This window comes from Daphnia carinata, chromosome 1 (genome assembly GCF_022539665.2).
Source record: "Daphnia carinata strain CSIRO-1 chromosome 1, CSIRO_AGI_Dcar_HiC_V3, whole genome shotgun sequence".
NCBI lineage: Eukaryota > Metazoa > Arthropoda > Branchiopoda > Diplostraca > Daphniidae > Daphnia > Daphnia carinata.
This window is the reverse complement of record NC_081331.1, coordinates 2,614,968-2,849,173: the sequence shown is the minus strand read 5'-3', so window position 1 is coordinate 2,849,173 and position 234,206 is coordinate 2,614,968. Positions and strand designations below refer to the sequence as shown.

The 234,206-nt window shown below is 40.5% G+C and overlaps 35 protein-coding genes and 5 long non-coding RNA genes across 50 annotated transcripts; 18 read left to right on the top strand and 22 right to left on the bottom strand.

The window, feature by feature from the left end:
* The first annotated feature begins 1,432 nt into the window (after window positions 1-1,432).
* On the top strand, window positions 1,433-21,198 carry LOC130691710 (uncharacterized). Its single transcript, XM_057514684.2, has 18 exons — window positions 1,433-1,733; window positions 11,814-12,504; window positions 13,000-13,209; window positions 16,136-16,319; window positions 16,409-16,588; window positions 16,962-17,077; window positions 17,245-17,431; window positions 17,553-17,669; window positions 17,832-17,980; window positions 18,599-18,827; window positions 19,088-19,213; window positions 19,359-19,474; window positions 19,548-19,726; window positions 19,787-19,939; window positions 20,006-20,165; window positions 20,233-20,367; window positions 20,433-20,580; window positions 20,647-21,198. Exons 2-18 carry the CDS (start codon window positions 12,156-12,158, stop codon window positions 20,894-20,896), a joined length of 2,988 nt encoding a protein of 995 aa, XP_057370667.1. The 5' UTR covers window positions 1,433-1,733; window positions 11,814-12,155; the 3' UTR covers window positions 20,897-21,198.
* LOC130691776 (COP9 signalosome complex subunit 1-like) lies at window positions 21,076-23,754 on the bottom strand. 2 transcript variants are annotated; one of them, XM_059497480.1, is made up of 11 exons: window positions 23,567-23,754; window positions 23,413-23,499; window positions 23,127-23,311; window positions 22,783-23,068; window positions 22,643-22,720; window positions 22,336-22,574; window positions 22,171-22,276; window positions 22,002-22,090; window positions 21,810-21,939; window positions 21,567-21,718; window positions 21,076-21,504 (listed from the first exon to the last, which is right to left on the bottom strand). In XM_059497480.1, the coding sequence occupies exons 1-10, from the start codon at window positions 23,597-23,599 to the stop codon at window positions 21,575-21,577; spliced, it is 1,377 nt and encodes a 458-aa protein (XP_059353463.1). In that variant the 5' UTR covers window positions 23,600-23,754; the 3' UTR covers window positions 21,076-21,504; window positions 21,567-21,574. The 2 variants fall into 2 exon arrangements, with proteins under 2 accessions (XP_059353463.1, XP_057370746.1); XM_057514763.2 differs by having other exon boundaries at window positions 21,584-21,718.
* Window positions 23,755-24,179: 425 nt separating this feature from the next.
* On the top strand, window positions 24,180-26,640 carry LOC130692454 (parafibromin-like). Its single transcript, XM_057515566.2, has 9 exons — window positions 24,180-24,434; window positions 24,490-24,915; window positions 24,979-25,231; window positions 25,299-25,503; window positions 25,567-25,813; window positions 25,888-25,986; window positions 26,055-26,185; window positions 26,268-26,409; window positions 26,473-26,640. Exons 1-9 carry the CDS (start codon window positions 24,304-24,306, stop codon window positions 26,507-26,509), a joined length of 1,671 nt encoding a protein of 556 aa, XP_057371549.1. The 5' UTR covers window positions 24,180-24,303; the 3' UTR covers window positions 26,510-26,640.
* Window positions 26,641-27,877: 1,237 nt separating this feature from the next.
* Window positions 27,878-28,817, bottom strand: LOC130692004 (uncharacterized). The gene is made up of 4 exons (XR_009001333.2): window positions 28,677-28,817; window positions 28,513-28,614; window positions 28,388-28,441; window positions 27,878-28,322 (listed from the first exon to the last, which is right to left on the bottom strand). It is a non-coding gene; the product is annotated as an uncharacterized LOC130692004 (long non-coding RNA).
* Window positions 28,818-37,467: 8,650 nt separating this feature from the next.
* On the bottom strand, window positions 37,468-41,765 carry LOC130691983 (regulator of nonsense transcripts 1-like). Its single transcript, XM_057515028.2, has 13 exons — window positions 41,467-41,765; window positions 41,157-41,408; window positions 40,919-41,091; window positions 40,465-40,850; window positions 40,187-40,394; window positions 39,963-40,122; window positions 39,620-39,903; window positions 39,299-39,557; window positions 38,750-39,238; window positions 38,329-38,688; window positions 37,830-38,267; window positions 37,580-37,765; window positions 37,468-37,502 (listed from the first exon to the last, which is right to left on the bottom strand). Exons 1-13 carry the CDS (start codon window positions 41,650-41,652, stop codon window positions 37,494-37,496), a joined length of 3,390 nt encoding a protein of 1,129 aa, XP_057371011.1. The 5' UTR covers window positions 41,653-41,765; the 3' UTR covers window positions 37,468-37,493.
* A 305-nt stretch (window positions 41,766-42,070) lies between these two features.
* On the top strand, window positions 42,071-43,638 carry LOC132088052 (uncharacterized). The gene is made up of 3 exons (XR_009421192.1): window positions 42,071-42,560; window positions 42,634-43,490; window positions 43,552-43,638. It is a non-coding gene; the product is annotated as an uncharacterized LOC132088052 (long non-coding RNA).
* Window positions 42,856-45,341, bottom strand: LOC130691998 (annexin A4-like). Its single transcript, XM_057515047.2, has 11 exons — window positions 45,158-45,341; window positions 45,043-45,080; window positions 44,453-44,511; window positions 44,270-44,387; window positions 43,908-44,115; window positions 43,805-43,840; window positions 43,697-43,740; window positions 43,542-43,626; window positions 43,298-43,477; window positions 43,050-43,231; window positions 42,856-42,991 (listed from the first exon to the last, which is right to left on the bottom strand). Coding segments are annotated over exons 1-11 (1,062 nt in total). The 5' UTR covers window positions 45,159-45,341; the 3' UTR covers window positions 42,856-42,880.
* Window positions 45,342-45,545: 204 nt separating this feature from the next.
* Window positions 45,546-50,585, bottom strand: LOC130691999 (annexin B10-like). 3 transcript variants are annotated; one of them, XM_059497001.1, is made up of 12 exons: window positions 50,495-50,585; window positions 50,387-50,418; window positions 48,702-48,760; window positions 48,480-48,597; window positions 47,673-47,702; window positions 47,206-47,413; window positions 47,054-47,133; window positions 46,921-46,990; window positions 46,685-46,858; window positions 46,436-46,617; window positions 46,199-46,213; window positions 45,546-45,980 (listed from the first exon to the last, which is right to left on the bottom strand). In XM_059497001.1, coding segments are annotated over exons 1-12 (1,026 nt in total). In that variant the 5' UTR covers window positions 50,496-50,585; the 3' UTR covers window positions 45,546-45,923. The 3 variants fall into 3 exon arrangements, with proteins under 3 accessions (XP_059352984.1, XP_057371031.1, XP_057371032.1); XM_057515048.2 differs by having other exon boundaries at window positions 47,206-47,410; window positions 50,495-50,582; XM_057515049.2 differs by lacking the exon at window positions 47,673-47,702 and having other exon boundaries at window positions 50,495-50,580.
* A 404-nt stretch (window positions 50,586-50,989) lies between these two features.
* LOC130692008 (MAU2 chromatid cohesion factor homolog) lies at window positions 50,990-54,078 on the bottom strand. Its single transcript, XM_057515060.2, has 10 exons — window positions 53,694-54,078; window positions 53,453-53,632; window positions 53,270-53,392; window positions 53,078-53,206; window positions 52,906-53,017; window positions 52,676-52,840; window positions 52,369-52,619; window positions 52,095-52,300; window positions 51,823-52,025; window positions 50,990-51,756 (listed from the first exon to the last, which is right to left on the bottom strand). Exons 1-10 carry the CDS (start codon window positions 53,922-53,924, stop codon window positions 51,509-51,511), a joined length of 1,848 nt encoding a protein of 615 aa, XP_057371043.1. The 5' UTR covers window positions 53,925-54,078; the 3' UTR covers window positions 50,990-51,508.
* A 76-nt stretch (window positions 54,079-54,154) lies between these two features.
* On the top strand, window positions 54,155-55,604 carry LOC130692000 (uncharacterized). Its single transcript, XM_057515050.2, has 5 exons — window positions 54,155-54,351; window positions 54,472-54,584; window positions 54,644-54,779; window positions 54,848-55,291; window positions 55,359-55,604. The coding sequence occupies exons 1-5, from the start codon at window positions 54,279-54,281 to the stop codon at window positions 55,529-55,531; spliced, it is 939 nt and encodes a 312-aa protein (XP_057371033.1). The 5' UTR covers window positions 54,155-54,278; the 3' UTR covers window positions 55,532-55,604.
* On the bottom strand, window positions 55,605-58,554 carry LOC130692010 (AN1-type zinc finger protein 6-like). Its single transcript, XM_057515061.2, has 5 exons — window positions 57,764-58,554; window positions 57,258-57,462; window positions 56,977-57,174; window positions 56,731-56,890; window positions 55,605-56,637 (listed from the first exon to the last, which is right to left on the bottom strand). Exons 2-5 carry the CDS (start codon window positions 57,363-57,365, stop codon window positions 56,489-56,491), a joined length of 615 nt encoding a protein of 204 aa, XP_057371044.1. The 5' UTR covers window positions 57,366-57,462; window positions 57,764-58,554; the 3' UTR covers window positions 55,605-56,488.
* Window positions 58,555-60,489: 1,935 nt separating this feature from the next.
* On the top strand, window positions 60,490-64,183 carry LOC130691987 (sec1 family domain-containing protein 2-like). 2 transcript variants are annotated; one of them, XM_059496912.1, is made up of 12 exons: window positions 60,490-60,529; window positions 61,060-61,143; window positions 61,228-61,309; window positions 61,380-61,613; window positions 61,679-61,825; window positions 62,274-62,486; window positions 62,543-62,938; window positions 63,001-63,123; window positions 63,187-63,388; window positions 63,451-63,553; window positions 63,615-63,770; window positions 63,843-64,183. In XM_059496912.1, the coding sequence occupies exons 2-12, from the start codon at window positions 61,106-61,108 to the stop codon at window positions 64,051-64,053; spliced, it is 1,905 nt and encodes a 634-aa protein (XP_059352895.1). In that variant the 5' UTR covers window positions 60,490-60,529; window positions 61,060-61,105; the 3' UTR covers window positions 64,054-64,183. The 2 variants fall into 2 exon arrangements, with proteins under 2 accessions (XP_059352895.1, XP_057371018.1); XM_057515035.2 differs by lacking the exon at window positions 60,490-60,529 and having other exon boundaries at window positions 60,937-61,143.
* A 421-nt stretch (window positions 64,184-64,604) lies between these two features.
* On the top strand, window positions 64,605-66,193 carry LOC130691996 (cyanophycinase-like). The gene is made up of 5 exons (XM_057515045.2): window positions 64,605-64,763; window positions 64,823-65,143; window positions 65,206-65,505; window positions 65,592-65,733; window positions 65,821-66,193. The coding sequence occupies exons 1-5, from the start codon at window positions 64,641-64,643 to the stop codon at window positions 66,129-66,131; spliced, it is 1,197 nt and encodes a 398-aa protein (XP_057371028.1). The 5' UTR covers window positions 64,605-64,640; the 3' UTR covers window positions 66,132-66,193.
* A 2,394-nt stretch (window positions 66,194-68,587) lies between these two features.
* Window positions 68,588-71,651, top strand: LOC130691986 (zygotic DNA replication licensing factor mcm6-like). Its single transcript, XM_057515034.2, is given in 10 exon segments — window positions 68,588-68,776; window positions 68,841-68,984; window positions 69,042-69,306; window positions 69,365-69,513; window positions 69,574-69,829; window positions 69,898-70,194; window positions 70,252-71,047; window positions 71,050-71,229; window positions 71,298-71,428; window positions 71,493-71,651. Coding segments are annotated over 10 exon segments (2,418 nt in total). The 5' UTR covers window positions 68,588-68,684; the 3' UTR covers window positions 71,601-71,651.
* A 705-nt stretch (window positions 71,652-72,356) lies between these two features.
* Window positions 72,357-74,483, bottom strand: LOC130691992 (urea transporter 2-like). The gene is made up of 9 exons (XM_057515040.2): window positions 74,410-74,483; window positions 74,260-74,316; window positions 74,118-74,204; window positions 73,932-74,051; window positions 73,669-73,829; window positions 73,347-73,593; window positions 73,123-73,270; window positions 72,875-73,059; window positions 72,357-72,759 (listed from the first exon to the last, which is right to left on the bottom strand). Exons 1-9 carry the CDS (start codon window positions 74,446-74,448, stop codon window positions 72,586-72,588), a joined length of 1,218 nt encoding a protein of 405 aa, XP_057371023.1. The 5' UTR covers window positions 74,449-74,483; the 3' UTR covers window positions 72,357-72,585.
* A 1,144-nt stretch (window positions 74,484-75,627) lies between these two features.
* On the top strand, window positions 75,628-77,556 carry LOC130691997 (protoheme IX farnesyltransferase, mitochondrial-like). The gene is made up of 6 exons (XM_057515046.2): window positions 75,628-75,950; window positions 76,018-76,473; window positions 76,536-76,616; window positions 76,675-76,850; window positions 76,917-77,096; window positions 77,155-77,556. The coding sequence occupies exons 2-6, from the start codon at window positions 76,046-76,048 to the stop codon at window positions 77,463-77,465; spliced, it is 1,176 nt and encodes a 391-aa protein (XP_057371029.1). The 5' UTR covers window positions 75,628-75,950; window positions 76,018-76,045; the 3' UTR covers window positions 77,466-77,556.
* Window positions 77,557-78,279: 723 nt separating this feature from the next.
* Window positions 78,280-79,148, top strand: LOC130692006 (thioredoxin, mitochondrial-like). Its single transcript, XM_057515058.2, has 3 exons — window positions 78,280-78,677; window positions 78,754-78,877; window positions 78,979-79,148. The coding sequence occupies exons 1-3, from the start codon at window positions 78,505-78,507 to the stop codon at window positions 79,093-79,095; spliced, it is 414 nt and encodes a 137-aa protein (XP_057371041.1). The 5' UTR covers window positions 78,280-78,504; the 3' UTR covers window positions 79,096-79,148.
* Window positions 79,136-80,130, bottom strand: LOC130692003 (TM2 domain-containing protein almondex-like). Its single transcript, XM_057515055.2, has 4 exons — window positions 79,760-80,130; window positions 79,482-79,697; window positions 79,346-79,420; window positions 79,136-79,287 (listed from the first exon to the last, which is right to left on the bottom strand). The coding sequence occupies exons 1-4, from the start codon at window positions 80,120-80,122 to the stop codon at window positions 79,174-79,176; spliced, it is 768 nt and encodes a 255-aa protein (XP_057371038.1). The 5' UTR covers window positions 80,123-80,130; the 3' UTR covers window positions 79,136-79,173.
* Window positions 80,131-80,184: 54 nt separating this feature from the next.
* LOC130691989 (sorting nexin-29-like) lies at window positions 80,185-82,965 on the bottom strand. Of its 2 annotated transcripts, none has more exons than XM_057515038.2 (8): window positions 82,503-82,965; window positions 82,364-82,440; window positions 82,028-82,273; window positions 81,453-81,942; window positions 81,239-81,395; window positions 80,882-81,142; window positions 80,543-80,820; window positions 80,185-80,369 (listed from the first exon to the last, which is right to left on the bottom strand). In XM_057515038.2, the coding sequence occupies exons 1-8, from the start codon at window positions 82,733-82,735 to the stop codon at window positions 80,336-80,338; spliced, it is 1,776 nt and encodes a 591-aa protein (XP_057371021.1). In that variant the 5' UTR covers window positions 82,736-82,965; the 3' UTR covers window positions 80,185-80,335. The 2 variants fall into 2 exon arrangements, with proteins under 2 accessions (XP_057371021.1, XP_057371020.1); XM_057515037.2 differs by having other exon boundaries at window positions 81,453-81,972; window positions 82,503-82,964.
* Window positions 82,966-84,943: 1,978 nt separating this feature from the next.
* LOC130692002 (large ribosomal subunit protein uL16) lies at window positions 84,944-86,166 on the top strand. 2 transcript variants are annotated; one of them, XM_057515051.1, is made up of 6 exons: window positions 84,944-85,028; window positions 85,183-85,213; window positions 85,281-85,479; window positions 85,539-85,645; window positions 85,702-85,864; window positions 85,919-86,166. In XM_057515051.1, exons 2-6 carry the CDS (start codon window positions 85,191-85,193, stop codon window positions 86,084-86,086), a joined length of 660 nt encoding a protein of 219 aa, XP_057371034.1. In that variant the 5' UTR covers window positions 84,944-85,028; window positions 85,183-85,190; the 3' UTR covers window positions 86,087-86,166. The 2 variants fall into 2 exon arrangements, with proteins under 2 accessions (XP_057371034.1, XP_057371035.1); XM_057515052.1 differs by having other exon boundaries at window positions 84,992-85,077.
* Window positions 86,157-89,431, bottom strand: LOC130691985 (putative leucine-rich repeat-containing protein DDB_G0290503). Its single transcript, XM_057515033.2, has 11 exons — window positions 89,313-89,431; window positions 88,462-89,238; window positions 88,197-88,391; window positions 87,883-88,116; window positions 87,676-87,822; window positions 87,514-87,612; window positions 87,339-87,445; window positions 87,204-87,276; window positions 86,987-87,143; window positions 86,757-86,927; window positions 86,157-86,671 (listed from the first exon to the last, which is right to left on the bottom strand). The coding sequence occupies exons 1-11, from the start codon at window positions 89,355-89,357 to the stop codon at window positions 86,235-86,237; spliced, it is 2,442 nt and encodes an 813-aa protein (XP_057371016.1). The 5' UTR covers window positions 89,358-89,431; the 3' UTR covers window positions 86,157-86,234.
* Window positions 89,432-90,424: 993 nt separating this feature from the next.
* Window positions 90,425-92,150, bottom strand: LOC130691994 (cyanophycinase-like). Its single transcript, XM_057515043.2, has 6 exons — window positions 91,979-92,150; window positions 91,560-91,895; window positions 91,276-91,463; window positions 91,096-91,204; window positions 90,904-91,036; window positions 90,425-90,845 (listed from the first exon to the last, which is right to left on the bottom strand). Exons 1-6 carry the CDS (start codon window positions 92,105-92,107, stop codon window positions 90,535-90,537), a joined length of 1,206 nt encoding a protein of 401 aa, XP_057371026.1. The 5' UTR covers window positions 92,108-92,150; the 3' UTR covers window positions 90,425-90,534.
* Window positions 92,151-92,310: 160 nt separating this feature from the next.
* LOC130691995 (cyanophycinase-like) lies at window positions 92,311-93,971 on the bottom strand. Its single transcript, XM_057515044.2, has 6 exons — window positions 93,809-93,971; window positions 93,394-93,729; window positions 93,123-93,310; window positions 92,946-93,054; window positions 92,754-92,886; window positions 92,311-92,689 (listed from the first exon to the last, which is right to left on the bottom strand). Exons 1-6 carry the CDS (start codon window positions 93,935-93,937, stop codon window positions 92,379-92,381), a joined length of 1,206 nt encoding a protein of 401 aa, XP_057371027.1. The 5' UTR covers window positions 93,938-93,971; the 3' UTR covers window positions 92,311-92,378.
* Window positions 93,972-94,502: 531 nt separating this feature from the next.
* On the bottom strand, window positions 94,503-96,435 carry LOC130691993 (cyanophycinase-like). Its single transcript, XM_059494914.1, has 7 exons — window positions 96,335-96,435; window positions 96,022-96,193; window positions 95,627-95,962; window positions 95,346-95,533; window positions 95,177-95,285; window positions 94,976-95,108; window positions 94,503-94,909 (listed from the first exon to the last, which is right to left on the bottom strand). Exons 2-7 carry the CDS (start codon window positions 96,148-96,150, stop codon window positions 94,599-94,601), a joined length of 1,206 nt encoding a protein of 401 aa, XP_059350897.1. The 5' UTR covers window positions 96,151-96,193; window positions 96,335-96,435; the 3' UTR covers window positions 94,503-94,598.
* A 929-nt stretch (window positions 96,436-97,364) lies between these two features.
* On the bottom strand, window positions 97,365-99,489 carry LOC130691991 (NAD-dependent protein deacetylase Sirt6-like). Its single transcript, XM_057515039.2, has 6 exons — window positions 99,260-99,489; window positions 99,062-99,189; window positions 98,740-98,982; window positions 98,468-98,641; window positions 98,282-98,405; window positions 97,365-98,225 (listed from the first exon to the last, which is right to left on the bottom strand). The coding sequence occupies exons 1-6, from the start codon at window positions 99,323-99,325 to the stop codon at window positions 97,713-97,715; spliced, it is 1,248 nt and encodes a 415-aa protein (XP_057371022.1). The 5' UTR covers window positions 99,326-99,489; the 3' UTR covers window positions 97,365-97,712.
* Window positions 99,490-102,125: 2,636 nt separating this feature from the next.
* LOC130691988 (protein disulfide-isomerase A5-like) lies at window positions 102,126-105,380 on the top strand. The gene is made up of 10 exons (XM_057515036.2): window positions 102,126-102,275; window positions 102,346-102,575; window positions 102,634-102,838; window positions 102,898-102,973; window positions 103,030-103,177; window positions 103,240-103,471; window positions 103,575-103,917; window positions 103,983-104,182; window positions 104,245-104,434; window positions 104,508-105,380. The coding sequence occupies exons 1-10, from the start codon at window positions 102,255-102,257 to the stop codon at window positions 104,765-104,767; spliced, it is 1,905 nt and encodes a 634-aa protein (XP_057371019.1). The 5' UTR covers window positions 102,126-102,254; the 3' UTR covers window positions 104,768-105,380.
* A 3,223-nt stretch (window positions 105,381-108,603) lies between these two features.
* On the top strand, window positions 108,604-118,228 carry LOC130692007 (collagen alpha-1(V) chain-like). The gene is made up of 24 exons (XM_057515059.2): window positions 108,604-108,846; window positions 110,886-111,074; window positions 111,165-111,378; window positions 111,454-111,613; window positions 111,701-111,922; window positions 112,016-112,219; window positions 112,291-112,365; window positions 112,435-112,545; window positions 112,620-113,195; window positions 113,268-113,618; window positions 113,697-113,741; window positions 113,824-114,030; window positions 114,120-114,371; window positions 114,449-114,610; window positions 114,717-114,878; window positions 114,940-115,317; window positions 115,393-115,824; window positions 115,894-116,109; window positions 116,184-116,283; window positions 116,357-116,543; window positions 116,686-116,861; window positions 117,071-117,390; window positions 117,550-117,630; window positions 117,723-118,228. Exons 1-24 carry the CDS (start codon window positions 108,729-108,731, stop codon window positions 117,864-117,866), a joined length of 5,082 nt encoding a protein of 1,693 aa, XP_057371042.1. The 5' UTR covers window positions 108,604-108,728; the 3' UTR covers window positions 117,867-118,228.
* A 1,913-nt stretch (window positions 118,229-120,141) lies between these two features.
* Window positions 120,142-136,869, top strand: LOC130691984 (nuclear hormone receptor FTZ-F1 beta-like). Of its 4 annotated transcripts, none has more exons than XM_057515029.2 (10): window positions 120,142-120,563; window positions 129,825-130,469; window positions 132,151-132,264; window positions 132,347-133,105; window positions 133,215-133,718; window positions 133,844-134,170; window positions 134,254-134,888; window positions 135,000-135,252; window positions 135,355-135,509; window positions 135,656-136,869. In XM_057515029.2, the coding sequence occupies exons 2-10, from the start codon at window positions 130,196-130,198 to the stop codon at window positions 135,740-135,742; spliced, it is 3,108 nt and encodes a 1,035-aa protein (XP_057371012.1). In that variant the 5' UTR covers window positions 120,142-120,563; window positions 129,825-130,195; the 3' UTR covers window positions 135,743-136,869. The 4 variants fall into 4 exon arrangements, with proteins under 4 accessions (XP_057371012.1, XP_057371015.1, XP_057371013.1 ...); XM_057515032.2 differs by lacking the exon at window positions 120,142-120,563 and adding an exon at window positions 122,862-122,885; XM_057515030.2 differs by lacking the exon at window positions 120,142-120,563 and adding an exon at window positions 127,930-128,070.
* A 2,355-nt stretch (window positions 136,870-139,224) lies between these two features.
* LOC130692572 (uncharacterized) lies at window positions 139,225-140,589 on the bottom strand. The gene is made up of 2 exons (XM_057515709.2): window positions 140,091-140,589; window positions 139,225-140,025 (listed from the first exon to the last, which is right to left on the bottom strand). The coding sequence occupies exons 1-2, from the start codon at window positions 140,587-140,589 to the stop codon at window positions 139,886-139,888; spliced, it is 639 nt and encodes a 212-aa protein (XP_057371692.1). The 3' UTR covers window positions 139,225-139,885.
* An 813-nt stretch (window positions 140,590-141,402) lies between these two features.
* Window positions 141,403-142,471, top strand: LOC130692573 (uncharacterized). The gene is made up of 4 exons (XR_009001466.1): window positions 141,403-141,630; window positions 141,693-142,040; window positions 142,144-142,285; window positions 142,356-142,471. It is a non-coding gene; the product is annotated as an uncharacterized LOC130692573 (long non-coding RNA).
* A 3,470-nt stretch (window positions 142,472-145,941) lies between these two features.
* LOC132088353 (uncharacterized) lies at window positions 145,942-146,503 on the bottom strand. The gene is made up of 3 exons (XR_009421850.1): window positions 146,392-146,503; window positions 146,263-146,333; window positions 145,942-146,205 (listed from the first exon to the last, which is right to left on the bottom strand). It is a non-coding gene; the product is annotated as an uncharacterized LOC132088353 (long non-coding RNA).
* An 879-nt stretch (window positions 146,504-147,382) lies between these two features.
* On the bottom strand, window positions 147,383-148,328 carry LOC130692488 (uncharacterized). The gene is made up of 2 exons (XM_057515603.2): window positions 148,193-148,328; window positions 147,383-148,110 (listed from the first exon to the last, which is right to left on the bottom strand). The coding sequence occupies exon 2, from the start codon at window positions 148,104-148,106 to the stop codon at window positions 147,456-147,458; it is 651 nt and encodes a 216-aa protein (XP_057371586.1). The 5' UTR covers window positions 148,107-148,110; window positions 148,193-148,328; the 3' UTR covers window positions 147,383-147,455.
* A 1,901-nt stretch (window positions 148,329-150,229) lies between these two features.
* On the top strand, window positions 150,230-152,079 carry LOC130692314 (galactosylgalactosylxylosylprotein 3-beta-glucuronosyltransferase I-like). The gene is made up of 8 exons (XM_057515396.2): window positions 150,230-150,480; window positions 150,553-150,635; window positions 150,714-150,844; window positions 150,921-151,080; window positions 151,147-151,290; window positions 151,401-151,567; window positions 151,633-151,759; window positions 151,828-152,079. Exons 1-8 carry the CDS (start codon window positions 150,384-150,386, stop codon window positions 151,921-151,923), a joined length of 1,005 nt encoding a protein of 334 aa, XP_057371379.1. The 5' UTR covers window positions 150,230-150,383; the 3' UTR covers window positions 151,924-152,079.
* Window positions 152,080-152,082: 3 nt separating this feature from the next.
* LOC130692308 (homeobox protein prospero-like) lies at window positions 152,083-160,248 on the bottom strand. Its single transcript, XM_057515389.2, has 3 exons — window positions 156,821-160,248; window positions 154,098-154,242; window positions 152,083-153,955 (listed from the first exon to the last, which is right to left on the bottom strand). Exons 1-3 carry the CDS (start codon window positions 159,325-159,327, stop codon window positions 153,776-153,778), a joined length of 2,832 nt encoding a protein of 943 aa, XP_057371372.1. The 5' UTR covers window positions 159,328-160,248; the 3' UTR covers window positions 152,083-153,775.
* Window positions 160,249-195,078: 34,830 nt separating this feature from the next.
* On the top strand, window positions 195,079-195,694 carry LOC130692322 (uncharacterized). Its single transcript, XR_009001372.2, has 3 exons — window positions 195,079-195,115; window positions 195,192-195,372; window positions 195,566-195,694. It is a non-coding gene; the product is annotated as an uncharacterized LOC130692322 (long non-coding RNA).
* Window positions 195,695-195,924: 230 nt separating this feature from the next.
* On the bottom strand, window positions 195,925-198,292 carry LOC130692312 (dihydrolipoyllysine-residue succinyltransferase component of 2-oxoglutarate dehydrogenase complex, mitochondrial-like). The gene is made up of 9 exons (XM_057515392.2): window positions 198,140-198,292; window positions 197,880-198,003; window positions 197,741-197,812; window positions 197,389-197,550; window positions 197,101-197,330; window positions 196,870-197,039; window positions 196,609-196,807; window positions 196,286-196,537; window positions 195,925-196,205 (listed from the first exon to the last, which is right to left on the bottom strand). Exons 1-9 carry the CDS (start codon window positions 198,242-198,244, stop codon window positions 196,071-196,073), a joined length of 1,449 nt encoding a protein of 482 aa, XP_057371375.1. The 5' UTR covers window positions 198,245-198,292; the 3' UTR covers window positions 195,925-196,070.
* A 176-nt stretch (window positions 198,293-198,468) lies between these two features.
* LOC130692318 (iron-sulfur cluster assembly 2 homolog, mitochondrial-like) lies at window positions 198,469-199,100 on the top strand. Its single transcript, XM_057515403.2, has 2 exons — window positions 198,469-198,760; window positions 198,820-199,100. Exons 1-2 carry the CDS (start codon window positions 198,513-198,515, stop codon window positions 198,992-198,994), a joined length of 423 nt encoding a protein of 140 aa, XP_057371386.1. The 5' UTR covers window positions 198,469-198,512; the 3' UTR covers window positions 198,995-199,100.
* On the bottom strand, window positions 199,016-203,216 carry LOC130692309 (RNA-binding protein 25-like). The gene is given in 14 exon segments (XM_059497355.1): window positions 199,016-199,210; window positions 199,276-199,422; window positions 199,487-199,632; window positions 199,692-199,811; window positions 199,876-200,188; window positions 200,255-200,405; window positions 200,482-200,648; window positions 201,140-201,649; window positions 201,797-201,879; window positions 201,940-202,092; window positions 202,177-202,314; window positions 202,401-202,746; window positions 202,810-202,838; window positions 202,903-203,216. Coding segments are annotated over 14 exon segments (2,499 nt in total). The 5' UTR covers window positions 203,003-203,216; the 3' UTR covers window positions 199,016-199,114.
* Window positions 203,217-204,346: 1,130 nt separating this feature from the next.
* LOC130692307 (potassium voltage-gated channel protein eag-like) lies at window positions 204,347-227,116 on the top strand. Its single transcript, XM_057515388.2, has 11 exons — window positions 204,347-205,916; window positions 210,689-210,789; window positions 211,221-211,353; window positions 211,860-211,988; window positions 212,490-212,623; window positions 214,029-214,424; window positions 217,585-218,008; window positions 219,351-219,550; window positions 220,692-220,944; window positions 222,765-222,961; window positions 223,931-227,116. Exons 1-11 carry the CDS (start codon window positions 205,838-205,840, stop codon window positions 225,191-225,193), a joined length of 3,309 nt encoding a protein of 1,102 aa, XP_057371371.1. The 5' UTR covers window positions 204,347-205,837; the 3' UTR covers window positions 225,194-227,116.
* A 3,005-nt stretch (window positions 227,117-230,121) lies between these two features.
* Window positions 230,122-231,781, bottom strand: LOC130692316 (multiple coagulation factor deficiency protein 2 homolog). 2 transcript variants are annotated; one of them, XM_057515399.1, is made up of 4 exons: window positions 231,505-231,781; window positions 231,084-231,170; window positions 230,780-230,970; window positions 230,122-230,468 (listed from the first exon to the last, which is right to left on the bottom strand). In XM_057515399.1, exons 1-4 carry the CDS (start codon window positions 231,705-231,707, stop codon window positions 230,371-230,373), a joined length of 579 nt encoding a protein of 192 aa, XP_057371382.1. In that variant the 5' UTR covers window positions 231,708-231,781; the 3' UTR covers window positions 230,122-230,370. The 2 variants fall into 2 exon arrangements, with proteins under 2 accessions (XP_057371382.1, XP_057371383.1); XM_057515400.2 differs by lacking the exon at window positions 230,122-230,468 and adding an exon at window positions 230,515-230,688 and having other exon boundaries at window positions 231,505-231,774.
* Window positions 231,782-234,206: the final 2,425 nt, after the last annotated feature.

Sequence of the window (234,206 nt, the reverse complement as noted above, 5' to 3'; positions counted from 1 at the left end):
CAAATCATTTTAATTCACAAAGCTAAGAAAAATGCAACGAATTCCCGCTATTATAAAATCATGCCATATGTCAGCTACATGAAATACGTATCAATTGTTAGAAACACAATTTTCATGTGTACGCGCAATTAAGCGTATCTTGTGACGTGACACCAATGCTCGTAAACGGATTTAATCCGAAGCCGCCGAGTAAATAAAAGGACAAGCGGCGGGGAAAACAAGTGTAAACTGCGCGCATGAATAAATCTGTCAACTTCTCCGCCGAAACTTTTTTCTGGTATAGAGGGGCGAACAGAAAAAAAAAGTTCCAAAAAAACTATCACGAATTTCCTCCTGTAACAAAATATCCGAACGCGTTCAATCCTCTTTAGGTTAAACTAATCACGTTAGGCCTTTGTTTGTTGCTGCTTCGATTGAAAACGAATTTTCTGGTTATCAATGTGATCGACCGTGAGTATACGTCTCCTACAAAGAAGAGTTTTTCTTTTTTTTTCTAGACAATTCTACTGGTATTGAGGGCGATATACTTTCAGTTTTGCCGGTCGTCAGGTGGAATCTTTTGCAGAAGTTGAATCGATTCTTCCGTTAGAGGAGCTGAAACGAAAGGAACAAAAAAGGGGGGGGGGAATGTGCGATAAAAGAGGGGGCAGGTATATATACAAAGCGATGAATAATGGATGGCATTATTCAACGTTTTCTGTGTAACTCAACTCGTTCGCAATGGCAGTTCATATAGGATGACAGGATCAGAGAGTCAAGTGGAGTCCGTGATCGATTTCGCCGTTCAACGCACACGCAGAGATCACACACATTGCGACCAAACACACACAGATAATAGAAGCCTCTCTGTCTGAAGCAGACCTCTATAAAAAGTTTTTACGGAGAAATGGAGAAAATAGAAAAGTCACGTTTTTTTTTTTTGTTATACGGGCTCCTTATTATTATCAACTGCCGCCCCAGCAATCGTATTGACTTATTGAATTTTACCCTTTACACAATTCTTTTGTGCATTCAACGGAAGCTTCAAAGACGTAAATGAAGAACGATTAAAGAAATAATCGGATAGATACCAACTCCGGATTATAAGTGCCGTTTCTCTGAGCATTGCTTGTTTAAATTGTATACAGTCTATATAGACTTTTAACAAATTGATGCCTCCTGTTATTTTTTAAATTTTTATTATTTTTATTTTTATTTGGTTTTGGCGATGTTTGTATGTTCATCCTGTAGATGGTAGTTGGTTTTCCGCCTATGGGGATGCAATTCTACGCCAAAGGAAATAATTGCGCAAGCGCCGATATGCTTAGGGCTAGTAGATCCCCGGGCAGACCCTCAACAGAGCCCAGCTTGCTAGCATCGGCTCTACTTGTAAAGAAACAACACATGTGACGGGGTATAGGTAGGCAAAAGAGAAGAAAAAAAAGGGACGGAATTTGATATATAACTTGCAGTCACTGCGTGTGTAGATGCCGGAACAGTGACAGTCGTTCGACGATTCCGGTGCGGAGCGCACGCGTACCATTTCCGTCTGTGTGTTTCCACAATTGAGAATTATATACATACCGCAGTGGGTGGGGAACATTAAGCACACAGTTCTTCTTGACAATTGCTTCGTACAACGTGCACTTTTCATCTAACCTGAGGAATCAACTATTCGTGAAATTTAAAGAAGCAAAGCATTTTATTTGATGATCCGCAGGAGAGTGCAGGGAATGCTATAAAGGCCGAAATAGGTAAAGTCTACATTCTGGAGTGTCACTTCCCTTTGATCTTTTCTCCTCTCATTTTTTGCGTTTCTTGAACGTGCACACTGTGTGTTGGCTGTTTGAATTATGAGGTGGATGAGCTTTGACGACATCCAACCCGCCAACGTTGTCTCAAGTTTTTAATTCGGTTACGCAGTATACAAGACGATCATCTGTGGGAAGCATACGAGATTCCCACCTCCGTGTGTGTGTGTGCGTGTGTGTGTGTGGATCTGGTGGCTTACAGATTTGCCTGTTTTTAGAAATTGCATTTTTGATGAGGGCACTATAGGCAAAAATCTCTTTCATTTGTAGGGAGCCTCACGAGTTTTCATTACTCCCGCATGTGTGTTCGAATGACGTTGGCGTATTAACGAAATTACATTTAAACTAGTTTTCCACGAGGTTTCACACTAATTGCACAGCTGCGTGATAGAAACAAGTCTAAAACCACAGTGTTTTAGAGTCTACACACATTGTGCTTTGCGTCTATACAAGAAGACTGCGTATAGCCTAAATATTTAAAAAGCTTCCTTCTGTATGTGCGTAAATAGTAGCTGCTGATTTAAACATTTTTTTCTGGGAAACACTTTTCTCCTGTCTTAAATTCAAGTTCTTTCTTATATCTATCTTTTACTTCCGCTTCCTTCCTCTTACATGTCTGCCCTGGCAGGAAACAATAACAAGAAGATCTTTTCGTTCTCTTTGGAAAGAAACAAAAAAGAGAGAAGGGAAACAGAATAAAAGACCAAACGGTTCCAAATATATACAAGTCCGCATCATCCAATGTTATATACTCACTCGACTGTATATATACATACTTTACAGCAGAAGGCGTATAGATAATATAAAGAGAAACGGGAGCCAAGATTTTTTTTTCTTCTTCTTTTCCCTCCCCCATTTTCAAGTGGAGTAAACGATGCGACGGATGAGAGGCCCACAACTGGGTTGAGGTTATGACCTTACTGGGTCCAATTGTCGATATAGGGGGATTCGTGCTGGTCGACAATAAGCTACTCGGCTCTTAATAATGGGCTATTGCAGCCACAGCAAAAAAAAAAAAAGGGGGAGAACCAACATCAAGTCTGATGTCTTTTGTTTCCTATATAATTCTATGAGCTTCCCGATTGATTTCATATCAACTATTTTTTTCCCCCCTTGATATTTGTGTAAGATGATAGGGTAAGAAGAGAGAGAAAAAAAAGGACAGGAAATAAGTCTATTGTTGCCTGGGTGCTCGCGATGGACGTTGGCGTTTGCTTGCGTGATTCCGCCGTGATGCATATGAGACGTGGATGTTCCGCTGGCCCAGCAACCATCCCTCTTTCTCTTCTTCTGTTTTTATAATGGAAAATAATAATGGCAATAAAAAAAAATACTGGGTGATGGACTATATGGATATTAGGCTGATGTGTGTACATATAAAACAAATGAATCGTTGCTTTTCTTTATTGCATGGTTGGTGTATTTTTTCAGAAAATTCTTTTAAAGGAATTTGTTTTTATCTTTATTTATTCGGTTAGTCACTAGATTTGCAGCTAACAGACAGAGAGAGGGATAAGTAAGTTTAGTCTTATATAGATATACAGGGCTGGATGACTCCAATTTGGTTTGTGTGTCCGAGTTAATCTCGGCGGAATTATAGCCCTGCCAAAACCCTACCGAATCTCGCCCTTTTCTTTTTTGTTTCTACGTTTTACGTTAAAGAAAAGAGAAGTCTTGCGATGAATTCTTTATCCACGAACATCGATCCGATTGCTGTGCATTTATACATATATATATATATACATAATATACGTATGTATACATATAAATAAGTATGAAATCATGCTGGATGAACTGCAGGGAAATTGAATGTGGGCGGGCAAACAATTGAAGCGAAAGCAACCCTTTCTTTTATTTTTTGGCTTCTACATATAGAGAATGAGAGAATCGCATCAGCCAAACAACCGGAACCGCCCCTAGTAGACTAGATAGTTTTTTTTTGTTTTGTTTTTTCTTTACAAAAAGAAATTTTCAAGGTAACAATTTCAAGAAAAAAAAGAAAACTAAGAAATTTAAACAAATCGAAAATGAATAAAACAAATGTTTACAATGGCACCGTTCATAGGTTATTGCCGATTCCATACGGGGAATATGGCTAGTATAAATTAAAGCACATTAGCTTTATGTCTACCACTATACACAGCACACAACAAAATAGATAAATGAAATAAAAATAACATTTAAGAAACAAAAAGGCATCGCAAAATAGCACGCGTATTTGATATAGATTTATCGGTAACGCGGGGACTATATAAAAATGCACCTCATCTGCAGCCCCTTTCTCTCCAGCACATAGCAGCTGCATAAGGCTATATTCACGAAAGACAGTATAGAGCAGCAGTAATATTTATAAGGCCTATATTATATAGCGTCCCCGAGTGAGTGTATATATATATATTTATACGCACAGTGACCGTTTGCTTTTTTGTGTTGCAGTTGGGGGCTACTGTATGAGTCTCCTATTTTTTACGACGAGTTCGGGTTTAATCGAAAATTCCAGCAGCTTGTGCCTTATATAGCTTTTATGGACTTATGGAAATACCCAAAATTGAGGGGGGGGAAGTTTTATAGTTATCTGTACACACACGATGTGCATTACACATCGATAGGCAAATGTAGCAACGAGCTCAGCAGTTCTTTGCGCATATAGCACATTGACGATGGCCAAATGTGAGCAATATATATATCAGATTTTTCTTTTTATGGCTGTCTTCGTAGATGTCTGTGGCTTGTTTATTAGGGACTGACAATATGTCGTACAAATTGTGACATGGCACATATATTGGCAGCCATAAACACAACAGGCAATAAGTAAACATATGCGTAAAAAAAAGAAATTATTATTCCGAGTGTTTTTTTTTCTCTGTATAGAAATTGCTGGTTGAACCCATTTGCAATATGTTGAAACATTCACGTTGTAGATAATTGCGTTTTATGTCGACAAAAAGAAAAAAATTTCAGTGATATTCGAAACGTCTGCCAAACACTCCCTATTTTTTTTTGGACTTTTTTGGCTGATCGACTTTGCATACAGACATGCAGATACGACATCTTTGTCAACAGTCTACGACTTAATATATATGCAGTTCGCACAACAGCAGGGACGACAAAATGAAAAGGCCAACTTTCACATTGAAAACTTTCGCCGCAATAGGGTAACGTTTTTCACTCACGGATATTTCTTTTCGATTGCAATAATAAATAAAAGAGAGAGGGAGAGAGTCGCTCTAAAGGCACAATGTGTGCCGTCGAGAGCACCTATAAAAAATTTGTAGTCTACACTTAAATTAAGAATCATCTTTACCAGGAAAGCAAAAACTTAAAATTTTATACCCGCAATTTTTATGTATAACAAAGTACATAAGGTCTTAGACTTTCAGATGTATGGGAGGGAAGCAGATCAGGGTGTCACGAACGTGATGAGACGTGAAAATTTATGGTAGATCCTTCTTCTTCCGTTAACGCATCCGCCATTCAAAGCGCGACGATGGCAGCCATCCCCGAATTTTGATGACAAACACGTAGCCCTACATCAACACTTTAAAAGACAACCTAATTTACGAGGATATAAACATCATTCATTTTGTTTGTTTATTCATAGATTTAAAAACTTCAGAGAACCTTCAGGGCGCGATTAGTTAGAATAACATAAATTTTGCGTTCGATCAACAAACAATAGAAAGATGTAGGATAATATTCTAATAAAATTGCATCATCTTATACTTACACGTAACACATAACCAGAATGCCCAACAGCGACTAAGAAACTCTTTTGATGTATAAATGATGTAAGACCCCTCATATTTGGGGGAATAGCTTTTCTTTTTTGTTTTTTTTTTTGCTGCGTGTACAAAATCATATGATCGATCGTGTCCATCAGCGGCGCACTGATGACGACACGTTCACGCAGTTAGACGGACAAATATATGGACAATACATTTACATATCGTATAGATTGCCAGGCTTGATCCATATGAGAAACAGTTCATGGATGTCGTGCGTGTTGTGCCCTTGTTGTATACTGTTTTATATGCGATATATTTATAAAAGTCCGATCCGTGCATGTTTATAAAGAATTATTTACCAAACGATATACAACCACGCAAAGGCCAAAAAAAAACGGCTATAGATGAAATTTGCCTAAATTCATACGTCCTTTTTTTAAATTGCAATATAGTCGATAGCATGGATTGGAGCATACATCCTTCAGCGGATCGATCCACAGCCCATTTGATATATATATATATCATAATATTCAGGGGAATTTTTCAAGGACTTGACGTTGATCGATTGCTCAGCCTTAACTTTATGTACAGTCAGACAGCTGATTGGAAGGAGATGTTGCTCTATAACAGTGAGAATCAGTATATATATATATATAAACATATGCGATATGCGTGTATAGTAGGGAGCTCATCACAGAAGCAACATTTAACATATATATACTGGCACAGCTGAATATATCGATTTCTTTGCGGCTGGCAAGAGCGCACTGCAAAAGTTTCAGGCGGATGCTGCTGTACGCGAAGCTATTATGCAACCACCACGACTCGGTCTAAATAATAGGCTCATTACCTTCTTAGAACTGTTGCAACTACACACACACACTTTTGATATATCTAATTTCATTTGTACTGTGCTGCAAGGCCTGACGCACGCAAGTTGTCAAGCAAATTGTAAATGATTTGGGAAAATCAAAGTTAAATGCTGGTAAGCGTTAGTGCGTGAACAAATCCAGTATTGATATAAGTATATATAACTGCGCTTTGCATAGAATAACGTAATAACGAAAGAGATTATTCAAACGTACTGACTTGTACGCCCTATAGCTTTGTGTATAGTGCTCATTTACCATTCATTTATTCGACTGAGTTGCACCCTGCTGAAAAGCTCTTTTCAGAATCATTTGAGTAGATCTTTGAGAACGAATTATAGCAATTGTGAATGTATGCAAATTCACGTTTATATACGAACCTTGGCTTTCATGTTCCAAAATGATTTCGTAAAAAGATGACAAATTGACAGACATCAAACAATTTTCCACTTATACCATAAAAGGGCATAAAGATTCGACAATATGGGTAATTAGATTAAAAACGGGTTCACTTTGCTCCGTAATTCAAGTATCTATTCACAGTTGAAAATAGAATTACTTTTTTGAAAGTTATGCGACGACTCGATTGGTTTTTTCCATTTTCAGGTGCGGGAATCAAAATGAATTACTAATGTATTTATTAGAACCAATGTAATGGAAATCTATTATCGATGTGACCGTCAAGTGTATATTAAAAAATAGATATAAAGGTTTACGTCAGCTGAAGTCCAATGGAAGAAAGTCGTTTCGTCAGAGGAATAAAATCATTTTGATTGTTGTGAGTCCATTGCGTTTCAAGTGTCTGCTTACGTTGGCTATGCAAATGGTGCGAACTCTGACGTGTCTCATAACCCGATTGCATACACGCAATTGGACAATGTTCTCAGAAAACGCTGTCTGCGTTTTTGAACAGCTTGAAGTAGAACTCCGTGACCGTGTAAGACCCTCACGTGTATCTCAACGTTCAATGTCCTTTACACATTTGTAAAAAATCGTTTCTTATCTAATATTCACAATCAAAGTGTAGCTCTACCTAAGGTGTTTGTTTGGCTTTGATCAGATTTTTCTTTAACGCGTATTGGGTCCCAATTAATTCACCAATCCACCCCAACGATCCAACAAGAAAACGTATGATTATGACTTTTTCGAAATGAATGCCATAGACTCGGGTTCGTATCCTCCGTCACGTTCTTTTTTAATGTTCCCCCACTTTAAATGATTTGTATTCCCAGGTGTCGCGGTACGTTATTTCGTGGTCTCTATCACTTACAGGTGTGGACTTTCTAAAAGTCGAGGAAATCCTTTTCACTATATTTCCATCCACACGCATCGATAAATTGAAAGAAAGACTTCGTATAAAAGCTCGATATCTAGCGCCTCCTTTTATGTATATAGGAATTTCTCCTTTGTGCTAGCATGTCTATATAGACACCTTTCTCGTATATGTGCAGATAGGAGCTGTGTAGCGACGGGCACGTCGTCTAGCCGATAGATATACGCTCAGCTCTATCCATAGACAGAATATCCATTTGTGTGTGTGTGTACCTAGTGGGATTAGTTACTGTGCTCTCTATGGAGGATCGAAAGACGTGCCGCTGGATGTCCGGAAAAATTTAACAATAAGGGGAAGAGAGAGAGAGAGAGAGGGAGAACGCTGTCTTTCTGAAATAGTGGACCACTGCGTGATGGCACGTCCCCCCAGGTTACATGCAACATTCGAAATAATAGAAAGAACATTCTTTTTATTTCTTATAGATAACACGTTCGATGTAAGTGGATATCATATCACCAGACTCGTCAATGAAAAGGCAAACGATACTCCACATTGTTGCCACTACTTTTTTCTGACACTTGAATCTTTTTTGATGTCTCTATCACGAACGGAGTCTATTCCCCATACATTAGAGTTGTCGAATGTATCGCGATCTATACGTCTTTTATAAGGCCACATTGTTCGGAAAAGGACATCTGCGGATTATGCGTCCGGAGGCATTTTTCTACTATCAGGCCATCGTGATTGTTCTGAATTCACATTGAAGCGTTCAGTGATTCGCAGGAAGAAGCTTTTTCGTATAAATTACCCGACATATGCAAATACGAATGGCCGAGAGAATCATCAGCGCCCTGAAAGAAACCGCTGGTGGCTGTTGGTATATATATATATACACTTCATATAGCACTACAGGTTTATTGGCAAAGCATGATGATGTGTGAATGACGTCATCTTCGCACGCAAATAACGCGTTAAGGCTTTTTGATGTGTGGCACATTGGGCGGGGAGAATGCAAAGGAAATTGCCTAAATTTTCATTATTTAACCAGGGCATTTTTACGCTAAAGATGTTGACTGGATGAATATCCGTTGGTATATACGCTCTCTGTCATTTTCATTCATCCGTACTTTTGACGTTTAATTTGCAACCGACTATTCTTTTGTACATGCCTGACGTCAATGCCGACAATACGCGATCCGTATTCTTAAACGCGCAAAGGCGTGGAAAAATTTATCAACAATTTTTTATTTAAAAGATGCGCCGAAACTCGTAGGGATCGATCCGTCCGTCTCCGTTTTTTTCGGAGACAAGTGTGCGGCGTTGCCACAGACGAACGGAAGGAAAACATGGGTCGTCGATCCTTAGATATAAATTCGATGTTTTCAGTTTCGTATGCGGAGAAGAAAAATTGGAAATCGATGATTTGGTGCTGATCTTATATACGACCATATGGAAATTGAGGGGAAACGTAAGACACGAAGCAGATTGGAAGATCTACACACCTACAGTACATAAAGGATGTAAAGATTATTATTCACGAAACAAGGAATGTATAAACAGATAGTAGGATTACACTTTCCGTTCTTTTCAAACTTCTGAGCTTTTGATCGTTCAGTTTTTTTTGTTTTCTAGACTTTGAGACACGGGATTTCGTTTTGATTCATCCTTTTTCTTTTTTCCACGTAGAATTTATTTTTAAAGGATGATTTTCTTTTGTTTTTGTGTCCTATGATGATCCCCTAACTACCGTACGTCCTAAAAATATTTAAAATAAATACAGGCGATGAGTTGTCCATAAAACATAAACCGCATTGTCATATATATAACCATTGAATTCATTAATAGTCTGCAGAAAAACGATTATAACCTTTGAATTGTTTATACTATATTTCCTGCCATTATAACAAACGTGAATAAAGACTTTTAAATATTCACAATTTATTATTTATCGCCAAAACAGTGGTTATACTTGGCTGTTATTATATAACTTACCTACAATAACATTCAACTTCAAACACGTAGAACACAGAATGGCGGGACTCGTTTTAGCAGCAGTTCGTTAAGAGCAATTTATATGGGAAACCGATGACAATGAAAAAAAAAACTTTTTTCGGCTGTGCCTATATTTACTTAGCCCCGCCGAGGATGGCACGTGACGTGAGTATGAGCAGCTCTCTCACGTCTGTTAGCTTTTCCATATACCTCGTGCTGTATGGTTATTACATTAGGAGCTCTACAGATAAAGTTGCTGAGCACAGCCAAGTAGCCCTTCGTTCTTTATATTTACACAGAGAGATAAATTTTTTTTTTAAGACGGGTGTATCCAGCACGTTATTATAACAGACAAAAAAAAAGCCGAGTGGCAAAAAGTTCCTTTTATTAGTCCAACACCATTTTCTTTTATTATACGATAATAAACTTTCGATCTATTTAAATTTCACGTGTAAACAGCAGACGGGCAAAATAAAAAAAGATGAACATTAAAAAAAAAGAATTCCAACTATGTAAGAAGCTCTTGGCTAATGAACTGGAGTCCCTGAAGGATTCATTAATTGGTCTGTACATATATAGTCTACATCCTTTATGCCCGTAAGAAAGCGCATATGATGCTAAAAAGAATTAGACATTATAGATATACTGCAGCGATTTGATGGAGAGCGATCCGCGGGCTTGTTTTCATCCCTATACATTGATGAATATTATACGAAATGGGAAAGTAGAATACTGATGTATGGTTAACAGAACGCGTCTTAGTAAATAAAAAAAAAGAACGGAAAGGGAACTGCAATTGATTCATCGGCATGTAAACGGCTGGCACGAAAATCATGCTAATCACGTCAATGGCCGTTCCCGCCTATCTAATTCATGATTTATCGATTTTTTTCAATTCGGAACGGTAGAGCACTCTATTTCAATTTTCTCCTTTCGACTTAAGGCCGCGTCGTTAATTACAACGCAAGGTGATGAATAATGTCGTTACATCAGCAATATTAGCATATGCTGTTCTGCTATAAACAGATGACACAGGGTTTCTTATAGAACGAGGACATCAACCCACGCATGTAATAGAGACTTTATTCGATCTGGGATCCAGTTAGCGAGTTTGCTACAAATATAAAAAGATATAAACCATTTAGAGCGTGTAATGCAATATAGATATAAGGATTTATGTGAAATCAATACGTAATCCCTTGCTTTGATGCAATACGTGTTTATATACCCTGGGCCTCTATATATATACATACATATGTATATGAAAAGTGTATTGTATTATATTAATTATAGCGTATAATTTAAATGACATCGGGTCGATAAATTGGATTTTACTCGTTCCATAGTTGTGCGCCCCATTATTTATAGGATTCGAGGATTTGGGAGAGGATAACTTTTTGTTTTATTCTGCCGACCAGCATGTCATTTGCATCTCATAAAGTCGATGTATCATCTTCACAGGGCAAGTCTCAACTTGTCAGATTATCGGTGCGCATAGTTACCACAGTTCAAAATCTGCATCAAAACAACTGGTTTTACACATCCAAATCGAACACAGAAAATGGAATGGAATTATTTAATGTTTTTCGGTTATGTCGTTCGAGACACAGATGTTGCGCAGTCGTGTGACAGTTGCTGATATACATATTCAAAAAATAACATTAAAATGTTATTTTTTAAAGGGAAAACAAAAATATTTGTTGGCTTATTGTTTGTTCCACCATTTTTTTCTAAGAGATCGATCCAACCGCTTCCTTTCATGGTTTCTCATCCTCTGGAGAGAATGATGTTTCTCTTTCTATATGTATTATTTTCTTTTCTCTTTTCGGCTTAGAGTTTCTCTTTATGCGTGCTGGGTGCAAACAAATAATAACCCACCCCAAAGGCTTTCTGTTTGTGTATACAGACGTCCGTCTAATCGTCTCTGAAAAATATATTTGTCCTTTTATATTCTTTTTTTCTTTCCACCTTATTGGCAGAAAAATTCGCTCTATACATAAATGTGACCACATATATATGCTACATAAAACTTCAAATCTAATTTTATTCTCATTTATTTTATTTTTTTACTTTTTGCTATACGGAAAAAAATCGTGACGATCTTTGAAATCACTATTGTAACTTCCCACTTTTTGTTTGTTTCTTTCCCTTTTCTCTAATTCAGAACTGAAAAGAAAAGGAATCGACGAAGAGAGAAGAACAATTCTACAAAAAGGGAATGATCGCCTAAAGTGCAAAGAGGTGGAGAGACCAATACCAAGGAAAAAAAAGGCAGAGTATATATAAGAGTTTCGTGACAAACGGCCGGATGGCGGACTTATAGACTGCAGAGCTCTTAAAACTATTGAAACACGAAAAGGGGAGAAAGAGAAAAAAACAGTTCGAACGTGAAAACGGACGTGTAACAGCAACGATCGCGCGTTCACTTGTGTTTCCTATGAAAACTTCCTACAACGCGTTCAGTTGCGGGCGTGACCAAGATCTGTCCAGACTCGTGTAACTCTGAATGGCCAAACGTGAACAGCTGTTTAGTATAGCGTATAACAATACAGCGAATTATTCTGCGTGTGATCTTTGCAGAAAAACAAATTTTATTCTGAGGCCAAAGCAAATCGATAGTGTCGACATGAATTCTAAAGTTCAACACACAACAACCAGCCAATACGAACAGTCCGCTTACAGGCGGACGACGTTTGATTATTCATCCGAGTACTTCACCAAAATGTCCACATTTTTCATCATCTTCTTCGTAGTGATGGTCAGTCGATTTCCGGTGGCCAACACTTCCGGTACAGTCGGAGATTTCGTCGATTCGGGACATCTCGTTTGGACGCCGATTGGAATCACAGCCCGAAGTGAGTCCTATATTATTTATTTTCCTTTTATAAACCCCGCCTTCGTGTGTTTTCATTTAGAATTGTTTTCTATTTTCATATAGCTATGTTTGCCATGTATTCGACGTGATTAATAACCAACATTTATTGGCCGGCAAGAATTTTTATGAGCAGCTCTATCATTTCTTTTGTTTGACTTTTCTTCCTTTTGCAATGAAGACAAAAGGCGCTGGGTGAGTAAGGAGACCCTCTGTGGCGAAAAGAAGGAATGGGAAATCAAGCGGGCGGAAGTAATAACGACAATCGTCATAATAACAAAAAAAAGAACAAAATACGAAGGGAGGGACTAAATATCCATCATATACAAAAGCCTAACGCGTATACAGGCTATTAAATCTGCATTAGAAAACGATTTCAGTTTGATGCCCATGTATGTTCTTCAGAATGATTGAAATGACACCAATGTTGGGCGATAGTACGTAATTTAAATAACGAGATGCGATTTCACACATTTAGGCGAAGTTGATATGTGGACCAAGACGAGCAGCGGATGTGCCTGTTCCAGTCAAGATCATCACCAGCAGTCGGGACAAGGAGTCAAAGGCGGTGGAGGCAACAAGAGCATCAAGACGTGCGCTTGCTGCGCTCACGCAGGGGCCTGCCAGTGCGGCCCCAAAGTGCCCTACCGCTGCGCCCAGTGCGGGCTCGAACAACAATGCGATCAGAGTAAGTGTCTCCCTCTTTTTCCCCATCCTGTGTCAAGTAACCAATTAACTCTTATCGATCCTCGCCGTGACCATAGAAAGCTCTCAATAGCTGTTCCCTTTAGTCACACTATTGTAGTAACAACATAGCTACATAAGCTTTATTTCAACATCGACTAGAATGCAAAATTTTTCTTTTCCTTTAGCTGTAGAGAATTTTTTTTTCTACATTGAATTCAATTGATAGATGAATTAGAAAACGCGAAAAAGACGCAATTGCGTTACAGCTGTGGCGGTTGCTAGGCAACGTGAGCTCCTTAGATGCAATTTGATAAGTTAAGGTCGTATATGTTATATTTTTACTACCTCTATGATTCTACCTTACGTACATCGCACATCTTCTATATATTGAACGTGTATTGCAAAACATACGAAATGCCCCACGATTTCACGAATGTAATCATTTTTGGCATCTATAGATAGGTTCTTCAAATTATTCAAATGTATTTTAATGCAAGACGCGCTAGATTTGTTGAAAAGTTGAGCATACACCGGAGGGCGAAGCAATCAGTTTTCGGAGATGAGGAATATATATGTACGAGACATTTAAGAGCATTCGCAACATCCTAGCATGTTCCTGCCAACGGTTTCAGGAAACGGATGTACTTCCACGACGGAAAACTAAAAGAAAAAATTGATTGACATTTGTACGTTCTTATTGGGATATTACGTTTGATGACAAACTGAATGTGATTTTAGTTTTCTTCTAAAATATTTGACATTTTCAGAACTAGCTTTAAAGTAACAAGTTCATCGTTAGCAATTCGGTTCGATTAGTAAAAAAAAACCCTTTTCGATCGTTTTAGGCTTGGATACGTGACATGCCTTGGCACGTTGGATCTTTATCGATCGTCTGATTGAAGAAAGCGTCGACTTGCGATAAATAATTTTTCTTTTTTTCGTTTGTACGCACAGCCTGTTCTCTCGAACACATTTGAAGAGACTTAAATCAATTCATTCAATAATTCAGGTGACCTTTTTGCTCCATCTATTTTGGAAGCGTAGTAACACCATAGTTCCAGTCGTTTAGAAAAAAAAAAACACGTTTTGTTTCACTCACGTTCTTTTAGTTGTTCATTTAGATGAAAGGCATTCGTCGGCAGAATAGCAAATAGGATTTAAAAAAAAAGAGGCGAACTGATAGATGACTGAATGGCTGCCAACAAAAGGCAACATTTGAAAATGTTATAGCAAATAAAAATATAGTTATATATTTTTTGTGTTGATTTTTGTTTGACACTTGAACCTTGCGACACCTTTACAAATATCACCCAAGCGTTTATTGTTTCTACTTAACATATTTTTACGTTTCTTAGTTTATTGAACAGTTCGCACGTTCGAGGTGAATAGCGCGTTACCAGTAAATGTCTGAGCAATAAGTTTATTGCTAACCTAACCTAACGCGGGGGGGGGGGGGGGGGGGGGGATGTGTGCGTGTATCACGACGTGTGTGTCGTCTGCACAAACGGCATTTAATAAAAAAATTGCTCCGTTTTATTGGGTTCCACACGAAAGCATTAAAAGTCTTTTCCTTACAAAAGAACAAACTATTTTTGAAAAGTACAGTCGATCGAATAACTGATTGGGACGTGAATAGACTCAGCTATTGCGCCGTTTTTTTGTGTGTATGTATAGGCGAATAAATTCGACAAAACGCCTATTGGATACATAAATTTTTCCCCATTTGTTTGTTTTTGATGCTACATCGGTTGTTTAGCTTGTTGGCGGCGAACGCGGTCGTCAGCTGCTGATTGAATCACCCGCTTCTCTTGATTTCTCCCCCTTCAAACATACAACACAATGCCTGTCAGTTTCTCTTTTCTTTTTCTTGAATCGCTTGTCAAGCGAAATAATAAATCTGAACTAAACAGGCGATGCATACACGCATATAAGTCAACAGACCTCCCCCGGAAGCGCTTTAAGGCGGAAGCGCAGCTGTTCCGTTTATTGTCAAGACGTTTGACGAGTATTGTTTTTTCTTTTGTTTTTATATAAGAGCACTTTTGGCAAACAAGCACCACTCTTTATTCAAATGTTCCGATATCAAAAAAAATATTTTTTGTTTTGTTTTTATCTTGTCATCTTTTCCTGGATATAAATTAGATGAAATGTTGGGACTCGGTCGGATTATGGCTAGCTGTCTTGTCGATTATCGATCCTATGCGAATTAAGAAGACATACAAAAGACAAGTTAAGTCCTTAGCCGCTACAGGGTCCATGTATGCAAAGCAGAACAAATAAATATTTTTTTTTATAAACTACATGCAAGTATCGATTTCACATTTCCTTGGGCAAACGACGTGACGTCATTTGTTGTCTAACCTATTTATACGCGACTCGAAAGTATGTAGGGATTAAATGTCTGTGTTAGACAGCAGCATTTTCCAGCTAAATAAAAGGGCATACATATTGGTTGGCGTTTGCACGACCCATTTTGTCCAAGGCACGTCAAATTACCTTTTGCTACGGCATGTTGCGTTTATACATATAGTGCCTGCAGCGTTGCTTATGTCGCTGGTTGAATTATTGATCAAGATTATGTCTGCGGAAAGTTGCACGTCATAAACCTCCGCTGCAAAAAAACCAAAACAAAAAAAAAATGGACATGCCACTGTCCCTTATCTAGTGTTTGATGTATTGAAGACACGAGGATAATACATCATTAAATATACATCAGCAATTTCGCTGCCCGAATATCTATTATGGATAGTTAAGAACATAGTCCTCCTATAGAGCCGTTTCTCATTAGACGCCATCCATCATCCAATAACCGGTCCGTTTTGATAAGTTTCCCACAACGGTGCCTGCACGAATAATCATTTATTCTTATGTAACTCTCCTTCTCTTTTTTATTTCTAATGTTGTATTTTTTTATTTTTTTCGAACAGTGTGTAACGTCACATTGGATGCAAGCCAATTGTATTCCTCTTCACGTCTACGTTACGGTCAAATTAAATCGCTTGAACTTCACGAACATCAGCACTGCTGGTACAAACTCGTTCCCGAGCCTGGCTATCGTATCGAACTTCAAATCTATCGACTGGTCGACACCGGCTATCTCAACCAATCAAAGTATTTCATTCCTTCTTTTTACTAATAATTAAAGAAACTATAAAAAAAAAATCAATATTTTGTCGATTTGTTTTTGTGGGGGACAAAAGGTGCACCGGAGGCCAGCTTGAGTGGTTGACGAATAGCGGCATTAGTAGTATTGAAAGCGCCGTTTCCGGTTCGCTACCGCAGCAGCACTCATGGACATTGTGCGGCGCTAATGAACGCTATTCACCACCGGCTTTGCTCTTCTCGGATGATGACATTTCGCCAGCCACACTTGTGCTCAAGTGAGTTTTTTTTCCTTAGCCTCATTTCGTTTTCTTTTTTGGGAAGACACCTCAACGTTATGTAAATGTATGGGTGCGGTCTATTTTGCTATTGATCGTAAACATTCGCGCACGGGTACATAAATTTCCACTCGATCAATGTCATCAAATGTTTCAGACTGGATCAATGAAAGCCCTCATTTTCGTGTCATAACAACATCATCGTTCAATGATTGATGAATGTGTTTGTATCTCACGCAAAACAGAATCTCGATATTTTCAAATGTGTTTTGATTTTTTTTTTTTACTCCTTTTCGTTTGTTTGCGTTAAACTGTGTACAAACACATCTGCTGCTCGTGGTGTAATGCTCTAGTTTCGTCTTGAAAATTACAGATCTGGAGAATTCACCAGACGTGGCAAACTGTTGGCTCATTTCAGTTTCACACCCATCGGGCATTCAGCGCAGCTGGGACTGCAAACAATCGGAGGCACGCCCGTTCACGGTTCAGGTCATTTATATGTGCATAATTTGCTTTTCATAGCATTTCCCCTCAACACCCCCCTTTTGGAGACTAAGTACTCTAGATTGACACACCCGCCCTTGTTTCTATAATACAACTGCATTTAATTAAGGAAGAGATTTCAAATTTCGATTATTAATTCGTAACCTTTGTAGTTTGCGACTGGCATTACCAGCAATCGGACTGCGTCACGGACGGTCGCTACAACAACACGTGTCGGATGGCCAGTCCGGGTTACCCTGGACTGTATCCACCGAACCGAACCTGTCGATTTCATGTCGCCCTGCAGTCGCCCTTCCAGCCATTAACGCTGCACTTCATTTCAGTTCAACTACCTGCTCAGTAAGGATATCGTTATCGCATTTCACTTCCCCCCTTGCACGAGGCAATGAGCTTTCAGGCAAGGCGGGCTGGCACACTTCAATTGAATTTTACATATTCGCCGAACCTAACACTTGTATAGACGCTGTAAAACGGACTACGTGCGAATTTTGATCAATGGACGCGTTCATACTACTCTGTGCGGGCAGGAGACAGTCCAATTCACCACTTACGGCCCTGACGTCGCTGTTGAATTCAAGTTAGTTGGAATTGTACAAATGCTTTCAGTATGATTATGAAATATAGACGTGTGGAGCTCCGTTTTTTTTAAATATTTTGCGGAATGAAACCACATTTCAAAGCGCTACGCCTTTTGTTCGTTTGTTCTGTTTTCTCCTGCTGTGCCGTTCGTCGGACGCAGCTCGGGGGCTCTGTTACCTCCGTACGTGTTCAATGGATTCCTGGCCCATTTAACTTTTCGAGAGATGGACGCACAGCCACCGCAATTACACAGCCGTGGCACTCATTCGAAAAATCAACTAAATCCTCATCAACCAGAAGGCATTCCAAGTATGAAAGCGAAGAAAAGTTTTAAATTTTTTATTTATCTGTTTAAAAGATGTCAGAGTTTCTATCTCATAGCAGGAGCTTATTACGGCATACAAAAGTTGTGACCATCTGGGTGAAGCGTAGCTTAATTCCAACAGATAAGCTTCTTTTGCCGAGGCGTTGTGATAATGAATGGCAGTCCCTATAAATTCTCATGAATTCCGAGTTTGCCTGTCGCATTCTCGGGGGATATTTATGCACAGGCAGTAGACATAGTGCCTCAAGTGATAAAAAGGGTGCGGAATGGAAGCTTTGTCAGCTAATTGAAGTTGGGGTTGTTGCGAATGCTCATACAACAGCCGAGCTGGATTAATCGAAGCTCTATGCTGGAACTCTTCACTTCTCTGTGTTCCATTTGTTATATCAATTTTTCCTTTTTTTTTTTCCTCGTTCGCACCGGCGAAATATTTTCATCATTTAACAATTGGAAAGCGTTGTCATTGAAAGATTTGATTGATTGATTTTATTTGGTTTACAGAATTCAAAAACACATTTTCGAGGTTTCATTTGATAGATTTTCATATTTATTTAATAAGTGAAAAAAAAATTGTTTTTGATTCGGCGGTTGTGTTAACATAGGCGGTGCCTTCCGCGCCGTGGAGAGGCAAGCCCACGCAGTTTGCGACTACGTGATCCGGCCGAACGCGACAAACAGCGGCGTAGCAGGCGAGACGATGATGAATCGCTGGTCCGGCTTTTTCAGCACGTCGACTACAGCCTGGAGAGTTTGGCCAGCGCCGTGCTCCTTCACTTTCCCCGCTCAACCGGGACAAAGCGTCCAGATCAATTTACTGGCGTTCAACATCACGTAAGTTACATGTACATAAGCCCATCTTCTCTCCTATGTGCACATTCCTCTTTCTTTTCTGTCTCTCTCTGTCTGTGTGTGTATGCATGTGTGTATTATAAAGAGCCGCTCAACTGCGTCGAGAAAGTTTTCAGTTGTTGTCGATCAAACGGCAGAGGCGCTCTCGGTTTGGAGAGAAAAGTTGAGAGTCCTCCTTATAAGAATAGTCGACTAATACCTATCCACGTGCATTGATCTTATTATTGATAATATGCTTAAAGGGGAGCCGACTGTACTTCTTTCATGGAAATTCACGAAGGAGCCCTCGATGTCAGATGGAGCTCGTCTTCGCCGCGCCAAAAGATCTGCAGTCCCGCCTGGAAGAAATCCAGGAACTCTTACACAAGGTTTCTTGAGCAATCTCTTCGAATTGTTATGGCAGTTATCAAACTTTTGATCGTCGATCGTCTTTGACAACGCCAAGTTTTGAAAATAAATTCGTTCATGAAAGAGTTAATGAAGAAAATGTTGACATTTGTTCGTGTCTAACAGATTTAATCAGCCGTACCTGATCCACTCCAACAACGCCAGTCTTTCCATTCGCTTCCGTATGGATCCTGTCACAGGAGATGATCAGGTTATTGAAGGAGCTTTTGCCTATTTCAATGGTAACGGGTTTTTCCCCTCTGGGTTAATGAACAATTAAAAGGTAACACGATAGAGTTTTTGTTTTTCGAACAGAGTTGGAAGGTTTCAGACTCCCTGGAACTTTATGCGATGCTCATTATGATGCAACAGTGAACCCGTCCAATGGCCGTTTATCAAATTCTTTCGATTCGACCATTTTCTGGTCAGTTGTCGGCCCGTTTAACTGTACGTCCACGTTCGATCCCGAAGAAAGGAAATCTGTCACGCTCACTGTATGATAAATATATTAAACGAATAAAAAGATTTTCATGATTAAAATTGAAATATTTTAGGTGACCGCCAGCCAAATGAAAAACGATGGTCGTTGTTACACGGAATGTGATCGTCAGGGCTGTCACTGTAGGACGAATGATACTAATATCATTAACCACATCACCCTAGTTATGTCCAACAGGTCTACCGTTTGTCTTTGCGGTGATATCCAGGTAAGTCATGCAACGTGTGCCACAGAAAAACGAACATTTATAAATTTTTTTCGTGTCATCTTCAAGGCCTTCCTGCCCGTTAGCTTATCGTCAAATACTCGTATATCCGTCCATCATCACGTGGTTGAATTCAGCTTCGGCCAGCCGGATTTGGCTATTGATTTGAGCTACCGTTTCTCGACACGACATGAATGTGGATCGGAAGCATTTCTCGAATCTCCTACTGGTTTTAATCTTATTCTTTTCATGGAGACTGTTCACAATCAAAGGTTGATGATTCAATTATAAAACAGGTTCCATATCGTCGCCTTTGTTTGGCCTGAAGGAAAAATCTACCAATGATGGATATCATCACACCGACTGTCTATGGATTGCAATGGTGAAACCGACGGAATTATGGACTGCCTCGATTTATACACCCGATCAAGGTACATATATATATACGGCTCTTCTCATTAGTTAATTAGGTACTACGACGTACTTCCTGACATAGGAGACTGCCAAGAATGGAATTTGACGTTGCTCTACTACGATGACAAGTGGCCAAATCAGCTCGGCTCCGTTATTGACGTTCTGTGTCCAGACAGCAACGAGAAACACGTCTTTGCTATGCCAAGTGGTCTGAACGCCATGGCCATCAGGTAAGAGTCTTAAGCTCAACATGGTTTCTTGACTTTTGAACAAGACATATGAATTTTGAAATTTAGGCTTCAAGCTTTCAATACGGTACCTGTCCAGTATCGGCTTGCGTGGCAAACATCTTCCTTGTCTAGTCCTGCACCTGGAGTCCAACGCTCACTCTCTTCCCTTATCACGACCACGTCGCCAGATCAACAGCAGGTGGACATTGTCGCGAAAACTTCGAGTTCGTCCAGCCTGCCGCCAACATCGTCCATTCCTTGTACATTTCTATTCATCGGATTTGCCATGCTTCGAACGAGACTCATCCCGCGATAATAATATCAATGTCGTTGTCATTAAGAGTTTGTACCCCACAGAACGCTTGTTCTTTTTTTAATTTACGTAACAAATCCTGTAATATATAAATATTTACATAAATATATATATGAAAGTGTTAGGCTATGTTTGAAATGCTGTTTAACATATACTACAAAAATAGACACATCCAAATATCATTAAAATGTTATAAACAATCTGTATTGTCTCTCCGTTTGCTGTTTTCATCTCAAAAGACAAGACTAATTACGATGCCACAAATAAGATAGATACCTTATTCCTTCCCTGGTAAGGAAAATAAACAATAAAAAATACAGGGGGCAGAAAATTCACACAACACAGCTTGTTATCAAACCAAGAGACCGTAACAACTGACGTCTCTCACGACCAGAAAAGAGTGAAAAAAAGAGTGTAGTGGAGGATAATTCAACAATTTTACACAATTGAAAAAGAAGGACGAAAAAAGACAACACACCAGATTGACAAGGATTCAAGTGTTTCGCAGAGTAGACTGGTTGCCAAGTGCTGTCTCAGTTGCGAGGCGACGAGCCACTGGATGAAGGAATAGCAACTTCAGTTGTTTGTCCTCCACTATCTCTAGGCGAACTCTACAACCAAAAAATCATCAAAAAACGGGAAAAGATTCAACAGCCTGAGCATTGGTATATACCATGAAAGTCAAATTACTTTGACATGTATCTGATTGCGCAAGACGGCAGCTCGAAGGACAAGCAACCGGGTTCTTCTTTTGAATTCCTCGCCCAGATTGAGCGACTTTTCAAATGTGCAACTGCGCTGGTCGGCATCTTTCGCAAACAAAATCTGACAGCAAAAGAGAAACCGGGAAACAAACGAATTAAGGAAACTAGGTCGCGACTAAAAATTAGCAGAAAAATAGAATTAAGAGTGGTACTTTGTTGTGAGAATCAATTCGCGCCTGGATTTGTCCGTCGAGAATTAATTGCATTAGCTCGTCTTCCAGCGCAGACACACTGGTATTAAACGCCTCTGCCATTCGCCTCATATCTGCTGACATGTAGGGACTGCAGACGAGAAGTAAAGTCTAAATTAGATGCCTTCAAATATTCAATATAACACGGCCTACCTGAAATACTGAATCAGAGCTCTATTTCGGATTTTAGTGTACAAAGCAGGCACATGGGGCGCGAGATACATGTCCAGCAACAAGTTATCCTGAGACAAAACAGAAGAATGCGAAAAATTTATTTTTGATTTAATCGCGTTTTTTTTCCAACACGGTCGTAATTCCGTACCTTCATTTCCTCTAGTAGCTTTAGACAGGAGGCATATTTGGACTCGTAGAATTTGTGGATAATGTCTCTCAATTGCGGTTCCAATTCCAGGAAAAGTTTAAAAGAACTGGACAAGATTTTCATGATTACAAGTAGTCGAAACGCATCCTAGCTGAGGCGATATACCTGCTAGAAATCACATGTTTCTGAAGTTCAGCTCTGTCGTATGTGGCGAGTGCACACAATCCGCCGAACACAGCAACATTTGATGGCGAAAGCAATTCTGGAAGGTCACAGTGATCAATATTGGCTTGAAGAAAATGTCGAGCTGCGCACTTGTATTTCTTGGTTGCAAGTTCAGCGAGACCCGCTGCACATTGTAAATGAGTTACCAAAGCTTGGCCACCGTCTTTGCTATTTGAAGACTGAAGCCGATACACAGCAAAAATTTATAACCAACTCGTTTGGAATCCAACAGAACTAGAAATTTTACCTCAGCAAAATCTGGTGTTGATTCTGCTTTGTTAACATAACTGAGAACATGGGACCAGTTTTGTAGGTAGACACTAACCTACATATTAGAAAAATCAGTATTCTCAGATCACAGATGGTTAACTAGGCTCCATACTTTACCTTGATCACATTGAGACACATGTGAATTACATGCTTACTGCTTGTGCAGTAGTCTCGGGCCCTAGAGTAGCACTTTAAGGCATTAGACAAATCACCGTAATCCAAGTAGTGATCTCCCAAGTCATCGTGGCCGCGGCGAATACTTTCTTTAATGGAATTTGCCTTATAATTTTTCAGATCAGTATCAAGTTTCTCCAACTTTAGAGCGGCTTTCTTCATTTTGCTTTCAGCCCAAGCTATGTCATAGCTTGGAAGTTCCATGGCTTGAATCTGTGCAGGTGTAAGTCTAAGCCAAAATCAAAATTGGAAATAAAACACTTTCTTTAAACATATGCAGACTGTACCCAGATATTGCTTCTTGTAGTTTCCTGTGCAACTGTTGATATAATGTGACATTATACGTTTCCTGAACTGCTGCAATTGCCATTTTCAGTGTTTCAATTCTCAGAGATGGGCAATGATCGGCAATAAACATGAGGCGGGACAACTTGGCCATTCCATGATAGCTACTTGTGTAGGTTTCTATGTCCTAAACACAAAAAGATCCTTGCTTGAAAGAAATTCACAGCAAAGACAATGACTACAACTGATGCTACTGGTTTTAATTCACAAAGTCAGAAATTCCTTTACCAAAGTGGGATTTTCTACAATATAGGGTTCTTCTTCCGCATTTTCATTCTCTTCAGACACATCCACTTGCATTGGCTCAACAGCATTCTAAAACAAAAAACAAAATATTCGGAATACATAGGTTCACGGAGCCGGCTTATAATTTCGTCTGTACCTGGTGGTTCAGCGGCAAGGCCGGCATGGGCATGGTGCAAAAATCAACCAGTGTTTTCAACTAATATCGCTTGAATTAAAATCGCTTATCTATAATTAACAATTGTTCAAACGAGCTTTAAACTGATAGTTTCAAGAGGACGGCTCTAAACCTTTCGTCCTAAACTGAGCAACCATTTGTAATCCAACGTTGTCGCCTCTGCAAAGTTTTTCATCTTCTGAATTCCAGACTCCACTTTCCCCTTCCCTGGTTTCCAACGAAAAATTGGCTAACGAAAATGATGATTCCATATGCATAAACTTAAAACTAAGCACATAATGTTCATAATATTTTCTAAGTTATAATATTTTTCTTTCTTCCCTAATTTTCTTCAAATGGCAAGGGAACAATAGAATAGCCACGGAAACGGAGGGGCTAAGGAGCCCAAATCAAAATGGAATAGCCGTAAACAATGATATTGGTTAGAGAATACTTGTTTCGGATGCTAAATTTCTTATCGAATTTCTTTCTTTTTCGTTTTTTGACTCATTAGAAACCTAAGTTTTTAAAAGCTATTGGGTTTCCTTGTTATGAATCTAATCTAATAATACAAATTTGGCAACAAGCAGACGACACAAATGCTTTGCATATGTTGTTTCCGAAAAAAATCCGTTCCCGACCTGAAAATAGAGTTTCAGTTTTACAAAACTCTTACATGATTGTTTAAGATTCAAAAAGTAGCTACCAATACGTGAAAAATGGCGGATCCTTTGAGTTTGTTGCGTCAATTTAATGTCAACAAAAAGGAAATCATTGAACGTGAAGGTCAAATCATATTCGGTGAATTCTCTTGGCCGAAAACCGTCAAGACAAACTATCTCATTTATGGGTAATTAGTATTTTATAGGAGTATATTTGAAGCTTTTAAAATCTGTTTGTTATAGTTCCGGAAAAGATGGCGCGCCCAGGGATTACTATACACTAGAGTGTCTGCTGTTCCTTCTTAAAAATGTTCAACTCCAGCATCCTGTTTACGTACGTCAAGCAGCAGCTGACAGCATTCCAGTTGTGCGCCGTCCAGATCGTAAGGATCTGCTGGCTTATCTCAATGGAGAGACTGCTGCTTCTGCCTCCATCGACAAAGCAGCTCCAATTGAAATCCCAATTCAAGTACGAAGAATTGTAGGAACAGCACAAACTGGAGGTTCAGGGCTAGGTATAGGAAGTGGAATTGGTGTTGATGATAATGAAGTTCCAGCAAGCAAGAAACCACGCTTGGAAGACCAACAGATGCAACGAGTGAAGGAAGTATTGGCTGCTCGTCTAGAAGCTCCACGCCAAGATAGCCTGATTAATGTGAACAAAATCCAGTAACTATAAAATATTTTTAAATCAAGTGCTTAGATTTAAAATATATTCATTGTATTTATTAGGTCATTGTCAGAGGCTATGTCAATTGAAACAATTGCTTCCCTCAAAGCCAAGCGTATTGCCAATAAACGAAAAACCATCAAGGGGGACAGTGAAGATATGGGTTTGGGGCTTGGATCGTCTCTTGGTTTGGCAGGCAGTTCGTCGTCAGAACTTAGGGGAATGCTTGATTATGATTTTGATGTTACGAAGGATATCTTGAATCGCGAGAGGCAGTGGAGGAATCGAACTTCGGTCCTACAGAGCTCCGGCAAAGTAAACGAATGATAAATTGCATTTCAGCTCCCAATAAATTGCAGATTTTTTCCCAACTTATCGATAGGTTTTCTCGAAAAATATTTTTGCCATTCTGCAAAGTCTCAAAGCTCGAGAAGATGGTAAGCTAAGAGGTCACAGCTCAGTAGCCCCAGGAGCTGGACGGACCGTTCTCCCACCAGGCGGCGGCCCTTCTGGAATGGGACCTCCGGTGCAACAACAAGGCCCTGTTTACAGCCGTTACGACCAAGAAAGATTCCGAGGAAAAGAAGGTACTTACCAAAAGTTGAATGCAGTTAATTAATTAATACATTCATGCCCCCTTTTTATATTAGAAACGGAGGGTTTCAAGATCGATACCACTGGCACATATCATGGCATGACGCTAAAGTCGGTTACCGAAGGAACACAACCTCGCAAGGCAGCGGCACCGACTGCGGCTACTCCGGCAGCAGTCGCCCAGCCACGCCCATCAACAGGCCCATCTAAACGGGTATCTCGAACACCAATTATTATCATTCCGTCGGCCAACTCCTCTCTTATAACTATGTTCAACGCAAAGGACGTCTTACAAGATCTAAAGTAAAGATACTGTCACACGTTTTGCGTATTTTCTTCATGATTTAAAAACTTATTTTCGTCAATTTCCTCAACAGGTTTTTTAGCACAGAAGAGAAAAGGCAGCAGGGTTGTCGAAGAGACAATGAGATTCTACTTCAGCGACGCAAAGAAGGAAATCTAACGGTGCCATATCGGTATCCGCTCGTTTTAGTCCTTTCGGCTGAATGGGAATAACTTTTTTTTTTAATATTTTCTACTTCAGGGTTATAGATAGTCCTCAGAAACTTGCTCCTGCAGACTGGGATCGAGTAGTGGCCGTGTTTGTTATGGGCCCTGCTTGGCAATTCAAAGGTTGGCCATGGAATGGAAACCCTGTAGAAATCTTCGTTCAAGGTAAATTTGATACCACAGCTGTAAGATGTATTCCATTTGCAAAGTAATATCCCTCGCTGTTTTTATTTTTCAAATAAAAAAGTCTGCGCCTTCCACGTTAAGTGGGACGATATACCGCTGGATCAAAACGTAGCAAAATGGGCCGTTAATGTGATTTCGCTTTCAAGGACTAAACGGCATCTCGATCGCGCTGCCCTAATGACGTTCTGGGAGAAGCTTGACAAGTACAAATTTAACTTTATTAAATATTTCATGTTAACCATATTTTCAACACCTTTATCTTACAGGCATATGTTAAAAAATAAACAACATCTTCGTTTTTGAATACCGCCTTTCCCATGTATACGGTATCACCATTTTTCTTACTAAAGCGCGTTATCTTTTCAAAAATTTGTTGGTACCTTCTGTAATGTCTTTACACTTTGATTTTGTGATACACGAACCTGTTCACATAATATCAAATTATTGATCACTTGCAAATTTTTTTGGAAATGTTAACAGTGTCTTGATTGTCACATGGTTTCCATTTTCTAGCTGTTGTTTTAAGCACCGTCGTGTTAATCGTCATTTAAATATGAATAGAAGCTCACTAGCGGAGTTTCCCTTTAACAATTGTGTCCTTTTGGTGGAGCATAACTTGTCCCCAAAATCACTCTTCGATTGGCGATCATTTATGTCGGACGCCAAACAGTTTTTAACATTGTTTGGCCCCCTCCGCCCTTTTCCTAATCACACAGCTTGACAGGTGTCGCACTCTCTATGAAAATGATGTAGCGATTCAGAGAATTTAGAACCGCTGCAATTTTGGAAGACCAATGGTATTTTGCAGCATAATAAATGATACTTTTTCCAAATTATTTTCTCTCGGAAAGTGAAGGTCTTTATAGATTAACATATGGCAATCCGTCTTACCCAAAATAAAAATAAAAAATATTGGCCTTTTTTTCTGTTTTACTGCTATCACCATCTACCGGTGGCGTTTCTAGTTAATTTCTCTACATACACTGACCGAAAAATAAGCCCGACTAAATAAGCCCGACTTTTCTCGGTCGGGCTTAAAATTGTTTTCCCAAAAAACTGACATTCATCGGAATTGGTTGATTACCATAGGGTATACTCAAAATTGAATGCTGATTCGGGGAAAATTTCTGTTTTTAAAACTAGGCTAATTATTTTTGAAATACACGGAATATTTAACGCAATGCTAGCGCGCCAGTACGCTACAGCGTTAGCGCGATACAGCAGAAAGTCGGGCTTAGATTGTCGGGCTTAACATTTTTTCCTATTAAAAAATAATATTATTAAATCTAGATAACTATATATGTATCTGATTCAAAATTTAACAAGGAACACGAAAATGAAATTTTTTTTAAAGTAGAGTTTATGGTTTTTGAATAATCAAAGAAGCTTGATGCGTCACGCTAGCGCTGTAGCGTACTGGCGCGCTAGCATTGCTATGTGGCAAAAACGATAAAGATGAATTAAACAAACTGAATAAAAAAAAAGTTGATAAATGTGATGTGTGAACATAGCGAAAATAGATAATGAAAGAAACAAATTTTGCGAAAAATATTTTATACAAAAAAATTTATTGACAATTCTCTGCACAATACAAATATTTTTGCAACTTTAAAAAGGCATAATAGCCCTTTCAATAGTTGCCATCAACCCAGGCAGGGGGAGACACTGCCTTGTTGACCCACCAGGGAGATTACCCGGTGATTGACTAAGAGAAGCCGGAAGAAGAGCTGAAGATTTGGAACATTTTTACTGGAGCGATTAACCTTTAATTCGGATTTGTGGGTAGCCACGTCGCCCTCCGTGAACACATCATCGGACTAAGCGGACCCCCACGTCCCCTTTCCGTCACAGAGCCCTCCAAACCTCGGTATATGTTATTTTTATATATACCGTACAGTAGGGGCATGACCCCCTACGGGCTTATTATGAGTCAAGGGGAAACGGGGCTACGGAAAGGAAGGGAGCCCAGATATGCACTTCAATTTCTGAATTTTAAATACCGTTTGGGGAATATGAATTAAGTGTAGAACTTCCATGTAGTGTATCCAAACGTAAAAATTAATTCATGACCTTGCCCCAAACAAGAAACCTTTTCAGATCAAAATTTATTGTTCATCTATGAGACAATAAAACACCATTAGCATAAAAACTCTTAATTCGCATGTATAGTTCGTACCTTACATGATTCGTGAGTTGATTGCGAGCATATTCTTCTGTCAGAACTATAAAGGATTGCTGTTGTAACGGATTCATTAACACAAGGTGGTACTTCTCATTAGACAATTTGCATTACTCTATTACTTTACCTCACACCTTGATGGTAATGCACTCTCAGTGTTTTTTCAACTACAGGCTCACTCTTCCATCCTGTAACACTTCCAGACTTGACTTGAACCCCCGCTAAAATTCTGTGAATGCAAAATAATAGCATTAAAAATACTTTTTCGATAGACAAAAACCAAAAAAGTACCTAATCCATGTTTCATGTTGAACTCGTGCCATTTCTGTGTTTCCATACCACACCCATTTTCGGCCCAAATACAGTCCCACAATTCTTCAGTTCCTTTGCTGCATGGATTTATTACTAACAATTCTTTTAGTGCAGCACTAACAGAATTTAAATTTAACACACTGTCAGGTGGTGGACTGAATAACTAAACAATAAATAATTGTTTGTTAAAATTCTATTCTTTTTTTTTTTTTTTTTTTTATGTAAAACGGATTGCCATAAAAACGTATGGCAATCCGATTTACATAAAAAAAAAAAAAAAAAAAAAAAACGCGCACTTTTTTCTCTTTTTTCTACCCGTAGCCATCTATCAGTCGGTTTCGTTATTACAGGCATGTAAGCAATTTTAGTTAATTGTATCCCATTAGCAGTTAATTGAGTAGCGTGGCTGGAGGAACAATTGAAAAATGGATAAGATAATAAAACAAAAAAATGGTAAGTATAAACATTATTATATTGGTTTTTAATTATTAATTATTATTTATTAGATCAAATTATGAAGCTGCAGGCCCAGTTATTGGAACAACACAAAATATTAGATAATAAAGCTAAGGATCGTAGGCCTAACACGTAATGATTCTATTTATTTGCTTTTATTCATTCGTGTTTTGTAGCTCAAATTTTGAGTCTTCAAGCTCAGCTAGGGGAAAAGAACAAATTGGAACGGAACAGTTTCCAAACAGTGAAGGAGGTTTTTCAAAACTCATCTCTAACTGAACGTGAGGATGAGTTGGCATTAGGCGAACACAGCCAGGTACCTAAACTTTTCAAATAAGAATTCAAAATAAGTATAGAATTTTAAAAAACAATTATTTATTGCTTAGTTATTCAGTCCACCACCTGACAGTGTGTTAAATTTAAATTCTGTTAGTGCTGCACTAAAAGAATCGTTAGTAATAAGCTCATGCAGGGAAGGAACTGAACAATTGTGGGAACATATTTGGGCCGAAAATGGGTGTGGTACAGAAACCAAGAAATGGCACAAGTTCAACATGAAACATGGATTAGGTACTTTTCGGTTTTTTGTCTATCAAAAAAGTATTTTTAATGCTATTATTTTGCATTCACAGATTTTAACGGGGGATCAAATCAAGTCTGGAAGTGTTACAGGATGGAAGAGTGAGCCTACAGATAAAAAAACACTGAGAGTGCATTACCGTAAGGTGTGAGGTAAATTAATAGAGTAATGCAAATTGCCTAATGAGAAGTACCATCTTGTGTTAATGAATCCAGTACAACAGCAATCCTTTATAGTTCTGTCACAGCTAGAAGCCTCAAATAATTCTGCTTCTCTGTCTAAAGAACAACTTGTCCTTTACGTTCAGAGTGTTGGGGAAACTGGGTACTTAAATGGCCCTAAAGATGTTTTAATTTTGCTGCTATTGCAGAGATGAACATCATACATGGACTCTTTAGGTATGAAAGGATTTTCTTCAAATAATTTTGAATTTATGACAAAGAATTTCTCCTCCTTTTTGCCAACCAGGTCTTATCTACCAAAAAAAATTTTATCCAATAGGAAAGGATTTTCATGTACTGGGAACACAACTATCAACAATGCAACATTCTAGGGGTGCTAGTTTATCATTCAAGAGCCTTATACAATGAAGTTAATCTGCAATTTGTATGTCCTTTCCCAAGCTTCCACCAGAAGTTGAATCTATGAGTCATGTAAGTTCCATGATCAACAATTGATGTGTTTAACTGTGTTGTTTTTCTTTTCTCAATATAGGTTAATAGTAACATTGGATCTGAAAAGATTCTTGGTTGGGGCAAGACACTGAAAAAATTGTATTGATTGGATGGATGACATGACATTGCTATACTTAATTCGGATTCCCCAGACGGTATTTGATATTTAAAAAATTGAAGTGCATATCTGGGCTCCCTTCTTTTCTGAAGCCCCGTTTCCCCTTGACTCATAATAAGCCCGTAGGGGGTCATGCCCCTACTGTACGGTATATATAAAAACAACATATACCGAGGTTTGGAGGGCTCTGGCCGGAAAGGGGACGTGGGGTGCCGCTTAGTCCGATGATGTGTTCACGGAGGGTGACGTGGCTGCCCACAAATCCGAACTAAAGGTTAATCGCTCCTGTAAAAATGTTCCAAATCTTCAGCTCTTCTTCCGGCTTCTCTTAGCCAATCACCGGGTAATCTCCCCGGTGGGTCAACAAGGCAGTGTCTCCCCCTGCCTGGGTTGACGGCAACTTTTGAAAGGGCTATTGTGCGTTTTTAAAGTTGCAAAAATAATTGTAATGTGTAGAGAATTGTCAATAAATTTTTTTTTATAAAATGTTTTTGCAAAATTTTTTTCTTTCATTGTCTGTGTTCACACACTACATTTATCAACTTTTTTTTTTATTTAGCTTGCGCAATTGACCTTTATTGTTTATGCCACCCTTGATGGTAACCATTGTTTCCATTGGTTTATCGTTTATCTTTAAGCATTCAATTATTATCCAGGGAGCGAACCCTGGATGTTCGACATACCGCGCCGATGCTATACCAATGAGCCATGAATCATATGATGTCAGGTTAGCTTTTTTCCAGTCGCTTGCGGACTTGCATTTACACTTTGAATAAAATTGAAACGTAGATCTTTATACATCTATTAAGGTTTGAACCCAGGGTAACAGTTACCGCAGCTGAATGCTCTACCAAAGAGCTATGAACATTATGAAAGCTATAAAAAGATAAATATATACTTGTGAAAGACTACATAAACATCCTAGACTATAACATATGATATGCCATAATAGATATAATATGATAGATATATCTCGTGGCTCAATGTTAGAGCATCGGCGTTGCATGCTGAATGTCTGGGGATCGATTCCCATACCAGTAAAACTATATACAAGTATAAAATTACTTCAGAAAATATCCAGGTATTACACGTTGTTCCTTGTCTAAGTTCAAGAATTCAAGAAGTGTAATAAATATTAATTGAATACTAACAGATATGCGATACAACGGTGGCAAAAACCATAAAAATGAATTGAGCAAGCTAAATAAAAAAAAAAGTTGATAAATGTAATGTGTGAACAAACCGAACACAGAAAATGAAAGAAAAAAATTTTGCAAAAAACATTTTATAAAAAAAAATTTATTGACAATTCTCTGCACATTACAATTATTTTTGCAACTTTAAAAACGCACAATAGCCCTTTCAAAAGTTGCCGTCAACCCAGGCAGGGGGAGACACTGCCTTGTTGACCCACCAGGGAGATTACCCGGTGATTGACTAAGAGAAGCCGGAAGAAGAGCTGAAGATTTGGAACATTTTTACAGGAGCGATTAACCTTTAGTTCGGATTTGTGGGCAGCCACGTCACCCTCCGTGAACACATCATCGGACTAAGCGGCACCCCACGTCCCCTTTCCGGCCAGAGCCCTCCAAACCTCGGTATATGTTGTTTTTATATATACCGTACAGTAGGGGCATGACCCCCTACGGGCTTATTACGAGTCAAGGGGAAACGGGGCTACGGAAAGGAAGGGAGCCCAGATATGCACTTCAATTTTTTAAATATAAAATACCGTCTCGGGAATCCAAATTAAGTATAGAAATGTCATGTCATCCATCCAATCAATACAATTTATTCAGTGTCTTGCCCCAACCAAGAATCTTTTCAGATCCAATTTTACTATTAACCTATATTGAGAAAAGAAAAACAACACCATTAAACATATCAATTGTTGCTCATGTGACTTACATGACTTATAGATTCAACTTCTGGCAGAAGCTTGGGAAAGGCCATACAAATTGCAGATGAAAATCATTGTATAAGGCTCTTGAATGATAAAATAGCACCCCTAGAATGTTGCATTGTTGATAGTTGTGTTCCCAGTATGCTGAAAATCCTTTCCTATTGGATCAATTTTTTTTTTAGATTAGACATGGTTGGCAAAAAGCAGGAGAAATACTTTGTCATAAATTCAAAAAATCTTCAAGAAAATTCCTTTCATACCTAAAAAGTCCATGTATGATGTTCATCACTGCAATGCCAACGAAATGAAACATCTTTAGGGTCATTTAAGTACCCAGCTTCACCAAAACTCTGAACGTAAAGGACAAGTTGTTCTTTAGCCAGAGAAGAATTATTTGAGGCTCTAGCTGTGACAGAACTATAAAGGATTGCTGTTACACAGGATTCATTCACACAAGATGGTACTTCTCATTAGACAATTTGCATACTCTATTACTTTACCTCATACCTTAATGGTAATGCACTTTCAGTGTTTTTCAACTGTAGGCTCACTCTTCCATCCTGTAACACTTCCAGACTTGACTTGATCCTCCACTAAAATTCTGTGAATGCAAAATAACTGCATTAAAAATACTTTTTTCAATAGACAAAAAACCGAAAAGTACCTAATTCATGTTTTATGTTGAACTCATGCCATATCTCAGTTTCCATACCACACCCATTTTCGGCCCAAATACAGTCCCACAATTGTTCAATTCCTTCGCTGCATGGACTTATTACTAACAATTCTTTTAGTGCAGCACTAACAGAATTTAACTTTAACACACTGTCAGGTGGTAGACTGAATAACTAAACAATAAATAATTGTTTGTTAAAATTCTATACTTATTCTGAATTCTTATTTGAAAAGTTTAGGTACCTGACTGTGTTCGCCTAATGCCAATTCATCCTCATGTTCAATTAGGGATGAGTTTGGAAAAACCTCCTTCACTGTTTGGAAACTGTTCCGTTCCAATTTGTTCTTTTCCCCTAGCTGAGCTTGTAGACTCAAAATTTGAGCTACAAAACACAAATGAATAAAAGCAAATAAATAGAATCATTACGTATTAGGCCTTACTATCCTTAGCTTTGCTGTTATCTAATATTTTGTGTTGTTCCAATAATTGGGCCTGCAGCTTCATAATTTGATCTAATAAACAATAGTTAATAATTGAAAACCAATATAATAATGTTTATACTTACCATCCTTTTGTTGTATTATCTTATCCATTTTTCAATTGTTCCTCCAGCCACGCGTTATTCTCCATCCACGTTCCTGAACTAACTGCGAATGGCATCCAATGGACTGAAATTGCCTACGCCAGTAATAACGAGTCTGAGCGGTAGATGGCTACGTGTCGGAAAAAAAGAATAAAGTGTGATTTCTTTTTTTTTTTGGCGAAATTTTTTTTTTTTTTTGTGTAAAACGGATTGCCATAATCTATTGAGAAAAATATATAAAAAAACGGGGTCGATGTGCCCTTTATCAAAGTACCTAGACAAAATACCTATAAGGAAATTTAAAAAACAGTTGGTTTGGCAAGAAAACGGATAATTTTCATGAAATCAGAGTTTAGTTTTGTGCATAACGCGTAATTTATAATAAAATTCGAAGTGGTATGCTTTTTTCATCAATTTGTTGGGTTTGAAAATAAGCCCGATAATATAAGCCCGATTTTTCCACCGTAAAATGAAATGAAATAATGTGAAGATGAACCGAATATTTGTGCTGCATCGCGTCCTGCAGAAAAATAAATGGCATATTTATGATTCTCGTTCAATTTCGAATCATAATCAAGATTTTCTAGCTATATTTCGAAAAAAATTATATGGGCGAAAAAGTGGGGCTTAATATGTCGGGCTCAATTTTCAGTAGGGCAGAAATTCATTCTTGTAATTTTGACATTAAATGTGGCTTAATTAACCTAAAATAGTGCAGTGATTTCAGGAAAAATATTTGTTTTTTCGTCAAACCAGCCGTTTGTGTAATAAATAAGATTAACGTGCTGCTGGCGTGCCAACATTTATCATCCGTTTTTTCCATTTATAAAAAAAATATAGCCCCAACGCAAAAATAAGTTTCATTTTTGTGATTCTCGTTCAATTTCGAATCGGAATCATGTATTTTGAACGAAATCTAAATTTTGGCCAAAAATGAAAAAGTGAGAAGGCTATAGCCTTCCCACTTATGCCAAAATCGGCAAAAAATAAAAACTCTTAGAATCCGATAAAAATCACAAAAGAACAAGCAAAATTAAACGCTGATTTCGACACTGTGGTTTATTTTTGCGTCAAGCCAATCGTTTTTTAATTATACCGAATATTATACGCAATGCTAGAGCGGCAGGACGACCAGAGCGGCAGTACGACCAGCGCTAGCGCGCCAGTACGCATCAGCGCCAGCGCGATGCAGCACAAATATTCAATGTATTTCAAAAACGGTTGGTCCAGTGAAATAAGTAAAAACACCTTTGTGATTCTTATTTAATTTCGTATCAAAATCGTGTGTTTTTATAGCTATATCTAGATTTTAAAAAAAGAATCAAAATCAAAATTAAGCCCGACAAAGTAAATCGGGCTTAATTTTGAGTATGCTGAAATTCAGCTTTGTAAGTTTGACATTAAATTTGGTCTGAATTAACGTAAAATAGAACGCTGGTTTCAGGGAAAATATTTGTTTTCTCGGCAAACCAGCCGTTTTTGTAATAAATGGAATTAACGCGCTGCAGGCGCGCAAACATTTATCACCCGTTTTTTTTTGTTTATTAATAAAGCTATAACCCCAACGTAAAAATAAACTTCATTTTTGTGATTCTCGTTCAATTTTGAATCGGAATCGTGTATTTTCCCTCAAATCTAAATTTTGGCCAAAGTTGAATTTTGTGTTGAATTTTGTCAAAATCGACAAAAAATAAAAACTCTCAGAATCCGATAAAAGTCCCACAGAACAAGAAAAAATAAACGCTGGTTTCTAAAGTGGTTTGCTTTTGCGTCAAATCAATCGTTTTCGAATTATACCAAATATTAAACGCAATGCTAGAGCGGGAGTACGACGAGCGCTAGCGCGCCAGTACGCACCAGCGCTAGGACGATGCATCTCAAATATTCAATGCATTTCAAAAACGGTTGGCCCAATGAAAAAAATAACGGCATATTTGTGATTTTCGTTTAATTCATGTCATGTATTTATATGGCTACATCTAGATGTTGAAAAAAATGAAAAAGTTGGGCTTATTTTTTTTTTGTCGGGCTTCATTTTCTCCCATTTTTTTTCGTTTTTTTTAAGCTATAAGCCCAACGTTAAAACAAACTTCATTTTTGTGATTCTCGTTCAATTTTGAATCGGAATCATGTATTTGCAATCAAATCTAAATTTTGGCGAAAAATGAAAAAGTGAGAAGGCCTTCTCACTTCGCAAAAAATAAAAACTCTTAGAATCCTATAAAAATCACACGGTATAATCGAAATTGAGCGCTGATTTCGATTCAGCTATTGGTTGTCTCCTTAACCTAGCCGTTTTGTATTTCTGACCATGGAATTTTTCCCTCAAAATTCGCAAAATCTGGCACTCATTGAAATTGTTTTAAATTACAGAACGTACACAAAATTGAATGCTAATTCCGACAAATTTTTATTTTTTTTTATTTAACCAATCGTTTTTTAAATACATCGAAATTTCTGCTGCGTCACGCTAGCGCTGTTGCGTACTGGCGGGCCAGTGTGCAGAGAAATTGTGGGGCTTGAAAATAAGCCCGACTTTTCCATAAATTTAGTATTTTACTAATATTCTATTTAGCACCGAACTCATTGGTTCATAACAAGTTAGTGTTTTTTTTTTTAATCAACCAGTGCTGTTAGCGCCTAAATTTTCTTTTTTACACCGAACTTTGTGCTGCCTTGCGCTTACGCTGTCGCGTACTGGCACGTCAATGCGCTTCAGTGTTAGCTGTATTCGGTGTCTTTCAAAAACGGTTGATTTAGTGAAAAAATGGAAGAATTTCCCGGGAATCAATATTCAATTTTGAGTATATTCTGTAATAGTCAACCAATTCCAATGAGCATCAGCTTTTGCAGATTTTTGAGGCAAAATTGCCACGCTAATTCCTTTCGGCTTTTTTCAATGCGGCTGGCTTTCTCCATAAACCTTAAAATGTGGGATTGTCTTACCACTTTACCAATATAAAGTAAAGAAATTTTTTTGTTAAAATTCTATTCCCTTTGTTTCATTACCCTTTCATTACATCTAATCCTGCTAGAGAAATAAAATTATGTATGGTACTTGAACCTTATTAAATTGGTGTTGAATTCCCATGAAACAAAGTGTATTCTGATGTGAAATGTTTCCTACAAAAAGAGCGCTAAAGGCTCAGCAAAAGCAAAAACATCCAGTAACCCAACACTTAGACCTCGCGAAATGAATGAACAACTAAACTTGCATATTGAAAGCATAGGTAAAGAAGGCTGAAGAAAGTCTGAAAGGAAACAAGAGATAGCATCGGTCGACTGGAGGGAAAACAAGTCAAGAGAAATAAACAATTCAAAAAATCAGTTCACTAAGCTTCGAACGCATTATCAACTGAGGGGTCCTACAAAAAAGAAGCATCTGATTTTGGGCGACGTTCTATCGGAAAACATCGCTTTGTCGAAGGGATTTTCTTTGCTTTCAACCCACTAGCAACAGACTTAGGTAGGGTCCACTATGTTAGATGGCATGTATGGGTGTAGCAGCTGTTTCCCGCAATTTTCGACGTTAAATTTTGAAGCCCATCAGCTCCATTATCGGCTCGTTCGTCTCGACACCGCTCTCTTGCTTCAACGGCATTTTGCTAGTGCTGCTTGTGGTGTGAGGTTAAAGGCCATTCGATAGTTGGGCATTGGTCTTTCGAGCTGTCAGTTGATGAACGTTGGATTTCCCCTTTTCTCTTTATCTTTAACTGCAAGATGAATTTCAAATACGGTCGGCTGCCGCCAGGCGTCGTCATCGTCAAATTTACTTGGGTCTTTGTTACTGCAACGCCTTACAGTTTTCAGTACGGCTGTAACAATAAAATGAATGTTTTTAAATGACGCATAAAGCGTTAAAAAATGGTTATCATTCATTCTGTTAGCCTACCTGCGTGAACTGGGAGCCATGGCGGAAGAAGGCCGAACGCCCTCCTTGATACGTAGAATCTTGGGAGAGCAACCCATCCATTTGTGACTGATAGTCTGACGAAAGGTATGGGTCTTGAGAAGGATCTAACTGGGATAGACCCGACTGTGATAGGGCGCCGAAACCCGAAACTGTTTGCGACATACCCTGTATGACAACCAAAGACTTAGTCCCGTGATGGACAAAAACGGTTGGCAACTTGGTTTAATACCTGTGACATTCCCTGTGTCAGAGCCATGCCTCCCTGGCTGAAGGGCTGGGTAGAGACATCCTGTGTATTCTGCGAAAGTGACTGGGTAAACAGCGAAGAATTTCCTTTGTTGGCAGCTTTCCCAGCTCGAGGTCCACTTGTACGAGCATTTTCTTTTGGTCTTTGATTAGGCTTCGAATTACTATGCATTCCTTGTTGCTGTTGTCCGTGGAATCTAGGTGGGACGTGTGTCATATTCATAAAGACCCCAAGCGGAACGGGCATAGCAGAAAGTGCAGCTTGGGCTCGTTCAGGAGCAATGTAGCCAATTGGATCGTGCAGACGGCTGTAAGGATCGCCGACATTGGCTGTTGCTCGCGGGATGTAGGTGTTGATTCCGTTGTTGTTAGGGGGTTGACCTCCACCCGATCGATCGTAGACAGAACCAGGGACCATGGCCTTTTAATGAAGACAATCGATGAAGTAAAAGAAAGCTGTTTCTTGTACGAGTGTCAAATACCTGGCGGGCATCGTACACGGCGGTAGACATGAAATGCTGACCGGGATTAAAACTATTGACAGGTTTCTTTGGTTTAGGAAACTGCATCATCGATTCTTTGAGATTATTAAGAGCTCCCTCTGTCAGAACATGGTTTTCTTTGTAAAAGTGAAGCAGGTGATTCCACACGGGTTGTTTGGCCAACACCTTGGGGTTGCCAACAATGATAATTCCGTAACGTGCGCGAGTCATGGCCACGTTCAATCGACGAGGATCATTAAGGAAACCGATTCCTTGGTTTTCGTTGGAGCGTACGCACGACATGATTATAATGTCTTTTTCTCGACCCTGGAAAGCGTCAACGCTAGCGATTTCGATATCCTGAAACGAAAACAAATGCATTATATAGCTCTTGAATTTCACGAACCTTATTTGTTTTTACCTGATATAGTTTAGCGTGTAGTGATCCCTGGTGTTGCATGTACTGCACGAGGTAAGCTCGCTGTCCTTCATAAGGTGTGATGATGCCAATTTGCTCTGGTTTGACTCCTGATCGCAAGAATCGCGTAGCGATCTTTTCAACGTTGGATGCTTCGGTTCTGTTCAAATAGGATGTTCCAGAGCCAGCAATTTCTTCTTGGCCCAAAGTAACATAGAAGAACATGGGCCTATCTGGCATGGGCCAAGGGAAGTCCACACCTCGAAGGATACGGTCCTCGGCACACACACCATTTTGCAGCGAACCCTCATAGAAGAAATTGGACGGGAACTCGGAAAGACGGGGGTGCATTCGATACTGCACTTCCAAACGGAAAGGCCGGATTCCAAGTACCACAAATCGTTCGAAAAGTGATTGCGAGAGACCAGCTTTAGCAGCTGGCTTACACATCACAACTGGTCCCAACTGACAATGATCTCCAACAAGAATGAGCTAGAAACAAATGAAAAGATTCACATCAAGCTATTTCGTTTCAAGTTATAAATTCTATACCTGTCTAGCCCCCAGAACGACAGGAACCATGCATTCAGGTTCGGTGGCTTGCATAGATTCGTCAATCAAAATAGAAGCAAATTTAATTCGTGCCAGGCGAACATCACCGGCACCAACGCAGGTGCAAGCCAAAACATCCGCTGCTTCAAGAAGCTCTCGTTCTGCTTGTCGCTTCAGCATACGGTATCGCTTTTCATCTCCTTGTGACAGTTCACCGACTTCTTCTTTGAGTTGAACCAACTTCCGCAATTCCGAAGCCCTGCAATACATTCAAGCGGTAATTATCCCTGTGACGAAAGGCACCGTCAAGTTATTGTTTACCCTTCAAGGCATCGAACTTGGTTGTGCAAGGCTAGGAACGAAACTGGCGAGTCGATTGCCTCTCGAGATTTCGCACAAAGTCGCACCACTTTCAATCCAGTTCGGTGGATTTTTTCAGTCAATTGATCGACAGCGATGTTGGACGGGGCGCAAACTAATACTGGTCCTGATCCAAGTTTGGCCAGATGATAAACGATAGTGGCCGATGTCACTGTTTTTCCGGTACCAGGTGGTCCCTGAATTAACGTCAATGGTCGTTGGACAGCTTGCTTCACAGCAAACACCTGCAACATTAAATACGTGAAACCAAAAATGTACGAACTTTTTATTCGTGGTGCATTACCTGAGATCGATTAAGCTCAGGCAGGTCAGGAGCGGAAAAATGTTTCGGGAGATGAAGGCGAAAAACGACATCTTCAACCTCGTGCCCGAGCAAACGATGATAAATGTAAGCTGATACACTGCTTTCATCAACAGCAAACTTCCTCAAAGCTGATTGCATCCTGTACAATTGTCCGTGCATTAGCTAAAATGTCCACTTGAAGTATGCAGTTAATGGAACGTTACCTATCGAAAGACGTTGACTTCCAAACAAAATCCACAACGAAATTAGTGGAGCATTCTGTAGGCGCTCCGTTTGAATTCTTTAATTCAATTCCGACTTCTTCGCCGTAGTTATCCGGAAGTTTAATCACATGCCCCAAACCGGTCCAAGGCTTGTGTAATTCCCCAAGGTACCGAAGTCTTAGCTCATCACCGTGCATTAGTTTCATGTCTGGTTTACAAAGAAATGGGAAACGGAATGAAAAAATTACGTTTTAACGTCGAAAATATTACGGTATTACCGCTATCTGTCTTTTGAAGACTAAAGTAAGCGACCGTCTTTTTATTGAGACCAACGTCCCAGCGAACGTGAACATTATCTTGAGTTTGGGCTTCCTTAACTCGCCGATCGTAGTCAGCTTCAAGTTTCACTAATGGACCAAAAATGTTCTGGTATTGGTAACCATCTTCATATCGAAGCAACACGTGTTGCGGTTCCTCATCAACGCCAGGACGTTCCAAGTCTTCAAAGCTGGCTTCAGGTTTCTCTTTCCACATCTCTTCCAAACGGTTTAGCTGCTGAGCCGTCAACTGCCGAGCTCTCATCTGTTCGGCTTCTGAAGGGCTGCGGACAAGCCAACTAAGGAAACAACGGTCGGCTATAAGGGGTTTCCACTGTTCAATGTCCCTAATATGAAAAAAAATAGTATGCAAAAATTAAGAGGTATTTAAGATCTCCCTGATGACCAAATTTACCAGTTCATGTCTTTCAAAGATGACTGAGCTGCACAAGGTTGACGGCATAGTAGAACCACAACTGAGTCAGCTTTGGCAGGAATAAAACCCAAAACAAAAACATTCCTGACACCACAGGAGTAGCATTCCAAAACCGTTTCCCCTAGAGGTCCATCACGGTGCAGAGTAACCTCCTGGACGATAGTTTGAAAAGATAGAGATTTTGAAATGATTTGCATCAGCTTCAATCAAGGTTTACTTTATGTTTGGCTCTCACAAGATGATTCACAATATGGGAACCTGAAGTGTTCCCTTTTCCATTACAGAACCATTTCTTGCAAAGATTGCACATCACAACACAACCTGGATCATGAATGCCACAATACTTGCAAGCATGTGGTGGCAAATCTTTGCTGTAGTAGCCCTCTTCATCTTCTTCTTCAAACTGTAAGTCATTCAAATTTTTCATCGCAGAAGCAAGCTGTGAATCTATCGAGTCCAACCCATTGGCCTGGAAGTGAACTTATGTTAGTGAAAGTCACTAACCAAAACATATGTTTGAGATTTACCTGATGTTTTCCCATTGATTTGTGTAGGCTGGCATGATCAAGTTGTGAAGCCTGAGTTTGACTCGGTAAAGTAAAATCGCGAAAATCGAAATCTGTTCCCTGTGTGTCCGCCCCTAGTAGATCGTTTTCCTCTGTGTCGAGGAAAGTGAGCGTTTGCGAATTTGGCCCAAAAGTATCCACACTCATTTTTCCAAGACAGAATAGCAGTTAATGACGTACAACAGTAAAAACTCGCATGTGTTTTTAACGCTCTGCCAATTTCCTTTTTCTTCAGTTCAGCGCCACCTCCTGGCTCGGTGTTTGTTGCAACCGCCCTCTTGCGCAATCTTTTGAAATGTAATGGGCTAATCGTGCTCTGTGCGTTGGATGAGAGTCTGTCCAAACGTTATTAAACTGATATTGTACAAGAATAAGATAATTCTAGCATGGATAAGAAAATCTTGTTGTGTATCGCGGGAGTTAATATTATGTAACGTGTTCGCTTCGGTTGGGAACTGCCTGTGGCATGGTTACACAATTTAGAAACAATTATAAGGCAGTACAATTTCTTAAACAAACCTGTTTAACGTGGAAGCTCTGTTTTTTAATCGGCCGTTAAAATACCTCAAAAATGACATATTCGAGAACGTGTGTTTTATAACTAGCTTTTGAGCATGCACTTGTATTGTTACTCAGGTGTACCATCTTGACATCTCGAAATAATCTAACCGTTTTCTAAGTGTCTAGTGTTTAGAGTCTAGGCAAAGTGTCTGTAAGCTTACAATTGAAGACGAAGGTAATCCAGCACGGAGTTCCTAGATAAACTATATCTTCATGAGCAAAAATACGATGAGTGCCACGTACGAGTCGTAAAAAACGCTAAAACGTAAAATTGTGTGTCTTAAACTATAACGGCCACTAAATACATTACTTAGAACTGAATTTATGATTTGTTTTGCTTTTTCCAGCCAAATTCTTCATCTGCCTGTCTAGTTCTCATCTGTGAAAACCATGACGCATTAAAGTAGCGTTTCCATGTCACGTTCTTTTCGGATAAATGCTTCGATTCCGTCAGTTGTTGAATCGGAAGCTTAGATTGAATTTTTTTTCACATAGTAGGTGAATTTTCCTTAAAATACAACTTAATATTTTATCTGATTCATTTTAAACTTCGCAATGTGTCTGCAGCTTAATAACCAACACAGTCAGTAAATAAACAACGGGAGAATAACGTACTGTGAGTGGCAGAGATTCACATTCACGTAGCGAAAACATGTGAGATTCCTGAGCGAATTCCTAACTGGATTCTTATTCTGGAGCCAAAATGGACCAGCATTGTAAAGGTTTAGTATCGATTACTATTTTTTCAGAACTTTTTCTTCGTTCCATTGATGAATGGTGCCACAGCGCAATGAGGACTAGTGTTTTTTTTTTTTCAAACGCAAGAAACATTACACGAAGAACACGAAGATGAGTTCATTCGAACCAACGGCTCAATGCCAAGGAGGGTGAGGAGACTGCGTCGATAATAACCAGAAGTATCTTCCTATTGTTGAATATCAACGTTTCAGAATGGATATGTATGCTAGCAGAAAAGAACTTACTTTTACGGCGTCAAAGAGCGCTTTGCCATACATGCATTCGTACTCGTACATAATGTTGGTTAAATCAATTTCACAGCGACTAAGGATAATGCGAATTAATGTATCATTATCCATTCCCCAACCGCTTATTGCAATTTTCAACCGTTCAGCAAAATAAGCTGGTCGATTGCGGATTGTTTTGACTGGCAAATAACAATACAGATGAGAGATAACATTTCGTAGTTGCCGTATTTTAAAAACAAATATACCTATTGTTAGTAGACCATTCAATACTGCACCAGACAATTTTGATTTCATTAGCTGTTCAATAGTTTTCCCTGAAATCTTTTCGTATTCGTGGAAAATTATGGTAACTTGTCGACGGCGTTGGACGGCGAAACCGAATATGTCCAGGAAAACATTTACATTTGTTTCTATTTTTCGCTCACCTACGTATTACATGTTGCTGATTAGACTACGCTTTTTAAAATCGTACCCTTTTACAATTTCTACCTTTGTAAAGAATTTTGGCCTTCTCTTTTGCTTTAACTGGATCGTAAGCACAATCGCCAAAACCATTACTCTGGTCTGTCATTTTCTACAAATGTAAATGGTTTCTCATTTTTAAATATTCATTAATAAAACTTATTGCCAAGAAAAGTTTTTACCTGGAGAGTCATGATAAGCAATTGCCGAAATGTTCCAGAAGTTCCTTACAAAAAATTTAGTTACAGTAAAATTCAATGTGTTTGTCTCTACAACTGTGCAATAGTTACCTTTCTTGACATCTTCTATTAGCGCGGTGCCGTACGCTGTTTTGATAATTACAAAAACGATACCATGAAACTTGAGTTAATTTCTTTAGAATCTATAATTTACATGATTGGTAAGCAGCAGCAATCTTTTCTATTTCTTCGTAGGGTCGGGAGCAGAGTATTTCTACCAAAACATCCTCCTTGGTTCTAACAATGCCTTTCATGGCTTTGTGCAATTGTTTGGCGCAGTAGAAATTCGTCGGAAACATCAGGCCGACCATAACATGCTTGAAATTTCCACTCAGTTCGCTTTTGAGATCGGCAATTAAGGGCTGCGTAAGTTAAAGGTCAGATTAGTTTACACAGCGGTTTCTCTTGGCGAATGCAGTTAGACATTAAAAATGTCTTAATCGAGGATTCTGGTAAATGAGCAATTGGTATTCGAGCAAAGCATTGGAATAGTTGTAGAAACAAAATTATTTTTACCCGAGTAACAATGCGGCCATAGAGTTCCATAATCGACTGGCGCTGGTCATTGGATCGTTGGCAAAGAATGTCGATGAGGGCATGTTCATCTGTGCCAAATCCTTTCATGGCAGCTCGTCTAAAAGAATCATGAATAACGTTCCAGTTAGACGAGATAATGGACATTTAAAAAATAATAATTACAATGCGCTAACGTCAGACAACGGGTCGAAATGGGTGGCAGGCAGCACAGACGGAAATTCCTGTGCTTGTAAAATACAATTTAGTCTTAAACAAAAATAATTAAAAAAATTAAACTTAAATAGCTGACATTAACTTTCCCCAGATTTAACATGTGAATGTTCTAATGTAATTTTTTAATTGTTTATTACTGTCTGATGATATATGAACCAATCTGGGATAGCTAAGTAGAAATTGTTTTATGCTTAAGGAGATTTCAGTATTCATAGTTGGTAAGAATGAATTTATACGAAGGATATTGAGTTGAAATAACAAAACGCAAAAAATCCCTTAAAATAATTGCGCAATCCGGCAGACGGCAAGGTCATATTCACCGCCGGAAATTTGCAAAGAATTTGACTCTAACACATTTTTAAGTTCCGTTGACACCATAACTAGCAATATCCTGGAGAAAAATGATAATTAGGCCAACCACGACTGTTAACTGTGAAAGGGAATTTCTGATGAATCGTAGGGGCTGTTGGTTCATTCACAAATGAATTTACTTTTTAACTCCTCCATTGTTTTCTTGTGCTATTAAGATAACGTAATACCTTAACAGTTTCGATGTCACTAAACCAGGACACCGACACTGTAAGAGAAAACCAATTAGTTAATCGATCAACACCAAATGCCACAAGAGACTTGCTGAAACACTTTAAAACTTACTTCGCAGATTAGTTAAATGGTTTGATGTGTTGCAAAAGTAAACGAAATACACGTCTGTTTAATAGGAACGAAACCATATTATTAAGGAATCTGGACGGACTGATCTTGACACGAGGAGCACCAAACCGTAAAGGAGGAGCTCATGAGGCAACTGGAAACCACATTCCCTATCAAAAAACCAGTTTCCCTTTTTCCGAAAGTGAAAGTGTGTTTGACGACCCTCAAAAGGAAAGAGAACGCAAAAAGAGAAAGAATTTAAAGAAATATCCCGGTATTTTGAAAACACACACATACGTCAGTCGTTTCCATTTGGCTCGACATCAGGGATACTTTAGATATAAATAAACTTGTTTAACATATTTCCGTCGTTGATTTTCTACAGCAAGTCGACAGTAATAACTGATGTATTCAAAGCTTGCCAAATCAGATACAGAAGCACATTGAAATGGCGAATAAATGTGAAGAAAATGTTGACCATTCGGCAATGGTGGATGTTCGGAAGAAAATGGAGAGAGCTCATAGGGTACGGAAACTACCACCATCATCGAAAGTAAAAAAAAAAATGGATTGGTGTACTTCTGATGGACGTACAGAACGCTGCAAAGCCCCATAGATAACCAATAAACCAGTTTACCAAAGTGATAAAAGAAAATCACGAAGATAACACGTAAACACGAATAAGGGTGACTACAATCCTGGATATACTGGAAGAGGGTTTCGCCATTTGTGCTCGACGGCCCGGGATCATGAAGTTGAATCGGTAAATTCAAGCAGATCCAATGAGGGCAAGAAGAGCGTTACGATAATCGCCTGAAGTTTCGCCCTAATATTGAGAAAAGAGAATGTCATTCGACATTTTACCACCATATTTCATGGAAGATCATCCAAGCAAACGAATTTAGAAGAAAAGGAAAATACTTCAGCATAGATTATTAGGTTGTAAATCTAATCTGAGAAGGAACGAACATCAAAGTGCTTAATAGACTAATAGATCGAAGACACGAAAGTGCACGATGGAATCCTGGAAGAAGATCAACTTACCGCTTCTTCCTCGCTCTGCACCCATTTAGATGTAGTCGGACACATTTGGTAGGGTCAAACATCATCACACAAAATGCAAAAGGGGCAAGCAAAACATTCAGTTACAAAAAGGTCAAATCATTTTCAAGTTCATTCGTTAGTCGAATTAACGAATAATTAAATGCGTGTCAAGGACCGATCGAATGTACAAGAAAGTTTAAAAAAAAAAAACTAGAAAGTTAATTTAAATTAATTTACCTTGACTGCGCTAAGAAGTGTTCTGCCGTTGATGCGTTCATATTCAAACTTGATATTTGCAAGATCGATTTCGCAACGGCTGACGATGATGCGGATCAGGGCGTCGTCATCCGTGCCCAAGCCTTTCATGGCGACTTCCAAGCGCTCGGCAAAGTAGGCTGGTCGGTTGTGAACGGTTTTCACTAAAATCAAACGAAGATGCAACTACCTTTTCAATGTTTATTAATGAGTGAATTACGACGGACATACCCATGGCTAGTAGACCATGAAGGAGTTCTCCAGACATTTCGGATTCCATCGCCTGTTCAATGGTTTTTCCAGAAATCTTCTTGTATTCCTGGAAAATCAGGTAAGCATGACGCTGGCCAGCGTGACCCAAAATTTCCACAAATGCGTTTTCGTCCGTACCGACAGTTCCCTCACCTAGAAAATTGGATGGTTTTTATTTTGTTTTCAATGTACTCATGTTTATTTTAAATGTTTACCAGCGTTATAGAGAATCTGAGCTTGCTCCTCAGCCTTGACTGGATCATAAGCGTAATTATCTCTAAGTCCCTATGAATTAATTTTTGTTAAACTACAATAGATATTACTGGCGCTATGAAATTTTCTTCAAACCTGGAGGGCCATAACGAGCAGGCGCTGAAATGGTCCGGATGTATCTCCCTGAACATCGGCCTCCAGTGTGGAACCATACACTATGATACAAATACAAATAAATAATTTTGACAAAATACAGTGAAATTTAATTTTAAAAAAGTAAATATTACGCTTTTCGTAAGCAGCGGCGATTTGAACAATTTCATCATATGGTCGGGAGCAGAGGATTTCCACCAAAACATCTTCGTTGGTTCCAATGCCCTTCATGGCTTTGTGCAGTTGCTTGGCGCAATATTCATCGGTAGGCAACATCAGACCAATGATGACATTCTCGAAATTGCCGCCCAATTCGCTCTTCAGATCGGCAATCAAATCCTGCTTAAATAATGTCAATAATGGACAGGATGATGACTGTGGTCTGCCTTAATTCTACTACTTTAGTTGATCCATTGCGAAATAACAAAAGAGAACAAAACAAACACACGGACGCCATCAGCAAATGGTGTGATACTTGGCAATGTGATGATAAACTATAAAAATTGCGGAATTATTTCTTTTTCGCATGGAAAATTGACTGCCGAGGAGGGAAAGGAAGCGCGACGCATTCGGTAGTGGTAGATGGTTCTGACTCATTTACCCTGGGATTTTTGTTGCTCCCCTCTTCAACCTGGAAAGAGGAGAGACCAACACTTAGAACACATGTTCGATTGGACAACATAACAAGAGTAGGGTTTCCCAACACAAACGGAATCTAATACACACACACTATAATTGGATGGAAAGAAAGTTAAGGGAAGATCAAAGCCGCCACCCTCTATATTTTTTTCCCCTATTTGTCATGCATCTTAGTTAAACGGTTACAAGCAAGCGGGACGTTATTGTGAAATGGCGGAATCGATTCAATCAAACTAATCTTTTTTTTTTTTCCCTGATATTCAATGACAAACTTTAGTTTCAACGATATTAAGAGATAGCAATATTGCTGTGTTCGCGTTCGTGCCAGTTACGATGTAATTGAAACTTTGGGGATCGATTCGCTATTTTGTGCTATTAACAACACGCACATTTCGGATGGAATCTCTATTATGACTTATGGAAACAAGTTAATCTCGCAAACTTAAAAGCGAACATGAATCGACGATTCTTTTAGGGGCTCATCAACAGACAAGAACTGAAAAGGAATAAATTTTTATTTAAACAAACTGATAAAAACGGGAACAGCTTGTCAAGAACGTATCAGAAAACAACGAAAATTTAACGAAAATTTGGCCAATTGCATGTTTCGTAATGCTTGTTTACGAGCGATATCTACTATAATTTTTTTCTTTTTCTTTATAAACAAGCGTAGCTACAACGGGAAAAAAATAAGGTTGTTTCGTGCGATAGAAAAAGGCGTGGGTAATGGAACCCTTCCGGCGTGAATGTGTAACGGAAAGTGCATTACTCGACCAAATTCTTTCTTGTAAGCTTCGGTGATGGCCTGCCGCTGGGCGTTGGATCGTTTGCACAGAATGTCGATGATGGCCTGTTCGTCCGTGCCGAATCCTTTCATCGCAGCGCGCCTTTATTAAAGGTAAAACAAAATAGATATTCAATTAGAAAATGCAACAATATCCATGTTGTACAGTCATAAAAACGGGGACAGGGAAATAGAAAAAAAATTTACAATGCATGGGCGTCGGCCACTGGATCGAAATCGGCCGCTGGCAGCACAGTTGGCACTTCCTAAACATTAATATTGATTAATCAGAATATAGTCAATTAAACAAAATTAATTAAATTCATTTCTGGAATAATGCTATTATTGATTTAATTTTTTTTTAGTTGGTAATAAACGCAATTGACCTGCCCACTTTGAAAACAAAATTCGTGCAGGTAATTTCTTTTTTATTGTCCACACTATAAAATTCTTTTATTTGTTTTCTTCAATTTCGTTCAACGTAGATAGAAAAAGCTCTCAACGTCGAATAATATTAAAATATCGTCTTTAATAGAGATCGTAGTAAAGCGTACACCATGTGCATTCGGCGGTTGGTACGTTGACGTGTACACACATGGAAGAGTGCTAACGAGTCATACACACAACTGTATTGATTCCAGACGGCCTCGACGCCGCTACACACGCGACCTGCTTTCGGTTACGGGGCCATCGCATGCTCGTCTGCGGCTGGCCTGGATAAGGCTACTGCTCAAGGTTTTTACACAAAATGAAAACCCTTTTGCGATAGGATTTTTTTTATGATGCATGTTTTTTTTTTCTTTCGTCCATCTTGGAGCTGAAGAAAGAAAAATTTGACTATAGAAAAGGGCGATCGATCACACTGTCCTTTTTTCTTTTTGGCTGGCGTGGGAACAAACCTTTGGTTCAGGTTGATTGTACGGTCGTTGAACCCACACATTAAAGTTTACCCTAAGATATATCAAGTTACGGATCTTGGAAATACACACGATTGGACCTCTCAATACGCATTCGTTTGTTTTCTGTATATCAATATTGAATATAAAAACAGAAATTTGATCAAACCGTAAGTCTCACACCGCAGACGCGTTGCCGAGCATGATTACCCTTACCACAAAAGGTTCTGGACGCTCCTTTCTTTTTTTTGACAGCCACAGAAGTAAAAAAAAAAGAAATGGGACGTCAAAAAATGGGAAACTAGAATTTTAATGGAAAAATTGGAATTTCCGAGAATGGCGGTCGAGAACGTAGCTACGAGAAGAATATTACGATAGACGGATAAGTCGTGAATCAAACCCAGTTTTGCGGCGTTTTCCCGTTCGTTTACAACATCCGCCAAACGCTTTCTAATCCGCCGCCGGTATGTATGGACTATTACTGGCAACATCCGCAACTACATCATATATTTTGGTTCTTATTAAATGTTTTAAAACATTCAATTGGCAATTCGATTAACTACAACAAATTTTAGTTCCTCTATTTTTCATTTGACGTTCAAATACGTAGGCGGGCCAATCATAGTGGTAGGCTTGCAATACGTATTATCTGTCAGATCTGAAAATTCGTGAAAAACCATGTCATGCTTCGCAAGGTCTTTGTCTAGTTGCAACTTTCCTCTCTATTTTGCGTCGAAGCAATAATAATAAAAAAAAAAACGAAGGATATAATCGTTATAAAACTGGCCATCTGACCAACATTACATGAAAATCCATCATTTTTTTTATAGTACTACTTCGTCACGGATTTATCTTACGGAGCACCAAACTTCAGTAAACTAGTCCTTGAAAATGTTTCGTTTTTTCCCATTTCAAGGAGGAAGGCACGGCTTGCAAAAATGACGTCATGGGCACATTTCGGAGAATGCAAAAAGATGGTGAAAGAAAGGAACTTACCACGTATTCTTCCATATCACCAGACAGCGACACTGGAACCGAAACAAATGAAATTCGTTAAAAATGGCGATAGAATTGTAGAATAAATCAAAAGAATTTTCAACTTACTTTTGCTAGTTTAAGGTGGATAGTTAGGTCCTTTAAAAAGAGTGAACGAAACACACGTCTGTTTAGCAACAGCGACAACGCCCGACTGAAACTTCTCCCTCCGGCCCGGTGCCAGCAAGCATGGCCGCCTCTGTACCGCAGACCGATCTGTTCGTAGGCGTACCATCTATATTCCATCATGCACCAAAAAGTTCCTTTTACGAAGGCAACAGTAACAAAAATTAAACACATCCTGAATTTTTTTTCCTTTTTGTTTTTGCTCCGTATGTCTGGTTGGTTTAGGACTAAACATTGCCATGTTTTCCATGATCCAATGTTCCTTTTCAAACTTTTCCCCAACGATGAACGTGTTGCAAGAAAGGCCAGCGCAGCAGGTCCCTACAAGCCTAAAAATAAATTGACTGCAGGAGACTGCAGTAATATTAGAAGCCAGTCTCTTTTGACGGAAAAATTGTACGGGGAAATTTTAGTTTTGTTAAAAAAGGAAAATCCGCGCACGCGGCTGCGTGTGTATTCCGAGTTATCCTGTACACGACGCATTTGGTTTTGTATGGTACAACGTAGGGGGCCGGAGAGAAGGGTTGATAAAATTTAAATTTCCTATCAGACACATCGTGAGGGAATTTCGAGACGCGGGAGAACGAATGCGTCTATAAGAGACGGTAAAATCAAGACGGAGTAGAATAACTTTGGCCTCGACATAAAGAAACTCGATAAACGCGCTATTAAGTTAACGGGTTGGCTTCGAAAAAATTGCCCGAGATTATTTACAATAGTCGTTCCTATTTTAGACAAAATGCTTCAGACGGATTCAGCACTTTCGCAGATGACTATGACCATCTCTGCAGAACACTTAAGTCCATTTTACAAAATGAAACGTATAGAGCAAAAACGGAAGAGAGACCGCCAAACGCCCCGAGCAAGGGAGTGAAAAGGAATGAGACAGACTATGACATCATATACAGAGCTTTCGGGGTTTGAGAAATTGTAGTTCTGGCGTACCTGCATTTAATTTTACATGAGAGAAGATGAACCGGGTGTGGGCATGATCATGTTGGATGTACTCGGTGCACCTAAGCTATTGACATTATTCGTGCCAAGCTGAAGGAAAGACGTGAGTGGCTGTTCTATCCACGTAATAAGTGCATGTTCTGGAGATTGGTGAGAGGCATAATTGTCCTTCATAAGTAGTTGAGAAAAGTTGGCGTGAGTTTGGTAGGCTTCGGCTTCCCGACTTCCGTCACCGCACATTCGATACAAATCTTAATACAAAAGTATTAGACAGCATTGACACCAATGAGTTTCACGTTGTTTTAAGAATAATTTACCTTTCAGGATGGCTGACGCCCACAGTTGTATGTGGACATCCGGAATTTTCGATGCTAGTTGCATTGCTGGTGTGACCATGTTCATGGCTTCGCGACTATTACCCAATGAGAGGAAAATATGACCGAGCAACACAAGCGAACAGGAAGTTAGTCTGTTCAGGTCTTCGGCATTCGCCATTTTCAATGTTTCCCTTAAATACCGCCTAGATTCCATTGAAAAAGAGGAAAAATAATGCTTAAAGTTTTCAAACGAGATTTACAACTTTACGTACTTGGCTTCGTTATATCGAGCTTGAAAGAAACACTGAAGTCCTTGAACATAGAAAGCAGCTGCTCGCAAGCTGTGCGAGTGCGACGGCAAAGTTTCGGGGTTGATATTTTCAATTAATTTATTAAAATCACCTTCACGTTTCATTCTTAAGTAAACGATAGCAAGATTCAAGTTCGCGAACGTCCACAGCTCACGATCCGTAGTGCTCTGAAATGGGAAGCAATTTCGAAATCAAATGAACTGATAAGAATAGGACATCATTCTGTTTAGCATACCCTAAGTGCAACATTTAGTTGGGCTTCTGCAGCTTCCATGGAGTTCATGCTCATTGCATAGAGGCCCAAGAGCGTGTGCAGCTGTGCCGAATGAGCAGCGAGCAAACGGGGCGGACCGGCTGCACACAACTGGGCCGCTGTGGCTACTTCCCGTATCGCTTGACCTTTTTGACCCATTACCAGCCGGCACAGAATCAAATGTTCCAACAGAAGAATGTGGAAGGAGGTGAGGATACTTCGATTGTCGGACACTGTAAATTCAATTAAAGTCAATCATAAGTTTCGTGTGATTGCAAGAGTTACTTACATTTAAGTTTTTCGATTTGCAGAAACGCTTTCTCCGTATATTTTTGGGCTTTATCCATGTATCCTGCTTGCATCGAGTGCATAACTGTCACGACATAAACTAAAACGCACAGGTGTTCCTTGGACATCCACACAAACATATCACCAGAATTCCCAGCCGATACGTCTAGACGCAGAATTGACGTTACGATAATTGCAGAACTTGACCTATGCCTTTCCATGTACAATTACCTTCATCGCTTGGCATTAAATTGGGTTGTGTAATAGTTTGAATACTTTGTTGCAATTGTTTTAAGTAAGGTTTGACACTCTTGACCTGTCCAGACATTAAGCATTGACATACCTATGAATCAAACAATGGAAGTTTAGGGATGTTTATAAAGCAATATCACTCAAAATTTACCTGAAGGACTAAAAAGAAGATTTTGAGGTACTCCTTTTGTTGAAGAGAGCCCTGCCAGTTATCAATAATTGGTCCAACTTGGGCTAGTAGAGGGTGAAGTTCATTGAACTTCTTGTCAATCAACAGCAGCTTTATAGATATACAAACATAATAAATGCCTTTAACCATAAAGAGTAATTGTTACAGGAATACCATGCATTTGCTCAAAGTGAACAATAGCCTAGAGTATTGAGCTCCTGATATGTGTGCATAGTCTGCACCAACCCCCAGAAGACCACAGGCTGACAAATAATCTCTTTCATTGGAATGAATTTGCTGAAAAGAACAGAAAATAAAATAGGAAAAATAGCATTTGCAATAATTGTATATGATTACAGCTAGTTGGAAGAGTAATCTGCAATGCCAGAAAACATTCTGCTGGGACATCTCTATTGTTTTTCTAAGCAGCGGTTTAGCCAGGTTCGTTTGGTTTTGTTGCTCGTAAAGTTCTGCAAGCAAACTTGCAGATTCGTATTTGATATCATCAAATGCAGCAATATTCTGTGATAAAGACCACTACAAGACAAACAAATAATAATTTTAAAAAGTTTAATAGCTCAAATTGGCTATTGCTTACAGCTTGTTCCAAATGAGAACGGGCCAGATCAATGTTTTTCGTGTAAAGCACAAGAATATTTCCCAGTTGAAGATGTGTTCTTGCTTCCACACGTGGTGGAGGCTTAAAACTGAAAACTGTTTGAAGACACTGGACACACATACGAATATTCGGAGGTGTCGAAACTCGAAAATGTTCAGCCAGTCCTAATAGGGCGAGGTACCAAGCGTCCTGGGAAGAAGTTGACGCCATCGCTCCACTGCTTTGCCACCGGAAGAAGTGGTGGACTTTAAGGTTCACGTTCCCCGACACACAATCCAGCTAGATATCCAGAGTTTCGTTTTGGTATATAAGAAAAAAAATTCGAGCAATTTGGACTCGAACTGATTCTTGGGTATAGCAAATAGTCGATAGACATGCAAACTTCCGATTTACAGGAAATCGATTAGTTTTCGTTTCGTCTGCTAGTCATTCTAAAAATTACAAATTATGATTCCGCTCGTATCCTCATAATAAAAAGAAAGGTCGTCAGCAATCGCCTATATTCCCCAGATATGAATCGAATGTGTCATTGCAAGGGAGATTGTTGGTTCCCGGGTTACTGAAATGCAGTCCTGTTATTTTTTCAGGAATGTTCTTCTATTATTTCTTGTTAATTTTGCCCTCCACAGATCAAACGGTGAGTTTCTCAAGGCGGTTCTATATAATATCTGAAACCGCTATGAATAAGTGGGTACTTTAATTACCCATGGTAAAATGCATACTTGCTATAAAGCTACGATTTCGTAATCTCTTGCAGGATGCTCGGAAATTCAACAGTTAATTCATGCCTTACCTTATGTAAGTTTGACTGACACAAAATGTTTAATAGGGAATAATTGTTCGTCTCTACAATGCACATCAACAGCTGAAGTAAAAAAATATATTCTTATATATTGTTTGACAATGAATAATACTTTTCCTTATTATAGAAGGCAACATTTTCTGTTGGTTTTGCCGTCACATGTGATAATGATCCAACTATTGAAATAAATGCCAATATTCCTACCTCAGGAATTATTTCATGGAATGCAACATTTAATGATCAAACAGAAAAAGTGATTCCTGGTTGGTGAAACAGAGCATGTTATATTACAAAATCATTCTAACAATCTTTGCATTTAATTTTCTCTTAGGCTATTTTTTTCCTGCATCCCAAAACCACACCATTCAAAGACAAGGCTATCTGAAAGTTAGTTTAAAAAAGTCTACTGAAAGAGATTCATTTGTTTTACTGGGCCTAACACTTAAAGGTTGTGAAAACATCCAAGAAAATCAGGGAATTGACTATTCTTGCACTCAAAAACAAATAATTAACAATCAACAACTTGCATGTGGAAAGGGAAAATTAAACAATCAACAGAAGTTCTGTTCTTTGTTTCGACCTTTCGAATGTGGTGAAAAAGAAACATGTTCACAAATTGATAAATCCAATCATGGCGAATGCCAATGTTTCAAAGGATATGCAAGGGATGAAGATGGGACTTGCTCTAAAATAATAACTCACCCTCAAGTTTCAACTGCTTCACCTACCAAGCAGGAATCTAACGAAAGGGATGTGTCAGAGTCGACGAAAGACCGTAAGTCTTAAAGTGCTCTATGCCTATCCAATTGTCTACTCACAAGTTTTTCATTGTGATTCTCTAGCTGCCGCGTTAGCGGTTAATATAGTAGTTCCACTTCTTGTCCTAATACTGGTCACAGCTTTACTGTACGCAGCATATAAACATGGATTAATCCACCAATGTCTGGTTACTTTGTTCGGGAGAACTACTGAAACTGTTTTGGTCACAGATGATGACGATTCACCTTTGGCTTGAGGTTGCCTGGATATAACCTCGGATGATGAAACAACCGGAAAGTTAGAAATACATATATATATTATAAAGACAATGACAAGAAAAACTAGTGTATTATCATTGAATCACTTCCGAAATACAACTGCAGGGAGAAAACGGTAATACAACGAAGCGAAATATCCACAGCACAGGAAATTATAGGGGTGAAAATGAAGAATCATCTATTGATTGCGATCTAATTTCATTCTACTCCGGTAGAAAGTGCTGCTTCTGCTTTGGTAGATACACACACCACACACACACACGCATACACACACGATGGATAGGTTCAATCCCATTTACGATGTTTTAAAATGTGGTTAAATGGAAGTGCGTTAACAATTCCTTAGTCAAAAAAGCGACGCAACACTAGCAAACATACACTGACACAATTTTCTGTTGAAAACTCCCATTTTGTCCCTATGAATGTTAAAAATTTTTGTGATACCCAATTATACTCTTTAACTCAAAAGGAGAGAGAAGAAAAAAATAAAGATCGGGATCGAATATATTCCGGGTGATACAAACGCAATAAAGAAACCAAAAAAGACTGAAGAGTGGGTAATTTTAAAGTAAGTAAATTTGGGGGAGGTGGAGGGGGAGTAAACCCTACCCAAGTCATCGAACAAGATGTTGAAGACTGATTTCAAAACTGTTGTCTCAACTCCCTTACAAAGTATAGGAAAGACGTAGCGAACAAAAAAAGAAAACAAATGAAATCGAACGGAATAAGCCAAGTTATTTTGTCCTAAATTTTGTACAATAGAAGTGAAAGATGCTCTAAATTAGCTTTCATAAGCAACCCTCTTCCAGTATAACAACGGAGCTATGTGCAGCACAAAAAACGAATTTCTTTACTTGGTAATAAAAAAAGGGTTAATGGAGAGGGCATGGAGGATTGGTGGTGGTGGTATAGGACAAATAGTCAAACGTGGCGCCTCAGATTTTCTGAATTTTCTGCCCGACCACCACCGGATTGTTTCGACGGATCTCCTCTGCTCCCAGTTCACGATAATTAAACGAGCATTCGTGTTTGTCTGAATATCGATGCACAGAACAATAGAGTCCTCCACAGCGGCATTCGAAACCTTTTAATGACGGAAAAATGGGAACATCTTAAGAAAGCTGCAATGCAATAGAGGCACTTCCACCGGGTAGGCCTATGTTTGACGGATCCATACCTGTTAATCCAACCTTCTTACGGCAAGTGGCGCAACGATTTTTCTTCTTCTTTCCATCTTTGTCGAGCGCTTCAGCAGCATCACTGTCTCCTTCAGCCACTGAACTGCTCAAACTGCTACTGCTGGTTGCAGCTGATAGCGTGGAAGAGGCTGCCCCAACCTTTTAATTCATATTTCAAATAGTAAATTTGTGAAAACGACCCACAAAAGAAACCATCTAAAATAAGAATAGTTTTATAGCCGTACTTCTTTGTTCTCAGAGGAAGGTACAGGTATTGCAGGTGAAGCAACAGGAAGGGAAGTCCCTGTTGTGATCAAGGATGTTGAGCTATTAGAGGCCACAGTGGTAATGGAAGTTGGGCTGCTACGACCAGGGCTAGTAGTGCTCTGGCTGTTGCTGCTGCTTGTTGGTGAGGGAGGTTGCTGCTTCTTCTTTATTACAGCCTAGAGATGGATACATTAAACAATTACTTTCAATACTTCAAGAATGTCCAGAAAGAATAGCCTTTAAAAAAATATAGACATACCTCTTTAAAACAGACAGAACACATCCCATCGGTGGCAGGATTTCCATAGAAGCCACAGCCTGATCTGCAGAGGGCCGGAGGAGCTTGCATGTTGGATTCCTGTTCCATATTTTTAGGATGAGAGGTTCTGAGGTTGTCTGTTCCAACTCTTTGCAGATTACAAAACTGCAGAGCCACTCAGCTGAAGATGAGAAAGCTGTCTAACCTGGTTAAACCAAAACGGAAAAAAAAAAGTCGTCAGCATTAACTATACTTTCAAGACGTAAAATAAATAAAATAAATCGTCGACGATGTGACTGAAGTGGAAATAAAAAAACACAGGCCCTAATAAGATGAGCCTTGACTTGGCCTTGACGACCTCCCTTGGTTCTCTTATCCTTCCGTAATTCTTCACACACACGTATCACAACCCATTTTAACAAAAAAAGAACACGATATTCCCGCACTCAATGGTCACTGGTTAAGCTGAAATACAATATCAACCGATTGCATAAAAGATGATTCACCTGTAAGCTGTAGAAATGACGAAAATGGAACAAAGAAAAACCAGAGCTTGCAAAGAGGAGGAGAAAAGGCGTAGTGCACGTAGTTTAGTGAACAGAAAGAGTGAGGGCGCTTGAGATGGGGATGTGATGAACCAGCTGGGAAAAAAGGAAAAAGTTTTTTCCCTTCCTTTTCTCGCGTCGGCGACGTTGCCTTTTGCTTTTAATTTGAGAGAAGCCACTAACCAAACAAATCTTGCGTATTTTTACCAATTATTTTTCTCTCAATAAGCTGCAAAATGTATTTTTAATGTTTCTGATGGCAGATCACGGGCTGAATCCGTCTTCCTTGCTGTTATTTGGTTTTCTAGTTCAAAAAGAGAGAAAACTGTTTGATGACGTCACAACAGCTGATCGCCTTTCTCTGCCTTTCTTTTGGTTCGATTTCTTTTCTGATTCCCCACGCGCTCGCATAAACACAAACAGAAGTCTACAAATCCGTGCCAAAGTAGAAGTCGTTGAGAAGTTTCTCACTGTGGGTAATCTATGCTGTAATACCAGAGAAAAAAAGAGAGAAGAAAAACTAAGTTGTTAATCAAATCCTTCTTTCGACTGTGACAGACTACGTGGTCTAATCCAAGAATAGCTACAAGCACTGAACACGATTTCACTCAAACAATAACACAACTACGCAGATTGGTGAACAAGTAAAGCCTACCACGCAAGAGAGAACTTATCCACGGCAGAACACGTAAGATGAACGATTCGCAACTGACTGGACGAAATGACTGACAAAAATAAAAAGACGCAATGGAGAGCTAGCTCCTGCGTTGTGTGGCAAGGGGAGATTTCCCAATATGTACGATTTTTTTAAATAAAAGCTTAAAGCAAAAGAAACAGCACCAATGGTCCTGGGCCATAAATTGCGGCTCGTGGCGGTATAAACGGGGGAGGCGGAGCTCCTCTTCCGTATCCACCCAAATGTGCGAGAAGGAGGGAGGTCAACGAAGAGGACCTGATAGCTTTCGAGTGGCGAAGCATACAGCTGGTGGGGTTGTGTCTGCCTTACGTCATTTCAACTCCTTCAATTCTATGTCACTAGACAGGCCCAACGAGGCCATACGTGACTTGGCAACTTTTACGAAACGTTAGAGGATCTGCCAACGCCACCTACCGCCTTTGGGACACCGTGTTCAAAAGTTCAAGTAAAAAACTTGCGGGAGACAACTTTGATTTTAGCGGGAGGCATCTTTTTATGCTAAGTAAAAAAAATCGTGTTCGGCAATAGGAGTTTATCGGAAAACTCGATCTTCGTAGAGGACTGGCTTATTCGTTATGATTTTCCCGCCAGGTTCGCTGCTGACATGTCGAATTTTCAAGACAACAGCGTTCCAATTCCATGGTGATAATTCCAGTATATTTTCTTAGTGTTTCTCTGGCAAAACCCCACCTGACGTATGTCTAGTTGTAGACAGACGGAAGTCAGGAAGGAAAACAATATATCATGAATTTTTGTCATAGCCCTGATTGTGTGAACAGGTTCGACCTCCAAACGAAACATAGACAACGAGACTATGATTCGCGAAGAAGGAAACGCAGTGTGCTTCGGCCGTCAGTAAAAAGAGGAAATGTCCGCAATCAGCAAATAGAAATTGAAAAGAAAGACACGTTTAATTTTCAAGGTAACCTAGGCCATATATTGTAACTAAGTCGCTGACGTCACAAGGCCTAAAGTTTATATTAGTGACCTCCATTCCCTCATTGTAGAGTAGTTTCAATAAATGTTAAGCAGCAACTCCATTTAACTTGCTTTTTTGTTACTTTAAGGATAAACAATAGGAGAATCTACCTATTTAAAACAAATTGTTACTCTATAAGTTGTCAAATTATGACTAACTGCTCATTTTTTTTTTCGAACGTCGATGAAACATGAGGAATTGTGTAATCACTTTATCGCTTCTCTGCCGTTTTTCTTTTACGTCAAAAATATGTTCTGGCTGAAGTGCATTTGCACATTTTTATCTTATCATTTTCGTTTTGTTTCGTTTCTGATCAAGGACTTAGCAATGACGAGACAATTCAACTGTCGAACTGTCTAGACTCTAGAGTCATCCTAGAAAAAATTACTTTTGTAAACAGATAAACAATTCACAGGGTACCCTGTTACCTCAAGCAAAATATATATGTATAGAATAGTAATTGTTAGCATCATAAAAAATGAAATAAATAAATTTGTTTTGAAAAATTATCTGAAAATAAAAAATATTCATCATCGAAATCGTGATGACTCATGCGATGAGAATGATATGCAGCATTTGAAAGAGAAAGAAGGAGATAGACCTGAAAGAGGTCTGCCGTCACGTTTACGATTTCTGGAAGGGCATTTAAAGATGTGTTTTTTTGTTTGTTTCGTCAGCTTTAATTTTGAGATTCGTCATCCGGATTTCATAATCATGTTTCGAAAGAACCAACAGGAGGAGTCCTACCCATGGTGATCAGGTGGGGCAGAAAATCTTAGATGTATTACGTTTGCATTGGATTGCTGTGGATTTTTTGTCATTAAATTAAAGGCACGTCCGCCTTCGTTCTCGATGAGTATTCTGGCATTTTGCCGAAGATGGCGTCGTACAGCTTTGAAATTTAGAGGACGAACAAAAACAGATGTGAACGAAGGCCAACTCTCTCTCATATATGTTTTTGGGCCAAACGGAGTCATAATAATTTAGCCTTCGACAATTTCGTTTTAGTCTTTTGACGTTAGACTAAAACCAGTCATCTCCACGGATTCGTGTAAACGAAAACTAAGAGTAAAATTTTTCATGCAAACTTTTACAATAGATTCAAATCGATAGGTTATATGGGCATATTAATTCAGTGACAAAGTGCTTATTTCTCTACATAAATTTACGATTCGTGACCATGACCATGAGTTGTTCATTTCCTGCTCGCTGGTAGCTGGTCTTGTCTCTCTTTAAGTCCTAGCGGCTAAAGACTTAAAGACTGCAGAATACAAAATTGTAGAAGTACAGACTCTATCAGGACATATACTTCTAGAGTCATGACTCTATAGATAAAGAGAAAGAGAAAGTAAGACCCTAGATCGTTAGACTAGATCGCCTACTGCCTACATGCTACCAAACTAGGGATGTTGTTTAGACTTTCACCGTTCACGTGTATACGTTCGCGCGTGGAAATTCCTTATCCGGTTGGCATTTCTCTGCAGATTTGTCTCAAGAAAAATAAGAAATTTGTTTAGTGGTCTTCGTCTATAGTGTTAAGAAGCTGTTGTAGGATTAAAGTTAACAATTTGAAATGTTAAGATGGCAGGAGTTTGGCCAAGCTTGGTGGGCTGAGGCCAGAAAAAAAATGAAAAATGCCGCTGTCTTTTTGGATCCATTAGCATGGTATACCTACGTAATTGTAATTTTTTCCATTTGAAGCAAGACTAATATATTTGTGTATGCATTTTACATAAACCATTGATAAAGTGAATGTCTTCATTGGAATGGAGGTGCACCATCTATTCTGGAGGCAGGAGCTACCTGTATCAAGGAACTGTCAGCCTTTGAGGTAGTTTATTGCAAACTATAGCCAAAAACCTGTGATATAGTTTTCTTAGATCTAAAAATTTTTTTAACAGGTTGTTCCAAAAAACATAAAGAAGGGAGTCTTTATTTCCAGTACTGCCTGGCACGGCACAAATTACACAATTTTAGAAACTCTAATTCAAAACAGCAATTTGGAATATTGTGTGATCATAACATCAGCACACCTATCTGTGCATCACCTCTTTTTGTGGGGCAGCAGGGAAGGTAATGAATCTGAAGTGTTGCAAAAAATAGAAGAAGATGTTTTAGAATGGATGGGGAATTTGGTAAATGCATTTACATAAAAAAATTCACAATTGGTTTTTACGTAATTTTCTTTCTTGTTTGTAAGAACTATACAGTGGAAGTTTTCAGTTACCCTTTGAGTACCCTACATCCTACAAGTGAGACAATCTTGATTCCCTCAGCCAGATTAGCAGAACCGTTTCTTACCAGTGACTTAGGATATCTCAATGAACAGCTTCTGCTTTTTAGCAAGGTAATAGTGGTTTAAGCTGTGTTGGTTGTACATTTGTTGACAAAAACATCTATTGCAAGCTCCACGTAAAAGAAAGGAAGAGAAATCTAATGTGTTCAGTGGCATTAATGTCTTTGTTTGTGATTTTATCATTTGCCTTTTTCTTCTAAAAGACATAATTATTACTTAGAAAAGTTTCTCTTGAAAGATAGTACTGTTTTCGTTCTTTTACGGGCTGTGGTGTTCTTGCGAAAACGTCAACAAGTGTACAAAAAAGCTTTTTCGTAGTCTGTGTTGAGATGCAAGTGATGTAAGCAAGCCAAATCTGAAGCGATTCGGCTCCGTATGCCTTGAGTGCCCTGTTGAAAAATCGAGCCCGAGTTAGCGAAACTATGCTGAGCATGTAGATAATCTATCCTTTTTTGCCTATAATTAAGGTATTGTCAGTGTAATAATCTCTGTTTGGCAGCAGGTGGATGCCCCAACAGTTCGGTCAATAAACGAGCTCACTTATGCAAATTTGCCATTGGAATCCCAAGTTCAAGTCAGGCAGCTAGTTAACAACCTTAATCAATTGATACAGCACATAAACGGAAAAGAGGATATCTTCACAGTGGGTCCTTTCAGTAGAATTCTTGGCACTGAGCTTGATGCTTTAACTGCCGCAAAAACTCGACGAAAAGTACGGCAATTGAATTTATATATTATTCTTAAAATAACACATTTTCGTTTTGACAGACGGCGACCAATAAACTGTCTGTTATCTTAGTTGATCGGCTTCTAGATCTAGCTTCAGCTACCAAGTGCTCCAGTGAAAATTTGTATGATAGACTACTACATACTCTCGGCCGGCTTCATGAATACTCGAGTGATGTGGCAGTTAATATGACGACAGAACCGCAAGGAGATCTGACTACAGCGCCTGGCTGTTTAGCACCCCAAATGGATTGGAATGACGGATTGGAAATGATGGATCATTTGTTCCACGATACTCAAGAACAAGCTACGGAATGGTTTACGGCAATGCTAAACGATAGTTTGGAAGATACCAATGATTTTGATAAACTGAGCGATTTGATTAGCCATTGCAACAAGAACTGGGATTACATAGAAAGGTTTACTCATTTATACCAGGTAAATTACATCGTTTGTTTTAATCCCATTAGTAGTGTGATTCAAATGTCCGCAACTGTCAGATAGGATACGCATTGTGGCGAACACAGAAGAGTCACAAAGCAGCACAAATGAACATTTTAGAGGGAATCCGAAAGTCGCTGATTGAGGCATTTGATGGCGAATCTCCTTCTCCTCTTATACAGGTTTTTGTTAAAATTTACTTTCTGTGGATTTAAGTACGGTGAAACTGTGTGATTTGAAAATAGGTCTTGCAGCTGTTAAAAACTAGAAAGGACTCGAATTTGTCTTTGGACGACATCCTAGTTTTGTTAGTTCACGTATACTCTTTAGCAGGTGAAAAACGTGAAAACCTCTTTCCGTTGGATTTGGAAGATCGTTTAAAGAGTATAGTGGCAGAAATTTTCGTAAACGAATGTGATAGCCTCTCAAATACGCTACAAGACTTTGGTAAAAAGGATATCGCTTTCAACTTAAAAGAAAACTCTCATATCAACTACCATTTCTTTTAGTGGGTGTACCTGTAGATGAAGTTCGAGCACACCGTGCCGCTCAAAAGATCGTTGAGCAACTTCATTCCATAAGTGGATACCGCAGTCATATGAAAAGATACAAGTATTGATACATGACGTTTAAAAGAAATTGTTATGTACTAATTGTTTTTGTAATCCAATAGAAACCTTTATCAACGGAAAAACTCTGCAATGCCCGTAGTGTGTACCAGCTTTCTACAGCAATTGGTAGAAGATCTTTTTGATCCTTCTTTGGGCGACAATCCAGATTTAGAACACAAATCGGGAGGCTTAAAAGATTTACTGAAAACAGGTTTCAGGTATGGATTTCTTCGCTTGGAAAAAAAAAACAGCTAATGAATCTGCCTCTAATACGCTGATTACGTTTCTAGTTTGTTCGTCAATGTACGTAAGCCAAAACCGGTGGACAATCCTATTGTGATATTATATGTATGTGGTGGCATACGCCCTGACGAAGTGAAGCTTATACGTGATCTATTTCGCCAAAAATCGCCTTCCCATAAAGTACTGATAGTCTCGAGCCACTTCATATCAGCCCATGATACAATCCATCACATCGTCAAGAAAACTGTTTCAAATTAAGGTGAACTATAAAAAATTATCAATCTTTACACCGCCTCAGTAGGAGATTGTGGCCTATCTGTTATTGATCATACAACATTTATGACCTAAGTGGCTGTTAAGAAATGGAAAACAGATGGTATTTTCATTATACACTTATGCAATTTTATCCATTTTTTTTTTACATTCACTCAAGTCAGGAAATAGGATGAAGACCAAAACAGTTTACTGGAAGTTCAGTAAAACTAGGGTACACGGTTCTCCTCCCAACCTAAATCCATAGTTGAAGTAGAAAAACAATTGGTAAAAAAGAAGAATTTGACTTAATATCCACAGGTCGAATTTACATAACCAGATACTTCTTACGCATCTAAGCAACGGTTCTCGGTCGTCCTTATACTTTCTCTTGGCAGGTCGACATATTTTCCTTTACATAACTGTGGCCGTTGGCATGATTTCAATTCGCCCTTTTTTTCTTACTCAGCTTTTGATTGGTGAGGTGAGAATATAGCCTAAGGCACGTGAACACCACGCCCGCGTGTTGTACAACATTTACTGAAAACATTTGAGCATTTGCAGTATTCGCGAACTATTTGGTGAAGCAGAACATGTATTTTGTTGCGTTTCTTCTCATCCTACCAGGTGTTGCTATTGCGCAAAGTTTGGTACTCATAGGTGGAAATCTAAAGGACGACAATGCTGGCATTTGGACAACAATGGTTGAAAAAGCTGTAGGGACTTAAAATGTTTAAAATTTCTTATTTTTGACGATACTAATTTGTTTTGAAAGGGAGGGCCAGGTATAGCTAATATTGGAGTAATTTTGGCGTCCCCAAAAAATGGCGCGGAAGGCGCTAAAGCCGTTGATAACTTCGTCCGGATATATGGAGCTAAAGCAGCTTCCATCATCTCCTTGGAAAAGGCTGATTCTTCATCTCAAGAGGTAGCCGATCGAGTAAGGAGCTACACAGGCATTTTTTTGGTCGATGACTCGGAGAAATCGAATTTGGTTAACGTACTCCGTCCTTCCGGGGTAGATAGTTTGGTATTGAAAGCCATCAAATCTGTCATGAGCAACGGAGGAATGGTAGCAGGAAACAGCGCAATTATGGTATACTATAGAATTCTGTAGGCTTATTTTCGAAAATTTACGTGTATACATTTTTTAAATAGGGAAATTCGGTGGTAACTCACAGTGGCGATTCCATAAATGCCCTAGTACAGGGAACCAAATATCAAAGATCTTTCTCGGGGAAACAGTTTCCACTCGCTTATTGCAAACATGGTGGATTGGGCTTCTTAAATAATTACGTATTGGATAGCCATTTCAGCGATCAAGGACGGGAAATGCGATTGATTCGTACGCTACTCGATTCAAGGGATCTGCCATACATTGGCACACCGAAAGGGCTTGGTGTTGATGAAAATACGGCTTTAGTAATTTCTAATCCGTTGTCTAAACCAGTCGGAAAAGTATGTCTTTATCATGGTTGCATTTGATTTGGAAGTCTCATTTGTCAAATTATTTTTCGTTTAATAATTGTTATTGTTTTTGCTAGGTCATTACTGCCGAAGTATCATTAAGTGGTGTATTTTTCGTTGACGTGTCAACTGTGCCTGCCGAATCTAGTTCTACAGCGACCTATGAAAAAATTCCATTTTCTTTCTTTACTGTAAATGATACCATCGATCTTACTTCAGGTAAACTGTTATATTTTTTGAGATAAGGTTTAAAACAATTCGAAATGGTGATGCATTTATGCTCACTCCTGACTACTGTATCAATAGGAGAGGCCACTTATGCAAGCTGGAAAATCCCAATAGCTGGCGAAGAGTGGTTCGAAGATGCAATTCCATCTTCTGATATTTTTTCTGCTGAGACCCCATCAGAGTGGCGTCAGACAAACCGACGTTTGATTGACTGCAAAGAGGTCAACGTCACATGCACATCTTTGTCTTCTGTGGTTCCTCGTTTCCAGGTGTTTTTCGACCGGTTGGAAGCTATCGGATTTGGAGCAGATATCCCAAATGATCCAAAGAAAACCTACGTAGCTTCTTACCGTAATATGCTGGCTACCATAAAACCTGTCGAAGCTTGATCTAATTAATCAAAAAGAGAAATCTGAATATTTACATTTCGCAACAATAGTTAGTGGGACACGCCGCGAGCAGTTACCTGTTATGGAAATAATTGCATATAATTGTGTGTAGATTTCTACAGTTCATTTACTGTGAATATAACCCAGTTCTGACTGCCTGAAAAAAGGGAATCATGGGATTTGTGACAAAATAAGGGCGAACAAAGGTATTATTAGCATTCGATCTCAATATTTTAACAAAATGTTTGTATTACATAACATACTACCTCCTAATAGCAGTATAAAAATATCGGTGCAGCTAAAGTGTCAGCATGGTGCATTAGCTATGTGAAATGCACATATGTCGTGAGTTCGCCTCCGAGAATATGCTATAAACCTTAACACAGTCCCAGCTCCGTTCTAATAACGACAATGTTAGTGAACGGCGTTCGGCCAATGGCCATCTGTGGAAATTAGTCAGTTAGATACGATAGCATATATTCCAATTGAATGTAGTGCTACGTACACACTGGAACATCTTTTTTCAGTTAATAGGAATAACGTTTTACTGATACGTTATTCTACTCCGAGCTTTATACCCATAGTAGAGTTCGTTTTACTTAAAATACTTATATAGTTCACTAAAGGATTCTTAAAAAGAACAAAATTAATAGCCATTGATTGGTAGCTATTTGTTCTTTCTAATCCCTATTTTCAAATTAATAAATTATAAGTCCAACAATACTAGAAATGAATCATAGAGGATTCTATTTAATCAACCTTAGCAAACCTTTTCAGGTACGGCATACACAGTTTTATGCTTTATTTACGTGAAATCAAATTTTGCATTCTTGATCTATTCAAAGACAGGTGTCACGTATGGCCGGACGCAATCCTTGACAAATACCAACGGCAGGAAAGGTGGATACCCTGGCCCCTGAGGATGAACTGGTCTCTGGTCCGTTCCTTCGTTGATGGTGGGCATAGTGAATGAGTCAAGGATTGGGTCATCAGGAAAATACTCAGTCATGGAGTTTGGCGACGGCAAAGAAACGAAAGGTACATGTGGACGAATCCAATCCTCTGCGGAACTTGAATGTGGAAGAGCAAGTTGATTGACGCGTAAGCGCTTGCCGTTCACGTAGAGTTTGAGATGAATCCGACGACCATTTAGAACTGTTCCATCGCAGCATACTAGAGCTTTTTGAGCGTCTTCAGGATGACGAAAAACTATTTTGGCTTTACCGCACAAGAAGCCTTTGTCATCAAGGTACATACCAACGGATTCTACCGGTCCTGCCATCATCTCAAAATGATCTAGTAGCTCTTCTCCTTTGACGGAATATTGCAGGTTATAAACAAGCAAGCAGTAGTAGTCATCAATTTCACAAGAGATATCGGATGGTAGGAATGTCTTCTCCAAATTACGATCGCCCTTTGGTTTTTCGAGTGAACTAACATCTGACCTACCTTCTGAAAGAGACATATATGTTCCTTCACAGCTGGACTGGTCAAAGTTGGTATCACTTGAAAAATCCCGGGTAACATCATCAGGTAAAAGTCGTCCGCTTGGAACAACTGGCAAGAGGATAATTGAGCCAGGGAACACGATTTGTTCGGGATGAATTTGACGGCCGTCCACAAGGAGTTTGAGAACCATTTGACGACCATCAAACTGTGTTCCGTCGTAGAGTAAGAGGGCTCTGCGGGCGTCCTCTGCGCGGTGGAAAAGAATTTCAGCTTTGCATAGGAAATCGGTGCCCTTGTCCAAGTGCATAGCGAAAAACTCTATCGGCCCTACCAGCTCTTCGAAATAGTTGACGATTTCTTGAGTGGTTGTGGCGTACGATAAGTTGTATACCCATAAGTATTCAGGAGTTTGAATCAAGTCGTAGAATTCGCGAGAAAAAATGGATATTTGGTCTGCCATTTTGGAGTACATTTATATCGCGAGGGCTCTGAAAACTTGATTAATTTTCATATGTTCTTGAAGGCTTATATGGTAATGCATGGTGCCGACTAGAATCGGCAATCACTTTTGCAGTTTAAAAAATTCTTGTTACACATTGGTTACGGTAGTTAATAAAATAGTTTATTATTGCTCCAAAATGATAATATAATTACGCACATATTTCGGTTAATTGAGACGCAAGAGTTTTGTCATAAATTAAATAACAACAGCTTTTGTTGGCTTTTGTTTCTCATAGACATGCGTTCCACTAGCGTTTGCTTCCTGCTTCAACTTAAGGATACATCAAGGTATCTACAGTTCCAATCTATTATGTTATTAAGCGCTTGGGATTTCTTGAAGTTTCACAAAAGGTGATGCACTGCTTTTTATGCTCTGGTAACAAAATGTGATGAGAAAAAGTTGACACAATCTTCATCCTTAATATTTTGCCAAAGCGAACTTGGCAAAATAGAACATGGCAATGCTGTGACAGAAAAGCTCTGCCAGTCTTTTTTTCGCGCCACAATTTCGTTGTCTGCCCAGTTTCCACTGCTGTTCTTGCACAAGCACTACTAGTACAACTTCTTGAACTTGGTAGCCAAAGTTTCTTCGACTTCAGAAGTATGGATGTTGCTGGTGCTCAACAAGTTCAAAATAAAGTAAAGGATGATGTGGGCCAAAGGTGTCAAAAACTTTTCCTGGATTTCTTAGAAGGGTAAGGGTCCATGATTCAGGAGTCGTATGATTTCTACTGTGATTAAAAATCCTTTATTCAACAGTTTTGAAGTTGACAACGAAGTAAAATATTTGGAAAAGGCTAAAGAACTAGTTAAACCAGAACGAAACACTCTCCAAGTAAGCTTTCAGGATGTAGAAAAGTATAATAGCAATTTAGCAGTCACCATAGTAGCAGAATACTACAGGTATTTTTAATTTTACAATAAAAAAGCCCAGAAAAATATAACCTATTTTTCTCTTAGAGTTTACCCTTTTCTCTGTCAAGCAGTCTACAGCTATGTGAGAGACAAGGCAGAATTCAATGTTGAAAAAGAACTTTACATCAGCTTTGTTGATGTTAGTTCAAAATACAAGGTCAGAGATTTGAAGACAGCCAGCATTGGTTCACTGTTTCAGATATCTGGCCAAGTGATTCGAACACATCCAGTTCATCCGGAGTTGGTCAGTGCTACCTTTGTTTGCTTGGATTGTCAAACGGTCATCAAAGATGTGGAACAACAGTTTAAGGTAAAGAGTAAAAAACACATCACAGTTATTCTTCTAAACATAACAATTTGTCTTGCAGTATACACAGCCTTCAATCTGTAGGAATCCAGTGTGCTTTAATAGAAGTAGATTCATGCTAAATGTTAACAAATCCAGGTTTGTGGATTTTCAAAAAGTTCGAATTCAGGAAACCCAAGCCGAATTGCCGCGAGGTTGTATTCCACGAAGGTAGACCCAGTAACGTCACACGTAAAGTTTGAAATGATATATGACCAGTAAATTCTTTAGCGTTGAGGTAATTTTACGAGCCGAAGCCGTGGAAACAGCACAGGCTGGCGATAAATGTGATTTCACGGGAACGCTTATCGTTGTCCCTGACGTCGGATCAATTTCTCTACCTGGTGCACGCGCAGAAAGTTCCTCTCGTAAACCTGGTGAAGGTCCAGAATCCGAAGGTGTCCGTGGACTCAAGGCTTTAGGTGTTCGTGATTTAAACTACCGATTGGCTTTCTTGGCATGCAGTGTTACCCAAAGTAATCCGATGGTAAGACATATGACGATGACTTTACAATTTTCTAAAAACTAACCACGTCTTCATGTTTTCTTATCTAGTTTGGTGGTAAGGACTTGCATCAAGAGGAAATGACAGCTGTAGATATCAAGAATCAAATGTCAGAACAAGATTGGAATCGTATTTACAATATGACCCAAGACGTCAATTTGTATGATAATTTGATTAAAAGTTTGTTTGCCACAATTTACGGCAACGACGAAATCAAACGAGGCATTCTTCTTATGCTTTTTGGTGGTGTGCCGAAGAAAACTGTTGAGCACACCACGTTGCGTGGGGACACAAACGTTTGCATCGTCGGCGACCCCAGTACAGCAAAATCACAATTTCTCAAACAGGTGATTGCTATAATAAACTTTGAATAATTTTGTCTTCATTGTTCTCCTTACACACAGGTCGCCGAATTTACACCCCGAGCCGTTTATACTTCGGGAAAAGCATCCAGTGCGGCTGGTTTGACAGCTGCTGTGGTTCGCGATGAAGAATCTTATGAATTCGTTATCGAAGCGGGCGCTTTGATGTTGGCAGATAATGGTGTTTGTTGCATTGACGAATTCGACAAAATGGATCCTCGCGATCAAGTTGCGATTCACGAAGCCATGGAACAGCAAACCATCTCAATCACTAAGGCAGGAGTCAAAGCAACCCTGAATGCCAGAGCATCGATCTTGGCTGCAGCTAATCCGATTGGTGGCCGATACGACCGCACGAAGTCACTTAAGCAGAACGTGATGATGACCGCGCCTATCATGTCCCGTTTTGATCTCTTCTTTATCTTGGTGGATGAGTGTAACGAAGTCGTAGACTATTCCATCGCTCGCAGTATTGTCGATCTTCACAGGAGGAATGTGGAATCCATCCAGCGTGTGTATCAAACCGAAGATATCCGACGCTACATAACGTTTGCCAGAAAATTCCAACCGAAACTCAGCAAAGAAGCTTCTGAATATCTTGTTAATGCTTACCGTCAGTTGCGTCAACGTGATGGTGGTTCGACGTCATCAGCCTCGAGAATCACTGTACGTCAATTAGAAAGCTTAATCCGCTTATCAGAGGCAATGGCTCGCATGTACTGCGTTAGTTTGGTCACAAAGGAGCACGTCAAAGAAGCATATCGACTACTTAACAAATCCATCATTCGTGTCGAAGAACCTGATATTGATTTGGAAGACGCTGAACAACAAATATTTCAGTTGAGGAAGATGAAACTAATGGCGTGGCTTCCAGTGAAGACACCGATAAACAAACATCTAGTGGTGCAACTTCTGATTCGGCAGTGCAAAAGAAAAAGATTTCCATTACTTTTGAGAGCTACAAGGCGATTTCCAACCTGCTCGTCATGTATTTGCGACGTCAAGAAGCCTTGGATGAGAGTAAGTTGAATTTGTCTTTTTTTTAATTCCCGATTTACCTATTTTATGAAACGTTTTCTTTTCAACAGCCGAAAGTTCACGTAAAAGTGCTCTTATCAATTGGTATTTGAACGAAATCGCCGATGAGATCGAAACGGAACAGGAATTGACTGAACGGAAACTGCTGGTTGAACGTGTAGTCAGTCGCCTTATTTACCAGGTGAATAAAAACAAAAATTCGAATTGACTCAATAACTTATTAATGTATATTTATTTTAATTTAGGATCAAGTTATCATTCCATTGAGCCGAACTGGATTAGCTGGTAAAGAAGAAGTAACGGAAGATGAGGACCCTCTCCTTGTTGTGCATCCCAATTTTGTTCTTGAATAAGTATTCCTTTTCTTTTTTACGTCCACCTGCGCATACATTATATTTACTTAACGATTGAATTTTCATGTGCGTTAATTTAAAAAAAGGAATGACTCATAGAGGTACAAGTCCAGAATGCATTTTAATCAAGAGAATTAATAGCGTATAGACTAGCTTGCACCTGGGAAAAGCTTCGTTGAAAATGATGGTATTATTACTGTTTTTGCTTACACATCACGATACGGCAATTTTCTAGAATATGAAGAAACTAGTACCACTCATCGTCAGCGAAAATCTTTGTGGCTTGGATCCAGCTTTTTTTTTCACTCAAAATGAAAAATAAGTCCTTTCACCCAACTGTTGCGCCAACCAACAACAACGTTTGGTATATTGTATGTTATTGTTTTATTCGGCTAACCGTCTAATTTAGCATGAGCTATTTTTCAGTAGGTAACGAATTAGGGTGATTAAGTATGACCTTATTCGTTCGTTTTGCGAACTTGTTGACCTTCGGCAGAAGTCCAATGAGCCGAAGGGAAAGAACTCGTTCTTGATTGATTCAATTTATTTTTTGAAACAAACTCACAAACCGGTGTAGACATTTTGATTTTAAACAGTGATAGGTTTGGATATTTTCATGTGCACAGTATCTAGAAGAGTTATTATTTTCTAAACTCGAACCTTTTCAGATATTTTCTTTTCCGAAGGTAAGCAGATTGCACCTGAGCTTACAATTTGGCTAACAGTTAGAGCTTGGCCATCAGGTATTTCCAAATGCGTGCTATGCTACTTATCACGGTTCTCGTTTATGATTAGAATTCAGTAGGTACCATCGATAGCATTAGCATTTTAATTGTAGTGACGCCTTTTGTATTTTTATTTTACGGAGATGAAGTTGATTTCGTCGTCAATTTAATTTTATGTCCAATTAGTTTTATGCCCTTGTTTTCCTTACTAGCTGCGCGTGTTTAGACTTAAACCTATTGCCGCCACTAGTGATGGTAATTTAAACATCACATGCTTCGCTCTGAATAGCCGACCTTTTGTGTCTTCTGCGCTGATGTTCTGGAGGCCTTCCGTCGGGTGCCTTGACTAATCTCTCAAATCCGGTTCCACTTGTGACGGCTAGGAACATTGAACTGGTGACCACGAAGGGAATTGTCAAAATTGGTAATCCAGCCTAAACACAAAAGTGCACGTTAACACTTGGATTCCCTTAGAGCATTCTACAGTTGATAAACTTGGTAAGTTTTGTTTCGAAAGTTCATATGATAACTAAAAATTTCTTTACATACCGGTGCCAGTACCAGACCAAATGCGCGCTGAGCAGCCGCTGTGAAGACAATTGCCATGGCCGCATTAAAAACTGATAACAAAGTGGGAATGTAAAAGGTTACTGCAATTGCTCCTGCAGTTAGTGCCGAATTGTAACCCCAAAGACCGGAATAAATTGCGCCATAATTCTCGGTAAGCCCAAGTGCTGCGTACCCAAAATTTGGGTTATTTTGCTATTCATTGGTAATTAAGCAACTTTTGAACTTACCGCAGACTGAAGCTAAAAGGGAACCTCCAAACAGGGCAATCGAAAGCATTGGAGAAAACATAGTTATACCCAGGTACATGATGATTGAACAAGCAATACTTTCAGCCGCGTAAACTTGTCCCATTGATACTAAACTACCACGTAATACCTTTACAATTACATAAAAAATTTGTTTGCTGAATACTCTATATTGTTTGCATGTCGAAATCAGCGTCGTTACTTACCATGATCCAATCGAGCCCTAATCGCGTGATATCTGGTATCGTGCCATTCAGGACTATCACACTTTCATTGGTAGACGCATTCAACTGAAGCATGGTAGCATTTTGCGCTGTCACAGCAGGTGCAAGATGCGTCAGAGCCGAAGGTAGACAGATGAATAGCAAGAGGTCTATGAGATTGAAGGGAACTGTCATCGGCGGAAGTGATGCGCCCTTACACAAATTGGCCATGCCAGAGGTGACTAATGCACTGATAATGCAATTAACCATTATATAATATTGTTTTAACTCGGAATACTGCCAAATAGGACAAATTCACTAGTACCTCATTATTCCGCCGAATCCTATTAAACACCAAGAAAGGTAAGCAGGTCCATTAGTAGCTATCACGATAGGTGGACAAATGCTGGCAGTAACAGTTCCAACTAACACGCCGTTGTAGGTCACCAAACCATTACTGATTAAGTTCCAAGGTTGGTTGAACACCTAAGTATGAATAGTTCGGCTTAGAATTATTGTTTTTTGTTTTTGTCGTCCATTCCTTGAAAGCATAAGAAATGGAAAACAAACTACTTTCCAAGATTATACCCATGCCGTTACAGTTGCTAAGGTAGCAGCTAATAGTCCAGCTGCACAAACGGAAATATCTGCCACACCCAAGCCAATAATAACAAAAAGCCCACTGAAGGTATTATTTGCAAAAACTACCTAGATCAGCAAATTTAAAAATAAATAATTTTATTGAGAGAAAAGTAGTCATTGTGTGAGATTCACTTGAGAGAATCCTCGGAATACACCATCAAGAAGTTTCAGCAGCAGCCACACGGACTTATCTGATTTGCTTTCCAGCCACCTGTGCACCTGGCCAAATTAGGATTAGTTTTCTGCGTAAAGAAACAAGCACTTGAGTACTCACTAGACGACATTCTCCGAAAATCTCGAAAAAAGGGTTCGACTTGGTAACCGCGTCAACCTGGGATAAATTTAAGGTAACGTGCTAGTTACTTTGGAGCCACTAATTTTTTAAGGATTGAAAAGCTAAAAATAGTTGATCCTTATAAATTACTATCGCGAGGCTGTTTGCGCGTCGGTCTTTGCTGGCCATGGTTTCTCGATGAATGTCTTTCTTGATTACTCATTTCTTCGTTTTATCACAAAGCTCTTACCTTGCAAGTTATACAACCAAGTTCTGTTTAGAATCCTTGTCACGCGTTCACCATTAGCAGCTCACGGTTACCTGATATAATCCTCGATCGTGATCACGCGCATTTATCGCTTGGCTTGGTTCTACATTTTTTCTAATAGAAAAATTTGTTTAACTTGACTTTGTTTACCGTATTCGTCGGTAAAATCTAAATTTTAAATGCACGATAGCAATTTCTGATTCAGCTTGTGGAAAAAAAATGACCAATCGAACTTTCAGGAAAGGCATGGTAACCAATACTGTTTGTTGTTATATTTTTTTCCCCTGTTACCTAGTATTACATCCTTCAAGATTGGGAAGCGACTATTCCTTCTTTAAGAAAATGACGCCCTTTTTTGACGTGATTTTTCGTCCACACCTTTCGAAATAAAGTAAAAACTTAAACCTAAGATCATAGAAGTGATGTAGCAGTTCGATTGTAAATGTTTGCTTTAACTGGTGCTTCCGTAGTGAAAAATCCAAGAACCTCGTTCAGAGCATGAGAATGACTAATTTGGATCACCACGGTTCATTGTTCTCTAATTTACATTTAAAATCGAAATTTAGTTAGGCTAAAGAAAACTAGTAATACTAAAACAAACGCTGCTGATGTATATTACAGCCTTTTCCTTTACTCATAATTTGTATAAGCGACTAACTAAATGATCATTTCGCTCAATACTTTATTTTGTTTCAGGATACTACCTGCCAGTTTCTACAATTCCTCGTACGCTGTTCAAAATTTTTCCATACTAGCAGTAAGGAACAAACCAAGTAAGAGAAGTTTTAGTCGTAGTGTCAGAAAAGAAAGCCCAGAAATCGGATTAAAAAGTTCTAGTGACAAAGTCGTCGAAAATTCTCATTCCTTCTCTATTAGCCAGCGTAAAAATTAAAGCACATTCTGCTTCAGGATGCAGCATTTTCCTATTTCTCCATAATCACCTGGCAGACTTAGAGTTATAAAGTAATTATAGAGTTATCGTCTAACTCTATAACTCTGGCAGAGTCTCAGAAACCACGTGACTGTTGACTCTGCTCCAGTTCTGTATGCCCGTGGAGGAAAATAGGCAACAGCGTATTCCCGAAGTTCTGTCTGCTTTGGGCCGTGAAATGTGTCTGCTGATTGTAATGACCGTCCGTAGCCCTACTGTGTACCTAACTAGTGCCGACAAAGTTGTGTAGGTGTGTATTAAAATGACAGTATCGAACAAGCATTGTTTTCCTCTTGTGTTTATGTAAGTGATAAAGCTAGGAACATATTCAGCTAAAATTTAGCTGGAAATACGTTTGGAAAAGCCAAATGTAGATAGGATTCTTCCACACTCTATTACGTGAAAAAAAAACTTTAGAGCTCCGCTTTGTAAGGTTTTTAGATAACCTTGAAACGTATATAACGAACAGCTCACGAATTTGAGCCTGATCAAGTAAAATATTTTCCTTCTAATGAAGTTTAAATCAATAACTTATGATAACATTTTTTTATGAAAACAGAAGTAGCTGCCAATTGATAGGTTTTGAAATGATACGTGCCAGTTGTTTACTATTAACATCCCCTAGCTGCCTGCGCCTGCAGAAAAGCATTGTTCATCGCCATGTGATGAGAGCAGCAGCATCCAAAAAACTTGAAGTCTCTGGGATTGAAGAGATCACAAAGAATAAACCAGTAGTTCTCACAACAGTTACTCAAAGTAACCCCAGTCCAGTAGTCAATCAAGATGTACTACTTGAAATTACCAATGAAAAAACCATTAAAAAAATTGATCCACCTCAGTTGATGACGCCAGCTAAACTGACAAACCATTACAGTTCTCTAGCGAAATTTCGGTTAACCGGTCTTGTCGTATGCTCCGCCGTTACTGGTTATGCTATGGCACCATTACCAACCGACTTCACTACTTTGGGCCTTTGTCTTCTGGGTACAGCTTTGACGTCTGCCTCTGCAAACACGTATTTATTGCTTACGTACAAATACATAATTTGTTCTTTAATATCTATGTATTTCTTCACAGTATTAACCAGTTTTTCGAAGTACCTTTCGACTCGCAAATGGCAAGAACGAGCAACCGTGTATTGGTTCGAGGACTTTTGAGGTAAGGTTTCACATTCCATTGAAATGGGGGAAATTTTTGTAACATTCTGTCTGCGCAGCCCTTTACATGCTGTAACATTTGCGGCTGTGAGCGGTACTACCGGTTTGATAATATTGAACTATGGTGTTAACGGAGTATGTGCGTCGTTGGGTGCTCTCACGTTGGCGTTGTACACATTGGTATATACCCCAATGAAGCGGTCAAGCATAGCCAATACATGGGTAGGGTCTGTAGGTATGGTTTATTGTCCCAATCAATGACCGTGAATCGCATGTAAAGTATAATACTTTTCTCTCTTAGTTGGTGCCCTTCCACCCCTAATGGGTTATGCCGGTTGCACTGGATATCTAGATGCCGGAGCAATGGTGTTGGGAGGAGTGTTATATGCATGGCAGTTTCCTCATTTCAATGCGTTATCTTGGAATCTTAGATCCGATTATTCGCGTGCTGGCTATAGGATGATGGCTGTCACGAATCCAGGTATTGATAAGTTTCGATGCCATTGCAGCCTATATTTAACCAGAAATAATTGTTGCAGATCTCTGCCGGAGAACAACCCTGCGACATACCGCTGCTTTGATAGGAATATGTACGACTGCACCACTTATTGGGTTAACAACGTGGACATTTGCTCTGGACTCTTTGCCTGTAAACTTGTATTTTTTAATTTTAGCGTGGCGTTTTTACCGCCATTCAGATAGCTCTAGTTCTCGGAAACTTTTTCGAATGTCTTTGGCACATTTGCCCATTATTATGATCCTCATGCTCGTACACAAAAAGAGAGAGGACAGTGAAGACTGGCTGCTTAAAACTATTCGTGGTCTTTTTCCTGCCCTTTATCACAGCTGATGCTCCTTACAAGTAGAACTTAATAAAGTTTACTAGTCGGACCAGTGTACATATGCAGTATAACAAAGGAATAAATGACCGATGAAATGAATTCCCCTAAATGAAACTATTTCATTTCCACGGGTTCATACAAAATATATTTCTTTCAAATTTCGAATGGCAAATACTCAAGAAAAGAGTTTTCGTCCTTTAAAGGGGCTCTTTCTTGAAACTTTGACTTCAGGACTAGCCTTTTCCTGGGAGTGTACCGCGTTCAGGTGAGCTTCGAGCGCTGTTTCCGTCAGCTGTGTAAGTTCTTGATTAATGAGGTGAAAATATTTTTTTAAATGTAATTTACTTACCATATTAAGCAACAAATCTGCTTGAATTTTCAGCCAATTGTTTTCTCCTTCCAGTTTGCGGATTAAAGTATTTTGCTTGGTTTTGATTGTGGAAACAGAACTAATTGGAACCCATTTCCCGTCTTCCGAATTGAACTCAAACTGTAGATTTTCTCCAAGATTGAGCTTCACTTTGTCTACGTTAATGCTGAATTCCTCCTCTAACTGTACGGCATCCATATTTCGTCTTAAATTTGAAACGGTGGATGATTTTCTTGCTGGACATTTTTTTGGTTGGAATTTACTACGAAATAGAGGCATGGTAACCTCGCTTTCGTTTTTTTTTAATAATCTTATTGGCACCGCGTTGTTTGAAATCTGGTTTCCAAGGTGATTGTGTAAGGGCTTTTCTTATCAATGTCTCTCATAAAACGGAGGTTGCGTAACCCTATTCTTGAAAGTACCATACGTAAAGTACGCGTATACTCCTTATTATTTCCATTTGATTTCTATTGTGAACCTTCTCTTTTTGTAATTGAAACCGTATCGATACAAGTACTTGCTTACCTCTCTGTTAATCGCTTTCATTAGAAACCAAAAAGAATTTCAGATGAGATAACCGAAACCTGCTTATTCTTATTTCCTGAAAAATCAAAAAGGGGCAACGTTGTTTTAGTTCTTACAACAGAAATTATAACGTCACTGAATAGTTGTACAGAATGCAGCGTGTAATTAAACTAAATCTAATCAACGAAACTAGTTCTGTTTTTCGGCGGTCTTTATCCATCGGTCGAACAGCTAGTTACCAATCTTTCAATGTGCAGGATCAAGAAGATTTCCAGAAAAGAGTTTTAAACGCTTCCACGCCAGTCCTAGTTGACTTTCACGCCAGGTATGTTGCATTAACTTTTTCTTTCGTTTTCTTTTTTAGTAGTTACTTCGTCCTAAGTGCTTTAATGTAATACCAGATGGTGTGGACCATGCAAGACACTAGGACCTAGGCTGGAAGCCTTGGCTGTTGAAAAGTTAGATAAATTTCACCTTGCCAAGGTTGACATTGATAACGTCCCAGAGCTGGCTGAAGAATATAACGTAAGTTGTACTTGGATGCATGTTTGTTATATACATATGTATTGTAGCTTCCGTAACTAAATAAGCATTCTTGTGTACGACCTTACTATTATATGTTGTAGGTCACAGCTGTACCATCAGTCATTGCAATTAAGGGAGGGAAAGTAGAAGGATCATTTGTTGGAGTTTTGGATGATGACAAACTCAGAGCATTTGTCAACAAATTGATTGGAGAATGATCTTTGCTTCTTTTGTATGATGTAGGGGGAAATTACACAGTTTGTATGTCAAATTTGTATATTCCTTAATTCCACATATTATATGTACACAGATCCATCTGCAGGTTTAAGGTAGCCTACAGCAACTAATATCACATCAATAAGGGTCCATACTCCAGCTCCTCCAAAACTGAACAGCTTGCCTATTCCTTCCTAAAAGACAATGAAACATTGTTTTTTTGCATGTGACTGGTTCTCTAGCCAGACTTACCTGCCAATGCCCAAGATAGAATCTATCTGCTCCAAATCCACCTAAAGTGATGCTCAGCAATAGTGTTGTGCTCCACTTGTATCCAGAATGAATTATTAGTTCCAATTCAGATGCTGATGACACAAGAAACTATTACCTTGTATCCAGAAGTCCAGTTGCATCTAATATTTTTAAAAAACATTCTTTGTCCCAAACAAAGAACATTTGATTTTGCAGTGCAGTTGGACCTATACTTTTGAACTGGATTGGCTGCTGAATTGCAGTAGGTGCCTGTTGCATTGCAAGAATGATCTTCTGCTGAAGTTTGGTAACAATACTGACATTTCATTTCTTTATGAAATTTTTTAGAACCCTGTCAATTTTTAAGATTACCATCCATACACACTTATGCATAGCTACTATATCAACTAATACCTTACACGGGTGATCAGTTTCACAAGAGACATTTACAAGTCCACCGTAGATACATGTGAAATTTAAATCACAACGCATGAATTCAACAGGTAATAAGTGACATGAATCGCCAACAGTGGATGAAGAATTCGAAGTTTCCCCTGATATATCTTCTTCGCTGGGCATTTCGGTCGTTTGCTCAGACGGATCCATGTTACTGGAATCGGTAGTGACGTTAATTTCAGTAATTGTATTACATGATTCTTGCAGACAAGCTTCTCCTATTTGGTTAATTGCACTCGAGGTTATCTCATGTGCTTTAATTGGGTTAGGAATGAAGCACAGTATCAAATATGGTAAGAAACGAAATTTAACATTTGCCATGTTTTTTTCTAAAAGCAAATGCTTGTTGGGATACAGTGGCGCTAATGTGTATTGTTACATATCACGACAACATTTGTCAACTTGACAATTAACAAACACTTTCAGTTGAAACATGGGCAAAATAACGTGTTTAGACTTAAAATAACTTTGATAATCTCGCGTACACTTATGTCGTATGGTCATCAGATGGACTCAATGGGAATGGAGTCCTGTTTATGTATGTCGAGGAGTTGAATTTGGTTGCTCACTGCACATTTAAAATGAAAATTTATGTTATTGTAGAAGCAAATGCTACCAAGCCCTATTCCGAAAAAAGAATTTGCTCAATAGTTTTTGCGATATAATTCGCACTAATGGCATTCTTGGTTCGGAATTTGGGAACTTGTTAATTAATCTTACTGAAAATATTGTAATATTTACCTAAAAAAAGAAAATAGACTAACAAAGGAGGTCTGATTTAAAGTTGTCATACATGTCTCATTTCTCATCCACAGATTAAGAAATCGTCGAAGAAATTCCTGCAATTTTCGCCGACGGTCTTCCACAGTTTTTTCTTCGCGATATCCAAATTTTTTTTTGGGTGGAAAGTGAATGTCTGCAGTAAAGGTATATCGCTTCAGCATTTCCTTACGAAATTTATATATTTGAGAATATCTCTTGAAAATGGTCCATTCAGTATCACCTATCCGAATGTAAACCTGAATTTGAAAAGGACAGTTTTATAAGGAACACGAGATATTGGCTACTGAACGGAAAAACCTGGTAGACATGATGAGAATCAACTGTTCCATGAACGAGAAAAGTTGAAGGTATCCAAATATGAATCCATGGACTTTCGGTAGATGATGCCAGGTTACAGATGCTGGTGTTTTCGTCGTTACAGGCAGCATAATCGGAAGGTAAAGGGCCACGTAAATGAACTAGCTCGGTTCTTAAACGATCAGCAAATCTCTCGGCTGCTTTCAAACTACACTGAAGGTGAGAATTAAATTCCATTAATTCGCCATGCATTTCGGCAACCTAAAGAAAAAAGTATATATTTATAAATAATCATGAATACGAAATAAGTTCTTTATTAACTACTTTGCACATACGTTTATGTTTATGTCGATATACCTGAATTAGTTTTTCTTCAAAATGATTAGCTTCTTGGTGGTAGTCGGGAGGTAGAGAAAGAGACGTTGACGTGGTAACCGCGTTGCTGGTAGAATTCTTTAACATCTGAACAGCGCCCATATAGTGCTTCAGTTGTTCCTTAAGAATAGTATTCTCCCTATGGCGCAATTTCATATTAAGGCAATGTTTTATAATGATTTCAAATGTAAACTACCTCGACAACTCCACATTCTGCTGTTCAGCTGTTTTCAAACGATCCTGAAGATCCTGCTTCTCAAGCTGCACGCCATGCAGTTGCAACTGCAGAGATGATTTGGAGTCCTCCAACTGAATTTTCTTTTCGGTGAGATCAAGAAGCATTTGCTTCATTTCTGATAAGTTCATGGTAGAACGCTTTGTTTCGGTCAACTGTGCATCATGTGAGTCTATTGACTTTATGCTTGGGCTGCTTCCTGTATGTTGAAATACTAAGGATGGTGTACTACCGCTCTGTGGAATGGTAATTGCTGCAGTGTTAAACGATTTTGCTGGTTTTTCAACTTCACCATCACTTTCTAGGTCAACAACCCGAACTTTCGATTTCTTTTTTGGTTTAACCTGTTCTTGTTCTGTAATTGCCATCTTAACTGCTTGGGGTTCTGGCCGTAGACTTTGTATCATCAGTTTCTTGGATTCATCGACGAGGTCCAACTCCTTCCGGTCAACTACTAGAGCAAATATCACAGAGCGTAGATCTAGAGTTTGAAAACGTTATTTAACGGATAAGTAAAAATTTTAAATTTTTTGGACCTTTTGCTGAAGTAAGCAGGCATTCTCTTGAGCAGGTATCATTCAATAAAGCTGAAGGTTCATAATAGTTTGAAATGAGATTTTCATCAGAAAAAAGCATCCTGAGGTAGCGATCAAGTGAGTGTTCATTAATAGCTGAACGTAGCCATGCCCTTCCCCTTCCATAGTCTGTAGTGATGTTCTGAATATGATAGTATCTTTCTTGTTCATGTCTTGTTAGATGGTTACGCACAAAGTGCCAAAACACTAGTTTTTAAATAGTGTTTGCAAATATAAGAAAAAAAAAAGACAAATTTTACAATGGTGAAACAAGAAATTAAAGCCCAAATCCTATACCTGGTAAATTTTGATCTGATTGTCCAACAGGGTTCATAACCATGTTTATTCCATTTGATACTAATTCTGTAACATGTCTGCACATAATGAAAAATATAGTATTATTTTCATGCAGCTCTAACAATCTACTTCAAAATACCTAAGGCTGAAACTGTTCACATTTAGGTTGATACTTTTTAGATTCACTCCATTCTTAACTTTCAGACCATCTTGTAGAATGAGTTCAAAGCCATTTATTACTTTTATTACTGACTGCTCAGCCTCTGTTGCTAATACAGTTTTTCCACCAAATTTTTTTTCACAATTCTGAACATTTTCACGAATGGTTTTGATTAGCTCGTTTCTATACTGCATGCTCCCACTTTCGCACATTATGTTTTTTCCCAATAGGTTTGGGAGGGCGGGTTTGTTTACAACAAGAATCACTGGTTCACGAGATCACATTAATTTCTCCAAAACTGGCTGAGGGTCGTTGCCAGCCATGCTATTACTAACAGTACCTTATATTATATGCTGCTAGAGATAACAAGATATTACTACTTTTACCATTAGACAATTTTTTCCACAACGTTTTTGACTGATCTCATGTATACGTCCAATAAAAATGTAAACATGGCAATGGGACGGCACTGGTGGTAGATTACATTTTAGAAATATTATTTATTAGATTATATTTTAGACATTTTATTCTACTTCATTACATGAATTTGAGAAGGCATACCAGATATTTTTTTTTATTTTACGATTATCTTGAAAGAGAAAATTTGTGCATGAACAAGATGGATTTACAGCAGGCTGGTCGCGAGGCAATATGTACTACTTAGTACATAATCGCGCCTACAGTTTTCTTTATGGGGAAAGTGTGTGTTGTCGCCTCTAGGGCTTTGATTTGGTTGCTTTAATGGTTAAACCGTTAAAGTTAAACTAGTTAAACAAAAATGCGTGTAGCGCATGTCTTAATTTTTTTCGAAGCGAATAACATGAATTAGGTTTATATAAATTTATATTTACAATATTATGATAATGTACATAAATACTACAATATAATAAATACACATATATACAGTATATTACAAATTATACATATATATTTATACATACGTACAATTATATTTATATATTTATACATACAATTATAATATATATATTACTATTATATGTATGTACAATAGTTATAGTAATTGAAATAAAGGAATATAAGAGAAACAATTTTTTAATTATTTGTCAGCAAAATTAATTATGATATTCGCTGATTTAATACATAAATAATATAAATATAATATAAATCGATAGCCCTTGGTAAGGGCTATCCATTTTTAGGTAATTGTAATCAATATTTTCAAATCGAAAAAATTTTAAGCGCAAAATGTGTTTTTGTTGTTTTTCGATCTAAGGTTCTAATGGACGCAACCGATAAAAATAAAAAAATAGATGTTACACTTAAACTCTTTCCTTTTCTGAAAATTTAACATAAATTTCATAGAATTAGATAGCTCTTGATAAGAGCTATCGATTGATGCAAAATTTGTCAATTTTAACTGTTTAGTTTCTTCATAAATAATTATTAAAGAATTTCATGATTTTAGAAAGGGGAGGGGGTGTGTGAAAAAGACGAAACTTTGCATTGATTGTTTGATGCTTAATCTTCGTCAAAACAGGAAACCATTATAATATTTTTGTTCCTGGTGATTCCAGGAACAAGTTATTCTAAACGTTTACTTTTAAGCTGCTATATTTAACCCCAAAAATTACGTTTGAAAAAGTTGTTTTTGATAAACCATTATGGCGGCCATTTTTTTACCGCGCCAAGTTCAAATTTTAAAAAGTGTAAATAAGTGTAAAAATATTTAATTATAAGTACATATTTACATTTTGTTTGTGTCTAGAAAATTTCAACATTCCGTCTTGTATTAAAAATTAAGTAAGATAATTTAAACAAATTTATTTCATGGGTTCTCATTTAATTTACAATTTTAGGGTTCTTTTTCCACATATCCGCGTAGAAAACCACGTTTTATCGCGACTTCCGCGTGGAAAAACTCCAAGCAGACAATATTAAAAAAAAAAAAACAATTGACTAACGCCCTGCGCGTTTGTCATTTACCCCATAAGAAAAAGTGCATCTGCAACTATGTACTACTTAGTACATATGTACTGAGACCATGTTGATTTACAGTGTTAATAATTCATCGATAGCAATAGGCTCCGCGTCAATCGGGTAGCTATTTTGGCCATCTGTCAGCTCATTTTGGTTTTCAGTGCGGTTCTCCTAGATCGTTCGGTTTCCGTAGATCGTCCATAGGTAAATAAATCAAGCCGGGACGAGGTTACATAAAAGGGGGAAAAATATGTAATTACTTCTATCATAGCAGGCATAGGGAAGATTTAAGGCTATACGGGGCCGAAACGGTATCATACAGGTTTTTATCATGCATTCACCGAACGTTCAAATCGGGGATGCACCGAGCACCGCATGGCACCTAGCACCGCATCGCACCTAGCACAAAAAAATCCCTGCACCGAATCGACGAAAAAGATTCTAATCTGCGCGGGGCCGAGCCCCATGGTTGCATGAGTTGGCAAATATTCAGGCTTAAAAGTTGGAACTGACAACCTTGTACAGTCCATTCCTCTCCACAGCTCTTTCTTTTTTCTCGAGACCGAGGTAAGATTTCTTTGCCTGTTATCTGCAGTCATCGACGAAACTATATTTTGTACGTGTTCACCATTGGATTTTCTTAGACATAAAATTACTTTTAGTACGCGAAGGTAGTTTGCTGTGTTATTCATCTGTTTTTTTTTGTATCTAATTCGTGTAGGTATCAAGATGGGTCGTCGTCCGGCTCGTTGGTGAGTAACCTCAAATGTGTTCGTCTGTCTTTGTTATATTGCTTTTTTGACATTTATTTTTAAACAGTTACCGGTATTGCAAAAACAAGCCGTACCCCAAGTCACGGTTCTGTCGAGGTGTCCCCGACGCCAAAATTAGGATCTTTGATCTTGGTAGGAAGAAGGCAAGTGTGGAAGATTTCCCTCTGTGCGTCCACTTGGTGTCCGACGAATATGAACAGTTGTCTTCCGAGGCATTGGAAGCTGGTCGTATTTGCGCCAACAAGGTAAGTTGGTCGCTGAAGTTGATTATCTATCAGTTAAATAAAATATCTTTTGTATTTAGTACTTGGTGAAGAACTGTGGTAAGGATGCTTTCCACATCAGAATGCGAGTTCACCCTTTCCATGTCATCCGCATCAACAAAATGTTGAGCTGTGCTGGAGCTGATAGGTATGTTCATTAAAGTTATTTCCTGAATTATGTTCTTATATGATTTTTATATCCAGGCTCCAAACAGGAATGCGTGGTGCCTTTGGTAAACCCCAAGGTACAGTTGCACGAGTACACATTGGTCAACCCATCATGAGCATTCGATCTTCTGACAAGTACAAGGCTGCTGTCATCGAATCGCTCCGCAGAGCCAAATTCAAGTTCCCCGGTCGTCAAAAGGTACTATAGTTTTGTATATATTTGAAGAAAACTAGCTCATCTTTCGTTTGTTAGATTTACGTATCAAAGAAATGGGGATTCACCAAGTTCGAACGTGGCGTTTATGAAACCATGAAAGAAAACGCTCAACTTGAACCTGATGGCGCAAACGTAAAGTACCGCCCAGATCACGGTCCCTTAGCTGCGTGGTATAAATGGCGTACGATTTTCAGCCAACAATAATTTGTTGCCCAATTCATCTTGTTTTTCTATTACCATCCTTGAACTTGTTCAAACAGAATAAACAATGATGAAATCATTTATATCTGTATATTTAAATGGAAATGTTTATAAAGTAGCTTTGGAAAGGCACATTGAAAATTCAAAATTTTCAAATGTTAATGATTCTTCCTGAATACATAGGCCAACATGGATGAAAATTCTCGTTCGGCTTACGAATTCGGTCTTCCAAGGGATAGAGATCAGTCTGCGTCAGAGTTTCGCTGGTTGGTAATGTGCAGTTTGTGATTTCTAACAAAACATCGATGATTTGGGAAACTGTGTGTTCCAAGGTAGGGTCCACGTCAGACAAAGCTTCTGTTTCGTTACGAATGGTAACACTCAACCCATCTTCTGAATTGGCTATCGTTTCCGGCTCGGGCTGCAATTGCAACCATTCGGGTGAATTCTTCAATTGGGGTGCCAAGCAAGGTAAAAGAATAGTCAACTTCAAAATTCTCTCCTTCAGTTTCTGACGCTCAGCAGATAACTGTTCGGCACGCCTACTCAATAGGCCACGCTGCACTTGGTAAAGACTAACGTATTCGCCTGGAAAATTTGATTGTAAAAAATAAGATATTGAATCATTTTCCGCCCTGAAACCTGTTGATAATTTGTTGCAAGTACAACTAACCAATGGTTTCAGTTTCACTTTGAAGCTGTAGAACCAAGTGTTCTAGTTTTTGCTTTTCTTCTGTCAAAGTTGATACAGTAGCTATGGAACGTTCTAGTCGCTGTTCTAATTGACCGAAGTGAAAGAGGAGTTTCTGATGTTCTTCAGCAGGAATCCAGTCACTGTCTCCTTCTAGACATTGTTACATAAAATACAAAATAGCACCAGGTATCTTAAAGAAAGGGTTTTACCATTTTCAGACGAGGAAGGTGAATCTGAACGGTCCTCATTGATTTCTTCGTTGTTACGCCGCTGTTTACGGCTGCCTCGGGCAGGTGCTTGATTCAAATTCCAAATGACACGTTTTTTCAGTTCTGCATTCTGATGCGACAGTGCCTGGATTCTTTCCTGAAAAACAAAATAATTAGTCTTTGAACGAAGTAGTAACCAGAACATGACGCTAAATACGTGAGCTTCCTCTAACTCTTGTCTCCAGTAAATTGTGGCGTTTCGCTGACCAGCCAAATCGTCAACCTGCTGTCTGTAATAATTAAAAACAAGCTTTACAACGTTCCAATCCAGCACCGCTATTAGTAGCCGAACCTTAACTGCACAACCTCCGGCTCCAAAATCAGTAACTTTTCGCTCATTTCCTTATTTTGTCGAGCCATTGTCTGAGATTCCTCCGTGAGCACAAGTTTGTCATTACTCTAAATTGGTTTAACAAATCAATGAATATGGCCCTTTTGACTAAAGAGATAACCAAAGCATATTTTACAAGTTGGATAAAAGCCTTTTCCAGTTCTTCTAGCTGTAGTTTCAGCTGACGATTCTGGGCAATAGCACGGGAGGCTGTAGATTTGTCACTTTGCATAGCCTTTCAAATTTGCAAGAATTTCGTCAAATAACTGGATAAACATAAGCAATGAATGCACGGTACTTGAAGAAGTTTCTCCCTTTCGCCATGATCCTGATTGGTAGTTGCCACGTTCAACTCACTTTGCATGCGATCTATACGGATTTCCAGCTCTTGAATCCGAGATTCCTTCTCCAATGCCAGTTTGACCAGTTCTTCATTATTCAAACTCTGTTGTACAGAAGGTCATTAAAAAACTGAATAAGTAATTAAAGAGGAAAGAATTCAAACCAATTCCGCAATTTGCGTTTTTAACACGACAATTTCTTCATCAAGCTGGGACGCGGATTGTGGAGAGGGAAGAATTTCGCTAGGCGTAGCCAATTCATTCGATGTGCGAGACAAGGGCCCAGTATTTTGTTCCATTTTCAGGGCCACAATTGTCGCCTCGAGCTCTGCCAATTCGTCTTTCTTTGTCTCCAAAGTAGCCTCTACATTCCTTTTCTCAATGGCCAAGGACTCTGCCTACAATCGTTCTTCCACGTTAGTCTTTTATATACTTGTTGATGCTTTGCTTTGAACAATATGCTTTCATCATAAAATACCTGTGAACTAATGGTGCGAATTTGCCCGTTCAGTCGAAGAATGTATTGTTGATACTGTTGCGATAGAACATCTTTTTCTACATTTAGCGTCTTTAACTGCTCCCGTAAATCCACTATTTCTTCTTGTAACTTATCATTTTCTTTTTGCATTTTTTCAAGGCTTTGATCGACCGTCGGGGGCCCTGCATTTTTCAACTAAAAGCAACGTGATAAATAGGTGGTGTCCATAAAAGACGTTTTTGCGATTTACAATGAATAGATTTACCTGTTGCATATTCACGTTGAGCAACTCGATTTGAAGATTTAGTTCATTGATAATGTTTTCTCTGCGATTGAGTTCAGCCGCTTGATTGTTTTGACGCATTTGAAGCTCTTTGAGTTCCTCATTTACTTCATTGTAAAGTTGATCTTTTAAATTTAGTTCTTGACTAACTCTTTCATGATCTTTAGTTAAAGTAGATAAATAAGACTGCAGTTCTGCAGTTTCTTTAGCAGCAGAAGATTGCAGCAATGAAAGAGACATTTTTACGACTTCCAATTCTTTTTCATTGTCAACTTTGACATCTTCTAGTTTTTTTATTTTTTCTTCACTTCGAACATTAGCTAAAACTAGCTCATTTTTTTCTTCTATCAAAATTGAAACGGTATTTTTCAGTTCTTCTTCATGTAAACTTTGAGTTGAAATGGTTTCCAATGCTTGGGTGGATTTTGCTTTTTCTTCTTGTAACAATACTCTCTCCTGGTTTAATTTAAGTTGAAGTTCTTCAACTAAATCTTTTGATTGCATGTAGGATAAAAGAATGTCATTTTTCTCTTTGCTCAAAGTTTCAATGACCTGCTGCAATTCAATATTTCTGGTATTATCATAACTATGTTTCTCTTCTTGCTGGATTTCCAAGCTTGCCTTTGATTCCACAGGTTCATTATGGAGAATGTTAGTTTCTACTGCTGATGACTGATTTACTTCACCTTGCTGGTGCAAGTTTAGCTGGCCACCATTTGGAGTACCTTTCGAACCTCCTTTTTGTTGGAACTGTTTTAACTATTAATGAATTAAGAATACGAGCTTTAGTTTCTACAAGTTATTTTATCGTAAGTAAATCGTGCTTTTTATACTTTTTTTTTCGCTGCGGCGAGCTTTTCTGCCTTGCTGGCATCCATTGCGGTAAACACGGAAATCTTCGGGTATTGTGTCAAAACAAATATTCGGTTATGTTTTCCAAATACCGCTAGATGGCGTTGATGGGGGAGGGGAAATTAAAATGTTTCTTCTTCAGCCTGTAACCGGGTAAATTCAGTTGTCCATGTGACTTTTGTGAATTCACATACTTCTGATACTTGCTGGCTGATGAAACTCTGTTAACATTCACTGTAGAAATTAAGACACGTTGTGTGATTGCCAATGAAGTAACAATGTAGAGATCAACCACAAAATAGTTTATTTGGGATGAAATGCATATCGTGCCGAGAAGTACAGATTTACGACAGTTCCATAATGAGGTTTCGCAATTTGGTGAACCACAAAACTGAACCTTCGAAGAACATCCCCTTTGATACATCCCACGAGACCTACCTTCACTAAACGATCAAAGGTAATTCGTTCTTGCCTTACTTCTTCTTTTCTTTTCGAACAAAAACATGTAACATTGTCAGCCATTTCATTGTTGCAAGACTGCCATAGTACTTTGTTTTAATTTTATATGAAAACATATTACTGGACAGTTGCTTGGCTTTGAATCAACCAGTTTCAGAAATTTACATTAGCTGGAAATAGAGTGTTAATAAAAATGGTGTGGCACCCCAAATTTTTATGGTAGGACTATTGAACTTGAAAGACACATCTCACAAGTAGCAATTTTAGGTGGATTATCTATGGTGTTTGCCACGTCACAAATTACTTCCCAGTTTGAACGAAATCTTTCGGTTACATATGCATGCCTTTTGAACAATGAACAGTTGCAACAATTTGCTAATTGTTTTCTATCCGTTTTGCTGGCTCATACGTTGGAATTTCTGATCCGATTATTTCAAAGCTATTTGTCTCAGTCATGTGGATTGTGTCGAACTCAACGTAATATTGCGAATGAAAATATCGTAGGTCTCCAAAACATAAGAAATGAAGGACGGTGTTTCTACATTTTAGAAATATAACTGAATTTTTTTGCCGTTTTTAAAGCCCTGCGTTTGCCTTACCTACAATATTTTGATTGCAATTCAAGCAATAGAAATTTGAATGCCATTTCTATATTTCTAACCAAAAATTGTGCATCAAATGCAATTTCATGAACAGCATTGCAAACCACCATTAGCAGTTTTATGTTTAATCCTTATGGCGCCTTTAAATCCCACCACTTTCTCGAATTCCAACTTGAAGATTTTCGTGAGACACAACGAAGGTCAAAGGATCGCTTGGAAGAGGCCCCCTATAACCAGCTCCGCTTAGACGGTTAAAAGTCACTTCAAATGGAGGTTTTTTTTCAAAAGTAAAATGGGTAACAGTGTCATCTAATTGGTTGTCAAAAAATTGCGCTGCAGCAGATGCCCATGAACGACTTTGCTTTGACGACAAGATGTCATTTGAGATTTCAGCATTGGTAAACTGTTCGTTGCCCTTCAGGGGAGTTTTCCAACTAGCAAATGTAACGTTACCTGTGGCATAATTTATAAAAATTTAACAACTGGAATTAAATATAAATTAATCTTTTACCAGTAGTAAGATCGATAGTGTCATCTTGAGTAAGGTAATGGGCCGATACTCCTTCGTAATTCGTAGTTGCCGAAGGTGTAACAATAATGTTTGTGACATCCGCTATAAACACTCCCCCACTTATACCAATTACCTGTTAGCCAAAAGCAACATTTATTGCAGAAATGGTGAAATATATATTAATGTAATTACTTTTCCAACAGGTCTTGTGTAAAGATCAGTAACAACAAGAGCCATATCTTCATCCAATCCGAAGCCCAAAGGTGTCCCAATGTCGCGGTACCGCGTGTCTTGCAGCAGCCTGTTTTTATAAGGTACAGTATTTTTATGCATCACTGGTTTAAAACTGGGGATTAGTATTGACGAGCCAACCTAATAAGACGTGCTTCTCGTCCCCGTTCGCTGAAATGGGTGTCGGGAACCCAACGAGCTAGGAATCCCAAACCTCCATGTTCATCATAAGATAAATCTCCTGGGTTATTCGAGTTGGGTCCTCCACTAAAAGCCCCGTAGATCAACCCGTCGTAGCTTGAACCTCCCGTAATCATCACAGTATCGCTCTAAATAAGATGGAGCAAATCTCGTTTGAAATTACTAAAGACATTGCGTGTTTAAATTTTTTTTCCCCTTCAATTTATAGTATTTAAAAGCTTTACCAAACAAGCAGCTCCAGCACTTGTTCCGCCAACTGTTGCCCCGGCTTTTACCATTTCACTTAAAGCAGCTAGAACAAGCGTTTCTCTTCCGGCAGGTCGAATTGCATTCAAAATTCTCAGCTGATCGCCACCGCCAAAGAAAAATCCCGTTTGTTGTTTTACCAGATCAACCATGGCAGGATCGTCGGCATTATTACTTGTTTCCGTGATTGGGATATAGGTTGCACTTGCTGCGCCGTATACATTCACGAGCATGTCGATATAGTAGGCTGCAGATCCTTCAGGATCTGCCGATGCAGTAGTGAAAATACCGAATTTGGCTACACCTTTTCCTCCCTTTTAAAGGAATGCACAAATATTAAGACAAGAAAAAATCGAAATGGTATTGCTTAATTGCTTTTTCATGAAATTGCACGTACCGCAAGCTCGACCACTGCGTCCCAAATTGGTGCATTTCCATCACTTAAATTTCCGCCAATGAATACGGCGCTTTGCGACGCAGCAAGGCTAACAAGAGCTGCTAGGAAGGTGAGAGATAAAAGACCCATCACGGTTGTTCTGGTAAAAAAAATCTGGCTACCACTCCTAAAGCGTGTGAGTGTACGATTCTACGTTGTTTTGGCGTTGCCGTTGTTTTATACGTAGAAGAATTTCAGCGAGTAATGTTGACAATAGAGATATAACGGTCTATTTTTGAAGTAATGTTTTATAACCTTTGAAAGGTTTTAGTCCTACTCTATCAGACTGGGAGTCAACAATATTATGTTTATTCGTACGCAGTAAGATAACAAACTCGAAATTTTAATCTTTATGGCGCCTTTAAACCGCAATACTTTCCCGAATTCCAACTTGAAGATTTTCGTGAGACACGACGAACGTCAAAGGATCGCTTGGAAGAGGGCCCCTATAACCAGCTCCGCTTAGGCGGTTAAAAGTTACTTCAAATGGAGGTTTTTTCTCGAAAGTAAAATGGGTAACAGTGTCATCTAATTGGTTGTCAAAAAACTGCGCTGCTGCAGATGCCCATGAACGACTTTGCTTTGACGACAAGATGTCAGTTGAGATTTCAGCATTGGTAAACTGTTCGTTGCCCTTCAGGGGAGTTTTCCAGCTAGCAAATGTAACGTTACCTGTGGCATCAGTTAAATAAAAAATTAAGCAACTGGAATTACATGTAAAACTTAATAATTTTACCAGTGGTAAGATCGATAGTGTCATCTTGAGTAAGGTAATGGGAAGATACTCCTTCATAGTTCGTAGTTGCCGAAGGTGTAACAATAACATTTGTGACATCAGCTATAAAAACTCCCCCACTTGTTCCAATTACCTGTTTCGCAACAGTAACATTAATTACTGAAATAGTGAAATGTGAGCTAATTTCATTACTGTTCCAACAGGTCTTGTGTAGAGATCAGTAATTACAAGGGCCATATCTTCATCCAAGCCGAAACCGCGAGGTGTCCCAATGTCCCGGTATCGTGTGTCTTGGAGCAGCCTGTTTTATAAGGTACAGTTAGCTTTTATATTATTGTGTAAATTAAGAATTAGCATTTTTGAACCAACCTAATAAGACGTGCTTCCCGACCTCGCTCGCTGAAATGGGTATCTGGAACCCAGCCAGCTAAAAATCCCAAACCGCCATGTTCATCGTAAGATAGATCTCCTGGATTATTCGAGTTGGGTCCTCCACTAAACGCCCCGTAGATCAACCCGTCGTAGCTTGAACCTCCCGTAATCATGACAGTATCACTCTGAGTGGGAAATGGAAAATTTTGGTTTTAACTTCGAGATGACCTCGTTTTTCCTTAATTATAGTATTTCAAAAAAGCTTTACCAAACAAGCAGCGCCCGCACTTGATCCGCCAACCATTGCTCCGGCTTTTAGCATTTCCTTAATAGCAGCTAGAACAAGTGTTTCTCTACCGGCGGGACGAATTGCATTCAAAATTCGCAGTTGATCGCCACCGCCAAAGAAAAATGCCGTTTGTTGTCGTATTAAATCAACCATGGCAGGATCATCGGCATTGTTACTTGTTTCCGTGATTGGAATATACGTTGCGCTTGCTGCTCCGTATACATTCACGAGCAAGTCAATATAGTAGGCTGCCGATCCTTCAGGATCTGATGACGCAGTTCCAAAAATACCAAACTTGGCTACACCTTTACCTCCCTTTTTGAAAGAAGATGAAATGTTAGGGGGAGGGGTGATTCAAAATGGTATTGCATATTTTTTTTCTAACTACACCTACCGCAAGCTCAATCACTCTCTCCCAAAGAGGCACATTTGCGTCGCTTTCATTTCCACCAACGAATACAACGCTCTGCGATGCAGCAAGACCAACAAGAGTTGTTAGGAAGGTGACAGATAAAAGACCCATGCTGCTCAAGTAGAAATATCTCGCCACCGCTCGTTTAGCGTGTGAATTTACGATTCTACGTTGTCTTAGTGTTGTTCTGATGTTTTATACGTCGAAGAATTTCGGAGAGTAATGTTGACAATAGAGATATAACGGTCTATTTTTAAATTTGTTTTATAACGTTTGAGAGATTTCAATCCTATTTTGATCTGACAGGGAGTAAACAATATGATGTTTGTTCATGTACAGGAAGATAACCAACTCGAATCGTATGTATTCACACAGTCACGTTTGTTTTTACGCCTACGATAAAATAATAATAAAGCGGAGTCCATATTTACCGAGTGACACTCTCCGGCCTCAGTGGTTATCGTTAAGTCCAGACCTATATGGTTTGCGTAGCTATCATTTCAACTGGTTTTCTATTTACACGACTGATAGATCAACAGACATGTGAGAAACTATTTATGTGTTAGGGAAGGTTGTGTAGAAATTTCCAGACTTATTATTTCGAAAGCGTATCGTTCCAAAACTAGCCTGCGTTCCTACGAAAAACACTATTATGAAAGAGATGCTACAATGTGAATTTTTAATGCAGTTAATTGTATTTCAAGGTAAGCCCTATCCGATCTCGCGATAAACGATTGTGTCGCTGTTCGGGAAATGCAACAGTTCGATACATTTATGCATTTGTGCTTTCATGAATTGCAACCTGAAGGTTTTTGTAGGACACCACAAATTTATTGGGATTGCTAGGATAATGTCCTCCATATCCGGCCCCCGCCAGACGATCAAAGATGACTTCATATTGTGGGTTTCTTTCGAAAGACAAATGGGCAATAGAATCGTCTCTTCGGTTGTCAAAAAACTGGTCGGCAGCATTAGCCCATCGACGGTTCATCGTTGCAGATAAAATGTCTGTTGATACCTCAGCGTTAAAATAATATTCGTTGCCTTTTAGAGGAGATTTCCACGGAGCAAATGTGATGTCTCCTGCATGATGAATTACGCATTTATTTCAATCGAGCAAGCTGAGAGGCAGAGAAAGAAAAGTCTTACCAGTTGTAAGATCAATTGAATCATCTTGAGTTAGATAATGTGCAGAAACTCCTGCGTAGAAAGTATTTGGGGAAGGAACGACAACAGTGCTAGTGACATCAGCAAAAAACACGCCCCCACTTGTACCAATAACCTATTAAATTAAAATAAAATCAATTATGCATATTCACGAAACCTAAAAATATTTTTATTTTGACATACCGTTCCGACAGGTTGTGTGTATAAATTGGTTATCACCAGAGCCATGTCTTCGTCCACTCCAAAGCCTCTAGTCGTTCCGATGTCACGGTTTCGAGTATCCTGCAGTAACCTAATTGGATAAAAATAAGGTATGATGATTTAATTTGATTAAGGGTGTATTGAGACCCACCGAATGAGGCGACCCTCCCGCCCTCGCTCACTAAAGTGGGTATCTGTAACCCAACCAGTTAGTAAACCTAGACCACCGTTTTCGTCATAAGTTAGATAGTCTGGATTGAGTGGTTTAGGTCCGCCACTGAAAGCACCGTAGGTCAAAGCATTCCAGCTAGATCCACTCGTAATCATAACGGCAGCACTCTAAAATAAAGGGAGATTTTCTTTAGTTTTCTCTTCATAATGAAAATCCGTGAAAATTGATCGCAAATGAGCACCAGTTCGTTTTTTGAATACCTGACAAGCCGTTCCGGCACTTGTTCCTCCTACCACTGCACCAGATTGTAACATGTCTTTCAGTGCTGCAAGGACAAGCGTATCTCTGCCGCCAGGTCGAAGGGCCGTTAGAATCCTCAGTTGATCGCCTCCACCGAAGAAAAAGCCAGTCTGTTGTCTGACCAGTTCGACTACGGATTGGTCATCGGCATTATTGCTGTTCTCTGTTACTGGAATGTACGTTGCGCTGGCTGCTCCGTAGGTATTCACGAACATATCAACATAATATGCCGCAGCCCCTATAGGATCCGAAGACGCCGTAGTGAAAACGCCAATCTTTGCTACGCCTGGGCCTCCCTTTAAAAAAAACATAAAATAATTCTAAATCGAATATTTATGGATTAGATCGTTCGTACCGCTAGTTCAATCACTTTATTCCAAACATCAGCATTGCCATCAGTTAAACCGCCGCCAACTAATACTAAACTCTGTGATGCAGTAAGCCCCACAATTGATGCTAGAAAAGCGAAAACTAGCAGACCCATCTTGATTTGAAGGAATAGATGTTCCGTTCGCTTTGTCAACTTCCTACTAAAGATTGAAGTTTTAAAGATAACCAAACGTGACAACAACTTAGATTACTCGCACAAGCAGAAACTGTCGCCCATTTAAATAGGAAAAGTTGTTGACTGTTCAACATACAACTGTTACCAAATGGTGCCATCTTACCCAATCGTGTATTCCGTCTTAGCAGTAGCAAAGTAAGACACCGAACAAAAGACAAAAGTAAAGTTCTCGTGACAAAAGTCAACACAAACGCTATGACGATGTTCAGCTGGAAATGTAAAACATTAACTGCTGATAATTAATCTGGAGCTTGATACGTAAGAGTAGATACCAAAGGGAACAAATAAAAAGCAAAACTGAAAGATAAGTTGTGAACTGGGATGTAAAAAAAAACCATTGCTGTAAGGGAAATTTCTGTTCAGTTTTTATGAAATTAAAATGAGAATGCTCATCTAACTTGACTGAAAACTCCTTGACTGGCTCATGTACACTAATCCCTGCGATACTTATAACAGCTTCAGATTGGGGATATAGTAGACAAATGATTGAATTCGCTACGCTATCAATACAAATGCTCTCACGTTTGTTAAAAACCTATTTGTTTAAAGTCAAAATTTTCTCTTGAAACCCAAAACGGTTGCCATATACATACTAAATGCATTTCATTCTTACAGGTATTACGTCCCGATCTGTGACTCAAGACTATGGTGAATCATCGGGTCTTCCCGATAGCGTGATCCCTAGAATCCTGGAGGACTCTGGCGTTCCACTAAGGTAGGATACTCTCAAATCATTTAGTTGAGGCCTGTATTGGATAAACATGTTTACCGAATAAGACGAAGTCCACGACGCTGTTCGCCGGCGTACGTCTGAAATCCATTCCGCTAGTAGTCCCACCGTATTCGTCGTAATGTCCTAAACTATTTCGATATAATCGGTTAGCTACGTCTATGAAAAGGCGATGGGGGAAGCATCGAGGATGTATTTTCTGTGGTTACGATATCACTCTTAAATAAGGTTGTATGCCAAAGAAAAGGGAGTTAACATGTGTCTAAGTTTAAAGCTATTACCAGAGGAGTAGTTCCGGCATGGTTTTTAAAGCAGTAAGAACTATGCCGTTGGCAAGCTCAAGTAAAATTTATCTGTTGCTTAAAATCCAAAAAAAGGAAAGGAAAAAAGTATAACAGACAAATTTTGCTTCTATTTAGTTTATTGGTACAAAACGTAATCGTAAGAGAATCACAACAGCGTGATGTGTGACGACAGGTCTAATATCAATAGAACAACGTTCTAGGCAAGTTGAAGAGTCCGAAATTGACGTCTTGCCTTTCAGCCAACCAGCGGACAAATACGACAATTACAACGAAACCAAAGACAATAAAACAAACGAAGTAGCCTAGAAATAACACAAATAGTTAGGGAGAGAGGGATTCCACATCGAATGAGACCATGTTTGAAATGCATTATAACCCGCTCGATTTTCCTTTGTCAGAATCTTAAAACCCAGATATTTTATTATAAAGCCCTTTTCCACCGTAAGCTATAAGTTCGTGGTGGATTGAACTTCCCCATTTTCGCTTTGCAAATGGATGGTTTCTTGTTTTAACTTCTTCCCTGTGATCTGCTCAGTAACTATGTAGTCACCTCTTTGTTGCTCTTTCAATCCATTGCACTGTTCTTCAGCTGGCTCAACTTTGACGGGATCTGCCATATCAATTTGTTTACTGCCTTCGCCTCGACAACCAGAGTTACCTGGACTATTTAATTGACTGCGAGACGGTTCCTCTTGATGTTTTTGCCTCACCTTCTTCGGTTTTGGCTGAGCTTTAGTTTCCAAGTGGGAGAGTCGTTTGCGTGTCGTGTTAACAACACGCGGTGCTAGCGTCCATTCTCGTTTAGTAAATTCTTCTTGCCACATTTCTTTTTCGCTAAGTGGCTGCCGAGTAGGATCGCATTTCGGATCGTAAGGCAGGAAAGGAGTGTTTAATTCTTTGAGCAATAGTTTCATAACGTCATCGACATAAGTATTGATTACAAGATCTGCTTTTTTATCCTAGAAAAAGAAAGCAATGCACTTGTTATAGATGTGTAATAGTATGTGGTAAATACCCATTTTGTTGGTTGTAAATTTATGATGACAAGGCGGCCACCTTTACGCTTTGTTGCTAACGGCAATGTACCACTGGGGACAATTTGTAATGTGGTACCCAAACAAATACTCAAATCCGCAACACTTGTTAAAATATTGAAATTATTAGCATGCTATCAAATTACAATGCAGGACAGATTACTAACTTTGAATGGATATCGGCCAATCCTAAATCCCTGACTGGTAGTTCATGTTCCCAATCTAGTATTGTGTCATGTAGCTTTCCTCTGCATGACAGTTTCCCTCCTTTCAGGGCAGGACAGTCAACAGGCAATTCTCTTTGACCCACAGATGTTACAGCTTTTCGCCGAATGTACTGTCTTGAAAGTAAAAAAAAAAATTCATTAAAGAAGTAAGGTATTTTCATACTGAAAGGATTTTTATCCTTCTTGACTGGCCGAATTTGATCTCGGCATACCTAGAACAAAGGCTACACTGGCCAATAAACATATTTCCATGAAGCTCAGAAAGTTTTGACCTATCCAGTCCTGATTTTAGGTGAAGACCATCAATGTTTTGACTAACTACATAATGAAGAAAGTTTTTCTGGAATAAGGCAATAATTGCCATATGTGTGAACGTTGGTTCTGCATCATCGAACGAGACATTTATTTGGGGTTTCAAGCCTTTTTTCTCCAATGTCCACACTCCTTTGGGGCCCCTGTTAAACAATTTACACACATACATTGTTGTTTCCTTCTTTCAATAACAAAATTTCCATCATTTTCTTGTTGGCATACCTGAAATCTGGGATTCCTGCTGGTGTACTTATCCCAGCACCTGTATGCATGACTACATGCTTTGCTTCTTTTATCCATTTGGATAAAATTAAGATCTTTCCAGCAACTTCTTCCAAGCTGTCAAATTTCTATTAATGGCAAAATACTCACATAATATGAAAACCATTCAAAATTCAATATGTATGGAATTTGAAATACCTCTGGTATTCCAAGTTTTCCTTTATCCTCATAGGGTGATAGCCCATCGGCATAATTACATGACATGTTTGATGTCACACTTCACTTTTTTCGTAAATTGTCAACTGAAAGCTTCACTTGTAAACGTCAACAATCAGTACCGATTCCAACAAAACAAATTGCCGTCAGTCAAGTCAAACTAGAGTAGACGTAGACCACATGTACCAATTTTCTGTTGAAATATGTTTTAAACTTTGTTTTATTTACAAGTACTTTGTTCATTTTTTATCGTAATAAGAATCTCAAAACATTGTGCCACTCGGTACTGATTAATATGAAGAAAAGCTTTAAAAATTAAGAATTGTGAAATGTTACCATCTGGCATCTATGTTACTCTGACAAGCACAAACTTACGGTATTCTGTGATGGCTGCGGGAAATATTGAAAGAATCTTTCGCATTTCGCAGGTCTGCAACCTACAATTACTTCTCAACGTCTTGCTTCTTGTTTTTTAATGCCAGTGTTCATAGCAAAACTGAAATTACTGTTAGTCTAATAGATACCTATAGATTTTGATAAGCTGAAACACCTCATTGCGTTAACAAAACTGGAGGTGAAAAAAATACAAATGACCGCAGCACAGTATCCGCTAATTAAGGAATTTGAAAGCCAATGTTTTGTTTGTTTTTTTACTTGCTGACAAAATAATAGCATACAGCGATATACTTTTCTCGAATAACTCTAAAAAGCAAAATTTAAAAGCGATGCAATTAAACAAGCAGCCCGTGGCATGATGAAGCAGCCTGTTCTCTATATTTTTAACGCTGTGTACGAAGTGGAATGCACTTAATTGCGTAAAAAGTATCGTGTAAAACATGCGAATTCGCGCAATAGAGATTTGTCCGAAACTGAGCATGCAATATCATAATACCAACATTTTTTTCAAAAACAAAATGTAAAGTACACAGAAGGATACTACAAGTAAAATGGGAATAGTAGTTCGAGTGATGTGTGTGCTAAGCATCATTTGAAGCTTCGAGACGTGGCGTGTTCTGTGTCCTTTTTTTAGGAGGCCGTAACTCTGGTGTTCTGTATTGGGCCCTGGAATGCGATTATAAAAAATGCAATTGTAATTTCAGTCAGCTTAGCTTGTAAGGCCCTTACAATTAAGAAATACCATAATTTTTACCCCTAAATTTGTCGACATTATTTTTCCTTGCGTGATTCCATCTGTCGATGAATGACGGATAAGCCCTCTAAAATTTTACTTTTTTTGTCAGTTCTTTGCAGGACATCTAAACACCCGTCGAAATATTCGGAAGTGAAGCAGTCCTTACTGTCGAAGTACATCCGGAGCAATCACATAAAAAAAAACAACCAAAAAAACTTGGTATATTTCTTCAATGAGTTTATCTGGCTATTATAATTTTTAAATTATTCTGCTCTTAATGATAGGAAGATTGCAGTTTTCTTACCGACACCCGCGATAAATTTCTGGTTCACGATAGAGATTGTAACAATCCCAGCATATTTCAGTGAATTCGGCATAAATATTCATGTCGTAAACACCACCACATTTGCTGATTTCGGTAAAAGAGTGCTTCGAAAGCGGATGCGGAAAGATGGAGAGGCCGGACGGACGCTCCGCAGTAGTAGCAGATGCCATCGCCACGACCAGCAGTCCAACAACGGTGAGTTGATTCGATAATTTAAAAGCCATCACAATGTAAGATTTCAAAGGCACGTCGTACCTGCGTCTCACAAATAACAAATATTAGCTGCCTTTTTACTTTTTTTAAGTCGAACTTTAAGTAATCAGATTACGTTAAGAAATTCACATCGTATTACCTTTTGTAATTGTAAATAAAAGTATCTTTCTTCGCCAAGATGCTAGAAACTTCTACGGTAAAACGAAACACGATAGCAGCTTTTATAGTACACATCCGCCTCTGTAAAAGCTAGTTTCATTGTACAAAAAAATTGCTATACTTAACATAAGCTGCTTATTTTGGAATGCCTACCTCTTCTCCGTTTTCAATCGCGTACTTGATTTGTCAATTATTATAATCTGGAAGAAATTTTGTACTTACGATGACCCTTCGTAGCCATTGCATCATCAACTCCCTACTGTTGTATGGACAAAAATCTATTTAAAGACTAGTGGGGAATCTTACTTGAAATGAAGCTTTGGGTTTTAAAAAAAGAAACATCATTCCAAAATTTCCATAGACGACAAGTAGCCTAATTTGTTTGAAGAGCTTGAAGAAAGCAATTTAAGGCAAGCTTTAAGCGTAGCTGATTTGCGATTGTCCCTTCGTATTATACTACTAAACATTGTTCATAATTATCCTCTGGACGTTTTTCCTTAAAATTGCCTAATACGCCTTCGCAAGATTTACCCTTTCACGTTACTAAATAACCGCAATTTTTTGCACATTTATTTAAAATTTGTTTTGTATGCAGCCATTGGCCTGGGAACGTACATTGGCTGAGTTTATAGAACGCGCTCTCCAATTCCATGAAGTAATTAAAATTTTACCTTGCCAAAAAAAAAAAATAATATTATTTTTATCCTCTAGTTTTCTAGCACCTTTTTGCTATGAGTTTTTATACTAACCTTTTGTGTCCGAACGATCGTCAAGAAGTAACGCACAGAAATTTTCAGCAATATTCTGTCTATTTCAGATACTGAGAAAAGCAAAGACAAAATCTGTAATCTTGTTTCAAAACTAGAAATCTTTCCTTTGGCGAATTTTGAAGTCGGGCATCAACACTTCTTATTCTTTTCTTTTTTCGCAATTTTTTTAGGATGACCGTGTTTTAGTTTTGCGATTTGCGACTTGCGCCAAATTTCGGCGCCAGTTGTCGGAGTAATGCAAGTTGCATCCGCCAGGTGGATCTTTCCACATGTGTAGCCGGGTTCTTTGACTGATGAGTGACCTAGGGTTTGAAGGATGACGTCCATCTAACAGATTTTTTGAAACAAAATTTCAGTTCAATCTGACGTCGCCATAATATGAAGTTCACGGTGTTTTTTGTAAGCTTTTTTTCATAATGTTTCTTTTGTTTACTTGGACCAATTTAATCATTGATAAATTCGTAAATAGGTGTTTTCCATGTTGGTCTTTGGCTGTTGCGGGAAAAAAGCCGGCCAGAAATCCGCCCTCGATGATGTTTCTGACTTGAAAGAGTTCAAAAAACTTCTAAAAACGCGAACAAGTGTATTAGTTTGCTTTACAAAATCTCTAAAAGAGTCTTCCAATGTCATCAAACAATTAACTGAAGTGTCTGAGGCAGTTCGTGGAACTGGGACAATTGTTACAGTTGATTGTGGAGGGTAAGAATAGCGCCTTGAATTTAGCTATGATCATTTTTATTAATTTTTTCTTGCACAGTGAAGGGAAAAAGCTTTGTAAGAGTTTAAAGATAAAACCGGAACCTTATATACTGAAACATTACAAGGATGGGGAATATCACAAAGATTACGACAGGAAAGAGATGGTCACTTCATTTGTTGCCTTTATGAAAGATCCATCAGGTGATGCCCCATGGGAAGAAGAAGATTCATCACAAGATGTCTTTCATCTAGCCAACCCATCGGTATGTGGAATATATTTACTCATGTGCTAAATTATAATAAATGATTTGTTCTGTTAAAGAGCCTAGCAAAACTGTTACGAAAAGAGGAGAAAAAAGGCATCATGATTATGTTCTATGCACCTTGGTGTGGATACTGTGAGTAAATCCTAAGAGCTATTTTCGATGATTTGATTTTACTTTGAAATTCCTAGGTAAGAAAATGAAGCCAGATTATGCTCAAGCTGCTACAGACCTTAAGGGCCAGGCAATTCTTGCTGCCATTGATGTTAACCGGCCAGAGAATTCTGTTGTTAGAAAACAATATAACATCACAGGATTTCCCACTCTTTTATACTTCAAGTTAGTGATCTTTTTTTTTTGTTTTTTACCTAATAGATTCAACAAATTTGTCGCGATTGTAGAAATGGTGCCATGAAATTCAGCTACGAAGGTGACAACAATAAAGATGGGATTGTTAGCTTTATGCGAAACCCTACGCAACCCACGGAAAAGCCAAAGGAACCCGAATGGTCTGACGTGGAAAGTGATGTCGTTCACCTGACTACGTCTACCTTCGATGAATTTTTAAAAAGCGAACCATCAGCGCTTGTGATGTTTTATGCCCCTTGGTGTGGCCACTGTAAAAAGATAAAGGTAAAATATTTTCGTAAATTTGATTCCCATTTTTTGTTTTAATCTGTATATCTGCCATTATTTATCTATTTTTATATCCATGATATTATTTGAAATAACGTAGCCCGAGTACATGGCGGCAGCCACCAAACTCAAGGAAATGGGAGTTGCTGGCAAACTTGTTGCCGTTGATGCTCAAAAAGAGAGTAGCCTCGGTAGCCGCTTCGGGATTCGTGGATACCCTTCGCTCAAATATTTTAAGAACGGTGAAGTGGCATTCGATGTTTCCCTGAGGGAAGAGGGTCCAATCGTCGATTTCATGAAAGATCCTAAGGAACCACCTCCACCTCCTCCACCAGAGAAGCCTTGGAGTGAAGAGCCTTCAGATGTTGTTCATTTGAACGATGAAAACTTCAAATCGACACTTAAGAAAACTAAACATGCATTGGTCATGTTTTATGCTCCTTGTAAGTTCTAAGCTACTTTTGTATGGCAATTGTATGATAAATGGTTTCTGCTGCGTTCGTCTCAGGGTGCGGGCATTGTAAACGAGCCAAGCCTGAATATACAGCAGCTGCCGCACGTTTAAAAGACGACTACAAAGTCGTCTTGGCTGCAGTTGATTGCACGGTCCAACAGGCGTTATGCAAAGTTTACGACGTCAAAGGATTTCCCAGCTTCATTTATTTCAATTACTTAAAGAACAGCCGACCCTACAGCGGAGGGAGATCAGTAATTGTTCCCAATGTGTATTTCAGCGTAACAAATTCATCTTATATGTCATTATGTTTTAGGAATCCGACTTTGTTTCTTTCATGGAGGATCCTGACAACCCGAAAAATGGTTTGCCTCCTGCACCTCCTAGCCCAGAGGAAGAGTGGACTGGCTTGGATGGTTCATCGTATTTACACCACATGACAGATAGTAACTTTGACGAGTTTGTCAAAAAGAAAGATTCCGTGCTTGTTATGTTTTACGCTCCTTGTAAGTGTGGAGATAGGAAGATCATGAAAAATTGCCAATTTCAAATCGTCTTACGTTTAATTTCTGATTACAGGGTGTGGTCACTGCAAGTCCATGAAGTCGGACTACGCATTGGCAGCCAAGAAGATGAAAGAGATGAATATTGCTGGTGAGCTAGTCACCGTTGACGCCACAGCTCAAACTGGTCTTCAAACGCGCTTCGAAATTCGTGGATTCCCAACCATCCGTTATTTCTACAAAGGCTCCAACTTATCGGCCTACGAGAGGAAGCGAAAAGCAGACGATATTGTCGATTTCATGCGAAATCCTCCTCGCTCAAAGGATGAGTTGTAACTGGGTGTCTAATTTAGACTACTTAACTGAACTGCTTTGGTAATGGAGCGTTCGGATTAACATTTCCGTTTTCCCGATTAGTGAATCAGTTTCTTGCAATGATTTGAATTGTCTATCAAAATCTCTCATTCGTACAGCCTTATCCTCATCTATACAGCAACTCTCGTTTTTCATCAAGTAACTTTTCGTATTAGGCCAACCCCAAGTGGCAGCAGTCTTTCGCTAACCATATGTGATGTCGCATTCATCGTTTGTTATTGGTTGTATGGTTAAGCCCTTACAGATCGCGTGCCCAAGTTATAAAATCGAGTATGACATGTCGGTAATTCTTGCCCTGTGTCTGCACAACTTCCTGGGCTGGCCATCTTAAAGTGCCTTCAAAAATGGAGCCATGGAAGTGCGGCACACGGATTAATAATAAGGAATGGTAAGTGGCTTTTCTCTCTCTCACCCTATGCTATCTCTTTATCACGCACTATTTCCCTTTTTCTCACTCTGTCTTTCTCTGTCGTGTGCAATAACGAGACAGATAGAATGAATCTATGACTGCGCCGTTTGAATAACAATAATCCTTGTTTTTTGGGTTGAATAATAATGGCATTCCAGATGATGACTGGCCGTCTTGTGACTCCTATCCGTTCTAAAGAAGGGAGAGTGAGTGTGTCGAGAGGAAAACTCCTCTTGAAGGACGTCTGCGAGATGAAAAGCAGGAGCTGCCCTATCTAATGATAAAATCAGATACTTGTCGGTCGATCCTTTTTTAATGAATTCGGGGCCGTGTCTTTTTTTTTTCTTCTTCTCGTCCCAATCTTCCCATAGTGCCGAGTCGAGGTTTCATGCCAACAGCCAGTTAAATAGAAAAAATTCTCCATGGCTTTTTGTCTGCTCGCCTCTTGAGGACGAGTGTGCGTGTATGTGTGTTTGTTTGTCGAATGATGGTATGAACTGTGGCAGACCTCTTGCTAGAACGATGGCTGGCCGGCATAGCGCGCAGTATTAATGTGGCGGGTTGGCGGATGGAAGGCAAAAGGCGGGCTGTAACTGAAATCAAAGCGAGTATGGGCTGCCCCATCTTCTGGCGTTCGGTTGAGGATAACCTTCGCGACCTGGTACGATTACTTGTGGCCAACCCCATCAGCTCTTCTTCCCATCCGCCGCGCCTTAAATCCCCCTATCCTTTCCTCCCGTCAAGAAAAAGAGAAAAAAAAAAAAGAAAAACGGCGGCCTGGCTTTGGTTACGTCTGCAATGTCCTGCACTACTTTTAACTGTGAGTATGTATATATATATATGTGTGTGTATGTGTGTGTGTGTGTCTGTATGTGTATATACTTCCTTTCTCGTTTTTTTTTCTTTTTGTTTTGTTTTTGTCCTTTTACTCTTCTTTTCAAAACTCTTGTTTGTTTAAATCTGACGACTTTTTCTTCTATTATTTTCTTTTTAGTTGACGTCATTGGCGTTATAGCTAGTCTGTTAAACAGATTTCGGATAATGTTGATTATTTCCCCCTACACACTTTCCACAAGTAAATCGCAACGCGGCTGGGAGGAGATCAACTTGGAAAAATAAATTGGGCTTTGCATCTTTTAAAACTTGCTCAATGAAAAATCCGCGTTTTGCAATAACACCCGCCAGATGATGCCGGATTTCCAAATCAGGGTAACCGTTTTATTATTTCTTTTTAGTGTGTTCTAACTTAAATCTTCCAATGACATTTTTTTGTTTAAGAGACAGCGCAAAATTTCATCAATTTATCAGAACTTTCAAGAACTTTCTTCAACCGATTTGGCCGCAGATTTCAATCGAGGAACATCTGCTAGGATTCTAATGGCTCCTTTTTCTCGTCGGTCGTCGCGCTATCAACACATGGTCCGTCCACGTCCAGTATTGTGTGTGTGTGGTTAAGTATCGCGTTACCCTGAAAAAAATTTTTTTTTTGAAAAGTCCGTCTGGATGTTGCTGCTGCAGTAACTCGGTTTTTCGGGTGTAGTATTGAAGAACGAAAGGAAAGGCGGAGAGCTGATTTAATTGAAGTTTGATAAACAATCAACGAACAGTCTCGCAAAATGACGATTCAGCTTTCGTAGCACATGAATGTAGGGTAACCGCAAAAAAATTTCAACCGTCCCAGATCGAAGACTGAACATTCTTCGAGGCCAGCCATTGCGCCAACTAAAGAAGTACAACTTTTCTTTTGCAAGGAAAAAGGAAAAGAAGAAAAGCATCTGACGCAGTATGAAAAATGAGATCGAATCGTTGTTTCCAACTTGCCAAGGATTGAAATCATCGTTGGCACATTAATTTAAGACATTTATGTCCGTCCTCCCGCTTCTGTTTCCTTCTATGTTTTTATCGTTCAGCAACGGCATGAATTTTGCGCCTTGCACACCGAATCAAGACTCCTGGCCGAGAAGATTTTAGACGGCCATCTTTTGCTTGAATTGATCAAGAATCGCTGTATGGTGGTAGGAGGAGCAGCGCGATGGACAAAGTTCAAGCAGCACAACGCCAAGCGTTCTGGCTTGCAGCAAAGAAACGCTAGCTGTCGGGATTCAATTCATTTCTGTACAGAGATAAGATCCGCAACTTCTTCTGGGTCTCTTCGGTTCGTCCGCATTTGCCTGATGATGAGGGTCGCTAAAAAAAAAAAAGAACTCTTTCAAGACGAATCTCTGCTTAGCTCATTAATGGACAAGGCCAGAGGCAGCTGCTTGGTTGATCATTGCGTCGGACCATATTCCTAATATTTCATGTCTATTCATTTCTACCATCCATAAAGCTGTTTCTCGTAGATCAGCCGCCGACCGGGATTTCTGGTAATCATTTCAACGACCTATCGTGGGTGGTGCAACCGACTTTAGAGCCTGGAAGAAAAAAAACGAGTTGAATGGCCTAAGAAAGGATTTTTTTTTTGTTTGTTTGTTGCCCGATAGGTTGACGGTGATGGGACTGGAGGCGACCCCATCGGCCTATTTGAGGATTTTACCTCCGAAAAGCGATTGTACGAGAAGGCGAGGGCAAGAAGATGAGAATATCGAGTCGACGAGAGACGTAGCACGAAAGAAGAGAGGGGAGATGAAAAAGGAAAAAAATAGAAACAGACGAAAAGAAAAAAAAAAAACAAAAAAAAACAGGGAAAAGAGTTCCAGCTTTTTAGAGAAAAGAGGACTGAATCGAGCGGCAGTTGTTTCACCGATGGTGCCAGTGTTGGATGCTGCTGCGGCACTTGACAAAAGTTGCCACCACTGTTGCTGCTTCTAGTGCTGCTGTGGACGCGCGGCTACAGTGTGACCGATTGGTCCTTGACCAGAACACCCCAGACTAACATTCGTCTTTTCCTCTTCTTATTCTTCCTCGTCTTCATCTCTTTTCTTCTTCTCATTCTCCTCCTCCCCGCTCCTCCTTCCTCGCTGCTCTCGTGTTGTTGTCCTGTCGCATTCGGGGGTGCTGCGGGGGTCTTGTATCCGATCCGCTCATTGATCAAGTCCAAGTCGCTCAGTCGCGTCCGTTGCGTCTGTGGCGGGCGGCTGACCAGTTCGCGCGGCGTCGTGAATTTTCAAACAGCTTTGAAAAAGTCGTTTTCGGCGGTTAAGCGCCTTCAGTGTTGCTTCTATCGAGCCCGGGATATCGTCGAGGGAGTCGCTCTCGCTCCAATCCTATCCTCTACTAACATTTCTTGTCTGCCTACCTAACAATCTATCTCTCTATTGGATCGAATTTGACCGATTCGTTAGTGTTTGGTTGGACCTTCCGTTGTTCCGTTTTTTTTTTTCAAATTTTTTTTTTTTCCTGCGGTTAAAAAATTTCGTCCGGAGGCTGGAATCCCGTTCCAGTTCGATTAGATATTATACGGAAGCACACAGTTTCTGACGTGCCACAGCTACAGTCTCTTTTTGTGGGGGACTGGAGTCAACAGGACTTTAATCGCATTAAAGTCCCTCCGACCCGAGAGAGGTACGGAGAATGGGATCCGGATCGCGGAGTGCGGGCCGCGATCCTTGGCCCACGCTGGCATCCATCGCGGCCATCATCTGCTGGATTAGCTGGATACCTTCGGCCGTTCACTCCGCCCTGCCGTCAGGTACGTAACATCTTTTTGGTTTTTTTTTCATTTTTTTTTTTTTGCACAAATGTCTTTTTAATTTTCCGCCCCATTACGCGATAATTGCAACACAAAAGAGGGTTGCTCGTGGCTCACGGTATGTTGTCACGAACGTGAATGAAAAACACGGGACAATAATAAATTTGAGTCAAATGGTGTGAGCCTAACGAGAAGGCCGAAACGATGTTAGTTTTTAAGGCTCTCTCTCTCACTCTATTTTTAGTCGAGCGTGAAAATGTCCCCTCCGTGTCAAACGTTCGTTGCTTAACACTGCCAGATGTCGACTCGTCGTTTCACTCGTCCATGTTTCTTTTGCTTCTTCTACTTCAAAAACTGTTTCTGGTAACTCCCCAGAAATTGTCTTGCAGCTATGACGCCGAAATAGCTCTCGACACCCTCACGGATTCTCTTTAAGGCTTTATTTCATCCCTCGTTTGGCCTTTTGTTGAGAAACATCTAACAGCAAAAAAAAAAAAAAAAAATTCCCGTCGTGAAACCTGACGGATCACTTTATTGGGGTCGGTTTTGTTTATTGAATTCTGTGGGCTTTTTCATCTTTCTGATGTCCTAGTTAAATGATTGCCTTTCCAATGGCGGATTCTTTCATGACCGTTTGGTGTTTTCAATTTTGTGTTGAGACGCCGTTTTTTGATTTGTCTCGCGTGTGTTTATACGGTCGCAGGATCGTGAAAGACAAGAGGCGCCATTGATCAGCCATCGTGAGCCGTTCACGTCTAGACGGAGGTGACCTCTGACCTACCCGAAAGTCTCCAAGTTTCTTCCTTTCTCTCATTCCCCTCTCGGCTGCGGATGAAAGGAACAAAAACAAAACCAGAAAAACAAAACAAAACAAACGAGACCAAACCAAAAAAAAATAAAATAAAATAAAATAATAATGTTGCAGAGTGCAGCAGCAACGAACGAGCTTGTGCGTGATTATCGCGCCCATAGAGACGTTTCTCCTCCTCCTCCTTTTCTTCCATCGGCCTCGAACATGTCCGGAACTTTGTGTTTCTTTTGCCGGGTAACTCTATCCGCTCTACTTTATTTTATTTTATTTTTCTTCTTCTTATTTGTTTAATTTCCCTAACACCACTAACATATTAAGAGATTAATATTTTCTTTTGGCCTCCTTCTTTCTCTACTTCTTCATCAGTTTTCTCCTTCTTTCGTGTTTTGTTTGGGTTGTATCGTTGGTTCAGCTGGTCGATGATGGTGTAGGACTTGTAGTGGCTGTCGGTGTTGGTACTGGTCCTGCTAAGTTTCTCGTGAAACAGTCGGTTGATAGTTTGTTTACCGAAGAGAAGGGCACAAGGAGGAGAAAGACGAGACGGAAGTGAGTTCGAGAAATCTCTCTGCGCTCCCAAAAAGATGAGCGATGATTGAAAGCGTCTACATAAATATGTAACGAATCTCAGCGGCACTAGTCAGCAAGGACCTTGGCCTCCTATCTCATCGCACCCACCTCCTCTCTTGCTCTTAGCGCCCTTTTATTTTCGTTTCTCGCATCAACATCCCAACATCATGCCGTGATCGTCCTTATATCGTCCTCATCAGCAGCTCTTCAAAATCAGGACATATCATCGTTATCCGTTCGTCCCTTTTTTTTTTTTTTTTTTTTTTTTTTTATATAATTCATAAAATTTCCGCTGGTAATGTAGTCGCTGTAAAGTGTACTTGTTAACTGTCACGGAAAACGTGAAAGTGAAATGACAGATGATAATGATGATGACGGCTGTTCAAATAGGAACTATCTCTGTCAGCAAGACATTAAGAAAAACACACATGGCTGAACGACGGCCACTGCTTCTGGCAGACATCATCCCTTCAAAAAAAACAAAAAAACATATACAATATGTATAGGACCGGAGTCTTGTGTAAATGCTGCAAGTAGACTGCTGAAACTTAACAAGTTGTTTGTCAGCTAGTGTATCAGTTAAATTGTACAAATGCCATGTATCCCGCTCGAGAACTTTTCTTGTTATCACTCACACAGTAATTTGATGCTGTTGAAACAGATGCGGCAGATTTGTTGGAAGCTGTGGGCATTAGCCAACTACCCTTGGGTGTAGTAAATACTACGGGTATTTGCGATCAGAGGGCGGTAGCTATCGATGACGGAATTCCCGTGTACGGACGAGCTGATCAAGCCTATCGGCTGACCCAAAGAGCCGTTCTCACCGTTTCCACCGCTCAAGTCTTCCAAGGTAAGGCTGTTGGATTTTCTTTCATTAACAAACAAAAACATCTAGAAAAAAAAAAAAGGGAAAAATGAACTAATTGCATTGCACATACAGAGGGATTCCCCGATGATCTGAGCATCGTCGCGACGTTGAGGCCGGCCCAGGGTGTCAACTCTGTCCTGTTTGCCGTCTACAACGACGCTGGCGACGAGCAACTGGTCGTCTCGGTCGGCAAGACCGTGTCCATCACCTACCAGGAAGGCGACGATGAAGGCAACAGAAGTCCACCTCTTCAGGTCGACTTTGGAGTCAGGATGAACGACGGAAAGTCAGTTTGATTTCGATTGAATTTTTTTTTTTGGAACGCTCTCTTATTCTTTTTTCATTGATCTTTGATCTACAGGTGGCATCGCCTGGGAATCAGCATCAAGGGCAATGCCGTCACTCTGATCAAAGACTGCGAGCAGCAAGTGACCAAGCCGCTGCCCAGACAAGGCCAGAAATTGAGCAATTCCGGCATCATTCTCATCGGTCAACAACTTCTCGATGAAAGTTTCTACTCGGTAGGTGAGTGAGAAGTGCGCACGTATTACATTTTGCGGACCAAATGTTTGGACCGATTGGGATTTAATCATTGAATTTTATTACAGGGAGATTTACAACAATTGATTTTGGTACCATCACCCGAGTCAGCGTACGAAGTATGCAAACAGTTTATGCCAGACTGCAGCAAGCCTATTGGCAAAGTGGGCGATTCGGGCCGTAACGGCGCATCATCTTCCAATACGAAACGGCAACTTCCTCTGAGTGTAACAGCCTCCGCTGGAGCCGAGACCTTGGTTTACGCCCAAGCTCCAAATGGAAGTTTCGTGGTGAGTTGACATTGTTCGGTAGATGATGAACATTTACGATTATATCTTGATTGTCATTTGTTCGTCAATGATTGATGTGAATCTTTTTGCTAGGAGAACGAAGGATCTGGTGATGGTGTAGGTATCGGTGGAAACAATGGTGGCAATTATTATTTGCCGGGGCCACCAGGACCAAGAGGTTATGCTGGACCTCCAGGTCCCCTTGGTCCACGCGGTCAAAAGGGTGAGCCCGGACGCGATGGATTGAATGGCAATATAGGAATCCAGGGACCACCAGGTCACGTTTTCATGATTCCGGTTTGTGATTCTAATTTTTTCTTCTTTTTTTTTATGGCTCATTTAAATAATGCATTCAAATTTGTATCCAGTTGAGTCTTCAAGGCAACGAGAAGGGACCAGACGCTCAAGCGGAACAATTCCGCCAGATGCTCTCTCAACACATGGTTTCGAAACAACTCACTTTGCTAACTCCGGAAACATCTTTTAACAACTGTCTTTCCTTCTGTTCACAGATGGCCATGCAAGGCTCTCCCGGCCCTCAAGGTATGACTGGTATTCACGGCCCTACAGGACCACCGGGATCGGAAGGTCAAAAAGGAGAACCCGGCGATACGGGTGAACCGGTAAGTTATGTTCTTGTCTCTTAATTATTCTTTCGAGAAAATACATTTATTTTGCATTGAATAAAATACTTAAGGGTCCTCGAGGTCTTCGTGGTATGATGGGACTCCCAGGACGAGAAGGTAAACGCGGTCGCCCTGGACGTGATGGCGAACGCGGCTCTACTGGCCCACCAGGAGTTAAAGGCGAACAAGGTAACCAGGGACTACTGGGTTTGCCCGGCGAGAAAGGAGATCGAGGTGAGATCGGTAACACCGGAGACGTCGGTCAACCCGGACACGACGGCCAACAAGGTGAAGACGGACCTGCAGGCTTGCCTGGTATGCCTGGTGAAATGGGTCCACGAGGATTCCCCGGACAGAGAGGCTTTCCTGGTCTTCCTGGACCTCCAGGCATTCCTGGTAGTGAAGGTATTACTGGTCCCAAGGGAAACACTGGTCCATCTGGAGGACCCGGAGCCCCTGGTCAAACCGGACCCAATGGTCCTATTGGCCCACCTGGACCGCAAGGAGTTCTAGGACCACCTGGAACGGCTGGTCCAAGAGGAAAACCCGGTTTGCCAGGTTTACCCGGTGCTGATGGTCTACCAGGACCATCTGGCAATCCTGGAACACCCGGATCGAAAGGTGACACTGGAAGCACTGGAGCTCAGGTACCTAACATAATCTATTCATTTTCTTTTAAAACGTTTGTTGCTTAACCCATTTATTTAATATTCGTCTAGGGTCCAGTCGGTTTCCCAGGTGTCCGTGGTCCTAAAGGTGATCAAGGTGCTCGAGGACCGTTGGGCGAGAAAGGTGACAAGGGCGATAAAGGTGCGGACGGTGACAAAGGAGACGTCGGTCAAAAGGGCGAACGAGGACCGCAAGGTCTTCAAGGAACAGCCGGTTTGGAAGGACCCGAAGGACCTAAAGGTTTTGAAGGCCCTCGCGGTGAAGCTGGACCACCAGGCCCTACTGGAGAGAAAGGAAAATTGGGTGTACCCGGTTTCCCTGGCTACCCTGGACCACCTGGAGAGAAAGGAGACAAAGGCACACCCGGGCGGCCTGGAACACCCGGCGACAAAGGAGATCGAGTATATTCTCCGAATGGCTGATTGTTTATTTTCTTATTACGAAATGATTGGCTTATTATTTTAACTCATCTGTTATAGGGCAACACTGGAACTCCAGGAGAACGTGGAGAGCAGGGTCCGCGCGTGAGTTCAAAATTCAAAAATGAAATTGAAACGTTTCAAAACATCAAAAGTCTGACCAACTATCCAACCAAAAAAACTACAGGGTTTCAGAGGATCTCGCGGCCGAACGGGCAAACAAGGAGTTACTGGACCTAAAGGTGATACTGGACAACCCGGCCCACCAGGCACACAAGGAGAGCGAGGTCTGCCTGGATCTGAGGGAGTTCGAGGACTTACAGGACAGCAGGGTCTATCTGGTCTTCATGGCAAGGACGGAGTACCTGGACCACCGGGCGAGCGCGGGCCTCCAGTAACAACGAAATATGTTTCAATTGAAATGTCGTTCTCTGTTTTGGACTACCTTATACTGTGTCCTGTTTGTTTCGCCTTTCCAATTAGGGTCAACCAGGCGCCGATGGGCCAATTGGAGCTCCCGGAGTAGTTGGATTGCCCGGTCAAACAGGTGAGGGAGGTCCGACTGGAGAACCCGGTGAAGCAGGTCCTCCTGGCGCTCCCGGTGAGCCTGGACATTCGGGTGATGCTGGTAAAGAAGGCCCACAAGGACCCCCTGGTCCGCAAGGCAAGCAAGGTCCCATTGGTCCATCCGGATTGCCAGGTTTCCCCGGCGAACGTGGTCTCGCTGGATTACCAGTGAGTTTTAAACAGCATTTAAATCATTTAAAGAAAGGCAATGATTCAAATTACATTTTTATTTGGTGTGATGTTAGGGTATGCCCGGACTTAAAGGAGAAATGGGACCTGTTGGTCCAGCCGGTCCGGCAGGAGACAAAGGACAGCAAGGAGAATCTGGTAAAGAAGGACCACCTGGTCCTGAAGGTAGAGCTGGTCAACAAGGTCCGCCTGGACCATCTGGTGCCAAAGGTGACACGGTATGTCATCGATTCTTAAGTACTTTTTTGCTTGAACGTGATTTGATTGATTGCACCTGACAATATTTATCATTGTTATTTTCTAATTCCATTGATAAACCGATAGGGAGACCCTGGAATTCCCGGTCCAACTGGAAGAGATGGACTCCCGGGACAACGCGGTTTGCCAGGACCACCAGGACCTATGGGCCCGCCAGGAGAAGACGGTGATAAGGGAGAGGCCGGCAAACCCGGTGAGAAAGGATTCAAAGGAGGGAAAGGAGATTCTGTAAGTTGCCACAAAATCTATGTCAACTGTCTGTGTCTTTTACTTTTCTTTTATTTATTAGGGACCTCCTGGACCGAACGGCAACCCCGGTTTACGCGGAGAAGTGGGACCGATCGGCCCTCCGGGAGAACGAGGTCCCCCTGGTGATATTGGACGACGAGGTGGCAAAGGAGAAGACGGACCTCAAGGTCCTGGTGGACCACCTGGTCCCATCGGAAACCAAGGTCTGCCCGGCCCTGGTGGAGTTAAGGGAGAGAAAGGAGACTTTGGTCAAAAGGGTCCAGTTGGCCCGGCTGGCGCTCCCGGAGAACAAGGACCTCCTGGTACCAAAGGTGTTCAAGGTTTACCCGGAGCACCTGGACCAGAGGGTAATCAAGGACCCAAAGGTGAAACCGGAATCACTGGACCACCTGGTCCACCCGGCCAGGATGGAGCTCATGTAAAACTTTTATTTTTGAAAATGGAAATCCTAAAAAAATCTAATGGTTTTTAACTAAACTGTTGAATGGATTAGGGTAAAAGAGGACCAGCCGGACCTAAAGGAGAAGAAGGAAAGCCTGGCATCCAAGGTGCACCTGGACCACGAGGTGTTGCTGGCCCCGAAGGACCTAAGGGAAGCCCGGGTAATCCAGGTTTCCCTGGACCAAACGGCGAGCCTGGCGAACAAGGGCCAAAGGGAGAACCGGGCAAAGATGGTTTGGACGGCAAAGCAGGCGAAACCGGCCTTCCAGGTGAAGCTGGTGCTCCGGGTAAAATGGGCTTGCCGGGATCTCCTGGCAAACCTGGACCAGAAGGACCAGCTGGTGTTCAAGGCAGCACCGGTCTTCCTGGTGACAAGGGCGACAAAGGTACTCAGGGTCTACCTGGACCTCAGGGTTCACCGGGAGATCAAGGTGTCCACGGACCTCAAGGACCTCCTGGACTCCGTGGCTCTCCAGGACCCGCGGTACGTTATTAACAACCGAGGAAAAAAATCTGATTTTGGATTTAATCCAAAGTTGGTTATTGACATTAGGGTGATGTTGGACCTCCAGGCAAGCCGGGTAAGGCCGGCAACCCTGGACCTAACGGCGAAGCCGGTATAAGAGGTGAAAAGGGCGATCGCGGCCGACGAGGACCTAAAGGACATCGTGGTGAGTTGGGAGCTGCTGGACGTAAAGGAGAAGTCGGTGAGAAGGGTGAGGGCGGAGAACGCGGAGTTCAAGGACCTGTTGGACCTAAAGGCGAACCGGTATTTTTTGAAAATGTTTTAATAGTTTGTTGATTAAACATGAAAATGCTGAAACCCATTTTTGATGAGTTTAGGGACCACTTGGACCGATGGGTCAAAAAGGAAACGATGGACCTCAAGGTTTACCCGGATTGGAAGGACCCCCTGGACCTAAAGGATCTGAGGGACAAACTGGTAATTCCTTTCATTCTAATTTTCGTTATTTAAATTTGGCCGTTTTCTTTAATTATTGATTGAATAAAATCAGGACCTAAGGGAGATTCTGGACCTTCTGGACCTCCTGGACCTCCTGGTCCACCAGGAGAGTTGCCTCTTCTGCCTCCAGAATTGCTCTTCCAACGAGACAGTCCAGCGGCACCTGCCGGACGCAGGAAACGCGACTCAGCCGACGGTGAAGAAGAAGAGTTCGACGATCGCTATAAGCGCGCAGTTGGGTAATGAACGTTCATTTGGAATGTTAAAAGAATTCTTTGTTTTGCCTTTTTATTAAAAAAAAAAAAGAAAAAGAGGAAAGAAAAAAAAAACTTGTTTTTCGTTGACAAGTTCCTATTTGAAATGATTGATATTTCCTGACAGTGGCAAGTCTGACGACGGACCCAAAGAAGATCTGAACGGCAAGCTGCTGGACATGTACAGTTCCATCTACACGATGCGACAGGACCTGGAGCGCATCAAGAAACCGCAAGGCTCCAAGGAGAACCCGGTCCGATCGTGCAAGGACTTGTACTTTGGCCACCCGCAGTTCAAAGACGGTAAGAACATCAAACTATTTCAACATTTCGGGTTGCCCTCTCTCTCGCTCTCGCTAAACATAAAATGTTGATCTTGTGTGACAATTTCAACATGGCAACGCCGACAAGCGGTAGGGGGGGGGGGGCAAATAACAAACGAGACAACGAAAATAAGAAATGCATCAGACAAAAAGAAAAAGACATTTAATTGAATACAAACTGGTTGGCAGGTTGGTACTGGATCGACCCGAATTTGGGCATGCCGGACGACGCCATCTACGTTTTTTGTAACATGACTGGCTCGGGTGAGACTTGCGTCTACCCGGACCTTCAGTCGTCGAAAATGCCCAACATTCCTTGGCGCAAAGAGGGTGGCAAAGAGGACTGGTACTCGAACATGCGTGGAGCTTCCAAGGTGACGTACGAAACGGTGGGTGTGGTCCAGATGACCTTCCTGCGTTTGTTGAGCCAAAAGGCCCACCAGAATTTCACCTTCACCTGTGTCAACTCGGCCGCCTGGTACAATCAGCGCACCTTCAATTACGATCAGGTATGTTAAAAGGAATTATTTGTTTGTTTCTTTTTGAATTCCTTGTCCGTCTTCTTCTTCTTCTTCTTCTTCTTTTGTCTTTACTTAATGTGGCTCGTGATTTCGTGACCGGTGTATATTAAACAACTTGATTCCTTCCATATCTGTTGTCACGAACAGGCCATCAAGCTGCTGGGCGATAACGAACAGGAATTCAGCGCCAAAGGAGTCCGACCCAACGTCATTCTAGACGGATGCAAAGTACCGTTTTTTTTTTTTCTTTTCTTTTTTTTTTTTTTTTTTTGTCGAATCGTTTGACTTTGATTGTTGTCCACTTTTGAATGTCCATCTAGAATCGCAAGGGCAGCAGTAAAACCGTCTTCGAGATCCGCAGCGACAAGCTGGGCCAGTTGCCCATTATCGATTTCTTCCCGGTCGATTACGGTCAACCTCACCAGGCCTTTGGTTTCGAGGTCGGACCCGTCTGTTTCAAATGATTGAGTTTTTTTGTGCAGCGAAATCAACGCCCATCAACGTAATCCAACCATCACCACTAAACGACAAAGCAACAACGGGCCAAAAAAAAAAAAAAATGACGACGACACACATACACACACACAGACATATTTACAAACATACACACACACCCAGTGGAAGAAAACAAAAAACTATTCTCTCACACACAAATCAACCGGCGCAAGATGATAAACCATTCAGATTTATGGTTGGTTTCTTTATCTTTTTTTTTTGTTTTTGTTTTTTTCCTCACCGGTTTTTTTTTTCATGTCTTTTTTTTTTCTTCTTCCATTTTTTTTTCCCCTTTATAAATATTCGTAAAAAAAAAAAAACGCTTTGAAAACACACAAACATCCTTTCTGGTTCCCGATTCCGGATGACTGTTGACTGACTGACGTTCATTGACCGAAAAGAAACACACACACACGTAGATCCAACAAAACATACGCTCTCAATCAACTGCGGCCTTGATGGTTTTCTTTTTCTTCAGAAATTCTCACGACATGAACGAAGAGAAAAGCTTTTTTTTTTTTTTTTTTTTTTTTTTTTTTTTTTTTACAACACGGACACAACAACACCTTCTTTCCATTAAATTTTTTCGCATTTCTCTCCTTGACGATTCGATGTGCCACCGTTCTCTCTTTTTTTTTTTTTTTCTCCCTCACTTTCTCTCTGAATGACTTTGTCTCTTTTTTAGATTTTCATGGATTGACCACACCTTGTTTTATTGTTTTTATTTTTTTTTTTTTTTGTTATTTCGCTATCAAAGAAAAATCAACACATACATTACACAAACCGAGTGATTTCAAATGACACATTTATAGATAGGTCGGGCTATTTTAGTGGAAACAAAATAATGTCACTCACACATCCCCTAAAAATAAAAGACAAAAAAAAAAATATTTTCAAACAAAAAAAACACAAAAAAAAAAAGAAATTACTTTGATGGAATATGTAGATGTGTACAACCTAAGCGAAAAAGATTTCAACATTTTTTTTTTTTTCCTCTCTCTTTTCTCTCTGTTTCTCATATTATACTTTTGGCGTGGGGGGTCTGACGACAGCGCAACAACACTTTCAAAAGAAAAGAGAGAAAAAAAAAGAAAAGAAAGAAAATCACTGCCACAAAATATATTTTAAAAATTTGTTTTGTTTTGCCACACACATTTTGTAGAGCCCGCCGCAGAGCAGACGACCAATTCTTTTGACTATTCTCCCTCTCTATTACGTTTCGCCTTTTTTACATCCTTCATTTTTATTTTTAAAAAATTTGTTAATGGATGCCAATCATGTGTCGTGTCTATTCTCTTTCTCTCTCTATCTCTCTCTGTGTCTGCGAGCATTTGATTTGAATTTGATTTTTTTTTTTTTTTGCAACAACAACAACCAATAACAAGCTGTGTCTCATTGTTCTCGTAAATTTTTTCTCTCTCTCATCTGGGGGGTTCAAGGTGAAAAGGAAAAATTATATGATTTGCGCTTTTTGTCACAAAAAAAAATGTGTCTGGTCTGATGAAACAATCTTTTTATATACATTTTCTGTTTTTTTGCCTTATATACACAGCCTAACTCTACACAACACATTACCCATAAAATAATAGTACTATATGCTACAATGCTGAGCAATTTTTCGCATTCGATTTGGCCGCTAGGAAGTCATTGTGTTTTAAACGAATAATTTTTTTTTTTTTTTTTTGCGTTGATTTTCGAATTTCTTTTTAAAAATTGCCACTCTTTATCATATTTCCCACCTTGTGCGTGTGTCGTAAGAAAGACAAGAAGCCCACGCTTAATTGCGTAATAGTCTTCGTTTTCAGCTGATATGCCAATGTAATCGTATAGCTATGACGTCATTCTTACTGGGCAAAAAAAAATGATCCTTTCTAAGGATTCTTTTTTTCATAGGTATTGGAACTTCTCTCGGTCACAACTAGAGGCTCGCGCAGGGCATTAGGGGAGACCACGCGGCCATTTGTTACTTAGCGAGATGCAAGCATACAAAGGGCGTTGGTCGTCTTGTTTTTATTTGATACATGTTCCAGTGTTACAGGAGCGTTCAATTGGAAGGGGAGTGGAAAGAGAACACGCCAGGAGGGATCGATTTTCAAAACGGGAGGGAAAACTAGCCAAGCTACACCTTGTTGCAAGAGCGCGCGCTATCGAATTTTGTTTAAAAGCGACTTGGCAACGTTTCAGGTAAGCATAGCCCGCACAGCCTTAGGGAGCAGCAATGAGAAACGAAAAACCTTTGCCTTGGCTCCAGCAGACAGCAGCAGACAGCTCACAAGAGAGAAGCTTAGTGGGGTGGTGTGTGCTTGATGTGTGCCTGTGGTTTGTTTTACTGATTGCTGTAGTTTTCTTTTTCTTTTTATGATTGTGTATTGTTTTGGTGTTTATTGTGCTGTGTCTGTCGATTTGACGAACACGTTGAAAAAGGAGCAATCAGACGACAAACAAGTTCAAACTGAAATCGAAATGAAGAATGTCTACACGGTGTGAACGTTGAAAAAAACAAACAACCAAAACAAAAGCCAATGAGCGTCGGTGTGTCCTTTGTCAATCCCGTTGACCGCTTCAACAGACACAAAGACCACAGTTGACTTTTTCGGCGTGACACTTAGAAAATAAGTCGACAAAGTGGAAGAAGTTTTGGATGACGCCATTGAACTGTTTCGCAGGTGAGTTTACCACCCTTTTTGCATGTCAATCTTTTTCTTTTCTTTCTTGTTTGGCTTCCCCTTAAAGAAAAAGAAGAGCAAACAACAAGGCAAACTCTGTTGCAATGGAATTTTGCAATTTTGTTTCCGTGTGTTTTGCCAAACATTTGATTTTCTTTCGCTTATTTCGTTGTGTCGTTTACCGGGGGCTGCATTTCTTGTTTTTTTTTTTTTTTTTTTTTTTTTTTTTTAAACTCTGTGCAATGAAAAGAGTAAAGCCGAAGTGAATGGTTGTTAATTAACTTTCCATAACGAGCGTCTCGCGTTTCCTGGTGTCATGGGTGGCCGTCAGCTATTAATGACGACAGAGACCATTAACAACAAGGGCTCGGACATGACGAAGAAGGTGAAGGTTTTTTTTTTCCGTTCACTGTCCACCATTCTCCCCTGTTATCTGTTGATGAGCTTTCAATGGTGTGTGCCATGCCGTACAATGTCACCAAGCTATCAACCAAAAAGCAGGAGGGGCCACACAGACGTCCTTGGCAAGGTTAAGAAGCCACTTACAATCTTCTGCCCTCCCCCATTTTCTTAGCCAAATAGAAATCCACACAGAGTAAAATAACAGTCGGTGAAATGTCAAACGTCATCAAACATCAACTTTTTTCTGTCAAGTTATCTTTTTTTAAATTTTATTTATTTATTTATTTTTTTGCAAAGAAAGCAGAATGTGGTTTGCCCGTTATCTCCCGTTCGTGAAATCACTCAAAACAGAACAGACGGGCAAGGCTGTGCGTGAATCTTTTCTTTTGTGAGGTGAGAAAGAAAAGTTCTTCCTGGTTTGGGTTCAACCGTTGCCACCTCCTTCCTTTTTCTACACACACACATGTTTTGCCCGTGCTCAGAGGCGAACGAGAGAGAGAGAGAGAGAGAGAGAGAGAGAAAGAGGATAGACGCGTGAAAAAGGGAAGAGAAGAAGGGGGCAGTTAGTGGGGTGGGCTGGTGGTAGCGACGGCCGTGTATTCGGGAAGCGACCTTGGCGACGACCTTCATCGTCCTTGTGCTTTTCCTAATCCATTCCGACTCTCCCGACAAAAAGAAACGAAAGAGAAAATAACAACACACGCACTCTCACTAGAAGGTGAAAGAATTTTGCGTCTTCATTTCTTGTTTGATTTGAAAAAAAAGAAAAGAAAAGAAAAACGTAGAGAAAGAATGAAATAGTTTGTTAGTCGAATACTACCTTATCGAACAAACACCCCATCTCCCAACTATGAACAGTTAGTGGGTGTACCTTGTGTGTGTGTGTAATCCAATCAAATCGGCGTTGTTTTACGTAATTTTTTTGTCGTTTTTCTTTTGAGCATCCTTCGTTTTCGTCTGCCGATCAGACAGCCACGTTTTTGTTGGAAGGACGACAAACTTTTCCAACTATTTCTTTTTTTGTGTGTGTGTGTTTCATTTTTATTTCGTACGTTTGTATTTTCTTTTGAACGAATTTTTGTTTTTTGGGAAAAACAATTTTCAATTTCATTAGTATTTTCTTTTTCATGCTGACGTAAGAGAAATGACAAATGGTTGATTGTCTCGTTCGCTCGATAGATGGCAGTGCATGACACGCTATTAATCGGCCTGGGGAAAAACATTGAGATTAATAAAATAGCGGGATGAATGATAAATTGTGATTGGTACATGTGGCCTTCGCTCCCACTGACGAACGAAGAAAAAAAAAACCCTCTATCAAGTTGATAAATATTGCGAATGGAATTCTAAAATATTTCGGGTGATAATGCAAAATAGGACGAAAAAAAAAAACAAAACAAAATAAATGGAGGACTTGTGCATACTCAACGACTGCCATTGTTACTTGCTATATAACTATAGATATGATTTATGAAGGTGATTGTTAGCGGCGTCGGCACAGGTGTGCAACCCTCGGGGTTTTTCTTTAATAATCACTCTCGAGAAAACAAAAAGAAAACAAAAAAGAAGAAAACCTTCAGTTTCGCCGTACGAGTGTTGGAAACCCGCTACTATTCTAGTACTATAGTCGTACATGTTTGGGAAGCTTGAACACCGCCTTCTCTTTTCTCCGGTCCACTATTATTCCGCCAAAGCTGTGTGGGCCCTCCAGTCATTGTTATCCTTTTTTTTTTTTTTTTTTTCTTTTTCTTCAAGATTATTATTTATTATTGCTTAGTGGGAATGGTAAGAAAGGCAAAAGAGAATGCATTGATTTTTCCTTTCTTTCGTGTGGATATAAAAAGAATCAAACTCGAGGAGAGCAACATACTGAGATTAGCCAAACAAGCCAATGGAGAGTGGTTTCACCTTGGTAACCAGGTTACCCCACACACACACACACACATTTATTTTATTTTATTTTATTTTATTTTATTTTATTTAATTTTTTTCCTTTCCCAATTCCATCTGTTTTAGTTTTTTTTTTCTTCTTCTTCTTCTCAAAACACACAGAAAAAAAAAAAATTTTTATTGCGTGTGTTTTTTGTTTGTTACCTTTTTGGCGTGGGCTTGTTAATCAACGGTGGGGCCAGGAATCTCGTCCGTTCGTGCGAGATTCTTTTCTTTCGTAAACCTGAAAGAGAGAAGAGTCGTCGCTCTTTCTACACCTGTGTCTGCAAGCAAAAAAAAAAAAAAAAACGAGAGAGAAGGAAATCATTTGATTTCAACAAGCTCACCTTTGGTGGTCTTTCGTTCTCTCCCCCCCCCCTTGTCTCGTGAACGGGGGGGGGGGAATTGAGGAGGAGAAAACATAGAAAAGACATCGAAACAAACATTTTTGTTTCTGTCTTTCCTTTTTTTTATCTTTCGCATCTGTCATCTTCCCAGCAGACTGCTCCTCTTCTTTGTGTCTTGTCCGGTTGAGCCACACACACACATTCCTCTTCGTGCAAGAGCTCAATGGCCGTCCCGAAGAGAGTCACGTGTACACGCACCAATCTCTCGAATTGTTTGATTACCGATTGAATCCTTTTTTTTTTTTTTTTCCAACATTGATTGACGGCCTTTTTATTTTAATTGCGGACCAGGCCAATGACGAATTTTTTTTTTTTTTTCCCCTTTTCGTCCGTGGTCCGGAATGAGAGACCCGATTTTTTTTTTCTTTCTTTTTTCCACATGGCGCTCGGCCAGGGCCCCACACGCACTGTCGGTTGCGTTGTTATACGTGTTGCGTCACAACACAAGGTCGGATGAACGAGCTCCATGTGATACGCTGTGTCGAATCGGCCTTGGGGTTTTTTTTTTGTCTGGAGCACTGTGTGTGTGTAAGAATTTTTCCTTTTTGTTTGCTTCGAAGTTTCAACTTTTTAAAGACAATTTTCTTTTCTTTTTTTTTTTTTTTTTTTAATGTTGTTGTTAGTTCTCTCTCTCTTTTTTTTCCCTTTTAAATATGTCATCCGGATACGATGAATTGTATCTTTTTTTTTCTCTTCAAATATAGCTTTAATTGGTGTTATTGGATGATGACGTGATGATGATAGTTCCAGAGACTTTTCTATTTTATTTTTTTTTTTTGTGAAGGAGAGAAGTGGTGGTGGGGGGGGGGGAGAGGAAGGGGTTATGATTATTGTTATTATAAATAATACCTTATCATATCGTGTTGATCATGGCCATCATCCAGCTGTGTACGGCTGGACGAGTTCCAAGAAGGCGTAAAATGCGCAAAACTTGAAAATCAACTGATGCGATCCTGAGATGATTGGACGATCTGATCGATATGCCCGTCGCCATTTGGATTCATTCCCTTCTGCCATTTTTCCGCTAGCTGACGAAATGTCGTTCAGCGTGATTGTTGCGCATTTTTCTTCTTTCAATTTCTCACGAAAAGCGAATCAAATCAAACAGTTCTTTTTCTTTCCTTTTTTTTTGTATTTTCGTTACTGCCTTGCCTGCTGGCAGTTCATGTCCTCGTCGCGTCCTTGTCCGAGGTTTCGTCTTTGTGGACAGACGGCGCCGGCGGTTGGTGACTGTCGTGATCGACGGACGCACGGCCTGACTCATTTCTCACTTTGCAAAACTTTGTTGTATTTCTTTTTTTTTTTTTTTTTTTTTTGGCCTCCCTTGTTCGTTTTCGATACATTTTGTGTGTGTGTGTGTGTGTGTGTGTGTGTGGAGAGGGATGTTTGAAGCGACGAAGAATGCAGCTGATTTTTTTAATTTGGCCGTGACTCGATTAGTGTGTTGTGATATCGGCAGACGCCTTCATGCTGGGCTCAAGACAATAGCAACGAATGCAAGGTCGATTATCTCCCGCGGTCGGAATTTTTTGTTTCCCCTTCTTTTTCTCAAAGGCTTTAACTACACACCGTAACTAGCTCAGGACACCTGGTCAGGCATCATCATCGTTTGGCCACCTGCGAAATCATAATAACACACGTACCGATGGGGCGTTTCTCTCTATTCTCTTTCTTCCATTCTCGAAACCGTCTGCTTTTTTTTTTTTTTTTTTCTCTTTATTGAATGGCGGTGTTGAACGAAGCAAGTAGAAGAATGGAGGAACGGGGACAGAACAACAACAAGAACAAAAAAAAAAATGGCCATCACGAATGTGAACGAGGCCATTGATGGGGTCCACTTTTTTTTTTTGAATGGTACCCAAAGCGACAAGCAAAAAAAAAAAAAAAAAAATAGGATCTTGTATTTTTGCAGAAGTAAATCGAGAAATAACTTTCGGGATTTTTGATGAACAAAAAAAAAAACGAGTTATGTAGGAGGGCTATTCACGCAACAATGGCGTCTTTTCCCTGTAGTTTTTTTTTTTTTTTTTTGTGTTTAATACATCAACCTGTCTACTTGTAGTATCTCCCGCTGGTCCTTTTTTTTTTTTTATTAAAAAAAAAGAAATACCCCCCTCCTAGTCGGACGAAATGCATTTTTGATTCTTTTTCTTGTTACCGGACCCTATATCAACCACTGGGATGCGATTTCTAACCCTTCTCCATCTTCTTGTTGTTATTGTTGTCTTTTTCTTTATTTCTTTCTTTTTTTTTTTTTTGACTAAATAAGGAGCTCCAGGTATAGTGGACTTTTAAAGCGGCGGACAGTTTTGGTAAAAGGGCGCCAAGATTGCCATGCCCATCATTTTAGTGTCGCGTCGTTGTTGTTGTTCTTCCTTGTTTTACTTGTTTTCGGGCAGACGGCCGAACCCACGATTTTTGATTTGCTTTTTTTTTTTTTTTTTTTTTTTATCAGAAGATTCTTTTTTTTTTTATTTTTAAGAAAGGGATTTCATTTGTTTTTTTTGTTTTTTTTTTTTCCTTGCCTTTCAGGGGCGGGTTTTAAAGAGGGGGTTGAAATTTATATCGGCCCGTCATATAGATGCCTTTAGGCTGATTAGATTCCCGCATGAATAGCATAGCAGTAGGCCTCTTTGTTTTGTTTTTTTTTTTTTAGAGAAAAAAAAAAAACGTCCCATCGTGAAAACAAAAGAAAAATGGATTATTTATTTATTTATTTTTTTTTTCCATTTGTTCACCGCGTTTGGGTCCAATGTCCATTAGTCCTTTCATGTCCGAGTCCATTTGGTGTGTAACTCTGCAACCTTGAAGTCGATTTGAGGGATTTCTGTGAGAAGAGTGATTCGACCTTGTGTCCAACGACTTGATGAGGCGACAGTAAAAATAAAGAGAGAGAGAAAAAAAAAAAAAGGAACAAACAAACGCAAGTGGAAAATTAAAAGGTTTAAACACACAATGAGTTTTCTTCGGAAATTTTTGCACCGTGAAGGATTTTTCTTTTTGGTTGGAAAAATAAAATTGAAATGTGTTTCTCTCGTGAAAAACGTCAGGCGTACAGTAACGGGAAATTCACGCACCAAGACAAATATAAAAATTAATGGAAATGTTTTACGAAACAATAAATGTGATTTATTTCGAGTTTGGCAAGTAAGGGATGGAGAAAAAAGAAATTGCTTGTAACGGATGATGCAATCTTTGCGCACTGAACGAACCCGAGAGAATGTTTACCTGTCGCCTCGTGTGTGTGTGTGTGTGGGGGGGGGAGTCTCCCGTTCCGCCATCTTTCCGTTTAACCTTTCAGATTTTATTCAAATTCTTCTCTCTTTTTTTTTTTTTTTTGTGTGTTGTTCTTGGATTATTTATAGTTCAAAATGTAAATGGAACGTCCACGATATTAAACATTGTTTTTTTTTTTTGCTCTTGTTTATGTTTGCGGGCAGTACCGCCACTAGACTTGCGCGACGTGATGAATGAGAGAAATGAGCAAACAAAAACAAAATTTAACGCTAGCATTGACGTTGAATCATTCCTCGTCCGCTTGTTTTTTGTTGTGTTTTTTTTTTTTTTTTGTTTTTTTAACGACTTTTTCGGACGGCGAGATTACGTGTGGTTTGGAACACACACAAAAAAAAGATATGTTTTATCTCCTTTGTTTCAAAAGTCAAAGTGAGTCTCGATACGAGCAATTCACGTAGTTTTTGTTCTTTGCCAAACTATGCGGTTTAGTTTATAGTTGTGATTTGTCTTTCCATTTTTCTTTTTCTTTTTTTTTTTTTATTGCGCTCTCGGTTCCGTTGCAAGGGAGGATGGTACGAAAAACGGATGAATGAATGGGCGAATGAATGAATGAAAAAAAAAGCGTATTTTTTATTTTGAGAAATTAAAAAAAAAAAGAAGAAGAAGAAAAATGAAATGCAAATTCGAGCATTTTTTGTTTTCGCTCGCTTCTTGTTGGGGGTGTACGGTTGTTTTTTGATTGAACGATCAACAATATAATGCGGTTGCCAATTTTTTATTTGCATATTTCGATTTTTTTTTTTCTGTTTGGTTGTAAGAGGGGCAGGTTGGGAAGAGAGAGAGAGAGAGATTGTTGCTTGGTCGAAGGTTCGTGTCCCGCGTGCGTGTGGAGGAGAGACGTAGCCGGAGGGTGCCGACAGATTTTGTTTTTTTTTCTTCTTCTTCTTCTTCTATTTTGTTTTTAATTTTTAACTTAAAAAAAAAATGTATTCTCTATTTCGTCTATTTCCTTTCGTGGAAAAAGGGCGGCCCGATCTTTGGAACGACGGCGCTCATGGTAAGAAAAAGAAACGGGAAAGAAAGAAGAAGACGAAGTGGATAAGAATCACGCAACTTCTCTCCAGACTTTTGACACCCGAGGGCATTCTCTCTCTCTCTCTCTCTCTCTCTTTCGTCTTTTTCTTCTTCTTACCTGGTCGAGGTTTCCACCCAACCCCACCACCCTGTGTTCCCATCTGCGGATGGTGTTTAGGTTTTTCAGTGGACCTGCTGGCACTGTGCGCTAGTCGTTGGTACATAGAAGAAGAAAACGGCGTTTGTTGTTTCGCCTTCGGGACTAACATTTTTTTGTTTTCTTCTCCCCCTCTCCTTCATTGTCTCTTAGGTTTCATCACGGTCCCCCTTACGCTCCTTTCTTTTTTTTTTTTTTTCCTCTGCCGTTCTGATTCCTCCGACTCGCTGATGGGCCGGGGCTGAATGCCGCACCACCAGTTCAGTCTCAGCCAGTCCTTGGTCGTCCACCGTGCAACCAGGTGCGTGTGTGTGCGTGTGTGTGAGTGTATGTGTGTATGTGTATATTTCTGTTTAGCCCTCGTTTTTTTTTTTTTCTTCTTTCTTTTTATAAGACGTTTCTTAACTTCTTCCCCCCTCTGTGTGTTGCGTATGTCAGTTGGTTGCGCCAGTCCCCCCCCCTCTCTCTTTCTCTGAAGTGTGAGACGAGAGAGAGAGAGGTAAAAAAAAAAAAAAAATGATTGACACACACCTTGACCGCCTTTACTAACGTTGCTTAATCTTTTACGCCAAAGTCCGCGGGAATGTTTATTTTGATTTAAATCTTTTTTTTTTTTTTTTTTTCATTTCAAATGGCAATTTTTCGTTTGGGGGTTTTGCGTTACATGAGAATAACGTGTTCTTGCGTGTGCTTTGCGTCAAGTGAGTTTTTTTTTTTTCATTCGGAATGTCTGGCTGGACCGTTGAACTCGTCTGTTGGTTTTTTGTTTTTTCTTTGTGTCATTTTGTTTTGTTTTTTTGGCATGGAGAGGAGTATAATGTGACTGTCATTTTCGCGACCACATTTCTTAACTAGTTACGGCACTACAATTTTTTTTTTGGGGTGGGGGGGACCTGAGTGAATTGGAAGTGACGGGTGAAAAACTAGATGTAGTCCCGTTTGATTTTTTTTTTTTTTTTTTTTTGAAGCGAAGGGGTTTGCCTTTTTTTTTTTTTTTCGAAATTTTGACGCATACAATGTTTGTGACCCGTTTTCCAAACGATGAGTCATTCTTACGGGTTTTCTGATTTTGGATTGGATATCTTGTAGAAATTTGTCTAGCCGTTACAGCGACTGTTGTTCTTCACCTTTCATCCCGATCTTCAGTCAGACGAGAGACGCACACACACACACACCAGAATCGTTTTTTAAATTAAGAGCTAAGATGAGGAGGGAAGATACATTTTTAATTATTTTGGGGGGGGGTATTTATTCCGATTTTTTCTTTTCTTTCCTCTAAAGTCGTTTCGTTTCAGCGGAATAGGTTTTTTTTTTTTTTTTTTTTTTTTTTTTTTTTTTTTTTTTAATCCCGCCACCTGTGCCAAGAGCGCGGTCTCTCTTCAACAAGAAGAAAAAGAAGAAGAAGAAAAAAAAAAAAAAAAAAAAGAAAAACATTCTTTCCAAAATGGCTGACGGGCACAAAAGTCGAAAGAAGGAGAAGAAAAAGGAGGGGATAGGGCGGGGCCGGCTCGGACCACACACGTATGCACGCACGCACTACGGATATGTGTGTGTGTGTGTGTGTGTGTGTGTGTAGTTTTTTGCCCGTCTTTTTTTTTTTTTTTTTTTTTCAAGGAGGGGGAGGGGAATTGGTGAAACAAAAATGTTACCAAACCCGATCTCCACTTGTCCGTTTTTGATGAACTTGTCTAGTTGTTTCGCTGTTTTTTTTTTTTTGTTTTGTTTCACCTGAGGGGGTCCAACAGCCAAACACGAACCGGTGCGTGTTGTCTGTTTTGCATGTGCGGATTTTGTTTTTTATTTCATTTTTTTTTTTTTTTTTTGTGTGTGTGTGTATTGTTGTTGTTGGCCATGTGCTAGAACGCGAGTAGGTGGGGTTCGGGGTGGAAGGAGGGGCGGGATTTTTTTTTTTTTTTTTGTTTTGTTTTATTGGTTTTTCCCCTTCTAACATGATGGACGATTGAATTAGTGACGTGTGAAAATGAATTGAGATTTAATGAATATATATGAATTTTTTTTTTGTTTTTGTTGTGTGTGTGTGTGTGTGTGTGGCAGGTAATGGAATGGTGACGCGAATTGGGTGTCGGAAGTGCTGGACTCCGACCGGACAACGGGAACTAACAGAGCCGCTGATGGATCGAACCATGCCGCACCTCACGCAATTGAAACGCTAACAACAACACCTCCCCCCCCAAAAAAAAACAAACAAAACAAAACAAAACAAAAAAACAAAAAACAGAAACTGATCGCAAAAATACGGGAGAAGGAACAGGTGGTGATAATAAGAAGGAAAAAACTATCAAAAAAACGACACGAGGAAAAAGCTTAGGCGTTTCAATAAGTGGTTCCAGTTCGCGTTGCGTGTTTTTTGTTTGGCCGTGCGTGTGCACCTGCAAGTGTCGTCTCGTCACAAAGTGCGGTGGGGAATGAATGACCGGCCGTCGTCGTCGTCATCATCATCCGGCGACGCCGGCATTGCCCCTCCACCTGCTGCCGTCGAAGGATGGGGCGCGATGCTGCAAGATTCGAACGGGCCGGCAGGGCCGGACACGATCCAGCATCACGACCAATCGCCTTTCGTGACCCACAGTAGGAATAACAGCCAATATCATCACCACCACCACCACCACCACCACTATCATCATCCTCAAAATAACCATCTCTATCACCATCAGCAACAGCCTCCTCACCTTATCAAAGGTTAGCTTTTCTATCTTGGTTTGATCATTACCAATCGGCATCGTTTGTTATAGACGTTCGTTATAAAAACGGATGCGAAACATAAATAAATAAGAGGAGTAGAAGAACGGCACTTGCGGGGCGTGTGTGCAATCCCCCCCCCCCCCCTCCCCCATCGCGGAGAATGGCCCTGTCGTTAACTGTACAAATATAATTTTTTTTTTCCCTTTCTGCGAAATAAGCAACAGAAATGCAAAAATAAAAAAAATAAAAAAGAAAAAGTTTTTTTTTTATTTTTGGATGGCCGCCAAAGCTGAGCGCAGGTGGTGTTGATTGCCTTATTTTTTTTTTTCGAAAGTTTAAAAAGAGAGAGAGAGAGAGAGAGAGAGTCTGGTGAGCAAGTAAGAAACAGCGAAAGAGAAAAAGGAAAAAAAAAAAAAAAAAAAGAGAAAAGTCTTGGGCTATTGACCCGCGCTCTCACGCGCTGACGGTAGATGGAGATGCGACTCTCCGGCCAAATGGGAAAACAGAAATGGGACGGGAGAAGAAAAGAGCGGAGGGGGAGGGGGGGGGGGTATGAAGAAGGCACTGGCCTTCACGCCACGCCGTGGCTCACGCAGCGGTGCACCTTGGCCAAGCTCCTCCCTAGGACATTGCCTCCTCCTTAACTCTTTTTTCTTCTTCTTTCCGTTTTTGTAGGCTCTTTAAAGGTTCGTTCCATGTCACCCACCTCAGCCCCCCCCCCCCTCGCCCGCGTTCTCTCCTCCCCCATCATTCGCCAAGAGTAGTGGCCATGTCCAAATGATCAACAGACAAGACAGGACTTGTTACGTGTCCTTAACTGTACATAGCGTCTGTGGCGCAGGGAAATGGTGGGGGGGGGGGGACATTCACCATCATCTGCAATGGGGAGGAGGGACGAGGGGGTTTCACGTCGAGTATCACAACCCCAATCGATGCCAACTCTCTCTCTCGACGCCACTGTTGAACCGTCCAGGTTTTTTTTTTCTTTTTTTTTCTTTTTCGCTGGGAAATAAAGGTGCGGCCATGGCCGAGGTCTTTGAACGCACGTTACCACCAACTAACCACTCTCTCCCTTTATTTCTTCTCTTTTTTTTTGTTTTTTTTTTGGTGAAATTCCAAAGACAGAGAGAGAGAGAGAAAGAGCGAAAGTCTTCCCTTCGGTTATTTTCTTTTTCTATTTGGCTAATAACAAGAGAGAAAAAAAAAAGAAAAAAAAAAGAAATGTCCATGGGCGAAAAAGAAACAAACGAAATTTCTTTGTAATGTTTATTTCTCACTATCCGGTTGCCTTCCGAAATGGATGTTGGCGGTGGAATTATTTGTGCCGGTGGGTAATTACGACAAGGTACACATCATACTGGTTTTCACATTTCTCCCAAGCACTGCGGTGGCTGTTGTTCTTTTTTTTTGTTTTTTTTTTTTTTTTTTTTTGTTTGTGTAATATACGGGCAAAAATAACAACCACATCATCACACGTCATTGCTCACAACAAAAGACGGCAGCTGATTCCATCCATCTCCCCTTCCCCCCCACAATTCCGTCCTTCAAAAATGAAATCGAAAGATCTGGGTCGGTCGAAAGAGAAAAGACTTGAAGTTGAAAACCCCATGATTTGCATATATCAAATGATCAACAACAACAAAAAAAAAAAAAATAATAAATCGATTGTAAATTACAGGCGGAATGGTGAACGGATTGAGCGGTGGGGACGAGCCGTCCCAACAGCATTTTCACCATCATCACGAGGCGGAATCGGATGCAGATGAAGAAGTCAGAAGCCTCGATTTGCCCGGTATGCAAATTACATCATTTTTTTTTTTTTTTTTTTTTTCAAATAGCAAAACATTTATTTTTGAAATGTTTCAATTGCCCAGCTCAAGTTGGCATCGATCTGCGGAGTAAGCGGGTCGGTTCGACCGAAGCGCTGGATAGGGAACGGCCCATGTCGTGGGAGGGCGAACTGTCGGACCAAGAGGTCAGCCAAATGGATCAGGAATTAGCCACGGCTTCTTCCACCTGCCCGGCGGAATCGACATCGCAGCCAACGGGCGGACCGAGCCCACCTCAGCAGCCGCCGCCTCCGCTTCCAGCTCAGAGCGTCATGGCGACGCTCAAGACGGAGCCCATTCACGAAGAAGAGGCCGAAGAGGAACTGGACGAGGACGAGCACGAAATGGAAGGTATCCAATCGGCAGGGCCGGGCAGCCCGCAACCGATGTGCACGAACGCCGGAGACGAAGCGCTGCGGCACGATGGCAACGTGGGCCAGCATCCGCAACATCAGGCCATGCCTCCGCCGTCGTCGTTGTCCTTTCATCATCACCACGCGCAACATCAACATCACGCACCGCCTCCGGCCGAGATCAAAACGGAACTGGCCTGGAATGCGGACTGTGGGCCCAAGGCGGAGTCGGTTGCCGGAGTCCGTCCCAGTCCGCCGTTGACGTCATCGGCCGCCCCGGCGGCAGTGACCAGTAGTTTCAACACGACGACGGCCACGGCCTCCAATTCCGGATTCACTCCATCAGCCGTGCCGAGGCCGACCTTCGGCGAAGCCTTCACCGGTCACACTCCGTTGGCCAGCCCGCTGACGAGTCGCCATCCTATTCGATTGCCATTAGCAGCCGCTTCCGGTAAGATAACTCTCTGCCCCTCCTTTCCGTGTCATCCGGCTAACCTGTTTTTTTTTTTTTTTTTTTTTTTTTTTTTTTTTTCTAAACAAATGGTTCAATTTCACATCAGGTCTTCCACATCCGCCGACGCCATCGCCGGATTCAGCTATTCATTCGGCTTACTACTCACCAACGGCCAGTCCAGGACAGTCGCGGCATCGTTCCGGCAGTGGCCTAAGCTCGCCTTACTCGCACCGGGCCAGCCCGTCCTTGTCGCGCAATAATTCGGACGCGTCGCAATACTCTGTCCATTCTCAGTACGGCGGATCGCAGTACAGCTACAGCTCTGCGCCTTCGCCACTCAGCCCGTCGCCCGCTCAATCGCCTGTCCAGCCGAGGCACATGGCCATGTTGTCGGCCGCAGGCTACGGCCTTCCCGGCAGATCGGGTGGCGGACTGGCCGGCAACGGAGAATTCCCACCGTCGCCGCTCCTCTACCGACACGGACTTCCAGCCCCGTTTCCCGGTGCCACTCCGGCCGGATCTCTTCCCGGCGTCCGCGACTTGGAGATCAAAAGCGAACCGGCCGGTGCGGCTGGTCATCCTCCGGGATTGTCTACTACGGATACGAACGGTACGTTCTGGCGCCATCTCTTTTCATTTAAATCAGTTTGTGTTTTTTTTTTGTTTTTTTTTTTTTTTTTTTTTTTTTTTTTTTAATTAATTGTGGATGTGGCCCATGTGCGATTTGTTCATTAGATGACAGCCGGGAAGGCTCGGGTGAAGAGAAGAGTTTGAATCCGTCGGATTTAGCGCAGCACACGGCGTCGCTGGCCGCCCAGGCTGGCATCTCTCGCCAGCAGCTGATCAACAGCCCTTGTCCCATCTGCGGCGACAAGATCTCGGGCTTCCATTACGGCATCTTTTCCTGCGAGAGCTGCAAGGGCTTTTTCAAACGAACCGTCCAGAACAAGAAGAACTACGTGTGCCTCAGGGGAGCCGCCTGCCCGGTCACTATCGCCACCCGCAAAAAGTGTCCCGCCTGTCGATTCGAAAAGTGCCTCAACACCGGCATGAAACTGGAAGGTTTGTTTCCGTTTTTTCTTATCGCTTTTGTGGCTGTTGAATCACATTTTAATTGAATTCTTATGAAATAAAAAAAATTGTAGCCATCCGCGAGGATCGCACTCGAGGCGGACGGAGCACTTACCAGTGTACTTACGCCGTTCCCAGCGGATCGTCGGGAACGCCGTCGGGCGTTGTTGGCGGTGATTCGTCGATGGGCGGATCTTCATCGAACGGCGGCGGCAAAGTGTTGTTGACGCCCAACGGAGACAGCAGCAGTTCGAGGTCGATGGATTCGTCCGAGTGGAGCTCGTCGCCTCCGTCTGCCACGCCAGGTGGCGGCCATCATCATCACAACCACCACGGCCACCACAATCCCCATCTGCTCCATCATCAACATCCGCACCATCCGAGCAACACGTCGGCGGCCGTGCCGCAGCTCTTGCTCGAGATCATGAACGTGGAACACTTGTGGCATTGCAACGAATCGGACGGCAGTGCTCAACAGCATCGCAGCAGCACGGCCGCTGCGGCGGGAACGAACAACAGCTCCTCTGCGCCATCGTCGTCGAGCAGAGCGACGTCGAATAAAGCGGGAGCCGATGGCGGCAGCAGTCACAACAATGGCGGCACCGCCGCCGAAGGCGATTCCGTCTCCAGTCTGTGCAGCATCGCCGATCACCGACTCTACAAGATCGTCAAGTGGTGCAAGAGTCTTCCGTTGTTTAAAAATATCCAGGTCAGAATGTGTTTCCATCTGTTGGCAATTTTGAGAACTTCTTTAAACGAATTGTTTTTTTTTTTTGTTTTTTTTTTGTTTTTTTTTTTGTTTTGTTTTTTTCGTCTGCAGATTGACGATCAGATTTCGCTGCTGATCAACACGTGGTGCGAGCTGTTGCTCTTTGCCTGCTGCTTCCGCTCGATGGCCACCCCGGGCGAGATTCGCATTTCGCACGGCAAGTCCATCACGCTGGAACAGGCCCGCACCCTGGGTCTGGGTTCGTGCATCGAACGGATGATCCACTTCACGGATCATTTGCGCCGATTGCGCGTCGACCAGTTCGAATACGCGGCCATGAAAGTCATCATCCTATTGTCTTCCGGTAATTGTTTTTTGTTGTTGTTGTTGTTATTATTCCATTTTCACGTCTCGTGTTTCATACTTTTGTTTGCCTATTGTATTTTATTTATTTTTTCATCTATAGACACGAGTGGACTGAAGGAATCAGAAAGCGTGCGTAGCTCGCAGGAATCAGTGCTCAAAGCCTTGCAGCAATACACGCTTTCGCACTATCCAGACGTGCCGTCTAAGTTTGGAGAACTTTTGCTCCGGATACCCGAACTGGAACGCACCTGTCAGGTAATGGCAAATTAAAATCAAATCAAAACAGTTTTCTTTATTATTATCATTATTATTTGTTAACGTTTTGGGTTTTTTTTTTTTTTTTTTTTTATAAAAAACAATTTTTTACATTTCGTTTGATTGAATGGAAAACGAATCGATAGGTTGGCAAAGACATGCTGACCGTCAAGCGTGAAGGAGACGGCCAAGGATTCAATCTGTTGATGGAGCTCCTTCGCGGAGATCATTAGCGATTGTTGAGACGCACAAGAATCATCACGAGAAAAAATCTTTTTTCCCCATTTTTTTTTTTTGGACAAAAAAATTATTTCGGATTTGTTTTGTTTTTTTTCGCGTGTCGTTCGTACACGATTTTTGACTGTGATGGAAGCTTCACGCGGAAATGGATTCGCATTGGCTTTGCAACTTGATTCTTCGTCACGCAACCGATTCCTTCCATTAGAAAAAAAAAAAAAAAGAGAAAAAGCTTTTTGTTTTTGGAACAAAAAATGTGAAGAAGAAAAGAAAATGAAGCGAAATTGGAAACCAGTAACCCATTCCACGGAATTGAACCGATCCCCAGTGAAAGAATAAGTAATGATATGTTAAGTAGTGCTGCGTGCTCTAGTGAAGGAAAACCCATTTCAACCAAAATTGGTTGTCTATGCAAAAAAAGAAAAAAAAAACAAAAAAACAAAACAAAGAAAAAAATTGAAAATTGTGCAAAAAGAAAACAAAGAAAAAATTTCGCCGGAAAAGCCACACAAAAAAAAAAAAGTAACAGAGATTATCCTTATTATTCCTCCTTCCCTTCTCTTCTTCCTGTTCCGTCGGTGACGGATCGAAATGGACCCCACAATCGAAAAATTAGAAGTAAGGTTTTTTATAATTATTTGTGAACGTTTTTGGTCCATTATTTGTCATCTTCCCCTCTTTTTTGGGGGGAAGGGTATATCATCCTTTTACTTGTTTTAGGTTGTTTTTGTTTTGTTTTTTTTATATTTCCCTCTCTGGTTCCACTTGCGAGTGCAATCTGCCCCGTTCCCCCCCCCCCCCCCCCCCCCCCCAGCTTTATCTGTCCAAAAACATTGTCTGTTATCTCTCCAGTTTTTATTTGATTTAATTCTCTCTTTTTTTTTTTTTTCTTTTTGGCCGTCTGCATTTGATGGCTGAAAAAAAAAAAAAAAGAAGAAGAAGAAGAAACCCATGAGGCTATTTAAATTCCTTTTGTAAACTAGGTGCTCTCTAGCTTTTTCTCTCTCTCTCTCTCTCTCTGTCTGTCTGTCTTCTATTTTATAATTTTTTTTTTTTTTGTTTTGGCATAGCAAGCGAAAAAAAGAGAGACAGAGAGAAAGAGAATATATATGTACGTGGTCAACCAACCGTCACATCCAAAGTATTACGCTGCGAATTGGGACGAAGGAAATTGTCGCAACGTTTTCTTCTGATTGTTGGGCAGGTGTTCTGCTTTTTAATTCATCTGATTCCCATCCCACTCCTTAAATGAAAAGCCGGTGATTTTTTGTTGCTATCGTTTCGAACAAATTGAAATGGGGGAGGGAAAACAAATGAGCCGTTTGGAAAATCCGCAACCCAGTGATGTCAGCCAGAAATCTTTTTTGATTATTATTTATTATTATTTTTTTTTTAATTAAATATTTTTGGAAAATTTTTAAATTTCTGAACAGAATCTCTCTGTTTTCCATTTTTTTTTTTTTTTTTTGGGGGGGGGGGGGGGGGGTATTTTGGTCGTCCAATAAGAAAAAGGCAACTCCGTGGCAATAATAGTAATTAAAAAAAAAAAAAAAAAGGTTTATATTGGTTAAATGGTTATTGTCGGATATTTTTGTTTTCGGGCAGTTTTATGCCGCTGGAATTAAACTCACCGGATGATTCCACTCAGTTTTTTTTTTTTTTTTTTTCGCCCCGTGCCCAAAGCCACACAGTGTCACGTTCATTCATAACTTCCTGTTTTGTTTTTTGTTTTTGAAGGGGGGGAGGGGGATCTCCTGCTTTGACTTAGTTTAGTTCTTTTCCCAACATCTCTGTTTCTTGTTATTTTCTATAAATTTTATAATTGAAGGTCTAATTATCTTTTTCTTCTTTCTGTTTCAATTCCTCTGCTATCTCTATTCTATTTTTCATAATACCTTTACGAAATAATTGTCAACAAACTAGAATGATGTATTGGGAGGGACTTTGCAATCGTATGGGTTCCCAAATATGTGCCATTTTTTTTTTTTTAAAGAAAGAAGGGATGAAAAAAAAAAAAGACGATTAACATTTGAGATCAAACGGGCGACTAGTGTGGAAAAAACAAAAGAATCCCCGTCTTTTTTTTTTTTGTATCAAAGTACGAAAGAGCAACATTTCGAGTGCCTTGACATTGTTTTCTCTTGATTCCTTTTTTCTTTCATATCAAATTTTTCGTTCATTTCAAAAGTTCCGGTGGTCTTGAATCATTGCTCGATTCCAACCTATCACACGCAAAACACACACAAACGTGCATAGCTTTTTTTTTTTTGCCCTATTTTCCCCTTTGTTTTAGTTTTCATAGCTTATTATATTCTAATTTTCTATTTCGGGCTTATTGCCGGAAAAAAACTAAGGAATTTATGTTAACATTTGCTTTTTTTTTTTCTCCTCTTTTAATCAGAATTTTATTTCATTTGCATTTTTATCGATACCGTTTTGGGTGGTTTCTGGCGCAATGGTTTAATTCCCTTTTTTTTTTCATTCATTTGATTTTTATATTTGCTGGGATGGGTAGACGAGTAAAAATTAAGGTCATCTCGCCTCTTTTAATTTCATTTCGCAATAACCAAATCTCTGCTAGAAATTCGCCATTCAATAATCATATTCTTCTTATTTTTTTTCTATTATTATTATAATTTTTCATTTCTTGCTCTTTTCCTTTAAAAGACACTCCCGACACCCTTGAAGACTAGTAATTAAATCAGACTTCATTTTGTTTTTATACATAAATGTGGGTTGGAAACAGTGTACATATCACAGTGATGTACCGCGACTGACTTATCCCCATTTTGGGAGGGGTCTTATGTGTGTGCGCGTCCCGTTTGAAGTGAAGAAACGTTCGCCATTCGCTCGAGAATGAGAAAAACTAAATAACCTTGTTAACCCAAAAATTCAATTGATTTTCCCTATACCTGGTTTTTATTTTTCTTCCCATTTGAAATCGTGTCTATTGACGTGACCTTTCTCCGTGTTGTGATTTTAGCCATAGTGATGTGCAGCCAAACCCACCGTATGTTTCCCTCTTCCCATTTGTTTTTTGTTTTTTTTTCATGTTTTATTTTCTCCCCGTTAAGAAAAAAAAAAAAACGAAGAACCACCGAACGCACCACCACAATCTTCCGATCCATCCATCTGATCCCGCCCTCCCCAATCGAATTGCTCACCCAGTTTTTATTTTGCATCAGCTAAACCGAGCTCTCTTATGTTATTTTTCTTGATCGGCAGCTCTTTGAGAAAGAAAGAAAGAACTTCTTTTCCCCGACTTTTCTTCTCTGAAAACATTCTCTCTTGCTAAATTATAATCACAACAATTTTGGGTTGTTTTTTTTTTTTTGTGTTCGTTTATTTTATTTTTTTTTTTTTTTGTTCATTTGTTCGTTGGTTTCCGTCCGCCTTTCCGAGGCGGAGATGAAAAATTAGAGGTGAAGAAGAAGTAATAATAATACGATGCATTTTCCTCTGTGTGAGTGTGTGTGTGTGTGTGTGAGTGTGTGTTGATGCGAACGTGGAAATAAAATTCACAAGGTTGTTATCCGTCGCGCCCCATTGCTGTATGTAATTGTGCAGACCTCAGTGGTCCTCCCTCTCTCCCCAAATTTTTTTCTGTTTGTAAACTTTGGACGAAAAAGAAAGACGAGAGGAAAATATGACCGCGGGATTTTTCGATTCGTGCAATTTTGTTGTCAGCCAGTATGTGTGTTGTTTTACCAACCAACATTTTTTATTCATTTATTCAAGCCGAAAGGTGCGAAAGCAGAAAGGAATGTTGCGACCGAAAATTGTGGAAGAACCAGGCGGCTTATAGTCATGTCTGTACTCGGCTGTTGCTGTGCCAACTGATTGACTCGTGACGGTTGAGAAATCAGCCGGAAAAGTCATACGCAAGCGGAAAATCCATTTTGATGCAATTTGGCCATCATATTTCAATTATCTATGCGAAATAGTGCAGCTATAATTTTCCTTGTTTTTATTCACTTGGTAATGCCATTGCACGCGTCCTGGATTTTTTCTTTTTTTTTACAAACGGCTTTAATTGGCAACTAGTAAGTGCGATTGTGAGAAGCATGTTTGGCAATAACGATGTGGAAATTTTGAAAGTGAAAATATTTTGAATTTTTGAACGCAATTTGTTGTTATTTCTACATTTTCTTGATGCAGAGTCGAGTTATATCTTCTGGCCTGGCGTTCCGGAAAACGGATTTGCCCTCCACCTGATAATCGACCAACTTCATCTCGTTGATCGTCTCAAAGCCGAGAGATTCGAAAAGATGGCAAGTAACTATTCAAATAATAGTAATGAATGAATTTCTTTTTCAAAATTCAAGTTTGCATTTTTATATCTACCAGGAGTGGACGGATTGCTTTTGATGAATGGTATTTCAAGCCGACGGGCCGTCGCAATGGTTTCTTCCGTTAATCGTCGCGCCAATCCTAGGCCAGTGTACGCTTCATGGACGCAAAGGAACACCAATTCCATTCCACGATCGACTTGAAATTGCTGGAACACATCGTAACCAGTTTCAAGGTGATCAAGAAACCTCCAGATAGAAGAATCTTCTTCCTCCATGCAACTGTAGTCATTGTCGAATAGGAGTTCTGATTTATTTAAGAAACAGTTCAAAGCACCGGCCACTATCTGATTGGATTGCGAATCAATAGCGACGAGGGAGACGCCTTGTTTCATCCATTGTATAAATGTTTCGATTGTTTTCGGATTAGTTTTGCCTGCCAAACCGGAAGCCAAAGCTAACGGTTCACGAGGAAAGAATTCACGATAAATGAATTGGATAAATTCTTGGTGACGGTTCTCAGACAAAGGCTCGATGGCTAAACAAGTTTCCATTGTTGAAACGTGACGACCTACTTCCTCCGTGGAGTTGAACTACCCCAAGAAGAACGGGCAACTGGACGCGACTGAGGACACTGACTTTCTAAACCCTCGCGTTTGACCGAACAGGAAAAGATGAATCAAATAAAGAAGCTTTCTCCGCCCACTGCGTTCCAATCACAGAAACTGCTGTTTCCATGCAACCATAGAACAACAATTCAAATGATAAGAAGCTGTATCCGTCGCCGGTATTTATCTGTACTTTACCAAATTATTTCTTTTTTAACATGCTTTTCGATACAAAGTGTTCATGTGGAGCGCTTTGAGCAAAAAAAAAGAAAACTTAAAATCAGAAGAAAAAAAAACAAAACAAATAAAATCCAATAAACAAATGGTGATTTTTCTCAACCAACTGTTTTGGTTTGTGAACTGGAGTTCACAAATAGCCCCCTAGAATTGTTTCTGAATAACAGCAGACGAAAATCCAGACGTTTAAGGTAATCCGTTTTACCCCCCCAAAAAAAAATATCGGCCTTTTCATCTGTTTCACTGCTATCGCCATCTACCGGCCGGTAAAACGGATTACCATATATTGCATCAAACTTACCCATTTTGGTAACCCAAGTGTGCATATGTTTTTCTTTGATAATTATTTTGTTTTGCTACTATGTTTGGTAAACTGCAATTATGCCCAATATTTTTGTCTTTGCATTTTAGGTCTACTCTTAGATGATCTATTCCTGATTCTGTGTTTTAAAGTGATCTCCCTTCACAGCTACATTTCTGTGTTCTTCTCCGTTGGTCTATGGTTCTGAATTGAGGCAGGTATATCTATTATGCTATGTCACTAATTACTATAGGGAAAATAATAACTGAAGTTGATTGAGATCTATCTGATTCTCCTGATATCCATCTCAACAGGTTTTTTTATGCTTTTCAACATCCATTTCATAGTGGTACATGTGGCTTTGATTAATATTACCGTAAAGACTGTTGAAAATGGGTGTGGTACAGAAACCCAGAAATGGCATGAGTTCAACATCAAACATGGATTAGGTACTTCTTGGTTTTTTGTCTATCGAAAAAGTATTTTTAATGCTATTATTTTGCATTCACAGAATTTTGGCCGGGGATCAAGTCAAGTCTGGAAGTGTTACAGGATGGAAGAGTCAGCTTGTAGTTGAAAAAAAACACTGAGAGTACATTACCGTTAAGGTATGAGGTAAAGTAATAGGGTAATGCAAATTGTCTAATGAGAAGTATCATCTTGTGTTAATGAATCTGGTACAACAACAATCCTTTATAGTTCTGTCCCAGCTAAAAGCCTCAAATAATCTGCTTGTCTGGCTAAAGAACAACTTGTCCTTTACATTCAGAGTGTTGGTCAAACTGGGTACTTAAAGGGCCCTAAAGATGTTTCACTTCACTGCCATTGCATCGATGCACATCATACATGGACTTTTTAGGTATGAAAAGAATTTTCTTCAAATCATTTTGAATTTATGATGGAGCATTCTCCTCTTTTTTGCCTACCATGTCTAATCTACAAAAAAAAAATTATCCAATAAGAAAGGATTTTCATATACTGGGAACACAACTATCAACAATGCAACATTCTACAGGTGCTAGTTTATCATTCAAGAGCCTTATACAATGATGTTCATCTGCAATTTGTATGTCATTTCCCAAGCTTCCACCAGAAGTTGAATGTGTGAGTCATGTAAGTTACATGAGCAACAATTGATATGCTTAATGGTGTTGTTTTTCTTTTCTCAATATAGGTTAATAGTAACATTGGATCTGAAAAGATTCTTGGTTGGGGCAAGACACTGAATAAATTGTAATGATTGGATGGATGACATGACATTTCTAAACTTCATTCGGATTCCCGAGACGGTATTTGATATTTAAAAAATTGAAGTGCATATCTGGGCTCCCTTCCTTTCCGTAGCCCCGTTTCCCCTTGACTCGTAATAAGCCCGTAGGGGGTCATGCCCCTACTGTACGGTATATATAAAAATAACATATACCGAGGTTTGGAGGGCTCTGGCCGGAAAGGGGACGTGGGGTGCCGCTTCGTCCGATGATGTGTTCACGGAGGGTGACGTGGCTGCCCACAAATCCGAACTAAAGGTTAATCGCTCCTGTAAAAATGTTCCAAATCTTCAGCTCTTCTTCCGGCTTCTCTTAGCCAATCACCGGGTAATCTCCCCGGTGGGTCAACAAGGCAGTGTCTCCCCCTGCCTGGGTTGACGGCAACTTTTGAAAGGGCTATTGTGCCTTTTTAAAGTTGCAAAAATAATTCTAATGTGCAGAGAATTGTCAATAAATTTTTTTTTATAAAATATTTTTTCCAAAATTTGTTTCTTTCATTGTCTGTTTTCGCTGTGTTCACACATTATATTTGTCAACTTTTTTTTTATTTAGCTTGCTCAATTCACCATTATTGTTTTTGACACCTTTGATGGGAAGCATTTTGCCAAGTTTGATGGTAAGTATTGTTTCCATTGGTTTATTGTTTATTTATAAGCATTCAGTTATTATCCAGAGATCGAACCCTGGATGTTCGGCGTACCGCGCCGATGCTCTACCAATGAGCCATGGATCATATAATGTCGAGTTGGCTTTTTTCTAGTCACTTGCGGACTTGCATTTACACTTAGAATAAAACTGAAATGCAAAACTGGAATATTCTTTTCTATATATTTTCTGCTTCATTTTTAAACATCTACTGAGGTTTGAACCCAGGGTAACAGATATTGCAGCTAAAGACTCTACCACAAAGCCATGGACCTTGTGAAAGCAATAGACAAATAAACATATAGTTGTGAAGGACTGCATAAACATCCTAGACGATAACATATGATATGCGATAATGAAAAATTTGTATATATCTCGTGGCTCAATGTTAGAGCATCGGCGTTACACGCTGAATGTCTGGGGATCGATTCCCATACGAGTAAAATTAAATACATATACAAAATTACTTCAGATAATATACAGGTATTACACGTCGTTCCTTGAATCTAAGTTGAAGAATTCAAAGAGTGTATCAAATAATAATTGAACACTTACAGATGAATGATAAACCAATGGAAGCAATGCTTACCATCAAAGTTGACAAATATAATGTGTGAACACAGCGAAAACAGACAATGAAAGAAACAAATTTTGGAAAAAATATTTTATAAAAAAAAATTTATTGACAATTCTCTGCACATTAGAATTATTTTTGCAACTTTAAAAAGGCACAATAGCCCTTTCAAAAGTTGCCGTCAACCCAGGCAGGGGGAGACACTGCCTTGTTGACCCACCGGGGAGATTACCCGGTGATTGGCTAAGAGAAGCCGGAAGAAGAGCTGAAGATTTGGAACATTTTTACAGGAGCGATTAACCTTTAGTTCGGATTTGTGGGCAGCCACGTCACCCTCCGTGAACACATCATCGGACGAAGCGGCACCCCACGTCCCCTTTCCGGCCAGAGCCCTCCAAACCTCGGTATATGTTATTTTTATATATACCGTACAGTAGGGGCATGACCCCCTACGGGCTTATTACGAGTCAAGGGGAAACGGGGCTACGGAAAGGAAGGGAGCCCAGATATGCACTTCAATTTATGAAAAATTTAATACCGTTTTTAAATGAGAATCTGAATGAAAGTATGGAAATTCCATGTAGTGTATCCAAACATAATAATTTATTCAGGACCTTGCCCCAAACAAGAAACCTTTTCAGATCAAAATTTATTGTTCATCTATAATAAGACAGTAAAACACCATTAGGCATAAAAACTTTAATTCATATATATAGTTCATACCTTACATGATTCGTGAGTTGATCGAGCATATTCTTCTGTCAGAAGCTTCAGAAGAGACATTTACGATTTTCGTTTACGCTCACCATGGATGCTGGTAAGACTAGACATTTTAAGTTAAGACACTTTGCCCAATTCCAACAGTTTTGATTCTTACTTGTAAGTTGTTATTGCACGAGAATGCAGCGACGAAATCCGCGGTCTTTTTGCTGTTGACAAAAAAGACAGTCTTGGCACCAACGAGATCTTGAAAAACTTCGATCAGCTTAGCTCTCTTATCTCTTTTCGAGCACTGAAAAAACAGCTGTTCAACACCCGGATTGGTGCCACCGACAATGCCTGTTTTGACGAATATGTAGTCTTCCATGTACGTCGCAGCCAGCTCTTGCACTTCATCTGGGAATGTAGCCGAAAACATACAAACACGACGGATTCCCTCCAGAGAAACAAATAGTATTACATCAGTCAAATCTCATACTTGGAAGCCATCGAGGACATACTTTCGGATGCATCGTTGGATGATTGACAATTTTTTCAACATTGGGACCGAAACCCATCAAGCATTCGATCAGATTCGTCCAAAATTTAAAACCTGACTCCCGAGAAGTCAAATACTTCACGGTCGAGAAAATCATTGAATCGCCCCGCGGTCGCGACAAAAATATTGCACCCAGCTTGAAGATTTGATCGCTGATGGCTCGTGAGAGTTCCTCCATATATAATCACGTACTTTAAAACCGAACTGTAGGAGAATTTACACGCCTCGCGATGAATTTGAATGGCCAACTCACGAGTAGGTGCGACAATTACAACTTCTGGCTTTTGCCCCATGGCATGAGGCGCACCAACAACACCTTGTTCTAACAATATGTTCATAGCCGGTACCAAGTACGCCGCCTGCATGAAAAAATGTAAAATTTTAGATGACTTAATCAACGAATATCACGAAGGGTTTGTTGAGTATCTTAGATGCAATTGGACCTTTTAGTAGTCGCAATCATCGGCGTGCCCACTCAAAATTACTTTTACTTCAACTTACCCAGTTCACACCGACCCATTCGAATCAAGTCAGTACGAGGGCATCAAGGTTTCAAAATTATACAGCGTTAATTAGTTGGATTACCGTTTTCCGGTGCCCGTGACCGCACAAGCAATTAAACCTCTTTTGGCAAGAATAACTACAACTGAAGCTTTCTGAACAGGTGTTGGTTTTATGTAGCCAGAATTCTTAATGTTTTGAAGTAGTAGTTGGTGCAGGCCGGCTTCTTCGAATGATGTTATGTATTGAAGTACATCTTTTCCTGTAGCCTAAAGCAAACACAATAGATATTTTTTTTAAAATACAGTTTCGAGAAATGGCTTACATGGAGGACGACTTTCCCGTCATAGACAAAGCGTTCCGGAATAAAGCGTTCCCACATAGACAATGCCCTTAAGCAGTTCCTTTTCATAGCATGTCACAGCTTCTGGAATGTATTGCTCATGTGGCTTTGCATCTTCCGTCAATTCACTGAAGAGATTCGGCCAGCCTTTCGAGGTGTGGTCAGCTTCATTACACTAGGAGTAAAACAATGAACACTGGAACATGAAATATTTTTGTAAAGATATAATTGATGTTTACATCGTAACAATTGTTGCCACCAACGCTTCCTCCTTGAGGAAAATCCCTTGCTATATTGCCCTCTTCTTCGTTAAAAATGAGCACTAAAAATGATGTTTTTTTTTTGTTTTTTGTTTATCTCATGGCAGGTACGACTTCCACCACCGCCGCGACCCTCTTGTGGACAATCCTTCGAGAAATGTCCCCCTTCCCCATACTATGAAAAGCACCAAGAAGTTAAGTTCGAACACATGTTTCGATATTTTCATCTTACTTTGTGACGTCAACGGACCACTACCGCCGCCCCCACCAGCTTGTGGACACTCTTGCAAAATGTCCTTCACACTGTTAAACAAAACCATAGTTTAAAGTAATCACACTAGGAATACAAGAAAACACTTACCTTGTGACCCTGGACAGAAAAAATGTAGAACAGAATGAAACAAATAAGATTATATAGAGAGGTCAAGAAGTAAAATCTAGCGAGTAAAGGTAGACAGCAGACTACACGCGTTAAGCCAATCTAAAAATATGCCTGAAAAAAAACTGTCCGATGAGCCACGGTTTAAGGCGCCTCTTGTGGACGCAAAAGTCATTACGAGAAATTTTATCCGCCATAAACTAAATGTTTTTAAACATTTAAAGTACTTATCCAAATGATAATTTAACTTAAGAAAATTAATATGTTTGAGTAATATAAAGACGTCATTGTGTATTATTTTCACATCGCAACAACCAATAATGACTTTATATTACTCAAACATATTATTTATACCTAAAACAAGCAATTATTCTCATTGCTATTAGAATTACATTCGTTATAATTGCTACAACACAAAATGGAAAGTTAATAGTTTATAGTAATAATAATGAAGTTAAGTAAGTAGAATATAACAAAATAATTATTGTATCGTTATATTTTAATGAAATAAAGTTATTAATTAAAAAAATTATATATTTATATGGCTAGAATTCGTAAAGTTGTATTTAGAAAATTAAGTAGGAATCTGGCCGATAGATGGCTATAGCTGTAAAAAAGAAAAAAAAGGTCAAAATTTTTTTTTTTTTTTTTTGGGTAAAACGGATTGCCATATATGCGCACTTGGGTTGGCGAATGGGTAAATCTGATGCAATATATGGCAATCCGTTTTACCCCCCCCCCCCAAAAAAAAAAATATTGGCCTTACTTTCTGTTTTACTGTTACCCACCGTTAGATGGCGGTAGCAGTGCAATAGAAAAAAAGGGCGCTTTTTTTTGGGGGTGGGTAAAATGGATTGCCATAGATAGCAGTGAAATAGAAAAAAAAGGCCGATATTTATTTAGTTTTTTTTGGGGGGTAAAACGGATTGCCATAGACGTTAAATGTAACGAAATTATTACCACGGATGAAATCTTCTCACATTTAAAATATATTTCGTACACTGACATTCATCCACAAATTTGTATCCTAAATAACGATAACTGGCTTACAATTTTTTTACCGTAAATCTTGCTTTGTCTAAAGATGTTGCGTGAGGAAATCCAGGCATATGGTTATCCAAAAAAAAATCTTGAAATTTCATCTCAGATTTTGTTTCAAAACCCATATTTTCACACAGGTGCACGGTTTCAGCACAGGAAGCAATACTGCTGATGAATGACATGTTCTTCTGACGAGCCAATTCAATTGATTTCTCAGTCAATCTCCTAGCAATTCCTTTTCGACAGTGAATCTCCCTTACACCAAGCATCCATAAATAGAAACCTTGACCACCACATTCTGTGGTAATATCGTGCCCCTCCTTGAGTTGTTTAACGAACTTTATAATAGCTTGTCTGCTTTTAGAAAGCTTAGAGCTGTCAAATTCAGTGTCATCCTTGGCTTTCACATTTATGGCTACGCCAACTATTGTTCCTGGGTCCTTGCTGTCTGCAGCAATGAGGGTTAAACCTTCCTGTAGGGCACCGATTATCTCATCAACAGTGTTGCTTGTCAAATCAAGACCTGCTTCTGCCATTTCAGCAGATAACCCAGAAGTAACACAGCATCTCTCACGTTGTAAATAATCTTGAAAAAGGAAATTTCCAATAGCTTCATAATGAGTTTCATTGGGTGCAGAAATTGTATATTCATCCATACCTCTGCTGACACAATACAAAAGGGGATGTTATTCATTTTAGTGTGCCAATCTCGTGATACTTAATTGCAAATAATTGAGCTTACCGAAACTGATAATGTATTAAATTCGCTTTCACGGGGTGGTTAGTGGTGATTGATAGTCAGTTAGGTATTTGTGTTGTCAATCAGAACAGCACGGCAATGTAACGAAGCAGCTTGCCTTAAATTTCGCAGATGGCACTGTCTTCGCTACACTGCGCCGAACTGCCTGTGGACAAGCCGACACGAAAAATCGTAACCCATTTTAAGAGTTAGTGCTGTTTACGCGTGATTCGGCCCGCTTTTAAGAGTTACTCATTGACCGGTTCCCTACCAGAAGATGCTATTAAAGTAGAGAACCAAAAATTAAAAACATTGTTTAATGCAACGCGCCGGTACTATCCGGCAGTGAGCCCGGCAATGAGTGACTCTTGAAATATCCATTCTAAGTAAAAACGAACTGGTCGTGAGTAGAATGTACTGAATGAAGAAATTATTAGTTTTTTCATTAAATCAGACAGTTTTAAAAATGAAACAAAATAAAAAGTGCTATTAGCGACTCAACTTTCTTTTTTTGATTTTTACGTTTAATACAAATAAACTCCATTTTTGTAACTCTCATTCAATTTCGAATCAAAATAACGTATTTTTAACGAAATCTAAATTTTGGTCAAAAACGAAAAAGTGAGAAGGCCTTCCCACTTTTGTCAAAATCCGGAAAAAAACCAAAAACTCTTAAAAGCCGATAAAAATTACACTATACAACCCAAATTAAGCGCTGATTCCGATAAAGTGGTTTGTTTTCTAGTCAAAGCAACTGTTTTTTTTTCAATAAACGGAAGCAAAATGCTGGCGCGCTAGCAACGCATTAGTTCTATTTTTTACAAAAACGGCTGGTTTAACAAGAAAACTAATATTTTTCCTGAAATAAACGTTTTATTTCAGGTTACTTTAAATCAAATTAAATGTTAAAATTACAAGACTGGATTTTTGTTACACTCAAAATTAAGCCCGACAAAGAAAATAAACCCGACTTTTTCACCCATGGTAGAAAATATCGTGGAAGGGATCTAGCGCCATAAAGCAGGGGCCACGAACACTCGGCCAGTCCTAAAAATTGGGCTTCTTTGCGGCGTCAACCCTTATTAAGTCAGTTAAAAGCAGAAAATATGACGTTGCATTGCGCCATCATGTCAGCTATACAACGACTCTTGTTCGGGAGCCGCTGGGCGACAATCGATTAAACGAATAAAAGATTTTTGAAACCACCGGAAACCTGTGTCGAATCCTTATTACAGAATAGCGTCATCTGTTGACTGAAATATCGTTAAAACAGGGTTCGGTAGCGTACTATTCGTACAGTACATGTATTCTGTCTTGAACAGAATCCCTATCGGGAAATTAGCAAAACAATTTGGTGTGTTATATTTTTTGCCTTAAACAATCCTAGCCTTGGTTATTTGAGTCAAGTTTTAGGAGTTTCATTAAAAGCTGGTAATATTTCTTTGAAAGAAGAACGGACAACTAAGGCTAATGTTAAACGAAATGACAAAATTATTGCCCCATTAAACAACGAACAAAAAAAAAACAAAAAAAAAAGAAAACCTTAGGTTATAAAATTGTTAGATATTACTTCATAGTTTACTTCATTCGGTAAAGAGGACAACTTGATGTCTATCTGTCAGATTACTGCCGAGCTGAACCGCACAATAAGTTTTCAAAAATTATTCCATGGTTGAAAAGTTTGTGAAAGTGGAACCTAATTCTTAAAACAAGCAAATCGTGTCCATACGTCCGGGCTTTTTCCTGAAGCCCACTAAAAAAAAAACATTTTGTTTAAACAGGTTTGCACGTATAAAGAGTAAAAATACCTACAGTTTTGACAACCCGTTTTCTGCTCGCTTTCAGGGCACAAAAGATCTTGCATGACACAAAATGTTGCACATCAAGGACCTATCTAGGACCGCATGTGTGCCTATGACTGTGGATGGTATATGTGTACAAGTGTTTCTTTCTGACTCACTGTGGATAATAGACGCTTGGAGCAAAACAAAAATCGTCTGCAGCTAGCCAATGGCCTGAAGGTATTGAGACAACAAATAGCCTTGCAGCGATGATGAAAGTTGAATTCCAGAAGTAATTGTCTCCTTTCAGTTTATTTTTTTCGTCTTGTAAGTCGTAGTGAATTTACTGTGTTCTGCAGTGGCTAATGTAGCAAGAGAGGTGAAAATAGTGGTAGTTCTTTAGTGTAGCAGAAATGTTGTCGCCAAGATCTGTCAATATTAAATCGGTTCGTTTCCTTGTATTCACCGCACTCGTAATATTCTGTGTCATGCTGGGACTGAAGCTCATGGGTAAGACAAAGATTACAATAAAAGAAAAACTAAAAAAAACTAATAGTTTGTTTGAATAAATTTCTTTGATAGTTAACCTACCAGATCCTGGTATTTATTCAGCATTAGATGATAGCAAGGTTGTATCGACACAGTTGAAGCAACTCCGAGCTCAGGTAATCATTTACATAGAGCTTAGGTAGTTTGGAATGTTCTGAATAATATTTTGCTCATTGTTCTATTTGATTTTTCAGGTTGGTAGACTAAAAATTCTACTGGCTAAAAATGGAATTGCTAACCCATATGAAAACCTTGAGAGCTTGCCAACCATTTTCGCAATTACTCCTACCCATACTAGACCACTTCAAAAAGCCGAGCTTACCAGGTATTTTTTATTAAAGAAACCAGTAAACTTTGAGTAGCTGAAACACCATGTGTCCAATTTACTTGTGTTCATACAGGATATCTCAAACATTTCTCCTTATTCCAAATTTTCACTGGATTGTTGTTGAGGATGGTGAAACCAGGACTCCATTAGTCACAAATTTGTTGGCTCAATCTGGGCTTTCTTATACACATTTAAATGCAGAAACTCCAAAAGAATGGAAATTACTCTTGGATGTAAATTGAAATCCAATTTCGTCATCAAAATGTGCAGCCCGCTGTCACAAAAATTATTGTTTGTAGGACCCACAGTGGAAGAAACCTCGTGGAGTCAAACAACGAAACGCGGCCCTCCAATGGCTTCGGAATCACGCAGATCCTCGGAAACCAGCCGTTGTTTTTTTCGCCGATGATGATAACACTTACAGTCTAGAACTTTTTGAAGAGGTCTTCATAAATATATATTCACTATCCCAGATTACGAGAACAATTCTTGATAGTTTCTTCTTTCCAGTTTTTAGTTTTTTATGTAAGTAACCATTTCGTCAAACATTTAGATGAGAACCACCAAGACAGTCTCCGTTTGGCCTGTTGGTCTTGTAGGAAATGTGCGCTTTGAAAGACCGATACTCGACGAGCATGATAAAGTGGCTAACTGGTCAACAGGCTGGAGACCTGAACGTCCATTTGCCATTGATATGGCGGGTTTCGCCATCAATTTAAAGTACGGCTTTACTTTGTACGCTTATCGGGTTTTGTTCCTCACCAGTTCCTTTTTTTTTTTTTTAGGTTATTGCTCGACAATCCTGATGCAGAGTTTTCTTTTGACGCACCGAGAGGTTACCAAGAATCCACTATCCTGGGGGCGGTTGTTACAAAAGAGAACCTTGAACCCAAAGCCAGCAAGTGCACCAAGGTAAACTACTCCCATCTAGCTACGGGTTTTGCATTCAAAATGTGTTTGACTTACTCTCGTGATTCCAGGTGTACGTTTGGCATACTCGTACCGAAAACCCGAAACTAAACGATGTGAAGGGAAAAGTTCCTGGCATGGTCGTCGACTGGACGGTCGAAGTTTGAGACTAAATTTGTTTGTACTTGTTGAACTTTGCCAATTTCGGATCCACTAGGATTTGCCTTTCTTATTTTAATAACCCAAAATGTATTATTTTTTTTTTCAACTTGCAAATTCTTACGAGACCTATTCCAGTAATAAAAAGAAGAATGACTACTTAACTGCCAGTTATATAATAAGGTGTATTTGTTATTCAGGAAATATTTGGGAGAATGAGAGTGAGAGAGAAAAAAGAAATACCATCGGTAATAAGAGGGACGACAAAATTGTGCACAGTGCTATAAGAAACATGTAAATTTAGTTGTTGAAAAAAAATCTTTAAAAAAATCGGGGTGGTCTGAAGGAAAACAAAAGTGCTTTTTCAATGTTGTGGAATGGAAGATTCCAAGGATGTTCTAGGGCGGGAAAGATAACAAGCCAAGTGCAGCAATTTTTCCTCCTACAGACATTTAAAACGGAAACCATATTTTTTAAAAAAGAAGTGCGATTCGAATCAAGATATCGTTTCTCTTTCGTTTTCTTTCATTTCTTTTTTTCCGTGACGGACCCAATTGGGCTATTTTGCAACTGTCGACGTATTCTAAGTCGAGTGCGATACTTTGGGTAATAGTAGTTTGGGTGGGAGTTAGGCAACTATAAAAGTGTGGGTGGGATATTTTAGATAGTGACTAGGGATGACTCAGAGACAGAGTGTGAGGTGTTATGAGAAAATGTTTTTCAAAAAATGTACGATAGAAGAAAAAAAAGGACACACGCACACATACGTACAAATACAAGGTGATTACTACTAAGAATTGGAAACTTAAACAATGTACGGAATAGAAACACGTTATATCGTCGAAAAAGGCAACATCATCATCAGATTGGGTTTGGTGAGGGCGATATAGAATTGGAGTACGTTCGTGTGAAATATGAATACAAAATTCGGGCAGTTTTCTTGGGGACAACAAAGATTTCTAGGAAGACACACAGTGGCAAAGAACATCTGTGTACCACATGCGCCCAAAGAATTCTATAAATCATTGCATAAATAATGGAATGCTTTTTTTTCTTTTATCAACTTCTCTAGTGCTACATGTTTCTTTTTTTTTCATCTTTTTTAGAGGCGTCTGGGCACCTGCAAAAATAACGGGAGCGAAACTATAGACACATAGAGAACTGTCACATTTGTTTCGTCCTCTCTCTTTCTCTCCCACCTTTTTCTTTATTATCAAATATTGAAGAGGATTTTGACACACGGCATGTTCTTTCTCTTCTACGAATTTGTTTCGTTTTTTGTTTTTTTTATTTTTGTTTCTTCATTTTCGAAGAAAGGATTAATAAGGAATGACGCTGATATGACTCCGTTAAGCAGAAGAATAAAAAGAAGGAACGGGGGGGGGGGGGGGGGAAAGCTAAAAGAAATTATATATATGGCTTGCAAAAGGCAGCCGGCCAAGGCACAGGATTGGGGATTCTTTTTAAAAAATTTTTTTTGCTTCTTTTAATGAAATCAAATCTATCCGTCGATCGGCCATTAATTAACGAGAAGATTTGGGATTCTTTTTTTTAGGGGGAAAGGTAGAGATTAGCCAAAGTTTTGGTGTGGGAATAGAGCCTCGGAAACAACACGTCTATACGCTTGTTAAAAGGCTTTTCTTTGTTTGGGTTGTCGGCAATCAAAGCGAAAAAAAAAAACGAACGAAAAGGGCCGTCTTACTTGTTGTTTGTTGTGTTCGCTATACTTTGTACAGAGGCCAGCTATAATATATGTAGTAGTTGGTGTAGGCTAGTAGTAGTACTCTAGGTAGTAGCACACTATAAGTCCGATGTCTGATATCTTATTCACGCAAAAGATAGGCAGACTTTCAATAAGTTTTACTCCAAGTGTTCGAGAAAGTTGGGCGTCCGGAAGTACTCTGGGACCTGCTCGTCGAGACGGGCGATAATCTTGTAAATGGCTTTCTTCCAGCTGGGTTCGGCGTCCTTGCCCGCTTGGATTGCCTTGAAGAACTCGCGCAACGTCTCCGACACGACGAAAACAAAAGGCGATGGAACCTATTGGATTAAAAATTAAAAAAAAAAGGAAAATTTGCGATTAAAGTCTTATGTTCAGCCAGGTAGAATTCAATATGCCAATTGAATTGATATCAACTAATTGACATTACTCCTAATAATAAGCTTTAAAAATTAATCTCACCTCGATGTGATTGTTGCGATTGTAATGGAGGTTGAGGGCGCGGAAGAGCTCCGAGTCGGGCGAGACGTGGATGTCATCGGCATTGACCACCCCCTCGCTCAATAATTGGCGGCTGTACTTCTCCATTTGGATGTAATAGAATTCCCTGTGGATATGCAAATGAGGAAAATTGCAATTATAATCGGCGTTGCAAATGGTCAAGTTCATAATAGGAAATGACGAATGCATCCTACTCCCCCAACTGTACACGATACCGTACGCAAAAAAAAAAACAGGCCTTCTACCACGGGTTGTATGCCATTGTCCCTCGGCTCTGTCACTTAGCAATGCAGAGGAATAGCAGAGAAGCACATGCAAAAGAGGAAGAAAAGAGAAACAAGCGTGCCAGCTGTGCTAATTGCTACCGACATCCACCTAACCCTCCTACACTTAGTCCTGTCCGCCTATGCGGAAAGGTAAACCTAATGCCGGCGGGCTGTCCATTGCATAATGCAAATGGCACTTTATTCCCTAGTCATGAGATGCGTACACCCAATCTGAAGCTGCACACGCTTGGTTTTCCTATCCATTTTGCACACGCATTCGTTCATGCAACGATGGTTTATGCAAAACAAGAAGAAGAAGGGACACACACACACACACACAAAAAAAAAAAAACGGATGTCGATGTAATGGCCAAGTTACAAGTGTGTGAAATCCCAGCAAAACTCGGCCCCCATTCGCTTTCAAATTTGCAAGCAGATCGGGAACCACTGCCGTTGTCTACAAGTGCATCTCGCGGATTTTATGAAATATTACCATTAAACCCCAGTCCTAACCCGATAACATTTCCAAATAAATTCATTAGGGACTGGCGGGAGTGCTGTGGGACCTTTCTTCACAAGTTTTATATGCGTACATTACGAACGCCTGTTTTTTTCTTAGTTTTGTTTTTATTTCATGAAAAAGAAAATGAGAGCGCGGTTCTATAGTTTTTTTTTTTTTTTTTTTTTTGCTGTATCCGCAATCTCTTCGGCACGGGATTGTCTAATTAGATTACCCTTTCCCATTAATCACTCCTCGGGTAAGTCCCTTAAAGGTGGGCATTTCGAATGCAAAAGTGAAGGCTCTAAAAGTTGGGCCTGCGCACACCTAATCGGCAGGTAAAAAAAAAAACTACATTACAAACATTAAAATGAAAAAAAAAAACAAAAAAAACAAAACAAATAATAACGAGCCAACTTAATGAATAAAGACATTCTTCGAACCAAGTACAGCACCTACGCGAGTGGAGTCATCAATCAAAACGTTTCTATTTCAATTCTATTTTCTTCTTTCACGAACGGGAACGCAATGATTCACGTTGCTCCGCCCTTTACATTATGACAGTATATGTTTATGTTTCGGTTTTCTTCGAATTTTTTCTCAAGTTTAAACGTAAGAAATGACGAACCGCCCCTCTTCGAAGCCCGAAAGTTTGTGTTTTGAAGCATTCAGACTTGGCATTGATGGGGAAAACAATAAAACTAAATCTAGATATGTACACGCAGCCACGGTTGATTCACGCCGTAACCTTTCGGCTTTTTGCGTCTTATACGAAGCGAACGGCAAAACGCGCTGTTTTGTTTGTTTTTTAAATTCTTAATTCTAGACGCTTAAATGCCCATGGCTTTGGCAAGTAGTTGAATATAGTAAGAGAAGGTATTTGGCTGGTTGGGTTGCTTTAAAGCTCAATTACGAAGTTGGGATTCGCGACTTGGCAGTTTGTGCACAGGGAGAAATCGAATATAGAGCAAGAAGAGGAAGCGTTTGTCCATTAGCTCAAGGGAGAATAAGAGAACGAAGGGGACCGGGGAGCTTTCAACGCTCATACAGAGCAGCAAGAGATAGAGAAAAAAGAGGAAAAGGAGCCACGCGAGACAGACACGCTGCTTGACAGTGCATAATGTTCTAATGAACGTGCTGATTCCCCCCGAGATGTTGGCCAAGCAACGCGAAGAGCCAAGAGGGATGGATATATAGCTGTACTTGCTCTCTGGTTGTTTTTCCGGCAGATACATGTACAGTATATATCCGTGCGGATTGCATCAATCTCCGCTTGTTGGCCAATGGATTACCTACTATCCCTTGTGCTGCTGATTAACATGGACACCATCGTTGAGGGACGGATAGGAGCTCGTGTCCCACAGTCAAGACAACGAGCTTTAAGCTAAACAAGAAAACTCTTTTTTTCTCTCGCATTTCATTAACTGTCAAAATGAAATCGGTCGCAACGTTCCGAAGTCTCTAACTCGCCTTTTCTCCCCCCCTCCCTCTTGCTTCTTTTGCTATTATCATTTTCCTTCTAGTGCACGCACACCCCCCCTCCACCTCTTTTCCCGTCTTCTTTGCACTGTGCACATCAAATGCAAACAGAAGCAGCTGGGCTCCGGTTACTCAATGCGATTCTTATCGCGACGCCCGCATGGACGCAACATCCGCCCAAGATATTCAATTTTTTTTTTTTTTTTTTTTACCGAAACATCGTGCGAAAAAAAAGGGAAAAATTGTAGAAAATCTCAAGCGACAGTTCCCTAAAGAGAATCGAAGGCTTTCGACAGGAAATTTCATCGTGAACGGAAATCAACAAAAAAAGGGCGAACAATAAAAAGAAGAAGAAGAAGAAGAAGAAGAGATAAAAATAGAGGGGTGTCTAAAACGATTATCATCGTCAAAATGAAAGGGACACTGAAAAAAAGACTAACCGGAAGTTGGAGAACCACTTGACGAGCTGGGCCGTATTGTTCTTGTTAAAGTTGACGTCGGGGAAGAAAGTCTTGAGGACGGACGAGCTGGGGTAGCGGCACCAGAAGAACATCAACTTGGCCTTACGAAGATGCATCGGCGTCAGCGTCGACGATTGGTGGACGCTGCCGTAAGGGCTGGCTCCGTCCGACGACTCGGAATGACGGTCCGTGTTGTCGTGGTGGCTGCTGTGGTGGTGGCTGCGCTGGTGGTGGTGGTGGTGGTGGCTGGCCAAAAGAGCCGGATGCAGGAGCGATGCCGATGTCGAGGCAGACGTCAGGTCCAATTCGGGGCTCTTGCAGCTCCGCTGAGACGATGATCCAGCGGCAGCTTGGGCGGCCTGAGCCTGTTGGGCTCCGGCGGCGGCGGCGGCAGCCGCAGCGGCGAAATAGGCCGAATAATTGGAAAAGAGACTTGGATGATGGAGCAAAGGCGGTGGGCCACCGGCAGCGGCCGACGTCTGTTGAGCTGCTGGAACAGGGTAGCGCTGCTGTTGTTGGCTAGGTGGCGTCGGGCTGCGCGATGGCGGGGGAGAATGAGCGCTCGAACTGTGATTAATCAAAGAAATTTCTAACGGCGACAGACGGGTCTCAACGTTCTGATGGTTTCCAGGCGTGGGGCTCGAGTTCCTCTCCGACGAGGCCGTTTTGTTGTTGTTATTGGTCGAAGTGGCGGTGGTAAAGCGACGCTTTTTGGGCGACACGACCAGACTGAGGGCTTCATTCTGTTCGGCCGCATCGGCGTCGATGGCGTCTTGTTCTTCCTGTTGTTGTTGCTGTTGTTGCTGCTGAGCGAACTGGCCGATGTTGGCCAAACCGGCGGCGGCGGCTGCGGCGGCGGCTGCCGGATGAATTCCAGCGCCGATCGAGTTGACAATGTGGTTAAGAGCCGCATTGGGAGACTGCTGCTGAGGGAAGAGATGGTGCGGAAGCGGACCGTAGGGCGTCCGCAGGAACGGCGACGTCAGGCCGAGAGCGGCCAAGTCTCCGTTGCGCAGTCCGCGGTCGATGACGCGGCCTCGCTGCAATTTGCTCAATTCCGATTCATCGGCGGATGTCGAATTGGCCGATGATTTTTGGTTGTTTACAATGACGTGGCGACGCTGCTGCTGCTGTGCTGCGGCGAAGCGAGACAGGGTGCTGTCCACCAGCTGGGCCAAAGATGAAGCCAATTCCGATTTCAACATCTCGGCTAAACCTTCCAGTTCGCTGTTGGATGACACTGGCTCTTTCGCGTTCAACGGCTGGGCTGGTTGCTGGACGTTGCTAACGGGCAATTGTTGTGGCTGTTGGGCGTGTTGGCTCTTGCTAGGCGCTTGTTGGCGCTGTTGTTCCATCAACATGCGACGAGTAGCGTCCAGGTAGGCCGCATGAGCCTGGCTAACGTGACTCAAATCGCTACTGGGCAAATTGGAACGCATACCGAATGTCATTGGCTGATGATGTTGAAGCGCGTTGCGAGTGCGACCGGCATCGTCCCGCACGGGCCGTCTGATTTGCGGCTGCTGCTGCTGGACAGGCTCGTTGTTCATTTTCTCCGACCTTTGCTGTTGCTGTTGGAGGGCGGCGAAACGCTGCTGGTGTAGGGAAGCGATGCGCTCCTGAAGAGATCGAATAGGATCGTGTGGTTGCGGTTGTTGCATCTGCATCACATCGCGCTGTTGCTGCTGCTGAGCCGAACTGGAGCGAGAAGAGGCCTGTGCGCGGGCCATGCTCAATTCGTGCTGTTCCTCCGACAGGGAATCGTTGCGCTCGTCCGTCTCGTCGTCCTCCTCTTCGCCCTCGGATGTAAACTTGTGTCCGTGCTGCTGGGGCTGGTACAGTTTGCGCTTCTTACAGCCGTTTATAGCGGCCGGTGTGGACGTGCGCATCGCCGAAACAATCGACTCGACGCGGGCCCGCTTGCTCTTTTCTTCTTCCTCTTCGTCTTCAGAGTGGTTGATGGATTCTTTTTTTAGTTCATCAATCTCCTCGTCTTCGTCGTCGAGTTCCACTCGATCGGCTGCCGAAGCTTCGACGTCGGATGCGATGGAATCGTGTCGAGGTCGGCGAATGCCACGGGCCGGAGACGTGGCCGGAGTTAAGGGCGTAGCCGATCCTTGATGTTCGCCAGTCTGATGGTGTTGTTGCTGCTGTTGTTGTTGCTGTTGGAGAACTTGGCGGAGGAACCAGGCCGAGTCCTCGTTGCTGCTGTCGGGGCTGTCGGGACTGCGCCGGATGACAGAGGTGGCGACGGCCGCCTGTGCGCTGCTGCCACCGGACGTGGAGGAGGAAGAGGAGTGGCTGAGGGCCAGCTTGCCCGTCACTTGAATGCCGTCGTGTCCGACCACATGTGACAGTTCAGAGCTGCTGCGCTGCTGATCTAACAGGTCGCCCACCATGGCCGACGATGGATTGTTGTTGGCCGCTTTGGCCAGGAATGAGAGCGAATAGCCTCCTTGCGAGGAGGGATGCTCCAACAGCGCCATCAAAAATGGAATTGATCTCTTTTTTTTGTGTCTTAAATGCAACTCACGGTTTTACGGATCCTTCGGTCCGCTTGTCAAAACAGATGTGTTGTCCGTCCAGTTGAATTTCCAGTTGGTGTCTTGTTGCTGACCACGCAAATCGAATTCACTTCACCAGATTTTCAAATCAAAATCGGTGCGCGCGCAACTTGAATTCTTCCCTTCCAAGGAATGAACGTTTTTCAAAGTCTTCAAAAATTTCAAACGAATTCGATTAAATGTCAAATGCGGAATGGTCGAAAATTCGTCAGAGTCCGATGGAACACAAAAATAAATATTTTTTTTTTTTTTTTTTCGTTTAAAGTCGAAATATTTTCAGAGTGTCAGAGAGTCGGATCGTCTCGACGACAGTCCTCTCGAGACGAAGCCTTGGCAGTGACTGAAGTCGTTTGCCTTGAGTCGCTCAACTAAAAAGGGCTGACCAGCACATAGAGGAAAAGGCAGGAGGAGTAAAGGAGGTGGTTGGGTAGTCGTCGGGTGAGGCGGTGAGGGAAGAAAGGGAGGATTGAGATGGCCAGTATAATAAAGAGAGGGACGGACCAAGAGGGGAGGAGGGGTTCTAGAATAAAGAGAAAAGAGAGGGGAGAGAGAGAGACAAGCGGGCAGCTGGCGTCGCCAGGTGAAGGCAAAAGGCTACAGAAGGGAGAGGAGTGCGCCAACGGGATGGCAAGGAAGGCGGCGACCGACTGAAGGTTTCGCGTCTGTAGGAGAGTGGCTTATCTTATTGAGGATAGCGAGAGAAAGAGAGAGAGAGAGAGAGAGAAGGGGGGGGGGGAGAGGGCGAGCACAATGCCAAGCCAAGCGTCTCCAAGCCCAGCCTACTATACTATGCTTTGACGACTAACCAACCACCCAGCATTGCCACCCTCTTAACATGCAAGCATCGATGTTGTGTTTTCTTTTTTTTTTTTTTTGTTTTTTTTATTCCTATCTCTGTCTGACTTGGACGGAGTTAGCAAAACCACCTTCTAGCGCTAGACCACCCAACCCACCCACCACCGCCCAAACAGGAGTGAGGTACATCAAAGAGTTTTTTAAAAATTATTTTGCTAAATAAAGCAGGCCGGGGCGGCTCCGCCCGGTGACAGGACGCCGTAAGATATGTACAAGGTCCTCTCGGCGCTACTGCCATTGGGTCTCAAGGCTCGTAAGGAGGTGGACCAAGTCACGCTCAGATGCTTTCTCTCTCCGAACGACTAGGTGCGTCAACCCGTCCAGCCACGTTATAATAAGGAAGGCGGGCGTTGCAGTGTTATGTATACAGTCTATAAAGGGAAATGACATGCATCCAACATGTGGCCGTCGCTGTTGTGCAATGCGTTTTTGTTTTTTTTTCCCTTTCTTCTTCGATTGAAACTGATAATGAAATGATTATGAGAAAAGCCTCCTTTGTTTTTCGAATCATTCATTGTTGTTTCGACATTGTTACCGGCAACTACACCCAAACTACTTGGACGATAGAATACCCCATCAACGTCTAACTAGCCGTGCGTCCGATAGTCTCGACTTTGTTCTAGACTCTCCTCATCGAAAATGAATGAACTTTCCCTTGCCCACCTCCGAAAAGTACTAGGAAGGGAACACGGAAAAGACCAATGGAAAAACATTTCTTTGCAAGACAGAAAGTGGACAGAGAAAACAATAGGGCAAAGTATATACCTCTGGCATGGTGACATTAAAGAGAGAAATGTCGTTCCTTGTTTTCCCCTTCGCAAGATTTTCGGCCACTTCATCACCATTTCAAGAGCAAACATTCAAGAGCCGCGTCCCAGATTTCTCCTCTCTTTTCGTCTGGCCAGCGTCCCGCTCTCGTCGATGTCTTCATTGCCCATTAATGAACACGCCGGCCGACATTGACAGGGGAGGTCTTCCAACCTGAAGAAACAAAAGGAAAAATATTGTTAGATTTAGGGGAAAGAAAATCAGAGTCGGAAAGAAAATGAACGGGAAAAAAAAAAATTAATCATGATCACGTTAAATGATTGATTAAGGTCTAGCCAAGCACGGAGCAATGTTGTTTTTTTGTTTTTGTTTTTTTTTGGGGGGGGAAGGAGGGTGGATAACTGTCGTCAGTCTGACTATCGGTATCATTGTCTACAATAGGTCGAACAGGGAAAACTCACGGTCGGGGTATTGCTCATTTTGCGCTCTGCTGATGGGAAATTGAATGACTAATGAAGTCAGATGGTGACCGAAACAATGGCAAGTGGACGTCGCGACGGACTTGTGTCTACCCCATGGCGAGCTTACCACACCGTTCCGGGTGATATAAGCTAGTTCCAATACACCGATCCATAAATCGACGGACAAAAAAGGGCGGAGCCGACGCGACCACGCCAAAAATAAGAGAAGAATCCCCGGGAAAATCAGAAGGCAATGAGCAGAGGGGGGAGATGTCGTACGAGGATCGAGAAAAGAAGAAGAAGAAATAAGAAAAATGGAAAGGAAAAAAAAAAAAATGTATGTTATATTCAATAGAAATGGCGAGAATCGAAGAGGACACACACTGCGCGGGGGGAGGGGGGGGGTTCGAACACGGGGGTAAGGATACGGATGGATTGAGGGGGAGAAGAAGAAAAAAAGAAAGAAAAGAGCGTACGAAGGTTTTGAATGTCATGACGAGAGGGTAGGGAATATTTTCCATCTCGGAACGACGTCGAACGACGTGTGCCAGAACGACGTCCAAACCACCCTCGCTATTCTCTTTTTCATGCTACTACCCTCTAGCCTTAGTTTTAGATGTAGTCTCTTCTTTGACTGTACATTTTGTATGGTACATACACCATACCTTTTTTTTTTTTTTTTTTTTCTATACTCTCTCTCTCTGTGTTGTCCTTCTTATTCCTTTTCTCTCATCATTCTTTGCGCCCTACTACACCCTCACTGCCCCTCCTACTCTCATTTTTTTTTTCTTTCGGTTTGACGACAACGTCGACACACGGTCAGATAGAGACACGTGCCGCGACGCCAATGAGTTCTCCGAGTTTGTTTTTTTTTTCCAAGCTTCCCCCCTTTTTTTTTTTTGTTAGACGTCCAAATGTTGAAGCTGTCAAACGAAAGGACAACAACGGTAACAAAATATTTAAATTTAACACAAAGAAAAAAAAAAATCCCATATTTAATGTTGTTGATGGTTGGGTCACCATCGCTGTGAAATAGGTTGACGACTTGGCTCCGCCTCTCTTTCAGAAGTGTGTATGTGTGTGTGTGTGTGTGTGTGTATATCTCTAATCAAGTGACGCGCCCTGGCCGTACTGCTTAGATGCTGACGGTGACTCATCGACGACTGTATCAAGAGAGAGAGAGAGAGAGAGAGAGAGGGTTGCGCAAATGGACAAAAGGGAGGGAGCGTCGCGACGCCCCCCTTGCTCAATGTAAAATATATATCGAAAGAAAGAGAGGAAAAAAAATTACTCGCCCGACGATTTTCGGAGCTCCTTTGAGATTGGGTCCGCCTTTCTTTTCATTTTTTGTATGTGTATGTGTGTACTGAACTGTTCCCCTCAAGTCTGTGTGTTTCCAGTTACAAACGCCCCAGCCGCCCCATAAATGCCTCCAATGTTGCCACTTGAAATAAGTTGCTTGTTACATAATATTACACAGTTCCGTGATCGGAAAATCCGTAATTTTCCGTGTGATGTGTTGCACACATCCGCGGCCACGGCCCTCGGCTATAAATAGCGCTGCAACATTTCAATGAAATCCACTTGATCCGCAAGAGGACAACAACAACAACAAAAAAACAAGTTCGTACAATCAAGAGGGAACTACTACAAGATTCATATTTTTTTAAATTTTACTTGAGGAAGAATAGAAAAAAAAAATAACTTATTGTTAAAATGAAAGGTAACACGGGCCGATTCCCACGGATTATCATGCGCCTTCGTGGCTTTATTATTCACTTTCGTTTAGTGCGCCCCCTTCTTCCTTCCAAATCGACGAGCTCTATTAATGATATTATATCAAAGATGCAACAAGCCAACAAACAAAAGCTAAAAAAAAAACGCGTACGTCAGTAGCTTAAACGGTAGTTCCCATCATCTGGCCATTGTTGATTCTTACAATATCCACATCATCGAGTAGCATTCATTTGTTTCCTCGCGTATCTGACCTATTTTGTACCGATATCCGCCGATGCGAGCAGCGGAAACGGCGGAAACACATCATGTGTGTGAGAACATACAACGCGTACGAGTAGACGTATACACACATCCACTCTGTAATGAAATGAAGGGGAATCGATACAATAATAAAGAACCAACAGAGAGCGAGAGAGAGGGAAATACATGTTCGTCTTTTTTCTTCTTCTTCTCGCCCACTTCTGGTTTTCTTTCCGCTTTTTACTTCACGTATTGTTTGAATGTTTGCAGTTGATAATGGGCTACAAAAAAAAAAAAATATAGTCATCTGCAACAAACGATTTTTGGTTGGATGAATATCATAATAATAATAATAATAATAATAATAAATGTTATGCACTTTCGGAGGGAAAGAGAGGCAGCATGATAAGCGAGCACTAGAACGATACTTGCATGTTGTAACATATACATCTAGTTTACACGCCCCTTTATCTGAGTTTGTATAATACACAAGACACACGGGAGAAAAAGTTTTCCCGCTCGCTGTCCGTTATTCTGTCATAACCGGTACGGGTCCCTATAAGTATATTATGACGATAAGCAATTGTGAAGGAAGAGGAATGGGGCGGGGTAATAAAAGCCTTTTGTTCACCTGTCCCTTTTCTTTTCTTAGACGGGGGCCCGGAGTAGCCAATCTACGTCATGTTAACAAACACTTAACCGCGTCTCTTTCGCTCAAGCTTTTGGGGGAAAATCAGATAGCAAATCAAACTTTTGTCTTCGGAACGAGTTGAAAACTCATGGGCGAAAATGGCGGAGAAAGTCTAACGCCAATTACGGATTCTCTTGCAGAATTGCAATTTCCGTTGAATGCAAATTGCTGAGAAAGGAAAACAAAAACAACATCGTACAGAGACGGGGCTAGAAGCCAAACGCTGTGCAAGGTTCTTAACCTTTCGAAGAAGCTACACGATATAGGTGGGTTTATTTCGAGATTGGGGGGAAACAAAGATGGATCGGCAGGTCTATATGTGAATCAACACCTGGCCCCTCATGATGTTTGGATTTTGATTCCACATCTCCCGTTGTTTTTTTGTTTTTTCTGTTGTAGATTTTTGGTTTTTAAAAATGTCTGTCTGTGTGTGCGTGTGGTTTTCTTCGTTTCATTTGTTTTATCGTCGTTTACGGCGTGCTATTGCACTGATAATTCGACTGTCCTTTTTGTTTCGTATCAACCGACAATCAATAGAATCAATTAAAAATGCATGCAAAGAATGAAAAGGGAGAGTCTTGCTCTCTCCCGGGACACGGACAGACAAGGTTTCAGAGTTATGCATTGTTGATGAAAGATGCCGGACGCTCGTTGTGAGATATTCTCACTGATTTGCACTCTTTGCTCGCTGCTTCCTGCTTTTTTCTTTCTCTTTTCTTTCTCCCCTTCAAGAAATTAATAATAAAGAAGAAAACAAAACAGAAAAAAAAACAAAAAAAAAAAAAACATCTTCGTCCAGCTCTTTTTCTTTTTACAGGCAAAGAATTTTCGACTCGGATTCTATTTCCTCACATAACGTCGGTCAATATCCTTTCCGTCCTCTTCAGCAGTCAGGAAACAACCCGCATCTTGGTTTCTTCCTGTTTCTTTTCTTTTTGAAATTACAGTTCAACCCCAGTGCGGGGGATCCTTATCTTCTGTTTTTATAAGGAACGAACTCTCCAAATAAAAATAAAAATAAAAATAAAATAAAATAAACTCTTCACTATTTTGGATATCTTGCAACCCGCGGAATAAGAAAGACATTTTCAGCTGCTTCAGCTTCATTATGCATACACGCATGCTTCTTTCTTATTCCCTCGAATTAACTCATCGATTCAAGTTACGACCGCCCTATGCGTTACACGTCTTCCCATTCACTCGAACGCTCTATAGTTGACAGTTATCCCCCCCCCTCTTTCGTCGCAACAAAAGATCCTCTTTGCGTTAAAAAATGTTTTTGAATCCACCGCCATTTTGATGGACAGCGTAGGCGACGGCCAACAAAACAGATCTAAAAAGACTATCCAATTTCTATTGATAAGCGAAGGTGAAATTGTGCGTGCGCTATTCATCGCGGTTGAGGACACTTGGAATTTATTCTCTCAATTTTCCCAAATACAAGAAAATGTGAATGACCCACACGCAAAAAGGGGACGATATAAAAGAGCATCATCCAGCCCCTCCCTCCCACCCACCCAGAGAGAGAGAGAGAGAGAGAGAGACATTTCTAGTTTTGCAAAGACTTGTTGTTGCCGATGAACACTGGTGTATAAAGAAGAGACAGTTCATATCCAGGTGCTTGCCAAAAGGTTCTACCTCGACCATCCTACATCTTCTCCTTTCCGTCAGGGTCGTGTGTATACGCCCCATTGTCCGTGCTTATTGTGTGTGACATGCTGTGTGGCTATACGAGAGAGAGAGAGAGAGAGAGAGAGAGAGAGAGAGAGAGAGAGAGAGAGAGATAGAAAGAGAAAAGAAGAAGAAGCTGTTAACACGTTGCGGACCATTGAGTACGAGAGGCCAGCAGTCAATCGGCCCACTCCTCGCTCCCTTTTCTTTTTTCTTCATATTTGGACTTGGTGGGGACACATATGTGGGAGGTTGATAATATATGTACGCAAAGGGGACTTGCATAGAAGGGAAAAAGAAAAAAATCCTTTGCCGGCCTTTTTTTTTTTTTTTTTGCTACTAGGTAACCACCCACCAGAGTAGCGAATAGATGCAGAGGGCATTGGAGCGGCTGGCGCGCGCGCAATACAAACCCTCAAGAACGAGATAAGCCCTCCCACGGAGCAAACTAGATATGACCATCGTCCGTCCTCATCGTCCGTCTTTTTCTATTGTGCGTCGTAACTCCTCTGTAAAATGAGGGAATAGAAAAAAAAAAAAAAAAAAAAAAAAAAAAAAAAGAAATCTGGCAAAAATATAGAAGGACCCATTGCCGAACTCCAACTGCGATCATTTACCGGCTCATCAATTTTAAAGAAAAATAATAAGGGAGTCTTTTTTTTTTATTATTCACTTGGTTTGTGAGATTTTTGCTTAGATTTTTTTTCGGCGAGATGTTATCATTTTGAAGAAAGAAAAGTGAAACCAACAACTTGACGGAAATCCAATTATGCCGCTAGGGAAAAACGAAAACAAAAAAAATTCGATCCAACACATCCGGAAAGCGGGTCCATGAAAAAAAAAAAAAAAACGCAGGGAGGGAAGCCCGCATCAATTTCAAAATATTTATCCCTTTCTTATTACAACACTCTTCTCCAAAAAAAAAAAAAAAAAAAAAAAAAAACCCCAAAGAAGAACAGAAAGAAAAACTCATTAAATCCTTCCCCCCCCCCCTTCAGAAAATAAAAGAATCATTTCAAGACAAATGGCGTCAAAAACGGAGGTTTGTAGCAAGTCTAAAAGAATTAAAAAAAGAAAAGAAAAATAGCCTCGTCAGTGTAACCAGTAATCAAGGCGGAGAGTGACCAGCACCACACGTTAGCTACACACTGTTTTTCAAAGCTTATCTGAGTCATCGCAAGCAAAAGCAGCCGTAGGTAGCGATGGTTATTCGAGAAGCGACGACTCTCGGCATATGAAAAAAAAAAAAAAAAAAAAAAAAAAAAAAAGGCGCGCTCTTTAACCGGGGCAGGTGTCCATTTCCTTTTTACCTATAACTTCCCCTCCCTACTTAACCCTCCTGTTCACCTCACGGCCAAAGTTCCCTCACCGTCACATCTGCTCATTTCTTTTCTCTTTCTCTCTCTCTCTCTCTTAGAGCACCAAATACATACACACAAATACCATAACAACCAGCCACGTTGACCGATAACCTTTCAAAGAGTGTCTATGTATATTTTTATTTTTTCATTCCTCCATTTTTTTTTTTGTTTTTTTTTTGTTTTTTTTTTGTGGGGGTGAATGGATTGGTCCAATGATTGCAGTTGAAACTCGACCAGACGCGCGCCTTTTTTTTTTTTTGTGGTGCCATCCAACCCTTTTTTAAGGGAGGCACGGTACATTTTATTTTTTACACCCTCTTATGCCCTTTTAGAATGATTTCCAGTGCTCAAGTTAGACAAGCAGCAGCTAGAGAAACAGCAGGAAATGAAAGTTTTCCGGTATCCGCGCATACCTTTAGAGGGGGGTCAGCCCCTAAACAACGCGATCAGGTCAAAATCAGATCTGCATACATAACCCTCCCGCCGCTTCGTACGAACGTACGCACAAGCCTCAATGAAAATGGCTCGTGCCATCTGCTATTACAAAAGAATAGAATTTAATCATTTCTTTTTTTAAAAATAAATTCCAAATATTTAAAAATCCACCAAAAAAAAAAACGACATTCCATTTTTTTTTTTTTGTTTGATTGGGAATCGATTAACACCTTTACGATCGATTGGCTTCCATCAAAAGACTCCCTGGTCAAACAGAGTTGCTTAAAAAAGAAAAGGGAAGCTCTTTCTTAAGAAAGAAGGGGAGTGAATCGTAAGCTTTCCTTGCAAGGTGAAGTAGAGTGTGTAAATGTGATAACGCGCACGGCTACGATATTCCTCCTGCTGTTTTCGCTCCAGATTTTTTTTTTTTTTTTTTTCTGTTCAAACCGCAAAAAGAAAACAGCAGGTAGAAGAAAAGAATGGGGGGAGAAAGAACGATCCCAAATTTTAAACCCAGGTGTTGGTAGGCAAACGCTGCTCTAGATAGCTCTAAAAATGTTCCAGACACTTTCTCTAACCCTCGGAGGAATCAAGCGAAAGGGGTTCGTATAGAAGAAGAAAGTTATTGACTCAATTCAGGTGGAAAGGGGAAGGTCACTGTCATCAGGTGATTCTGGGTCACAAATAAAAAAAAAAAAAAATACATATATATATTTTTTAAATAGCAGCCGACTGCTGGCATTTTCGTAGCAAGTCTCGCACATGATTGAGTGGAAGTGCACGGCAATGTGCACGTCATGAAAAAATAAAAAAGGGTATTGAGGGAGGATGAAGAGCAGCTGTTAGTATTGCAGAAAAAGGGGAAGAAATATATAGAGAAAAAAAATAATAATTGATACACAACAACATTTGCACACGGCAGCGCGCACCTTTTAAGTTCTGCCAGCCATAGCAACACACACGTTTTGCTATAACTCTATGAATATCTGTATCACTCTTTTTAGGAGAGGGGGGGAAGACAAATAAATGTGTAGGGGGTGGATCATTTGCTTTCGGATTTGAATCGATGGCTGTACTCTTATTACACCTACTAACAAAAGAAGAGATTCAGGACTATAAGAAAAATCTCGTCTTTCATAAGAAGAAAAAAAAAAAAGGGGTTGGTCGATGTGGTTTTTCGGAACAAACAAACACGAACCCAACACCTTTGCTTTTCTTGGCCAATGTTTCAAACTGTTGTCAACAGGATTGCGTTCAAGTTGTCTCGTTATGCAACGAATAAAAGAGATTCAACAAAACATTGTAAACGATCCGTGTCCAATGCGGATTCATCTGTGCTGAAAGGAAAGAAAAAAAAAAAAGAGGCCTAACAATTTGAATGGCGAAATCTGTTCACATTTCTCGAAGCGGATAAGGAAAACAACGGGGAATATCACAAACAAAACAAAACCCTTTTTGAACCAAAAAAAAAAAAAAAAAAAAAAAAGATTGATGGCCAAAAATAAAGAAACTGTGGATGATTTCATAAGAGTCTGAAACTTGAGATTCTTGTTCTATTTAGGCCTTTTGAGTATCAAGTAGCTTTCCACTGCACTCCTTTGACGTGTATTCTCTTAACGCATGGAGGAACCAAATGGCTGATGGACCAGGTTTATGGATGGATGTTAAGTTCCCCCTAACGAGAAGAGCTCGGTGAAAAGAGCCATTTTATATAGAAGAGGAAAGAATCGCAGCAGGGAAAAAAAAAAAAAAAAAAAGTATTAGAACTCGTTACTTTAGATTTGATTCGTTATTTCTCTTAGAGTTTTCGGCAACCCCCCTTTTCTTTTTTTCGTTTTTCCTATTCAGATCAAGAGCTACAACATCTAGATGGATACAAACTCTATATAGATGACTGTAGAGAGGGGAGGGGGAGAGGAGGAACTGGCCCCTTTTTTTCTTCCTTCTTCCTTCCTGGCTTCTTCTATCCCTAAGTATTGCTCCGCCACTGCTTTCCGCCACGTTTAATAACGCGTCCATCTGCCACTTTTTTAAAGAAAGAAAGAAAAGAAAAGAAAAAAAAAAAAACGCACCCCTCAGCTTTTGGTTAGACCGGTAGCCCCTATACGATGGGGTTGATCGCAAACAAGAGCCAGCTTCTCTTATACGCCTTTTATCATTTTTCTATTTTCTATTTCAGATTTTGTGTGATTTAATAACAAGACGAAAAATAACATTTTTTTTTTTTATTGTTCGTGTCAGTTCTTTCGGAGATTTCGATTTTATTCGATCGTCAGACAAAAGCCAAAAAAGACGAGTATAACGATACACTCGCATAGAGTACGCGTCGTTAATGTTTCAACAAAAGAGGTTCGAGCTCATTTGCATCTACGATCTCCATTTGATCGCGCGATATCAAGAGGCACAAAAGACATTGGACGGTGCGAGTCGGGCGTCAATTACAGAAAGTTCACAGCTGCTCTTGCTATTTCAAGTTCTTTCAAAAAAAAAAAAAAATCATACTTAGTCGGCAGCCTAATAAAACGTGCGAGATGCGCTAAAAGAACCTCTTGTAACAAGACGCTCAACGGAATGTCCCCAATGATTGGATCGACTGGTCCAGGTCCCTCTTCTAATTGCCCTCCTCGTCTCATGATTCGATATTACCCGTCTTTTGTGTGTACTTTTAACACGTACACACAGACACACACAGACACACACGCAGAGATTCATTTAACGACCAGAGCTACATGTCTTATAGAACCATAGAGAGAACATCTCTATCTAAATTGAGTGTTACACTTTGTCTGTTCGCTCCCTGGGTGTCGAATTAATTGGCCAGGAGTGCTCGCCACCCTCCTTATCTACACCTTTCTTTTTTCTTTTTTCAAATGAAACCTTGTGTTGATTTAGTTTTAGACACCTCTTTGTATGAGATTGAGTGACAGATCTGGGCGCTTTAGTTTAGAAAGGGGTTGATGTAAAATTTAATCAAGTCAGCACGGAGATTAACTCGAGGGACCTCATAGCCTTTAAATAGTACGACCTTTTCGTGCAAGCTGAACGTTCATTATCAAAATTTTTTTATTATTTGAGGGGGAAAAAAGAGAGAGAGAGAGACGGAGAAATTAACCTTTATAAATAAACACACAGATCTCGTTACGTATTTTTATGTGTGTGCGTAAATACAATAGTTTTCTGGACAAGTTTTTACAGCATGTTGGAACAAAAGGTTCCCAATTAGGTTTTTTTTTTTTTTGTTTTTTTTTTTCAAGTATGAGCTTTTCGTGGCGATGATCCAATCAAACCATACCCTTCTTAGCCTGCGGAACTCGCACACACGCACACTTTCCGCTCTTTATCTTCCGGCTTCCGCCTTACCTTACCCCCTCCCCATCCGCGGCCGAAAATAAGCGGCGCAACAGGCAACTTCAAAAATATAGTCAGACGCGAACCAACAACTCATCGAAACCGATTGTTACGTTAAGCATTTTGTGAAACGAAAATGTTTCGGGCTCTTTTGAAACTGAAAAACAAAAGAGGCACGGGGGAAAAAAGTTGTAAGATAAAGTTATTAAAAAGAATTAGAAAATGATGGCTTGAATAAAACAACGGATTTGGCCTTCGCACGACTTGAGGACGTCGAGGAAAAGCTTTTCTTTTTTTTCTTTTTTTTTGAGTTTGTGTGTGCGGCTAATTAACCTGTGAGGTAGCCCTCATTACCGTTTGAAAACATTTGGAAAAAAAAAACTTTGTCTGGAACAAGCCGAGCGAGAGAAAAGAGCACCGCAGTTTGTGCACAACTGGTGCGAGAGTTCTTCTCCGCACATCGTGTCTTTATTTAGTTTTCTTTTTTTTTTTTTTTTTTTTAACGGATAAACGTCCAACATCGTAGCGCGTGAGACTCCCGGTGTGTCCCGATGCATAATGAGTGAGCCACCCGACGCTAATTTAAAAGTTTACTCTTTTATATTTCTACCGTCTATCCCACTATATTTAATTTGCATAGGTCAAGTGCCTCGAGCCAACCCCAATTTATAAAAATAAAAATAAACAGCAAGAAATGCATAATCACATGGCTCGTAACGACAGAAAAGAAACATAGAATTAAACAGCGCACCATTTGGCCAGTGACCTACGTACATGCATTTTGATTATTTGTTTCTTAAAGAGGGGAGATTGAAAAAAAAGGGGGAGGTAGGCGGATGTTTGTCACCTTATCCTCAAGAAAACGTATTTTTTTTTTTCGAAAGGTTATTTAAGAACGAAAAAAAAAAAGAAAATAGACGGAACGTTCATTTCTTTAGTAGGGACGTTAGCTTGTTTAGATCCAAGGTCAAGATCGTCTTTTGTTATTGCCTATTCGAATGTTGGCCGGAGCACCTATGGAGACATGTACGTATACACACAGATGGACATATGTGAAGTTGTGTACGTCTCTGTGCCACACAATCGTACCGACCAGAAGAGGCAGATGGTTTCGGGTGACTTGTTATTTACCTGCGTACAACCTCCTTACCTCCCCCCTCCCCCTTTCATACCTCTCCCTCCCCTCTACATATTTTTCTTCAACTGCCTCATATGCGTGTTTGAGAAGAAAAAAATAGAGAAGTAGAGTTATTGTATGCATCAAGCGAGTTCCGGTTTGTAATTAAATAACTCGGCACACACACACACACAAGAAAATTTAGAAATCTAAAGGAAAACTGAGATTTTTAGTGGATCGTTTTCCATCTTCAAGAATAGCCTGAATTCCGGATTACTCGGCAATAGACAATGAAAACAAGGAGCCTAAAGAAGATCTCGAGACGATGATCGTTTTTAAGGATCACGTATCGAAGAAAAAGACAAGAAATGAAAACGACAGATTGCCTTGATGTTATGAACATATGGGCTAATAAGAGGTTGAACAATAACGGGACCCACAAGTGGAGAGGGGGTGAGTCGCATTACCCTGTAGCTATACGAACACACACACACACAGACTGCAGCCGCTCCAATTATTTTTTAAGTAGCACCTGAAGATGTTATTTAAGTGGCGCGGCAGACCCTCAACGTCTCTGTTGAACGTCGCATCCAACGCGTACCCCAGATGATCATCCGCTAGCGGATGGGCAAAGATGTCTGATCCCCTTGCTACTACCATGGATGGCCCTACACACTTGGCTATTCCAGAAAAGGCGGATGGGGTATAGCTGAGGATTTATCATTCGTTGACATGTCGAAATGTTTGGTCTTCTTCGTACAAGCCATCGAAAATGCGTTGAATGAGAGGACCTACACGCTGACGAAGGAGCTGCAAACAAATTTCACTCTCTCGATTTTGACAATCTGTGTGGTGGACGTAGCCTCTTGAAAGATTAGATGCCCCTCTCGTGCACGATACACACAGACACACAGATGGCCATCATCATGCTTGTTTTTTTTTGCCGGTGTGTGTGTTCCCAACAAAAGGCCCAAGTCACGCGATCAGCATCTGCCTTTTCATTTATGGCGTTGTAACATCATTGCGTCTCTGTGTGTTTCCTCACGCCCGGCGGATGCAAACGTACGGCCCGGCCGAGTTGAAGTTTTGTTGTACAGGTCAACACAAAACCGGGGCAAAAAACGGACGCTCCGAAAAATAAAAACGAGAGAGTTTCAGAGCATGTCATCTAACCGAGAAGAGTAGCTGTGTCCAGTTAATTTTCTTTTTTCTTTTTTTTTTTTGGGTTGGGAAGGGGGGGGGGGCTGTTGATTCGACTCTCCTGGGCCTGTAGGGTCGTGTCGTCCAGCGGTCCAAACGACTTTGTGTCACGAAAGCGCATTCAACGCGCAAAACTCACGTTGATGAACGTTCCGAAGTCCTCGCTAATTTCGTTAGACAAACAAGACTCTCCATTTGACGGTAGACTATAAAGTTAAGTTATTAAAGCTCTCTCCCTCCCCCCCCCCCCCCCACCCTAAAACTTTTTGCAAGACCCACCGAGGCTGAGGGATTCACGGGAGCAGCATGATTGTCGCTAAACACAAGAGACTTTTAATGTCGGTCAATGTTTTCTTCCCCCCGTATTTCTCCTCTTATCTTCTAATTCACATCCAATCATAATAACACCCCTCCCCCCTCTCTTAGTCCAGGTAATTAAAAAAAAAAAAAATAAAACGCAAATGAATAAACTTGACCATTGTAACAGTTAGTCATTTTTGGCTTTTTTACAGGCAGGCACGTTGTTTGAAGAGATGGACGTGTAAAGATAAAAAAATGGTTGTCAAACAAGAGAAACAGAAGCCTACCAGAGATAGAGGCTGGCGATTGGTTAACAAAGATGAGCTCTTATTTTTTTTGTGAACCATTCACAAGCGTCGGGCACGTGTCATTTTCGTATTACTACCCTCTCCTTTCTTCTTTTTTTTTTTTTTTAAATATTTTCCTGTAGCACGGCTCTTATTCTTGTACGCTGCGTGTGTTGTGCGGTGCTATCGTCCAAACAAAACACACCCTCAATAACGTTCAAAGAGACGGAGGGGGTTAAAAAAAAAACAAAAAAAAAGGACGCGAGAGCTCGTGCCCGATACGTTTTGGGGGTGGGAGGATGGATTGAAAAGGGAAAAACGAGCGAAATAACATAGGGACACATTACTGCATCTGCTCTTACTCGATGTACGACAGCATCTGCATCCGCTGCTGTAGCTTTTCGGCTAAGTTGTACAGTTCCATCTCAACCCATCCGCAAAATCAAAAGGGGAAGGGGGTTCTACCACCTTTTTTTTTTCTTTTTTTTCTTTGTTGTTGAGGGGGGGGGGGGGGGGGGGGATCTTTAGATAATTTCTCGCTCTCTTTCCTCTACCAGTCATAGCGATTTTGCATAAACAGCAGTCGACTCTTTGGAAGGGGGCGGCTGCTATTTTCAAATAGTAAAGACACACACATACACACGTAGGGAGATCAAATAGAAGCAACACAATTTGAAACCTGTCGCTAATGTTGTGGAAATATTTAAACAGCCGCAAGTGGGCGCAAGTGGGTGGGTTTCGTCTACACATTTTCATTGCACACGTTCGTATGGTAATTTGCTATTCCGACTTCTCTACCCAGTGTCGATAAATGTTGTACAATGAATCAGTTTAAGGTCGTGTTATGACGTGAAACTGACTCATTCTACATTCATTTTTAACCGACAACAAACAAAGAAAAAAAAAAAAAAAAAGGGGGGAGGGGATGTCGGAGAAAATCCATAAGCTATGGAAACCCCACCGTGTTCCACGGTCTTGTGCGTTTGAATGTCTGAAGCGGATAATAAAAATAGTAGATCACATCGTACATAACCTAAAAATCCCACCAAACCAATTTTTCATTCTTTAAAATCCTCCGACAAATGACTGGAAATAGTCTCGTGCCAACCGTATCAACTCATGCCCGTTACACAAAAAATACACGATGAAATCAATAGGAAAAAAAAAAGGTTTGTTACGGAACACAAGACAGGACCAAAAAAAAAAAATGGGAAAGTCGATCTGTCTCGTAACAGTTCACGTTTCTCTATTTATTATGTATAGTTCAAAAAGATACAACACACAAACGTCCCTCTATAAACTTTAAGTTATATAGAAGCCCTCCCCCTGTCAGATCGACGTTGATATCACAGGGTTAACCAACAAAGTCCAGAGGGGGGGGTCTTTATAACCCCATCATATGAAATAATCAAAAATAAAAATTAAATTCCCTTTTTTTTTTGTGTGTGTGTGTGTGTGTGTGTGTGTGTGTGCTCCCAATGACAGACGCTAAGTCCTACCTGTAATTTCCCGGCACGCGTCTCTCTGTGTGTGTAACGTCGGCGCCATCCCTCCCCTGCTTGGACCCTCAACAACCACCAGGTTGACCGCCGTGTGCACATCACCCACCCTCCTCTCCCACACACGGCGTTCTTTTTCACCTGGAACATTAGGCGTCAAAAGCACAACAAGAACCGCATACAAAAAAAAATAAAAAATAAAAGCTGATCAAATATGCAATCGAAACACAATTTTTAATAGCCGTTTGCAACAGACACGTTCTTTTATAGTCTCTTCCCACGTATGCTCGTCTTGGTGCCTCAACTCTGAGAACCTCCACATATTCCCCTCCCCCACCTTAGCGTGTCTGCGACGCGTTCATTCGGTGACATTACATCACTGACGGGACAACCGACGATTGTCTATTGATGGATATCGACTCGTTTCACCAACTTCTAACCTTGGATAACGATCAATATCCCCTCCCGACAGCCAAATTGTGTTCCGAGCTTTTGTAATCGACTCTTGTTCTGTTTTGTCCGTATTTCGACAAAGATAAACTTTGTTTAGGAATTCAAATCTCATCAGCGCGGATGTCATGGCCAAAATGCGTATCGAAAGCTGAACTGTTCCGACAACTTTCACCCAGAATCGTTCGAAAAAAAAAACAAAAAAAAACAAAACAAAAACCGTTCAAGTGTCCCTTAGTGTTCCAGCGTTCAGACAAGGCATTTGAAAGTTGCACTCCGTTTTTATCTAATCCCAACAACGCATTACACATCTCACGTTCCTCATTTTTTTTTTTTTTTCCTCGTAGTTTTACTCAATTTAAAAAGTCCCATTTTTTTTTTTAAATGTGTGTGGCATTTCATCGTACGAGCAGGAAGTGTTCATTGAAATCAAAAAGAGAGATATAAGGAATTCGGGCGGTGGCGCTCAATGAGCCCGTACGATCATATAGTCGGGAGGGAGAGGTAAAAGTTGGTAACAATACAATCAAGTCGTCGCTCTCTATAACGCATGTGTGTGTGTGTGTGTGTGTGTGTGTGTGTGTATAGATAGATGTATACGAATGGCGCTGTACATAAAGGATGTTGTATACAGCTTTAAGAGGAAATGATCTGAATAATAAGGGCGTTGGTCAGTTTGACGAAACAGGATTTCGAGGAAACGGCTCAAGGGAGGTAACCGCCCCGTTCCTCTGCGTGTCCCTCTCTTTTCGCTGAAATGAAACATCACAGGAAAAAAAAAAAATAAATAAAAAATAAAGGTCGCATTTTTTGTTTTGTTTAGTCTTTCAGTGTTTAATAGCGGCTCGTTCTGGCGTGTACAACCAGAGATAGATACACACGTTTGTGTCGGACCTAATAATGGAGTAGTAGAAGGGCGTGTGCTCGATCGGCCAATGCATTTCCCCCCTCTTCTCTTCCTTTTTTTTTTTTGCCCTCCCGAAAATAAAAAAGAGCTTCGTGTATTTCCTCTTTCCGACCTGGCCAACTTCCCACTAAATCCCCCACCCCACCTCCCACTCTTGTCGTTTGCTTTCTCTTCCGAAAATGAAAGGGGAAGTAGAAGAGGAACTGGACGACGCTGACGAGGATGTTGTTCAGGGTTGACTGGGTTATTATCTACATAGGTAACACGTATGGTATAAAAATAAAAAAGAGAGAGAGAGAAAGGAGCTGTTAGACGGGGCCAGGGGAAAAAAAGAAAAAGGTATACGGTATGATGTTGTAATGATGTAGCGTCGGAAACAACTTCCGAATCGGAAACAGGAAGCTGCTTCCGCATGCTGTTCCGGCATCCTCCTGCTGTCACGCCACCAAGCTCGCCAGTTCCTTCCTATCTATCTCATTGTGTGTCCCACCTTTTTTTTTTTTTTTTTTTTAATTTCTTATTGCCCTGCCGCCAGACTGCGCACCTGAGCGACACACAGCTCCAATATTACACGATATATATATATATTTTTTTTAGATTATATAGCGATAGATCTTTGCCTTCAACGCCCAAGCATTTTTCGTCGCCCGTTTCGAAACGCTATTAAATAATTTGTGGCAGAAGGACCATCCGTCCACCCAGTGTAACCTCCCTGGCCCCACTCCCTGTCCTCCCGAACATCAACTTATATGAGTGGGGTGGCCTGCAGACCTCTCCCAACTCTATACACACACCCAAAGGAGAGAAAGGTGACCTTCGTGCGTTAGTTCTCTATAGGCCTATTACAACAGCGCATCTGCATAGACCTGTAATATTTAACATCTCTTTATCAACCGGCCAAACTGTTTTTCTTTTTCTTTTTTTTTTTTAAGCTTTCTATTAGGTACGAACTGCGGTGATAAACCGCACAACAGTCATCAAATGTTCCTCAAATTGTTTTGCTAGGAAATTATTTATTTTTTAAAAATAATAAATTATCAAGAAGAAAATTCAAAACAAAGTGATGGATAAAGAGGGGGAAAGGCAAAAACAAAAAAAACAAAAAAGGAAGACTAAGAAAATACGAAGATAAGTGCTTTGTTTGTACACGTATCATCTGGGCGCCGGCATAATTGGATCAGCCAATACATGGAAAACAGACGCAGGTGAGTTGCCATGGAGTCCGTCGGGCAAGCTGTTCAAATCTTGTGTTGTCTGATAGGACGCGCGACGTCGAAGAAAAAACTCGCGTCCTTCTATATCGTTTTCGTTCCCAATGATATTGTCAAACACGAATAAGAGCTAGACCAGTAATTAATAGCACGTGACACAGGTGGTGGGTCAATCTTTTGTTGACATGACTCACAACGACGATTCCAATGCATTCCGTACGCATATGCTACGGGTCTGACTGAAAGGGACTCTACCGAACTGCATCCTAATCAAGCAATACATCTCACTTCCCTTTTTTTTTTTTTTCGGGTTATATCTCGTTTCTGCATTCAAACCGTTTCGCTTAGAAACAGATTCCGACGACCTTTTTCGTGCGTGATGCTCGGCACTGAACAGCTGTTTTTTTTTTTCATGAAAAATAAATAAAATAGAACAGTTGTCTCCGAGTGAGAAATAGTCACGTACGCCCAGATTCGAATCATTTTGATTGAGAAAATCTAATAGACTGTTTGGTGTGGCTATGAACTCGTCGGCATACGCCCTAGGCAACCATATCGTTTAAATGTTGAACAGGAATCAGAAGAACATTGTTTTTGAATCAGCGCCGATCAAAGTGCAACAATCTCAAGTACAGATTCAAAAAGAAAAAGTCCGACAAACGGATTAATAAAAAAAAACAACATAGCATTCGTAACACGAACGCAAAGTATTAACCCCCCCAAAAAAAAAATTCAAATGAATCTCTAGGGAGGCTTTAAACATGTCCGGTAGTAGGGCCGGAACAAGGTGGGGAGGGAAAGCCGGAGATTGAACGAGCTCTTCTCCAATTTTTTTTTTTTTTTATTCACTTTACTTTGTTCCCTTTTGCCATTATCTCTTGTGTGTGTGTGTGTGTGTGTGTGTATCTGTGTCGATTTGTTGCCGGAACGGACGAAAGTGACCACGCCCTATGTGTCTATACAGGTACAGTGTGTATCATACCGCATATAGAACTGCAATACTACTCCCCAAGCTCATGTCCCATCCGTGTCACATGCGTTATATTCTTCGTGCAGAAAAAAAAAAAAAAAGGAGAAACAATGGCCACCGGTTTTGTCATTACTCTCATTACCGCACACGGCTTTTATGAGATATAATAATGAACTTCCCGACGACCGAGCGACGACGACGACGACACATTTGCGCTGCGAGTTCATTTTACCGATCGTCATGACGATTAAAGACACAAAAAAAAAGGAGGAAAAAAAAAATAGATAGTTCTTTTTTCTTCAAACCGCCTTGTTTTATAAGGTCAATTGTACAAGATGGTCGATCGTAACGTTAGACAATCAATCAGCTTTGAAAGCATTAGCCAAATGAAACGAGAAGGAAGAGCCGGCCAAACGGGAAAAAAAAAAAAAAAACAATAAAGAAAAAAGGGGGGAAAAAAACAAAAGGCTGAGGCATAGAGGCTATATTATATAAATGAACGTGTGTTATCTCACACGACATGTATATTGTAAACGGTGGGTTCTACGATGGAACGATGACCACATATGAAAAGGCGACCTAAATTTCGTGTGTCGGTTCATGATTGTTGTCGACACACAGCCTATACATCCGCGTATGTGTGTGTGTGTGTGTATGTGTGTGTGTGTGTAGAGACTCTCGCAAAAGAGTGCCGGATGCGACTATAGGTTGAATTATTGATAATAAACAGCGCACACACATACACACAATATTGTCCAGTTAAAAATGGAAAATGAGATCAATGGATACACAAAACGTTTTGGAAAGAGAAGCGATACGGGGGGCGTATTCGACTTGGGCGCACGCATTTAATTTATATGAACCATCTTGCAGGCGCAAAACGACTTGCATGGCCGGATGGTATTGCGCCATTCGATCCCCCATCCCGCAGTTGCAGAGACGCCCACCTGTGACGTCATCTTTCGGCCAACTCTCTTCACGTCATTCAAAATTCTTTTTTCTTTTAACGTTCACACTTTCATTTGAATTATCTAAAAAATTAAAAAAAAAACGAAGGATATCGTCGAACGTTTGCGTGTTCAGGTGTTGCCATCTGCTTTAGGTGATAAGTGAGGACCCAAACTGATCAAACAAAAATTTGGTGCGTCGCAAGATTGCGATTAAAAAAAAAAAGGCGGCGGGACTTTTTAAGTTGACAGTTGCGTTGGTCGCAAGATGCGCAACGCCGAAAGAGAAAGGAGATTCTACAATCATCGGACTAGAGCAGCTGTCATGTCGCCGTGTTGCAGAGGCTGTCGGAAACGGGCACATCATAAAAATTGAAAAAAAAAAAAAAAAAATGCCATGGAAATGGGGACGTCTAACAAACACACGGTAGCTGCTGGTTTCATTATAAAACAATATGAAGAAGTTCCTCTATAAGCGTATAAAATATAATAATAACAATAATAAAACAAAAAGTGAGTGACAAGAAGGAGACATAAGAGAGAGAGAGAGAGAGAGAGAGAGAGAGAGAGAGAGAGAGAAAGAGCAAAACAAAGGAGCAGATTGCTCCAAGAAAATGGTCGCGTGCGTCCCAAACTACCGGAGCCGGGGCATCATTCATTTCCGCCGGTCTTTTTTCTCCCTCTCCCCCCTCCCTTCACCTTGCATCTACGTACCGCAAAAGCACCTTTAAAAAAATGGGAACCTCCAGTACGACCAAAAATGCATAACCGTCTTTACTAAATAATGCCATGCAAGAGGGTGAGAGGGGGGTGTGTTGTATACAACGACACACACACACACACACACACACGAAAGTCGAAGATAGTATAGACCCCAACTTCCTGGCTTTTACCTTTGGCCAGTGTAACAAACTCTCGGAGACAAGGGGAGGGTGGGGGGGGGGGGGGAAGAAAATAAAAACATAAAGAAAAAGAACAAGTCGAGTTGCATGTATCATGAGCATCTATATAGTGGGGGAGGGTAGATTATATAAACCGTTGTCATTATGCATATCAAGAGACAAGATATGGCCACAGCGAATACACACAAGAGGGCCCTTCTGGTGATATACTCTCTCTCTCTCTCTCTCTCTCTCTCTTCAGATCTATATGGCCCAAGCCTGACTTTTAGGTGTACGTTATAAAGAAATGAGAATTTTTGTTTTCAAATAGAGGAAATATCACCGGTTACGTTGGGTCTTCGTCAGCCCACCATATGGCGCGCGCAATTGCCTTCTGGTTTTGTGTGTGTAGAGAGAGAATTAAGTACACACAAGCCCAGGAAAACAAACAAACAAACAATCGGGCGTCGGATCTTGATCGTTAGACATGAACCCCCCCGCCTTATATTTTTTGTTCTTTTCTGGAAAGGAAAAATGAAATCTCTCTTTAAAAAAAAAAAAAAAGAAAGAAAGAAAGAAAGAAAGAGAGAACAGACATCCCGGGGACGGGATGTATGGACTCGTTCGATAAGAAATCATTCCATCTTGGCAATTGTGTGACGTTGCTATTTATCGAACGGGAAGCGTCTGCGATTCTAAGTGAGGTCAAGATCGGCGCGAAATTCAAGTTGCCTGAACTATTTAAATTTTTAATGTAAAAAAAAAAATAATAATAATCAAAAATGAAACGTGTCCTCTTTTTTTTAACGGAAATAACAGGCCGGATGGTTGAAATTGAATTGCACAGTAAAAACCAAAAAAAAAAAAAAAAAAACACAGCCGTATGGTTTGTTTTGATATAATTGAATGCTATCCTATATCCCTCACACTGTTGATTAGCGACTCGCTCTTCATTGTTTTCTTTGTTTTTTATTTCACCTTTTGGAAACATTTGTCGGTGGGGAGGAAGTGGATGTCTAACGTTTCAGGTATAGGAGAGACGTAAGCACTGCACACGCTCTATACTAACCAAACAACAGAAAATGGTGGGTATATATTCAAGTAGCTCGTACATTTAATAAAATAGGAAGGGGGAAAAAGAAGGAGAAACAAAAAATAACTGCCTTCTCGAGTACCGCCTCCCAACTTCCTTGGGTTCAATTGGGGTCACTCCGTTTTACAGGTGATTGATGAGCGCACCTTTTGTTCCCCCCCCCACACACACACACAAAGTTTTCTTCCAGGTTTGTGTGTTGAAGACTTTTGAAGACGCAAAAAAAAAAAAAAAATGAAGTAAACCCCTGCCCTGTTTGCTCAATTCTCGTAACTCTTCGACATAAGCACATAACGCATGAATGGGAATATAATTGCTTTCAAAAACCGTTTGTGAAACCCCCCCCCCCATCTTACTTTAACTAGGACGACAGACTGCAGCTACAATCCAATTCCAAAACGTCTTGCAGGTGAAGCATTTTTTTTTTTTTGTATTACCCATGTTTAAAAAAAAAAAACGCCTTTAGGATTTCAATAACAAACTACTTCCCGTTTGATTTAGGTTTTTTTGTTTTTCTTTCCTCTAAAGATAAAAAATGTCGTGCGTTGCTCGGTCGATGCGGAAATTTTTGAAAAAAAAAAAAAAAAAAAAAAAAAAAAAAGAAATTGGTTTGTGTCCTACGGTCGTTTTCGTTTATCCTACGCGACATGGGCCCACCTTTGCATGCGATATGGACGGAGCTGTCAGCGAAACACAACCGGAAATCGGAAACGGCCAACATCCGCATGACCGGTTAGTCCTCAAGTGCTGCCAGCGTATTACCTCTTTTTGTCCCCGACATATTACACACCGTTAATGCCACCGTACAGCGAGGAAGGGAATGGTCGTTCTACACGCATTGGACTTTCTCTTGCAGCCAAAAACAACTTCCGAATACTTTTGCAATGGTCGACACTCAAAAAACAAAACAAACTCGACAGACAAGAGAAATCCAATGACTCTACTACAACTTCTGTATTAGAACGGCGATAGAGCTTCCCTCCTTTTCCATCGTCGGTGTCTCGATGGATAAATCCGATCAGACAGATAGGCAAAAAGAAAAAGAAATCCCCGGTTTTTCCCAGGTCGCATGGCACACGGATGAACGTGGACGGAAGAAGAAGCTAAAGAGAAAGGCCAATAAACCAGAAAAGAGCAGTACGCGGCTTATCCCTTTAGACCTTTACCTATCCCACGTCTTGTGTTCTTTGCTTATCTCTTAAAAAAAAAAAAAAAGAAAAAGAAAAAAGGGAAATTTTTTTTTTGTTCAACATTTGAAAGGCAAATTCTTTCTGCTTCATGGGAAGCGAATGATTTTAAAAAGGCGAAAATGTGGATCTTAATGTTTAAACAAAAGAAGATGAGAGAAAAATGAAAGACCAATAATGACATGGTCTCATGCCCACATGTCCATTTTTTAAGAGTCACACGCATTTAGAGGTTTTTGTTTTCTGGCCGTGTCAAAAGTTGGTTGAAATCGACTCGCTTTGATCCGCGTTATAGGGGCGTGCGCAGTGTGAGAATCGGAAGGTCACATCAATGAGGTAACGCGGTCAGTTTCGGAGACGGGATCGTGAGAAAGCGCGTCGGAAGCCCGTCCAATTGTCCCCGTAAAAGATCCACAATAAACCCATTCTCCCCATCAAAACATTAAACAAAAAAAAAAAGAGAAAACCTTTTGTTTCCTATCGTCAGGGTTTTCTATTGGCCTTTTGGACTTTACCGCATTATTTGAAAATAATAAAAAAAACATACATTCCCTGATGACCTTTTTCTACGTTTCTTTCTAGATACTGGGAGGGAGGGGGAGGATGATATCTAACGTGAAAATGGAAGCTCCAGTTCAACAATAACTTTTTTTGTGTGTTTTGTTTTTAATCTGATTAGTCGCGGTCGTCCACAACAATAGACAACACCACATCACCTGACAGAAGCATAAATTTACATCGCGTACGTACCGGCTCCTATCATGAATTTTTTTTTTTTTTTTTTTAGTACGATCTACAAACCTTATGATTTTTTAATATCAACCCCCCCCCCCCACTCTTGCCACAAAAGTAGGTCTTCCCGTATTTGCGTAACAATGCGAAGCAGGGGGGGGGGGGGATTTATGATCGGTTCTTCGCAACTCACCACACCCGAACCCGATGGACTTTTTATCATTGGACATTTCAAATGATCGCCCCCCCCCCAAAAAAAAAAATAAAATAAAATAAAACAACTAGAGAGGATTCCGTAACATTCAAAAATGATAGTCAGCAAAAAAAAAGAAGGTTACAAATTATTATTGACGGTCAATTCAGTCTGAATCTAAACGCGATGAGAAATGAGATGAAAAAAAAAAAAAAAGAGTTGACTGCGTGCGACACGAATTATCTGAGCCTTAGTTCCGGATTTTTCTCGCTATGCAAAGTTTCTTTTTTTTTTATTTTATACGTATATCCGGAGTGGAGGTCGTGTGATGTGTAATTTTTCTCCTTTCTTTTTTTTTATGAACATTTGACAGAAAACGAAACAAATGATAACGAGCGTTATGAGGGGGGGGGGGGGGGGTACCTTAGAAAAAGAAATGAATGATTCGATATGTCGGCAGTAGCGCACGTTAGGAAAAAAAAAAGAAATGCGTGTGTGAGATGCGACCTCCGTGGATATGGAGCCAAAGTTCTTTTCCCACCGATAGTGAGCTTCAACCTCAAAAAAAAAATGAAAAACAAGGAAGAAGAAGTTTTTTTTTTTTTTTTTTGAGAGAGAGAGAGAGAGAGAGAGAGATAAAAAGAAACAAAAGACACAAGCAGTTGGAAGGGGAAATGAAAACCCGCATTTCTCATGCTCCACGACGCGCTTAGTGTCTCTATAGTCTAACTACATTCTCTCAACTGGACTGAACCCGCCCTCTCACCCAACCAGCCCCTCCACAAAACACACGGAGGGACGAAAGAAAGAAAAGAAAAGAAAAGAAAAAAAAAATGGTAATAATAATATGACGCGGGGTTTTGGTTTGTTTAAAGGGCGGACATAGGAAGTGCTCTTTTGTCAAGTCGGAAGGAAGAACGCATTTCGGTAACCGAGGAAGGAAGGAAGCTCTTCCTTCCGTGTCGCTTTAACGTGCATCATGACACAGATTTCGTTTTTATTTTCCATGGAAAAAAATAAAAAATAAAAAAAAAGGAGGCAAACCTTTTGCTTTTTTTTGTTGTTGGCTTGACGCATAGCTTCTCAAGCGTGAAGGAACAAAACAAAAAAAAAACACCGGACAGACGATCTACGTGATGATTCAATATTCATAAACTGAAAGTCTATTGTATCTACTTGTAAACAACTGAAATGATTCAAATTTCGAATTCAAATTTTTTTTTTTTTCCAAATTGAATGAAACGATAAAAAAAAAACAATTAATATGAACGCGAAACAAAAAGAAATTGAATCATCGTCTTATCTGGTAGATTCTCACGACACCGAGAAAAAGATGTAAAACGGTTCCCACATACACACACGCGCATCAGACAAAACAGGTAAATGAAATTTAAAAAAAGCCGGACGGTGCGTGTCTTTTTCTTCTACGATGTACACAACAAGACGTTGGACCCGTCAACTTGTCAAAAAACAACAACAATAACAAACAGTTGGGGTTTTAAAAAAAAAAAAAAAAAAAAAAAAAAAAAAGTGGCAAAAAAGGGACCGAGCCGGAAGCGTTTAAAAGTCCTCCCGAAGATTGTCGTGACCCTTTTTCACATTATTATCAAGATAAGAGAGCGAGTGGGGGGAGGAAGAAGACGATGATGGCGATGCCCCCCCCATCTAACCACCGTTTCTCGTTAATATATAAAAAAGAAAAACGAACAAAAGGTGAGAGAGGAAGACAAGTGTCTTTCTTTGATGAGGGAGAATATAAGGAGGAGGGTTAAAGGGGGGCGTATCTCATCTTTTTGTTCACTCGTTTCCAACAGGTTGTTGCTTTTTTTTTTTTTTTTTTTTGAAGGATAGAACGGAAGGAAGTCTTCAGTCGTCAGTCAACTTCTTCATGTATTGTTTGTCTGTTGGTTATTTTAGATGGGGAAGAGAGGGGGGGGGCGAGCAATCAGTCAGAGGAGGAGGGAGAGGAAGGATATAAGAAAGAAAAAAAAAGAAAACGGGAAGAATATACCTGGTGATTTTCGTATCAAAGCTTGACCGTCTTGGCCGGTTATCCGTTTCCCTTTAGACAAGAAATAATAACAACAACAACAAAAAAAAAAAACCCGATTTTTTTAGTACTGCCGGTTTTTGATTGAAATTAAGAGGAAATAGGGGTTACCAAAAAAATAAAATAAAAATGCAAAATTGTGGTTATTTTTGAGTAGTTTTCAATTTCCTCAATAAGAAGAAAAATAAAGAGAAATGGGCCTATCCGCGTCCGGTGCGACAGCTTGTTAATTGGTCGACGACCTCTAATAATGCGATTCATCAAACTCTATTATTAAACGTTAAAAAGACTTGTGTACACTATGCCGACGAATGCACACACACACAAAAAAAAAAAAAAAACCAAATTCTCAGCTATCCAATCGGCTTTTCTCTTCTTCTTCTTCTTCTTCTTCTTCAATGCGTCGCTAAATGAAGTAAGAAAAAAAGGAAGAGGAAATGTCCACATAGCCGTTTTGTGTATTGACCGCGCGGCGGTGGTGACGTTCCCATGTCAACAACAAATTGTCGCTGTCAAACTATTTTCGTCGGCTCTCCCCCTTCTTTTTTTTTTCTTTCATTTTCCCTGTACCTTTGATCCTCCTCCCAAACACGGACCTATTCATCAAGTAAAAAAAAAATAAAAAAAAAAAAAAAAAAAAGAAAAAGCTGCAAAAACATTTTTGAATTTTGATTGCGCTTCTGTTTGCCGTAGGCCTGTCGACACGGTCAAACGCAGATGTAGAAATGCAATATCAAAAGGCTATAGCTGACGACTCTATAGATTTGTTTTCATTAACAATAAAAAGAAAAGACGGGCCGAAAAGCAAACGATACGCAACACAAATCAATGTGAGAAAGAGAAGTAAAAAATGAAAAGAAACCTCATGAAACCTGAAAAGCTGGCCAGATCAGCTGTTGTTGGATAACGTAACAATTTTATCCCGCGGCCGGCAAACAATTCCCACGGAATAAAGCTTTGACACTGGTCTCTCTCTCTCTCTTTCTTTCTTTCTCCCCCTCTTCTCGATCGATCCGTCTTGTTTGTTACATTGAATAATTGATTAAGTCCCTCTTTTTCTACGCATCGTTTCGATGTTGCAACATTTTCTAGACCAAACATTTGTTTTATTTTTTTTTCTTCTTCATTCCCCACCGGCTGTGTACGATGGCCCTTTCACATCCGATTGGTTCACCGGATCCAAAGGTAATCCATGATGCAATACGACATAGTGGTCGCCGTGGTGGATGGATGGATATCTTGATCTTCTATATAGCCTGACGATAACAATAAAAACAGTGCCACACGGTACACCGATCAATAGCCAAGTCGATCGACTATTGTTGTTGTTTGTTTTTATTTATTCTACATTGTACGCGACCCCCGGATCAATCTTTAAATATTTCCGACACTATCCAATTTTCAAAAATAAAAAAATAAAAATCTTAAAAAAAAAAAACAGAAATATATTCAAAACACATACCCTGAATGTAAGTTGCAAATTTTAGAAGAAAAAAAAATCGGCCTCTGATCGGATTCGATTGGGACCGAAATTGGACATGCGGGGGGGGGGGGGGCATCACACGTCCATTTCGCCCTGTGTGTTTGGTGCACGTAAAACAGTTGGTGAAAGCAATAGATAGTTTCGATGTATAGACTAGTGTTTTGTCCGCTTGTATATTATAATTCCTCGTGTGTGTGCGATACCACTCTCGCACACAGACGATCGGTTTAGAGCGAGTATTAAACGACCCAACTTTCAATACAAGAGGAGAAGTAAAACAAGCTCGCAGAGAGAGAGAGAGAGAGAGAGAGACAAGAGAGGAGCTTTGAAGTTTTGACAAGAGTCTAACGGTCATCTCTTATCTGTTTATGTACGTTCGACTTGCCAAGTTTTGCTAATGACCCGCGTTTCTCTGATTATCCTTGCGTCACATCAGCATTGGGATCCGTTCGAATGGAAATTCAATGCATTGGCCCGGTTGCGTGCATTCGATTAAGAGACAAACATTTGCAGACGAACTCAAGCTACGGACGCTAGGGGAAGAAGAAAAAAAAAAGAGAGATAACAAAAAAACAAAACAAAAAACGAATAGAACGAGAAGTAGTAACGAGTAAACGACGACGAGGACGACGTGAAGAGACCAGAGGGGGATGGGAAGACAGGTGTGCAGCTGCCGGCTGCTGTACGTTTGGCAACTCTACACAACATCCTCCACACCCCACCCACTCGTAAATATAATTTTCGTATTGTTGTTCGTCCCGCATCGGACGGGCCAAAGAGTCCGTCAAAATCACCTTTGGGCATGACGCTGCTGAAATATGTACATCTCACAAACATAGTCGTCCCCCCCCCCCCTTCCCCCATCGAACACACCGTTATGTCAGTGTATCCTCCTAGCAACTTTTCCCTCTCATTCCACGTAAAAAAACGGACAGCCGGAATTGTAAGAATGTAGAGCAAATGTAGAGCACAAGAAAGGGGGAAAAAAAAAAAAAAAAAAAAAAAAAAAGTCAACGGCTCTACAGTATCCGGCCAGCTCATTTTTGTACATCACTTTGTTGTGTTGTTGACAGTTAACGATAGAGCAATTCGGTAGCACCTCAAACGCGTTAAATTCTTTTTTTAGTGTGTGAACAGCATTTTTAATCGCTCGTTTTTTTTTGTTTGTTTTTTTTTTCGGAACCCATTTCAGTGTAACTCTTTGACGCTTATTGTTGCATCTGTTCTCAGACCGTTGAAGTCTTCACGAAAATATTGTACGTTTCAAAATCCCCCCTCCCCGGGTTTTTTTATTATTATAGATATTCGCAGAGTAGAAAGTCGAATGCCATCAAGTAATACGGAATCCTTATAACAAGTTCATATTTTTGGAATTTTATTACGTCCCACGTATTTCTCGATGGCCATCTAAAAAAAAAATGGACGTTTCCTCATCAACTGTAACGAAGTCAAATGAATACAAAAAAAAAGCGGTTATGAAACCTTTAAAAAAAATTGAAAAGCTGTTTGGCGTTAAATTGTTTGACAATAAATTAAAATGAAATTAAACGAATTTCCGTTTGTTTTTTTTTTTACACGAAAAAAAAAATCCCCCGTGACGAAAAAAAAAAAGGGAGAAAACAAAAAGAAAACCGTTGGGAATTTCTCGTGATAACGGAGCGTCCTTATACAATCGGGCACGCGTCGTCAAGATGGCACGCGAACGGTCAAAAGAAAAAGAAAAAAAAAAAAAAGTCGGTTACAAAAATGGTGAAAAGGTGGCCCCGCAAAAGAATTCCGTTTCTTTTCATCGTCTTCCATTTTTAAATAGACACGTCACGGTCTTTATAAATACACACTACTACTTGGCTTACGCACACGCTCCATCGTCTTTATACGCATTGTATATACAAACATCAAACACAAAAGGTTTTTAAAAGGACGACGTCTTGGGGGCAAAGACGCCAGCCGTCACCTTTAAAAAAAAAAAAACGAGACGGCCGTTAGCCGAAAAACACCCCGGCGTCGGTTACAACCCGAGGCTAGTCCCCCCCCCCTCAAAAACCTCCCCCTTTTTTTTTTTTTTTTTTTAAATCTCTCACTTCTTTAGAAATAAAAAAGACGCCACGCGTCTTGGGAGAAAAAAAAAGCGTCGTCCCGTACAAGAGGGCGATGAAAAAGGGACTCCCCCCCCCCCCCTCCTGCCTCCTATAGATTTCTGGGGGTCTCCAAACAAAAACCCAACTTCTTTCACTGGACTTTTTCTTTTCAGACGTAAAGAAGTCACAATAGATGGAACACCCTCTTGATGAAAGGGGGGGAGAAGAACAAGATATTATATAAGAAGAAAGAAGTTATGGAATAAGAGAGAAGGAAGAGGGGGGTTCCTTTTTTTTCAGACACATTGTTCGATTTAAAGGTCCCGACGTTATTTGTTGCGCGTTGACGTTGAGAAGAGACTAGATGCCCTTTATAGAACCCCCCTTTTCTTATAGTGGGTCTTACGTAAGCTATAAGAAATTGAAAAAAGTGGGGGGGGGACCCCACCTTGAAGGAGGATAGTGGGAATTTCTTATAGATACAACAGCCGACGCGAAAAGGAGATGGAGCGTCGGTTACCTCCTCGGGGAAGGGTGGGGTTCATTTCTCAAAACCAAAATATTAAAAAAAAAAAAGGGAAGGGTCGTTCCCTCTTTTCATTCAGACACACTTATCCGATCAAGAAGAGAAAATTGCTTGAACATAAAAGAAGGGGGACGGAGGAAGACTTGAGATGAGGGGTGCAAATCTTTTTCTTTAACACACATCCCAAAAGTTTTTCTTTTTAAAGAGACGCCACGCGTCCTTGGTATAGTAACGGCGTCCTTCTTTTCATTCCTTGTTGCGTCCTTTTCTTTTTTCTTTTTTTTTTTTTTTTAAAGGATAAAGAAGGAAGTAAAATATAAAAAAGGGTGGGAAAGAAAATACGACGCCGACGGTTAGTGGCCCCGAGCTATTGGGGGAATCCCTTTGCCCTCAAGAAAAGAAAAGATGTTAAAGGTCCGCATATCGTTACGCTCTTTTGTGTTCGGTCGGCGTCGTTACACAAGCAAAGGAGGGGGGGGGGGGGGCAGGGAAACAAAATCACGAGACAAACCCAGAAGAACTTTAAGGGGCTGGCAGAGTGACCTATATGGAGACCTTTAAAAACGGTTTCAGCACCCCAAAGGCTTCTTCTGATTTGGTTTTAGAAATACACTACTTTTCTTTTCTTTTCTCACCCAAGGAGGAGGAGGTGGGTTGTCTGGCGTCGTGAGGTGGATCATCCCCAATAAGCTTTCGTTGAGACGTTGCGTAATTCTAACGGTCAAAACGAAAAAAAAAAAAATCTAAAGGGCGTGAGAAGGGGGGAAAAGGAAGAAGACCCCGTGACTCGGGATCGTCTCTTTTGCTCAAAAAAAATTAAGGCAGATGGATCTGTTGTTTTTTTACTGGATAATCCGACGTTCCACAGGAGCAGCGCTGCGAAGCCAAACAAACATTTCTGCTTTTTGTTTATTCTATTTTTTTTTTTTTTTTTTTTTTTACAGAGCCTCTATCCAGTGCTATCTATTTGTTAAAGGCTCGTTCAAACTGGACTTGTCGGCAACAAGGAACTTGCATTTTTTTTTATTTTTTTTTTTACAATAGCAACAAAAACTCAAATCCCAGGAAAAAGGTGAGTGGATACGCAAAGCCAAGATTTCCACGTGTAAAAACCCTGATTTCGAAATGTCTCAAAGAAATCGATAAAACAAAGTGAACGCTTTGTTGTAAACCAAAACGCAAAAGGATGAGATGAAAAGCCAACGAGGCAGAAAAAACAAATGGCGACCCTTTTTCTGAAGTTTTAGTTCAAAGATCAGAAGGCAGATGCTAGTTTATCTCTTTATCTTAGCTACTGCCGGAGAACAGCGCGAGTTGCATCACCTGCGTTCAAGTCTGCATTGCGGGGTAGTAGTAGTAGGAGAGAGAGGAGGAGGAGGATGCTGCGTTTTATTTGGACGTCGCCCCCGTCGTCGAACAAAAGAAAAGAAACTGAAGGGATAAAGAAAAAAAAAGGAAAGGTGGTCCAACGAAACATAATAGACGATTGCAGCAATTGAGAGAAAAAGGCGAAAGATATAATACACACAACAAAAAAAAAGGTTCAAACTAACGATAGAGAAAAAAAAAGAGAGTCATAGTTAAGAGCGTCGTTTGCTAGTAGATGCTCCAGCGGCTGCTGCGCTTGTTGCGCAGAAGAGATGGACGTAACATCTGCCCTGAAAAACGGCGTCGGTGGCGCTCGCACAAAAGGTGCGTGGGTTGAGATAAGAATGAAAAAGAAAAAAAGCTTCATCCTCCACCCAAATAATTTTTTTTTTTATTTCATTTTATTTTTGTTATTCCTCCCCCTCCTCCCCCCCACCCTGCTTCATTGGTAGTTGCAGTAAATATAAGAGAGCTAGTGTATACAAGCGAGCGCGTGGCGCTGGATACCGTATGGGGGTTGCCATGGTGACAAAGAGACGGAGTGACGCCAACTTTGGCAGCTGCAGAGCGTCGGCGAGCGTCGCCAGCACCGAGAGGAGAAGAACGCGGGGTAGGGTAGAAAAGAAAAAAAAAAGAAGAGGTTACATACTACTCCAACCCCCCCCCCCCCATCCAGCCCCCTTCTCCCACGACACGGACATCTGCTCGCTTCTGGCCCTTGCAACACACAGAGACACACACACACACACGCTAAATTTCTACTGTGCGTTTATACAAAAGGGTGGGGGTTCTCCCTTCCGTATAAATGCGGAGGGTTGCTAAACAAGAGAGCTGCTCAAGAGAATAAAAGAAGGGAGTTTTTCGAATTCGTAAAAAAAAGGGGGGGGGGGGGGGGTTGAAGAGCCCACACGAATAGACGCCGTTGGACGACGACGACGACAACCATCATACAGTCCTTACGATATTTCAACCATCAAACTATATACTTGGCCAAATGTATATAACGATACATGTAGCCAAGACAACTCCATTGTTGTTTAAAAGGACGCCAACAGTTAACGCATTCAAGCCCGGCAAAAAAAAAATAAATAAATAAAAAGAGAAAAACATTTTTGGGAGGGATCTTTTGTATCAATGCAATTCGATTGATTCTCAATACTGTGCCGATTCAATCGAGATGCATCAATAATAAAAAAACTGTACACATTGATAATATAGTAAGTTTGTATCATCAATCAGACTTTTTGAAGAGGAGGATCGACAACGTCACGTTTCCCTACTTTTCTTTTTACACGCACATGCGTATTTTTTTTATATATACAGTATATATCTTACTTTAGTGGTAAAAGTCGCAACGTCTTTTAGGGGAAGAGGGAGGATATAGAACGTATACTCATGATGAAACGTACCGTCGAGATACTTGTTTACGTGGGGCGGATCTTGATTGTTATCTTAGACGTGCGTGGTTAGTCGTCATGGCAACCGACGTCACACGATTCTATAGTACAAACCGACGTACATTCAAAAGTGGGAAAAACAAAAATTAAAGAGCCAAGAAGCTGATGGTGTCCAAAACAATTGACGATCGTAAAAACAAATAAATAAAAAAAAATAAGAGCAAAAACGAATTAGGATGACACACTACGGTAAGAGTTCAAGGATATCAACCAGCCGCTTTTTTTTTGTTTTGTTTTTAATAACCCATAAATCAATTCATTGCCAGTGTCGTTGTGTATGGCTCAGTGTTATGTGGACGATGCAAGGGGTAACAATCAACCGGCCAAAGGGTAGGGGAGAATAAAATAAAAGAAAAAGGCCATTTACTGAACAAGAAGCGATGACGATCAGCCCCGTGCAGCTTGGCGGGAGTCTGAAAGCCATCACCTAAAAGTTCTACTTTGTTGTCGCGTAACAACTCCCGTCGCGAAAAAGACTCGGGCCACTTTTCTCCCCACGCACTTTCAATTGTTCACGAGGACGATAGCCATGAATGCAGGAGAAAAAATAAAATAAAGCCAACCACATCTCACGCCCCACACAGACTCCACTATGCCACCTGTGGATCAAACACATTTCTTCCGGCAGTTGTCGTTCGCCCCCCCTTTCGTCGTTAAAGTTCCTTTTTTCTCACCCCACGTGCTACGACGTGTTCCTTTCCCTATTCGTTCGGGCTCTAGCCGACATTGTCGTCAATCCAATAAAGGCTCTTATCATCAGATCTCTCGGTACTGGCTTTCATATAAATAAATAAAAAAAAAATAAGGAACGATACGTATCAAACACGTAGACAAACAAGCCAACACTAAAAAGGCTTCTCTCTTCAATACGATAGACATCCAAAGTCAATATGAGGCAATTCGAGACAGCGGATTGAGACAAATGGTGTTTTGTTTAGAAAAACAAATAGCAATCAAGATAAAATTCTCGAAAAAAAAAAAAAAAGAATCAACAAAATGGAACATGGGCCAAGAAAAGGCCAGCAATATGAAATCGCACTTGACGATATTTGTCAACTCTTTAAAGGATTAAAGAAAAAAGATATACTTCAATCAAAACAAAAAACAATCGCACGTAGTGTCGTACGAGACACATCTGGATCGTACCAGTTTGATCTGATACCGTTTGCAAGTTGTCACAGGCTTTGGCCACATTTTTGTAAAATGTCGACAGCACAAAATGTTGATTTACCCAAATAGGAAAAACACATGCGAAGTAAAAACCGAGTGAATCAGAAATTCAAATATTGCACAACACGTGCCTAGGATTCTATACCACCCCATGTACTTGACCAAACGCGTAATACTTTCAAGTGAAAAATCTGAAATCAGCTCATATCAACGGATAAAAAAACTGCGGAGACAAAATGCGATCGATTTCGACGTGAATTGTTCACTTTGCGACAAAATGTCGGCCGAGGAGACAAAAAAAGAAAGAAACCGACTTATTCGATTGAGACCTGGCTCGACAACTTGGGATAAACGTGCAGAATCAAAGGAAAAACGAGACATGGAAATGGCGCACTTACCTTTTGATCCAGGCGCCATTTTGGATTGCAAACATATCTCCAAGCAGTTTCACCATTTCTTTGCCAAATCACAGAAAAAAGGCTTCGATTCATCTGGAAGTTTGATAATAAAAGAAAAATAGTAAAATACATCACATGATGCAGAACGACATAATAAAGTGAAAACGTACAAGTTTTGGCAAATCCATTCAACACGATAACCTCGTGTCATCGCAGCATATTTCACGGAATAACAGTTTTCACACTTGATAATAGTTTTTTGCACAAAGCAGTACATCGTCGGATTTTATTGTCAATTTCAATTTCGTTAGAAAATGGCGAACACGCGTTTTCACTGATGTCGAGAACAATGCGACTGCACTGATCACTTTGCTAATGGGACTGGCGCCAATTGTTTCACGGCTAAACGTCTTAATTTCTAGAAGCCGATGTCGTCAAGTTTTCAAAAAGATGATTCATAATTTTTTTTTTTTGTTTCTGTAGAATTTATCAATATTTACGGTTATTTTTAAGGAATTTTTTATGTATTTAAAAACCTAAAATAAAATACAACTTGAGGTTAATCCTTAGAAAATCCAAATCTCACTGTTCACACCCCCTTCTTTCGAATTAGATGGCGTCGCACTGCAACTTTGTGAGGTTTCGTGTTGACCAAAAGTTTTCCCTTTTTTTTTTCCTTGATTATTAATTTATATACATTTTTTTTCTGGCACAGACTTCACATTAGGTGCGTTTTAGGCAATTAACTCATTGAAGACACCGTGCGAGAGGTGCTGAGAGAGAAATAAAGCCGAGCAACTGTGAAACCGAATGTCGTGCCGTTATTTTCCTTTACAACTCTCAAAAGAGCCAAAGTTTTTCCAGGTTTTTTTTCCCAACGTCGTCAGAAAAGGAAGGTAAGATGTACTTTTAACAAAAAAGAAAAAAAAAACGTGCCACACTGAAAGTTCTTGGCACTGACTGATAGCCTTGGCTTGAAATTTATAACGTTGATTATTGTGCAATGTTAAACGCATGTAATGCTAGGCTGATGTAACGTCACGACCGTATAAGCTCCTGAATACTTGATGACTTTTCGGCTTTCCACAGAAACCGTCATCGCAGCCCAACGTGAACATTCTCGTGACATAGGCAGGCGATCAATGCACTTTCAGGATCGAATATGGTAGTTTGTCTGGTGAATCGACCGTCATGTGTTTTGCAGATTTTTCTGTGCTCCATTAATGCACGTCCAAGTAAAAGCTGTTTAATTCGACGCAGTATTGCTGTGGTAAATTATACTCAATATTTTTAAATGTTAGAAATCGAGCAACGCAGATAGGGAACTTTTTGTGTGATTCAAACGACACTTGATGTGTATTTTCGTTTACCATTGCCTTGCCAATGCCACCTATCGGCGGAAAACGTAACCAGGAGAAAGAAAAACCAAAGCAGATCAACGCATAGTATGTTGTATAAGGGAAAACACTGGATTCTTTTATTTTTATTATTTATAACTCATGTTTTCTTCTAAATTCGTTTTCAACTGAATGGGGAACTTTAATGCGTTCTATAAATGATTCGCGGTTAAAGCTCCTTCTACCAAATTCTCTTTCTAGATGGACAAGAGGAGAGTACGGGGATCTTCGATTGTCTGCTTGATTTTGCGCAAGAAAGTCACCGCTTCCCTTCCGTCGATAAGCCGGTGATCGTACGTCAAGGCAACAAACATCATGGGACGAATAACCACCTAAGCCAAAATCGATTTACGAAAGTTTTTGTTTACGACATTCCCCATTACCGAAGTTTCTTAAGCGAATACCCAAGTACCTGGCCGTTGCGTGCGACGGGTCGGTCGAATATTCCATGCATTCCCAGAATAGCAGATTGGGGTGGGTTGATGATTGGTGTGCCAAACAATGATCCGAAAACGCCACCGTTGGAGATTGTAAACGTTCCTCCATCCATATCTTCTACAGCTAACAAGTTATTCTTTGCCTTTTCACCCAAAGCGGCGATAGCCTTTTCAATGTCGGCATAATTCATTGAATCTAGATTACGTAAAACAGGCACCACTAAACCCTTAGATGATAAAATAAATAAACAATGTGTAAACAACCGCAACCAATTTCCAGTTTCTGCATTCAATTTACTTTTGGTGTGGCGACGGCAACGGAAATATCGATGTAGTCGCGATAGACGATTTCATTCCCATCAATAACTGCGTTCACAGTCGGTTGGTCTGCAAGGGCGCAGGCAGCAGCTTTGACAAAGGCGGACATGAAACCCAACTTGATTTTGTGCACTTTGAGGAAGGCGTCTCCGTGTGTTTTCCTCAGTTCCATGATGTTGCTGTTTATATATTTTAAAAAATTATTAACGTTATCTGGAGACAAAGAGAACACACATCTCACCTCATATCGATTTCGTTAAATGTTGTCAACATGGCATTTATATTTTGGGCTTCTTTCAGGCGCTGCGCAATTCGCAGTCGCATGCGATTCATCTTGACACGCTGTTCGGTTCTCGTGCCAGTAATTTCTTTGCTATAATCTGCAGGCGGAAGTTTGGCTAGAGGAACTGCCTAGAAACGAATGGAGTCCATAGAAGAGAAACTGGTACAGGAAATGACAATTGTTTCGTACTTGAGATGTCTGCGAAACGTTAAGCGGCGCAGCAGCTCGGGGCTCGATGCTCGCAGCTGGGATAGACGAAACCGGGCTAGATGGAGGCGTCGGGCGTGGAGGAGGTGTCGTTGGGATAGCACCAGCAGTTGGTTGGGCAGCAGGGGCCGCCGCTTGAGGAACGGGAGCAGCCTGGGGTTTTGGAGCAGCAGCTTCAGCGGGAGGGGCCGAAGCGGCTTTGGTAGCACCTCCTGCGATTAGAGTCATTAGTAAAATACAACAACCGATCACAATTTTCGTGATAATTACCTGCACTGATGACGAAAAGCTTCGAACCGGGTTGTACAGTTGCTCCATCACTTACGCACAACTCAGTAATGACTCCGCTGCATGGAGCTTTGACCGGGATTGATGTCTTGTCAGTTTCTATGTGGCAGACCTCTTCATCTTCCTGTACTGAATCACCAACAGCTAGGAAATAGCAAAAAAAAAAAAACAAAGCTTCAAGTCTTTGAACTGGCAGAGAAAGAACAACAGGTGTAAGTTTGTTCTTATACAATCTTAAGCAAAACAACATTGATTGTTCATTGTCACTGTACCAGGTAGTGAAAGTGAACTGGGTTTCCATTCAAATTATCTATTTCAAGGATAATGTGTATACCTTTATCCCACCTAACATCACCCTCACTGATGGAGTCAGCAAATGGAGGTACCATCACAGTTTTGGCATCTTCTAAAGGTGGAGAAAAGAAAAAAAACCATTATTACTGTTATAAATGATTGATTGTAGTTAAACTCACCAAGGGTCAAAGAAGTTTTGAATCCTCGACTGAAAACAGTGACTGGGTACCACTGACAGTTTGCCTCATTCCTCCGCTGAGTGGAAACATAGTTATGCTCTTGAATACCAAATTCACATGTTTCCTGAGCATAAAAATCATGAAAAATATTTAAATTAATTAAAAACTTATACGATTTAGGACACCTAACAAACGTAAATCGTCTATACGTTTCAACCCGCGGAGCTCTAATCACAAAGTAATTAAATTCAAATTATTACCTGATGTTTGATAGAAGCCGAAACCCTGAAATTGCCACGAAATACTTTTGAAATTTGTTTCGAAGATCCCAAGAGGGCAGAGGAAGTTAGGCGAAGAGCAGCCATGTTTGTCCGGCTGAAACTGATGAAGGTTGCGATGTTCTCAAAATAGAAATGGTCTGCATTATAAAAGAAAAATATTTTTTTCAACAATTTCTTTCCAAAATTATGAAATTGTGTATTAACTACTTTTCTACAATATACTGTTTAATTTTTAAATTTTTGGTATTAGAATTCCCGATGCAGAAAAACTGCAACAGTGGTAAAGAAATCCAGAATCGTCTGTTATGTTTTGTGTCGTAACCTCGAAACTCAACCGGCAGAAATAAAAACAATGTTTCATGGTGTCATTCGGAAGACAAGAGTGCTATCGCATATTAAATCATTTTCATCTGCAAAAAATGCCGTCCACATGAGTCAACAGACGGAGTCGATCAAAATGACTGAAAAATGTATCAAACGTCTAAAAGAGCTGCACGAAAAATCACCGGAGAAAATACTGCGTATATCTGTCGAAGGAGGGGGATGTTCAGGATTTCAGTACTTGTTTAGTTTGGATACGGAAACAACAGAAGATGACTGGTTTCTATTTTATATATTATAACAAAGATGCCTTTTTTTAATACAATTCATTAAAATAGTGTTGTTGAAAAAGAAGGAGCCAAGATCCTTGTCGACAAAGACTCCATGCAGTATCTTGAGGGAGCTGTACTTGACTTCCAGTCCGAGTTGATAAGGTCTGCCTTCCGCGTACTTAAGAACCCCAAAGCTGAAACTGGCTGTTCATGTGGTTCTTCATTTTCTCTAAAAGTGTGATAAGGATATAGCCAAACCAAGTGTTTGTCAAATTGCTTTGTAATCAGTCGTACATATGTTGATCAATGTTACAACAACCAATTGCAAAATAGAAACCCAATACAATTGTCTCAATTTGTTTCACTTTGTCATTAAACCCAATTTTTTAGCTTCTAATTCATAGATCAATAGGCGCCACATTTTCACAACGAACACTTCCGCTTCCTCATCAAGCACCTATCACAGAGATAAAAAAAAATGTTTTATTAGGGAAATGACATTCAACCCTAAGTTTCACTCACCATTTGAACATCATTGATGATACTCTGTGGTTGGCTACCAATCAATACTTTGGAACAAATGAACTCAACAAGTGTAGGCTCGGGTTCACCGATATATTCCACGATTTTTTTGTTAACCCACGGTTTAATGCGCCGCTCCATTATAACCTATAGAGGATATCGAAAAATATTATAATACTCGATCAAGTATACACGATTGACTTTTTGTTACATTATCTACTAAGCTCCATTCCACAGGGTGAGCAAAGAGGGACGCTTTATCCGTAGGAATTTTCTCAATTAGACTCTTGATATTTTTCCTTTTTTCTTCCGTATTCTTAGGTTCTTTTTCTTTTTTTGCAAGTTCATCACCATAGTCTAATCAAAGCAATAATTTTTAGCAGAAGGAACTTGACGAATAAATTCAAGTGCGTTACCAAGAGGTACAAGTTTCCGTTTCTTTTTGGTCGTGTCGGTATCATCTTCATCCGCATTGAATACAGCTTTGATCTCCAACTTCTTTCGCTTATTAAATACTAGACTCGGTCCCTGAGACCCTAAAAAGGAAAATATATATATACAGTTATAACTATGATTAGGATAATTATAGAGGTTTTGTACCTTGCTTGCTATCGCTTTCAGTAGGGACAGGACTCAAGGAATTCGTTGTTGACATGGAGTCCTCTTCCATGGCAATGACACTACTCGCGACACTAGAACTAATTGTTTTTGGTTCTGGCCCAGTTGGCGTAGAAGGAGCTGAGGAGACGGGCGTCGTGGAATTAACTTCCTTCATCAATTGGAAATCTTCCACGTCCGATGGTTGTGATGGTAAGGACACGTCCATGGGAGAGAAAGAACGGGGGGCATCACTGACTGGAGGTGCTGGTACGAGTATCTGGGGCTTGTATTGCTGTTCTCTCTCGTAAAGAGCCTATGAATGGGGAAAGGATGCCAATTTCATGTGCAAATTTGAAAAAAAAAAAAAATGGAATATTACCTGTTTGAGAGTTGCCGTAGGATCAGAATGGCCTTCGGAGAAAATTTTCGCCTTGAGCTCCTCGAGCTCTTCTTTCTCTTTTTGACGATCACGGCCGTCCGACTCCATTTCCCTTTCGCGTTCGGTTCGGCGACGTTCCATCTCTCGACCTCTAAAAAAATTTTGAAAGACGGGAGCAAAAAGTTTAATTTTCGCCGTTAAAAGGCCGGCTGTTATGAAGCTCTTGCTTGTAATATTTAGCATCGTCTCTTTCGTCATCGTAGTCCTCGAGGAACTGTTTGAGCCACACAGCTTGCTTTTGCTGCTCTTCGATCCGCTCCTTCTCCTTGAGCTCCACCTTTTCGTAGTCACGGAGCTTCTTTCGCTCTCTGCTCTCCCAGTGACGTAATCGTTCCTGTCAAATCACAAAATAAAAAATAAAATAAAATATCAACAAGGCAAACCACAACATAAAAGAAAAAGACACGAGAAGTCTGCCCTAGAACATCGCATTATCACGGGAAATCTGTAAAGAAAAGGCCAGTTCAAACCCTGGCTTCTTCTTTACAGTCACGGCACCCGAGCTAGCAAGATAGAGATAAGATAGCAAAGTAGAAAGGGCACGGTGGATTGATTGAACTAGTGCGGTTTCTTCTATGTCTAAGAGTACTTGCGTGCGTAAAGAAATACAGGATAGCATCCAAACTTTAAAAAGAGCAAAAAGGATGCATTGGTCATACCAAACTAATCCATCCGAATGAACGCTATCAAAGCTGAGATCAACGGATCTCAGCACTTTTGCTTCTCTTAGCAACGCACAGGTCACGACACGTAAGGATCAATAATGAAGAGCAATCCGCTAAAGACCACTTGGATGGCTGCCAAAAGTGAGGTGAAATCTTTTACCTGGTAAGCCACTTCCTTTTCACGGGCTTTCTTCTCGGCTTTCTTCCTCTCAAGGGCCTCTTCTTCCTCTTCTTTCTCGCGCAAATAGTCTTTTTCGGTCCGACGCGGCGGCCGAGTCTCCACTTCGGTTCTGTCTCGAGATCGACTTCTTCGCGGCGGTGTGCTCGGCTGGGCCGGGGGACCGGGCGGAGTGCGAGACCTTTGAGGTGGAGTTCGAGATCGCCGGTGGTTTTCGTTCTCCTTATCGCGCCTTCTATCTCGCTCGCGATTCCTGTCTCGTTCCGACATCCTATCGCGGTCGCGATCACCACCCCCACGGTCTCTGCCACTGGTCCTATCTCGTTCTCTGTCCCTTTCTCGATCTCGCCGCTCGCGTTCACGCTCTTTTTCTTTCCTCTTTTTACGTTCAGCTTCTTTTTCTTCATCCTGCTTTTTGGCAATTTCCCGAAATTTTCCTATTTCTCGGGTAATCAAATCTTTTTTTCCTTCTTCGATTTCGGTTTCGAATTTCTGTAAAATTGAAATTGAGCAGCAAAGGTAAGGGATAGCTTTGCATAAGAAAACCAAATAAAAAGAAAACTTCAATAAAAATTTAAAAAACAACAAAAAAACAAATGCAAACAAAAACCTAAACAAAATAAAAAGGGAAACTTTTACGTTCAAATCCACACTGTTGGCTTCTTCTTTTTTTGCAGCTCTTGCTTTCTCCTTATCTTGCTCTCTTCTTTCTTTTTCTTCGGCTGGAATCAGATAATGAATTCAAGCTGGAAACGAAATTATCAATGAATGAAATTTATCACCTCTGGCTTGATTTGCTTGCATTTCCGACTCGTAGTCCTTGAGGGTCTGCCCGATTCGTTCCTTGACCCATTTGTCTTGAACTCGTTGTTCCTGTGTCAGGAACTCGTCATCGCCACTACTCGTACCTCCACCGGCAGATTTAATTTTGTCAGCTATAATCATGGAACGGAGTCAATAAAATTTTATTCAATCGTATCGTAATTGATTTGCCTTTACGGTTTCTATAAATATCATACCTTTATAAGTGTCTAGGATTAATTTCGTTTTGGCATCCACTTTTACAACTAGTTTCTTTTCACCGATTTCCAATTCATGTAGTAAACGAATCGCTCTTAAAGCAGCATCTGGATTGCTAAATTCACAGAAGCCAAAGGCTAGAACAGAATTTTTTATATTAAATATTTAGTTTGCAAATAAATTCTTTTATTGAAATAATATGGAAGACCAGATTTTTCTTCACCTTGGAGGACACCAGAGGCTCCCTGAACTCTCTTCCAACTGACAACAGAGCCACAATGCTGGAGAACCTGCCTCATCATGTTATCAGGAGCACGGTCAGTGATGTTGCCAACAAACACAGTGACAGAAGGACCCACACCTTCATTGGCCGGCCTAGGTCCTCTGGAAATAACGGTGGGAGACTGCTGCATGGTGCCGGGTGGCATCTGATTTTGTGTTCTCGGACCTTGAGACAACTGAGGCTGCTGCATCTGGGGTGGTTGCATCTGGGGCTGCATCTGTGGTGGCATCTGTCCAGGCATCTGTGAAGGATGTCCCATAGGAGGGTATCCCATCATCATACCTCCCTAATATGAAAAAGAAATAGTTAATTTGGAGACAAAAAAAATACTATCTAGAATTAGATTTACCGGTGGCATTCCAGCGGGCATCATGGGTCCTTAAGTAAAGAAGAAATACATATTAGAACACTATTTAAAATCTAGGGGTATTGACGAATATACTATTTTGAATTCAACCTGTCATGTATGGAGGTACCGGCATCTGGCCAGGCGTCAAGTTGTTCATCCCGGTCATTCCGGGTGGACGAGGTGGGTAAGACATGGCTCACTTTAAGTCCGAAAATAACGTCAAATCCGTAAACACCAGTGTAAAACAGCTAGGCGCAGGGAATTGTAGTATTCATGTAAAATGAAATTTAAGCGCTCCACCACTAATTTATTCTCACTAGGCTTCTCTAAAATAACAAAAAACAATTCAATTGCTGTCTCTTAATATTTCAATGCTCGAAAAGAAAATTTTTTGCTCTCGCTTGGAATACGGGCCCAAATAAAAGCCCCTTCTCTCCCTCTCTTTCTCTCTTATGTTGTCTCTCTCTTTCTCTCTCTCATTCTCTTTCTCTCTTTCTTCCCACAGTCAGAATAGGCGCATTAATTCCCTGAACGCTGCTGGGCACGGCCGGTAAACTCAGGCTGTTGACGAGGTTTTCATTCTAAAAGTTTTCGTCGCCTAACTTTTAAATTATGAATCTTGGAGCAATTCCATGTTGTGGATGCCAAATTAAAGAGATGATCAAGTGAAGTTTTGATTTTGTCTTGGGGCTTCCAGGAATCGTAGATCATGATTCGCGGATAGCCAATTCTCTGAGGAGATTCCATCAAATACAGTACCGATAACGAATCGGTGATGGGCAAACAGCAATCTAATTCCGACTTGAATCCTGGCCAAGATACTCCATGATTTTCTAGTGACACATCAATTCACGAAATTTCGGATCCCTCAAAATATAGTCGTCAGCAAAACTATATTCGCATGAACAGAAACAGGGATTTAAAAAACGAAATGAAAAAATGCTACTTGCGACGCAAGCGCTCTGCATTTTCGCCCCCCTTTTTGGCCTTTTCTCCCTCTTTCTCTGCCCCTCGTGTTGTTTGTTGCGTGGCCGTGCCGCAGCTCCCGGGCGGAATCCACACGAGACGTCGGCTGGGTGGTTTCAAAAGCAGCAGATTCTCCGTCCTTCGTCGGGGAGGTGTGTGGGGTGGAACAGGGTGGGTGCGTGACGAAGGTATAGTAGTAGTAGGCTGGCCGGGTTTTTGCTCGTACGTCTAAGAGGGAACAACTAGAGTGGCAGCCAGAGCTAGAACGGTCGGGCCACAGTTAGCCACGGAAGCGGCACAGAGTAGACGACAAAAGTTACGCGCTCACGGCCACCAGCAAAAAAATAGAAGCTTCGCCTGACGAACTGAAAAAAAAAAAATACATAACAATTTTTTCATTATCGAATTCAAAACCACAATACATTTGATATAAAAATTGAAGAAAACGGAAGAGATCTAAACGGGATGTGAGTGTGGGGTAAAGTGCTGGTCTATGCAATTTCGAAGGCCTATCGTTGTGCGTCAGCTGTGCGTGAAAGTTTGCAGAAGTGGCATAACATTCAAAACGCTTCTTCAGCTTTACCTTTTTTCTTTTTGTGTTTATTTTCATTTTTGTTTGTTTATTTATTTTAGTTAGTGTGTGTGATGGAAAGCAATCGACCGTAGTGCAGGCTGAACCCTTGCAAGGTGCAAGAATTTTCAGGGTTGGTCCGGTGCGGAAGAATTTTGTACCGCAACAAGCATGACGTTGCAACGGCTGTTCATCGTCACGCGGTCACGGCGACGTCATTGCATGTAATGAGCAGTGAAATCATTGGATGCAAAGTGTCCAGTGACTATATAGCGCTTATTATCGATTATCCAATTGGCAGTTCACCGGCCAAGAGTGAACTGGAAACTTTCATTTCCACCCTGCCACTCAGCGCAGTGAACCAAAAGCAATCCTACTACACCCACCTCCTCCCGCTTTAACGTCGCCCTTCTTCCTAGTGTCTTCGTTGTAATCTTGTTTACTCGATGACTGTACGCTCGGCTCGTGGCTGGCGCTTCGGGCATTAAACACACTCCTAGACCAACCAGCTGCTGATATGTAACGACAACTAGTCAAACCAAAACAGCCACAACAAACAACGAGATTTGCTTTCTTTTTCCCAATTGCCGCAACACCCACAAAGAAAAGAACATTGAAAAACACTTGCGGTTATCGACGTTTTAAAATTTAGGAACAAATATGACAGATGGGTGAAAAACCATAATCGATATTTATCGAGTGACCCAAAAGCAAATCGAATAATTTACGTGGGGGTGTATACGCGCTTGTCTGTTGACGAAAGGGGGGAAAGGTAAGCCCGTTGTCCTGGCGGTCTTGCAGCCTTTCCCTGTGCACCGGATGTCATAAGGAAACATTAAAAGCAAACAAAAAAAAAAAAAAGGGAAGCCATCACATCTGGCGAGATCTGGAAAGTTGTTGTCTTTCATGTGTGTGTGTGTGTGGCTGTTTGTTTGGTGAAAGAACAACGGAAAACAGAAGAAAGAATTATCAGCTTCAATCATGTCCGGCCGAGAAGAAGGTGTCGGCTAATGGACGAAGAAAACTTGGATTCGGTGCTGCTCCGCGTTGTTCTCAATAATTTTTAATAATTCTCAATCCGTTTCCGAATTCCTCTTTGACGTATCCGCTGTGGTATATTTTTTTTCGTGCGTGTCAAAGAGAAAAGTTTGCCACCGGATATTGGCTACGGAGGTAACTGCCACGGCCTTCTCAGCCAAGTTTTTAGATCTGGAACAAACTAAAATCCCATCCATAATGGAGTGCTGATACTTGTGCCCCGTTGTAAGACCTACTTCGGCCGCAAAACTTTGCGTAGCGTTAACGTCTTTCAAATTCTTTCTCTGGTGCTATCCTGAATCAGTGACAAGGCGACTGGTGCGATTAACGACTCGTTTGAGCCCATATTTTTTTTCTTTTGCACTTTTGTGAGCACACCCACGATGGTGGCTCTTTGCTGATCGTCCCAGTGGAACCATCAACATTTCGAAAATTAACACTATCAAGGTAGTGATGCCGGGAGGAAGGCGGGGCCTCGTGGCCCCGCAAAACACCTTCTTGGAGAACATCATCCGTCGTTGCAGTCAACAACGTGAGTACATCTGAATTCTAAAAAAAAAAAGATGACACATGAAATTATTTGAAACCTAAGATAGGCCTTAGTCACTAACCGATGAACTGCATAACCTTTTGCTTTGATGGTTGGACATTCTTTGGTGAACTGCCCATTCTCCGGATGACTTTGATGTGATCATCATTGCGCGTCTGGCTCAAACGTTGACCAGCACTCTGCTCAGATTAGGGCTATATGGTTGTATAGTGGTCTCTGACATTTCGACCTAACCATCGTCATGGATGGGGAGACTTGCGCGTTCGCCTTCTTTTCTTGTAGCCGTCCTTTTAAACTTCCAACGTCAATAAAACGCGGAACAGAGGCTCTGACCTAGTACGGTTTTTTTTTTATTATGCACCATTTTGCGAACTAAAGCAAATACAAGAACAACAACGTAAAAGTCCGAAAAAAAAGGAATTTCCAAGGGGAAAAAGATAGCCCACCGTTTGAATGTTTATTCCGCTTGTTTTCTTGTTTTAAACTGTCACACAACAAAACATGATTTCCAAAGGACAAGCGGCAAATGTCATCCGAAAGTTATCGACTTTTTTTTTATATTCCCTTCTTTCGTCCTTTCTTTTACGACGACGAGCTTTTGTCGTGCGCACTCGTGCGTATTATAGGGCACATAAGGACGAACGATAGTGTGCATACACCCCCGAATGTATTGGAAGAGGGTGGTCACCGTTGCGACTGTTTGCTTGCGTGTTGTTGGATGTTCCATGCAAGTCGTTGTCCTACATCACACGGTGGACATCGGTACAACGAACAAAGACGGGACATAAACAGCCTAAAATGTCCAGCTATATATGCCTTAGTTGAACGAATCAATTTCCATCGATCGACACACTCACAGTACGTGGGGAGGAAATAATCTTTTGATGTTCCAGTGGGGCTCTCTGTCCTTAGCCTACCTTTGCCGCAGGATATGGGGGAGGTAGTAGCAACACCTAAATAGAACGTAGTGGTTTTCAAGGGAAACGAATGAAAAAGAGAGCAACAGAGACTTGTTTCCCAGGATGTCCTGTTCCGGACGGATGCATCACAAATCGCAATCTCTTACCTGAGGTTATGGTCGACGACCGACGTCGTCAAGTCTTCCTCAATGTTCTGGAAAGACACAGGGGAGAGAAAAGAAATATTAAAATTCATTGGCCAGAAGGGAGGAGGAGTTAACTTGGTTTACATGTTGTCTCACTCTGTGTATGCATAGTGTAGGCATAATTCAGTTAAAAGCCATCTCGTTGCGCATAGTTCTTTTTGTTTGATTAAAAAAAAAGAAGATACTTTTCTTGGAAAATGATAACATTTGAAAGCGACACGCAGAAAACTTGGGACTCGTTCAGAAACACACACGAGTTTTCGTGCTGTCATTCGATTTTTTTTTCCTCTTCTTCTAAGGGATTCCTTTTCTTTCTGTTTTTTATTTTGATGGCAACATCATTTTGGTTTTTCGCTCGTGTGGGTCGTACAGTTGTAACTGTTTTCGGTTCGGCTGGGCGACGCCAAAAAAGAAAGGAAAAAGAAACGGCCGGGATGAAAACACAAGTCCCAGACAGTAGTCAACAAGAGTTCTGTACCCCCAGTGAGAAAGGAGGAGAGTGGAAAAAAATAGAACAGGAGACCCGGAGAATAGTTTCTTTCTTTTTTTTTCACGCACACCCCACACACACACACACACACACACACGAAGAAAACGATGCTGGGGGAGGGTTCAGTCGACCAAGGCGGCGACGACCGTCTGGGAGTTATGCGGAGCACAAAAAGAAATATATATTGGACGATGTAATGCACGCAACGGGGACACATGCTTTCATATCGTTTAAGCGGTTTACTCCCAGTGCTATACAATCGAATGTTGTATGGCAACAGTGTATTTTCTTCTTAGAAAACGATGCGATCATTTTCGATGTGTCTCTCTCGCTTGATTGTGTAGAGTGCCAATAGCCGAGCTAGACTTCCACCTAGTCGGCCGAATTTTTTATGTATGTATGTATACATATAGCCGACGCAAAGGTCTGTGGGTGTGCATGTGGTAAGACTATGCTGACCGTCGCGTGTTGACTTGCTCCTATATACTTTGGTATTGATTTTCCGTATGCAATACAAACGAACGCGCTATAGTGGATAGTTTGGGTATGGCGGAATTATTGAGGTGGGCCGGCAACGTGAAGCCGAATATCGTAGGTTCAACAAAAGGCAATCGAGTCGATTAAAATACAACGGTTAAGGACGGCAGATCGAAAGCAACGCACAAAAGAGCAATTTGAAATTCGGCTCGGGGGGGTAGATGGAGTCGGTGGTAGGTCAACTGATAAATCACGACGCGGGTCTGTTGAAGCGTTAGGATAAGATGCGTGTAAAAGGAAGCAGTGTAAGTTAGACCACAGAATGTTGAGTTAGATGGGGGAAAAAAAAGGCACATGTCAATCCGACATGTGCGTTCGTGTAGCGTCAAACCGGAACGAGCATACATAAAGCGAAAGAGTTTGATGTATGAACCCATTTCTTAACCCCATCCTTGTGCTCTCTCTTAGCTGAAAATTTCATACTTTAAAAAAAAAAAAATTCTGATTATATTTTAAAAAATCCTTTCTAATAGAAAAATGGGAGATCAGTTCACCAACCAAAACACGCACAAGCGTTTAAAAAAATAGTTCCTTGTTGACATAGGACTTTTTAAATGTATGGGCAAGAAACGCAACAATGGGGTGACGAAAGGTCTGATGGATTCCGGATGGATTTTCTCTCTTTAAAGCTTTTAAGGTGAAGCTCTCATAAGTTTGACTCAATATGCTTCGTAATGGAAGGGATATTTTCTATTTCCTCTTCCCCCTCTTTTTTTTTCGTTTAACGGGGGAAATGCGAGCGTCTGGATCCTGTCAAATCCATCCTCGGTGTCATTCAATCATTCAATCTTCTTCCTTCTGGATAACCCCTGTTGTTTCTCGGCACTGCAAAGAATTTACGGCTGGATCGGAACAAAACGAATGTGCGGGGATGAAAACAAAAATGCAAAGCAGAGACATTGCTTCTCGTGCAAAGAGATAGCAAGGGAAAGTGATGGATGAAGAGTGAAAATCGAATCAAGATTGCGAGTTTGGAAAATAAGTAAGCAAAAAACAAAAAAAAAATGGTGGAACAACAAGTCACGAGAGAGACATTTCCTCATTTTCGGGCCACTGTGCAACACACGCACTCGATTTTAATGTCGAGATTAGCACGAGAGGGTGAAAGTACCAAAGACTGGGAATGTGTGCGGTATAGATAGATTCAGCCCACCGCTTTCCTGATGGAACGATCCCTGGCTTTTTAAATCAGGGGAAGGAAAGCTCCGTCAATCCTACAGGCGATCCCGCCAGTCATTCTCAACAATTCTGACATGTTCTTCCTCTCTGAATATTTTAAAGGTCGGATTCTCAGTTCCGAGAAAAACGCAACAAAGGAAAAGGGGGAAATACAATCGAGTGTATAAACAGCCACACTTTTTCGCTACGTGATGCTGTTACAACAATTGAAGTAAATTGTTTCAAGTCAACGCGTTGAAAAAAAGAACGTCTAACGTTGTTTTCCAACCGGTTGATCAATTTCAGAAGAACAGAAAGCAGACACTCTGAATTTGGACTTGAACAAATAGAAACAGATCCGGTTAATCTACATCACTTTTGATGATCATGATGCAATTTTCTTGTTGTTTTTTTTTTTTTGTTGTTTCGTGTCCGTCAGTCCGACTGACACGCTGCAACGGGCAGAAAGACAGCTGGAACATCGGCGCGTTTACACCCAAGAGAGGTTGACTCACTGATGTGTGAATTTTGTCACTTTTGCAAGCAACAGCGCTAGACTTAATAATCAAAACGTCCTCCACCGTGTCGGGCAACGCCGGCCAGCAACAGCTCGAAAGAAAAATCAACGGACGCCTGTCCTTATAAATAGATAGCAATGGTAGCCTGTTGTTTTTGTTGCTGCTGTAATAATAAAAAAAAGGAGCTAGAAAACAAAAAGTGTGATCCTTTTCGTCGCCACGTTGCCTAGCAACCGTGTTTGTGTTTTAAAAGAACAAAAAAAAAGAAAGGGAGACATCGGATGGCCTTTTGGCTTTCGCAATCTTATGTGAGGGCATATCAAAGTGACGGATCTCCAATGTGTTCTATAATGAGAACTTGATACTCGTTGGAGTAGCTCAACGTAGATTGAATCATAGAGCGTCAATGTGATTAGATGTGTAGATCTTACTGACGATCTCCTTGTAATGGGAAGAATGTCTAGAATAAGTGGCTTAGATTGCGTCATTGTATGAGAATGAGACCAATCGATGATGTCTCCAGTGTTTTATATAACAGGCCTCTTTTACTAAAGTTATGGATAAACGAACGCGTGAGTAAGTGTTGCAGTGGAGTTATCTTCGAGACGTTCACAAAGGTCGTGAATAGTATTTGATTCAAATAGAGAAGCTATTTTGTAGTACAAGAGCAAACTTATCTTTTCTAATCAGCTTTCTTCAATGAAACGCGCCCATTATGCGCGTTACGTAACGGGCTTAGTATATATAAAAAAAAGGTTCCAATTAAAATTCACGGCTATTGGCTTTTGTTCCTTCTTACGCAACATCGTGCAGCCTCAAAAAATAATCATGCAGTGAATCATATTTTTAATTTTTGCCTATTTTTTTTTTACATGTTTACTTGCTCTTCCCCTTTTTGATTGATTCCAAACTTCGTGTGCTTGTCAATGGATTGACGTTTACTCAGCCGACAGCAGTTTCCTCCTGGCAAACGCTCAAATCGTCGACTATCCGATCGTCTACTGCAACGAATCCTTCTGCAAGATCTCCGGCTACAACCGGGCAGAAGTAAAAACGCACAAAAAAAATTGTGTTTTCATTACAACTTGTCAAAAAATAATCTAAACATCCGATCTATCTATACCAAATTCTCTCTCAACTAGAACGTTTGCTATTCAATTGTTTTTATGCTCCACAATAGATTGCAAAGATATATACATCAGCACCGTACGTTTAGATAAAGAAAGAAAACGCGAGTTACAGAGAGAATTGGGGGAGTTAAGATACATGTTATCGATTATCGAAGAAGCCTAACAAATAATAAGAGAGGGGCTCCGATATACCCGGTAGTATGTCTAGGCTACTTGGGGTGTACAACCCGATGGAGATGAAGCACATCAGTAAATGCTAATGATTTTTGTATGTGCTCTCTGGTTGGATCGATGATGGATCAATGTTTTCCTTTCCGTCTATTGTACAAATGTCTATATGAAATACAGGTGATGCAGAAATCGTGCCGGTGTTCGTTCATGTGCGGCGAAATGACGGACAAGGAAACGATCCAGCGGGTGGACGAGTGCCTGGAGCAGTACACTCAAGACCAGTTCGAGATCCTGCTCTACAAAAAGAACCGTATGATTTTCTTTTTCTTCCTTCGTTTAAATATTAAACATTTCTTTCCTTTTTATCCCGACATTGTTCATCCCGAAGGGGTTTCTTTGTAAACTTTTTTTTTTAAACCTCTTTTTGAGGGACGGGGGAAATGGTTTCTATTTTTGGCCGCTACGGAATACACCGGTTGATGCCACAGTGTTTCTGTTTGAGAAACACATTGATATAAATACGTAGACAAATACTAAAAAAGCGCAGACAAAACATATAACTAGAAATGGGGAAAGAAATCCAAATTGGATGGTGTATCATTTCTCCTGAGGGTGTCTGTCTTTGTTTTGCTCTTTTTATTCCCATTTTTTTTTAAACAAAAAAACATACAATGTCTCTACCATAGAATCCGGGTGAAAGTCTTATTTTTTTTTTATAACGTATTCTCCTTGTAGATTAAATTCCCTCCTCCTTCCCTTATTTGTATGTTGTGTTGCGATTGTACTGCATAATTGGTCGTTAGCGGGGATACGCAGGTTCGCCGCTGTGGCTGCTGTTGCAGATAGCGCCCATTAAAAACGAGCGCGATGTCGTCGTCCTCTTCTTGTGCACTTTCCGCGACATCACGGCCCTCAAGCAGCCGCTCGAGAGTGAAGAATCCAAAGGTATGGGCATCCTTCTCTTTCTTTTTTCTTGCCTTGCGTAAAGATTCTTCTTTCCCATACAGCCATCATCAACTCTAATTTGCAAAAACGTACCTGTAGATGCGGTTTATTAAATTTAAAAAAAATAGCCAGGCAGATAAGCACGAGATATCTGAGACGTAAGACACGCCTTGTTAACATCAAAACAAATAAAGACAGGGAAATATTGCATGCCACTACAACCTATCAAATATCAATACCCTTTGCGGTTAGGCGTAATAAAGCTTATTGACATCTAGTGTACAGTGATGATGATGATGTACGATACATTAATACGAAAACATGTTATACTATAATATATGGTCAATAATAAAAGAGGCAAAACTGCCATCTCGTCAGGATACAACAAACAAAAAGTACGGCCATAAATAACTCTATTGATCTTATTTTCCTTTGCATGTGAATACTTCTGGATGATTTACACCGTCGGAATTGCTGGTGAAAACAAAACAAAAAAAAAAGGTTTGAGCAAATTCGCCAAACTGGCTCGTTCGGTGACGCGCAGCCGGACCGTTCTGGTCTCCCAATTCTCCTCGCACATCCCGGCCGCTACGAAGGAAGTGGCTGCCATCAATAAGCAGTCCAACTTTGCTCACGTAAGGTTCTCCTAACGACAAACTTTTTTTCTTTTAAACGAGGTCATCAACACAAGCAATAAAAGTTTATGTATTTATACTTAACTATAAAATATCGTTGGGGAGCTGAAACGAATGCGGGAAAAAAAAGGGGGATTTGCGGATGGAATGACGTGGCGCTATATAACTTATACGTAGATCGTTACACGGACGACAATTGCCAGCGCGCACTGTAGCCATGAGTTTTTAATCGATGATTTATTATTCGTCCTGTACGCTGCTTTTGTTACACGTCCCACGGTCACTTAGTTTCTCTCCTCACCTCCATTCTCCTTTCTTTTTTTTTTCAACGGTGACGACAACGACATTAGCAGGTTACACGAATATCCCGCACTCGACGCCTGTACACCTGGGATATGAAACTGCCTGTGGACACGCGTGTTTTGCATAGAGCGCCGTGTACTTTACCATTAGACGTGACTACAAAGGTGCAGTCGTCTTTAATTGCGTATGCATGCAGAAAGACGTGTGCGTACACGGTAGATCATTAGCGTTGGCCGCTACGACGCCCTTTCGTCGTCTTGTTAACGAACGTGTAGCTTCTAACGAGCTCGACTCGTATACCGGGATTGCACTGCCGGCGGCATTAAATGTATTTTAAAAGAGACGGGGTTACGTAACAACACTCGTGAAAACTAACACGCCTTTGCGCATACATTTGAATCCTTTAGCAAATGATTTCTTTTATGAATGTTGATCTTATGAAGGAAGGATTTTGTGTAATCATTTTGCAATAGAAAGACGGTTGCCTAGCCCGACAAAATCTCACTAAAGAAAAATGAACGAAACAATGTTCGGCGTGAAAGTATAGCCAAAGGAGAACAAAAGAACACGCTCTTATTATGGCACGTGCAGCGATAATGAAGTCGATTGTTTCTGCTACTCACGCTGGGCACGCATCTCCGCAAACAGATGCAACTGCTTCTTCTCTCTTTTGCTCCGACGCGTATACGTAAAAAGACAATTCGAAATCATTTGGCCAGTGCAACTCGCATTTTACGTTGTTTTCGCAATCCCTGGGCGACACACGACATCAAACACGGGCCAAACTATTTGTCTTGATCTGGAACGCCATAGTGTTTAGGACGACGCACTGTTTTCTCGTTAAGTAACTACACATCAGAAGCTATCTAAAGTAAATGCGCCGAAACGGTACACAAGTCTATGGGGAAATGTTTTTTTTTGCTTCTATATGCCAACGTGAGAAATAGCAGACGAATTAGAGACTCGTGAATTGATGTTACCAGTATTTCTAATGCCGGCAGGAAGTGTCACGATGATCTTTTGGCTGGACAAATAACCAGTGTTCATTGGATGTAATATACATTTTCTTTCTGCCGTGTTTTTCACGATAAACGCAAAACAGATGATGAGCCTGAACGCGGACGTCCTGCCGCAGTACCGCCAAGAGGCGCCGAAAACGCCGCCGCACATCTTGCTGCATTACTGCGCCTTCAAGGCCCTGTGGGACTGGATCATCCTCTGCCTCACCTTCTACACGGCCATCATGGTGCCCTACAACGTGGCCTTCAAGAACAAGACGTCGGAGGACGTCAGTTTGCTGGTCGTCGACTCGATCGTCGACGTCATCTTCTTCATCGACATTGTCCTCAATTTTCACACGACGTTCGTCGGGCCGGGCGGCGAGGTCGTCTCCGACCCAAAAGTCATCCGCATGAATTACCTCAAGAGTTGGTTCATCATCGACCTCCTCTCCTGCTTGCCTTACGACGTCTTTAACGCGTTCGACCACGACGAAGATGTACGTTCTTTTAAAATTAAGATTTCGTTCATTATTGGCTCCCAATTCAATTGGGTTAAGATTTTGCTGGAACTCTAGCAAAGACCGTTTCCCTTTTCTATTTCGGGAGACATTTTTGTAAGGCTGTTCTTCGCTATTGGCTCATACAAACATTCTTTGCGTTGACAGTGTGCTAAATGAAGATGGAACAATCATTGAGGGGTAGTGATGGCTTTTCTTTCACTCCTAAACTCTCCAATTTATTCTTTTAGTTTTTTGTAATATTCGTTCGACGAATGAGAGAAAATCAGACGTGACGGTGAATAGCGATTCTTTCGTTTTTTTTTTTTTCAAAAGGGATAAAAAAGATAGTGAGGAACAAAAGTGAGCAGGATTGTTGGCTGACGGCCCGACCAAAATAGCTCAACATCCAGATGACGACTGTCTTTTTTTTTGTACCCTTTGCTGTGTGCGAAAAAAAAAACCTTTTACGTAATGGGCTCGATTCATCCCGCTCGTCCATCATAAGGTCTTTTCTTTTCTTCTCCTGTCTGCCCTGTCCGTTTCAGTTGCCCAAACTTGTATGATGATGCTTTTGCATACGCTGCGATTTACTGCTTGTCCTTTATGGTAGGACACAGTGGCAAAAGATAATAATTCGAGAAGGACTGCTCTTCTTTCCGTTTTTACTCTCGTCTATCCCTCATCTTTTTGCCAAGTGGCTGTTGACATCGTTCGTTTTCTTGACCCTCTTACAGTGAATACAAAATTACCCCTTTAGCCGAGGATTGTCCCGCGGTGCTCGTTTTTAATGAGATCAGCAGCAATCACGGACTCAGACGCATTGCGAAATGCATCACAACTGGGCGGCCCTTTTTTTCCCCCTACTGTTAATTCGATTGAAAGTTAACTGTGGACTAGACAAACAGCTTGACGTAAGAAAAGCAAAGCTTCTATCCAGAGTTAGATAACTGGCACAATTCATTTCTATGGTCTTCAGAGTCGCTAATAAAACTCTTTCATTTTACCTGCCTTTTTAAATCCGCGATTGATTGAGCCCCGTCTGTGTCCCGACTAATCAATGGCTCTCCCATACGTTAACGACCCCCCCCCCGCACGAGTATGCACGAAGCTGCAGTTCGCTAATTCCATTCTCCTACAATATTTTCGTATCGACATTCCCCCAAATAAAATTAAAATTCAGTACCACCACTAGTAGCTCCACTAGATTGATGATGCAATCGGCCCTATCCAAAACGAAACAACGGCTCGTGTTATCCGTCCGTTTAGACATTCGGGCCTGTCAAGGGTGCGTCATGTGCTATAACATGGAGGGGAGCGCGAGGACATAGCTTTACTTCTTAAATATCAACAGAGCGGTTCATCCCCACTAGACCACTTTGGATTCGTCTTTTTTACTCGCCTTCCGCCTTTCCCTTATTTACTACTAGCTCGTAAAACATGTACAACAGCTAGAAAACGATGAGAGTAGCAACAACAAACAGAAAGGAAGGGAAAAAAAAAGATGTAGCAGAAGCAGCGTATTTTCATGGTCGAGCAATACAGCTCTCTCCCGCCGGAACGCGCGTACATGTATAAGAAAAAGGCCTGTTTCGCTGCTAGTGAAACTTCTTGCATCGATCCGGGGTGAGCAAAAAAAAAGGGAAGCAGAAGCGAACACACAGCAGACAGTGGTGTGCAGCTTTATACGCTCGGCTATTGTATCAAAAGGAGGGGGGTGCTGCTGCAGAGTCTAGAAATGCCATTGTCATGTACATCTAGTCGCCTACTAAGTTTGGATAGTACGCACTCAGCAACTACAAATCTAACGCAAATAATTGAGGGGAGGCCAACAGCCGGACCAGTTTCCCACTATAGGGCAAAAAAAGGAAAACTCTACGTCTTCTTATATGGACTATAATACAACAATAATAACAACAAACAGGATATAGCATCGTGAAAGGGGAAAAAAAGAGATAATATTGTACGCACATAGTGTGTGTGTGTGTAATAACTCTGTCCCGATGGTGAAAGTAACAACAAAACGAGAGAGAAATAAAAAAAAAAAAAGAAAGTTTTCGCCCGTGTGCTTAGTATTCTGGGAATCGCACCCAACGAGACCAGCAGGTTCCCCCTTTTTTATCACCACCTCACAATGCTCCGCCATTGTTTAGATGGCCTTTTGGGTTTGGGAAGGCGTCCGTCCATCATTGCATTATCCACTAGGCTCAAGCGTCCACTATGTTGAGTTGTGTATAATGTTACCTTGCACAAATATGTGTGTGTGTGTATATGTACGTTGCCCCGTATGTACCTCGTTCGATCGCTTTGCCCTGTCTTATATCTTTCGCCCTCACCGATGTTCGGGGGCCGACCTATTATACTCGATGCGTATATTAACAATAGCCGCACCCTATCCACCTACGATGTTTGTTGATTTCGGACGGATCTCTCGTTAGCTCGGATACGATGACGGCCGGTATATAGATGTCCGAACTCGCCGATGGATCTATGTGTGCGTACTATATATGCCAACAGCGAAAAGGGGAGGTGTAGCAATGCGTTATGATAACAGCGTGCTGTTGAATGATGAACACGCCCCGTGTTATTCCTCATGTTTCCAGTCGTGCCCCGCTATATAAATAGAGCGGATGGTGGAACGAGATCAATGTTCCGGGCAAATGGAAGGGTGGAGAAACTATAATATTAAAAAAAAAAAAGAACAAAGAAGAAACAGCAAGAAAATAATGGATATGCGTAAGTAAGGAAATAATGCGAAAGAAAGGGAGAGCAAAATGAATGGGAGTAGCGACGTCAAAAAATGAGAAATAATAAAAATTAAGTTCTGTAAGACGAACGGACTTGGTGTCAAAATAAGACAGGTTTTCCCTCGCCATGGTTACATTCCTTTCCTCAGACGTCCAAGAGAAGTGGCTACATAGTTCATAAGGTCCGCTGTTGCCCAAAGAACGGAGCCAAAAGCCATTAACATTCATCCTGCTCTTAAACGCGACGTTCTAATTCATTTTTTTCGTGTTCCAAACTCTGCGTACTCTTAATCAAGGAACGTAGCCCTAATGAAAGTAAACGGCCGATAAAAACTTTAATCGTAAGCCAATTAAACAACAACATGTATGGACTTAATCGAGTCCCTCTTTCTTTCTCGTTCGTTCATTTATAGGGTATCGGGAGTTTGTTCAGCGCTCTGAAAGTGGTTCGATTATTGCGACTGGGCCGTGTGGTGCGCAAATTGGACCGCTACTTGGAGTATGGAGCGGCTATGCTGATTTTATTGCTCTGCTTCTACATGCTGGTGGCCCACTGGCTGGCCTGCATCTGGTACTCGATCGGCCGCTCCGACGCCGACAACGGCGTCCAGTACAGCTGGCTGTGGAAGCTGGCCAACGTCACCCAATCGCCGTACGCCTACGTCTGGTCCAACCACAGCAATTCGCCCGAGCTGGTCAACGGGCCGGCCAGGAAGACCATGTACGTCACGGCGCTCTACTTCACCATGACCTGCATGACCAGCGTCGGATTCGGCAACGTCGCCGCCGAAACCGACAACGAAAAGATCTTTACCACCTGTATGATGATCATCGGATGTGAGTACACACATAGAGAAGAACATCATACATTTATTATGAATTGAAAAAAAAAAAAAAGAAGCTTATGGTGTGCCTTATGTTATATCCCCGCTGTATAAATCTTTTCGGTTCCGTCTCCCGATTGCATCCAGAGCAAAAACGGATGTATGCGGATATTTCAGAGCCAAGTTATCCGTGTGAGAAGATCCAGCAGCTGCGGCTGCCCGATCATTCCCAGCTAGTTAAATTCGATTACGTCTCTATTTCAAAAGAGCTATATGCTAGTAGATATAAAACACATACGTATAAAATCACTTAGTACACAAACATAGAAGAGATTCTTCTTTTTCATCATCCTCCGCACGGATTGAATCGACTAAAGTTTCCAAGGATTTCTTCTTTCTTTTGAAATTTTGTGTTTCTTTTCACATAGACCCAGATACCTTCTAGACCTTATTTGATTATTTTTCGGCCCGGTTATCTTTTTTTTCAATCTCAGCTAGCTCTCTATTTGCACGTGGAACTAATCATGGGGCGTCTCCCTGCGTCCAGATGTTGGGACGTATAATGCGACGGCAATCATCAGGAGCTCCGCAAAAGCGGAAATTTGACGCGCTCCGACGCCCCAGTAGCAAAAGACGGGAAAAAAAAAGATGTGGCTGGGCGCGTCAGTTTATGGATAGGAACAAACATAGTGATGAATAAATATTCCAGCGTTTTTTTTTTTTTTGTTATTTGCAAATCGATACATGTTTAATGAAATTTTTTGGATTTTGGTGGCGCCGAAGAAATTCATTGAAGCATCGACACAGCGCCGGTGGGGTTTATAAAGTTGACGTGCTACTTAATTTGAATGAATTTATTTTCTTAATAAAAAAAAAGAAATTCTTTAAAAAAAGGGGGGACATGGAATGATCGTGCAGGACGTACGGTCTTTCTGCGTTCCATTATTATCACGTTGATGGCGTGACCTGCTTGGCAATAGCGTGCTATACCAGGCTTGCGGTCAACTCCATATCTTATCTTACCTTTCGTATTTTTTTCTAGGAATGCTGAAATATGTAACAAAAACAGAGAGATAGCCTAACTTTTGATTACGTGACGCTTTTTTTAGATATAAAGGGCGTTACCACAGGCCGTAAATCAGTTTCTTTTTTCAAAGAAAATATATATTCTTTTAAAAAAGAATCCATCATCATTAATCATAATCACGTCACCCGTTTTGCTTATCGTCCCCTTACTTTGCCTTCTAGTGAACCGCGCTGATCAATAAGAAAAATTGTGTTTTTTAACGCGTCATTTGAAAATGACATGTGTGGATGCAGGCCTTATTGTTTCTCCTTTAAACTTTCCATTTCAGCTTTGCTGTACGCGACCATCTTCGGTCACGTGACGACCATCATCCAGCAGATGACGTCGGCGACGGCCAAATACCACGAGATGCTCAACAACGTCCGCGAATTCATGAAACTCAACGAGGTGCCTCGGGCCCTGTCGGAGCGGGTCATGGACTACGTCGTCTCCACCTGGGCCATGTCCAAAGGACTCGATACTTGCATGGTACAAAGCCGATATCTTATATATTACATCACCGTCGTGCTATTACAGCTGACTATTTAAATAATGGAATAGAAAATAAAACGAAATCCAATCAACCCGTCGAAATGATTGGTTGTTCCACCCGTGCGGGACATTTCACCTGCCCTTTTGTTCTCTCTCCTGTTCATTTTTCATTCCGCCTACGTTCTAAAAATAACAAGCCACACGAAATTCGATTGACCTTTTTCTCAAAAGAAATTCCGCCCTTTTCAAAATCTAACTTTGCAACGGCCATAGGCCCCTAGGCTATTCTAAATATATTCCGTCCCGCTCCCGCTGCTGCCGTCTATAAGGGCAAAACGACGTTTGCCCCCCTCCCGAAACTGCCAGCGCGTATTGTTTTGCATACGTTTTATGTATAGACTCTCTCCCTTTCTCTCGTGTTTTGAGCGCGTCAAAGTGGCTACGGGTTCTGATGTAGCCGCGTCCCGTGTTTGCATACGAAATAGACGGCGCTTTTTCAGTTGTGGCGAACTTGCGGGACCCCTCGTGTATATTTTCGCATCGATCGCCCGGATTCCCCTTGATGTTTGTCTGTTCTATTCTGCTATATATACGCTCGGTTGTATCAATCCTCATTCGGCATTTCCCGTTATTCCACCTCCCTTTTCGTCCGCAATATTCGGCCTGTTCCAGCAACGCTTCTTTGTTACTGGCGTTGTGGTTTATAGATTTCTTTTTTTTCTTGTTGGACGGATTACCCCCATGGCACGCATTGGCACCTGCTAATGGATAAAAAAGGTTGCTAGCCCCCAACGGTAGTCCCGCTGACCCATTTTTATTTTAGACGGCGTCGGAGACGTCGCCAAAGTGGATAAGCAAAAAAAAAAAAAGACAAAAAAGTACTTTCCTTTTATTTCTTTTCTTTGCCTTGGTCGATTTCTTATGTCAAGATGGGTAGTGGACACGAACGTCCATGGGCGTAACACTCGAATAGTATTGTATTACATCGGAGTAAATAATTTTATCTGAGTTAAAGGTAGTTATGCAATAATCATTGGTCATCGTTCTATGTTACTTGCTTCCCCTCATTAATGTTCTTTTATATTTTTTTTCATTTGATTTGCTACACTGGGTACGGTATACTGGGTACGGCAACTAGGTGCTGAATTACTGCCCCAAGGACATGAAGGCCGACATTTGTGTCCACCTCAATCGAAAGGTCTTCAACGAACATCCGGCCTTCCGGCTGGCCAGCGACGGCTGCCTCAGGGCCCTGGCCATGCACTTCACGATGGCCCATTCGGCGCCGGGCGACCTGCTGTACCACACGGGCGAATCCATCGACACGCTGTGCTTCATTGTCACGGGATCGCTGGAGGTGATCCAGGACGACGAGGTCGTCGCCATTTTGGGTAAGAATCCAATGCATACCATTCCTCAAAAACCATTATCGTGTATACAAAGCCTCCTGAAACTTGTATGTTTACTTAAAACCGCCTGCCAGCACGAAGAGTGGCTCTCGTGAAAGAATCATCAGGATGGATGACGTTGCCTTAACGGCCCGTTGCATGACGGCCATTTGATTCTCGAAAATCGTTTTCTCTATGCTTTGAAAAACACCTAAAAATAGAATGGGTTCAATGGGAATTAGGTGGTCAAGAAATCGATGCTGGACGCCCGTCATTCAATGTATATCAAAGAGGCGGACAACAGAGAGATACAAGTCGTTAACCTTTTGTCTGTAAGAACGATTGCCGAAACACGCGGCACTGGAAAAGACGGGACTTTGATGTGCGTGCTCTTTCCAAGTTTGCCCGTTGTACACGGAAACCCGTAAGACCTATTTTCCAACAATGGCAAAACAAGAACTTTTTTTTTTCTCCTTTCGGTCCGGTTCTACTGTTGTGGTGCCCGTGTAATTAGCCCAACTGGCTTCGTGTATATCTGTATGTGTGTGTATGGCTATATAAAAAGGCGGGGAGTACCGGTGGTCGTTAAATTCCCATTAGAAACCAGCGAAAGAGAGAGAGAGAGAGAGAGAGAGAAAACTAGAAAATCGTGATCGCCTGTCCGGCTAAGAGCTCGTGTCTTTATTTCACGCTGTCCGCCTTCTACACGGACGCCCGCATGTAATGCGCTATAATAGCCTTAGGAAGTATTTCACTATACGTAGAGTTTAAAAGCTACGCTATTTAACGTTCAACCAGTTTGTTAATAGAAGCAGAAATAGTGTTCCATTTGTTGATCTCTTTGTGCGTTCAAAAAAAATTGCTAAACATTTTATCGACATGTTCTTTAACTGAACAAAAAGGAAAGGGGGACTGTATTTTATGATTCGGATATCGTGCCGCCATATTTTTGTATGTGTTTGACTGTACATTGAATAAGAAAAGACCGGCTGAGTTTGTTCTCTCTATAGAAACGGAATACTTTTGATATAACTGAGCGTACTATGCAAAGCGAGAACGAAGAGATTGAAATCAGAATTTCACTCGGTGCTTTGCTCGTTGATACGAGCGGAATGGCTGAGAGTAGGAAAAAAAAAACCTTTGAAGCGCAGAAAATATTTTTGGAATAACTGGAGAGTGAAAAAACGACGTGACAAAAAACGTAATGGAACTCGCTGGAGTTCCTCTTCGTCTCACTGTACACACATGTGTTTAATAAGAAACGATCAAGGCTTTTCTTCTTATAAAAAATTTTCCAACCGGGGGGATCTTTCTTGTTTCGGCTGGAGTGTTTCACGTAGACGTAACGACTACTGCAAACCATCAGCACCAATACGCGCAGTCTATATATTTTATTGCTTGCGTAGAGAAACATCAAAAGAAGCACTATGCAAGTGCTTGTACTTCCCCTCCTGTATATGTATATATATATATACTCGGCAGGGAATACACAGACATACACACACTATATCTGTCTCTCGCTTTCCCCAGGTGATCAATAAACGTTAAAACTAACGGAGAGACCAAGTTAGGGAACGTGGAAAACTTTTCTAGATCTAGTTGACTCTTTTCGACGATGGTTTTTACTATTACGTTTTTACTTTTCCCACAGGTATTTGTCATCTGCAAAAGTGAACTTTATGAACAGATCGATTTATGGCTAGCTAGTTTTCTTTGCACAATCAGCTTGCATTTCTAGTTGTTAGTTTATATTGAAACACGAGTGCATTACACCCGACTAATATTTTCTGAATATTGAATTTCATTTCGAATGGGTAAAACAGGTAAAGGTGATGTCTTTGGTGACACATTCTGGAAGGAAGGAACGGTGGGTCAATCAGCAGCCAACGTCCGGGCATTGACTTATTGCGATCTGCACGCCATCAAACGGGACAAGCTCATCGAAGTCTTGGATTTCTATCACGCATTCGCCAATTCCTTTGCCCGCAATCTCATCCTCACCTACAACCTGCGGCACAGAGTAAGAAAAAAAAATCCAATTAATTTTGATTTTCTTCGTCCTTTTTGCGACGTCTCTTTCATCCCTCTCGTGTATAGAACTAATGAAAACAAAACTCGAAAAAGAGATCGCCTTACATTTTTTTTTCTCTTCGTATGTACGTCATTATCGAGTTGGCTTCCGACTCGTCGCTCCCCGACGTAATCCAATATATGCATATCGATTTGAAATGTGTGTGCCTTTCCGCCCGTCGCAACAACAAACCTGGCGGAGGGATCCAACTAAAAGGAGTTGTTCTATATACCTTGTTTGCGCTAAAAACAAAAAAGAAGAAGAACGCATTCGCTTTCTTTTTTTATTCCATCTAACTTTGTCTTCCTCCACCCCCTGTCACCTTTTTCTGCGTCATTTATGAGCATCGCAACAGCCGCACACAGACTTCCCCTGTAAAAACAAAAATGTGCCTGCACCAACTGCGGTCGTTGAATTTTAGATGGCCGGTCTGTTTAATTGATCAAAAATTGCATTGATCATTACGTTATTACTATACGTTCGAACTGTATAGAAAGAAGGCTCTAAAAATAAGTGTGCTGTGCAGGTTCAAAGACAATGTCTAGTGTATAATTGATTGGCTGCGTTAGTGTTAGAGACAGGTTTCACGTTTGCTTGACGTCCAGATGACCCGTTACGAAAAGAAAAAAAGCCGATCGGGTTTCTATACAATCAACCTTCTATTCCGGGCCGACGTGTGTCGCTTTTGTCAGGCGTATCCGTTGACGCGTATTAGTAACATATATATACAGTACTCCCTTTCTTTTGTTTATTATGGTTTTCTTTTTCAATTGTCACACGCAAAGACCCTCGTGATGGCAAAGAAGTCCCGAGTGCCTTTTTTTTTCCTCTCTATCTAAACATCGACGAAGGAAAAAAAAATACGCAGACAAAATGTAATAATAATTGAGTTACTTTTTGTTTGATTTCTTTAATCAGCTGATCTTTCGAAAAGTGTCGGACATGAAACGGGAGAAGGAACTGGCGGAGCGTCGTAAAAACGAGCCGAAATTAGACCAAAATCAGGATCATTTGGTGCGCAAAATATTCTCTCGATTCCGCAAAGGAGGGTCCACTTCTTCCGGCAATCTTCTGTCTGGCATCGCTGCGCCTCCGTCGAGTACTCCGGCACCCACCGTGGGCAACGCCAATAGCAACGGTCCGTGCGGCTCGCAGGCCGGGACGCCGAGCCACAGTGGCCGCGATGTGGAACGGGGTGAAGTGCTTCAACATCAACTGTCGGGAGAGTTCGATCTGTCCGCTGGGCAACAGCACATTCGTTCGGGAAGTAGTAGCCCCCGTCGGGAGAAGATCGGACTCGTGAAAGCCGTCAAGGAAGACGAAACAATGTCGAACGGATCTCGGGCCAGTTCGGCAAAAAGTAAATGGGGTAGAATGATGCGCGGTAGTTCCGGCTCTAGCGACGCTGTACAAGAGAGCGAGGCGAGCGGGAGTACGCAAACAACAGCTGCGGCGGTCAATCCGGCAGCGACGGCGGCTTTAAAAATGATTGAAACAGCGACGGCGAGCGGTCGAGCGCAATCGGCCGGCTCAGGCAACAAAATCCATCCCAAGTTGAGTCGAGTGCCGGAGAGGCAGGAAACGAGCGTGGACGAAGCCCTTCCGCTGGATCGGAGCCGGCTTACAGCCAGCCAAGCGTTCAGCACAACCGTGTCTGCGGATTACAATCCGCCCGCTAGCCATTCGCAGCGGCAGATGACGAGGTCCGATTCCTCGTCCATCATCGATTCGTTCACAGAGCTCAAGCAAGAAGTGCGCAGCGAAGTCCAACGAATTAATCACAAAATGTCCAGATTGGAGGACATTTTGGGAGAGATCCTCGTCCGTTTGACGCCGGCCAGCGTCGCTGCGGCCACCGCCACGCCCGTCAAACCGCCGCCTCCACCTCTACCTAGCGCCCGATCGCCCGGTGGCCGCGTCCGTCACGCTCAAGTCGCTCCCGCTCCATCAGACGTGGCTCCCTCTTTAGCAACGCAGCCGTTTTTGAACGTGCCGGGCAACGCCGATGCAACAGCCACTCCTGTAGCTATTGACATCGATAGTGGCGCTAGTTCGCGCCCGACCGGACGCAGCAGCGGGAAGCCGCAAATCGGCAACGCCGGTGGCACTCGAAGTCGAAGCCGTCCGAGGTCGGCGGGAACGGCCGACAAGTTGACGACACAATTTCAAGAGTACGTCTGACAGTTTGATTCTTTTTTTTTCTGCAAGAGAAATGACAATAATTCGTGAAACTTATGGTAATAATTTTTTATTCAATAATTAATTGGACGAGGTGGGCAATGGAGAGAGATCCGACTCAGAATGGATTGAATTTACACACACAATTTAAATCTCAATTTGAATAGAATTTTTTTTTATTATTATCTATACATATACACCACATGTACATAATGTTACGTCATCACAAAGAGACAGAATGCAATCATGAAATGACGTGTATAACTTATTATTCATTTTTCCCCCCACTCTAGTCTTCAATTGTTTTCACCCCGCTCTCTTTTTCCCATTCTAAATGTTGTTATTATTATGCGTGTTTTGCTCTGGTTTCTGTTGTTTTCCTTTTTCATTTTTTAGATCATCTCACTCATTATTTATGTTTTTTTTTTTTTTTTTTACCTATTTACTCTTTTTAATTATTCCCATAATTTTTCTATTCAATATGATCAATTAGTGAGCGCTCAACTTCGAGTCGTCGAGTTTTATTCAATCCCGTTTGTTTTGTTTGTTTCATTTCCTATTTTGGGACGAGTACATTTCTAGTCTATACGCCTTTGATTTCAAATAGCTCGGCCATACAAGGTAGAGCGCCTAATTTTGAGGCACTTTATTGAAATGAGCTTGATGCAAATCTCACCTCTCTCCCTCTCAAAAATCTGAAAAAAAGAAAGCCAAACACAGAAAATGAAGGAAACGAAAAAATAAATTTAAAAAATGTACATCTCCGCTCTCTCTCTCTCTCTCTCTCTCTCTCTCTCCCTTCTGTGTTCTATGCAAGATGAGCCTCTCTGTAAATGATATTAGTCTACCGGAGCGTATCAGCCTGAGTTTGCGTGAGAATAAGAGCGGGAGCTTATAAGTTTGGAGAAGCTTAGCGAACGCGTATTAGCGTGAACGAGTTATCATTTTGGTTGGTACATTGAAAATACTTCTCTGCTGCTTTCCCCACCTCCAAGTCTGTAAACCAAAAGGGGGGAGGGAAAGAAAATTGAGCATTTGTCTTTTTTTTTTTTCTACACTTCTAACTCATTTAAAAGCTCTGCGTCTAGCCTTCGAAAAGCAAAACACATCCTGAGGGGGACAAAAGGGGGAAAAGAGAGGAAGGAAACGATTAAATTGGTCTCGAACATAGGGCATTACTGTGCGCTTTTTCTAGCCAAATATTTGCATGTAGAAGAACAAAATAAAGAATGGCTGTTTCTTTTTTTCAAACAACAATATCGATCCGTCCACTCTCTTCAATAAAATGATAAGCCAGCTAAAGGGAAAGGATGAACAGGAACGACTTTTGTGGGACACACAGGCACACATTGCAAACACAACCAAAACTCTCTTTCAAACTATGCGCTGTTTGTATATTACAGTTAAAAACATGGGCGCAATCTCTTGGTACGGTGATCATTCATAATCGAGAGGGAGACGCTATTAGCTGCAGATTACAAAGGAAGTGAAAACGAGAAAAGAATGTAGAGAACAGTCATAGTTTTTTGGAGAGGGACCATTCAAGTTGACGAGAAGAAAAACAATTGCATAACATCTTACGCCATGTCCGGCCATAATACGACATCCCTCAGTTTCCAGGCCTCCTTTTTTAAAATTTGAATAGACTTGAATTTCAATTTTGTGTTTGTTTTTTTATTGATTTATCCCTTTTCTTCTCGCTGGTTTACAAAATGAAATTTATTTAAGAAAAAAAACAAATTTTTGTCCGTGTCCCCATCATATCTCTTTTTCCTCTTTATTTGAATATATAGGCGCCTATTGTGTGTATAGACGCTCTGATGTGTATTATTACCTATACTTACCTATACCACTCACTATCACTGCATTTGTATTTTACAATTTGACATGTACATAAATGCATCATACACAACCGTTCGATCTGAATCTACGCGTTTATTATTACTACAATTTTTTTTAAATCTGACAAATACGGCCAAAAGGAGCAGCAAAGATTCACGTGTAAATGATATTTGCGTCTGGCCAGCTGGTATGGCCTCAGTGTCACCATCATATGAAACGATGACAATATGTATGGACACTTAGGAAGATGAAACCGTACAAGCAAATATGATGGGCAGCTGTTACTGACTTTTTTCTTTAAAACATCAATCCGGATTCGTTTAAATCAATGTTTCCTTACATCAGTTATTATACGGTGATATTGGCCGATTGCGTATTTTTTATTTGATTTAACATCTACCCTACCCCTTCGGTAATCGATACTGTGTGCATACCCAAAGGTGTCATCATGATGTTTCGTCAAGCTGTGGTGTATATTTCAGTGTTTAATTATAACTTCTAAGTCTACTGTAAAGTGTAGAAAATTTCTCGCTTGAAATACAGTCGCTTTCGTGGAGGACCGCATTATTTCAGGTTGAATAGACACACAAGCGCCAGCACCCAATATCTTCAGGTTGGAATCCTTTCAACGAAAAGTTGAGTGATACACAACTTGATATTTTCTGCGGTTCTTCCCATTAGCAGCGCAAACATTTTGGCGAGAAAAAAAAAAAAAATATTTATGCATGTACACCCTATCACCAAAAATTCGCCACTTAAGAGAGGAAAAGGCATTCGAGCTGACAATTTACACAGCAACCATCGATGTGTGTAAGTGTGTGTGTGTGTGTATTTATATAACAACAAAAAAAAAAAAAAGAAAATCGATTTCCAGAAATGCGTCCTGACAGACTTTATATGAGCCGTTGACACAATCCCAGTCCCAGTGTTTGTCTATAACTTTATTACATTCCGTTGCTTCTCTTTTCCACAAGTTTTAATATCCAGATGTGATGCCTTTCGCATTTACAATAATTGCATGTTTTTTTTATATTCAAAAGAAAAGGCAAGGGTGACAGTGCGCCTGCTGTTGTCGTTTATCTCTTCTCAGACTGCATCCCTCACCCAAATTTTGTCTTTTGCCTGGTATTTCTCTTGTATATTAAAACTGACGGTGGCCCTCCCCCCTCCTCCGTCCTTCATTATCTTGAAATTGCCGCTTATTATACTCCCGGCTGGAATACGTCATCTGTCAACTCTGTTTTATTAGTATCCCCTCCTTTTTGTTTTGTTTTCGTGAAAATCCGTTATTGGGTCACTGCTGGCCAATTAAGAACAAACAATACAATCTATTTCCTCTAGATTCTCATGCTCTGAGACATTCAGCTGATTTAAGACACTGTTCTTATGTTTTACTGCGTAGCACAACACGTTCGTTGTGTCCGTATAAGCTCCAGACACTTACTAGCATAACATTACGAAAACATTTCTTTTTGTTTTGTTCGTAATTCCTTTTTTTTTCTTATTTTTGTTTTGCTTCTCTTTCTTTTTGTTTGCTTTGTTCTTTGTGAACGCTGTTGATCGAAAAGTAATCTCCGTTTACTCGGTTTTATTCCTCGTACGTTTTTGTTTTTGGATAAAGCTTTTTATTTTTCGGGCGTTAAACTAATCCACGTTAGAACGACACAACGTGAAATTGGTTGAAGAAAAGGAAATTAATGCATTCTCTAATTCGTGTTTATGTATAATTGGAGGCGAAAACAATAATGGGGGAGTTCTATAGTAATCTCAAGGATCCGAACTGTAATTGCGCGTTCGTTCCCGTAGTTCCAATCATCTTCAGAAAATATTGCAAATTAGAATTTAATAGTGAAGTATTGACTAAAAAGAAAAAGGAGATTTAATGTTTTAGTTTATTCAGTTTTTTCTTGTTGGTTATGTGTGCCACAAACAGTTTATACAAGTCTATGCATAGCCTAGCGTCTAAATCCTTTATAAAACACGGACTACATATACAATAGAATTTTGACACGCCCTGCCACACTCATCAATCATCGCAGCCACGTCCACAGTCTCACCTAAAGCCGACATGCTTATGCATACATAGCTACGTCCTAGGCCATAAAGAGTATACTACGTCACTCGACAGCATAAACTGGGGAAAAGTTGTTGCTGAACCCACGGCCTTGTAGTAGAGAAACGAAAGACTTGTTCAATAAACGCGTACTACGCATGTTAACTTGGCGTATAGTATACTAATATTTACGCTTCATAGTAGATGCAATCATACAACCAGAAATGTTGTTCATGTTTTGAGAGACGGTGCCCGGTTTGAAAAGCTTTTAGCAGCCGGATACTCTGTTTCTTAGTCTCTTCTTGAGCTTTTTGATGTCGGCCAGGGTATAATCGGTATCTATCCGTCAAATGATTTCCCTGTTCCGCCCTTTTTGTCGGATGAAAAGCAAGTTTTGTCACCAAGCACAGTCAGCAGCGTTGACACAATAAGAACTTTCCAATCGGCCTACTTTGAATAAGCTCCTTATAGAGTTTTCCCATTTTTTTTTCCATTACCGATTAGTACACAACAGCAGGCCTACATTACATAGTGTGTATAGAAAGATATAAAGAAAAGAAACTTGGAACTGAAGGGGTGCGCCTTTATGTGATAAAGATATAGACTGATACATATCTTCGTTGTTCGCCTATGGCTATGTCAATATAATAATGAAATATTGTACTATTTAATATAAGACTTTAGATAAAATTCACGACGACTTAACATGCGAAGCTTTTTTTGCAATTTTTCGCTATTCATGTAAGGAATTATTACGCCATCTACCAGGATAGCTGACGTGACTAGTCCAGGATCTTCTTCTACTGTTACGCAATGATGGGGAGGATTCGATCCTTGTTGGAGACTATAGTTAGTTGATCCGGTAGCAAACAGATGGCCTCGGGCAGGTCCAGACATGGAGAAATATAAATTTCATCTACATTTTTCGCATGTACATGTCTGTATACGTAATGACTTAATCGATTGTTATTGACGCCGTTGTCTTGCCAACGGAGCATGTTAAAAGACACGGAGACAAAAGATAACAGACGCGTCATTCGCTGTTCTGCTTTCTTCATTACTATATTCGTGCAATCGATTGACGTGAATAAGATATCATGTGTTTGCGCACGGAGAGCTAATGTGAAAGCCTATCAATTGGCCATAAGGTTAGCGATATGCTATTGGATCTATACTTTTTTTTTTTTTGCTTTTTTTTAAATAAAGGCTTTGGGTTGCGTCTTTATTTGATAGCTAGTGGCATCTAGTGGTTGCACGAAGTAGTCCCGACAGTTCCCGAACGATTTTAAACGCCATCTGGTCGGCGGACGCCTTTGTACTCTTGATAATTGACATATCCATCCTTGTCCTTATCACTGTCTTGAATCATTTTATCAATCATCTCTGTAAAAAAAAAAAAAATAAAACAATACGATCATCAAGTATAAGAACAGTTTTTTTGCCATAAATTTTATTTCTAAATTAAAAAACATTTCCCCAAAACAATACAATATAACATCGTTGATCCCTGTTTAAATTTTATTCTGAGCGCCCCTATATTCTTGGTAATTGATGAATCCATCTTTGTCTAGGTCACTGTCTTCCACCATTTTATCAATCATTTCTATATCAAAAATCATTTCAATTGAATTAATCAACTGCACTGGTTGATCTCCGATTGCCGTACGTGAATAGCAAGAAAATAAAGCCCTTACTTGTAAAATGTTCAAGTTGTTCCGCCTTCCTTTCTCTGGCCGTCTGTAATTTCTGTTGTTGTTCGGTTGTAAGGACATTACCCTCAGGTAGCCGGCCTAAATCCAAATCAGGATCATGCGGTACAATGTGCGAAATGGCTGCCATGATTTCAATACCATCCAGCAGGTTGTTGTTATCGTAATCGTGTAACCTTCAAACAGGACTGCTAGTCACGCGTGAGAAATGATGTGATTGTGGCTTATTTTTTTTTAAGACCATTTTCAATGAGTTATCGTTAATTGCGTCAAAAAAAGATCCGCCTACTTGAAATAGTGGAATTCAATTTCATCCGACGTCATTTTGAAAATTTCGTCTTCGGTGTACACTTCTTTCAAATCTTCTTTCAAATGCCTGTAATAGGAAAAGAGAAAAATATTTAAATTTACGACCCCCTTCTCTTCATTTGAAAAAAAAGAAACGAACTAGACAAGAGGTTGGGTAAGAAAAATCGTTTCCCCAAACATGAAGCACGAAATCTTTTGTTCTTTTCGAAATCCTTTTTTTGTAACCCTACCCCCAGGATTTTGCACCCAAGGACACACTACTGACGTTGATAATACAAAAAAGAAACATGGCTGAAATGGGCTGGGAGAGAAAATTATGTAAATTATAGATCGCAATACTATTTGCTTAAACGGCTAGTTAAATAAAAATTAATACTTTCAGGCCTAAAGTAAATTTTTACTCGTGATCGTGGATTAGTTCCTTGTCTTGGAGAACCGACACAACAGGGCTATTTTCTTTTGGCTGTGGAACGTGATGTTGGTGCTGATTCTTCATGTGCTGGTGGGATCCGTGTCCACCACGAAATTGCCCGTTAGCCATCACTTGGTAATTATTAAACGCGACGTAACTGAAAACCAAGATGATTTTCGTGACTGAAAACATGACGGCCCAATTATTCCGTTCTTGAATGTAACGCAGTAAAAGAAACAGCAAATGAAACAACCGTGTGTCCTGTTAGTATATCTATACATTACACTGGCATGCTGAGTAGGTAACCAGGTCGACACAAATTGAAAGAGATAAATATCTGCTTTCACTCTGAGATTTTAGAGATTAGCCTGCAAGTGCGATATGACGTGACAGTGTCCTATTGGTTCAGTTTATGGGTCACGGCTGCTACGTCGGTAGCATTCACGACTCTCGTAGTTGGCTATGATCCATTGCAGCAATATAGGCCTGCTGAGATGAAAATTCACAGCACTCTGATTTTTTTTACTAGCACCCACGTCTGGCCTAGCGTTTTGGAATACTTCAATTGCCTTCCTATTCAAATTTGACGTTTTTCTTCACTTTTACAGAATCAAAACAAATTCTTGGCTTATATAATGCGATTGGAAACCAAGATAAAACTTTATGCGTTTAATGACAATGTAAGGGTACGGTTTCGATTGAGGTAATATAATCTATTTCATTTTGTTTTACATGCAAAAAATATAGAATGATGGATGTGAAACAAGTTTCATGGACAATCCCAACATTTAAAATCAAAATTACTAACCTGAATGTTTCGACATCTACGGAGCTATACTTTATGTATTCTATTGTACCACAAGCGTATAAATAGCTATAAAGAATAGCTCAAAGTAAATATATAGTTAGTGATAGGATAAAAGAAAATGAACTAGGGGGAAAACCCCCAGCAGGAGGGTGAAAAAGGCGATTGATTCGCGATTGTGATGGGAGGGGGAATGATGATCGTGATGAGGTGGTGAACAAGTGCTTCGACACAGATAGATACATCGAGTACATGTTCGCTACATCACCTCCCCCCCCCCCCCATCATCAGCGTGTTACATATAGTCCTCTTTATTCAGCCCGATTGTAGCAGCAAAACCTGAATGGATAAAAGGGCGACAGATGCACAGGCGTGACGTACATATGCCTCTTTGGTGGCTAATACGCTCCTCGTCGTAGCTCCCCCCCCCCTCATTGTCAATGTCCATCTATCGACCTTTGGGGAATAGCAATTGGAGTATATATTTATATAAAAAAAAGACTTTCTATAGATCCAACCCTCTGAGTCTTTTTTTATATAGTCCCTCTATTCGAGTTCGCCCCGCCTTACCGATCTGCTTGCATGGGGCTATTTTCACTCGTGATGCCAAGGTCTGCACGATCGAGGTGTGAACCTCTTGATGTAAATATGTAATACATACATAGCTATTGGTTTTGTGTATTTATATGTGATGTTAAGAGGTTGCGCTGAAGAGTTATGAGCGTTAGAGGCGGGATCAAGTATTTAAAGACCGCAAGTCAATAATAGGCCTGTGTTTGTATAGCTTTGAATACAAAGTTGCACGAGATCTTGTTTATTAACGAGCTTTGGAATACCCAAGTTTTCGTTCGTGACTTTAAACCAAGAGGAACTGCATTGACGCTTGAGTTTGTTTACTTCGATATTTTGTGAGACAACTCTTTAAACACACAACTTCTTAAACGCATTGATTTGCGCGAGTTTCTAAGAAAGGCTTTTTCGAATAGCAGTCACATACCATTTTTTTATTACCAATAACAAACGATGAACGTGGGCGGATACGGATACTAAAAAAAATCAAAATAAAAGACGATAGCTACATGTGATGGATATAAAAAAAGGGGGACTGGAGAAAAGCCAAGATGGCGAGAAAGAAGGCGTATTCTACGAAACTGGTTGCCTTGACGACGTCGACATGCCTTTCCCCTCATGTACGTGGCCAGCAAAGCGGGAGCAAAAGGACGCGGCACTTTATCATATCGTCGAGGGACCTCCTCCAGTATTGATTGATGGCATCTCCACCAAGTCTTCTTGCTCACCATCTATACGTCGTCGACGCTCTTTCTTGTTCTTATGTATAAATAATGGCGAGCGCTATTGAATTTCAAGTGACTCTCGTTCTATTTTCATGACGCAGTCTCGTTGCTCCGTTGTCTATTCCACAACAACAGCGATACACACAAGCGACATCTTTGATGCTGCAAGAGTCCATCACCAGCATTTCGTTTGAACATTGCCCTGATGCTATAGAGCGGCATAATAGAGAAGTTTAGACTCTCTAGACAAGTGTTTACATATATTTAACGTGTATGTACACAAAACGCATGCCGTCACGCTTTACAACAAAAGTCGTTTAATGTTAGTCGTCGTTACCTATAGAAGCGTACAGAATTGCGTTTCATTAATTCTATAAAAAAAAAGGGCTAGTTAAATAAATGATTAGGCTTACCGACACCTGAAGAATAAGTCATAGTAATCATATTACCCACGTGAATATTGCAAATAAAACGCATTCAAATAAACGCGTGATTCAAAAAACATATCACTATAATATCTATGCGATCGAAACATTTAACAAATACATCAAATGCATTGCAGTGTTTTCGAGATTGTTATATATATACTAG

Excerpts from the sequence above, each read along its gene's own strand:
- LOC130691710 (XM_057514684.2), top strand. The coding sequence starts at position 12,156 with ATGGCCAAACGTGAACAGCTGTTTAGTATAGCGTATAACAATACAGCG. Across the intron at positions 12,505-12,999 it reads GATTGGAATCACAGCCCGAA|GCGAAGTTGATATGTGGACC; the intron begins GTGAGTCCTATA and ends TCACACATTTAG. Across the intron at positions 17,670-17,831 it reads GACGTCGCTGTTGAATTCAA|CTCGGGGGCTCTGTTACCTC; the intron begins GTTAGTTGGAAT and ends CGTCGGACGCAG.
- LOC130691997 (XM_057515046.2), top strand. The coding sequence starts at position 76,046 with ATGATACGTGCCAGTTGTTTACTATTAACATCCCCTAGCTGCCTGCGC. Across the intron at positions 76,617-76,674 it reads TTGGTTCGAGGACTTTTGAG|CCCTTTACATGCTGTAACAT; the intron begins GTAAGGTTTCAC and ends CTGTCTGCGCAG. Across the intron at positions 76,851-76,916 it reads TACATGGGTAGGGTCTGTAG|TTGGTGCCCTTCCACCCCTA; the intron begins GTATGGTTTATT and ends TTTCTCTCTTAG.
- LOC130691991 (XM_057515039.2), bottom strand. The coding sequence starts at position 99,325 with ATGTCATGTAATTATGCCGATGGGCTATCACCCTATGAGGATAAAGGA. Across the intron at positions 99,190-99,259 it reads GAAAACTTGGAATACCAGAG|AAATTTGACAGCTTGGAAGA; the intron begins GTATTTCAAATT and ends TGCCATTAATAG. Across the intron at positions 98,226-98,281 it reads ATTTACAACCAACAAAATGG|GATAAAAAAGCAGATCTTGT; the intron begins GTATTTACCACA and ends TTCTTTTTCTAG.
- LOC130692008 (XM_057515060.2), bottom strand. The coding sequence starts at position 53,924 with ATGGCGTCAACTTCTTCCCAGGACGCTTGGTACCTCGCCCTATTAGGA. Across the intron at positions 52,026-52,094 it reads GCTCGATATAACGAAGCCAA|GCGGTATTTAAGGGAAACAT; the intron begins GTACGTAAAGTT and ends AATGGAATCTAG. Across the intron at positions 51,757-51,822 it reads GGCGTCAGCCATCCTGAAAG|ATTTGTATCGAATGTGCGGT; the intron begins GTAAATTATTCT and ends TTTTGTATTAAG.
- LOC130692002 (XM_057515051.1), top strand. The coding sequence starts at position 85,191 with ATGGGTCGTCGTCCGGCTCGTTG. Across the intron at positions 85,214-85,280 it reads GGTCGTCGTCCGGCTCGTTG|TTACCGGTATTGCAAAAACA; the intron begins GTGAGTAACCTC and ends ATTTTTAAACAG. Across the intron at positions 85,646-85,701 it reads AGCTGTGCTGGAGCTGATAG|GCTCCAAACAGGAATGCGTG; the intron begins GTATGTTCATTA and ends TTTTATATCCAG.
- LOC130692007 (XM_057515059.2), top strand. The coding sequence starts at position 108,729 with ATGGGATCCGGATCGCGGAGTGCGGGCCGCGATCCTTGGCCCACGCTG. Across the intron at positions 113,742-113,823 it reads GTGGAGAGCAGGGTCCGCGC|GGTTTCAGAGGATCTCGCGG; the intron begins GTGAGTTCAAAA and ends AAAAAACTACAG. Across the intron at positions 116,110-116,183 it reads TTGGACCTAAAGGCGAACCG|GGACCACTTGGACCGATGGG; the intron begins GTATTTTTTGAA and ends TGATGAGTTTAG.
- LOC130692000 (XM_057515050.2), top strand. The coding sequence starts at position 54,279 with ATGCAGTCCTGTTATTTTTTCAGGAATGTTCTTCTATTATTTCTTGTT. Across the intron at positions 54,585-54,643 it reads AATGCACATCAACAGCTGAA|AAGGCAACATTTTCTGTTGG; the intron begins GTAAAAAAATAT and ends TCCTTATTATAG. Across the intron at positions 55,292-55,358 it reads GTCAGAGTCGACGAAAGACC|CTGCCGCGTTAGCGGTTAAT; the intron begins GTAAGTCTTAAA and ends GTGATTCTCTAG.
- LOC130691999 (XM_059497001.1), bottom strand. Across the intron at positions 47,703-48,479 it reads ACAAGAAAGAATTTGGTCGA|GTTGAAGAGGGGAGCAACAA; the intron begins GTAATGCACTTT and ends TCCTCTTTCCAG. Across the intron at positions 46,859-46,920 it reads TCAGATTCTCTATAACGCTG|GTGAGGGAACTGTCGGTACG; the intron begins GTAAACATTTAA and ends CCAATTTTCTAG.
- LOC130692312 (XM_057515392.2), bottom strand. The coding sequence starts at position 198,244 with ATGGCTGCTCTTCGCCTAACTTCCTCTGCCCTCTTGGGATCTTCGAAA. Across the intron at positions 196,538-196,608 it reads TTGCCGTCGCCACACCAAAA|GGTTTAGTGGTGCCTGTTTT; the intron begins GTAAATTGAATG and ends TTATCATCTAAG. Across the intron at positions 196,206-196,285 it reads CCGTCGCACGCAACGGCCAG|GTGGTTATTCGTCCCATGAT; the intron begins GTACTTGGGTAT and ends ATTTTGGCTTAG.
- LOC130692314 (XM_057515396.2), top strand. The coding sequence starts at position 150,384 with ATGTTGTCGCCAAGATCTGTCAATATTAAATCGGTTCGTTTCCTTGTA. Across the intron at positions 150,636-150,713 it reads TGAAGCAACTCCGAGCTCAG|GTTGGTAGACTAAAAATTCT; the intron begins GTAATCATTTAC and ends TTGATTTTTCAG. Across the intron at positions 150,845-150,920 it reads CAAAAAGCCGAGCTTACCAG|GATATCTCAAACATTTCTCC; the intron begins GTATTTTTTATT and ends GTGTTCATACAG.
- LOC130691993 (XM_059494914.1), bottom strand. The coding sequence starts at position 96,150 with ATGGGTCTGCTAGTTTTCGCTTTTCTAGCATCAATTGTGGGGCTTACT. Across the intron at positions 95,286-95,345 it reads CGGGAGGGTCGCCTCATTCG|GTTACTGCAGGATACTCGAA; the intron begins GTGGGTCTCAAT and ends TTATCCAATTAG. Across the intron at positions 94,910-94,975 it reads TTCAATTGATCTTACAACTG|GAGACATCACATTTGCTCCG; the intron begins GTAAGACTTTTC and ends TTCATCATGCAG.
- LOC130691994 (XM_057515043.2), bottom strand. The coding sequence starts at position 92,107 with ATGGGTCTTTTATCTCTCACCTTCCTAGCAGCTCTTGTTAGCCTTGCT. Across the intron at positions 91,464-91,559 it reads GTGCTGGAGCTGCTTGTTTG|AGCGATACTGTGATGATTAC; the intron begins GTAAAGCTTTTA and ends CATCTTATTTAG. Across the intron at positions 91,205-91,275 it reads CGAGAAGCACGTCTTATTAG|GCTGCTGCAAGACACGCGGT; the intron begins GTTGGCTCGTCA and ends TTATAAAAACAG.
- LOC130691985 (XM_057515033.2), bottom strand. The coding sequence starts at position 89,357 with ATGGATGCCAGCAAGGCAGAAAAGCTCGCCGCAGCGAAAAAAAAA. Across the intron at positions 87,613-87,675 it reads AAAGGGAGAAACTTCTTCAA|GCTATGCAAAGTGACAAATC; the intron begins GTACCGTGCATT and ends CAAATTTGAAAG. Across the intron at positions 87,446-87,513 it reads AAAAGGCTTTTATCCAACTT|AGTAATGACAAACTTGTGCT; the intron begins GTAAAATATGCT and ends AAACCAATTTAG.
- LOC130692003 (XM_057515055.2), bottom strand. The coding sequence starts at position 80,122 with ATGGCAAATGTTAAATTTCGTTTCTTACCATATTTGATACTGTGCTTC. Across the intron at positions 79,421-79,481 it reads ACTGGACTTCTGGATACAAG|TGGAGCACAACACTATTGCT; the intron begins GTAATAGTTTCT and ends TCTGGATACAAG. Across the intron at positions 79,288-79,345 it reads TCTATCTTGGGCATTGGCAG|GAAGGAATAGGCAAGCTGTT; the intron begins GTAAGTCTGGCT and ends ATTGTCTTTTAG.
- LOC130691989 (XM_057515037.2), bottom strand. The coding sequence starts at position 82,735 with ATGTGCGAAAGTGGGAGCATGCAGTATAGAAACGAGCTAATCAAAACC. Across the intron at positions 82,274-82,363 it reads ATCAGATCAAAATTTACCAG|TGTTTTGGCACTTTGTGCGT; the intron begins GTATAGGATTTG and ends TTTAAAAACTAG. Across the intron at positions 81,143-81,238 it reads TTGAAGAAAAACTAATTCAG|GTTGCCGAAATGCATGGCGA; the intron begins GTATATCGACAT and ends TTTTTTCTTTAG.
- LOC130692308 (XM_057515389.2), bottom strand. The coding sequence starts at position 159,327 with ATGGCGCTGTTGGAGCATCCCTCCTCGCAAGGAGGCTATTCGCTCTCA. Across the intron at positions 154,243-156,820 it reads AAGTGGTTCTCCAACTTCCG|GGAATTCTATTACATCCAAA; the intron begins GTTAGTCTTTTT and ends GCATATCCACAG. Across the intron at positions 153,956-154,097 it reads ATCGCAACAATCACATCGAG|GTTCCATCGCCTTTTGTTTT; the intron begins GTGAGATTAATT and ends TTAATCCAATAG.
- LOC130692454 (XM_057515566.2), top strand. The coding sequence starts at position 24,304 with ATGGCGGATCCTTTGAGTTTGTTGCGTCAATTTAATGTCAACAAAAAG. Across the intron at positions 24,435-24,489 it reads ACAAACTATCTCATTTATGG|TTCCGGAAAAGATGGCGCGC; the intron begins GTAATTAGTATT and ends TGTTTGTTATAG. Across the intron at positions 26,410-26,472 it reads TTCTGGGAGAAGCTTGACAA|GCATATGTTAAAAAATAAAC; the intron begins GTACAAATTTAA and ends TTTATCTTACAG.
- LOC130692307 (XM_057515388.2), top strand. The coding sequence starts at position 205,838 with ATGCCGGGAGGAAGGCGGGGCCTCGTGGCCCCGCAAAACACCTTCTTG. Across the intron at positions 214,425-217,584 it reads CGTTCGACCACGACGAAGAT|GGTATCGGGAGTTTGTTCAG; the intron begins GTACGTTCTTTT and ends GTTCATTTATAG. Across the intron at positions 219,551-220,691 it reads AAGGACTCGATACTTGCATG|GTGCTGAATTACTGCCCCAA; the intron begins GTACAAAGCCGA and ends TACGGCAACTAG.
- LOC130691987 (XM_057515035.2), top strand. The coding sequence starts at position 61,052 with ATGTTAAGATGGCAGGAGTTTGGCCAAGCTTGGTGGGCTGAGGCCAGA. Across the intron at positions 62,487-62,542 it reads CCGCAAAAACTCGACGAAAA|ACGGCGACCAATAAACTGTC; the intron begins GTACGGCAATTG and ends TCGTTTTGACAG. Across the intron at positions 62,939-63,000 it reads GGTTTACTCATTTATACCAG|ATAGGATACGCATTGTGGCG; the intron begins GTAAATTACATC and ends CGCAACTGTCAG.
- LOC130692316 (XM_057515399.1), bottom strand. The coding sequence starts at position 231,707 with ATGTTTTCAGTCACGAAAATCATCTTGGTTTTCAGTTACGTCGCGTTT. Across the intron at positions 231,171-231,504 it reads GAACTAATCCACGATCACGA|GCATTTGAAAGAAGATTTGA; the intron begins GTAAAAATTTAC and ends TTCCTATTACAG. Across the intron at positions 230,971-231,083 it reads ATTGAATTCCACTATTTCAA|GTTACACGATTACGATAACA; the intron begins GTAGGCGGATCT and ends TCCTGTTTGAAG.
- LOC130692006 (XM_057515058.2), top strand. The coding sequence starts at position 78,505 with ATGCAGCGTGTAATTAAACTAAATCTAATCAACGAAACTAGTTCTGTT. Across the intron at positions 78,678-78,753 it reads CTAGTTGACTTTCACGCCAG|ATGGTGTGGACCATGCAAGA; the intron begins GTATGTTGCATT and ends ATGTAATACCAG. Across the intron at positions 78,878-78,978 it reads AGCTGGCTGAAGAATATAAC|GTCACAGCTGTACCATCAGT; the intron begins GTAAGTTGTACT and ends TATATGTTGTAG.
- LOC130691776 (XM_057514763.2), bottom strand. The coding sequence starts at position 23,599 with ATGCCCATGCCGGCCTTGCCGCTGAACCACCAG. Across the intron at positions 22,575-22,642 it reads CAACACCAGATTTTGCTGAG|TCTTCAAATAGCAAAGACGG; the intron begins GTAAAATTTCTA and ends TATCGGCTTCAG. Across the intron at positions 22,091-22,170 it reads AGCTACTAGAGGAAATGAAG|GATAACTTGTTGCTGGACAT; the intron begins GTACGGAATTAC and ends GTTTTGTCTCAG.
- LOC130691996 (XM_057515045.2), top strand. The coding sequence starts at position 64,641 with ATGTATTTTGTTGCGTTTCTTCTCATCCTACCAGGTGTTGCTATTGCG. Across the intron at positions 65,506-65,591 it reads TGTCTAAACCAGTCGGAAAA|GTCATTACTGCCGAAGTATC; the intron begins GTATGTCTTTAT and ends TGTTTTTGCTAG. Across the intron at positions 65,734-65,820 it reads TACCATCGATCTTACTTCAG|GAGAGGCCACTTATGCAAGC; the intron begins GTAAACTGTTAT and ends CTGTATCAATAG.
- LOC130692572 (XM_057515709.2), bottom strand. The coding sequence starts at position 140,589 with ATGGAAACTTGTTTAGCCATCGAGCCTTTGTCTGAGAACCGTCACCAA. Across the intron at positions 140,026-140,090 it reads AAGCAATCCGTCCACTCCTG|TTACTTGCCATCTTTTCGAA; the intron begins GTAGATATAAAA and ends TTATTTGAATAG.
- LOC130691983 (XM_057515028.2), bottom strand. The coding sequence starts at position 41,652 with ATGAGTGTGGATACTTTTGGGCCAAATTCGCAAACGCTCACTTTCCTC. Across the intron at positions 39,558-39,619 it reads CAAGTTCGATGCCTTGAAGG|GGCTTCGGAATTGCGGAAGT; the intron begins GTAAACAATAAC and ends AATGTATTGCAG. Across the intron at positions 38,268-38,328 it reads CCGTGTACGATGCCCGCCAG|GCCATGGTCCCTGGTTCTGT; the intron begins GTATTTGACACT and ends CTTCATTAAAAG.
- LOC130692488 (XM_057515603.2), bottom strand. The coding sequence starts at position 148,106 with ATGGATGAATATACAATTTCTGCACCCAATGAAACTCATTATGAAGCT.
- LOC130691995 (XM_057515044.2), bottom strand. The coding sequence starts at position 93,937 with ATGGGTCTTTTATCTGTCACCTTCCTAACAACTCTTGTTGGTCTTGCT. Across the intron at positions 93,730-93,808 it reads AGAGAGTGATTGAGCTTGCG|GGAGGTAAAGGTGTAGCCAA; the intron begins GTAGGTGTAGTT and ends TCTTTCAAAAAG. Across the intron at positions 92,690-92,753 it reads CACTATCGATCTTACCACTG|GTAACGTTACATTTGCTAGC; the intron begins GTAAAATTATTA and ends CTGATGCCACAG.
- LOC130691998 (XM_057515047.2), bottom strand. Across the intron at positions 44,116-44,269 it reads ATGGCCGCATTGTTACTCGG|CCCTTAATTGCCGATCTCAA; the intron begins GTAAAAATAATT and ends TAACTTACGCAG. Across the intron at positions 43,627-43,696 it reads TGCTTATCATGACTCTCCAG|AAAATGACAGACCAGAGTAA; the intron begins GTAAAAACTTTT and ends TTACATTTGTAG.
- LOC130692318 (XM_057515403.2), top strand. The coding sequence starts at position 198,513 with ATGTTTCATGGTGTCATTCGGAAGACAAGAGTGCTATCGCATATTAAA. Across the intron at positions 198,761-198,819 it reads GAAACAACAGAAGATGACTG|TGTTGTTGAAAAAGAAGGAG; the intron begins GTTTCTATTTTA and ends TCATTAAAATAG.
- LOC130691992 (XM_057515040.2), bottom strand. The coding sequence starts at position 74,448 with ATGGCCAGCAAAGACCGACGCGCAAACAGCCTCGCGATA. Across the intron at positions 73,594-73,668 it reads GGATTCGGCGGAATAATGAG|TGCATTAGTCACCTCTGGCA; the intron begins GTACTAGTGAAT and ends TTGCATTATCAG. Across the intron at positions 73,060-73,122 it reads CCTTTTAGCTTCAGTCTGCG|CACTTGGGCTTACCGAGAAT; the intron begins GTAAGTTCAAAA and ends TTGGGTACGCAG.
- LOC130692010 (XM_057515061.2), bottom strand. The coding sequence starts at position 57,365 with ATGGAACAGGAATCCAACATGCAAGCTCCTCCGGCCCTCTGCAGATCA. Across the intron at positions 57,175-57,257 it reads GTTCTGTCTGTTTTAAAGAG|GCTGTAATAAAGAAGAAGCA; the intron begins GTATGTCTATAT and ends ATCCATCTCTAG. Across the intron at positions 56,638-56,730 it reads TAAGAAGGTTGGATTAACAG|GTTTCGAATGCCGCTGTGGA; the intron begins GTATGGATCCGT and ends CGTCATTAAAAG.
- LOC130691984 (XM_057515029.2), top strand. The coding sequence starts at position 130,196 with ATGAATGACCGGCCGTCGTCGTCGTCATCATCATCCGGCGACGCCGGC. Across the intron at positions 134,171-134,253 it reads CACCGGCATGAAACTGGAAG|CCATCCGCGAGGATCGCACT; the intron begins GTTTGTTTCCGT and ends AAAAAATTGTAG. Across the intron at positions 135,253-135,354 it reads CATCATCCTATTGTCTTCCG|ACACGAGTGGACTGAAGGAA; the intron begins GTAATTGTTTTT and ends TTTCATCTATAG.
- LOC130691988 (XM_057515036.2), top strand. The coding sequence starts at position 102,255 with ATGAAGTTCACGGTGTTTTTT. Across the intron at positions 102,576-102,633 it reads GTTACAGTTGATTGTGGAGG|TGAAGGGAAAAAGCTTTGTA; the intron begins GTAAGAATAGCG and ends TTTCTTGCACAG. Across the intron at positions 104,435-104,507 it reads TGTTATGTTTTACGCTCCTT|GGTGTGGTCACTGCAAGTCC; the intron begins GTAAGTGTGGAG and ends TTCTGATTACAG.